Source organism: Serinus canaria, chromosome 2 (assembly GCF_022539315.1).
Source record: "Serinus canaria isolate serCan28SL12 chromosome 2, serCan2020, whole genome shotgun sequence".
Classification (NCBI taxonomy): Eukaryota; Metazoa; Chordata; class Aves; order Passeriformes; family Fringillidae; genus Serinus; species Serinus canaria.
In genome coordinates this window covers 19,557,159-19,796,353 of record NC_066315.1, presented here as the reverse complement: position 1 = coordinate 19,796,353, position 239,195 = coordinate 19,557,159, and the positions used below count along the sequence as shown (strand labels likewise).

Sequence of the window (239,195 nt, the reverse complement as noted above, 5' to 3'; positions counted from 1 at the left end):
AAATGTTATATTCAGTTAAATATTATCCTAAGACACACCAGGTTGAAAGTCATTGCTTTGCAGAAGCAGTGACTTCCTGTAAGCTGCAGATTAAGAAACTGAGGTTCTAAAAACATCTCCCAGAGAGATGTGTGTAAACACAGCTTGATAAAAGGCACTTCCAGGCAGTTTCAGTGATTATTTTCCAAGTGAAGCCTTGGATGGTAGCACAGCCCATGAACAGGCTCCTATACATCTGTGTGCTGTTCTGTTTTGCTCCAGCGAACACTCAGCCATCCAGAGCAGGGGGATGCCAGCGTGGGGATGGCTCTTCTGCTGCACCTGGAGAAGTGTGCATCTCCACCAGCTGCTGTGGAGACAGCACTGATGGCAAACAAGGTGAGTCTTCTGGGTTTAGCAATGTGATACAGTTTGGTAACCAAATGTGACAGAAGAGAGAACTAGAAGGAATGTTTTTATGTTGGAAAATGTTTGGGAATTCTTTTTTCTTGCTTTTTTTTTTTTTTTTAGCCTCTTCAGTTTTTAAAGAAAAGTTTATTCCAGCTTCAGTTTGATATTTTTTTTTATGCTTTTCTTCTTTTTCAACATTTGTGAAGTGCAAGACTCTCATGAGTCTTCATATGGATATTACATCACAAAGCAAGTGTTTCCTCATCCAGATTCAATGAAGATTCAGCAAGTCATACTTTTTTCCTCAATTTGTGGGAAACTTGTTTGATAGAATTCAGATTTAATACAAAATACCCAGACCAGGTATAAGCTCCATTTTTTTGTTTTGTTTTGTTTTTTTTTGTATTTTTTTGTCAAGGGTGGAACTTTCCTTGAGTTCATGAACTGATTAGCAACTGATTATCCAGGCTCAATCTTTGTCACATGCATTGGTGGCGAACACAATTGGTGCTATTTCCTGTAAGGAATTGATCTAAGTGGTGAGAGTGAATTTTAACTGCTATTCTAAGAGTAAAATTGCATCAGAATTCCAGTATTTCTGGAATACTGCACTACAAAATACTGCTGCAAAGAATTTCATGGCAGGTTTTTAAGCCCAGCTGGAGATGAAACATCACACAGTTGCTGGGTTGTGGTGGAATGAGAAGTGTAGTAAAGCTTGTGTGTTGATATAAGAAGAGTTTATTAATTGAAAACAAAAATAAAGTAAAATAAAACAATGGTAAGGGTAACAATGGTAAATAATAATGATAACAAAAAGTAAAAAATGCAATTAATGTACCAGACAATTGCTACCCTCTCACTGACTGGTGTCAAACCTCCCCTTCCTGACCCCAGATCATCTGTGCTTCCAGCTAAATTCCACCTGTTTATTCAGTGGGCATGACCCTTCCCAGCTATGCTCCCCCTTGCCCCAGTTTTGGGGGTTTTATTTTATTTTTTTACAGAATTACAGAATATTCTGAGTTGGAAGGGCCCCACAAGGATGCCTGAGTCCAGCACATGAGTGCATGGCCCACATGCAGCCCATACCCAGAGCCTTGGTGTTGTTAGCACCAGGCTCTGATCAGCTGAGCCAGCCCTGCAAACTCCTCCCTGGTAGAGCATGAGACAAAGGGAAAAACAAGTCCTTGCCATAGGATTTCTATGACTTGGCAAAAACCTGAAACATCAGCGTGTTATCAACACCACTGTCATTCTGAATCCACTGTAAGAAATTAACTCTTCCCCAGCTGAAACCAGGGCAGATGTACAAGGTAGTGCTTGTCCTTGAGATTTTTGTTCTGAGTCCAAGGAAGAGCTTGGATTTATCAAAAGTTTTAATTCTAACTAGAAAGCTTATCTAAGTTCTCCTACTCACTGTGCAACAAAGGAAGCTACCATCTTTGTTGGGATTTTCAAATTTCATTTTAGATACAAAACAGATGGTTTTAGAAGAGCCTGTATTTATCTGTCCACACTGAAACCTTCTAATCAGAGCATGTTAGCAATCACTGAATTCACCTGAAATCTGTGAGAAAGAGCAGCAGCTTAAATCCAGGTTCTTCAAATTACAGTTTTGTGTCCAACCACATAAAGATTTTCTTCCTCTGCTAGGACTCCCTGTTATATCCAAATAGGATGCAGAGGTCTGTTTGGAGCAGGAGTCTAAAATCAGCTCTAGGATATTTGCTTTTTATTTTTCTGCTAATTAAGACAATTATTGAGACTGTATTGGATATCAGTACAATTTTTTAACTTTCCTGTGCAGTACAAAAATGTAATAAATGGCAATGGCTGAAATGCCTGTTGAATTCCCTGACATGTCTAACAAGTCTCAGGTTAGTATATATTTTTAGCACTGGCACAAGAGGTGGGTAAGCTAAAAGCCTGAAATCCTCATTGTGCTTGGTCTTGTTTCCTCTGGAAAGGGCATTTACTCCAGGCAGCATTTTTTATTGTGCCTGGAACAATAAAATATGGAATATGAAACAAGAGGTGCATTCTTCCATTATCTTTTATGGAGGATTTTATCCTTGTCTCTTGAGGGAATATAACTTTAGACAAATGCTTATATGAAAGTAAAGAATTAAGGGTTTCTCCAAAGACTAGTATGAGCCTATGGTCTCTGTAAAAGCCCTAAATATGACATTATTTTGCATTTCATGTGAATGAGCCAGAGGGGTAGAACTAGGCTTTGAAGGACAGGCTGCATGCTGGGACTGCTTGGATAATGCTCTGGATTACTTCAGGAGATAAATCAGCTGTCAGACATGAAGATACAGATCAGGGTGTCAAATTGAACATCTGTCTTGCTGCCACTCTTTCTTGGGATTTGGGATTATTGCAAAATTATTTTTCTGCTTAGGTTTCAGCTTCTGGTCTCATGTTGGTGACAGTTTCCTGCTCTTTTCCCTGGGTGTTGCTCAGATTTAACAAAGCTTCTGCAGTGAAAATATATAAAAATTGGAATTCCAGTCTTTATTGCTCAATAGTCTTCATAATGAAAAATATTTGCCAGGAAATGAACGATAACTAAATATTCTTATATATATTTTTCTCCCAGAATATCCCAGACTTTATACACATGCCCACTTGAAATAGAACTTCTAAGTGTAGTCTGTTCCTATGAGACTTGGAATTTTTTCTTAGAAGTTTAGATTTTTTTTTTTTTGTTCATGGGAAACTCAGCAAAAGTTGTCTAAAAAATCCCAGAGATTTCTTCCTTCTGAACTTTTCCTCTCTATGCAGTGACGTTACCTCTGTAAGTCTGTCTCCCAGCAAATTGACATGGGTTTGCTTTGAAGTCATATTTCCTGTGAAAATTAATGCTACCTTGGAAAATAATGCTGAATTATTATTTCTTTTTAATTTAAAATGCTACAATTCTTGCTATTTCATGCATCTTAATTTGCAATTGTTTTATCAGGTATGAGAAAATTCTTGAAGAAATATTGAGTATGATTTGGTGCATTTCATGCAATGTCCAGCAGATATACTTCAGTACTGTTAGTGCTTTTGATGTACCTCTGACATGACTTTTAGCCACTTAAAGATCTAAGGAATAAAAGGAGCAATAAAAAGTTGGTTGATGACTCAGCCAGTCTGCACATTAACTTGAGTCTGGAATGCTTGTTTGAATTATTTCTGTTTTCCCCTCACCTTGTAATTAATTGTTGCAGTAAACTGATACAAATATGAAAGTCATGAAATTGAACATCGTTGTGTTCTGCAATGCTGCAGTTACAACTTTATTTAAAATGACCAGTGAATTATGATAACACAGACTGGACCAAAATCATTAGCAGGGGCCTGGAGTGGGCACCAATTGGAAAGGGAGTGTGAAGGCATTGTAGCTCCTGTGTCTAACCAAAATCCAATTAAAAGGCAGGATCTTGGCCACCTCCCTCTGCTGTGCAAGACAAAGGGCAGGGGAACTGAAAGTTTCCACACAGGACACAAAATCTGGAGACAGTGCCATGTACTGGCTGCTCTGCTTAGGCTGGAGTTGCAATAGGTTTGTTCTTTACAGCTGCATCTACTTAGACTTCTTTTTAAATTAAATCTTCCCCCCACTACAAGAAGTACTTCAAGGAATGGGGCTGTCCAGCCTGTCAAGCACATCCAAGCACTTCCATTCAGCTTGGATGTGATCCATACTGGGCTGTTGGACACCTGTGAAAAACCAACAGCTGTCCCTCCAGCCCAGCAAGCAGTTATTGATCTGGTCCATACCTACCTCAAACTGCCTGCATGAGCTCATGCACCAAAGGGGGTTTGGTGCCAGAAAGGTGTTCTGCCTCCCTTTTCCACCCTCCACTGCTCTACAGGGGAATCTGGAAGGGGAAAATGCTCCTTCCTCACCCCATTGTGACATGTACTGGAAGAAATAAGAAATAGGAAAGGCAAGTGGGGACACTATGCCATTCTGAGGATTCGTTCTGTCTCTTCTTTGAATAATATGGAATAAAAAAAAAACAACCCAAACTTGTTCTCTGATTACATCCTGGTGTTAAGTCTTAGTTTTTCCCTGCAAGAGCTCTGGAAAAAAAATTCACCTTAGCACTGCAGAGTATTTTAAGAAAAATCTTTTGCATATAAACTATACTAGCTTGGAGATTTTCTTACAAAAAGGTAACTACACACATATTTGTAATGAAAAGAACATATATTATAGTAATAAAATATAAATGGATGAGTTTGGATTTGGTTTGGTGAAGGAAGGTCTTGGTTGTTTGGTGCTTTTTTCCCAATGTTCATTCTCAGTTGTCTCTCTCCACTGCATTGATTCTCTTTGCACATGATTTAAACATTCTGGTGGTTCTCACTTTTTTTCCAGAAACACTGTTCAGGGAGTTTCTGTATGTCAGCTAAACAGCAAGTGATGGTGAAAAAAATATCCTTTTGCTTCTATTTTAAAGCTTCCAATTTTTTCTTTTTGTTTGCTTCAATCCAGGTTCCTCCTGGAACTACTGTGATTTTGAAACCAATCTATGCAAAGTTCTTCCCGAATTCAATTTACAGTCTGGCTGGATAAGAAGAAATGGTCGGTCTGGGATGGGACCACCATACTCTGACCACAATGGGAATGAGAGTGGTAAGACTCCACATGATCTTTGGGGAAACCATGGTTTCTTACATACTATGCAGTTTTCTATTTAATTTACTAAATTTTGTAAATTTCTTGGTTGTTCAATTATATTCTGCCACATGTTTCCTGAGCACTTGTGTCTTTTGAGGTGATTTTGAGGAGTCTTTAGGGTGATTGCAATTACAATAACCCAGAATTCCAGGGGGAAAGGGGAGGAGAAAGACAGTATTCCAGTAAGCAATTCTTGTTATAGAGGAGCAAGTAATCAGTTTCAAAAGATATCTTCACCTACCAGAGTGACCTTTACTGGTTTTGGAGATATTAGGAGATAAATTCAGTCTTGATGATTGCAAAGTTTAGAAATTTTGAGACTTATTTTCGTGTTTTCTTGGACTGACAAATGCCTGGAGTGTGTGTATCTATCATCTGTGGCTAATATTACTACTCCAAATATTTTGAGAGAAGAGGACATTGTATTTGGAGACAGGATAAACTTTGATAGCCTGTTTTGTGAGCCAGCTTCTTTCTAAATCTTCTTACACTTCTACTTTACCTTGAAGAGTGTCTTTCAACTAAATAATTCCTTTTGTCTGTCCTCAGACAAAATATACCCTTTATATTTGTCCTATGGCCAAATTAACCCTGCTTTTCCTTCTGTGATACATACTGTAATACAACAGCTCTTTAGTTCTCTTCTCCATATTTTCAATTATTCTCTTTCCTTTCACCTCCACCAACACCCTCCCATCTCTCCCAGGCACAAGCAGGGCTTTGGAAGCCCTCATGGTGAGCACCTGAAGGCAGGCATGCCTTGGAGCATGTACAGGAGAATCCTGTGGGATTCAGGTGTTGTTGTGATTAGCCCAGGTGCTTTTCACCCCATTCCCAAACTTTGCTGATCTGGGAGTGTGGGAATCTGCACTCTTCTAAAGTAGCATCTCCTTCACATTGCATGAGCCACCAAACAGGCAGAAGTTCCCAACAACGATGAGTATAAATTGGTGGTTTCAAGGGGATGGATGGAAAACCTGCTTAGGGATCAGCAGATAAAAATGAAACCCACATCTAATTGTTTTTTATTGAAGAAAACAGCAACCAAATACCCCAGTCTAGGTTTTATTGCAAGTTCTCATTTCACAGAGGACAATTCTCATGATACTCTTAATTAAAAAAATTTTTATATGTGATGTGCTTTTAGCAACATCAGTTTTTGTATCTCAGAAGCACATCCTGCTGTGTGTACTATGCTTCCAAAGATAAGGCTGCTCTTAAATAAGTGTTGATTGAAACAAATGTTGGCACAAAAATGTGAGCAGCGACCTCTGAAACCTTTTTCAGAAACACAAGCTTTATTTCAAGTAAGCAAGTTGTGAAATGGTTTAAAATAATAAAGCTTTTCTCATTAAAAACCACATTAAAAACACCCAAAAAATACAATGAAATTCAAATATAGCAAACTCTTGACTAGAATAAAAAAAGCAGGTAACAATCTTGCTACAGTTAAGCTTTTAGAATTTGTGCACTTTGGAATTGGTAGTACATACCACATCAGGATGCAACAAATGCCAGAAAGATGCACTAATAATCATTAAAAACTGGTGGGTAAGGATAAATGTAACTTATACAGAAGACAAAAGACTGAGAATCATGAACTGAAGTGTTTGTGAACTGAATAGCCAAGGAGATTTAAATGCATTGTATTAATTTGCTTCTATTTTTCTACCTGAAGAATGTCTAAACTGCACTTTCATTTTCTAAATGTTGATTCTAATTGCCTAGGAAATATTTATCTTCTTATGGCAATGAGTCGAGCTTTCCCACTGCTGGTGACTCAACAGATGTAATCAGTTTTATGTTGGTTCCTGCTTAAAACCCAGAGATGATTCTCTGTTGTGACAACTGAGCAGAGTATGCTTTATGGTAGAGTGTTAAAAGGAAGACTTCCTGCATCAGGATAAGACACACATTAGCAGAAAAGCAAAGATCTCTTGGTAAATTTAACTTCTTTGGAGATTTATGTAATCAATTACTAGAACCCAAAATATTTCCTTAGGTCTGCCTATCATGGATTTTTTTTTTCACTAAAAAAGTAATTTAACAAAACAGTGACAACCACTTTAAAAGAAGCCCCCAAAAAATCCACAACCTGATTTTACTAGATGAAACTATTCTCAATGCAGAGGCATACTGTGAAATGACTGTTCAAAGAATTTCTTAAAATTAGTATTTCTTCCCTATCTGTGTATAACTTAAAATTCCAGTGGCAGGCAAAAAATAATTTTTTTACTCTTAGACACATCCATCTTTAGAGAACTAAAAGAAAAAATTTCAAAATTTCATGGAAGCTGACATTCAGTGGAACAGATTGGATCAGGGGCAGGGCTCTGCAGAGACACCAAGCCATCTGTTGTGGGTAGGAGCAATACCCTTGCAGCTGGCAGCTCTGAAAGTGCTGCCTGAGCAGTCAGGTAAGGTCTAAAACCTGGGGGCAGCTTGGTCATTGCCCTGGTAGCAGGCTGCAAAATGCTCCAGCCCTGAGCTGGGCTGGTGGTGCTTCATCAGGGGCTTTCCAGCTCCACACAAGAATGAGAGGTCAAGGTGGGTAGTTTAATAAATTAAGTAGTTAGATGTTTTGGTCTATCCTCTGGTATTTGGTGAATGTATTAATCTATATTTTTAGGACTTTTTTTCCTCTAGTCCTGCTTGGCCATTTTTCTCCTTCATCTTCCTCCTTTCATTAGCATGTTAATGTCAGAGGAAAGTTACTTGGCATTGTTTGGAGTTTGGGAAGGGGAAGAAAAGAGAAAGGAAGAAAAATAATTAAAAATAGATGGAGACTTTTTCCATTCTTTCTTTTTCATCTTGAATCCTTAGCATCTAACATCTCTGAAATCTTTGTGCTCAGGAAGGGCCAAATTTTGACTTAGAGTATTTGATATCCTGAAATATGGTTGCCTTCCATCTGTCATAGGATCTGAAACAATATTGTCAGGAAGAGACATGATCAGTCAAAGGGCATGGCAACAATCAAAGTTCACTGACTCCTCTTGAGCTGTTACACTTTCAAGTGAAGCAAGGACTTGCTTTGTAAATGAAAAATAATGGCATCTTTAATGGTACCTTTGAAATTACTAAGACAACTTTTTATATTGGGAATATACAGGGATACCACATCTTTCTCTCAAGGCAATTTTCCAAGCAGCCAGAACCGAGACACCGCCAGTTTTCAACCTGTAAATACACCACAGTTTTCTCTCCCATGTTCCACCACCTCCTCAAAGACCTGAACTGTCATGACAAATGTGTTCTGTTGTTTACAGAAGCTGGAAATTTGGGCATGAAATATTTGATGTACTCAATCATTAGAGCTTAAAGTCTCTGGATCAGCTTTCTGAATAAGTCATTTGTCCCAAAATGCTGAGTATTTAAGACATCACCACATGAAATGTTTTGGAATCCTGCTTAAAATTTTAGCTGGAACATGGAGCAATACCATGACAATATTGAACATGGAAAAAAAGCTTGGATCACAATGGCTAGAAGTGCTATTAATCCTTTCTGGGGAAACAATTCCAGTTCCGTTTTTAGTTATTAATTTATACCTGTGCATATTGCTCCCCCTTGTTTTATTTTTTGTTTCCAGGCTTCTAAGTTTTCTATTTTTGTTCCTTTTAACAGCCTATTTCCTCTCATTGTCCTCTGAAATTCAATCCTCTTCTGCAGCTTTAAGGACAAGCCTTTTCCTTCCAACCAATGAAGAACACCTTTGCCAGGTATTTTGATGCACATTCTTTGTATTACACTGTTTGCCATAGTATTTCCCTGGAATAATCAGACCTTCCTCTTTTTCCTAGATTAGATTCCATTATTGGGTCAGTCAAATGAGCAGAACATTAATGGTGGGGCTTCAAAAGCTCTCTGAAGATACTGTTACAAACATTTGGCAAGATCCAGGAGAGCTCAGAAATCAGTGGAATGTAAATACCATTACGATCAATAGCACCGAAAAGTTTGAGGTGAGTAAATGGAGGTTACTCTAAAGGATACTTCTTCAATGCTTTATAAATGGTGGGTCTTTTCAATAGGTCAGCATTAAATATTTTGTAATTGAAAACAAGGCACTATCATGAGGTAAATGAGAAAAAAGCCATTTTGATGATCATAGTTTGCATTAACAAATACAGCTTGTTCTTAACTCTTAATGGTGTTAACACTGACACCAAACTCTGCATAAACTGTGCATGTGTCTTAAATTAAACAGTCTCATTGAGCCATAAATTATCTACCAGCCCACACAGGTGAGATACTTGTGATCTTAAGTTTCAATACAGTATTCTCTTAGTCTCAGTCTAACTGGACTGATAAACTCAAAGTTTCATTTATACAGGCAACTGCATTTTATACTATGAGATACTGTTTTATAGGGGTACCGCAGGTTACAAACACTGTACTTAACTATTAATTGCAGCTTTGAGCCTTTGTCACAGAATACATGCAAATGGCTTAATTTTGCTCAAAGCTACTGAAAAGCAATGCAAATATCATAGGCCATTTAAACGTTTTTGCATGTGCATTTACAAAAAACATTAGCACAGTAAATGTAACTTAGGGCTATAATGTTGTGGGTGATGTACACTCACTGCTATGCATAATACTGGAGAGAAAGTGGGGAACAGAGAAGAAAATGAGAAGCCTTTCCTGCTACAGCAGTTACTGTGAAGTTGCTTAGCATGCAAACCTGAAGGTGAGGCAGCACAACCTCGTTTCCATAAACCAAATAAGTACCATAATTACTTGGCTTCCATTTCGTGCTAAAGCATCCAACAGGATCTTGATTTTTAAAGTAATACTGGCCTGCTTAACTCCTCTGAGAAGGCACATTGCAATATACCTGTACCCAACTCAACACAAGTATTGATCACAAGTATTGACCTCTACCTGATAAGAGTGTATGTATAGCAATCTGAGGTTGTATTGGAAGGACTTCCTTCTAGGTTTATTTTTTCATCATTCATATTGGAAAACTGACTGAGTCTGGAAATGGTTAATATAATATGGCATCTACTTCCTCTGAATTGCTATGTCCAATCCTAACAAGATTATTGCTTGCAAACCTGGTTATCCTTTGGCCTCTATCAAGTGAACTGATGGGCAGAGTCCAGGCTGGTGTCAAACTTACTGCAGTAATCATTACAATTGACTTAAGAAACACAGCTCAGAACCTCACAAAACCTAGAGTGTGAAGCTGAGCAAATTTTTTTCTGTTTGCACATTTTTCTCCAGTGACAACTCGCAAGATATCACTGTCATACAAGTGAATGCAATTCACTTGCCCTTTTGCACTTGTTGTTTTATATGCCAAGCCTACAGAGATACCTGTGGCGTTTTTCAAGATAAAATTTTGATTATTAATGTTTCTATGGGAAAAAAATGATGGGAGACAAATAATTTGAAATAGGGTGCTTTAGTCCTTTTTTTTTTAATTTTAAAAACACATTTGAAGCGAGATTTTAGTTAAAATCTACCTCTGAATCTCCAGTGCTTATTTTCTTCACTTATTTTGATGTTGACTGTATAACACTTATGTCTCTTCTTACTAAGAGTCTGGATTATATTTATGGAATACAGAATTTAGTTTGGCATTTAAAAATCTGCATTTTATGGAGTTCTGAAATGCAGAGATTGCCGGTGGTTTAACTACTGAACAAGCAGAAAGCTCAGTATGTCTGTTTTGGCTGAGTTTTGGAGAACTGAATCATGGGATTCTCTCCAAGCTACTTTTCCTCTGATTAAGAGAACAAATATCTGTCTCCCAGACTTCATTAGGGAAAAGTGTTCTAAGCTTAGTGTTCATTTGTGTCTTTATGCTTGATTCCTGTTTTACCTTGTGCTTTGCAGCTGTGCTGCAATCTGGTCCTGTGGCTGCACTGTGGAGCCAGCCCAGCTCGTGTTTGGTCCCACCTGAAGTCCCTCTGCACCTTCCATGCCACTAGTGGAGCTGCAATGTTCATTTGATCTGGTGCTCACAGATATTGCAGAGATAAATATCATTACAATTATGAGCAAATAGTGCCACAAAGACTTGTTTTTGTTACTGACGTGCGAGCTTAAAGAGCTCTAGACTTTGTGTGAAAAGGAAAACGGAATGGCTCCTTTCTGGAGTAAACTTGGGTGTGAGTCACTTTGGTTATTATGGGAATGAACTTAGGGAAGGTCAGCTGGATATCTGCACCAGATAAAACCTAGATAATCTTTTCTACACACAAGAGCATCTGGAGGCATCTAGCAATACTGTCTTCTGGAAGTGGGAAAGTTGAGAGGCTGCTCATGAGTTTTGAGGAAACCCAGGTTCACACAGACTTTGTGTGCTCTGATGGAATCTGATCTTGAAGCATTCTCTGATTCTTTGCTCCAGTAAAGTGAGCTAGTCCCTCTTTAGCATCATCTAAATCACTTTTTCTCACTATATAATAAAATCTGACTATGAAGCCCCAAATGCAAGCTATAAATAGATATTTATTTTAAATGAAGTATTAATAACTAAATTTTGAGTTCAAAATGAAACATCGCCATGTAAAGGTAAACTATTTGTCAAATCCTTGATATTAAATAATATTTCTGGTGTTTTTAATTATAAAATAGTGCACTATATTGCTTTAGGAACTTACTTGACCTTCTTGTGGTGATGTCATGAAAGTACACATTAACTGCACATATCATTGCAGCAGAATTCAAGAATTCAAAATACTGTTTTCTAAAACAAATCAAATGAGCAAATTTCCAAGATGGTGCATTTCATTCACATAAACATATTTTTGAATGTGGTATGGCTGCCATTCTTGTGCAAGCCAACTTCAGGTTCAGTAAAACAAAAGACAAAAGATTACACCCCTCAAAAAATTCCAATTTATAACATAATGGTCAAATAATTGGATAAGTTGTGTCATCTTGTACAGAGAAAAACTCAGTTCTTGGTAATTTATGGATTTACTGCATTTCTGGGTTGTTGCTGAACTCTCAAGGTAATGCTTGAAAAATTATTGCTAACACCATGAATTCCTTAATCAGAGCTAGAATGTACCTCTAGGTAGATTGTGCCTCCAAGACTCTGGAAAATCCTGGAACTGTTTCATCCCAAGATGAGGCTAGGGAATATTTTAAGGAACTTTATTCATAGGACTGATTTGTGTGGTTGTTTTGATTGGTATGTTTTTGTTGTGTTTTCCCAAGGACTGCGATTGATCAGTCAGTTTCCTTGTGCACCACTGCAGAAAATGTGTAATAGCCTGTGCATTTACAAATGTGGATTGAAATCTGCCCTTAAGATGGAAAAGTAAAATATATGTAACTTAGAGCAGAATAATTGTCAACAAGTACTCCTCAAGATTTGTTTTGCCTAAAAATGTAATGAAAGGCTTCTGAATAATGGTGGGGTTTTTTTGCTCTGAACTTTTCTCCAGGTTTTGAGAAATTCTGAAATCAACCAGAAAATGTGGATATTTGTAGTCTATGGTGGAGTAATGGCTTGATAAAAAACACAATCTTTTGTATTCTGTTCTTTAACTGTCATGATCTTTGCTTAGATTTAAAGGCATTTTATTGTGATTTTCAGATCTTTCCTGTTAAATTTTACTTTAATCTTGAGTTAGATGATTGGACTACCTATCTGTGCTCAGGTAAAAAAGCCACAGGTGTGTCAAAAAAGCCAGGATGATAATCCTCCAAAATTGTTAAATATGTGATTAGAGTTCTCATATTTCCAATAGATACCCCATGGACTTGACTAGCATCTATTGTGTGCTTTTTTGTTTTGTCTCTGACACTGATAAGCTCTGTTGCTTGTTGATTTGCTGTTAATCTCTTTAGGTTATCTTTTCGGGGATGGTGGAGACCCAGAGACAAGGTGAAAGTGTTGCCATTGATGATATCACCTTTAGTGAAGGATGTTCTATAGCACAGGGTAAGAATACAAGTTTTTCAGGAGCCAGGCCATTTTACCTTGTCTTTTCCTTGGATTAGAAGAGAAATGGCAATGGAATTATTTTGCTGTTTTAGCTCCGTAAATGTTTTCATTTTGCTAATTTTCATTTCCCTAAACAATCATCTTTCTTTTCACACTTAAACACCGTTGCAAAGACAATGTTTTAACAAATCTGATACATTATAAATGTAGGGCTCAGTGGATAAAAAAAATCTGCTGTTTTTGGCTGTACAATTGATATGTTCAGCCAGTTCAGGCAAAGCTTTGGAGCTGACTAGGAAGATACCCAAGGCACTTGTGTATTTCTAAATGCAAGAAGGTCCTGATCCTCAGCTGTGCAGTGGGGTTATGCTGTTCTGCTCTGCTTCATCCAAGAGCTGTAATGTCAGGCTGGTCATCTCTGCAGTCAGACCATCCCTATGTGTCAGGATTCATCAGCAAAACATTTCCTATTTCCCTTTTCAACCCAATGTTTTTTCATAGAAAAGGAGTGCTACCCATCCTAGCATAAATTAAATTGCTTGCTGCTCTGTATTACACAAGAGTATTGCCCTCTGGCACCTCTGTCACATCCTCAGGTGAGTGCGGTTCTGATTCAAAGCACCTCCTTTGTTTTTCTTTCTATTATTCTTGGGCACAGAGGGTTTAGACTTTAAACTTAACTTGAAATAATAAAAGCAGTGTTTGACAAACCAAGTTAGGTTACATGGTTGGTTTTGTGTGTACCATACTCCTAAATAATGCTCTCTAGATTTCCCTGTAGGAAAATACTATTGAAAAGAGATGCACATGGGTATCAATCTGTTAGAGTGCTAAGCAATTTCAAGCAGATCACATAAAGAGCAGGATACAAACCCTAATTTAATGATGCCAGCAGGCATATATATTCAGATTTTTATAATTCTAGAAATCTATGTACTTGTTTGACCAGTTGCTGTGGGAGATGTGTTTGTAAGTACACTGAGTTTTTTCAACAAAGTCCTTCTAAAGCAAAAAAAAAAAAAAAAAAACAAAAACAAAACAAAAAACCAAAAAACCAAAAACCACAGCTATGAAACACTGTCTCAAAGAGATGGAAGAGGAAAAAAAAGAAGCTGATGTATGTTTTCACCATATCCTATAAATCCAGGTGTTAAATTTAGCTTACATGGCAGCTGTTGAACTCCATGCTGTGCCTCACAGATTGAGCTGCTGCACTGTCAAGTGCCTCAGGTATATTCTAACAAGATCCAGTTCTTATCCTGTGTTTCCTCATTAGGAGAAGTCAACTTCATTAGGTGACATCTAAATGGCTCACAGCAGCCAAAAAACAGGGTCAAAGAATCTTAATTTTCTCCCTGAAAGAGAAATTTTACTACTGAAAAAAAAAACATTTTCCAATAATTAAAACAAAAGGTCAGACTAATGGTTGGGTGAATTTGAAATAATTTTTTCACTAGTCCTTATGGAATGTCTGGAAAAGTAGGCTCTTAATGAAAAACACTTTAATTTCATGTTATCCCTAGTTAAAACTTGCATTTTTAACGTACTCCTCATGATTTTTAATCCTAGTACTAATGCACAAAAGAGATTACCTGTGCATTTGTATTCATTAGCCTGGGTATGATTTTATGATTGTGAGTAAAATATCTTAAATTGTTGTGCTTTCAGGAGTTTCTTGATGCAAACTGTGATACTTAAAATATAAAAGTAATTTCATTATGTTTTAGGTTCTTCCCTTCTATCTCTCCCCTGTCTCCCAAACTGCCCCACTTCAGTCTGTTGTCCAGTTCTGCTAAAGACTAAACTTCATGCACTGAAAAAATGCAGCTGAAACCCTATTACCAGTATAGCAATTCAAGATACTCTCCAGTTTTTAATTTCCCAAACAGCTGCCACACAGTTTGTTATCACTCAAAACCCCCACAGCTCTTTATCATATATTTGAATATGGACTACAGAAAAAAAAACATTGGCTGTAAAATAGAAAATATGAAATTATTTTCTGAAACACACATAATGCAAAATGTCCTTTAATGATACCTTTAGTAGACCTTTTGTTCAAAGGCTTCATGTTCTTATCCAAGTGGCTGCTCTTCAGAATTCACTCTCAACTTCCAAAAAATTATGTATGTGAAGAACACCACTAAGAGTGTCCTTCTGATCTCTATATAGAGATGAAAGCAAAGAGCTCCAAGGCATGGAAGAGGAATTCTAAAAGGCAGAATGAGGCTTTCGTCCTCCTTAAGTCACTTGTAATGCACAAGTGACAAAGCCTCACTGCAAATATATGTTTTTTTAGGAAGTAATTATTTATGTATTACCTATAATGTATAAATTTTGACAAAAATACAATATGAATAATTCAACTGACAAAATCTTAAACCTAATTCCTTAGTTAATTCTAATCCTGAAAAGACGTAGATTTTAATATTACAGAAGCAGGAATTTGAGATGAACTGCTACAGGGATGGGTGTCAGAAAATCCAAAATACTAATCTTACTGCTGTCTGACGTGCTGTGGCATTAAGAGCTAGAAAAGGGGTATTTTGACAAAACAAAAAAAAACCCCAAAACTGTATAAAACTAAATTAAAGAAAAACAGAATTACTCAAAATTTTTATCAATACTTCAAAAGTGTCAGAAAAAGATCTTGATTCCTTTTGAAAGAATTTGCAAAATTTTTTTGCATGTTGAAATTTGACAAAATCCATCCCTTTCCAGATCTTTGTGGAATTTTGCATTTTCCATGGGAAACAAGGTTTTGACAAGCCCTTTCCACACAATACACATGGTTTGAAAACAGTGCACATTTATTCAGCACTAGAACAAGGAAGAAATGGAAGGTTTTCAGCACTGCCTGGACAGCCCATTTCACTGCAGTGTCAGTAATGTGAATAATACAATGTCTCTCAGATGAAGGAGACAGTAACATCCATGTAAACTAACCTGAAACTGTTTTTCCATACAGTTAGGAATCTCTGTGTTTTCTCTGAGATATCCTGACTGCTATTTAAAGGAGATTACTTTTCCCCTGCAATAACATTAAGAAGTGGAGCTTCCATTGTCATAGTGCAATCCTGCTTAAAATCCTGAGGTAGCTAGATTAGTCAGGCATACTGTTAAAAGCTCTCAAAAATATGTGTTGATGCATTCAGAACATTTCTGTCTCTAAAAAGAAGTGCTCTGTTACTAGCATTTGAGGAGATGCTGCTCAGTTTAACTATTAAAACTGATTTTTCTTTAGCTATCACCTAGAAAAGTAAATAGGTACTTCTAATTATTACATGTCAGTTTTTGTGTTACCTGGCAACTCTCGCTGCAGAATTGAATTCCTGAAGGTTGTGATGACTGGCTAACATAAATAGCACTCCATTGCTTTGACAGAGACATCTGTCTTGAGGGAATGATTTCTTAGACTATTTAAAGGTGGCAGGCTGAAGTACAGGGCAGCAATCAGGGATAACCAGGGCTTTTGAAGCAACCTTTAAAGAAGAAGAAATGTTGCCGAGGAGTTTAATAAGCATAGATTTCTAATGGGGCATAGTCTCATAAAGAATGACTTCTTAAGAAGTGATTGTTTTTCTTTGTCTTTTAGTACCACAGGTTTCCATTTTTGAGCTTGGCATGTGTGAGTGGCACTCAGACCAGGCAGCTGAGCCTGCTCAGGGGGCACGGCTGCAAGCCAGGCACAAGATTGCCTCCTGCTCCTTCCTGAAAGATTCCAGCAACAATACTGAAGGTGAGGAGTTCATTTAACTCAAAATTGCTAGCTGTCATGGAGTATAGTGCTTTTCACGGCAAGATGGTGCCTCAATGCCAAAACAGAACAAAACTATAAAAAAGTACTTGTATGTATTTTGTACAAAAATTAGGTTTTGTTTTGGCTGTTTAATAAGGACACTGTGAGCACTCCTTCTGGTAAGACATAAAATATTGTAAGAATTAATTAATTGTTTTCAAGTATTCATGAGATATATTATATGTTCATATATTAAACGTATTTCAACATAAGAATTCTAATATAAACTAACAGCTGATTTATTCTCCAGTTTATTCTTTTTATGAGATCTGTGCAAGAATTTGGTGAAATTAAATTGAATCAAACCATATTTGTCTATGCCCCCAGTGTGTGTGTTTTTCTGTTTTGTTTTGATTTTGGTACTGGCAGTTTGACTTGTGTAGTACTACTCTACTCCAGCATACAGTCTGGAACTTCATTTTAAGCCTTTTATTAGGGCAAATGTAAATAAACAATTATTCTAGAAAACAATGTCCTACCTTTAAAATCAATAAAGTTAGTCCAGATGCAATTTGAAGAAGAAAAGACCATCACTTATTTTTATAAGTCACTGTGTATTATGTCTCTATGGGTTTATGGGAAAGGTTTTTGAAAGCTTAATGATGTAAATCTCTGAGTGTTCTATTGTGAGATGAAATTGTCTTGCCTGCTAAGTGCTTGCCTTGTGTACTGAGACTGCCTTTAGAGGGGTCAAGTACTGCTAGCTGCAATAGTACAGCTTGTGATGCAGCTTTGAAGAACTGATATTGTGGAGATTACTGCTTGAACTTTGAACCCATAGAAATGGAGCACATCTCATTGATAGAAGCTGAATGAATGTTAGATATTGTTTTTATTAAAAAAAAAATAGCATGCATTTAAATACATTCTAGTAACCATAAGTCAAATTATCATTGACTAGCAAGGAGAAGTGCCTGAGTGTATACACTATGTTAAAATGAATTCTGCAGGTGTGTATAATGGAGACCATAGAGTAAAGCAGATTTTTTTCCCCCTTAAATGTGAGAAGAGTCATATCACCTTCCAATTTCCACTGGGATATCTAACAAAAAAAGAGACTTTTCATTTGATTGTATTTGAAAAAACTCCCTGAAAGACATTGTATCTGTGACATTACTTAAAATGACATCTTAAGGGCTAGTTACAGGAATGGGTTGTCTTTTAAGAGGCAATATTGAGAACAAAAAATTCTGAAATTCTGTAATGGCTTTTACAGGAATGTATTACAAGCGTTGCCTATGGAAAGAGAATATATTTGGAAATATTTCCTGCAGAAGTGCTTGGGCATTATTGAATGGATATGCACAGGCAGCTGAGTAGGCTGAACTTCCCCAACTGCTTAGGAAAATTCCCTGTGCTTCTAAGTCATAAAGAAAAATGAAAATGTGTGAAGAAACAAACATCAGAACAACACACAGAATTAATTCATCACTAACATTGAAAAGTATTGAGAAATCTGAACTGTGACTGCTGACTTCTCAATACATTCAGTATTTCTATTCATGCAGATATGCTGAGACATAAATGAAGAGGCTGAATATAAAAATAAATTCTATAACTAGAGACATGGTATGCAAACTGTAAAAATACCATGCTTAAGGGCTCAAACTTGCAATGCAAACAGAGCTTGACTAAGCTCTGTGTTATGATTTTGATCAAAGCTTTTACTTCTATAAAGAGAAGACAGTTAAGAAATAAAATTATAAAGGAGAGGTCTATAAACAACTATATTTATAAAGAAAAGATTTTTTACAGCCTTTGAATAATCCTCTCTTGCTGGTATCCCTAAATTTAATAAAATACTTTCTGTCCTTGGCAGACCTTTTTTCTTTGTTTCTTTATTGCTTTGTTTCTCTAGTTTTGTATTGTAGGCAATTTATCTATAATTTTTCCTCTTAATTTCTATGGTGTCAAAAGTTCACACAGAGGTTTTATATTCCTTGGTAATACTCTTTAGGAAGTACTTTTTTTTGGTTTTTTTTATTTTTTCATGTATATTTAATATATGCCATCACAGTTTCCATGGTTTATGTTTCTTACATTGGATTAAGCAGCAGCAATGTCAATGCTTGCCCAAAATGCATTCCCCAAAGTAGAGTAAGCAGGCTTTTTTGGGTACAGGCTCATTCTGGATGCTCCATAGGACTTTGGTTTATCTAGAGCACAGCACTTGCTTTCTTGTCAAAAAATCATGTCTACTCCTCTTTGCCCTGCTTTTAAAGATTCAAGTACTTGAAAGGAAAGAGGGAAAAGAATATTAATTATCACTGGGCTCAGAAACTAAAATTGGTTGGTTTTATAATGGTATCAGAGGACTCTGAAGTTACATAAAAAACTGGTAGCATATCTTCTAGTGCTGCATATCTCTTATGCACAAGATAGCAGCCAGAGATGTGTAGATGCTTTGTTCATGTCTGTGAAAGAGAAATCTGGGTTTAATCTACAATACCTTCTTATATAAAGGTTAGTTGCTGGGTCATAAAATTACAAGCTTAAGTCCAAGGAAATTTCAAGAATATATTACAGTGTAAATCATTTCATAACACAAAAAGTAAACAGACAACAAAAGGAAAAGAACACGGTCCTTTATGAAAATGAGCTTTTTTCTTGTGAAATGACACTTTCTTCCTTCACCTTGAGTCTGTGTAATATTTGTATTTGAGATAAGTTTTATTTAGAGAAATAAATACAGAAACTGAAGACTTAAAGCCTTTAATCAGTCCTTGTTTATCATTATTTAATAGTTGCTGCAGAATGAAACAAAATATTCAGTGATTCAGGAGGCAGGGGAAAGAGCTGATTATTTAGTAAAAAATATTTTGCCTTTTTACTTCTGAAAACTAATAGACATTGTTGAGGGGATGGAGAACTCCTTAGATCTCTGTAGGAATGCTTTTATAAGGGCCAGTAGGTCAAGAAGAGCATAAATTGCTTTTCTGCTTCACATGGAAAGACAATATGCTTCCAACATTTTCTTGCAGAAGTTCTGTCTGAGGAGTAAAAGACCTTGATTGCATGGTGGAGATGTGACTGCTTCTTAGAGCAGTAGGGCAGGTGACCTTTATTTCTTTGCTTGTTTTTTAAGCACTGCTGTAAAAAGCATATTTCCTGAAAGCCACAGTGGGAAGAAAGCCCGGTTCCCACATCTATTTGTCATTAGATATTGAATGGTTGTAAATGTAACGAGCCTGAGCTGGGACTTCTTGCAGGTTTAAGCATGCAAATTAAATCTTTGAGATAATATCAGCTGATGTAATTTGTGGTTGCTGGGGCAATCTGTGGGTAAAATGAAGATACATATATTTATCTATTTAATAGGAAACAGATGATATCCAAGTCACATCATTGCATGATGATCAGATTTCTTCTTGCTGGAATGGGCATTTGGTGTAATTACATGACAGCAGTCCTTATTTTTAACAACTGAGGAAAAAAAAAAAATTCTGAAGTGACCTTTATGTCCTTTCCTTTTTTCTTCAGGCCATTTTGAGTGGTTAGAAGCTAATGACCAGGCATTATATGGAAGGGCCCATCTAAACAGCTCCATGTGTCATTGCTCCAGCAAGAATTGCCATTTTCAGTTTCATTACTCCATGGCAGATAGCAGTGCTCTCAAGGCAGTACTGCTTATGAACCAGGTAAGTAGAAAAGTGTCCATTTCCAAAAGTTAAAGGTATTTCAAGTGTTCATTTCCAAAAGTTAAAGGCAGCCCAGGTGTTACCAGACAAAATGCAAGGTGCACCTGCTGCTGTATGCCTGTCCCCTGAGTCAGTTTGTGCAAAAACTTGCTTGGTTACAGATTTTCCAGTAATTCCCCTGATCTGTGCAATTGCAAACCTGGGTGTTCACCATCTCAGCTATGAACTGATTTGATGGGTGAATGTTCTGCAATAAGGCTTCAAGGACAAACCCAATATTACAGAATTAAATCAATTGCAGATTTCAGGGCAGAAATCTATAGTAACAGCTTTTCTAGCCTTCTTCCTGTCATGGAATTAAGAAAATAGGGGCTCTTGTCTATGGAGACATATTAAAAGAGTTGTTGATTAAGGATAGCTGGAAAGTTCTTGATTAAACACCTGCTTTGCTTTGCCCAAGTGCTAGAGCAGCAATTTTTCTATCCTTCTACCTATCAGTAGATAAAAGAGCCCTGCCAGAATGAAACACAAATGTCAGCTGAGCATTGTTAACTATTTCCATCTTCCTTACCTCCCCTACCTTGAGAGACTTTCTGCTATCAGGCTGTTCTCTTTTGCAAGTCTGGTTTGAGAGGTTAGTATTGATGCTTTGCTCTGCTACTTCATGAAAGCAAGCAAGATCAGTAGAGCTGCTCTCATCCAGTTCATGGCTCTCACATCTTGATGCTGGAGGTGAATTCTTATCACCCAACAATATACATATTTAAATATTAGATCCACTTCATTCACAAAGATTCAAAGCTAAAAACCCCAAAGTATAACACAACCAAAAGGTCTTAAAATTAGGGCAGGTAACAGAAACAATTCATTTCTTTCTGATTGAGTCTTTGAATATTCATTAAAACAACTCCAGGCTTTTGCTCATGTTTCATTTATAAAAGCAATAGTTGTATTTTTCTATGACTGTCAGGGAATTGTAACATAATCCATGTTCTGGTCAGAATGCATGGATTGTTGTGCCATAGAACTTGCCAATAAATCCCCAGGTATGACATTCACAGCAACCTTGAGACAGACTGGGAATATTGATCTCAGCAGTTCACCTAAGTAACATCAAGAGACCCAATTCAAAAGTTGTTTTTCCTGAAAACAGAGCAAATTATGTAATCAAAAACCATAAGAAAAATTACAAATAAGTTCCCATAGAACTGGGAACCTAAATTGAATTAATTGATAAGCTGGTCCCTACATGCTCATTAGAAGAACATTTTCTGACATTTATTACATGTTTCCACAGATTCTCTTAGCCTTACTATGTTTTAGTTATTGAATTTCTCCTTCAATCACAAGAGTATTTATTGCACAGAGACTTATTTAGAGATGATGTGAGTTACTCATACTGCAAAATTTGCCAGAAAAATCTTCAGAAACACAAGCTTCTGCTGGTAATTTCAGGAAAAATAAAACAACATACAGACTCATATTTAAGACTTCTTAAACTGAAATGAAGGGAGAGTTGGCTTTTTCATATTTTTCTACTGAATCATTAAGTTTTTTATGAAAGAAAATGAATCTTCAGAACTAGTCAACAGTAAGAACCAGAAGTGAGGGTTGGGTGCTTTTTCTGACCCTGGAAGACAACAGAGCTGCTGTCCTGGAAGCTGTCATTCGAAACAGCCTCTGAGTTGTGTGTACCTTGCAGTTTCCTGCACATCATATCACTGTATTTATTGATCAAAATCTCTTGTCTTTGAATAACTCTTGCTAAATCCCAGCACTGACAGGGCCAACAGCCCTGGAGACTGGATTATATCCAATGTACAGTTTCAGTGCTGTTCTTAGAGGCAAGTGACACAGATGTTGTAAATTCATCCCTGGCCTTCTTCAATCTTTCAAGAGAGAGCAAAGATGAGTGAACGTATTTTCTAATATAGACATTGGGGTATCAATTGTAACAGGGAATTTAAATCAATTGACAGGGAATTTAAATTGCTCTTGGGTATGAAGAAGGATAAGGAAAATGGACTTTTTTGTTCAACAGTAACCTTTTATTTACTTACATTTACTTTGCAGTCCATGATAATCTGTAGCTTTTTCTCTTTTCTTGCTGACTTGCCAAACTCTTCACTAAACAGTACTGCATTTGACTATTTGATTTTTCTTTCTTAATTGTGACTCATATATCTTTGAACTTTGCCTAACTGGTTTGGAAAGTGGTTTCTGCATATTGAGATGATTTGAAATGCAAATGTTGTTCTTCACAGTGCCTGTAATTCCTCCCTATAGTATTTTCTGTATTATTTAAAAATTTATTTTTCATTCAGCTCTCCACACTCTCCAGTCAGTTAGTCAGCACTACAATTATATCAGGTTCTGGAACACATCTATGCAGAACTTTATTATAATTTTATTTTAGTTTAATAGGAAACTTTTGACATCTCTTCTTTGAAATAAGCTCACATTTCTATTTGCACACACATTTTACAGTAATTTCATTACACCAAATCACCACAATTTATTTAAAGCTTGTGTTATATGAGATTTCTGAAAAACCTTAGTAAAGTGAAGTAACTAATTTTTCAAGTCTGTTTATGATGAAAAAAAATATTACACTGCTAAACATAACTTGCTCTTCATCAGAAGCATCTAATATGGCTTCCTCAGTTTCTAATTCTCTATCTGCTTACAAGGTTGCTAGAAATTTGTTCCAGTGTCTTAAGAGTTGTTCAGCATCTTAGCTATAATTGCATACTGTACTAATCCCATAGCTGTCATATATGTTTGTTCTCCCAGTTGTCTGATTTCCTACACATTCTCCTCAGGTTCTCAGAGCTTGCTGTTGATAGTAAAATATTCCTTCCAGTATGCAACCTTTACTTAAAAGTTTTTGATTCCATTCATTTTAGTATTTCTGGTTTATATGTATTTTTAACATTATTTGTCCGTTCTGGTCCATATTTGAATTCCCATTTACCAATATTGACTGTTCAACTGACATAAAATATTCACAGAATCATAGAATGTCCTGAGTTGGAAAGTACACACTAGCATCATTGTAGCCCAGCTCCTGGCTCTGCCCAGGACACCCCAAATGTCACACCACGTGCCCGAGAGCATTGTCTAAATGCTTCTTGAACTGTCAGGCTTGGTGCTGTGACCACTTCCCTGGGGAGCTGTTCCAGTGCCCCACCACACTCAGGGTGAAGAACACTTACCTAATATCCAACCTAAACCTCCCCTGACACAACCTCAGGCCATTCCCCCAGGTCCTGTCACTGGTCACCACAGAGATCAGTGCCTGACCCTCCTCTTCCCCTCATGAGGAAGCTGTAGACTCCAATTATGTTCTCCCTCAGTCTCCTCCAAGGTGAACAACCTAAAACACCTCTGCTGCTCCTCGCACGGCTTCCCCTCAATGCCCTTCACCAACCCCATGGACCTCCTTTGGACACTCTAACAGTTTAATGACTTTTTTATATTGTGGCACCCAGAACTGTCCCCAGCATTCAAGGTGAGGCTGCCCCAGAGCAGAGCAGAGCAGGACAATCCCTCCCCACAGCCCTGCTGGTGATGCTGCACCAGATGCCCCCCAGGAGAGGGTTGGCCCTCCTGGCTGCCAGAACACGGCTGGCTCATCTTCAACTTGTCATTGACCAGGACTCCCAGGTGCCTTTCCATGGCTCTGCTTTCCAGCATCTCATCCCCCAGTTTGAACATTCAATTAACAAAATTAACTGTCTGTTAACTGACAGATAAATTTCAACTTTTGCAGTAAAAATCAAAACCAAATAATATAATTTTGGGTCTATCACTTGCTGTTCATTAATTGTTTGTTACTCCTTTTAAGTAATGGGCTTATTTTTCTTCCTTTTATTGTCTTAATCTTTATATCTTGTATGGTTTTGAAAAATTCAGAAATTAAACAATAAAAGATAATTTCAACTAATTCTTATACATGCAAATATATTTGTATCCTGATGCACTAAAATTTTTCTATGTGTTCAAAAAAACTTGCAAAAGTCATGTGAGTACACTCTTCTGCAGCAGGTAAAGTTGATTAATCATTGTGGGGGAAAAAAATAGGTCTTTGTTGCAAATTACTGTCTGAAAAGAGAAGTAGGGACAGAATAATGGGTGCAGTTGCACAGCAGTGCAGTTGCACAGCAGTGTATCGAAAGAGAAATGGCAAAAAAATAAAGATAAAAATATTTTATAGATGGAGACCTTTATAAAAAGTTGTGATTTCTCTTCCATCCTTCAAATCTGAGTGGCATTATGTCAGAAAAAAACATTGTGGGGAAAAGAAACAATTCTTGCCCATTTTAGCTTTACAAAACATTCTTTATTGATAGTCATATATCACAGTAAGGGGAATAAAGTTGTCTTAAGCAGCCGCTCCCCTGCATCACCAAAATAAATCTTGAAAGTACTGAAAAAGCAACACCTTCCATATTTTGGAAGAAGGCTAGTGACACAAGGAGTGTGCTGGAGAGGTTAACCCATTTGTAGCAAAGAGGTGGAAGAACAGGACAGCAGGGTGAATACTCCAAGTATTGTGAGGAAGAGAAACTATACAGTTGACTTCTTAGAGCTGTATAAAATCACAGGGTAAAATCTGCTTAAAATACTCTTTCATCTGAGGTGACTTGCAGCTTTTAGTGTAAATAAAAGTCTCAGAAGGTCTGGCTCCTGTGCAGAAAAACTCAAGTTTATTGCTACAAGCTATTTACTACTGCTGTAGAAAAATTAGCTTGGGAGAAAAAAAGGTCATGGGGCTGGGTTTCTAAGCTGCTATCTGAATGTGAACAAAATTATAGTATTGAGGTGCATCCAGTCAAACACACAAAAAAATACAGTGCTTCCCAAAAGATACACAAATGTGTTTGAAGGGTTTGCACATGCAGGTGGGGGTGAACATGTTAAATAAAAGCAGAAACTTAACCACAGGCTATGGTTTTACCTTCCATGCAGTATGGTTCCTAGTACATCATCCTTTTCCATGTCTCATATGGGCCTAAGATAAGATTAGGCTGAAAGACTTCCTTTAGAAGCTGAATTATTTAGTAAAATGAAGCAAGTTTTACACAGAATGAGGTATTTTCAATATTGAAAGACTTTTGCTGAATATGTCACGTAAAGAATTGAGCAAGTACATCCTATACTAATGAAGAAACTCACAGCTGACTTTTATTTCTGAAATCAAGTATGCCGTGTGCTTAATCCAATTTGATCTCTTCTGTCATTGAGTGTTTGAAATTAGTGTGTTGCATTGGCCTTGTCCTTATCCAAAATTTCTGTTGGGTTTTTTTTTTTTTTTTTTTGTGATCTTTGAACACATGTTCAATGGGAATTTAATCTTCCAGCTTTGCTACTATATCACAATGGCCTTTGTAAGAAAAGAGCACTAATTGTCTGCACATCACAAATAGTTTCAATGTTCTTCTGCTGGCTCACAGCCTATCAAGCAGTGGATGGCACATTTCTCCTGTCTTTTATATTATAAAACAGGAAAAAAGATAACTGCCCTTGTCTATAGTACTGATAACATTTCACATGTCTATCATAACCCCTTTTATAAATCTCCTGTAAGATAAATTCATTTTATTCTTTCAATTTCTCGTCACACAAGAGACTCTCCATTTCTCTTATCCCGCTTTGTATCTTTTTCTGAACTGCTGCTAATTCTGTAATATCCTTTGTGGAAAAGGTATGACCAATACTTTGCAGCCTCCCAAAAGTAGTCTCAATATTGATATTTTTAATGGTGAGTCTGTTTGTATGTACTGCCTAAACTTTTCCTGTAGGTTTTTTTCTGTCTTTTTGGTTTTGCTCTATTTTACAACTGCTTTTTGAAAAGATTTTGTGTGGGTATACAAAGTTCAAATTTCTGCTTTCTTTCCTTTATGCCTCAGTATGTTCCAAGCAGGATAATGACCAGAAGCAGAGTGAGTGTGAGATACTTTTGCCAGATTACTGAATCAAAAGGGCCTGCAGTGCTTGGATAAAGGGAGCTTTACCATATTTAGAACTCCTCCTTAGGAGGTGGAATTAAAATTGGAAGATTAAGGTAACTGAGATCATGAGTAAAAGTTGTTAGGTGTTACTCTTTGTGCTTGCTTTGCAGATTAAAAAAAAAAAAATAGCAGTACAATTGATTGGGTAATTCTGGCACACCTGAACTTCAGTTCTAAGAAAACTAAATCTAATTAATTACACAACATAATATAAGCAGTTATTTACGAAAATGTAGAGAACACCATGGAAACATATTGTTAAATTCAGCAAGAACATGGCTTAATTTACATATTAATTAATGTTAATTCTACCAACTCAACTCCTGATAATTATATTATTAGTCTGTTTAGTCACAGCAAGCACATGTTGTTTCCCCTCTCTTCAATAGACCTCAGTGCAAAGATGGCAAATGAATATGAGAAGCTGTATTTTTTCACATAGAGCAACTTTGTATATGGTGGTGGTTTGGCTGGGAGATGAAAAGATGGAGGATGAAAAATGGCCTCAATAACTTCTGGAGGAACAAAAATTATCTTTATACCATTGTTTTCTACATTTTACAGGAGGAGCATGTCTTGTGGGAAACCAACATCATGACTAAGAAGGAATGGGTCAAAGTGAACATACAGCTACCAAAAGGGCTAGAAAAGATAAAGGTATGAATGAAAAAGGCATGTGCTCAATATTTGAAGATCCTTTACTTTCTTGTTTGTAAATTATCTAGGAAGCCTAAAAAATTAGTTTAAATTGTGTGTATATTGAATGTCTTGCTATTTTTTCATTGCTTCAATATGAGTAAATCTCTGTCTGTAGCTCAAGAAAACATCTACACAAACATGACATACAGAAGCTGCTGCACTTGAATAATATGCAAGAAAATGAATACTAATCTCATCTGATTCTAATTAGTCCTCTGAGTCCAACTTAGGATATACCAACTCATTTAAATTTTTACATAATTTATATAAGTGAGATGTTGTAAATTATCTTTGTGGAACTTCAGTGGAATTATGTAAACCACTAACTGGGAAGATACCTTCTCCTTGAAATTTCAGACACAGAGATATATGTGCAGCTACTTAATTTTTATATTGATTTACAAGTTTCCATTTTAAGTAACTTTCCATTTACAGGTTTGGGTTTTTTTTGTAGTTCTGTAAATAACCACCATATTTTACTTCAGCAATCAGCTGCAAATATAATCTCTGTGAAAGGACAAAAATTAAGCCCACTGTAGAAATTGATGTTTTGACAGATGTTAGAATGAATGCATTTCAGTAAGCTAGTAGGTTCTGAGGGTGTGTTGTTGCCTGTCTCTCTGTTTCCCACTAGGACAATATTGAATAAACAAGCAGAAGTGTAATTAAGTTATCTGTAGTATCTAAAAATAAATAAACATCTGCTTAGGTTGTATGTATATAAGTAGGAAGCCAAAACTGTGTATTCTTGTACAAAAACTGCAAGGAACCCTTGCACTTAGGGAAGGAAACATATGCTATTTTTAAATTTGTGCTTATCTCATATTTTCAGCACAGCATTCTGGTTTTTGAACTGGTAGTAAGAGCATGGAAAGTATTAGATGACTTTTGTCATTTTGAAGAAATTTTCTCTAGTGGAAGACAATGACCCATATAACTCAGGTTTTAGAAAGAAAGATTCCTCTTGAGATTTCACTCCAACCTAATTCCCAGGCTTTGAGGAGTGTGCTGGACTCTTCTGCTTATGCCTTAAATCAGATCTGTTTCAGCTTCCTTCTGTTTTGTCAGATACTTTTACACAGTGCTTTGTGACCCTTGCACATAACTACTTTCTGAGATTCACACTTTGGTCATGTCCCAGCCTGTGAAAACCCAAAAATCCATTTTTATTAATTCCTCCTACTCCAGCTCATTTTTTTTCTCAGTGCTTTCTTTTATTGCCATCCTAATCTTTTTGATGAATCCAAGCTTTCCTCCTCCTGCTTGCTGCTTTAACTCAGGTAAAAGAAACCTTGAGAGCACAAATGGGATAATTTCATTGCTGTGAGAACCAGCAGAGCTGGGCTGTACCGTGCCCAGGAGCAACAGATGCTCTTCTGGAATTTCATAGCTATAAATCAGCTTGTGCTAAATCTGCTCAGAGCAAGGGAGCTCTGTCAGAGAGAGAAATGCTCCCTGAATCTCTGTGTCCATGTCAATAGCAGTAAAATAAGCAGGGTGAAGGCATAGGCCCAGGATTGGCATGGGATTGTCCAAATAATTAAAACATGGCATGGCTCCTAGAAAGGTTTTGACCTGAGCAAATCAGCCACCTCCAATCCAGGGCCCAGAACAGTTCCAGGATTGCAAGCAGGCAGGGACCAGCCTCACAGCAGAGACTGGGTGCATCCATTTTGATGAAACAGTTATCAGTCATTAAACTCTGCTAAGACAACTGATGTCTGAGGACAGTCCCCAGCCCAATTTACACACCTGTAAGTGGAAATTTTCTCTTGGGGATCTGCAAATGAGGTTTTGAAGACACTTCAGAGAGAAAGATGGAATTTTTAGGATATTACATTTCAGGACACCTTTCTAAAGCACAGGGGTATTACTAATTTTTAGCTAAAGGTTTATGAGACTAGGAGTTTATCTTTAATTTTTTTTTTTTTTTAAATTTTCATTCTTGGAATTCATCAAACTTCAGCTTAAATTTATTCATAATTTCAACCTGAGATAGCCATACAAAATTTCAGATTTGAAATTTATCACAGTTTTGCAATGGAAATTATAAAGCACTTTTTACACCTAGGACTGTTCTGTGTAAATAAAAATCAGTTTCACTCTGTTGTCTGTTAATGCAAATATTTTCTTGACAGCTTGTGTTTAAAGGACAACTCCAGAGCAGGGCAGGTTTCATCTGCCTGAATAGCATCCAGCTCTTGGATGCTGCACCATCAGAGCCAGCAGGTTTGTGCTCCTGGGAAGAACCCCCCTGCAGGGATGGGCAGCCCATGGCCCCTGGATCAGCCTGTGATTCTCACCTGGACTGCCCTGGTGGCAGTGAAGAGGACCCAGCCACCTGCTGTGAGTGAACCCCATTGCTTTAGGGGGACAGCCCGCTGAGGAGTGCTGTGAAACCAAAATATTTTCGTTCAGCAAATCACTAGGAAAAAATATTTTAAATTTCTATGGCTTCTTTTCCCTGGAATATTTAATGACATACAGGTTAGAGAAAATGTTTACAGCATTTTCTTCTTTTCATTGCTTTGTGTTCCTCTGTCTGGCTTCATCATCATGTTTTAGATACAGCTGGAAATTTGTTAACTAATCTGCTGAAATACAACATTTACTGTATTTTTGCTCAAATATATTCCCTATATACCACTTTTATAACCCTAATTTGCAAGGGAATGAAATCTGCCTTGGGATTTGTTCTCTGAAGTTTTCTAATTTAGACTCTTTGTGAATTGCTGTCAGAAAATGCATTAAGTGACATGATATTTGCACTATGGTACAAATCACCACAGAAATGTAGTTCAGAAGCTACATCTTCATTATATTTGCAGCTGAAGGTAAATTTGTTTAGAAGCCACAGTTTCTGCTGTACAATCAAGAGTAAAAAGAAAATAATTAAAATTACTGAAAAATGTCTGTAATAATTCTGAATAATTTTAGATCTCCACGTGAAAACGTCTTTAGGGACCCTATCTCTTCTAAAATTAATACTATAGGGCGTGCATAAGTATGTATGTTTGCCTGTGGTGGTAACACTTAAATATATGTTTATCCTAAAAAATGTACACATATTTAGGATACCAGTAATGATATATATTGCTGCTGGGAGGTGCCAATTAAAATTTTGTGTATTGCTCAAGGTAGCAGGATTAAAAACATTGATAATATTTTATTTTCTAATTCCTTGATGAGACTTCAGGAAATATTTGTAACTGCAAGCCATTTTTTTAACTCACAGTCAGAATCCTTAATTTTTTTTCAATTACTTAAATAACCATGTGGGAACTCTGAAACAAGTGGTATGTGCAAATGCTGAAATAACACTTTAAATAGGAAGGTATATAGTGTTTTATCTCTGGGTAGAATCTAAGCAAACATTAAAGTCTGTAAGGGCTCCTTCTCTGAGAGCTCTTTTTGATTTTTGCAAGGCTTGACCCTATGCTGTGTCTGTGTCTCTGTGCCTGTCCTACCTCCACGGGTAGGAGTGTGGAGAGTCCTTGTAAGTCCTTTGGGAGGAATGGAATGAAAGTGAATTATATTTTCAAAGCTGGACTTTATTTCTCAGAAATTTAGCAATCCCACTTCATAACAATGAAAAAGAATTTGTGGTGAAGAGCAACTGGAAGTAAAAAAAATATTTTTTAGGTTTAAAAGGATCATAAAAAATAATTGCTGCAGTTGTAGGGAGCTTCTAATCATACTACACAGAATGAAAACGAAGATAACTCCAAACATTTACAGGCCTGTGCCTCAGAAACTGGGCATTTCTGCTAGGTAACCAAAAGATTACAAATTACCTAGATCTAGTCAGTTTTTAAAGATCACAGTAGAATTTCTGGGAATATTTCCTCTGTCATGGTGATGCTGATGGGTCAGAAAAAACGAGATTTGGCACAAGAGGGAAAAGTCAGAATGACCCAATGGTGTCAACCCTGTCCTGTGTGGGATCTCCAGAGTTATAGTGCTGGAACTAGGAATGATGAGAGCCACAATCAGTGCAAAATGGTCTTCAAAATCTCTGCCTAGTGCTCCATTGACTGCTGCTGCTTCTGCAATTAACTTTGGTTTTTCTACCGGCACTGATTCTCCACCAACTCTCTTCAAATTAAAGAAAATACCACACTCAGTTGAAACTGAAGAATAGGCATTGTGTTGAGGTATTCACATATTGAAGAGGTATTATTTCATTGGAGCAATGCACAAAAATATATTCATCTCCCAAAAAGAGGGTGAAAAAAGGTTCTTTTCTGAAGTATAAGTACTGAAGTAGTTGCTTTTTTCTCTGACTACTGGCTAAGAAGAAAGAGCACAAAAATGTGCCATTTTTAAAACAGCAATAACTATTGTTTAAGTTGGCCCATTTTAATGGATAATTGTCTTGCATGCTTCCCACATTCCTTTTCAGGAAAGATGGCCCTAATGGAATGTAGCTACTCAGCAGTTTGGTCAGCTTAGAAGATTCATCTTTCAGATACTTTCACCAGCATTGAGAGAAAAGGTGTAAAGAAAAAATTCTTATTTATTTTTGTCCTTTGTTCTTTTACTCCTATTACATCAATTTTCCATAAGATCTTGATACTGTCCTCCATGGTGTTTAGAGTTCACTATATTTATTCATATTGATTTTCAGTAAAATTTCCTGTCTGGTACAGTGATGCATGTTTTAGCCTTTATTTGGTCTTTCAGCATCTATCCTTGGACACATCCTCAGTAGTTTCCTTTGTTGAAGTGTTCTCAGGTACTGAAGGAGCTGACAGATCTCCTGTTGAGCAAAAACAATGGCAGACAGCTGTTACTTAATGTGAAGGACTCCCCTCCTTTAAGATTTTCTTTGTTTCATTATAAGAAGGAATTTAAAAATAATGTTTCTTTTTGGTCATGTTGATTTGACGTGAGTAGTGTTATAATAACATAATTTATTGCAAGAACAAACACGCAAATGTTTTGCAACACTTCCTAATCTTTCTGTTTAATCTCTGCTCATATATATATATATATATATATATATATATATTAAGTCTAGGAAACTTAAAAGTCTCAAAAATTAGGAAATTGTGTAGGAAACATGTATATGAGTAACCATCTTTATTTGAGTTGTTAAAATCTATGAATCTAATGGAGTGACAAGTTATGAAAGTACAGATTTTACTTTTAAATTCTACATTTTCATAATGTCTTTTCTGACACCTCTTATTTGTGATCACTTCTAAATTTTTTATTTCAGTGAATGATAACAAATTATGAAAACCTAGTTAATATATTTGAACAGAAAGTGAGAAACAGGACTTGGATAATTTAAAGGACTATAAAGATCCTTTTCATGCTGATGCCTTTTCTTTATTTCCCACCCAATATAAAGAAAGTTTTCTACTAAATACTGTGCCAAATAACTAATATTTCAAACACTAACCTTATCATTATTTTACATGTTTTATACATAACCTTCACAACACTTACAAACCCATAAATACAAATGAATCAGTTGCTAGCAGTCCTAGCAGCTTGGAAACAAGTCTAGGAAGCACTTGCTATTTTTAAGTAATGTCTCACTTTGATGCAGTAGTGATTCTGGAAATCATCTGCTCAACAGCATCCATGTAAATTCAAAATTATTGTGGGGTGGCATCATCCTACAGGTACTTCTGAAAGAGGATCACTTCCATTTAGCTTAATTAGAAGCTTTCTTAAAACAGCCATCTTTACCACTTCTGCTTTTAACTTAACACCACTGGTATTGCCTTAAATATTCTCAGCTTTTTGTAGGATTTGTGTAATTTATGAATATGGAATATGTAGAATGAAGGAAACCTGTATAATTTTAAAACCATGTAGCTTTTACTGCATTTCATTTACAGTATAGCAATTTACAATTGCAAATCCTGGCAGCCTTCCACAGCAGGTGAGTATAGATGAAAATATTTTTATTATCATTCAACACTGAAGTGGAAAGAGCACTTTTTAGTCTGAAACATTAGTTTTACCAAACATTTGTGCATTTCCTGTGACACTGAATTTGTCAGTCTCTGTTCATTGATCTTGTATGTGCATGGGGAGAACAAGAAGCTACACCCAAGCTATTTTCACAGACTTCACTGCTGACCAGCACTGTGTAGCCCTTTGTGTTTCACCAGAGCAGCTCCAAGCAAACCTGGCCTCTGCAGAGCAAGGGTGGACATGAGATTCTCTTAAGCTCTCTTATCCCTAAGCCAGGGAACTGAGTTGTTTCAGAAGGATGTGAGGCCAACTCACCTATGAAAGTTATGAGTCATCTGTCTAATGAATTATGACATGAGGAAGTTCAGGCTGGATGATCTGTGGCCATCTGGGATATTTCTGTATGAATCCTTTAAAATATTCTAGGTAAATAAAATTAATCACAAACTGGTAGGGAAGGTGCACAGGCACTCAGAAAGGAGGTATATGTGTAACCCTTCACTTTCACAGAATGACATTAAATGTTAGCCAGAAGTGAAAGAATATTAATGGCAAAGAGGTTTTTTGGTTTCTGTTCACAAATGATAGCTATTACCTCAAATTCCAAAACCACTTAGGTGCTGCCATACTGAATGAGGGGAGCAGCCCTCCTCATTCTATACCTTTGTTCAGGGGAACACCAACCTGATGGAGAGACCAGCTGAGTGTCCCCATTTGTGGTCATTTAGTTGAGCTCTCAGAGCAGGACTGAAAACCTTCAAGCACTTGCAGGCTAGCAAAGCCTGAAGCAATATGACCTGGCTGGTAACCCAGCCTAGTTATCAGAAATGCTTTGGTTTTACCCTGGGAGGATCTTGAGGAGATGGGATAGATGAGTAAACTAGTCGAAGAAAAAAACCATTCCCATTTCACCCCCCTAGTACTCTTGAAATATGTGCTTTGTTTCCTGGGTTTTGGGGAGATTTTCTGGTTGTTGTTGTTTTGGTTTTTTTTAATATATTAAAACTGGCTTGTATTAATTGGAAAATCTTTTCAATGTATTTTATGGCTTTATTTACTTACAGTTATTCTTGAAACTCAAAAGGTTTTTGGGAAACAAGTTTTTTTTTTTTCCTGGCTGCATGATTGAATTTTGTAGAAATGGTGTAATAATTTACTCCTTCACTAATAAAGCCATACTGATATATTCACATGAATTTAAAAAAAAAAATCATTTTTCAGTTACTGTAAAAATGAAAGCAAGTTGTTGTTTCCTTTCTATTTTCATTTCTGTTTTGCTGAATTATAAAAGTCTAAAATAGAGAACTGACTCATTTTCCATTCAATGTGTCAAAAACCCATCTGCAGTTTGAATCCATTGGAATCTTCCTAGTGAAATATAAGCTCTGGTGCTGAGAATTTCAGTAGGAAGGGACATAATATATCAGAAAAGAGTTTGACATAAAACTTAACTGCAGCATGACTACTCAAAAACTATAGGCTGTGCAGTCACTTTTTTTCTTACTATGGATAGTGAAAGATTATCTATAATCCCTTGAAGGTTCAGATAAAAATGCTGAATGTTTGATAGGAAAGGCACATTTCTTAAGGTTTATTAATGTTTGAGGAATGAAAAAACACATTGAAAAACTCTCTTACTTGGATTTGGCTTTTAGCCAAAGCACAGAACTTTTCTTTCAAGCTTGATTAAACATTTACAAGCACTCCTTAAGTTTTTAGAATTAAGTAGGGATAAAGTTTAGGTTTGACTGTTAATTTGGACAAGTGCATTTCACTCACAGTTGAAGAGTAGCTGTTCCACAATATATTTACACTTTTAAATTGAAGTATCACTTCCAGATACTGCATAGGAGAAAAACTTGGGTTTGGTAATTGACTCTGGTCAGTGTTTCTGCATAACTGGGTGTTTGTTTAGAGCTTTAAATTTCAAGTCAAAGGTGGAATAAGAAAACCATTTAGCATCTAAAGTGTGGTAAGCATTACCATATTCTATTTCCTCTCCACCACTCAAAAGAAAAAAAGCCCAAACCAACCACAATCATCAACAAAAACCAAACCCAGCCATGAACATTAACCAAAAAACACCCCAAAGTGCACCACCATGAATGTTCTTCCTATCTTTAAAATTGTGTTCAGACTTGAATAAAGTTTGAAAAAATGACTGGAAAAAACCAATTTCATTTGGCATCGTGTATTGCTGTGTCTTTTTTCCCCCCAATTCTTTTCTATTCAGCCTAAAAAGGGATTGTTTATACATTTCTTTCTATATCTATAGGGTTAGAAGTAATTGTACTACAGGCTACCAATGTAAGAAATGCTGATTTCACCACACCTCTCTTCCTGTTGAACAGCAGGAGCAATGATGGGTCCTGATCACAAAAAAAAGCTGTTGTTTATCAGCATAACAAATCTTTTTGAGGTCACAAATACCTCCAGTTAAAAGAAAATGATAATTTAAAAAACTTTTCCATGCTAAATACTGCAAAATAATAGTTGTTAGTACTATCTTGATCTTAATTTTTTATTTAAACCATTATTTTAAGTTGTTTTCTTTGGTGCCTACAGGGTCATTTACGGATGTCTTTTTGGATATTACTGTGCAGACACTGCAGTCAGCTGTTTATGCAGCTGTTTACCTTTTGTGGGGTTTAGGGAGGCCAGGAGACAGAGATATTTAGGCAAAGAATGTTTGTCTTTTTGTATCACATTGGTTCTCTCAAGACTGCTTAGCTAAGGAAAGCAAAATGCCTAGATATAGTATTAATTACCAAAACAGCTTAGTCTTGGATATCAATTTGCATATTCAACCTTGATGTACTAGCAATTGAAGTCTAATTAAAGAGATACCTTGTGAAAAGCATGAAAATTTAATCAGATAAATTAACCAAGCTTCATTTTAAACTATATATGCTGCACTAAGCAGAAAACTATACACCATCAAATTTTAATGTATATGGTGAAGCCAGATAAGAGAGACTGGTATTTGTAGTTCATTTTTTACCTTAAGATTTAGCTGCTCAAATAACCTTTATATTCCTGGGAGACTTTTACTATTTAGCTTTGCTACAATGGTGTTTAAAGAGAGATGCATTTCATTTTGGTTCTGTACAATCTAAAAATTGGAGTAATATGTATGATCATGTCTGAGGCTGATATGATCAGATGAATGTGCTGTGGGAGCAGAAAGTGACAAACACAGTTCTAAAATAATGGCTGCAATTGCAATAAGTGACCCTAGCAGTTAAGTGTAGTGCCTTGGGAAGCTCTTCTGGACCAGGAAAGAAAACTCTGGGCATAAAACTTTCTTATCAAAATAATTATTTGTACTCAATCAATGTAGGAGTGTTTGAAATTTTTATACAATTTAAATTGGTCTAATCCATACCAACTGAGAAAGTCATCTTTCACTTTGCAATAAAAATTTCTAGGCGATCTGAATAATTGATAAATTTAAATCTCATTTTCAAAAATAAATTAAACAAAAGCTTAATCCATCTTTGCTTTCCATATATTTTAAGCCATAAATGCATTTTATTTTTCTCACATGTTCATAGATAAATTACTGATGCAATTCTTCTTTAAAAATATTTAATATTATTTTTATAATATCTCAGCAACCATTGTGCAGGTCTTTACTATGCTTGTTCTCTTACTGGTAGTTTGTTTCATGGTTCTGAGTTTTTTAAGAAAGGAAGGGCCTGCCCATCCTGTTACCTGTATTCTGGAACTAATTATCCCTCTGAATAACCTGAAATACATTTTTGCTTCTTCAACACTCTAAGAACATCTAAGCACAAAACAGCCAGAGTTATGGCATTAAACTGTTGCATCAAGTTCAACTTACTGATCCTCTGTTGTTGTTGTTGTTCTTACCACAGCTAATTACACCTTATGTGATTTTGAGACTGACCTTTGTGGATGGAAGCCACTGAGCAGAGGTGATGCTGACTGGAACATAATGAAAGGACAGGCTCCCAGTGACAGAGAACTCCCTGGCAGAGGTCATACAAATAATATGGGGCATGGTGAGACTTCTTATTATTTTTCTCCTTCTGTCATGAAAATTCCTACTTGTAAAAGGACACAGACTGATAATAAAAATTGGGTTGAAATGGATGCCACACAGTATGTAAATAACACAGGTAATGTGTTACAGAAAGTCAGTCTGTTGGAGATATTATTTTTTAGCTGTGATCTAGTTGCTCCATCTTTGTAACCCTTATTTTTGGCTGGCACAATCAGTGAGGTGTGAGACTTAATGCAGTTTTTTGAGATGCTGACCTTTGAACTGACAGCTGACTTTGTTTGTGCATATCATAACCATTGTTTACCCAATATCCACATAGGAGCCATTCTGGGAAGCATTATTTGGACAAACAGCTTTTTGTAGAGTGCAGTTAAATTAATCCATATTGTCTGGGAAAAATGCAGTGAGTATAATTTCCTTTAAAGAGTTGTCCTTCCTTCAGCATATATTTGCCATACAACTTATCCAGCTGGAAAAACATTTTATTCCAGAGGAGGACTGTTTAAAATACTTTTCCAGAGTGAAAATGTTATTATAGCACACTCCATAAAAATAAGACTACCAAGCATGTTTTTCATTGTCAAATAATATTGACAACGATTCTGTGACTTTAATTTTAATAAAATGTATCTATTGCACTGCTTCCAGTGGAGATAGAATTAAAATCTGTGTTACAGTCTAGAGCCCCTTTAATTTAGATTTTATTAATTATGCATATTATATGCAGCCAGACCTCCACACTTCTCTTCCATGTTCATGTTAAAGAAATGTGACATTTAAGTATTCCTCCTCAGGCATAGGAACTTTAGGTTTAAAATTCACCTGAGCCAACAGCAGTGGGTAAAGTATGTGTGTGCCTGCTATAGAATGATTCTAAATGAGCAGTCATGTTTTATGCACTGGTCCTCATGTGATGAAGTGCACCAAAGCTGCTACTCACTTTTCTCAGCAGCTGTTTGATATTTCATTTTATTTTCTCTGTAGAGTGGGACTGGGTCTGCATTACAGCGCTTGATGTAAACACTGCTGTGTTACAGGTTTGCAACTCTCAAAGCTCCAGAAGGGAGCACTGATCTGCCTGTGTCTTTCTCTGCTCTGGGTGCTGATGAGATCTGAGGGTAGTGTGGTCAGGGAGGGCTGCTGGCAGCCTTAGTGTCACATTACCATCACCCAGTTGGAGCTATGTGCTGCTTCACTTCAGTTGCTTTGACATCTGAATTTTACAAGCTTGTTTGGGTGTTGCTGCAGGTTGAAGCCTCAAGCAGATTTGGAGGTTACTATGCCCTACCTCCAAAACCCAGTAATGTTGCATTCTCTGTATGAATTAGCTGAAAAGGTATTTCTGAGGTGGTTTTGTACCAATCTATCATTGTGCCTGCTACAGCCACGACTTCAGAATTAGGATTCCAGAATCTGAGCAAGTTTTTGCCAACATTAAATCACCGTCCTTCAGGTTGCAACTGTTCCTTTTAGTACCATGGAGTGGTCATCTCTCTTCTCTCCTGGGGAGGGCAGTAGCAAATTTTGATTAATGAAGATCTTAACAAGGCTACAGTAGAGGCTCAGCTGCAAATTAAAGAGGGTCCTTTGAAGTACCCTTGCATTCCAGTGAGGGGAGCTTCCCTCATGCTGTGGAATGCAGCATTCCTGTTTGCACAGGGAGCTGGAATGGTCCCCTCTTTGTGCCAGCCTTGCTGAAGCAATGCCATTATTCACGTGGGGCTGGACCTAACCCTCGGCTTCATTACAGATCCATGGGAAATCAGTGGCTAAGGAGTATGACTGCAGCAGCACAATAGCTGATTTTCCAAGATGTAAGGCAATATGTGTAATATAAATGCCCAAAAAAAAGACTGAGCCTTTAGTGTTGTTTTGCATAGACTTTCATGAAAAAGTCTCAGTATTCAGCAAAGGCAGCACTGACGGCATTCAAAATATGCTGCTTTAGGGCCCCTTGAAAATGTTTTTCCTTCCCTACCTTTGTCTGAAGCACATCTGCTGTAGTTCAAATCCAAATGCAGTGCATTTGCCAGAGTTCAGATTAGATCTTTAATTAAGCTTTCATCCCCACTAGCACAGACAACAATGTCAAGTCTGTGGACCCCATGAGAAAATACAGCTTATTCCATTGGCTCCTGTGGTCTGCAGCATTGTTAGCATGCTTAAAAGTGTCTGGGCTGTGCTGAGTGAATACTGTACCCTAAAGGAAATGATTTCTGGTTTAAATTCTGTTTGAAACAATATTTAAGCCAATTAAAATGTGTCCTTTAGGGATCTTGGCTGAGGTCTCTGTTTCTCGATCTCCAGGGCGCTCTGTGTTGCAGCTCCTCTGCTCTCCCCAGTCAGAGTGGATGGGCAATGTGCAAAGGTGATGGGTAATAGTTGTAGTGTTTTAAGGTTGGAGATCTTAAAGCTTTTGCTTGAAGAAAGCAGATAAAAATACTTCCAGTGGATATCTTCACAGTGATGCTCTCAGAGAAGCAGCACCTGAACTGCCTTTGAGGGGCTCTGTAGTCACCTCCTTGGGTTTATGAGCTCGCAGGCACCATGACAGGGTAGTCTTAGCAATACCTGCCCAAAAAGTCTTATTTCCTTCTCCCTCTCTCCTTGTCTTTGGAATCAGTCATGACAATTTTACAAGATGGAAGAGCCAGGAGCATTTAGCAATTCTGTTTTGTTTTTACCTACACAGACATTGCTTGTCACAGCCTGTTACAACACCCTCCTCATTATCCACAGAGACTGACCTGATGGCAAAGCAGTTTAGATTGTTTTGATCTATGAATGAGGTTTATGTGTCTCATTAAGCATATAGTTACCTCTCTGGGGTAACCATTTGCCATTGGAGCATGACATACTCCTCATACTCTAAAATAAAATTTGTTTGTAGGAGCATTCATTTACTTCAGTGGATCACATCAGAGGAACTCAAAGATGGCCATGTCCCACCTGGGAAGCCCTTTCCTTGTCAAGCTTACCCCTGGGCTCTCCTGCTGCCAGGTAACAGTTTGATATGAACTGATATGAACTGTGGTTTTGTGACCTGTCTCTCAGCTCACACAGGTCAGGAATTCTTCACGCTCTAAGTGTTGTTGCTGAGGGCTCTATTTATATACCAGTGGAAGGAGTTAAGAAAAAGGCAGTTTGTACTGTTCTGCTTCCAAATTTTTATATCTGATTATTACTATTCTTTCTCAAAGCACCCAGCAGGTGGCTCAGATTTCAGGACATGCTCCAGGTTTTTGTGTACTTTGGCAAAGGTATCTGGACAATGATAACAGGGCTCTATCAAATAGCCGCTCTTGTCTGCAGACAGGAAAGTCACATACCCAGGGCTCCATAACAGGACACCTATGGATTGAAGTCACTGTACACATCAGCTGTGTTGGTGAGACCAGAGAGAGCTAGCTACCATACTCCAGACATGCACTGAATTTTAAAGCATGGTTTGAGGAGGTTTTTAAGCTTTAATGTGGATTTTTGTCAGATGTCTTGTGGCACTACAGACGAATGCAAAAGCAACCAGCCAGGATAGTGGTTGAGCTGAAAAACTAGAAAGGTACCAGGAAAAAAAATTAATCAGGAAGGACAAAAATAGAAAAATATTAGATGAAAGATGAAAATGCAGTTTTATGACTAGATGGTTTTATTTTTCAACCAAATTCTGTATTCTTAAAACAAAACGTGAAGAAATACAGTAAATATGAACAGCAACTACTCACTACATTACAACTGTATTTTTATTTGTCCTTTTGTCCACTGAATAAAATTAATAGACACTGCTCAGTTTTATAACTTTTTTCCTTTTTCTTTCTTCCTTCATGAGGCTTTTTTATTTTCTATTCTGTAACTTTTCAATGCTCATGCCATACTGAGGAGAAGCTAAGTTGTGTAGCTATGATGAAGTTTTCTTCTGACACTGTATAATCCCTCCTTATTTAAAAAGTCAGAGAGAAGAAAAAGAAAAGACAGAGAGAGCTTGCCAAAATAATTTTATTTTATTCTGTTAAAAAAAAAGAGGCTTTAAAGGAACAAAATGAAATTTAGACTGGTTGCTTAACTTTTAAGACTCAGTGTAGAACAGAAACTGTTAATTCCACTTAAGAAAGCTTTTTTCAAAAAAAGAAAAAAGAAAAGAAGGAGATGCACTTAGAAGTCCCAACAAGTGGCAGAACTTTTATTCCAGCAGGATGTAGGCTTCTTAGGTTTTATCTCATCGAAGGGACCGGAAAGAAGTGCTAGCTTAGCTAAATCTGTTTTACTTGAAACTGCAGCTCACTTGGACTACACACATGAGTGAGTTACCAGAGCTCAGCTGAACAGCTGCCACTTGCAGCTGAGGAGTAGAAGCCTCTGAAACAATTCAAGAACAGTTCCTGGCAATCCCTTAAGGCAATCTTGCAGTTCTTAATCTTCGCGTGACTTCTTAGTGTTGTAAAAGGCCAGAAATAAAATAGATGCAGGATAAACTCAAGCAGAATGCTGCTGCAGGGAACTCAGAAGTCCTGAACCATCCCAAGGAAGCCCAGTGTGTGCACTATTCCTGGGACATCCAACAGCCTTTGAACTCACAGCACATTTGTTCAGACAGCTCCATTTTTGTTGACTTTGATGCTGAGGAGATATGCACCTTTCAGATTCAGGTTAATTTATCTTAGAAACCCTTAAGGCAAACTGGGCACCACTGATATGTGAATCAATGAATTATTCTAGTAAGATCTGTTGCAGAGTTTGGTCTGCATTCAAAATAAACACAGATGCAGTGGGAATGCACATATTTTTCTCTACTTCAAAGTCAAAAAAGAAACAAGTTGTATCATAAGTATGCATGTATTGAATGAATTTAAAATTCTTAGATCCAACAAAACCTAGAGCAAGTTCCTACCTAACGGTACGTGTCTGTCAGGAGAGTGTTTTTGAGGACTGGAAATTTGGCTTTCTGCCACATTATCCCTTCAGACTTTTATTTCTGGGAAAGAGCAACGAGTAGGGGTTGCTCACTAGGATGTGTTGTGCTCTCTGCCTATTAATGTGAGACGATGCCCTCTGTTGGATATCCCACTGAGAGGACAAAAGGATCTACACAAAGAGATCTATGTTTATTGCTAGCTTTACAAGTTCTTTAGCTCCAGTTGATAAAAAAAAATATTTGAGTTGAAGGGTAACAGATTTATATTGTTCCTTTCTGGTTAATTGAAGCTTAGAAGTAACAACTTTCTGCAGCTTCTTGTAGCTGGGTCTTTTTGTAGATGTAAGCTAAGAAACATCTTCATTTAGCTCAAGGTTTTGCCCTTGTAGAAGCAAATTTCTAGTCCCAGCTCTGTGTTTATGACTCTTTAATAGACACAATAGTCATTGCATAGTAGGATAGTAGGACATGTAGACATAAAGAAGGAAGGTAACATTATTTCTTACTTAATGAAAGCATAAATTTGTTTGAAAAGCTGTTTGAAAGACAAAAGCCATCTAAATTGTTTAGAGTGTAATTCTTCAAGCACTTACTTTGGAAAGTATTTGTACACCTGCTGCTTTCTATTTCTTAAGCTTTTTGCTGGGGGAATGAGTTACATGAAAGTATTTCAATTTATTAATAAAGATCCAGATTATTTTATATAAGACATGATTTTCATGAGTGGTGGTAAAATTAAATGTTGAGAGACTGAGGCTACCAGACCTGAAGCCAGATGATATTAAAATGTAGCAGTGTGTTTTAACAGGAATATTTCTGCATGACTGATCAAGCTCTTGTTTTACTTTCATGAAGAGACAAGTATTATCAATATCAAGGCTTTTGCAGGGAAGTAAGGATACTGCAGTTGAAGAAACTTTAATCTTTGTCTGTGTAGAGAAGCAGGAAGAACTCAGGGGGAAAGGAAAAAATTAGTCTTTGAAAATCTTATTTCTTCCCCTCAGTTCTCAGTTGAATTTTTTCCTGTGTATTATTAAAAAAAGTTAAATGTATCAGTACAAAGAATAAATTAAATTTATTAAATTACTCTGTATTGCAGGAGAGTGAACTGTGATTCTCACCCTTCTCTTATCTTTTCTGCCTCACAAGCAGTCTCACCCACATGAGAAAGAAAATACAGTCTTTGTATTTTCTTCCCATATATTGGTCAATCTGCTTGTTTCAGATGAATAGATTATTTTAAAAATCTTTCTTCAGATTGTATTCATTTATGTTGATTTTGGAAACAAACGACCATAAGGTTTCCTTCATATGAGAATCTCAGTGATTGTTCTTCTGAGATTAACACGCCTATGTCATATATTCAGCATTTGTGAAGAAAAATAATCTTTGAGAAATCTCTAAGTGCTTATTATGATAAAGAAGTTAAGGGAAAAAAAATCTCATATCCTTCAGTCTGCATCAGTTGATACATACAAGTTAAAAGTAAATTGTAAAAATGAGCTTTAGTTTTAAATATAGTTTGTCTTTAGACATGGTACTGCTCCTCAGCATGCTGTGATTTCAAACATCCCCATCTTTCATGCCAAGTCTGTGCTTAGACCCATCATGTCTTCCTTTGCTATGATGTACATATATTACTTGGTACTGAATTTATTGCAGATTGATTATATATTTTTTTAAAGCTTTTCATTACAAAAATCTTTCAACAGGTAAGATTTTGGTACTGGTTATCTCAGGATTCCCAGCTTTCTGTCTTTAAGAGGACTACATTAAATGGAAGTTTGGAAAAATTACATGACATTTCAGGATTGCCTGAGATGAACTGGAAAAAAGTGAATATACCTGTAGAAAGTGTGGCTGAGAAATTACCTTTTCAGGTAACTATATATCACATTTGCATTGCTTTCAAAAAGATATTTTACTTTGGCCTTTAGAGTTAATCTACTTTTAATGACAAAATACAAAAAGAGGCTTTCTGTTCTTTAATGGTCATATGAAAAAGAATTTAATTCAACTTTTTCCACAAGTCCATCTATTAAAGAGCATAGACATTGTTTCAGTATTCTAAGCATTAGAATTACTTTTAGTAACAAATATCAAGGAACCCCAAAGATTATTTAGCTCCAACCCCCATTGGCAAGGACACCTTTATTTTGACCAGGTTGGTCAAAGCTCCATCCAGCCTAGCCTTGAACACTTCCAGGGATGGGCACCCACATCTTTCCTAGGTAACATTCCAGTGCCTCAGCACCCTCAAAGTAACAGATTTCTTCCCAATATCCAATCTGAACCCATTCTTGTAAGTTTGAATCCATTCCACTTGTCCTGTTAGTACATGACCTTGTAAGTTGTCCCTCTCCATCTTTCTTGTAGGCTGCCTTCAGGTACTGAAGGCTGCAATTAGGTCATTCTGGAGCCTTCTCATTTTGAGGCTGGATAAACCCAATTCTCTCAACCTTTCCTCATAGGAGAGGTGTTGCTTCCCTCTGATCAACTCGTTGACCTCTTCTACACTCACTCCAATAGGTGCTGGGGACCCCAGAGCCTGACACAACACTCTGGGCTCTCACAAGGGCAGATCAGAGAGGCAGAATCCCCACACTGGCCCTGCTGCCCACACTGCTTTTGATACAGCCCAGGACACATTTGGCTCTCTGGGCTGGGAGTGCACATGGCTGGGTCATGTCCAGCCTCTCCTCCTCCAGCACCCCCAGGTCCTTCTGGGCGGGGCTGCTCTCAATCCCTTCATCCCCAGGTCCTTCTTGGCAAGGCTGCTCTCAATCCCTTCATCCCCAGGTCCTTCTGGGCAGGGCTGCTCTCAATCCCTTCATCCCCAGGTCCTTCTTGGCAAGGCTGCTCTCAATCCCTTCATCCCCAGGTCCTTCTGGGCAGGGCTGCTCTCAATCCCTTCATCCCCAGCCTGTGTGGATGCTGGGGGTTACCCCAGCCCTTTCACTTGATCTTGTTGAACCTCATGAGATTCCCATGGGCCACCTCTTGAGCTTGTTCAGGTCCCTCTGGATGGCATCCTGTCCTTCAGGTGTGTCAGCTGCACCATTCAGCTTGGTGCACCACTGCAAACTTGTTGAGGGTGCACTCGATGACATTAATGAAGATATTAAATGACACTGGTCCAAATATGGACCCCTGAGGGGCACCACTTCTCACTGATGTTCATCAGGACTCTGAGCTGTTGACCACCACCCTCTGGATGTGACCATGCAATCAATTCTTTATCCACCTAAAAAGTCCTTCCATCAAATCCATCTCTCTCCAATTTGAAGAGCAGGATGTTCTGGGGGCCACAACCCTGTCAAAGATTTTACAGAAGTCCAGATATGGGAGCCACAACCCTTCACTGATGCAGTCACTTCACCATAGAGGGCCACTGGGCCGGTCAGGCAGGACTTGCCCTTAGTGAGGTCATGCTGGCTGCCTCAAGTCACCTCCTTGTCCTACATGTGCCTTAGCATAACTTGTAGGAGGATCTGTTCCATGATCTGCCCAGACACAGAGGTGAGGCTGACAGTGCAGGTACTTCAATTTGCAATCTATGCCTTCATTTATTGTACCCCATTGCTAACTTCATCAGGCATAGTATAGATGAACACAATTAAATGGTGGTGTAAATCATCATATTTGGTAACCATGAGTAGCTAATTTAAGAAGATATATAAATTTTATGTTTTCCAGCAGGAAGACCATTCATTCAATAGTGATGACGTTTACTAGTTTTGATTGAAGAGAGGTCATCTGGCTTGCAAAACATTCCCTAGGTAAAAGTAGTTATGGCTTTGACAGTGGAGGAGCAAATTTCTGACCTGACCAATTCTCAGTTATAGTTTTTCCTGGCTGATGTTCAGAGTTGGTTGTAGGAACTATTTAGTTCCTGTGCAGATATCAGAAATTATTAATGAATTTATAAATAAATGTGTGTGTGTTTGTGTCTTTTTATCATGGCACCTTTAATGAGTTAACTTGTTTTTTCTGTTTTTACAGATTATCTTGCGAGGTACTATTCTAGCAACAAATGCTACTGTTGCTGTTGATGATGTCAGTATAACAGGGGAATGTGTAGTTGTGGATAGATCACTCCTAGGAGTCAGCCAGGAAAGTGAAGGCAAGTTTCATGGTTTTCAATACATTTTCCCCAATGTCTACTATATATAACTTATTTTACTGACAACTTGAAGTCACATTTAAAAAAGTAGAGGATAATCTGAGAAAAAAAGTCCGTATGCTGTAATCAATCATCTCCCTGGAAGTGTTCCAGGCTGTGTTGGATGGGTTTTTGACTCTGCCCATGGCAGACTAGATGATCTTTAAGGTCCTTCCAAATACAAACCATTCTATGGCTCTATAATGAAGGCTTTCATCCTTGTGTTACACATTAGCTGCTAAAAGAAGTTTGCACTAATTCTGCAAAGTGAGCTCTGGTGGGAATTTCCTGGTACCACTTGCTATGAAGTACCTGCTCACATTCATGTTTGGATGCAGAGGCAGAAGCAAGGTATCCTATATTTTCCACTAAAGAGCAAATTCTGCTGCTTTATCTTCAGGGCAAAAGGTTTCTCCCATCATTGCTGCTAAATATCTGACATATAATAATTGCCCAGCAAACTCATCTTTGTACTCACACTGTAGTCTTAAAGAGCCAATGGATGGGAATACAAAACAGCATGACCTGTCAGACTGCTGCTTGTGGTTCTCTTGATGCTAACAGCTGCTTTTTAAAAATGGCATGGGCACATGTGCAGTCAGGGGTGATGTCGATGACTTATAGACATCCGGTATCTGAATTTAATATCCAAAAATTTAAAGGCATTATAGAGAACTTCAGTATTGTGTTTTTAAGGGCTTCTCTGATCCCTATATACAGTGGGGTTGAGGTATTTAGAGAAACATTTATTTGCTTTAATTATTTTCCTTACAATTCCCTCATTTACCCATTAATCACAAAGATATTGTCTTTAAAAGGGAGTTATATTTTTTTATAATCTCTGTCTGAATAGAAATATGAGTATTTTAAAATGTTAAGTTAAACAAAGGGCATGAAAAGCTGTTTATCATTCCTCTCACTTACTCATTTTCCAGAAATCTACCAAAGAAAAACCAACAGACCCTGTCATTTTGCTTCCCCATTCATTGAAATTTGGGTTTTTTTCCAGTGTGTCAATTGAGGTACAGGCTAGTAATGGTGCAGCACCCAATTTTGGCTTCTTTCAGCTTTCATTGTGACCTGAGCACAGAGAGAGCAGAGCTAGAGCAGAAAGGTTTGGTGGAAAACCTGCACCTGGCTCCCAGGGAAAGAGCAGGGAGCTGTACCAGCCTCTGGCCTCTGAGCAGGAGCCTGGCTCTGCAACACCAAGGTGTATTTGATAACTTTTTGCATAAAAGTTTGAATATTGTGGAGAGTAAGATTTAGTTTAAGGCCATCAGATCAGCTGTGTTTCTTCTTAGCTATGATACAATCTAGTACACTGCATAGGTGCTGATCTGTTCCTTGTGCTGAGCACCTTGCCATATTAAAAGGAGATAAAAAGCACTTCTTATAATTTTATGTACTTGTGGGTTTACTGACATCTCTTTTTGTGATTTTTAAGGGGAAAGAGAATCTGCAGATGCCAGTGCTTCATCTTTTTACTGTCCAGAGGGATTTTTTTCATGTGGGAATGGGCAATGTATTTCGCCTGATAAACTTTGTGATTTTAAGCCTGACTGCCCAAATAACCACGATGAAACCAAATGCCGTAAGTGAAAACTTTGAAATCTACGTTGTTAAGCTCCTGTGACTATGTTCCTTTGTCTATTTGCAATGCTTTCATGACCTCATAAATCTTGAAATTTAATTAAAAGTAAAAGCTCTCGAGATATAGTTGCTTCACTTTGATTCTGTTCTGTGATTTTTTCCCCTTTCAGTTTCTGTAGCAACTACTTCTCTCTTAGCATTAAAACCAGGAGAAAAGGTTTTGATTAATTATTTAGTAGAACATGCTCCTTAAAAGATAGTATTTTATTTCATAATTCTAATGCACTGGTCACAGACTTGCATTCAAATTGTATGTTTTGTATGCTTACTTTTGATGTGAAGATGCCACAGCAGTACCACAGCTGTACCAGGAGCCTGGTCACAGATACAATTTAAGCAGAGTCAGCATCTTCTGTTTGGATGAGCTGTGACTCCTGTCAGGGCCACATGCCTGGGCTTTCTCTGCATGGAAACAAACACGTGGGAAAGTAGAGGGAGGTGATGCATCTCTGAATCCCTCTCCACTGTACAGTCAGCAGGGAGTTTGGAACTGTTTCAGGGTCTCTAATATGCAGCTTCAAAAGTCTTTTTGATTCATTCAGTTTCCTGCTTTGCATAAGAAATCACAGTTGTACTTTGCACTTTTGAAAATGAGTCTCTTGCTTTGAACCACCAGCTTTGCTGTAGAACTTGTGATGCATTTTCAAGAATTTCCATGAGCCTTATTTAATGCAAGTTTTCTTTTTAAGAATAGAGCATTCAACACAAATGACAGAAATATTGTAGACAAGTTCCTCAAATTATTTTCTGTGCCCTGTTACTCATCTAAAAATATAATCTTCTTTAGAGGTGCCATTATAATCAAATTTCACTGTTCATATTTTATGGTTTTTATTTGGAGATTTGAAAGTTGTTGCTCAGATAAACAAAGATCTATTTGACTATTAGCAGGTAAATGAAATAATTATAGCTTCTATACAATTTCTCTTCAATTTTAGCATTGAATCTTTTTCAGCTAGAGCACTAATAATGAGGGTTTTAAGTGTTTAGAAAGACTGCTATCCAAAATATACAGAAATTTGACATATGAAACTGCATTTTGTTTTACTGTATAGCAGCTTGCCAAGCTAAAATCAGAAATTATTTTTGAGTGTTCACTAAGCAGAATATCTTTCCTCTTCTGGGCCAGAGTAAGAAAAATTCTGATGTTACTGAGGCACAGCTGAGGTTGGAAGTCATATTTGAAGATTACTTAGTGGTTAAACAACACCCTTCTTGAAGCAAGGCCACCAGAGCCGGATACCCTGAGCTTGACAGAGCTAGGCTGTGAATACCTATGAGAATGGAGACAACCCAGCCAGCCAGGACACCCTGTTCCAGTGTTTGATCTACCTTGCAGTAAAACAAGTGTCTGTTTTTTCTTCTCATTTCACTAGGCACAACTGAGAAGAGTTTTTACTTTTTTACTACTTTCCTGTCCATGTTACTCATATGAAAACATTCCATTTTTAATTTACTTGATGATTTTTCTACTTTACTTATGATTCCATGCCTTATGCAGCATTGGGTTATGATAGTCTGGATTTTTCTCCCATTACCCTTTTTAAATTCAGGTATAGGGTATTTGTTCTCTGACAAAAGAAAAACACTTCCAAATCAATAGTTTAATTAAAATTAAAATGTTCTAAATAGATTTAGCTGCAGGAAACTTTCACTGCACTGGGATAGCAGTGAAGTGGTAACTTTTAATCAAGAAAATAAAGATCTGGTTTTTGTGGCCATTTATATTTCCTTTTAACTATTCAGCCTTTGTTTCCATTTCCACATTGTACCTTTGGTTGAAGACAAATGTCCAGCTAGGTGCTCCTAGACCAGACTTAATTACAAGTAGCCTATATGGCAACTGATTTTTTTTCTTTTTTTCTCTAATTATACGACTGAAGAATCTTTGATTATACCCAAGTCTCATTTGTCATGACAATGCATTAACAATGCCATGCTAAAGGTTAAACTTTGGAACCATTATATTTATGGTGATCTTTGCTCTAAGTATATTGCTAACTTATAAATCATTGTTACTGCTGAGCTGGCTCAATGTGTGCAAGCAGTACAGCTTGTAATGTGGGAAGCAGAATGTAGGTACACAAAGGACACTGCAAGCAGTTTGACAAGTTGACTGTTTCTAAGCAATAAACTTGCCTTTCAGAACATTAATCTGGTAGTCTGCAGCACTAGAATAGCTCTTATAATTCTGTTCTAATAGTATTTCATCATCTTCCTGCTTGTGTAGTATATCATTACTTTCTATATTTTATTTGCATATTCCTGCCCTTGGATGCAATTATTTAATATTTCTCAGTTTTCCTTATTTCTGAACTTGGCTAAACACAGATTTTGGTTCACCTCTTCCAACTACATTGTTGTTTTCATCCATATTAGGATTTTTTCCCATGGTGTTCCATCTAACAGTGATTGCATGCACCTTGACCTTGTTAATGTTTTTCTCTTTGTATGAGAACCAGGCAAGTATATTACACGGCTTAAAATGTCTTTCAAAATATGCTCCATTTAAATATTATAATCTTAAATTCCAGCAAGATGATTTAGTTAGATGCTTGGGCCCACGACACCCACTGAATAAGCAAGGTCTCCATACAATTTTTTAAACTCTCAATATCAACCCTTGAGATATCTCTTGATTTTCACTTCTACTCAAATGAGTACCCATTTTTCTGTCAGGCCTGCAAGAATTCAGTTGAAGATTACCATTTCTGGGACTGCCAAAATATTTTCTCTCTTGAGTGCTGCTACCCCTGACTATTAGATCACAGCTTTTCTTCTACAGATGAAGAATTTACTATGGCCATAAAGCTTTTATACTTTTTATACTTGACTTCCATGCATTAAAGCAGAGGAGAAATGGGACAGCCTCTTTCAAACTGCAGATTTACAGCAGTGACCTAACACACCTACCACATTGTGTGCTTGTGCTCTGGAAGATGAATGTGCACCATGACTTCTGTGGTCTACATCTGATGTATTTGGTGTAGTCTAAATGCAGCTTTTGCACCCTAAGAATTATGTTGATGGAATAAGAATAAGATCAGGTTGAAAAGCAATCTGGTAACATAAATGTATTCTTGGTATTCTGTCTGACCTTTGCTAATTTCTCCCTTATGCTCTGTTTTATGTGTCTGTTCTTTTTTTTTTTTTTTTTTTTTTTTTTTTTTGAAAATGAAAGCAAGGAGCAGCCAGTGGTGAGCACCAGGCTCTAATGAACAGTCAGGAAAGCAGGCCCCATGGCAAGTCCAGGAGTGTTCCAATTAATACCTAAAAATCCATAAAGCTACAAATTTGATCTAACACATTCCAAGCACACTTGTCATTATCTCAAACCCTCGAAGCCACATGTGCCAGAAAAGACTGCCATGGCTGAACCCCCCAAGTCTGCCCCACGTATCTGCTGACTCACTCCCCTGCTGGGATGGGAGAGAGAACCAGATGAGTAAAGGTGAGAAAACTCGTGGGTCGAGATAAAGACAGTTTAATAGGGAAAGCAAAAGCCCTGCACATGAGCAAAACAGAGCAAGGATTTCATTCACCCTGTGGGCAGGCAGGTGTTCAGCCATCCCCAGGGGAGCATTACCATTAAGGTGACTTGGGAAGATCAACACCACCCCTTGGAGCATCTCCCCTGGTCTACTGGTGAGCATCATACCACAGCATGTATCCCTTTGCTCACTTGGGTGAACATCCAGCTGTCCTGGATGTGTCTCCTCACAGCTCTTTGTGCATTCCCACCCTCCTTGCTGGTGGGGCAGTGTGAGGAGCACGAAAGGCCTTGGGTCTATATAAATATTGCTCAACAATAATTAAAATATCCCTCAGTAATCAACACTGTTTCTAGCACAAATACAAAATACAGCCCTTTATCAGCTGTATGTGAAGAAAATTAACTACACCCCAGCCCAAACCAGCACACATAAAAACATGGTATTGTTTTGTGTTTATGTCTACATGAAAGATGAATTTAATAGCTATTATTTCTATGGTGTGCAATTTAGGAAAGCACAAGCATGCTAAGGCTAGCCTTAAATGAAGTAATTCATAAACTGGACATAATCTATACGTTTGTACACAGTTTTATGTACCTTAATTTGAGTTAGAAGGCAAGTAAAGAGAAGGATGCACATACTGGTTTTTAAAAATTACTTTAGTGACATAATTGTTTAAGGATAAACATTATTTGGTTTCTAATGGTTACCTTCATATAAGTAATAAAAATCTCCTCAGTATTCTAAGAAAAATTTCCCATGTTTCATATTACTAATCTTGACAAAGCATAACATTTCTGCTCTAATTATACAGTAACTCTTCCTAAATCTCATTTGTAGAGTTAGATCTTTCATACCAAAATGTCTGTCTCATATGCTTGCTACTCTATTTCAGCCAGGCAAATCAGTAATTCTTGAAGGTGAGACCAGAAACACCAGCCAGCTCAGAGAGATGGGCTTAAGTTCAAAGAGAGAAAAGATTGCCAGGTTGTAAATTGGAGAAGGTACCTAACACTGGAAGTGCCCAGATAATTGCAGAAGAATCAGCTCATGAAAGTTTAATAGGGAAGGGATGGGACTGAAATCCCATCTAGAGAGAAAGGAAAAGACCTTTGACAGTGGGGAAGAAATGGCTGCAAAGGCTGCATTGCTCGAGCTTGCTGGTGTAGGAGAGGAGATACCACAGGGCTGGAAGAAGCCAGGGCAGGGGGAGACCTCGGCTGATTTGGGGAGAGAGCTGGGAGCAGCTGATCAAAGTGTCAGGAGAGAGAAAAATAATGGAAGATTAAATATCTGGTAAGAGGGAATAAAACAAGGAGAGAATGGGAATGAAGAATACAAATGTGGAACAGTGATATTTTGGGAGGGATCAGTATAAAATGTGGCCATTAAGTGACAGAGAGCTGAGACTACATGAGAGAACCTGGATCAGGGAGCTGCTTGGGGAAATGAGGTAAGAGAGTGAGGAGTTCCAGTTTTCCAGTGATACTAGGACTGAGATAAGGGGTCACAGAAGAGCAGTTGTGTAACAGGTAAAACAGGAACTAAGCTGTGGAAAAGGAAAGCATTGAGGAAAGAGCAAGGGCATTTTTCCAACAGACACCACACACACTTTCAGAATTTCTATAGAACGCAGAAGTCATAAGTGTAACTTGTCTACTTCATTTAGCAAATACCTACATAGTATTTTTTGGACAAAACCTATGTCCTGTTTCATAGTTACTCATTTGGTTTCCAGCAAATTATGCACTTTGATAAAAAATATTGAATGAGCTTTGGTGGCAGAGAAAACAGGATGAATAACAAGAAGACCTGAATATTCACCACTGGACCTTATTTTTGCATAGTTCAGTAAAAACTGGAACTTTCCCTTCAGTTTTAAAGATTTTTTTTTTAAATTTTATTTTCCCTCTGTAAAAATTTCAATCTTTGTAAGTCCTACAGTTAAGTTAGGAGACATTTAGTGCACTTAGTTGTTAAAAATGTAGGTGCACAGTGATATCACAAGATTTATTTATAAAAAAACCCTTTTAATCTGCATGTTTTGCCTTCCTTACATGCAAAGCTATTTCTCATTTCACAAGTGATATACACCTCTGTGGTATGTACAAATCATGTCTGCCTAGTACTAAAAAGCCCACATGACTGAAATCACTAAGAAGTCTGTTACAATTTCATGGCTATTGAAATGGATTTCCCAACAGAATTTAGCAAAGGAAAGTGTTCTGGAGTACTTTGTTTTTGTAGCCATCCACAGAGGAGACTACCACATCTATTAGATTTAAACCTTTATGTTTAAGTGTGGATTTTTTGGTTTTGTTTTTTTTTTTCAAAATAGCAGCAATTATTATTTGGAGATCAAAATTGAGGGAAGGGGGAACTTTGCCTTGGATTTTGTAAAGATCAGACTTGTTTGACCTTCAAGTAGTGACTTGTTTTTTGTCTTTTGTTTTTTTGTTTGTTTCAGTTAGCAGTGCTTCTTGCTGATGAACTTTTGCAGTTATTCTTTTAACTGTTCTCTATTTAGTTTGTCACTGTAGAAATTAGGCCACTGCACCAGCAAATCATGGTGTTATTTGATAGAGTGTATGTGATGGATTAGTTAATAGTGGCTGGGATAGAAAACATAAAAATGGGAAGGCAGGTTGTTTGTATTGTAAAGAAAGTTAAAATAGTTTAACAGGATTGTGTCCAGAGTTAAACTGGTTCCTAGAACTGATGATAATTTTATTTTTTTTCCATTTATTGCAAATTTTGTCAATTTGCAATAAATTCCTAAATTTATCTTATAATACAGTTTGAAAATTATTTAAAGCTTATTGGGATATTGGAAGTTTTAGAAAAATTTTTTAAATAAAGGAAAATATTATAAGCCAGTAATGATGATGTTGTCTCTTCACCTGGATTTTTTATTTATGATGCATTCTGTAGAAACTTACAAGAGCTGAAAACAAGGAGAGATTTTGGGGGTTGTAGAGATTTATGAACTTCCGTTCTTGAAGAAATGCTACTATATTAAACACTTGTTTTTAAAATACTGTTCTGAGCAAGACTATTTATTAAATTCATGTCAGGCATCACTCAGCTAACAGACAAACTGCTCATTTGATTTGTGAAGGTCTTAGAATAAAACTCCTCAAGACAGAAAGGGAAAAAGTACTTTGTATAAGAGCCCAACACCAGAAAGAAATCTGGAGTTTTGTGGTAGCAAGTCAGGTCAGAGAAAACTGAATCTGTGGAAGGTGTAAAGGCAGCTTGCTCAAAGCATCAACAAAACCAACCCCTCTGAAATGCAATGCTCACAGGATCTCTGATTCCTTCGTGACTAGGGAGGGAGCTTGTTAGAAACAATGCTGAAAGGGCCAGCAAAGAAAAATGTATTCATACATTTGGATACCACAAGGGGTTAAACAGCATCAAACAAATGGTTGAAGTATTTTCTAAATCAAAAATATAGAAAAGATGACAAATTTTGGTTGGTTATATGTAAAAGCATAATTAGGATGACAAAATAAGTTTAAGAAACACCAGCAATAAATTCACCAGCACAGGAAGAGCAGACAGCCTGGCAGAGTGCATGGGCTCATATGAGATTAGAGAATATACACAGCATGTGAGAACAAAAAAAAAAAAAAAAAGAAATAGGAGAAAAGAAAAACCATAAGTCTTAGGAGAGAAGGCAGATTGGATTGCTGAGTTCACTGTGAGAGAAAGAACAAAAGTACCCAATCAAGAGACTTTTTTCCTGAATAATCTGTCTAAAATAAAAATACCAGTCAAAGAAGTTATGGGACAAGACAATTAGAAAATTGAAGTGTTATCAAGTATCAAGATCCAAGTGCATTTCACCCAGGCTCTACCAGCATTCTGTATTCTTGTATTTTCCCTAGCTGTTAAATAGTTGGTTTGAGATTTAGTTGAAGGTTTCAGGGTTATTTTATCTCACTGTACTCATCCATGCTTAAGCTAAATGGTCTAGTGAATCCTTTCTTCTCTGTTTTGTCTGTGTTACAAGTTACAGATGCAAGAAGTCTGGGCTCAGACTTAACAGTTTTATCTTGTTTATTTGCCTCATTTGGTGTAACCATCTGTGTCCAAGGTCTGTCATATACTTTGTGGCTGTTCTCCTGGGAATATGTGATGGTTTCTTCAATTGAGTAAAAAGCAAATCAAAAATAGCTGTCCATATTCCTTTTTCATTATATTTTCTCTGGGGATTTTCAATAATTCCTCTCATGCTTAGGTCCTTGAATGTTTGCAGATATGTTTTGTCTTCATTTTATTCTATCAAAACTTTCTCTCAAAAAATTCCTTCCTTCTGTTTTTTAGTCACAATTGATTTGCACCATTGTATCAGAGGCATTTCTGACCCACATAAACCATATGTAGAGAAAACATATTTTATTGGATCTCTTAAACATTATTTGTTCTTCTACATTTGTAGAATTTTTTTGAAGCTGTGGATTTTAATTGACAATAATTTACAAAACCTTCTCTTTTTAGAAGCTATACTTATCAATACTACTTATATGCCTCATTATTAATTTTTTGTTATTTCTAAAAAATATGTATAATTAGTGTAACATAGTTTCTAAAGAGGAAAACAAACAAAATCTGACACAACCAATGGAAAAAACCTTGCATGTTTTCCATAAATAAACACTAATGTAATCTTATTCTTCAGGGAACTTCATATGATTCCTATGATTCATATGTGCATTTTCTATGACCATAGAATAATATGATGACCAAAAGCTGTGATAAGAATTATAAAATAATGGCAGAATTCTTACAGTCATGCCTGAATACTTGCTTTATTTATTCTATGTATATGATTAATAAATTATTTCTTAAAGTCTTTAATTCCCTTAATGTTTTTCATTTAAAGTCCTTTATATTTGAAGGAATAAAAAAAATATAATTTTGTTATTTAATGAAGATTTTTTTTTAAAATACCAAAGAGAAAAACCTGATGAAAAGGAATTCTTTACTGTGGGAGTGGTGAGTCACTGGAGCAGGTTGCCCAGAAAAGTTGTGAATAGCCAATCCCTGGAAGTGTTCCAGGCCAGGCTGGATGGGGCTCTGAGCAGCCTGGTCTAGGGGAAGCTGTCCCAGCCTATGACAAGGGGGCTGGAACTAAAAGATCTTTAAGGTCCCTTCCAACCCAGACCATTCCATGATTCTGTCTTAATTTACATTCTTTCATAAATGACACCCTTCCACTCTTTCTTTCCCCCTGTATCTGTAATATATATTTTCTAAAATATCACTGCTCTTTTAATTGAAGAATTGAAGAATGCAGCTGAATATGCTTTTTGGATCTTTTTCACTTCAGTAGTTTTGTTGCATTAATTACCAATATCATAGTTTCTTACTAATGTCTGATATTTAACTTCATTCCAATTATGAACAGAGGGAGGGTTTTGTTATCATTAACATACTTGCTGGCATTTAGGAAAAAAGGGATTTAATTTCTGGCTCCCACAACAAAACAGATCTTGCAGAAGGTTTGTGGCTGCTTTGTGTGCCCAGTGACCTTGCTCCATACCAGGAGGACTGTGAGGTTTGTTTCCAGCACCTCCTTGCCTGCTCTGAGTGCTTTGGCTGAAGAACCCCAAGAGAGAAGGGTCTGTTTCACTGAGAGCAGTGCACATGGTGATGGCTTGGCTGCCCCTCTGTGGCTGCTCTTTTACTCAGCTGTTACTAAGCAAATACCTCATGTCTGGTACAAAGCCACTCTGCCTCTCCACAGCCCTTTCCTAGACTTACTTTTGGAATATTGATGACATATTAGAAACATTTTATTTACTTTTCATACTGCAAAGCTTTTTTGGTAATGTTGTTTATAGAAATGAAATGTCTCTTTCCATATTCCAGCTGCTGTGTGTGACTTTGAAAGAGAGAGCTGTGGCTGGTTTGAAGCTGTAAATGGGGATGGCTTTGACTGGGTAAGAAGCTCCAGTAATGCTCTTCCACCTGCCTTTCAGAAGCAAGCTCCTCCCCGGGATCACACCTATAATAAATCTGAAGGTAAGACAAGCCAGGCCCAGAAAGAGAGAAGTGGAATAGATAAACCTGCTTCTTAACGAGATTTTAAGTGATGGCCATGAATGCTGTAAAAACCTTTATGAATCCTTTATTTCTTGAGCTTGAAAAGTTGTTTTTTGTTTTATTTTTGCAGGTCATTTTATGTTCATTCTGAAGAGCAGCAACAGCATTTCACAAATAGCTCGGCTACAAAGCCCAAAGTTCAGGCAAACAGGATCAAATTGCACACTGTCCTTTTGGTATGAAATACTTCACATTTAGAATTCCTGGATTATCTCACATTGCTTCTCTTGAACCGAAATTGAGGTTATAGTTTGAAATAGATACATCTTTCTCTGAAGTATTTACTTTATTTTATTCTGTCAGCATATAGTCTTCCTCATGAACAATACAGATGTAAGATGAAACACTTGCAGGAAAGAAGTGAAACACGACATGACATTGTTGTCAGGCTCTGAGAAAAATTATAGTAAAGGATTGTGCCTGTATATATATGGACAAATACCACAGTCCTTTTGCCAACAATTCTTTAGTTAATAATTTGAAAATGTGAATGTTTTTCAAGAAAAGGAAAGCATTGAAAAATCTAATAGGTTCTGGAGTCGCCTTGAGTATCCAAAATTAGACGTCATTATTATTAACTAGAAGTTCCAGTGTGAGAATCGATTCTTTGCTTCTTCTAATTTGTCCATATACACAGGAAAAAAAAAAAAACAACAAACCAAACCAACAAAACCCCGCAAAGAAAATCAACAATCAAGCCCAAAACAATATTTTCAGTAATTTTCTTGTCTCAGTCTTTGTGCAAACTTGTCAAAGATAGACAGAAAAAATATTGCTTTGATAACTTTTTTTATAAGGCCAAACTTGTGTCACTGTTTAAATAAAAGTTTGACCTGACCTTAATAACTTAATTAAGTGCAGTTTATCTCAGTGGTGTCAAATACATCTGCCATGGGAAGTGGAACTCTCTTTTTATCCAAGATTCATTACTTGAAGTTGGATATTACAAGTGTTGGTTGTATATGTGCTTCTGCTCCCAGTTTTGTTGTGTAATTGCCAACCTAAGTATTTGTCAGTTTTAAATGCTGAAGACTTAGAAGGCAACATGTTAACAAAAACTAATGTAGATAGAGAGCCTATTTATGCATTCAGTAGGTGTTCTGTTTTTCCTTCTTGAAAACTTTACAATCATGTACTGAATTAAATTTATAAAAAGAAATTATACATCTGAGTGAGCAGTGTTCATTGCTGAATATAAAAGCAAATGTGACTCTTCAGTTCTGGATTTCAATTTAATGAAGTATGCTTCTTCTCTCAAAATCTTCAATTCTTGAGATGTGGCCTAGACTGATATAGCAGCCTATCTTACCATCATTCCGAAAATGGATTGACTTACAGGCCCTGTGGGCTTCCTATATACCACAGAGATATAACAGAAAAGATAGTGATCATGGTAACTGATGTAGTTCATTTCCATCACTTGCCCACTCAACATTCTTATTTTTCTCATTTTAGGTATTACAATTACGGACAGTCAGCTGGGGCAGCAGAGCTGCGGTTGCTTGAGGATGGGCTGACACAGCCTACTGTCCTTTGGAGGACATACTACAGCGAGGGAAAGCAGTGGCTGAAGGCAGTCATTCAGCTTGGACGCCTTCCACATCCGTTCCAATTTTCTCTTGATAAAATCAGTCTGGGTGTTTATGATGGTGTCTCAGCAATTGATGATATTAGCTTTGAGAACTGTGCTCTCCCACCTGCAGCATTGAGTTGTGAAGGTCCAAATCGCTTCTGGTGCAGAGACACGAAGGCGTGTATTGACAGTTTGTTGGTCTGTGATCTTGTGGATGACTGTGGGGATGGATCAGATGAAGACAGCTGTGGTGAGTACTCTCCAGTATTGCTGACTAACACCACACAAAAGTTGACCTCTCAATTCACCCCTGGACTGAAAGAGCACAGAATTGCTACAGCCAGTAATGATTCCACTCAGCATAGTTAGAGATAGAACTGAACGATTATTTTAAACTTAAATGCATATGATGAGTTAAACTGAGGGTAAAGGGAATTCTCTCTCCTTTATCCAAAGCAGCTTTATTTCTTTATCTTCTATGAAACATGAATATTAGTCACAAGTTTATTTTAAAAGGGAGGATGCAAAGTCAAGGTGCTATCTTTGATTTTACTGACACACGTACAGACATACTGATGGACTGAGAGGAGTGTATGTCCTACCTCTTCTTAGGACCTACACCTACCACAAGAAAGTTAAAATATCTATATTAAAGATAAGAGTCATGCTGAACCTCTTTGTCCCATTCAAAGGAAGCACTTGAAAGTACTGAGGAAAGCTATGAGTCGTTCCCATTTTTGACATTCACCTTGAGTGCTGAAGGGTGCTGTTGATGGTTTTTCCCTTGAAGCATGCATTCATCAATTTTAAGAACTCAAGAACATTAATATAAAATAAAATTAACTAGCATTTGCTTTATCACTTCCTGAGGTAACTGAATTATGCAAATCACAATCAGTTTGAGAATGGGGGGCACCTTACATGCTCGAGGTGATATCAGTCTGCAGCAATAATTGCTGAATATCAACTTTAAACTGCTGTAAATTTGAAAGAAAGTGAAGGCTTTCCAGCTTATCTTAGTTTTTCAACTTGTGGAATGCTTAGCTTATTTATAACCCATATTGAGGTTTATGATAAGGTTTGAGTTGCAGTTTTAAGCACCATTAAATGCAACAACTTAATTAAAAAAATGCTATGATTTCATTTACTGCTTATTAAAAGCAGATACAAAGTTGGAATGCAAATTCACCATCTCTGACATACTTTACTGTTTTGTATTAGAAGTAATCAATGCATTTTGCCTTGGTGTCAAATAAAAAAAATGCAGTTGTGTTATAAAGTCTTTGATTTAACCTTGGTATAATTATCGTGTTAATATTATTGAGGATAATAAAGATCTAAAGCCCAATGTGTTTTTAAGACTACATCTGCCAAGCAAAAATACATTAGATCATTTATCACATATACCTACAAGACAGTATGGTGTGGTTTATTTCTTTCAATTAACCTCAATTTTAACTCCTTTGATCTGTTCACTTTCTGTTAAAGAAGTTTACAGTCTTCAATTTTATTAATCCATTAAATTAATAACATGGATAATTTTACTCACAGTTCTGTTTATTCAACAAATTAAGTGCAATTTGACAGATGCATATTGGAAATAAATATTTGCAAGGATAAAAAAAAATATTAAAGCACCATCCCTTTTGATACTGCTTTTTTATTTTTGACAGTCCGTTCTCTTTACATTTCAGACCCTGACCTCCAGTGTGACTTTGAAAATGGGCTGTGCAATTGGGAGCAGGATGTGCAGGATGACTTTGACTGGATCAGAATACAGGGTCCAACCCCCACAGTTAACACAGGCCCATTAAAGGATCACACAACAGGCACAGCCAGGGGACACTACCTGTACCTGGAGTCCTCTGGGCCACGCCAGTTCCAAGATAAAGCTGTTTTGCTTAGTCCTCTCTTCAGCCCTTGTGGCTATGGAACCTGTGCCTTCCGCTTCCATTACCATATGTTTGGAAAAGAAGTTTATAAGCTGTCAGTCTTCCAAAGAACTGTGAGCAATGCTAAGGGATGGCTGGTGTGGTACAAGTTTGGAAATCAAGAAAACAGATGGATCAGACAGACACTCTTCATCAGCAGTTCTAAGCCATTTCAGGTATGATCCTTCTAAGTTTTGTTTATTTCCTGCATCATAAAACACTGAGAGTATATAAATAACTTCACAATCTCAAATTGTCTGATCAATTTTGCTTCAAAATATGTTTGTAGGCTTTTTTTTAAGAAGTATATTAAATATTTTTGTTCTTGTGGTTACATTAACTTTTCCCCCTAAACCAATTAACTTTATTATTTTGAATATGTGTAATTTAAAATGGATACTGTTTTGTTTTTCAAGGATTTGGTGAAAAAAATCTTATCCAAATCTATTACAGTTTGGTTCATTAATTCTGTTCAAAATAATATCCTCTGCTTTGGCTTACTTTTAAGGAGTTACAAATTAATTTTTAATTATATAATGCCAGAAAATATATCAATACAAAATATTTGGCTGCCAGATTAGACTAAGAGTCAAAAATTTCTTGGAGAAATACATGATTAAAGTAAGTTACAGCTATAAATCTCGACTTATATTTTCCTCTTTTAAATATTGTACATATAATTTATCTTTGATTTTTGGTGTGTTTTTTTATTACAGTTGGGATATTCTGCAGGTTTATTAGGGGAGACATTGGTTCGCTTGATTGTCAGCTGCTCCTAAAATTACCATTCTCCTTTCCCCCACACCATATTATAAAATGAAACCTCTTCCACCTTCCTTTAAAACCTGATATAGTACATTTTTTTCTTTAGATTGTTCATTATTATTTCCCAAAACACTATTTTTAAGTAAAGAGAAATTCCATCCTCTTTGGAGGAAAAGGCATTAATAGTACTGTGGATGCAAAGAGACACATGGAAGGAGAGTGTTTGTTTTCTGTCAAGACCTTTTGTAAAAATATAAAGGCAAATAAACAACACTATCAAAGACTCTTCCCCTTCCCCTTCCCCTTCCCCTTCCCCTTCCCCTTCCCCTTCCCCTTCCCCTTCCCCTTCCCCTTCCCCTTCCCCTTCCCCTTCCATGTTCAGTGGTTTATCTGAAGAGCTATAAACCCTTGGGTCCTGTATTTGACCTCCCAAGAGTTAAGAAGGTCTATTCAGTAAGTGAAATGTTTTCCACCTGTTAGTGTTGTAGGGATTTCTGTTGTACTTTCACAGATCTTATACTATTTTGAAATTTCAAAGATCTTATATTATTTTGATCTATTTTGGTTTCTCATAGTCATTTTTGAGGGGTGTGAGGTGTAAGTTTGATTGTTCTGAAGACAGAGATCAAGATCTGATGTTCATTATTGTGTATTGTGTATCTCATAATGGAATTTTCTGTGTCACAACCTACAACAATTCAAAACTCAGAAGTTTTGAAGAGAACAAGTTGTGTCTGTTTCTACTATGTTGCCAAGCGCTGATTTCTTTCTAATCTTTCTTTCTCTTTCCAAACTTTAGGTGTACAGTGTTTAAATACACTGTATTTGAAGTTTTTCTACTGAGGTGTGCACTGGAACAGCCTCTCAGTTGGTTTTAGGCTGTCTCCAGGCTGTGTAACAATATTAAAGCTGTACCTTCTATATTTACTCACTGTGTTCCCAATACCCCATAAACTTAGGGTTTCACTGTTTTCACACCACATGCTTAAAGTCTTGTAGGTCACCTCTATGCTTCAAATGAAGTGTTTAGATTCGCTTAAGAATAGGTTTTTTTTTTCATGAAAGTCTAGAAACTAACTAGTCTAAATAAAGATAGAACTTTTAACTAATTTTCTGGTCAAAATACCATAATCTTCTCTGTCTCTAACCAGAGCATCTTATCAGCTCTTACAGGATTTTCAGAGATTCCTAGTGAATAGAAAATGTTAGACTCTAGGACCAAAGACAGTCCAAGTCTTTGTCAGTCAGACCTCCATTTTGCTTTTTCTCTTCTAAATGTGTGAGATAACCATACTTCTGAGTTGTGTCCTCTTCCTCTTTCCTCCCTATGTAAATAGGTTGTTTGTTGACCCCAATCAGAGACATAGTCACTATAAATAATAAATCCCTCCAATTCCCATTTTCAGTTAATTTGCTAAGCATGAGAAGCCAGCTCTGAGAGTATATAAACATTTGTGCCTATACAGCAACTTCTAGGAAAAAAAGGAATTGTCAGCCAAAAATTCAAAGCAGCAAAAAAAGGCATTTGAGAACCTGTTGAAAGTCAGATTCTCTTTTGAAAGTTTGGAACTCTATAGGTATGAAAATCTAGGCCCTTTAATTGAATGCTCTGGCAGAAACCCGAAGGCAACAGCAGACTCCGTTGGCTCACACTCACTCCCAAAAAAGCCTCAGAATCTTAATTTTGTCAAGAAAGCTTTGTTCTGGCTGCCGTTAAACCATGGTGCCATTTGTTGCTATTCCATCAGATGTTTTACACCAAAGTGTTAAATGTGACATCAGTGAGAACAATGGGAGTAGCTGGAGGAGGAAAGGTAAATGCAGAGCTAAACTATTTAAACAAAAGGAATGCAGTTTTCTGAGATAAAATTAAACACCTCTGTCAAATACTACTACTGACAAGTATTAAAAATTGTCCCAAATACACATGCTTATAAACATTTTGCAGCTTTATTGATCTAGAGTTTCTCTTTCTCTATAAATAATATTATCTTCAAGAAATTTTACAATTTTTTTAAATTGGAAAAATTCAGATTAAAAATGATTTCTGATAAACTGTTCCTTTTAATTCTACAGGATACTTATTTCAACATGAAAAAACCCCACTGTCGAGTGTCCTTGTCTCTTTACTTGTTCTGCATTTATTTTCATCCTGAGAAATTTACTTACATGTCTTTTCTTTAGATAAATGCCCGAATGGTAGTAAAACAAAATTCTGTCTATGGTAACCTACTCATATTGATGATGAATAATGTTTGCTTTTATCTTCTTTGGAATAATCATATCTGAAATAGTTTTTGCTCAGAATAAGGTGCAAAGGTTCTATTTTACCATTTAAAAAAAATGTTACTCTTTAGCTTGCTCTATTTATTCATATGCTGATGATAGAGAAAAGGAAATGATGATATGTGAAAAATGACAAAATTCTATATCTCAATCCTTTTGGGCACTGTTGTCTCCTTTTTGTCATGATAGAAATCTCACACCTATCATGTCTGTCCTTAGAGACCTAGGACAACTTCACAATATTGCAAAACATATTATTAAAAAAAGAATCATTATCTTTACCCCAATACAGTTATTCCCTTTTTACTCATGCAGATTATGCATTTATGTCTGTAAACAAGGATGGTTATAGATCTTTGATACTGCAAAGTGTAAGTAGTACATTAGGGAGTCTATAATCATTTTATGATGATTGCATAAAGGTCAGTTTTACATTTTCTTCATTGGCTCTTATGAAATTTAAAAATGCAAGTACAATGTTTAAGTCCATGGTTAACTATGACAGCTATATTTGGTTTCATTACTAAAAATTCAAGTATTCTGAGTATCATATATAAAACCTTACTTGTCCCTTCAAATTTAAAAGTTTCTCCATTTAAGTGTGAAAAATAAGGACCAAAATCAGAAGAAAATAAATAATGCAAAATAACATTGCAATTAAATAGATTTCAAATGCATTTGACAATTTCCTATTTTACAACTGGTTAAGAAAAGTAAACAAAAAAATCCACTATAATAATTTTAATCTTTTATCAATTAAGTATTAGCTTAGAAAGTAATGGAATATTGATTGAAAATTAGAATGATACATTTTCTATGAATATAGAATAGCACTATGTTCTGTGAACACAAATATAAAACAATAATGTTTCCCCAACTATTATTATTTATCTTTTGTGCTTTTTTTTTTTTTTTTTTTTTTTTTAATATACAGGTACTTGTATTATGTTTTTTGTTATGACTTTGACCTATTAGTTTCTTATCAAATACACATGTAGTGAGCAGACATCTTTTACATCCAGGCTCTTGTCATTCATCTTGTCAGGAGAGATAGGAAGTGCTCAAAGTCGTACATAAGATACTGAGGTAGTGAGGGTACAGTCACCTGGGCTGTTCTGCTTTTTCACCCTCTACTCTTCCTTTTCACCCCTCTGTGAGATGAGATAGCAGCTCTTCTTTGGGGGTGCTGATGATCTGCTCTGTAATAAGTGAAATGGCATCCCAAAAATCACTCTTCAGTTATTCTTGCAATTCTTGCTGTTTCTTGCGATTACTTTTCTGAGGAAAGGGAGGATTAATCAACACTTTCACCCCACCAGCCATTTCTGTAATGAAAAACTCAGAATTCTAAAGGTAAATGGAAATTTTAGTGTAATTTTCATGGTGGTTTGGGGTTCTGTTTCAAACAAAAAGTGTCCACTGTGGCAATTTTTGAGGTTTCAGAATGTAATGTTTTTCTTTCATGCATTTCTGGAGGTGATAATTATATTTCATAAATGAATAGTACAGGGGGACTTATAGTAAACTAAATACCCTTTTTACCAATTTAAGAAAAGATAATGACTCACTAGTCTTCTTTGTTAGCCATAATATCTTTTTAAGAATAATTACAATTTCATTTCCTACATAAAAAGCTTTAGAACTATGGAAATTACAAAATTTAGATCTTGTATCCCATTTTACAGACCCTCAGAGGGAATATTTTAATAGGTTTGTAACATTGATAGTTTTGTAGACTTGAGTGAATTTTTCAGTCTTCTCTAGTCATTAATTGATAAGCATCAGGTTAAAATTCTGGACTTATACTGGTGAATTCCAGAGCATGTGGCTAATCAAACTTACCAAACTTCTTTGCCTGCAACTTCTCTGAAAGAGTGTGCATTTCTCTTTATTGTCCCAAGGAGAAATATTATTTCCTAGTGTGGAAAGCACAGGAAGAAAGAAAACAAATCCAAGTAATTGTGTATTTACCCTTATTTTTGGAACATTAAACTGGGGGGAAAAAATGGAAATATTTGACCCTTTCTAGAGCACTTGGGTAAACTGTATTCCTTTCAGAAAGAGAGTTGCTTGAGATTTAGCAGAGAAACATCTAATCCATAGTGTTAAAAAAGCTTCATAGAGAAAGTTCATTAGTGATTTTTCTGACTAGAGACAAGAGAGGTATTCCATGAAATCATTATGTTACACTATCCATGCAAAGGGAAATGGTATTTTGGGATGGTCTGTTGTACAGCCCATTGCTGGTGGATGTTTTGTAAACAAGAAACTACAAATGAAGTCAATAAGTAACTTGGAAAATTATCAGAAGCAAAATCTGTTAAGGGCTAGAAGCACAATAATGAGGCTACCACCTCCCACCTGCCATGCACTGAGAGTCTGGGTGGAGCCACTGTGTGCCAGGATGTGGCATTGCTGGGGGTGATGGAGACATCACATCCATGGAGACACACAGACTGAGCTGTGCACAGCCAACCTTGCCACTGCACATCTGTGCTCCTGCACTCTGCTGCACAGAGCTTTGGGTGCCTTGGAGGCTCAGTCTTTTTGATATTCTAGCTGTGATTTCGGACTTTCTGCAGTCACTTTCACCCTAATTGAACCAGGTTTGGTATTGTCAAGTGTTGCTAGCCTTCTGCCTTGATTTGATAGCCTTCTGCCTTGATTTGATTGCCTTCTTCAGGGCCTCATTTCAGCGTGTTTTGACATACCAGCAGGAGTTGGTTAATGTTTAGTTGCTCAGATACATATTTTTCATTAAAACCTGGTGTTGAAGCAGCTCTGAACTTATCAAGGACTTTAAGACATTTATTATGTGTCTAATACCTACTTGTGATCATTTTCATGTTATTGCTTTTGATCCATTCCCTGCTAGTAATTTCCACACAAAGATTTAGAGAGCATGGATTTCCACTCAAAAAACAGCTTCAATTTCAATTTTCAATTTATCACTCCTCATCTTCCTTCTCCTACTCTTCTCCTTTGAACTTCCCCTAATAAACTGCTGAGATTAGTATTCAGGAATTCTTCTTTTCCCCCCCTGTCCTTTAAATGTCACCATTTGCTTTTGTTCCACCTTACTCCTCCAATAATACTTCAAATAAATGGATATCTAGACACATTTTCTGCATCTCAGTAGGTTTTTTCTGGCTATTCTTTGTTTCTGATCTGTATGTTGGCTTCTTTCATCCCTGTTACCTCTTTGCATACTGCACAATACTTTGTGGTTTTTACATTTACATTGTGCTGTTGGTTTCTGGTCTGTTTACAGCAATTATTCTCACTTCGTTTTCAGTGTGACATTTTTAGTGTGATATTGAGCCTGTGGTTGCAGGCAGACCTACACAGTTGTGTTTGTAGTTTGCTCTGGAGCAAGTTTTTATTAATTGGCTAATATGGACCTTTAAATATCCAAATGCACTGGAATGGGAAGAGACATCTTGCACCAGATAAAAGGTTGCTTAAATTTTTGTCCAACCTGACCAGCACACCAGTAGGAGTGTAAAAAATTTCTTTCTTCATGTCCAATCTAAATCTCTTCTCTTTCAATTTAAAATCATTGCCCCTTGTCCAGTCAGTATAAGTCTTGGAAAAAAGTCTCTCCCCATCTTTCTTATGAGCCTGCTTTAAGTATTGAAATGCTGCCATAAAGTCTCCACATATCCTTCCTTTCTCTAAATTCAAATCTTTCATACTGTCTTCATAGCAGAGGTGTTCCAGTGCTCTGAGCAGTTTTTGTGGCCCTCCCCTAGGCCTACTCTTACAGGTCCATGTGCTCTTAGGCTGGGGAATCCAGAGCTGGATGCAGTACTGCAGGTGTGGGCTCACCAGGGTGGAGCAGAGTGGCAGAACCACCTCTCTTAGCTGGCTGGCCACACTTTTTGTATGAAGCCCAGAGAAAATGCTACACAATTCTGTGAGTTATTTAAACAAAAAAAGGAAAGAAAAAAAACCAACCAGCCAACCAAAAACAATTACATACCCAAACCCCAAAAAGTTGCTGTCTTACCTATATTTAACACTCATGCCTTTTTAGAATGTGTCCTGGCAGGTGTGATGTACAGAGACAGTTTCAGGGTGGCTGAGCTGTGCCAGAGGTTGCTCTGCCAGGCCAAATGATGTGGATCAGTCCAAGTCTGTCCTGTTCAAGTGACAATGTCTTTTGGTACAGCAGCTCTAATTCTTCCACTTGTAGGTCCTAAGCTCTCCACCATACCCCGTCCTCACAACCAGCCTCAAGGGGCTGTAGAGGGCCAGGAACAAAAGATGACACATCTCATGTTAATCTCATGTTCCTACTTCATGCAGAGCTTGTATAGGCTCTAGTTTGGGCAGCTCCTGCTCAGGTTTCCTAACTAGTCCACAATCTGGGTCAGAAGGAATGTACACGTGGAGTGGACAACATGGGAACCAAGGCACTTGTGGGGAGGGGAGAAAAACAAATTCAAGACTTTGTGGTTGGTGGTGAGCTTTGTGTTGATAGTGAAGACTATTCAATACCTACAGTATGAAGTGAAATACAGAGAATTTTCATGCTGAAAATGTGTGTGGTACAATGCTGTGTGTTTGAAAAATAAGTAGTGGGAGTTTATTAAAAAGTCATTCCTAAACAGTAGTTTTGCCATTTTTGATAAATGGATTTCTGAGCATAGAAAACTGTGGGAACAAGGAAATCACATGAGGAATCAGGAAAATACATTGTATAAACCTTCAGAGAAAATTTTGTGGGCTTAGTTCAGGTCTTAGGAAAGATAGTGGCCTTCTGTTCAGTGCTATCAGAATACTAAAGTGATAGTCCCCTCCAACAATAGAAATAATTTATTCTTTGTGCTATTGTTTTATTGATATGCTGTGGAAAACTTGTCATGATGCCATCAAGTCACAACATGTGGACATAGGGAACAAGGAATAAGAATTTCTAATCTACCTTTAATAATGCCTTTTCCAGTGAAAATTATATTCTTAATTTCATGTCTGTCATTCCCTTGCAATTTTTCTTGAGAGGGGAGAAAAGAAGGGGGATGGGGTGAGTGCGTTTTACCTTTTTTGTCCCTATTTACATGCAGGATGCTCAAAGGAAATCACATAAAGTAAAAATTGCCTTTCTATTCTCTACTGAACTGTCAAGTTCTGCCCATGTTTTAAATATAGAAAACCTGAAGTAATGAAAAGTTCTCACCATCTTTCAGAACCCACAGCCCACTGAGAGGCTGTATTGGGCCATTTGCATTCAAGGGGCATCATGTAAGACAAGAGTTTTGTTTCCCTAAAAATTAAGAGTACTGTTTCACATTTCCTATTGGTAATACTATCTTGCTTATCAGCAACTGCTCAACAGGAAAATAAGAGTTGGATGACTTTTCAAGGAGAAGGAAAATGTTAGTGACTTTTATCTCATGGCTTAACTGGATCTAGAAAATATAACAGGAATATCAATACCTTTGAAAATATAACAGGAAGATCACAGGAAAGCTGTATTTTTTGAAGGTTTAATTAAATTTCCTTCCATAGAGCTATGCCTTATACCAAGCAGAGAGTTTTGTTTATAGAGTATGCTTATAGCAGAATAAGGAAACAATGTAGAAATCTACTCCCACAGAAGTATATGTCAAAACTCTCATGAACTGTAATGAAGACAGGATTTCATGTCAGCCCACATGTTCTGGTGATATCTCCATGTTATTGTTTCCTTACTTTGGGAGGTTAAGGCCATATGCCTGGATGTAGGAGCATCAACTCTTATAACTAAGTCAGGAAAAATCCTTTGGGTGAGGAAAGGTCCACATCATTAGGCAGAAGGTCTGATAGTGATCCCTTTGCTCATTAGCATTTGCTGCTGAACAGATAATTGACTGTTTATTACCACAAGTGTATTCACAAGCATTGAAACAAAGCAGTGAGTGCCTCCTCTCAGGATGCTCCTTATCTCAGCATGGAAGAATTGCCTTAGCAGTAGGCGCTGCATAGATCAGATAAAGTCTATCCATTCAGCCCAGGGCAGACTTCCCTAGACAGAGATGTGAAGATGTCTTTCTGCAACCCTTTATATTTTGATATGCTCTACTGTACAAAAGGGAGGGACAGAAATACTCAGGTCATAACAAGTCATCCTGGTCAATGTGGAACACTTCTTTCAGGACCATAAGTCCCAGGTATTTGATATAGTAACTGCCAGAATACTGGGGTTTTTAGTTTGTTTGTTTTACTTATTTACATATAAAATCTGAGGAAAACTGTGTTTGGGAGAAAAGAAAGCAGACTGTGTTTATCCTTGTAGATAAGTCAAAACTAACCATGAATTTAAGGTGGTTTAAATATAGTTTAATAATTATAATTGCTATATAAATGTTTCTCAAATGGGCAGGCTAAATAGGTTGTTTTATGAAACTAGAATCTTAGAAATTTTTAGGCACTGGCAATATAGTACTCCAGCAATAATTCTTCCAGTGCTAATATTACAGAGTGACAACAGGATTTTTTCTCTTGAATAAAGTTTTGTGACCTTAATACAGGAAAGTAAAGACTCCCAGAATATGTAGTTATTAATCCCACCAATATTACTGAATAGTCTAAAACTGGATAGAAATGTGATTCATCCCTGCACTTTAGAGAAATGCTGTGAAAAACATCATAAATCAGCATGAGGGTTCACAAGCTTATGGTGAAGTGTGATAAAGTGCTTTACTGAACTAGAACTAGTGTTTTTCAGTATCTTGTAAAACCAAGCACTGTAAAACATCAAATATTTGACACAAGATTTTTCATATTTGATGTGTGTAACCTTAAGAATGCTGGTAACAATTCATTTGGCCACCTTCGTGAAAGGACTTTATTTCAACTTTTGAAGTCTTGAGCCATTAATTTCTAAAGCATTTTCAATGGTCATGAAAGAAAGGGGCTGATGAGCTTTGAAGAAGGGCAGTGTGATCTTGAGCTTTTCAGTGGGTATGATTTAAATGATTTGGTGACCCAGTGTTGATAATCTTTCCAGAAGCTGATGGCAGGTCTCCACTTGTGATTGCTTTTGGGGTTAGGAGGGTTCCATGCAGCTCTGGTTGCCTAAGTCATTCCCCACAAGAGAGAGAGAGCTGGGACAGACTGTGACAACCCAGGCATCCCTTTTTGGTTTTTTTCCCAAGACAAACTGTTTTGCAGAAGGTTCAGAGGAACAGGTCATTGCCACATAAACAGAATGCAACTAGTGGACACCTAAATGAGAGGCTGTGGGAATAATCTCAAGTCTACAGTGCCTACTCCTTTGATGGCAGCTGAGGAAGCAGAGAAACAGAGCCAAGGAGGAATAAATCACCACGTTTGGACTCATCAAAGCAGTCAATATCTTATTTGATGTGAATTAATAACTGCTCAAAAATTCAAAATCAAATCTAAATTTCTCTTTTTTTGAATAAAATTTTTTATGAAAGAATTGTATTTTCTTGGAAAGTCTCCCTTTTAATATACGTCTTGAGAAATTATTATAGGAATGGGTTCATGTGTTTTTGAGGACATTATTCTAAAGTGAAGACTTATGACATAACTTGTGGCATAATCATGGGATAAAAATATTTTAACAAAAAGGAAGATTTGAAGCTTTGTTCTCTGTCTTGTCTTTTGTCTGTAATTACAAAAGTTCCATCACCTCATAAGGAATTTATTGCTTTTTGTTGAAAAATTATGATACAATTTTCTTTATTCATCCCTAGCACTAAAACATAGGGGTAGTTTATTTCAGAGATATGCAGTATAGGACTTTGCTTTTAGTAAGTTACAACACATTTTTTTATGGAAAAGTGTTTTGTCAGTTATTTGTGTGTCTGTTCTTTCTTATTTAAACCAAATCAAAATCTTTCTTGCCAGAAATTATCGTAGAAATCTTATTTAAATTACCATGCTCTAACTAGAAATAAAAATCACTAAATAACCCTATTGACACCTCCTGTGACAAACCTGTGTTACTGTTTGTCTAAATTACAGTTGAATACCTTAGAACTAATATCACTATTTTCTAGACATTTGGAAACCTTCAGGATTTTGAATATGCCACAGTTTTTGAAATTATTTCCATTCTATCTTAAACTATGTTTGTATAGAAATTAAGATTTTACTTTGGTAACCTTCAGTGGGAATTGGCTATTGACAGAAATGAGTATCACTGTAAAAACTGAGCATTTGTACAGAACAATATTGTCCATTGTAATTCCTCTATTAGGACTTGTCATGACATCACTCTTCAAAAGCCTATTTTGTTCAAAATCTTAAGGGATCATTCTTTTTATATATATAGAGTGTCATTCCAATGCAGTTTGCTTTCATGGAATCTGGTTTTTTCCCCTCTTTTCTTTATGTCAAGTACCTTTTTGTGCCTTTATAGATTTCATTGAGTCTTGATCTTAGACTTCTGAAAACATGAAATTGGGAACTATTTATTCTCATTGAAATAACAAATGTGATGTGAAATGAGTTTCACAGCAGATGAATTTCCTAGAGGTGGTTTTCTAATACCTTATGAAGTTTGCAGAATTACATCTGCCAAATTTCTTAAAGTGGTCAAAGTTTAACCACAGCTGCAGAGACTATGTATTGAGGCTCTAAACTCAGAAATTGGTCTTGTTTTCAGTTTTAAGTGTATACCTATGCCACTATTACATTTTCTGTGTTGCTAATGTCTTGCTATATTTCAAAGTATCAGACTCCCCAGGTGCTTAGATGAACGTTAAAAAAATAATGTGGGTGGAAAGATTTTAAACAACACAATCATAATGATAAGCAGTATAAGGGTATTTTGAATTTAATTCCTCCTCGAGAACTGTGTTCTGTCACGTCTAATTTTGAATATTTTTAATCCTTTTAAAAACATATTCCTGCTTAAGGTGCAGCTTTCTTAAAGGAAATATGGGTGGAAGATGTTATATAAGGATGTCTTCAGCTTATGTGTCTGTCAGGACTGGGGACATGGGCACAGGCAGATTTGGAGATTGTAGCTCCTAGAACACCCCAAAGTGACATCTACAAGTGCACAATCCAATCCCATGGAAAATTAGTGTAGTTGAGAGGGTATTTGGGTTTATCTTAGTAGTAGCTGTGTAATTAAATTAACTCACTGCCTCTTTTTCTAAATTTGAGCTAATTAATAAGTAATTAATTGCAGGTAGATAATCATTCATACTTTGAAAACAAATTGAAAATTATATTTAAACTGCAGTGTGTTTTCCAGTAAACATGACTGTGGAAAGAGATTTGCCATTTTGGAATAATAAATTTCCTTGTGTGGCTTTTCCAAATAGTAGATTTTTTTTTTTTTTTGTCCTGTTTCCCATTCATAACCATTTTATTGCTATTGGTGCCAGTACTCTAGCATTGTTCCCATTTTAATCTAAAATACCCAAAAGCCTGGGGCAATATTGTAAAGAAAATTTGTGGATATCCTGAGGGAAAAATAAGAATACCATATTGCTGTGAGAGCAATAAAAACCAATGCTGTCATTTATTGTTGTCATTTACATGAAATATATTTTGTGCTAAAATGGCCCATCTGGAGCCTATCCATAGCAGGGGACATTTACCTGTCTTCTTTTAGCCTACTCATTTATTTTGTTTAATGGACATAATATATAAATGAAGTGTAATCATTTTATTTACTCTGGTGACGTCAGCATCAGTAATAAATCTACAATTCACATGCCACTTCAAAACAGCAGAAACAAATTTGTCAGTGTTAACATATTTAGGCTGATATTATTCTTTTACTTTTACAGGATTGAGGCCATTCCTTGCATCATTTAAGCATTTTTCCCTCCTGTTGCAGGATAATAAATTTCAAGTGTAATATTTAAAAGGTCTCTGTATATATCAAATGAAAAATGGTTCTTGTTCAATATAACCTTTCTTTATAAATAAATTACAACAATAATAGTAGAACTAACAGTACTCTGAAGCAGAACAGTCATATTTTTGCCACTATTTATCCTTCATTAATGCTGAGGGATTTTTTACTTAAGTGAGGAAAAAAACTGAAAAAAAACCATTATAAATTTTATATAGCATTTCTGAAACTTTTAGCATGTAAAAAAAGGATTTAAAACAATTGTAAAGAAATAACAGTTTTTGAACTCTGTTGGATAAACAAAAACATTTTTTTTCAAAGTATGATGTTTAAGGCTTTAATATTTTAATAAATAGGGGGTTATTATTTAGTTAAAATAAGAATACTCTTATCAAATCTTTCGCTAATCACCTGCTAGATATTTATCACTCAGCAACAGACAGAGCATTTATTTAGTCTTCCAGAGAGTATTTCACAAACACCAACTTCTCCAATTCCCTGGCAGTAGAAAATAATGAAGCAAATACAGCATTGACAAGTCTAATGAAACAGTAGAATATTTTTCTTTAAAAGGTTCAATAGCTCAATTCTTACCTGCCTAATTGTTTTCATCATAATGAAATTTTTATAAATCTATATTTTTTTTACATGAATGGTGCTATATTTAAGCCTGATTAATGTTATTGCAATAAGTACCAAAGGAGGTAATCATAATATGCCACTTATGATAATGTCTTGCCATCATTTTATATCACAATGATGTTTCAGTGAATTTACACCATTGTGAAGCCAACTATTCTGTTATGGTTCACTATATAACCACCAGAGAAAACTGAAAATAATTAATCGCTTTTGTAAATTGTCATTAAATATACTATATTCTCCAGAATAAATTTAATCTCATTTTAAGTGAGAAACATGGCAAGTTACTCCTCTATCAATTAATAGGAAATATTTAATGAGAAGTGGAAGTCTACTATACACTGAAAAATGCTTTTGTAATTCTTGTTTTCCTAGATTTTGGTGAAAGGTATCGTAGGAGATGGTTTCACCGGGGACATTGGACTTGATGACGTTTCTTTTCTGGGCTGTACTCTTTACAATGGTAAGAGTTGAAATGCACATCTCCAAGCTGTGAGCTGATTCATTGCTATCATTTGTCAATATTGCTACTAGAAAAGCGAAAACCAGGTTAAAATGTGAGTCAGGAAATCCAGACTCGTTTCTCAGCTCCTCAGACTCTTAAATCTGGGCATCAGGACAAAATAGGTTCTGCTGTGCATGTAAGGTCCAAAAGAGATCCTTAATGAGAAGTGTGCAGCTTCCATACACTTTTAGATCTTGACTGCTAGAAGGTAGAAGAAACTTAGCTTGTAAGTTTCAGTGTGTAAAGGAACTGAACTTTCATTCTGCCAATTCAGTTTGATACAGCTTTCCACATCCCCCTAATAATTCTTATTGTATTTACTGTGCCAATTGCTCTCACGGGACAGCACACAAATAGTTCAGGTGACAGACCAACCTGTTGTCAGAAGTCATTGTTACCAAGGGTAGAACAATCTCTACAAAATTGTAAAATAATATATCCCAAACTGCATGTACTTCCAGACACCAGACTCAGGATGGAAGCTCACCACAGAATAGATTTTAAGGGAGCTACTGTTGGCTGCAGCAGGCAGTGCAAGGTTATTTATGGTGTGACAGTTGCTCTAAAATCATGACAGGGCTGTAGAGCAGCAAACAATTTAAAACAGTGTCTGAATATTAGAATCCTAGCACTTACTCAAAAACACCCTAGTGTAGAACCATTTTGTTCTGCTACTCCAAAAATGTTTTATAGATATAATTATTTCTATGAGGAATATCAAATGTGTATGATATTTCTTTTGCAGATAATTATCTAGTGTTTTACCATATTTATACAGGGTAAAGCAGTTATTGTAACATTTTGGATGTGAAGGCTTTTTGTAAATACACAGTTAATGGATTGTGCCTTATATTCAGGGAATAAAATCTTAAAATAACTAATCAGAAAATCTATAAATAATTTCAAATTAGTTATGAAGAAAACTTTTAAACTAAACAAGAAATTGGAAAACAATGAGGGTCAGAGTTTCAAAGTTCATAACTAAGAAAAAAAATCCTCATTGTGTGTGGAAAGATAAATTGAAAATACTGAAGTATAATGGTGGACAAGAATCATGAGGGTTTTTCTGTATAGTTTTAAAATTGAGAGCAATTTTTGAGATAACCTATGGTCCTTATTTTATCTCCTCTATGCCATAAAAAAATTCCAACAGCAAAAGAACCAGTCAAAGAGACTGTGGCAATAGCCTGCAAAATAGACAACAGCCATGGCATACTCCACCATGTTTAACACCAGAAGGATCAGGTTTAAAAAGCACACGAGAATCAAGCACTGCCCAATTGCTCTAGGTCAACTTTAAGTGACCAAATACTGTCAGGGAGAGATGGGCTTGACAGCTCGGTGGTAAAATCTCTCATAAGTAACATGAAAGATGTTGAATCTTTTGAATCTTGACTGTTCTGCTTCAGCACATCATTTGAATACCCTGACCAAAGGCTATTCAGTGAAGCTTGCTCTGGACAAAATGGTATTCAATAAAGTATATAAAATGAATTGTTTCAAAATAGAAGTATCAGATCCTTCTTTCTTTTCAGGTGTTGTGAAGGCCATGGTTATTCAAAATTTCTTCTTCCATTTCAGTGTATCAGGAGCAGAGCCTTAAATGTGGCATTTGTCTTTAAAAATTTCTGACCAATAAGGTCCTTGCTGTTAATCTGAGTTGTAGATAAATTTATCAATTCATGCACATCTTACTTCAAAACATTCCTTCCCCTAAGTCTTTTGTTTGAGTTTTAGGACATTTTGAGAGTATCATTCATTTGACTGGAAAATAATTTATTTAATTTCATAAATTTGCTTTCTACCCTAAAAAATAAAAATGGGTAATTTATTATCAGTATTAGTGCTCCAGCTGTCAGGGATAAAAAAAAATTAAAAATATCCTCGCTATCCCAGACACATTTAATATGAAAAGTCTTCACATGTACTTTTTAATTAACTCAGGTGCATTGTGCACTACAGCTAATAATTTCATAAATTATTAAATTTTTAAAAGGAGTTTTATAATGGAAATTCCTTTTATGGACAAGAACAGCAAAGGTTTTCAAGAAAAGAGAGTAAGCTTGAAGAAAGGTGCATAGTAAAGGACAGGAGGACAAGAAAAAGACAATTGATTTGAAAGAAGTGGTAATGAGTTTGAATGAAATATAAAGGAGGTGGTGGAACAAGGTGATGACCTCAGAATAATTTCTCTAATGAGAAAATTATTTTTTTTAGCGATAAATTTACAAGGTAAGAAGGTTACATAGTAATTTCCACAGTCCCTTGTAGTAATCAACATGTTGAAGAACGCTATTATCATCTAAATAATCTGCTAGCCTTGGTGCACAGGGAAAATCAGTTTCTGTGATTGCTGTGTGAGTGTCAGCATCAGGTTTTTGAAATTACTCACTGGGTTAATCCAAAATTGAGACTGGAAAGAGCTGTAAATCCTGCAAGTGTCAAAGATTGTATGAATGGTGTGACAAAACCAGTGCTTTCCACTGAGGAAAGCTCCAATTCAGCACCTGCTGGACAGCATTTCAGTCACTCAGCTGTCCAGGCAGGATTCCAGTAAAGCCATACCCTGGAAAAGGGGGGTGGTGGCAAAGGGAGAAATCAATATGAAGCTGGAATGCCTTACTCCAGGTGCTCAACATCCTTTTTGCTCCGTTTTCAAAGGTGACTTGCCCACTATTTCTACAACTACTTCAGGAACTTCAGTTCCTGCCACGCTCCCCATGAACAACTGCACAGAGAAGGAGTTTGTCTGTCGAGCCTCTGGCCACTGCATCCAGATGATCCAGAAGTGTGATTTCAGACCTGACTGCTCTGATAAGTCTGATGAATCAGCTTGTGGTGAGTGGATCAAATCATGTTCTTTGCTACCTTTCTAGATTATGGGTCTTAAATACATTCCTTTAGCAGCTCTATCTTACCTATGCAATTTGGTATTAGCACCTAGATGCTATTTTAATGTGATTTTCCCCAGGAACATAGTAACATTTAACTCCTAATATGTCTGATATTATGCCCTTTCTGCCTTCTGATTCAAACTCAACATTTCAATTCAAGTTACTACTGAAATGTAGTAGGGGAAGGAATCCTCAGTTCCCTAATGATTGGTAGCCATACGTGACAATTTTAAGTGAGCATATTTTCTGAAAATGCTGACTAGTCTGGATTGGAAGAGAGAAAGACTTTTGAGTTTCATCTTTGGGGTGTACATCTGGGAGTATCCACATCCAAACAGTATCCACATCTTAACTACTTCAATGAGTATGGATGTTGGTTGGTTGCTTGGTTGGTTGGTTGGTTGCTCTGTTGGTTTGTTGGTTTTTGGTGTTTTTTAATACAAAAATTGATTCAGCATCAGGAATAATTGTGAAATTCAGCCTACTCCACACCAAAGTGAGTTCCAGCCTGTAAAGCTCTGATAGTCTAATGGAACACTGTAAGGGAGACACTGGACAAATCCACACATGACGCCCATAAAGATCTAAACCAATTGCTGATTGCTTCTGAGTTGCAGCAGTTCTCACTGTAGCATTTTAGAAGCTGTTAATTACTTCCTTTTGCGTCAAAGAACAGTACTTGAAAGTACCAAAGCCAGTTAATGAGGGGGACAGACATTTAGAGACAGTGACCTCATCAGCCTTTGCAAGCAAAACTATTGTCACTGAAAATAAAACTCTGAATTCATTACACATTGCGAAGGGAATTCAATCACCTCTCTCAGGGCTGAGGGCTCAGGGAGAATAAGTATCATTCCCTCCCTATGTCTATTTCCTACAGTAGTTTCCTATAGTGTGAAAAAACACCAGCCTTTGAAACCTTGCCCTGAAACATAAATGCAGAGCCCTCTGAATATTTCTCCCCTCAAAACATTATCTTACAAAACATCTTTTTCTTCTAAGCAAGATAAATACTGTGGAGGATACACCTTTAGATATTTGCTCTATCTGAGGTCTCCCATCACTAAGATGGGAATTTATCACTTAAATGACAATGCCGGACTAGGACGTAAAAATGTCCGGACTGAAACAGAAATACGATCACAGGAAGGTGTTAAGGTGTTATCTTTCTCAGAGGCACTTTATGTATAATGTTTACAGAGCATGTTAAAAAGAGGAATAAGCATGTAATGCAACTCATCATTCTCAGGAAACGTCACAAATCTTCATATGGGCAACCCATGAGATCACCCTGGCTGCAGCTTGTTTCCTTAGTGAGGATATGCAACCGATAAATCAAAATTCTCTCTCTCTTTAGTCTACTATTTTTAGCCTTCAAGGAAGGAAGCATCAGGCACATTCTACCAACAAACCATGATTTCTTGATGCAGCATTTACATGACAGATTATTAGAATTACCTGAAAGCTGGTCAGGACTCACATGAAGGTAGATACTGAGGTGCAAACGAATTGGTATGTTCCCAAAAATAAAATCTGTCTTATAGAGAAGAAAATATAAAATTCATGTTTTATCTCAAAAGAAAAAATTTTACATGTTAGTAATGTGTCAGTATTCACAGATATTATAAATTGAATCCTTTTATTTCCATGTTGCTTTTTGGGTTGTAACATGAGTTAATGATTTTACATTTTTACATAAACATGAGTAATCACTGTTGATCTCTAAAGTTATGGAAGTCTGTGACTTTGAAGATAAAGACCTGTGTGGATGGCATCAACCAGCCTTGGAACAGATGCCAGGAAATTATTCCATACTTATTACAAAGACATTCAAGTGGCAACTTGGAAGAGGAGCAAATCTCTACCCTGAGGAAGAGCAACACTGCCCATTAACTGATCATACAACGTGAGTGCAGTTTTTCATGTCTTTGAGTCTCTTCTAGAATGTGTGATCTTAACCACATGTAGATTGTCAAGGGAAAAACCTGCTGCATTTACAATATTGAAGCAGTTTACTGATTTATTAATGACATGTAAGTGACATTCACTGACAATATGTGAAGTAGGTATGCCAGATCAATACTACATTTTAATCAAAATTTTAAAAATCATTAATAAGCAGGTAAAAATTTCTAAACATCCTTCTACAAGTAACTCCAAAAGTTTCAGTGCCTCCCTATCCGGAGACACGTGCACAGGGATATATGGACTGCAAGCCCCTTATGGGGAAGCAAGTTTGGAAGCCATGGCTCCTCCAGCATTCCCCTCCTTCCAGCACCCCAAACTGCCAGCCCAGCTGTTGGCTGCAGGCTGCTTGCCAGCACCCAGGGGGACTGGTGCTCTCTCTGGTCTCTGCAGTGGTGGTGGCACCAGCAAGATGACCTCTGGCATGCCAAAACCAGGTGTTGGCCGCTTCTCTTTGCACTGCATTATTAATTCCTGCTATTACAAATTTTCATCCTACTTTTACACTTCTTTTCAAGCTGATTTCTCTTTTGAAAGCTGACTGTAATTAATTTGGCACCACTTAATTTAGTTCATTGTGGTCGTCCTCTTGATCAGTTTGAGTTGAATACCTTCCCAGTCTTTATTCACACAGAAAACTTATGGCCACTTTTCTACCTTACTAGCCATTGTTAGTTGTTAGCTATTGCTTCCAAATTTGTTATTGCTATTGTTAGCTATTACTCTTATCCCAGCAGTTTTGCCCAAGGGTGGGCTGTACAAGTTAACGTAAAATGTCCTGTGAATTCTGCACTCATTTAACTAATCCAATTCAAAACTACTGTAGTTAGAACTAACTTCAGTTTTTTCTGGTATTTTTTTTACCAGTTCTTTTTATTTTACCATTTCTCTGGTTATTGATATAATTTCACATTAAAATGTAAAATATTTATATTATCTCAGTGAAGATTTGTAAATTAATATTGCATTCTGGGTAGAGTTCTTCAGATAGTTACTAGCTCCTCTGAAGATACTACTTTGATTTATCTCAAGGAGAAAAAATAAGCTTTTCTGCATGAACATTTGGTTTTAAATGTTTGGGTTTTTTTTTTTTTTTTTTTTTTGTTTTTTGATTTTTTTTATCAAGTGAGAAATCTGTCTTAAAAAATGAATTAATCCAATATATTCCAGTTAAAAGGAACAGTAAGAGTTATTGAAAAAAAAATCCCTACAGGTATCTAGCAAATGTATTGAGTACAATCCATTTTAAACATTATACAATGTTAATAAAATGTTATAAAATAAAGCCTTATAAGTGCCATCAAAAATTATAAATGTTATAAAATGTTATTCATTAATAAGAAAAATTCTGTACAGTGTAATTACTCTGAGCAGAAAAATACTTGCCTGGTTTCAGTGACAGGTATGTTTAGTTTCTGTGACAATAGACCATAGAGTTCAAAGATGGTCTATAAATTAAGACCACTTCAACAAAATCTTTGTTGTATTGCTGCTTGTTTAAAATGATACTATTTTGCATTTACTCAGCCTGAATTTCTATTGCTATTAAAGAGTGAGCTCAGTATGTTAGTTTCACTGTGTACTTCATTAAAATTACTGTATTTTTACAAAGATCCCAAAACAGCAATACCAAAATCAAAAAAAAATCATTCAACAACAGCAAAGAATTGCAAGGCTGTCAAGCTGTTTCTAGGTCTCTACATTATATATGAAAAGGAATTTTGTCCCATAAAAAAGAGAAACTGTTTACATTAAATTAGTAACTGTTTAAAATAAATTAGATGTCAAATCATTAATTTACTGTATTTTAATTGTTGTATATTAGCCAATACCAGCCCTATATGTGTACTTTGTAAATCCTCCCACAACCTTTCCAGTATAGGTTTACCTTGGCACAGCAATACATGGAATTGTATTACTGGTTTTCAACATATTTCCAAGGTTTAATGCAACTAACAGTATATTGAAAAGGACTGATGAAAAGAGAAAGTAAATGATCCATAGAGATTGCAGCTTTCAGGCAGCTCTGTAATGTACTGCTCTTGTGATGTTTCACATGAGATGCAGTTTGGTTCTATGGTTTCCCCCTTCCCTTTGTTTATTGGCCTATAGAGAAGTACAGAAAATAGATGCTTCCAAATTACCACAGGAGAGCAGCAGTTTTTTAGAATTAAAACCCTGCTACATTTCATTTTATTTCCTCATCCATTTTCCCCAAATTTCCACAAGCTAGATGAGGCAAGCTGTGTTACTGTAATCCTGTATGTTTGCAAATTAAAATAAAATATGCAGGACTATGTATAGAAATGTTTGGATTCATTCTGATGCAAGAGTAGTTGGCAGTGCAGCTTTCAATGAGTTCTTTCAGCAAAAAATACCTGTGAATATTTGTAGTCAAACCATCTGCTTCCCCAGAATAAGTGGTTGGGCTAGCCACACATAGGCTGGTGAATTGTGAGGTGAAGGTGTGAGTCTTTGAAGCTGTAATTGCATTAATTAAGTGAAAGTAATTACTTTGGAAATAGAGGGAACAGCTTGTATGTGTATATAGAAACCAAAAGAGGAATATAAACCATTATGGGAGTCATTGGAGCCTTGAGCTATAGTCCCTGGCTTGAGCTAGAAAAAGTCTGTCATGTGTTGTGCACTGTGCACTCAAAAACCACTATTCATACTTAAATGTAGAGCTCCTGTGAGATGTTTCTATACTTGGCAAGTGGAATTCTCGATTGCAGTGACGTTTCTAAAAGCTGCAACAATAAAAGTATCAGTTTGTGCAGGCTTTAACAAGTGTATTAAATTGGCAAGAGGAAATGGAAGTCTATAGTTTATTTCCTTTTTAAACAATCTGGTTAGTGATGTGGCAAATTCTCTGACATTATTAATGATATCTGGGTACAACTGTTAATTGAAAACTTTGTAGTCACTTAATTGATATGATAATTCATGCATCAAATCTAATAAATCAAAACAAAAATGGATGCAGAAGTAAAACGAAGCTGACATGACAATTATTGCCGTGTAAATAGTTCCCCTGATAAACATATTTTTAATACATCTGTCTTTCTTTTGTGTCTTTTTTCAGACAATCATTATAAAAATTCAAGAAAATTGGGAGAATTAAAGGTTTTAAGTAATATGCTTAAGCCCAGCTGTTTTTTCAGCAGTCAAAAAATGTTTTAAATTTGAGAGTCTAAGAAATTCAAAAGAGGAGAAAAAATTATAAAGTATTGTGTGCGTGGCTTTTCTTTTTACCTTGGGTTTTTAAATTTGTTTGTTGGTTGTTGGGTTGTTTATCCTTGTGTGTCCAACATAAATATCAACTTTAAAGAACAAGCTAATAGCAGGAAATTATTTGTAGGATGATGTCAAATTCTTTCATTGCAAGAAATCATGATTTAATCAAACTTAATTTTGTTCAAATAAAGAGAATATACCCAAAGTATTTTTTTACCTCTTATGTTAGGATGCCAAAGCATGGGATAAAACTCATAATGAAAATAAATTAACCTGTCATCATGTCTTTGCCTGTTTCCTTTGGAATATTCTAATAATGAATTTTGTATGCTAAATCTTTGTGTTGCAACTTTTGTTGCTGGAAAATATAACAAATTTTCTTTATGCACCTTCTTACATTCTACCAGAACTGTCATATCATCTGATTTTGACACTAAGAAAGAAGACTTAATAGGAATCAACAGCAGATGAAGTTAGCATGATGGAAAGGTTGAAGTATCACAGTTTGCCACCGCCTTGTGTCAAGTATATAAGGCATTAAAATATCAATGTTATATTCTGATGACAGTATAAGAAAAAAATGATAAAACCATAAATATTTTCTCAAAATATGTTTTTCTCGGAATTAAAAGTTAGAATTCAACACCTTTTTAACTAATTTTTTTTCTCAGAAATCTTCTGATGAAAGGTTTTTAGCTAGGACATTGTAGCTAATTTAAAACAAAAAACTGCAAATGCATGAACTTTAGGAAAACTTCTGCCTGCTGGTTGCTCATGCTTTGGGGGAAAGAAGCTAGAGAAGGGAGTGAACTCCCACAGCCCCAGTACCCTGAGAAAGGATGCAGAGGATGGAAAATGCAAACTGAAGCCACTGTCATGACTGATTCAAACCATCAGCTTGAGTTTTGATGGCCCACAATTTCTTGATGTGCCCAGTATTCTAAAATCCTTCCCTTTGGTCAAGAGAGTGCTTCTTTTGAAGGTCATCTAGTGCCCTACTGGGTTTTCTTGACCACTATTTTGGTTTTTTCTCTATACAGAAACCCATCTCTTCTAATAGCAGGTCACTCACCTGGGCAGATCCAAGACAGATGGTGCTGGAAAACTGAAGAATAATATTTTCAGTGCATAATAGATGAAATGGGTGTAGGGCTCTGATTTGTTATCTAGATAGTGTACAGTGTTTATGGACATATATAATCAGGAAAAATGGAAATGCATGTGGGGACTACTGCTTTCTGAATTTTGAAATTTAGTATGGTGATTTAGCTGGTCATTGGGATACTTGTAACTCTAAGGAAACTAAAATATCTCTCTCCAGTTTATGTCTTCCCTTCTTTTTTTTCTTTTTTCTCTTTTTTTTTCTTTTTTTCTTTTTTTTTCTTGTTGTTGCTGAAATTTGGAAGGAAATCAGAACTTTTTAGTGAATGGGAGTTGTTTGTTTTCTAATCAGGTTTAATTTTCGGTCCTAAAGAAAAAGAATGAGTAATGGGTATTTTAAAAGTCCATTTAAGTGTTTAGTCAGGGATTCTCAAACAATTAATAGAAGATACACAGATGAATTAACACTTTAAAAACTGAGAGATGTCCAAAAATTCATTAAATAAGAGCTTGAACTTCCTGTACATGAAAGTACATCTGAATAAGTTTTGATCCCCTTTCAGACATTGCAACAATAGACAATTAGAACTATGAAATGTGTAATTCACAGTGTGAGACATGACTTGATAACACTGCCAGATTTAAGATGGGACTAATTTTTTGATTGGTCTTCAACTTTTCTTAACTCACCTAATCTTTCCCTAATTATTATATTCAGTTCACTGTGTTCTTTGGAATGCCTTGAAGGGGAAAATAGCATGAAGATTCTTCTATAAATTCTTTGCCAACTACTGTTCAAAAGATATTTGAAATATTAAGCTATTAACTAAGACAAGTATGCAGATTGCTTATGTTGAAAATTTTATATCCATTAAAATGTTCTGAATTTCCCTCTGAAATTAATTAGAATTTTTGGACTGGCACAGGAATGTCTTTGTATAGGGAATGCTTGTAGTACAGAGGTAAAATTAATTATTTTCAAAGGGTAAATATCAAGATTTTAATGACACTTACTGTAGCTGCCAACTAAGAGGTTTTCCACAAGTTAGTTTTCTAAATTGGCCTGAGCTCTTGCAGCTACTGGCAGGGGAGCCTGCCTGTATTCTGCTGAATTTCAGCACTTATATAAGATCTATGCTGAAAGCTAGATTTATTCACTATTATATACGTTGAAAAATACAATGTTTTATACTTGTTAGCATCAACTTCTTGAGGTCTCACTTAAAAAAAAAAAAAAAGACAAAAAACAACTCAAGGGAGTCTTTTTGTGGAATAGAAAAGAAATTATTTTAAGGTTGGGTCTGATTAACTCAGATGAAGAAAGTTATCTTCTCCAAAGATCACTTAAAAACAAAGGTTGGGGGTGAAGACAAGAACATCATCTGGCAGAGTAAGAGAAGCTGTTAATTTACATTTATGGAAGCTTTGGAATACCTTGTCACTGTATATTTTTTATTGGGGTAAAATAAAATTGGGCCAGCTAAGAAATCCTTTATTTTCAAAGTCAGAGGTTGACACACTGAACAGATTATGTACATAAATTTGCTCTGCTAAAAAATTTGCATCCACAGAAGGTATGGACCCTCTAGCTAATGTGAACTCTCTGCAAGCAGAATGATTACTTATTACTTTTTCCAAACTCCTCTCCCTGCAGATCATGCATCTCCCTGGAAATTCCATGCAGGCTTCTATACCAGACAGCTTAAGAATTCAAGACAGAGAAATTACTTTTTTCTGTGAGCAAACATGATGCTGGTTAATTTTCACTAGAATATAGCTTTCCTTTTAAACATGGATAGGTCACAAGTACATTAGTCTTTTAGTTCTAAGTATAAAAATGTGCATGATAGCAGTGAAAGTCAACAAGGATGCTCTACACATACTTACCCATCCCCTTCTGATCCCTCCATTTCCCATTACTTGCCCACATAACCTTAATCTTCTTGTAATCACACACCACTACTGTGTTTAATGGCAAGCACTGTGAAGTGTTTCATACAGGGGACTTTCATCTGCTGTACTAGTTTTAAATGTGATATTATAGCAAACACTGAAACGAGGTCAAAAAAGTTGCAAGGACACTTGTCTTAGGCTGCACTATGGGACAGTAGCATCTGGGCAGAGATGTGATCTTTGGCCTGCCAGATCTATGTCTGACAGAACATACCAACAAGAGATGGATGACTGAATTTCATCATAGAACTGATTGCACCCTGCCACTGTTTCAAACTAATCTCAAACTAAGAGGCATGGATGTAATACTGAATACTCTGGGAAGTATGAGATCTGTAAGTGCTGCTGCTCTTCAGAGCTTTTTAGCATTCTGTTTCTTACAAGTCCTTTTGAATTCTGTTGCAAATACGGTGCCAACACCCTTGGGTCATTGAAGGCATGAGTTCCCAGAAACAGAGTAAATTCTGAATTTTTCAATATTTTTGCAAACCTTGAAAGAGCTCGACCCTCTTTTACCTCCAAGCAAGACTCTGGTAGAATACTCAGCACCAAAGCAAAAAAGAAACCTAAACTTGTTACCTTAAAATAACAACTTTTTTCAGCAGGAAGGGGGGAAATAAATGAGTTATCCAATTGCATATTTCTTAAAAGTCTGTAAGAATGGGTTTTCAAAGTTTTCAGCTATTAGTTATAGTAGAGTCAGTTTATTCAGAGAATGTTTTAATACTTAGGCTAAAGGATTAAGCAAATGCATGCAGTAATTATAAAGATGTCTGAGTTGCCAGGATTCAGTGATAAAAGAAAAGCATCAGCAGCAATTCTCTTATCTGTCTCTTCATGAAAAGGAAAAAAAGATTGTGGAGAAGATCCTGATTTCCACAAGTCCTAACTCTTCCTTCCCCCTAGGATTTTGGCCAGATGAACTTTGGTCCCTGCTATGTTTATGAGCAGTTTTCAGTGATTTCACATGTAACATGCAAAATGAAGATCTATCCCATTAAAATGTTGCCTTTTGGGTTATTTGGTTGGTTGGTTTTTGTTGTTTATTTGTTTTTTTGTTTGTTTGTTTTCTGGTGTGACACATGGGGTAGTCTAGCTGAAGCAGTAGTCTAGCTGAAAAAAGTCTCTGATTTGTGAGGATTTTTGAAGGCCTGTTTCTAACCCTGTACCAGCCAATTCTCTACTCTTCTCAATAGGCAGGATTTTCAGTCTGTGAAGAGCCTGATGTCATGAGGTGTTTGAGCATCTTGTATTTCTCTTGGCAGTGCTGGCTGGCTGGGGTCATTGTCTTCTCTCACTTGTAGTGATTCAGCTTTACAGAGTGGTTGCTCAGAACTTGGCCAATCAGAAAAAACAAAAGGAAAGAAAACCAGATAGCAGCACCTATTTAAAAACATAGGATCCATTGTCAGGTTTGGTAAGCAAGTGCTGGGAAAGATCCTTTTGAGAAGTACTGAGTGTGAAGCACTTCTGCTGGAGAGAAATTTATCTTTGGTCAACAGCTGCATTTTATTTTGGAAAGTGAGGATTTTAGGGGCTAAATCTTAAATACCCAAAGCACTGAAACTGCACTTCTGGTATCTCTGTACACTCAGAATCTGATGCTTACTTCAAAGAGTCCTCATCTTTCCTGGTATCACAGGAGACAAAATTTCATCCAATATCTTGGGTTTTTCTGATATTGAGCCAGGATCAAACCCTCTAAATTCCCCCAGGAAAGAGGTTAGCAGGGAAAGCCAGAGTCCCTCTAGCCCACATCTACCTGATGCTGTGCGTTCACTTCTGGTTTGTTTGTTTCTTTTTTTTTTTTTGTTTGGCTGTTTTTTTGGGGTTTTTTGCATTTTTCTTTTTGGTTTTGATTTTTGTTTGGTTGGTTGGTTTTCTTTGAGTTTGTTTTTTTTTTTTTTCCCAATCTCTTATGTAAAAATGCTAGCTACATTTGCAAGGGTTTTTTTGGAATTCTAGCCACATACTAAGATGCATCCAGATACCCAGACTGCAAATGCTATCTAAGGAAACATTGCAATCTTAAAGTAATTAAGATTTGTTTTGTTTTAATAAGTTATAACCTTTTTCTCTGAGCAGGTGCACTGAAGAAGGCTGGTATCTCTTTGCAGATAGCTCAAATGGAGAATTTGGTGACACCGCTGACATTGCTACCCCAGTCATCTCCCTTACAGGGCCCAGATGCAAAATCATATTCTGGAACCACATGAATGGTTCAACAATAGGTTCTCTGGAGGTATGGAGATGCTCTTTATTTTGTTTGTTTTGTTTTTCTGCATGAAATTGCTGTGAGGAAATTTATGCCTTCTCTTTTAGTTTCATTAAAGGCCAGGCTGTTAATAAATGAAAATTAAGAATTGCTAGCACTCTACTGCTCTCAACATGTTATGATATGAAGGAAGCATTAGTTCAAATACTAGAGAAACTATAAATTATAAATTTCTACAACAAGCAAAAATTGTGACTGCTATAGACATGCTATAGTTGGAACTTTCATAAAGAAAAAAATTTGTATCACACAGTACTATTTGACACTGAGAAGCAGTAATGGATATTTGGACCTCAAGGTCTTTGGCTAATGTGGGAGCATGGAAAAAAAAGTATTTGTATCAAAATTCGACATAAAATCTTGTAGAAAGAGTTTACTCCTTGTAAAGCTGAACATATCACTTTCAGAGGTTATTTATATACGTGTAAGCAGCATTGAACTATTTCTGTGGCGTATAAGGAACAAATTTGCTTTCCCATACCCTTTTTTCTTATTCCAGTTTAAATAAAAGCACTTTTGTAAAGGAAATTTAACTCATTAGCAGCTGGTAGATCAAATAAGTCACTGCAGACAGAAATGAATAAAACAACATTGCTCCAAACAATTATTTTTACTGCACAGCTGTGTGCTTATAATGGGATTTCCCAGGAGTGTTATAGAATACCAACAGCATCAGAATTGGATTGAAAAAAATGCTCATATAAGTTACCCATTCACCTGTGCACTCAGTATCATATTGGATGTGGGCAGTGCAGGATTTCAATATACAAATTATAAAAAGAGGTGACAGAATTCAGCTGTTCTGAAAAACATTAATATTTGTGTTGACATTAGAAATGGGATGTGGGATGTGATGAACAACACACCATGCATGTGACTGGCTAGATAGTTAGTGGAAGCACGTTCTATGTTTTCTTGGATTTTTTCCTAAACAATATTTTTAAAGTAGTGATAAATTTCTCCCAACAAGGTAAAGATCTTGCTAGGCTCCTTGGCAAGTGGTCAAATATTAATTAATCAAAATCAGAGGGAAATCAGGGGATAAAGATGGCTTATCCTCAGTTTTAAGGCTTGGGACCAATTAATGTTCTTTAGGACTTTGCATACTCCAGGATGCAGGCTCCTTTATGGTGTGAGAACCCATGTTAGTTGGAATTATGTTCAAAGAATGTTTTGTAGAAATCAACAGCAATTCTATGGAGTCATGCCCAATATTACCAGCACAAAAGGCAAACATGTATAGTATAGATTTTTTTCTTTTTTTTAATTTTAAACATTGGTTACAATTTCCGTCTATTCTTTAACTGATCCTCCCTCACCTCAAACTTATTTCATTTAAGAGTACCAAAGGAAAATCTTGAAACCATTGCACACTGTAATATTTGCCCGGTTTCAACTGCTTGATTAATCATTTAATTATGGGTGTAAGAATAACTCAGAATATAAAATTATTTAGGTGATTTCTCATTATTTATATTAGAAGGCTCTAAGTATTGTAGGAATGAGAATATTTTCTGTGCTTAAAAGACCTTTTATCCATATCTTCCCCCAAGACTACCACATTATTTTCTGCATCCATGCCATTAAATATCATGTAAGTTTGCTGAAGATTTGTGTGATTGGTTACCTTCCTGTGTTTCTATTACTTTCTTTCATATTGATTTGCTGTAACTTTCCTGAGCAACCTCAATTTGACTATTTGTTGGAACCTTTTTTATTTAGTTTCTGTACTTTTACTTGCCATGTGTAATTCTACCAAAGTATTAGATGTGTTTTTTTGTAATGTAATTGAAGAGTATAGAGGTTCAAAGTGCATTAAGGTACAGAGAAGCATTGGGTTTTAATAGCACACAAATTAATGGCCATGTTTTACTCTAAAGTTTTAACCTTTTTTCATGATATGATAGAAAATATGAATTTATGATGCAGGGATTGGATATATAAGAGAGTAGATAATTTACAGTCCTCAAAAACATATACATGTGTGTCTACAGTCACACACATACCTTCATATAACTATAATATTTTCATTTGAAATTAAAAAAACCCTTTCTTATTCAGCACTCTTTATTCTTTAAAATAATGTCTATAATCCCTTTCTCACTAATTTATTTATTTTCATTTAAAAGTCATGTCTTTTATGGCACATCTTCCTGTGTATAAAGTCAGAAGTCCCTTGTTTTTCTATCCAATTTAATAAATTATCTATTCATTTTTTCCCCTAAAATGAAAGGTCTTTAGTGCGAGGATTTGGTGTTTGCTTGGCAGAACTTACCTGTTATGCAATACCATATATACTCATGGGACTGCATAAATTTAAAACAAAAAAAGTTTTTTTCATTATGATGGAAAATGCTTGGGCTGCCCTAAGAAGATTACACAGTGCAGCAGTAAATCCTTGAAGGCAGAAGTAGTTCAGGCAACTGGTGAATGGATGTTTAGCTCTGCTAGTGCTGGATGGAGACACAGCTTGGCACACTTCATCAAACACCCATCTTGTTATTGTCAGCTCAGTTGAGTTTGGATGCCCAAGAGATTGGACCAAAGAATATTTAGGACTCTCTGCTCACCTTGAAGTGTGTCATCATTCCCCAATTTGCTGTTTACAAGGGTATGGGCTTTTAAAAGTATTTCATTGCTCAGAAAGATAAAATTTTGTCTTTATAAAAAAAAAAAGAATTATTTGTAGAAGAATCAAAATGTTTCATAAGAATTAAGACAAGAAAATCCATCCTGGAAGAGCAGTTAATTGTATGCATGAACAAATATATTTTTCATCAAGTCTTGTTAACCTTGTTTCTGTGTTGTACAACTGAATCACAACCCACTAATGAAAAGTTTTTATTCACTGCCAGCCACTCTGCATTAATGGGATTCACTAGTCCAGTTAAGGCTGTGGGCTGGGTATGTTTATAAGGAGGTCAGAAAATCCCTAAGAATTATATTCTTAGTATGGTCATTTATACTGACATATCCATGTGCATTAGGTTGGACATGAGGCAAAGGTTCCTCACCCAGAGGGTGGCTGGGCACTGCAGCAGGATCCCCAGGGCAGTGGGCACAGCACCAAGGCTGGCAGAGTGCCAGGAGCACCTCAGCAGTCCCAGGTGTATGGTTCAGCTTTGGGTTGTCCTGCAAGGAGTTGGGATTTGGATTTGATGGCCCCTTCTAACTCCAGATATTCTATTCTAACTCCAGAAATTCTGTGAATTTTAATGGTGGAATAGAGATTAGATGTACAAGATATTGTACTCTTACACATGATTATAGGACTCCTAAGTGAGTTGGTAATGGAAACATGTTTTTGTGATCTAAAGTTATTTTCTTTTTTAGGTACTCTATAAAAGCAGTACCAAGACTTCTAAACTGTGGAGTCAAACTGGCAGCCAAGGTCCCCAGTGGAACAGAGCTGAAGTGTTCTTAGGAATTCGTTCAAATTTTCAGGTGTGTCTTCCAACGTGATGTGCTTCCTAGAGAACTGGCTCTTACTACTTCTATATTAAGCATTGTTCACCTTCTCATGTTCCTTTTCACACCATGCATGTACCTCTCCTCCCACATAGAAGAAATCATCTTTTTGGATGTCTGATTAGTTATCTGAGCTGGACTCATATTTTTGGAGATTTCTCACTCCTCTTCTATTTCAGACTGATATCCATTTTTAAGACTGAGAATCTCATCTATCCTTTAATCCAGCTCAACTTAAAATATTCTACTCCTTTCTCCTTAGTGTACAGTAAGTAAAAACATCTGGATTTTGGGAAAAGAATCTTGAGCACGACATTTGCTTTGAAATCAGAGGAGATTCCCAAACGCCTTAGAGATACTTGCTTAGTTGCAGACTTATGAAAAAAAAAATCCCCAAGGATAGTCAGTAATATATTTTTTAAAAAGTTACATTTCCTGATACTTCTGTCTTGGAATTTTAATGAAATTTTAAAAGTCTTTTTACATTCATGGGAATTAAATGATGAATGGCAGACTAGTATTTTTCAGACTTTCTTTGCATTAGTAGGAAGAACTCTTGCCATTAGTGCAGGATGAGTGAGGACTAGTATCTCTTTGAGTGGCATGAATAATTTCCTTTTTTTTTTTGTGTGCTTGGTAATGTTAGAAGATGGTCCTTCAATAACTACAGAGACAGATCTGTAACAACTCTAGCACAAGATGTCGTAGAATTATGCTTTGACAGTAAGAACTGACCACTTCATATTAAAAGATTTGTGAAGACCATCAGTCTCTGTTCTTTTCATGTTGTGTGTATAAGCTTTTCTCTCTCTTATCAATGGCTTGCTGTAATAGCTCTGTAATTTTTATTAGATTATTTTCAGGGCAAAACGTGGTGTCAGTTACATGGGAGACGTGACAGTGGATGATATTACCTTTGAAGATTGTTCCCCTCTGCTAATCTCAGACAAACCTTGCACATCAGAGGAATTCATGTGTGCCAACAAGTACTGCATCCCAGAGAATAATCTGTGTGATTTTGTAAATGACTGTGAAGATAACTCAGATGAAAGCCCTAGTATTTGCAGTAAGTATGGTAGTTTTTTTTAAATAATTATCATAAATAACTCTGTCTGCTGTGAAATTTTAATACTCAAATACTCTTGACAACTCATCAGCTAAGAAAGCAAACAAGAAGGTAATAATTTAATGATATTCCTTGGCTTTTAAGGATTTTTAATTATTATTATTTAATTTAAAATCCACGATACAAAATACAAAGACCTGCTAATGGATGTCTTAAAATAACTCAGAGAGCAGCTGTCTTTAAAAGCAGAATAAAATTATCCTGTTTTCCATATGAAAAGAATGTATTAAAGCTGAAAATTTCAAGCGTAATACCTTTGGGAGATGAGGGGCCTACCTGCCTCCTTAGATATTTCAAGGGTTGTCAGGTCTCAGAAAATTATTTTAATCTGAATATTGTACAATTTTGGTTTTACAAGACATATCAAGAAGCAGCACATGTATTATCTGATTCAAAGAATGATATTTCATATCAAATGGCTCCTTCTCAATCACAATATGTGGTATTAACACTTCCTTCTTTTGCTACTACAAATGTGGGAAATGCTCACACAATCAAATCTCCATTGATTGGTAGCATATTAACAGTTACCTCATTTTTCCTGAGAATATTAAGTCAGTTTATCAAATTCTCAGTGAACACAATTCTTTGAAGCAAAGGTATGCTGATATCCTATGAAAGCTAAGGTACATGACAAAGGAACCCTGTTTTACAAATTATTTTCACACTATTAAGCTACTCAATGATTTCCAGTCCAGGAATAGTACATCACTAACCTGTACAGGGACTAGCTCAGATTTTCTGCAACTAAAAATGATGAGTATTTCAAGTTGCAATTACTCTGGTAAAAAATATTCTCAAACTTTGACTTTTGTTTTCTGAATTTTTTAAAATATTAATGGAGGTTTTTTTGTTTGTTTGTTTGTTTGGGGTTTTTTTTGGGGGGGGGTTCTGCATTGTCTGTGTTTCCCATGAATTATCATCAGGCAAATATAAAATGAAGTATTAAGGGCAAAATGGTTCAAATAAACTGGTGGGATTTCATTTTGCAATGACTATAATAAGGATTTTATTCCAATTTCCCATTGGAAGAGATTAATTGAAACAGTTCCATCCACTGAATACTTTCCTCTAACGTGTTTTTTATTATTACTTTAAAGTAAGGAAAAAAATTTGCAAAATATTTTTAAAAATTTTCCTAGCTGCATTTTATTTTTAACCTCTACAGTGAATCATTACGGTGCTTTACAAGCACAGGAATCATTTAATGTGCAAGTGCACAATCATCTGCAGTAACTTGAGCTTCTAAACAGGCTGCCTAAATTATCTTTTTCATCAGTGGAGTAACTTGTTTTCAGGATGAAGTTCATGCAACTTAAAATCACTTAGATCAAAGAAGTTGTCCTGTAGATATGAATATTTCTCTTGTTGACAATAGAGATCCTACAAGGGCATCTAAACTTGGATTAGGTAATACCCAATATGTGCAGCATTAGCAGGGATATCAGTGCTCATGCCCTAAGGTCTTGATTTTTGAAAATATGTCTTTAAAATGAAAGGGTCAGTTATAAGCATGAATTCTATTGACTCAAGGTAGAACTCATAAATAATGGAAGGAATTCCTTTAAGAATGGTCTTGAAATATTGAGTAACTAAATCAGTTGAAAAATATAATTAGGACAAATTTCATGGGCAGTTGCATGCAGCTGGGTTAATCTACAATCTGTGATTTTCATAAAAGTTAATAATACAATTTCACATATCAGGTCTGGGTTGATATTAATTGTTACTTCAAATGGCACTATACAGACAGAGGTAAAAGGGAAGCTAGTTTTACTAAGCAGCTCATACTTTTAAGAAAAAGTTTCTAACTTTTTTACTTTATGATATTCACAGATTAAAATTCAAAGAAAAAATATTTTATCTGATTTGAGCCTGAAAATTTGAGGTAGCTGTCTTTCCTGTAATGGTCCATGTGCAGATTCCATGGATTCCAGATCCTTAGCTGGGTTACCGATGCTTCTGGGTACCTTTTAGTTAAATAAAACTACTTCCAAGTGGCTGAACTTTATCAGACCTCAGAAGAGGCTCAGATTTTGATTACATTTTGGAAGCGATATTTTATAGTTTCTGATATTGTCCTACAAAATAATACATACAGTTTCCAAATTTATCTTCAAGGCACTTTCCTTTTCAGCAATAATAGTAAGAATATTCAGGGCACAGTCAAAAGCTTCTTGAAGTCTCAACTGAAATTCCAGCTTATTTCAGCAATTTTATTCATAGTGAACTTATAGATGTATAGAGAGAAAAATATACAGAAATTAAACTTCTGGAATGATACTATTGACTTAATTTATGTGGACAGTTTAGTCACCATGCTGGCTGTTTTGACATTCAAGATTAAAAATTTATTAATATGCATTTGTTTCATATAAAAATCAACCAAAATTATGACAGCTTTCTTCTTTTCTAGGCCATAGGTGCGACTTAAGGAGATATGTAGACAATCATAGAATCATGTATGTTGGAAAAGACCTTTAGGATCATTAAATCCCACTATTAGCATTACCAATTTCACCACCAAGCCATGTCCCTAAGCCCCACATTTAGGTGGTTTTTAAAGACCCCCCGGGATGGTGACTCAACCACTTCCCTGGGCAGCCTGTTCCAATGCTTAACAACCCTTCCAATGAAAAAAAATTTTCCTAGTATCAAACCTTAATGTCTGCTGGTGCAACTTGAGGTCCTTTCTTCTTCTCCTATCACTCATTGCTAGAGAGAAGACACTCAGCCCCACCTCGCTATAACATCCCTTCCAGAAGTTGTCAGGAGCAATGTGGCCACCCCTGACCCTCCTTTTCTCCAAACACCCCCAGTTCCCTCAGCTGCTCCTCTTCAGACCTGTGTCCCAGGCCCTTACCCTTCTTTGGAGACAATCCACCACCAACATAATTTATCTGTGTTTCTATAATGGCCAAGAAAACACAAGCGAATTGAGGACCTGTGCAAAAGAAAACTCACTTTGGGTGTGATTCGGCTCAAGATTATCTCACCAACATTTATGTTTTCTCTGTATCTGTCTATAGAAGCTGTGTTTTTATGGTGCTCAGTAGTTTAATTTGAATGTGTCTGTTTCCTAGATAGAGGCATTTCTTCCTGTTCTCACCTGCTCTTCACATTCTCCTTCAGAAGGAGGCTGGTTTTCTGCACGTCTTGAATGCTCTATGGGGGCCAGTTAAGATCCTAAGGAGCTAAAATTATTAACTAAATTTGGTTACATTTACACCAAGGTTCCTGTTGACTGTAATAAAAAGCACTGGACTCACCTCATATATTTGCAAGTAGGTTTATCCTAATATTTTAGTCAGGAATATTCAAAATGCTCTTTCAAATTAGATACATGGATATTTTTTATAGTGAAGCTTTTTTTCCCCCATAGGTTGGAGTACTAGGTTGAACTATATGTACTTAATTAACTACTTGAAAATAAATCTCTTTTCATGTGTGGCAAATATATTTCAGGTACATCTATTGGGCATTGCAATTTTGAGTTTGACCTTTGTGGATGGAAGCAAGATGAAAATGATGATTTCAACTGGCGCCTCAGAACCAGCAGCACTGTGAAACTGGGCACTGGACCAGCTACTGATCATACACTGCAAGAGCCATCTGGTCATTATATTTTTATAAAGAGCACATTTTTTCAGCTACCAAGACAGAAAGCTAGGATTTCTAGTCCTGTCTTAAGCAGAAAAAATAAAAACTGCAAGGTATGTGAGGGTGTGGTAGTAGCAGGAATGAAGAATTTGATTTCTAGATTGCACCAAGAGTGTACTCCTAAAATGATTAAAGATGATAACTGAATTAATTCTTGAGAACAAAACCCAAAACATACTTTTGTAGAGAAGTCAGAATCAGATCTTATTTCATTTTAACCATAAGAGAAATCTTGCTGCAGGAGAAGATTTATTCTGGAAGTAAATGAATACTCCGTGAGATTCAGATGAAGCTGCCAATAAATGCAGTGTCTGATTTACAATGTCTTCTGCAACACAGCCAAAGTAACAAACAACTATTTAATGGTTGCTGATTTTATGGAGAAAGTGTGTATAAGTGCAGTAAGAATTGCTTTTCAAAGAATATAACTGCAAAAGGAAGGATGTGTAACAGAAGGCTTTGTTACCAGCTCTTCTCTCAAAAATGGAGAAGTGTAAGCCTTGATCTTCCAAAATATTACAGCACATTTTGGTGACTTCAGCTTGAATATTTCTTTGCAAACCTGGAATAAAAAGTTTTGATACATCTTTTATAGCCTTTGCTAAAAATATAATGTCCCAGAAACTTTAGCTATGCCTTATTTTGAAACTACAGGTTTACCTTTCTACATCTAATAAGTAGGCCTCTCAAGAGGATAATTTTTATGAAGCCATTTTTAAAAAAGCTTTTGAAATTAACTGTTTGTGTGATCACAGAAGTATACTCATCAAATGAAGATGTTCTTAGACTGAAATAGTCCTAAACAGTTTATTGGCTATGCAGGTGACCTCTCTGTGCAAAATGTCCAGTCATGAGCTTCTAGTTTCATTTATCTCATACTATTCCTGAGGAATATTCCTGAGCAGTTTATCTGCAACTTGGAAAGAGTTCTGCTTATGTTTGAGATTTATAACCAGTTCATTTTACTGAAATACTTCTCTATGAAAAGTCTACAAACTCTTTATAGATATGAAAGTCAGGAAGTATAAAACATCAAGGACTTGATTTATGATTCAAAAGAAAACTTTAATAATTATGATATTCAGTAGCAAAATTTACCCTAGCCATTATAAGATTGTCTTCAAAATTGGATCCATGTTAATTTTTGTATTGCCTAAAATACATATACTAAAAATATTCTGCTTATACAAACATGGAGATCGCGACTTTTTGCTTCTAGCATCGTATTTATGAGTGTCTCTTTCTCTGCATTACCTGGTTTTCTGCTCTAAAAATAACTTTTCCACTTTTTGACTTCTATGAAGCAGAAAAGATACATAAAGAAACACAGAATAACTGAGAATGACATGTTGACTTCTGTACTCTAACATATCACACATTAAATGCAATTAAGTGCTTGAAATATAACTATGGGAAACTGTTGCTTTTATCACATAGAAAATTATTTATAAAAATGAACAGGTTTATGCACCTTGTGCAGACCAAACTCTTGACATCCATGATATGGCCTGAAGAAGTCAGTCAGGTTTATGATATTTTACTTTTTGCAGGTTTTGAGCAGTTCTGAAACTTACACACTGATAAGTACCCAAAGGAAGTGCAATTATTGGTATAGGAAATTGTATGAATGGAAAAAAATATGATCTGAAATCTCATCTCATAAGATCAGAGAGTCCCCTGAAGCATTTTACTCCTTCCTATGGTTTATTTGAGAAGAAAATGCTTCATCATATAACAACAGATTTAGTATGGGATCTTAGACCATGTCAAATCATTGGAAAAGGAACATTTACATCAACTGGACAAGTTTTATGCATAGAAAACAAATAAAGAGCAGTAACTATAAAGGGACATAAACGAATAAAAAGAGTTTGTCTATATACAAGACTTTCAGAAACAAAGCTGCACCTTCAAAAAGAATAGAAATCCAAAACTGAATTGGAAAGAACTGAGAGTGCAGTTAAATGTGATGAAGTGTCACAATGATATTTTTATGTATGTATTTGGTCTTTTATATTTAAAAATTTCCTCATTTAGACTAAAAATAAATAAATTAATGTTTTGTAATCCAAGTACCTCTTATATTTTTTAGGCTTTGGGATTAGTTTTGCATATGTCCATGTTAAAGTTTTTCTCCCATTACTGATTGGATTATTTTCTAATTGCACATTCTATAGCCTACATAAACACATTTTTAACCAGAAAATTATTCAGTAAATGGAAGTTGCTTCCTATATTGTAAATGGCACTACTCCATTCCTCTGTTTCCTTAAAAAATATTTTATTTCTTTCACATTTAAATGCAAGAGTCTGTCAAAGGTATGCAAGATCTGCTGCTAAATATTTTAATGCTGATTTTGAAGTTTGGCTTATGGAATAGTTAAAGAATTGCAAATAATAAGTTGTTCTGTTGCCTTTGGATTAAATTATTTTTCAATCAGTAAAATTAATGACTACTCTGAATGCTATTAGTAATGCTCAGTTTAAGAATTAGAGTCAATACAATGGCAGAATTTGACTGAAGTCCCCTATTGCATACTTTATGCTCTTGTTTTTTGCCTACAGATAATTTTCTATTATCATATGTATGGAGCTCACATTGGATCATTGATTATCTACCAGAGAACTACATTGAAACATGAAAAAATTCTCCTTAATCTAACTGGAAACCAGGGAAATTTCTGGCAGCGCAAGGCACTGACCCTGTCTGGAGATGGAGATGAAGATTTTCAAGTTGTCTTTGAAGGGATAGCTGGAGAAGGTCCCAAAGATGGCATAGCACTTGATGACCTCACATTTTCCAGGGAGTGCTTACCATCCCAGGAGTTTTTACCAGCAGAACCCACAAAGCTACCTCCAACAGGTATGTTCCAGCTATGGACAGTCTATGAAAATTTGGAAAGAAGGAATATCAGCATTATTTTCATTTCTTTGTTTCTCTTTCAAAAGAGAAATAGTATACATAACTTGCTAAAACATTCAGAAATTTTAACACTTTTAGGCAGCCCATGAAATTCTAATAAAATCATTTTATGAAATAGTTGTTTAGGTATTGAGTCAACTGTTGTGAATCTGCAAAGCTTCTTGTCCAGCCATGTACACTTAGCCAATATCCTGCTTAATTCAGCAGGATTTATTTATCCACAGTTGTAAAATAGAGTTGTTGTAGAATAAAGAACTGTGTGGGACACTTTGCAATAAGGCCAGAAGGCTTAAATGGTTTTTGGCTAGTAGGAATTGCTACTAATACTGGTTAGGCACCATATCCATCTTCTGCCTGTGTGGTATGGTGCCAACATCAGTGCAATTATTTTCACCATCCTCACTTACTGCACTAGGGAAATAAAGCTCAGAACACATTTACCAGAAATTATACAGTTTGGATGGGGATGGATCCCAATAACCCCAAGGTAAGAGCTACTCCTGAAAGCACTGCTGCTGTAGGTTAGCAGTATTTGCTTGGACACAAATGATGAAGGAGAGACTCTTTTTGACAGAACAGGACTAATCTTTTTCCTACTTCCACATTTATCACAGAGCTACTGAAATGTAACCCCCTGAAGTGAAATTTAGGAGATGTATTTTGTTCCTGGGTCTACTACAAATTCCCTGCATGGCTGCAGAAAGTCATTTTATCTCACGTCTCTGTCTTTCTGATCAATAAAACAAAGTTAATATTTCCCAGTGTCAAGGACTACCACGAGAATGGATCATTAATTTATTTGAGCAACTTTGCTTTGTTACTGCTACTAATGAATAGCCTTCCCCTTTAGGATGTCATTAAGCACTGCTCAGGCATTGGGAAATAACACTGATGAGACTACACCAAACCCAAGAAATTGCACTGAATTTGAGCACAAGATAAACAGGAAAGATATGGGCAAAATTTTCCAGACATCTCTCTGATAAGGTGCCAGTTCTAGTACTATTGGCTTCCTACTTCTGCCAAGCCAGTCATGGAAATTTATTGCAAATGAGATTTGTATTTTGAGATTCAGCTTTATATGAACGTTACCCCAGGAGGAACACTAGCCAAGCTTTCTGATTCTTTATTTTTTGTTGTATTCAGACTCTATCCTCTTAATGGGAGATGCAAGTCCCTGTGGCAATGTTAGAAGCTTTAAAAGCTTTGGCTTTGATGGTAAAGGATGTTCCAAAACCCTTTTATGTTTTATAATAAAATAGGTACTAAAATCTCAGGAAAGAGCCTCCAGAGACTGATTTCTTGGTGTAGCTCATATAAGATGTACTTTGTGAACTTCAGAGGTTCACAACACTTTGAAGCAATGGTTTAAATTCATTCTTACAACAAACCGTATTTTTTACATTGACAAATTTTACTTGTCCAGGATAAGAGTTTACATGACCCACTGAGGGGCTCAACTTACAGCTGCTACTGAGCAGTGGTATCTGTTTGCATCACTGCTTGTAAGTGGGTCTGCTTCTGCCTGTAGAAATGCTCTGAACTGTGGCAAAATGCATGCTGGATGTTGTGAAAAGTGCTCTGTAATGAAACTTTTTAAAATAGAAATAGCTAAAATGGCCATGACGTTCAGCTGCAAAAATCAGTAGCCCTAGACTTATCTGGTTATATGTAAAAACAAAGGAAAGTTTAACCAAAAGTAAAACACTTCTATCCATTGATTATTTTTTTGAAATTTTCTGTGGATGAAGAAGATCATGCAGCAAAGATCTGTTTCCTTCACGTCTCCAGCTAGGGAATATATTTGCTGAGAAAGTAAAAATATTTCTTCTTTAAAAGATAAACTCATAGTTTTTGAGATCTACTCTAAGACAATTCCTTTTCAATTTTTTGTTTTAGATAATATTTGTAATGCTCATATCAAAGGAGATTCTTCTGAGCCTTATTGAGCCATATCACTGTGTGAGACAAGTATACTAAGGAGTCTTTGCTTGTTATTTCTGTGCATAGAGTCACATGGCAATGAATGCAGTGCAAAGATGAAATTGAACAGAATCACTAAATATTCCCATCTGTGACACTGACTCACTGTTCAGAAGAATTTTTCCCTGACTTTATATAAACACCTTGAAATTCTGCACATTAGCAAAAAATATATTCTGAGGTGGCTGTTTCTTTCAGCCAAACATGCAATAATGTTTAAGGCAGAACGTGAACACTGGACCACCAGAAAAAATAATTTTGAAAGCTGGCATTGTAATTTCCTGTAAACTACAGGATACAGTGGATTGGTCTCAATATGCTGCTTAGCAACAACAATGCTGAACTGCAAAGCCACTGAGAGCCACTTAAATTGCTGGGCCTGAGCGACAATAAACATCATTTTAGGCTGGCCTTTATCAAATTTTCATTCTATGAACATCATTTTTTGCTCCTGTGTCACAAAGGTACTGTGTGGAGGAAAATGCAAAGACAATTTTGTTTTAACAATGTTATTTGTGCCTGTTACTGTGTCTGTGCAGTGTGGTAAGATTTTTGAGTTAGGTTCTGCCTTGTGTAAAAGGCTGCCTGTATCCACATCAGTCCAGGAAGAGACCCTGACCACAATGAACCTCGGGAAAGTTGCAGTTGTTTCTGTGTTCGGTTTGTCTGGCAAGGTTTTGGTGGCAGGGAGTTACAGGGGTGACAGAAGTTTCCTTCATGTTGGACAGAACCAGTTCCAGCTGGCTCCAGGATGGGTCAGGGCTGAGCCCACCAGTGATGGTGGCAGCATCCCTGTGATAACAGATTTAAGAAAGGGAAGAGTTGTTGCACAAAAGCATTTGCAGCCAGAGAAGAGTGAGAATATGCAGGAGAAGGAGCTTTGCTGGCACCAAGGTAAGGGAAGAAGGAGCAGGAGATTCCCCTGCAGCCTGTGGTAAATACCATGGTGAATTAGGCTGTCTCATTGCAGCCAAGGAGGTTAATGGTGGAATGGCTATCCATGAATAATATTGTATACTTACAGTTGTTTACAAAAGAGACAGCATGGATTTGACAATAATTCCCATGATCTCTAAACCTGGTTTTCCTATCTTCTTTCTATCTTTTCCCTCCTGCATTGTTGTTACTGACTATAAAAATTGCAGGTCCCTCCATCAGAATTTCTGCTCATGTCTCCTTCCATTCACCTGGGAATACAACAGCTGCCAAGGGCTGCCTGATCAGATTAACAGGCTACAACAAAGAAAAGTTACTCCAGAGACTAGGGAACTGGTATATGCTGACTTCAGGTTCATAGAGGAGACAGTTATTTTCAGCAAATTAAAAGCAATTTACTGAAGTGTGCAACATGGCTTTGAGAACTTTGAGAACGTAGGAATATTAACAGAGAATCACATCAAGGTCCATTTCACTTGATATCCTCTCTACTGCTGTCAGTGAGATGCTGAACACATATGATACTTCCTGTTATTGTTCCTTATATTTCCTTTTTAGGGCACCTTATGAACCAAATGTGGCTTTGGAAATGTAGCAAACCTTAGTGTATCTGCCTTCTGTAAAGAGCCTAGTTTCCCTAGAAGCACATTCAGAAGTATTGCCCTCTTCTCATTTTTTGCAGCAAGTTGAAGAGTTCTGCCACTTACAGAGAGAGCAACTCTGTTTTTACGCTCTTTTTACTGAAAAAGGTGAACAGCCAAACACACCTACTCCATCTTGCTCTCTATGAAATCATCCTTAAACACTGAAGGAGTTTAAACTTATTTCTTACATGGAAATTATTCCTTATGTTTCCTCTTTCTGACTTTAAAAAAAATCCACTGTTCTCTTTTGGGACTGTAAAATCAGGTCTGTGTAGAGCCTTTAGTAAATGGAAGTGGAATGATACTGTAACATAATGGTTCTTTTTCTCTTTTCTCTCTTTCCTGATAAATCTTGATTGTTTTGTCCTTTTTGGACATGGGGGTTTTTGTTCCTGGAACGGTTTCTGTACTGTGCTGTGTCACTCTTTAGGAGTGGTAGTGGTAGGATTCCAGAACCTGTGAAAGATGGAGTGTGTTATTCTGTGTAACTCAATAACAAGACATTTCATTGCCAGTCACTCAAAGTTCAATTAATTTGCTAAATTGTGAGTGCTTATCTCCATTACAGTTATGTAAAATAACTGATGCACCTGTGGGGGTTGGATGTTCCAGGGATTATAAGAATGTTCTGCAATGGCAGCTGATGCCAGAAAGGTTTTTTAGTTCATAATTAGCACTGGGTACAGTCCCATTAGGCACATTCATTTTCACAAAAAACTTGTCCTATTATTCATAATTATTCCTCACTTGTATCACCCTGAATACCTTCATATCACTGGAAAATTGTCTTAACTCACAACTCATGCACTTCCCTTGTCTTTTAAAAGTAAACAATAAAGAATACAGTCTTGCTGTATTTCTCTGTTCTTTCTTTGGGATTTTTTTGTTTTAGTTGATGGAGTTTTTTTTTGTTCCGTACTAATTTTAAATCATTTTAGTACAAATTTCTCCTTCACAAAAAATTTTGACATTTATAGAATTTCGTCAGCAACATAAATAAAATGTGTATATGCAAAGTAATAGAATAACCAGGAAATCAGATTTGCCAAAAATATTTTCATTTGAAATATAGCTCAAAACTCTAGAGTATACTCTAAAGGCCAAAGGATATTGCTTATATCACTCTTTTGCAGTTACAATTAGATCTATAAAAGTTTAGAGACACATAAATAGAAATAACTGGCAGTTTTTGTAACTTATATATAATTACAAGAATAATAAAATTTTATGCTTCAGTGCATACTGTGATCTACTGAAAAGAGAAAAAAAAAATCTTTTTTTGCAGAACTAATCAAATAATAAAGCATTTATAGCTTCATTTAAAACAGCCAGCCTTGACGATTGACTGAGAGAACAGGATGTGAAATGAATAAAGTAGTATTTCTAAAGCATTTTAAAACCAGTTCTGGGAAGAAAAAGAAATAAAAACAAACCTGAAACCAAACAAAAACAAACAATTAGCCCCGAAACAGCAACAAAAGCTTAACAAAACCCAATCAACCAAATTAACAAGGACCCCCAACTAAAAACCCCAAACAAAAACAAGCCTATAAAGAGGACTCAACATTTCTTTCAGAAGATTGAATCTGACTGTGTAGTTGCCTTAATTACATACAGCAGATTGTGAAGTTTCTTTTATTCATTGGCACCTGAACATATTCTCAGATACATCCAGAATGAATTTCCACGCAAGAGACAACTTTCATTTTCATTATACACTAATACAAAAGCTTTATCATTATGGTATTTTAAATCAAGAAATCTACATGTTCAATTTTTTCTCTCTCCTTTCTGGTACATTATACAGTTCCTTCCATATTTTTCAGAAAAATGGTGGAAATACTGTAGAATATTTGGTTTAGGAAGTGAGTATAAAGCTACTACATTTGAATATGAAGTAGTCATGACTACTTCATAGGTTGTAGGTTACTTGAATTCAATTTCTACATAAATTGTCCACCTGTTATTATAAAAATTCTCCTTTTAATTGACTGTGAAGGAGAAGAATATATAGTCCAGATACTGGTGGTGTATTTTCTAATTCTATTGAGCTTTCTCCAATTAAATTCAAAATCTGTGTAACTTTACACAACTTGAACTTTATCACTGAACTTTATCAATTTAACTGGAAATATCTTGCACCACCTTTTTAATTCCACAGTTTCTTCTGGTTATTTTTGTTTATCTGTAGCTTGGACTCTGATCTATCTACTTTTATTTTGAGCTCTAACCTTACCAGATTGTATAATGGTTTGAAAGCAATGTGCCCATTTGCTAAACTAAAAAAGCAAAATCACATATATTTTACTGGTCTAATTTGGAAAATAATGGCAAAAAATTTAGAATGGTTTGTAATTTTAGGGGATTCAATTCTTTTTTCCACTATTCTCTGGAGATTTAGGATATATTTCAGTCCATAACCAACTACAACATTTGAATATACAGTAAAGTACATATAATTTGAAGGCATTTCCCATACTTTATTATCATTTTATGTCAAAGAAACAAAAATTCTCCCCTAGTTATTCTCAGACATAATAGTGAAATTAGGTCCCACACATTCTTTGGATCAGTAGTCAGATGTGAGGAGAGCCTGAACTGGGCCCATAACTGATTACAACTCTAGAAACTGGCAGACAGAATGTGATTAATGTCATCTCAGAACATGATTAATGTCATCTGAGGTCCTTGGAGGTAGGGCATTGTCAGCCCTTGTTTTTCTGTTTCACAAAACTGTTTAACGTCTTCGAAACTTTCTTTAGCTTTTGGGTCTCCATGGAGTTGTTTCCAAGAAAGGTGCTCCAGAGTAAGCATCCAAATAATTATAAGGTCAGGAGAAAAGAATTTCAGTTTGATGAGAGTCTCTGAGCAGCAGGTGAGGGCAGGTATTTATATCTACATTCATAGTATGAGCTGGTAATTCCTTTTGGCAATGAGTAGCTGGGATTTGGGAATAGCTTTTGTAACCAAACTGCTCCAAAAATTGTAAGAGGAATTTCTGGTACTATATTTATAAAGGAGAACCCTCTTAAAGAGCCCTTTTCTTTCATTTTCTCTCTACTGGGAGAATGAAGTAAAATCTGAGTTTTCTCAGGACCACCAGTGCTACTGTCATTATTAGCTGTCATTATGAGACATTTCTCTGTGTGTTACATATTCCAGATTCACAGCTGGCCTTCCTTTGGGTGAAATGAGAGCATGAAATTCTGCTCTCTGCATTCCAAGAACTAGATAAAAAATTACTCTTTCTTGTCTGTAATGACATTTCTTTTTCTCACACACCTAAAAGTAGAGAAATGATGCCACAGTACAGAGGAGTCTTAGAAATATAGGATGTTTCTACTATTAAGTCTTGCAGCAGCAAAAACTATCTGAAAAAAAAATTATATTTCTCAGAAAATAGTCCTATTTTTTCTTCAGTGCAGTACACCTTTGCTGGGCATTTGAATTTTCTAGACATCCTGGAACAAAATTTCTATACGTGCTTAAGACAGAAGACAAGTGTGGTTCTTTATTCTCCTTCTCTAACTGTAGGAAACAAGATCTAACTCAAATGTTTTTTAAGTACATACTTCTCAATAATCACTTTGGACTGCATTTTACATTACTAGTTAGGAATTTACATTTTCAATATGATGTACTGTAGACAAAGGAAAACATTATTTTGAACAAGATATTTGTAAACTTGATATGAAAGTTCAGCTTTTACTTTGTGATTTACGTCATGAAAGATTTCAGGCAACTCACTGCACAGCTTCATTTTCATTCTCTGATTTATTTTGTTCTCAAATTTTTCAACAGAATATGACTTCCAAGTAAAATGTTATTTTAGCTTTCACAAGGTACCTAACTATCCCAAGATGTACCTGGATGCTGTTTAGCATCCAGGTAAGATAAACAAAGTTAATACACAAATAAGAGGTATAAAGACTGTTAACTGTCAAAATTTATTGTGCATTCTTGACTATGGAAGGACCACAATCATTTTTTGCTCAAAATCAGATCAGCCCCTTGGTCCATCACCCATGTTGAAGGCAAGAGGCAATGAATGTGTTAATTACCTCTGCCTTGTCTCTGTCCCTGTTTGTGAGGAGACAGAGAACCATCCTTGTCCTGTAGTGTATCAATTGCTGTTAATATATCTTTAAAATCTCTTTTTATTGCCCCCCCCAGCTCTGCTCAGTTGAGCTTTTGCCGCACTTTTTTCCCCCTGCAATGGAAAGCAGCATCTCTGTATTTTTCCCATGTCACCTGCCTTTGCTGCTGCTGGCCAGACATCTTCTTTTTGCCCTTTTTCCAAGGGAAGATTCCTGTCCAACCAAGATGGCTTTCAGCTTCACCTCCTTGAGTTCTGACATTTGGGAATTGCCTGCTTCTGTGCCTTTATTAGGAGATGATGTTTTAAAAGTGACCAGCACTGATAGACTCCAGCACTTGCAAAAATGGTTTCCCAGGCAACTTTATTAACTAATTCCCTGAGCAGTCTGAGGCCAGCTCTCCTCAGGTCCAGAGTGGAGGCTTTGGCAGTTCTGTCAACAATATCCCCTTTGCTCACGAGATCCACTCTAATAACAAGCAGTAGACCAAGGATTTTTTCAAAGCTTCAGAAGAAGGTTGTGTAAGAAATTACTCAGCTTCAATTGGACTTAGAGATGAAGGTTTGGGCTAGGTAAATATGAGGGGTTTAGGTAGTGCTGTTTGCTGGGTTTCAGGACTGTTGGTACTTTTCTCTGCATTTCCCTTAGCTTCCTTTCCAAGCAGAGGAAAGCTGAATGGCAGAGCTCACACGGTAAGCTCTGTGGAAATCCTGTGAAGTGGCATCAAGCAAGTGGCATTTTGCTTACCTCAAAGTGTGCTGGTAAATGTGAACACCTGCTAAAAGGTGGTGCAGTTAATAAAGTTATTAATGCTTTCAGGAATAAATGACTGTAATGGATTGGATTAACATTTAATGAGAAGAATAAAACAATAATTTTGTCTTAATTGTTCATCCTGGCTGGAAAAAAGATAAGGAACAGAATTCCTTAACAGCACTAGGAGACACTGTGACAATATTTTAGCATAACAGTGCCAAGTGCCATTCTTGTTGCTTTCAGAACCTCACCTCAAAGCACTTTTGCTGACTTTCTAGGTAAAATTTTAGTCTTTTTCTTTCAGTGTCTGAGAACAAACATGTAACTCAGAGGAAGGGAAAAGCTGAACATAATTGAAGCTATGTTTCTGCAAGATACTGTGTGATTAAGGAGTTTGTTGATATCTTTCTCCTCCATCAAGCATAAGGCATTTTTCATTTTCCTGTTGACCTCTTCAGTGGAGGCTTAAATGTGTGCAGAAGGCTGTTCAAGACATCAGTGAAATCTCTTCATCATCACGTACTCTTCAGATGAAGGTGGTAAATACAGTAATCCTGAAATTTATTCCTGAGTAATGACAGATGAGGATTCATAGGGGTCATGACATTCAATTTAATCAGTTTTGGGCAGTTTTCATTTCTCCTACACCTGACCCTTACTTACATATGTCTGAAAAGTTTTAATGTAGCTGTGTTTAAATGTTTTAATTTTTTATAGAAATTCTGAGGAAAATATGTTTCTTTCAGCTCTTTCTTGCTTTAATCCCAACTGTACACAAACGAGAATTCTCCAGAACAATTTCTGTGTTACAAGGAATAGTATACATTCCTGTAGTTACAAAGGAAATAGTAATACAATTTCCTTTGTATTACTACTGATTTAAGGGAAGAGGTTGACATTCATAAATAGTAGAGATCCCCAGATGATAACAGACTTAATTTTTGTTATCTTCCCCTTTGAATATTGAACACTTATATGTCAAATTAAGGATGTGACTGGACCACCTCATAGTGTCCAACATGTTGAAGAAAATTCCATTTTCTGGAAAACATCTGAGGTCTTGTGGGCATATAATAGAAAGACTTTTTACTGCTTATTCTTTGTGGTTTTACATGCCTTGATTGGCCAGAGAAAGCTTTCTCAACATACTTTTGTTCATACTTTCATTTCTGGAACCGGTGTTTCTCAGGTTCTGGGACTTCATGCCCACTATGCTCTCTCACCAAGGTTGAATCTGGCCAGGACAGTGTCCTCTGGTCTCAGAGTCAGGGCTGTGACTCTAAGTTAGAGCTGGTTGGTCAGGCTTTGAGTAGGATTTGCGGGAAGTGCTTTCTACCTGTCACATTTACTGAGCAGCTCTGGCAAGTTGTACAAAGGTGATTTATCACTGCACTGCAGCTTCACCTCCCACTATATGCTTTGGTCAACAGCTTGGGCATGGTGGAGAATATGAAATAAATCACATATTCCAGTGCAGCCAGAGAAGATCTCCCCCACTTCAGATTCAGTTGTAACATCATAAAATGCTTTTAGTTCACTGTTTAACCAACTTTTCATTGATCTCCTTGTAGAAATTCCCTTCTAACATACCTCAGCTATCCAGAGTTTGTGTAATCCATTTCTCATGCTCAAACTGTTCTGATTTATGGGTGTCTCTATGGCTTTACTTCAAGCCATACTTTAGATCCAATCTCCAGACTTTTCTCCCATCAGAAATGCAGCCAGTGAAACCACTGACCAGAGCCTGCTCTCGGCACCAGGAAATGCAGATGCTGTCCCTTCTTCCACCCTCCAAACAATCAGATAGCAGCTGGACCATTGAACCAGAGGTCACAACTAAACCATTTTGGGCTCTAAGGTAGAGATGTTATACACCAGTCCAGGCTCTCATAAAAGCACTGTTACACTGATCTGCTTCAGGCAAGATGTCAGTATATTCTTGTATAGCATTTCACAAGAGCTTCAAGTCGTACTTCTACAGGACATGCAGCAAATTTTTGACATATTTTTAAGATTGTGACATATTTTTAGGATTTTGACATATTTTAGGATCTGCTACCTAAGGAATATTTATTTTTCTGTGTCTTTACTCAGGAATTCAGGCAGTAAATAGATTTAGATTTTAGCCAGAACATGGCAACCCAAAATTTTGTTTAATATAATTTTATTTTGGATTTTTGCAAAGAGCAAACTCAGGAGAGTGAGTTCAGCTTTTTGCTTTAGTTGGTATCTAGTCTTTCTCACTGTAGTAGATGCATATGAAGAATATTATTGTTTCTGGAAAAGCTTTGTTTAAAAACTAGATGTAAATTAATTTTCTCATAGCATTTCTAAGTTCACCCTCAAGAAGATAGGTTATGAATTTCAACATGGCTTTGGAAAGGGAAGACTGTATAAAAGAACTGATGAATCACAGTTCTCATTAAGTGTGTGTCCTCTTACAACAGTTTTCCTTGCCTGTCCTTTTCTTCATGCTGGAGTCATAGATCACCTGATTAGCACTGGAATAACAATTTTAACATGTACTGTATATCTTGTTTCAGTTTGCTGGCAAGGAACAAACCAGTTGATGCTATTGCAATGTATCTTTCATGAATCCAGGCCTAGGTCTCTTCTTATCCAGTATGGGGATTTAACACCTGAAAAGAGAAACTAAAAATTTCCTTTTAAGTTGCCCTACTAGCATGTTTTATAGGATATATAGGTGTAGAATTACTCAAGCAACATGGAAAGTATGCACTATTTCTGTTACTGAAGATATAAGTACGCCAGCACTGTAAGAGTGGGGGGGTTAATTCTTATCTAATCAAAACCTGTTCTTTTCATTTCTTGTGAATGCACATTCACATGCAACTAAGAAATTGAAACTGAATCTTTTGATTATTATCATTGTTTTTAGCATTGCCCTGCTTATAGTATATGCAGTAAAGCAGTATGAAGAGGCACTGAGTAGCCCCTCTTGCCTTCAGGTCAGAATTTCTGGTAACCTGAAAGAAAGGAAAGCACCAGGTTATGACCCATTGAATTTGTCCCAGGTTGGGTATGTCTTAAAGAGTATTGAGTGACTGATAAAAATCAATACTTTTCTAATAACAAAGTACCAACAAACAAAACAGAGAAGATTCTTCAGTGCTCTGTCATGGACTATTGTATTGAACAGCAATTTCCTACCTTGCTGTTTATGTTTTTGGTTCTTTTTGGTTCTGAGGTTGAATATTTCTGCAAAAGAATTCTGATTACTGCAGATCTGACTACTGCAAAAGAATTCTCTTTTGATTGTGTGTGCTAATGGTCAAGATAAGAAAGTTTTTGTGGTTGGAGCTTTCATCTGCTCTTTGCTGTGGCAGTAACTTAGACAGTTAACAGTTTCTTCTAAAAGTCCCTTTTGCAAATGAACTCAAGCTGTTGTTTTTCTAACTTTCAGTTGTTCAGAATGCAAATCAATATGTCAAAATACTTGCAAGGTTTACAAAACCAAATGTTTGCACTCAGTCAGAGAAAATAAAGCTTTTTTTCTTCAAAAAAAAAAAAAAGCTGATATACTCTAAAACTTCTTAAATCGTTTTTTTTCCCCCCAACACCCCAACATCTGAAAGTCTTTAAAAATTCTTTTAATTTCTAAAGCTTTGCTTTCGGAATGAGATGCATTTTTCACATTCCTGCATTGACAAGTCAGTGTTGCTATACATCATCAACAGTGATGAAAACATTTTCTCTGTGTCCTTGGGCTATAGTAGTGAGATACTAGTGGAAAGATGTTCTTGTTAACAAATTATTTTTTTAAGGACACATAGATTTCAGTCTTATGGTAATGTCAACTCAGAGCAAGAAGGATAATGGAGTAATTTTTAAAGGGAAAAACTCAGAGATCTAAATTATCCCAGGAGCCCCTATCCCTGGGATGTCACACTCTCAGTCTGTTGATTAATTACTCTGGCCTCTATACCAGACTATGGTTCTACAGGAACTCTAGCTTTGATTTAAATGACATGCTTCTAGCCATGTGAATATAAATACAATCTTCTGAAAATATTTTGAAGCAGCTCTAGATTTTTTGCACCTATTGATGGGTTATTCCAATAACTGAAAACTATCTCATTCATTTTGTTTGGTTTTGGTTTGGATAACCTTGAGACTGATGCTATTAAATATAATAAGTTTAAGAAGGTTAACAAGTTATTAAATGTAACAACTTCATAATAAATTTAATTAGAACATAATCTGACCACTTCTGGAAAGGATAATAAAATATTTTTATAGATTCATTAATAGCAAAAGGAGTGGCAAGGAAAACCTCCACTCCTTCTTGGATGCAGGGGGGAATATGAGAAAAAAATGAGGATAAGACTGAGTACTTGAGACCCTCTTGGCCTTAGTTTTCAATAATAAGACAGGTTGTCCTCAAGAAAAATTTAGTTTATCTCATGATGTTTGCAGATAAATTTCTTTTTTTCAAAATACATTCAAGAAAAACACCCTTATAAAACAAGGAGATTAGTCCTTCTCCTAAAACCTGTTTAAAAATAGAAATGTTTTACCTGTTGATTTTGCTCAGGGTATATGAACAAGGGGATTTCTGGTGCAGCTCTTTTCCTCTGTTGTATAAATCCTCCTCAATTAAAAGATTATTTATCTGAAAGATGCGTTTAATGATAAGATAAAGGATATTTATCTGAAAGGGGCTCTAACAGCCCCTAAGGCTCTACTGCAGCCTAATGTGTCTGTGCAGTTACCACATAGGACAAAAAGTCTACCTGCAAATAATCTTCAAGAAACACTGATTGGAGGAAAAATTTACTGAACTTTTTTAAGGAGAAATTCCTCTCAATTAAACACCTCTCTCATACCCACAGGAATCTATATAACAGAGTGTTTGAACAATTAAGATTAAGAAAAAGTAGAGAAGAAATAAAGCTCTAAAAGAAAATTCCTTTTCATGTAGGTTCAGGGTTGTTTTCTCAGGAGGGAAGGTTGTTTATTTGTTTGTTTGTTTGGTGAAGTGTTTTTTTCCCTACAGTTTTAAAGCCTTAGAAATGTCATTTAAAGGGAAGCAGTACTATGGAGGTACATCCAGAAGCAAGTCACGTTACAGACTCAGGCAGTGTAATATCATTCATTACACATGCTTGGAAAGATTCATTCATGCCAGGATTCAAGACAGATTTTTTTGTTTTTCCTTCAGGAAACAAAGACTTCCACTTTTCAACTCTGCTTTTTTTTTTTTAACCTGAAATTGAAAACAATGCTACAAAGGGACCTCAAAATTCAATAGTTATTGAAATTATTGATCACTGCACTGCAAGGGAAAATATTTTAGGGCATGAACTGCATCCTGAAATTTAAATTCCTAGTTTGCTGACAAAATAAATGTTTTACTAAATTCTTACTGCAATCACTTAAAAGAGTGGTAGGATTATAATAACTGGCTCCTAAAAATATATATGTCACTTAAATTAGGCAGCAATTTCATAATAAATGTCCGTCACTCATTGGGATATAACACAGATGACTGAAATTCTGAAGGAAATTGATAGAAGTTTCTGATGGACACTGACTGATTCATTGATGCTATTGCACCATTCTTTTGACCAGGACCATTTTCAGAGATTGTATACTAATAAAATTCCCACTGATGTTCTTATAAACTTTGAACTTCAAACAAGTCTTTTTCTTCTGGTCAAAGATCACCATTTTTTCTTGTCTCCAGATTTGGAGATCTTTGCCTGATGTTATTGACTATCAGATTTTTATTCTTATTTGCTTCTTTTTGATCAGGAATTTTTCCTCCTTTCTCTGAGCAATTGGTTAAAAGCCAAATCATACACAGTCTTTTGGAGCAAACCTGTTACCTATTTTTATGTTGCTAAGAATTTAGGAATTAAAAATTAATAATTTCCCTGGGAGTCTTTCTAGATATTTCTATCATATTCCAGTATGTATTTGTACTTGAATTTTTTTTTTAATAAAAATTGAAGAGGAGAGTTTAACACTTGTTTTGTTTAGCTGATATCTAGAAATAAAGTGACTTGTTTTCACTTTAACGACAACAAGTGTTCCTAAAATGTTTTTTCAGTTTGGAGTATTTGTAATTTAGATTCTGGCTGAAACAAATGCCATAGGATGGAGGTTGCCAACATGACAACTGAATTCCCCATCTCTTATCCTCTTTCTAATAATAAATCTATTTTTCAGACCTTCTGATAAAATCCAGCCTTATATGAATGTCATTTAGCTCCTTTAAATTAATACAGTGCTAATGGAAGGTTTTTAGCACCGTGTGATTTTCAGTATCAATTAACTCAGATTCTCCCTGTACTTCTGCAACTTTTAGACATGTGCATATTCTAATTTTGTCTGTTGAGCTCATATATTCATACTCTTATTTTTGAGTAAAATTATTCTTGTTCATTTATTTCTGGCACAGTAGAATGTTCAGAGTAAATGGGAAAGGGTCAATTTCAAAATGCTGTTTTTCACCTCTTGATTACTAAAGTTGCTACATTTTATTCAGAGTCCTGCAGAAACTGATCTGAAATGAAAACATGAAACTTGGAAATAGATCCTCCTGTGTCTGAGTCTTACAATCTTTAGGCTGTACAATAGTAGAATTATTCCTCAATAAAGGCAGGAAGACTGCACAGAAAGGACACCGTCAACCTACTGAACTCATTAAAAAAAATCCATTAAAAGGCAAACCTCTGTAGTTAAAACAGAAAAGTTTTTTCTTCCAAATTAGGGCTCCTAAGTAGGTTCAACTTTGCAGCTAAGATAAAATGATTCAATCCAACACCACATGAAAGGAGAATGCCAGCAATTAAGTCAGACTAGAAAGCTTTGTTAGTGATGGAATGCCTGGCTGGAGCTTGCCCTCTGAGGCTTTACAAGGGAAACAGTCATTTATTTAGGCAATCACTTGACAGAATACAAAAGAAATAAACTGATAATGGATTGGTACTTCAGGGGAACCAAAGGCTTTTAATAAAACTGCTCTGGACCACCCTCCTCCTCCTAAATATTAGGCTCTCTGAAATGTAACCTTCCAGTAACCTTGCTGGGATGCACGGCACTGTGATTCACCAGGACACCCTCATTCTTCTCTTTTCAGGCTCCTGCTCACATGGCCACAGGCAGTGCCAGAATGGCAAGTGTTACAGAGCAGAACAAAGCTGTGATTTTGAAGACAACTGTGGGGATAACACAGACGAGAGTGAATGCGGGACTTCCTGCACTTTTGAGAATGGCAGATGTGGCTGGCAAAATTCCCTGGCTGACAATTTCCACTGGGCCCTCGGGGTCAGCTCTCCTCCAAGTCTCAGACCTCCCAGGGACCACACTCTTGGAAATAGAACTGGTATGGTGTTAGTTCACAAGTAAGGGGAAATTGTCTTCATGAAGTGTCTCATGTCTTCACAGGCAGCAGGGGAGTTCTAAAACCTCTAATCAGGGTGTCATTTTTAATGAACTAGATGTATTACAATATAAACATATTAATTATCATTGTACAATAATTTTAATGCAGGAAAATTGAATCGTAGTTTCTTAAATGAGTCAGGCAAGATAATTTGATATTTGTCTGGAGAGAGGCATTTAGTCTGGCTGCAATTTGCAAAGGTGAGTTAGCTCACCTCTGAGATCCACTGGATCTCACTGAATCCCACTCCTCTGGAGCTAGAGGTCGTTTTCAGGAAGCTTACAGTTTCCTATAGTGACTATTCATACCTTAATTTTATATAATGTTAAATAAGTAAATTTAAAGAAACAAATCTCCTTTGTTAGTGCATGTCCTGGTTTATTTTGGCCAAAGCACTCAGTTATCTGCTCTTGTTCTTGCTGCAAGCTCTGTGCCTTCACACTTTGCTTTTGTAGGTCCTATAGCTCAGACAAAGATGTTCCCAAAGCTGAGCTCAGAACTAACCTAAAACTGAAATATTCACAGCAGAGTTGCACAAAGACATGATAGCAGTCACTGAATGTTTACACAAACTGCTGAAGGACAAAACCCAAAAAACTTCAAAATATGTAGGAAAAAAAGTAATTTTCATTGTCAGTAATATATATTTTTAAAGTATTGTCACAAATACACCACTGCACTTGTTAAATATGTGCTTGACCTCAGAGAAAAAGCAGATTTCTGATCCCATAACACCATGGCAAACATCTATGGTTGTATCTGAGCCAGGGAAGTGTCAAAGTTAGAATGAACCCATTTGTTTCTGCATTATCCAGCGAAGTAATTTTTTTGTGCCAAATTCATATGCAAACATTAGTAGATGTGCAATTACAATTTTTGTGTTATTTATAATACATTTATATTTATGTCAAATACACATTTCTTATTTGTGCAAAGGAAAAAAATAAATTTGAAAGTTCGGGAGAATTTTTTATGCTTCTGATTAAAGATGGAAGACTCAAGGACCATATCAGTTTTGAAAAACACTAACTCTAGGCATCTAATTTTGCAATTTCATAATTTCATCTGACTAAATAATTTATATGTTCATTAATATTCAAACAGACTAAAAATGACCAAAGGTAATATGAACCATTAGGGATACTTTGTGATTTATACATACATAATTTTTTCCCCTGTTTCACAAGTTTTTATATAGTGTGACTTGCTGTTTTGAAGATTGCCTTTCAGGAGACTTTTTCCTGAAATGTATCATGATGTGGCTATTGTGTGATGTGTTGTCAGAATTGCTGTTACTGCAGGGCCATGTAAACAAAGTGCCAGAAAACATGGAAGAGCTCCCAGTCTTCTACACCAGTCCACCCAAATCTTAAGCTGCTAGCCCCAGTTTATTCCTGATATAAGAAGTGCAAAAGGAATGGGAACTGGTCATTTTTTCTTCTCAGCTGAGGTTGACTAGTATGAGACTTATGAGGGAAATGTTCTTCATATGTCTCTGCATTTACTTCACTGAGTTTTGGAATCTAATTTGCAAATATTTTTTCAGTAATACATCATTTAATTTCAGGACATTTCCTATATCTTGAGGCCACTGCAATAAGCCTAATAAATGAAAAAGCCCATGTGAAGAGTTCCATATGGAAAGAATCAAGTGGGAGTTGTGTGATGAGCTTCTGGTACTTCAAGTCAACAAAAGTCATGGGACATATTCAGGTCCTGATTAAGGTAACAAAAACCCCTTTTCTTTTGAATATATTATCCCTGTAAGGGTGTTCATGCTCCTGCAGAGTGCCTCAGCACTGTTCCATTCTGTTGTTTATCTGACAGACTGGAGAGCTCCCACACACCTCCTGGTTCTGTGCTGGGTTTTATTACTCCAGTCTCTTAATGCTTTTGGCATTTCTTTTCCAAGAGAAGCCGTCTGAAAAGCCAAAGGAAATATTTTCAAATCATCTTTTTATCTTCCCTTATTCACATATAGTACCTTTCTCTGATTTTTTCCATGTGAGACTATTTTCATATTTTGCTGACATACTTATTGGTATTTATCAGTATACAGCCCTATTGTTCTGATGGGATGACACAAAAAAAAAAAATTACCAACATGTACAAAGTGATAATAAAATGCAAATATATGACTGCATTAAATATTTTTTATATAAATGGGTACAGAGTATAATCAATTTTATTTAGAAACATTTTTTTCTTCACTAAATGTGAGATGACCAAAAAAGTTATATAAAAAAAATGTCTGGTTGTTAATTAGCAAGTGAAAACAGAGACATTTGTAAAAAATTGGCTGTTCCTTTGCTGTTCATTAAAAAGGACTAACTTCTTGCAAAAACCTTTTTTAAATCATTATATGGTTCAGACTAGAAATTAATTCTTGTGTAGAAATTAATAATCAACATTCTTCAGACACAGTGACCAAATATGTGTTTGTGCTTACTTGTATCTGTGCATCTCTTCTGGTGTTTCAAGTAAAATCATGGTGCAATTTATTTTCCACATGTCTGTTAACTTCCCTTCTTTCGATATCTCTAATAATGCCTTGGTGAACTGCATTAACATTTCTGTTTTATTTCCAATGCATATGCTGGCTGACTTAACTTTAAATGTTAAATTATATGTTTTCCTTGAAAACAAATTGCTAAAAATTATTGCTCTGGATTATTCTGGATAATATACAAATAATTTAAAAACCTGAAGGATAAAATACTTCAATAGATTTTAGTACCTAGAGATAAAACCTAGGATGTGTCTGCCTGAAATATAAAAAATGGGTTCGTTGACAATGGGTTCATTGCCTTTGACAGGCATCAGGAGATTTTTTTCATTAATTAGTCCAAACACCCACAAACAACAACAGACCACTCATCAAGTAACTGTATATTTATTGAGATGTTTTTATACAGCTCTTTTTCCCAGAAAGGTTCAAATTTGTAAAGGAGGCAAAATTATTCCATCGTTGTAGCTGGGATTTTTTGCAGATCAACTTAACATCACATGATATGCTGTTACAAGGACTCATAAGTGCATATTTTTATTGGAGCTTTTATTTAGCAGTGTCTGTAGGAATATAATCTAATTAAACAATACATAGTCATGGGAAGTCATACTGAAGCTTCTCCTGCTGGTTCAAACTGCAATACCTTGGTATTTCCATCCAGATTGAGTATCCTTGGATTTAAAGTGAAGTTAATGTCAGTGAAATCAGAGCTCTAGCTAGTGATTAGCTGAAAATAAAAGATGATAAGATGATCTGGGAAGGTAATTACCATCTCAAGTTTAAAAACTTAGCAAATTGTCTCTGGCTGAAGTCATTCATTCCATCCATTCAAAGTTTACCTGAGAGTGAAGACTGTATAGGCAATGGAAAAGTGATGAACAATAAGATGAGGAAATATTTTTAGAGGCAGAATGAGGGAAAAATTTCTCTTGTTCCAGAATTATTGCAGTAAAAAAAAATAGTAAGAAAAGGTAAAAAGAAATTTTTAGAAAAATCAAAATTCATGGTATACATCAGTGTAATTTCTTAATCTACTTTCAGGAAGTCTAAGAATATTATCTATCATACTACTAAAGTGGTATCTCAGATTATGAGATAAACAACCAGAAATAAAACTAAAAGATCATAAAAGGGAACTATAGCCAAGCATGAACCTCTTTTTGCAGCTGGAGAAAATCAATAAATTTTGCTAATGGAATTTCTCTGAAGTTACTGTTGTTTTGATTTTTTTCTCTTTGTTTTGATTTTTTTTCCTCTTGAAATTGTACTACATATTCTTTGAAGAAAACCCTCTGTATTTGGAATTATAATAATCCAGTCAAAGTGATGGGCTGTTGAACTAACTGCAAGTGTACAGTATTCTTCAAATTGACCCCTTCAACATTTACATGAACAAAAGACATTGACAGTGCAGCTATTCAGTGCAGCTGAAATATCAACTCACCACCCATCTGAATACAGATTCCAAGGTTTTTGATAGCAGTGGAAAAGCAAACAGAATATTCCCCAAAGAGATCTAGATATAACTAATCAAAACTTTTACCAGGGAGATTTTGAGACATTCTAGTCTTGACTGTGGCAGTTATAAGAGAATACCATCCATTGCAGGAGACATTTCAAAGTTCAGGTGCAGCATGTTCACTGTGCCTGTTCTAGTGTTGGTGGTGGGGCATCTCATCAGCATTCAGTTTATTTTATGAGTCAGAAGAAGCTGTGTATTTTTAAACATGTTTATAGAGAGGCAAGCAAGAATTATAAGGTGAAAGGGATGATACATTTCATTATTCTGTTGATCTAAAATAAGCTCTCTACTGCCACTTAACTGTCCCTCCAATTAAAAAAAAAAAAAAAAAAAAAGAAGCAGAAGAAAATCAGCAACAAAGGATAAAACAGGATAAAACCATTTGTTGAAAATAACTTTTGTGGTATAAATGTCAATTGCTTTTGCATACAGACATTTTAATTTAAGAAGATAAAATTTAGGATCTAGTACAGTTAGGGGAATATTCTCTCAAAAACTTGAAACAAGCCTCCAAAAACAAACATGCAGATGAATAAGGAAGGTGAAACCTGTCATTAGTAACTCCCTCTGCTGACAATAACAAGGCCAATACACACAGGATCTCATTAGGAAGTTCCAGCGGACCTTACCCAGGCAGTTAATTAATTCCATCCAGTTAAAAATGAGCAAAGACACAAGGACATTCAGGAAAACAAGAAGTCCTGACTAGGGCATGGCAAGTAAAGGCAGGGCTCATTTATTCAGTGGCAGCAGCAGCCTAACCTGGCCATGGCAGCAGGCAGCTGGAGCCAGCATCCAGCCTCCTGCATCCAGCTGCTCAGGGCTGCTGCAGCACAGACCTTTTACCTGGCTGCTGCTTCTCTGCAAAAGCTGGGAGTCCCCCCCCAGTTCCCCTGGCATTGTTATTGCTTTTAACCAGCCCAGTGAAGGCAGGAGAGGGTTGGTCCTGTAGAAATGTATGACTTAGCAGGTGCCCCAGCACAGGTAGAGATGAGTCACAGTGGATTTTCTAATTCCCTGGTTAGTTTTAATGGAGTTAAATTTTACTATCCCACTCTGTGGATGTGAAAATCTGCAGCAGAGGTTCTGCAGATGCCAGCTGGTAAATTCTGGACATTTGTATTTGTGGGATCAAGAAGCTTAAAATCACATTTTCACAAATCAATATAATTGACCCTACTTCTATGGGAAGTCACTCAAGAGTAAGGCTTAAGGAAACTGCTTATTCTATCTCAGAGCATAAAATAGAATGTGTATTTCTACATCGATTCTTCTCACTGCCAGCATGAAAAACAATCAATCCCTCACATTTATGTAGAAGTTTGAGGCTGCATTGGGTTCAGGTAGCCTGAAAGCAGACTACTTGACCTCCATAAAACTAGAGGAAAAAAAATTAAGTTTTCAAAGATTTGCCTGCTTTACTTAAGATTTTGCTGAAATCGTGCTCCAAAAAATGTAGAGTATCTGTAGATTTAAAGAATATGGACATAAGGTTTATTTTGTAGACAAAATTAAGATATTAGCAAAATTCTTTAAAACTAATAGCAAAAAGTAAATTTTCCTAGTATTTAGTTCCATAAAGCTGCATAGTAGTAATGGCCTTTGTTTATAGTTTTAAACTATTTACTCCCATTACTGACCTGTGAACTGTTATTAAAACTTGTGGTTGAGTCAATGAAATGTCATCTGCCTAATGAGAGAGAATAACAGAATATTAGTCCCAAGAGTTCTGAAGGAAATCAGTGGAGATACTGTGAAATACAGTATTACTTGACAAGAGTACCTTTTATGGCATTTTTACTTCCCAGGGCAAGAAAATTTTTAATTTGTATTTCCTGAATCTCAAACAGCACTTTTTATCTTTTGAGACATTGTTTCAAACTGTGTTGTTTTTAGGCCTGACTTTGACACAATGGCATAAACATATTTCCAAGCAAAATGAGAATGAGAGACTGATCAAATAGTAATAATCAGTTTTCATTGAAAGCATAATTTTTCAAAAAGAGTTTACATAAAAGGTACAAATAATTATGCACAACTGTAGGTAAATGCAGATACCATTCAGTGTGTTTGATTTTCCCAGATTAGGAAAGAAGGAACTTCCCATTATGAAGGTATTTCAATCTTCTTACTCTCAGTTACTGGAATAAAATTAATTGTATTCCTATAATGCAACCAGAGGTAAGCATTCATTCCAAAGAGTTGATGAGAAAGAATAACATATTTCAGCATCCTTAAAAGGAAAAAAATGTTTTAAAATAGTTAAAGAATCACCCTTGTATTTTGGCATCTTTCTTGTGAAGAAGAGAGGTTTATCAGAGGAATTGTAACTTACATTGTTTTTCTAGAAACACATGTAAGTGGAATTGTTCAGATGTGAATTTTTAGGATTTTTTTTTTCCTTCTTTTTTTTTCTTTGAGAACTTGGCTTTTTCCTGACTTAGGAAAGGGGTGATGAGGATGATGAAGGATAGAGTGTGACTAGGGCATGTCTCTGCCATGCAGGGCAGTCTGACAGATTCAGGCAGAGTGATGCACAGAGTCATCACTCACCAATAGCCTGCAACATTCCCCCTGGAGTCACAAGCCGTGTGTCCCAGAGCTAGTGACACCCTCCTAACTTCTACTCCAGCCTGGCACCAAAGAGCACAATGTGGCAGAGATAAAAAATGAGACTTTCAGTCTCCCCCAGACTGCACAGCTCCCTAGTGTTGTTTCACTGAACCCATTCCTAAAGCCAGAGATCACTGGGAATTATTTACTTTATTGATTTGTCATCTTATAATCTCAAAGAGTGCCATCACATTGCTGCTTTTTAGCACATGAGACTTTGAAGTGATTCTGGGCAGACATATTTTTCTAGCACTTTTCAGCAGTGGAAGTTGGGATTTAAATGGATCTCAGGGCAGAGTTCTTTGAAGGATCATAGAGCTGCTGTTTAATGATTTTTTACAGCAGCAACAGACATCAAAATCAGATTTTTTATAATAACTGTGAAACAGGCATAGGACAATATGAACAATAGCCTCTGAGGTATAGCCTTGGGCTTTCAGCATCTTCCACACCTCTTCTTCTAAAGAACTCAGAAATTCAATTAACCTTTTATTTTTGAGACAATAAATAATGCAAGATGTAACCTTGGGCCTGCTGATACCTTTTACAAAGCATAAAATATTGATCAGATGTAAAATTCCAAGACAGTGTCTAATTTTCCTGATCAACAACCCCACTTAGAAAAAACTTTCCAAATTCCTTAGAAATGTTCTAAGAAAAAACCTGAACATTTCTGAGTTCCATTTGACCTCAGCAAAGGTGGAAGATTTTTTTTTTCTTTTTCCTTTCTTATTGCTTTTTACATCCCAAAGCCTCTTTGGTCTTCCACTGAGAAAAGGGTTTTTTTTTTTTTTTCAAATAAATCCTGAACTGAGCAGATGTTATATTTCATCAAGATGTGAAACTTCATCAGGATCAGATGTAGCACTAACACTCATGGTGCAGAACATTAATCTGTTACAGGTTTTATATTCCTTTGATGCAACTTTTATTTCTTAATTCACGGATAAGTTTTAGTGTTGTGAAGATCAAGATAGTCCTTGATCTTTGGCAGGCTTGCAGTACTAAGTTGTAGTGTGCTTCAAATTACTTTGATTAATCAATAAGGGTCCTTAACACAAGAGTCTAATTTTTATCCTTGCAGATTTTTTTTTTCTTTCTGACCTTCAGCTTTGAATTCTCATTAGATTCAGGAAGAAAAAACAAACCAACAAAAAAAAAGAAAACACACAAAAAAAAACCAAACAAACAAACAAACAAAAAAAAACCAAACCAAAACCAAAAACCCACCCCCCAAAAAAAACAAAAAACAAAACCCAAAGCCAAAAAGAAACAAGCAAAAAAACCCCCTCCAACCTAACAAAAAATCTCAAAACCAGCCCAAAACAGTTGTGTTTCTGTATTTGCCATAATTTATTTCACAATCATAGGAGGATCTGATTCTGGTAATTTCCTGTGGGAGTCAGACTAGGAATTTTTAAGTACACATACTTACAACTGCAATAATCTCAAAGTGTATTTGTTTGTAGGTTGATCCCAAAGTCTACTTAGGCAAAGTTTTCTTATCATTGCACACACTAACATGCAAGAGTGATGCAGAGAGCAGGTTTTATTTGCAGCAGGGAGCAATAGTGTCAATGCAGGGGGAGCTTTGAGAGACACAGGTTTCTTCCCCCCATCTTACTATGCAAACAAAACCTTCCACAACTCAGGAACTTCACGGTGCTTGCTGGGGAAAGGGTCATTGCAGCTCAGAGATTAATTTCCTGCCCACTTGTGGAAATCCCATAGTCCATTCACAGCAGTTTCTCCTCTTTGTAGACTCAAATTCTTCCAATAAGTCTTTCTCTTCAGTCACACTCCTCGGGTGTCCAGCTTCCCTGAGCCCTTCCCCATGTCCTCATTCTTTTGTAACTTCTTTCTGCAAGGTTTACCAAGCCCTATCTGTGATTAAAAAATGTCAGGGAGCTCAAATAAGGAATTTTAAACTGATTTGAAAATGAAGAAACTATGTTAACACGATTTTCTGTTTAAATTAATGTAGTTGTGAGAGATGACACAGTAATACTACTAAAATCAGGACTTACAGACTATTGGCATTAAGTCTGGAACATGTGGGTGTAACTGTGTGGTCTGCAGAGTATATTTGATTTTGCCTTCAGCAGAACTGCAAGTAGAAGATGAACACTAAAAATTGCATTTCTTAGCTCCCATATACCAGATTTGTAGAGGGCCTTAATCTATCTGTGATCCTAGTTTTCCTTTGTTTCTAGTTGTTTAGATGATATGGATAGTTGGTGGGGTTTTTGTTTTTGTGTTTGGTTTTTTCGTAAATAAATCTTTATTAAAAGTACAGATAGTATGGAATTAAAAAAAAAAGAGAATTGTTTAGCTGCAATGCTGGGCTATAATGTGAACCAGGAATAAGTGGGTGTCATCACAATATGAGCATTTTCCTAGCAGAATTGGGGTCTTGTTTTCTAAAGAGAGTGAGCATACCACAAAAACCCACAACCTACCAAACAAGCAAAAAACCCTAAGCCTTTGAGACTGTATCTAACAAAACATGATGTGGATGCTTTTCAGATTTTCATACGAAATGAAAACTATGAGCTAAACTTTTTCTTAATTTTCAAACTCAGACAAGAGAGAAAAAAAATCTTATAATGGAAAGTGTTCTTGTTTGTTGGATGGCAGTCATGGAACATAAATACAATTACATATTTTAAACTTGTTTTAATTCTAACACTTAGATTAAGAAAACAATTGAAAGGTGGTGAATAAAAAAGTGCAAGTAACCTCATTTTTATTTCCTTTCAAAATCATCTATTTTCTCTAAACCATTATATGTCACCACACCTTTCTTATTATAATGCTAACATAAGTTTCTATACCATGGGTGGTGGTTTATTATTAATAATTTAAATTATTATTTGGCATCCAATTTTATGAATGTCAGTTTCTTGTTCACTGCAATGCAAGAAGAGACAGAGGTTGTGGAAAGGTCATATGAAACCACAGTGGAAAATAAGGCTAATGCAATTGTATAACTTTATTTTATGTCCTTAACTTCTCAGATTATTGGAAACTGTGTTTTGTTTGAAATCGCAGTGGACCAAGCACTCAATCTATATTTGGCTGAATCAATAAATCAGGGCACATAAATCTTTCAGGTTTTAAATAGTTTGCTTACACTTGTTTTCTGTACATTTATGCCATCTCATTTAAGCATCTGTGCTTAAATGAGTTTATTTTTCTGAGTCTGCCAATCTAACTGCTACAGATTTTATACAGAAGATGCCATTGCTATAGACACTTTTTAAACATCATCTTGAAATATCCCTTTCCAATAAAGTGCTTCTTCTTTTAAGTGACAGGATGATAAAGCTACTCTGCCATTCATGCCTTTAAAATCTTCAGCCTATATTTAGATGTTATTGGGTCTTCCCCTCAGAACCTCACTGCTGCCTTTCACGCTTTCCACTGAATAGCACAGCTCTAGTATATTACTGCTTTCTAGTTTAATTTAGTTTGATCTGCATGGAAGAAAAACTTCTTTAAATCAGAATTTCCAATGTAATCCAGAAGAGGTGCTATTTAAATTTTGGTACATGAGGCATCTAATTCATTTCATTGATCAACGAACATTAGAAGACTCTTGTTATTTAGGACATGGAAATATCATTAGACATGAAGGATTCTGCAGTGCCCAACATTATTCTGAGCATTTTGACAGTGTGATTCAGTTCAGAATCACTGTGTTCAATGGGAGCTCAGAATGAGAATGTTATCAAAAAGTTTATTAGCAGTCAAAAATTATTTAAGTTGATTTTCATCTCTTTAACACTTTATACACTGGCTCTATTCTTCAAGAGTTACTAAAGAGTGAGAGTTCTGCTCTTTTTCTTTTCCCAGTCTATCTGTTTAGGAATATGTGGGCTATGGAAAGGAGTTAGGAACTAATGAAAATCTTCCCCTGACTCAGTAGCTGCAAATTAATTAAACTTAGAATTTTCCTTAGTTAAAAGTGTAGTCTGTTAAAGTCAGTTTCTCTGGAATCTAATCTCTGTAAAAATTGCAGCCCTCTGCTTCCAAGTTGTACCAAGATTTGTTGCACAGAGAAATGAGGTACTTATTCAGGTAAGATCTGAGATTTTTTGGACAAAAATCTCAGATCAGTAAGATCTTTTTAAAGAGAGCACCTGTGCAGTAAGATCTTTTTAAAGAGAGCACCTGTCTAGAAAAGAGCAATGTTAAAGAGTTTGACAAGAGAATTTTCACTGTGTGTAATTAAAAACCTGATAATACTACTAAAATCAGGACTTACAGACTATTGGCATTAAGTCTGGAACATGTGGGTGTAACTGTGTGGTCTGCAGAGTATATTTGATTTTGCCTTCAGCAGAACTGCAAGTAGAAGATGAACACTAAAAATTGCATTTCTTAGCTCCCATATACCAGATTTGTAGAGGGCCTTAATCTATCTGTGATCCTAGTTTTCCTTTGTTTCTAGTTGTTTAGATGATATGGATAGTTGGTGGGGTTTTTGTTTTTGTGTTTGGTTTTTTCGTAAATAAATCTTTATTAAAAGTACAGATAGTATGGAATTAAAAAAAAAAGAGAATTGTTTAGCTGCAATGCTGGGCTATAATGTGAACCAGGAATAAGTGGGTGTCATCACAATATGAGCATTTTCCTAGCAGAATTGGGGTCTTGTTTTCTAAAGAGAGTGAGCATACCACAAAAACCCACAACCTACCAAACAAGCAAAAAACCCTAAGCCTTTGAGACTGTATCTAACAAAACATGATGTGGATGCTTTTCAGATTTTCATACGAAATGAAAACTATGAGCTAAACTTTTTCTTAATTTTCAAACTCAGACAAGAGAGAAAAAAAATCTTATAATGGAAAGTGTTCTTGTTTGTTGGATGGCAGTCATGGAACATAAATACAATTACATATTTTAAACTTGTTTTAATTCTAACACTTAGATTAAGAAAACAATTGAAAGGTGGTGAATAAAAAAGTGCAAGTAACCTCATTTTTATTTCCTTTCAAAATCATCTATTTTCTCTAAACCATTATATGTCACCACACCTTTCTTATTATAATGCTAACATAAGTTTCTATACCATGGGTGGTGGTTTATTATTAATAATTTAAATTATTATTTGGCATCCAATTTTATGAATGTCAGTTTCTTGTTCACTGCAATGCAAGAAGAGACAGATGTTGTGGAAAGGTCATATGAAACCACAGTGGAAAATAAGGCTAATGCAATTGTATAACTTTATTTTATGTCCTTAACTTCTCAGATTATTGGAAACTGTGTTTTGTTTGAAATCGCAGTGGACCAAGCACTCAATCTATATTTGGCTGAATCAATAAATCAGGGCACATAAATCTTTCAGGTTTTAAATAGTTTGCTTACACTTGTTTTCTGTACATTTATGCCATCTCATTTAAGCATCTGTGCTTAAATGAGTTTATTTTTCTGAGTCTGCCAATCTAACTGCTACAGATTTTATACAGAAGATGCCATTGCTATAGACACTTTTTAAACATCATCTTGAAATATCCCTTTCCAATAAAGTGCTTCTTCTTTTAAGTGACAGGATGATAAAGCTACTCTGCCATTCATGCCTTTAAAATCTTCAGGCTATATTTAGATGTTATTGGGTCTTCCCCTCAGAACCTCACTGCTGCCTTTCACGCTTTCCACTGAATAGCACAGCTCTAGTATATTACTGCTTTCTAGTTTAATTTAGTTTGATCTGCATGGAAGAAAAACTTCTTTAAATCAGAATTTCCAATGTAATCCAGAAGAGGTGCTATTTAAATTTTGGTACATGAGGCATCTAATTCATTTCATTGATCAACGAACATTAGAAGACTCTTGTTATTTAGGACATGGAAATATCATTAGACATGAAGGATTCTGCAGTGCCCAACATTATTCTGAGCATTTTGACAGTGTGATTCAGTTCATAATCACTGTGTTCAATGGGAGCTCAGAATGAGTATGTTATCAAAAAGTTTATTAGCAGTCAAAAATTATTTAAGTTGATTTTCATCTCTTTAACACTTTATACACTGGCTCTATTCTTCAAGAGTTACTAAAAGTGAGAGTTCTGCTCTTTTTCTTTTCCCAGTCTATCTGTTTAGGAATATGTGGGCTATGGAAAGGAGTTAGGAACTAATGAAAATCTTCCCCTGACTCAGTAGCTGCACATTAATTAAACTTAGAATTTTCCTTAGTTAAAAGTGTAGTCTGTTAAAGTCAGTTTCTCTGGAATCTAATCTCTGTAAAAATTGCAGCCCTCTGCTTCCAAGTTGTACCAAGATTTGTTGCACAGAGAAATGAGGTACTTATTCAGGTAAGATCTGAGATTTTTTGGACAAAAATCTCAGATCAGTAAGATCTTTTTAAAGAGAGCACCTGTGCAGTAAGATCTTTTTAAAGAGAGCACCTGTCTAGAAAAGAGCAATGTTAAAGAGTTTGACAAGAGAATTTTCACTGTGTGTAATTAAAAACCTGATGGTTTTATAAATAATATCCACAAAAAATGTGGTCATATGAGAAAGAAAGGTACAGATTACTACGTGGCAGGACCAAAGTAGGAATGTCATGGTAAATGATAACAAAACATCCTAAAGTATCCCATTTATTTTTCTGAGTCTGCCAATCTCACTGCTACAGATTTTATACAGAAGCTGCCATTGCTATAGACACTTCTTAAACATCATCTTGAAATATCCCTTTCCAAGCTGAGGTGATGAGTTTGAATTTCTATTGTAGAAGTGGTAAGGAAGGTACATCCTTCCACAAATCCCTTGGAGTTTTCTTTTTCTTGGGTTGTTTTGTCACTTAGTGGCTGTATTTTACTTGATTTGCCTTTTAAAATGTTGCAATATTTCCTCAGTTCACAGTAAAAGGTTTATACTCTTCTGATAATTAGCTCTGTGCTTATTTGCTTCAGGGAATAAATCCATTTAGAAAACACAGACAAAACTTCTGCACTGTCTGCAAGATCTAAGAAAAAAGTGAAGTGGAACCAGAGAATTGAGATTATCACAGCTACTGAAGCTATAAACCAGGAGTGGGTAGTGTAGTAGTTGCTGCACTGGGAAAAAAAAAAAAAAAAAAAAAAAGGAAAAAAGGAAGGCCATCTGAGGGATTTTGATTGAAAACAGAAAAAAAAATTGAAGGGAAAGAAGTGCCACAGAATTTCCTGTTCTACCTTAGTTTTATTTGCATTTGTTCTGAAAGATATTACAAATTCTCTTATATATATTGGCGTGTTGCTGACATGTGTTTCCATGTTTGTTTTTAGATCAATCATTTTGCCTTTTCCTGGAAAATTATGTCTGTTACCACAGGAAAAACATCTTAGGAAGAGATCTCTGTATTTTCTACAGCAGGGAGATCTTTTTCCTAAGAAATATGTTAAGGTCACCAGACTTGATTTTAAAATGCAATTTGTCCCAGTCTGGGTGGGACAAATTCCTATTACTTAAAGCCATAGTTGCCCACAGAGCAACCACCACTGCAATCACTTTAGTCTCTCTTTGTTTTACTCCCCATGTCAAAGGGAATTTTAAGTATGATTTGTCTCATTGTAAAGCAAACATCTCTGAGAGGAAAGGTGGCTGTTACTTTCCCTCCTGCTTCCTGCAGACTTGTAAGTCTATATAACACCTTTCAGTAAGCAGTACTGGGTACTGTCAGGAATGTTGGATAAATATTTGAATTTGGAATATTTCAGTAAATGTTGCCATACACTTACTTAAATTTTTAGTGTCTCTGCTGGCAATGCAAACACCAATATTTCATGAATCTGTCTGCAAATTTAGTCTTGTGCATCCCTACCATGCTATGTATATTTACATCTTTATAACTTCATTTTTCCTTCAACATACTTGGTGGTGGCCATTGGATAGAGAAGTGTTTTATTACAGGACTATCTGCCAGTTATAAGAGCCCTCAATTTTTAGGGAATATATTTCATAACTGCAGATTAAAAATTAAATCAAATATCTGGTTCCTTGACATTCTCTAAGAGATAAATAGTTGTATCCATTAGATGTTATAGAGACAGGACTTAAACATTTCTCTTAAAGATGTATCATTTATCCAGGATCAATATAGTGAAGCTTAAAATACTTAATTGAGTTTTAACTATATAAAGAACTTCCTATTTTTTTCAGCTTCAGTGTTTTGGGTCCCCTGAGGCTGTCCAGTTAATCTAATATCCCAGAGGATCTGTTCTATATTTCTACAAACACAAAAACTACAATCAAATTTGAAATATTCCAAAAGAATACAAATAGGCTGTATAGTAGATGTCACAAAGAAAGAAATGCAGTTCTATCCCAGAGAACATCCCACTGCATCAAAATAGGAATGACACCTGACTGACATTAATCACTCTCTAATACATCTGAAAAAGCATATGATGCACTTTGATGATTAATAGGGAATATTCATGTCAATCCTTGTCCTGCAGATTTGTTGCTTTGAAGAAGTGACAGATTAAATATTTATTAAAAGCTTATAAGTTTTAATGACAGCGTACAAGAATTAAAAACTACTATTATCAGTCTTAAAATTATTGCAAATCTTTTAATGATATTGTCCTGTATGAAAGAACCTTACTTTTCCTAACTACATTTTGTTTATATCAGAGTTATGTACTTATTTTCCCTTTATTTTATCAAATTTTATTTTCTTTTTCTCTCACCAGAATTTCTGTAAATCTATGTTTTCCTACTTCTTCCACTCAGTATTATACAGAGAATCAAAATGTTATTAGATGTGAATTGCTAAACTGAAATATTGGCTAAAACAAAAAAAAAATCTCTGGAAGGTTCCAGCTGAATTGGGTTTACCTTGGGGCTTTTATTTTACAAGGCAGCTGTAGGGATAATTCTTTAATTCTTCATGCACAAATCCTCACATTTAGTAGAGCTGAGAGGACTTTCACACAGGTTGATTCCATAATTCCCACTTTGTGGAACAGATCTTGTAAACACTGTGGCACTGTGAATAGAATGCTTCTGACCTTAGCAAGGATCTGTCAAAGTGTCAGAGCAGAGAAGTTGTCCTGCCAGCACAGCTTGTGTCCTGCCTGCCCACTGTGTCACCCAAATGGTACTTTGATCCATGGCATGTGAAAGGACAGGTCCTCCACCATCCTTTTCCCCCAAAGACATCTGAGGGCAAGATGCTTCATGGATGTCACCACTGGTTCTAGAGTTATTAGGGGTATGCACCTCCTACTCAGACACCTGTATTCCTTCTCTCAGTCCATATCCAAACTGATAAAGAAAAAAAATTAATGGAAAAAAAAAAAAAAAAGAAAAAAAAGAAGAAAAAAAAAAGGGAAGGTGACCTAAAGTTGTAAAAAAAGCAGTGAAATTCAGTGAGTCTCTTTTATCTCCCATCTTTCAGTATGGTATTCAAAGTATTCCCTATGGGAGGAAAAACATGACAGATTTGAGGTTTCCTCTTGTCTTCAAAATCCCTTTCTTATGATCTTGATTCATAAACTGTTCTGTTACATCTATTACTCTGTATGCTCTGCATTTGTGTGGGTAGTGCATAGAAGTAAGGGGTGACTTGTTTTATAATCCATGGAATCTATCATTGCACAGCATTTACACCTGGCCTTGCTTGGCACTAAGGAGGGTTGTAACAGTTGTCCAGAATCTTAGAAATTTTGTAACTGTGATTATTTCTCAAGCTTGAAAGCTTTGCTTTTCCACAAAATTGCAGTTGCCTCAACTCTGAGATGTGAACATTCCAAAGAGATCTGTCAAATATGATTAAAACAAAGGTTTAACAATGTTTGAGACAAAACAGAACTGAATTGCTTGAAATGCTAGTGGTCTTATAAAGTGGCTTTGATGCTTAATGTTACTTAGCCTTAGCAACAGAACTGAAAGAAAAAAAATACAAACCAAGCAATCAAAATTATATCCCTTAAGCTACCTAAAACCCAAAATCAAACAAAGGTGGATTATGACAGGAAATTAAGAAGAAATATATGCATTTGAGGAGAAAGAAGGGCTGGGAGGGCTAGGAAATGAGGAGAGGATGAAGTAGTACAAAGTACCTAATGAATCCTCTTTTACAGTGAGTTGTTTTATTTCTCTCTTCTAATTGGCAAGGATAACATATGAAATGAAGATATATTTTTAAGAGCCTAAGCACATAAAGTATATTTGATGGCAATACTACCATGGGAATGTAAAGGGATGCAAATGTCAGAAAAGTTTCCTTGTTTATCAATGAAAGCTGGCTATAATGATACATACTAGATTTAATAGTTGTGACAGGATAAATCAAAGTTATAGGAAAGTGAAATACACAGACTAATTTAAGGAAAAACAGCAAATTATTCTTGCCTTCCCATTACAGATTTCCAAAATAAGTGAGTTTAAAGTGTAACTTTATCTTTTTTTAACAAGCAATTTAATTGTCATTCCTTGCAATGTGTGCCTGCTTGAAACTAACTGCTGGCTCCAGGTGAATTACCAATCATTTTTAATTAAAGCATCTTTTAAATTATCTTTTCTCAACTCAACACATTGAGCAATTAAAAAAGAAGAGTGTTATTATTTCAGAATTTTACTTCTAGAAATGCTGGCCCCCATGGTAGGGTGAGGTGTTGTTGCCTTTTGATGCTCTGGAGGAATTCACTGAGATTTGAGAATTGCAAACAAAACAGGTGCATTTTTAAAAAAGGAATTTCATCTACAGTACACTTATTTACTTAGCTTTTTTCATTTGAATGCATGGGGGCTTTATTGCTGAAATGTGTAGTACTTTATTATAGTGATAATTTAGGAAATGAAAATTGGAGAAAAGATATTTTAGAGAATGAAAATCATCTTAAAACTTTACACAAAGGAGGAAATTAAAGGGTTGGCTGGATGGGTTTTGTCATTAACTCATTATGAAAACCTACTGAGACTAATACACACAGACTCTAATAAAAGGCTTGAAAGCTGAAATATCACTGTTTCATCTTGCTGTTTTCCTTCTTTCTATAATGCATTCTGAAAATTAATTTTTTGGTGTGATTTTTGTAAGTTGTTGTCCTTAAAAGTGGAGCCAAATTTTCATGCACGCTGATGTACATAGGTAGCATATGTACATGTATATGTTGCCTGGATAAAATAATTTCTCCAAAATTTCATTTGATCAGCTTCATGTTTCCTTTAAAAGTGTTTTTTATTGAAGATAGAGACATACTAAAAGCATGGCTGGTTCCTACCATAATATAAAACTGAAAATTTGGGGATTTTTAATGCATTCTTTTCATTGCTGAGCATCATGAATTCTCATTTAAGTCACTGGAGCTTGAGTAAGCTCATCAGTATCCTATTCCTAAAGTAAAATTCATCCTGTTCTAGACTTGTCTCTAATTCGTCCCTGCTTTTTGGAAACATTACTTTGTCAATTCTTGCAGTTTTCTTGCCTTATTTTTTGATGGTATTTCTTCATTTCTGCTACCTCAATTTGCTGAAAAATTCAGAATTCCATAGTGAGCATCTTGCAGCATCCTTCAGCTTAGTGATGGAAGATAAATTTTGAGTTTAAAATCTCTTCCTACATTGAAATGGTTTCTGTTTTTCTCAGAGCTATTCTAAGAAGGCTCAATAATTTTGGAATTATGTGTTTAATGCAGAGCTTCAACATTCAGATAATTAGCAGCAATTTTCTAAATGTAGCAGTAAAACTAACCACAAGAATTATTTAATAGGAGCGACACATTTTCAAAACATTAGCTAAGGGCAGAGTAATAAATAAGCTACTGGGCCCAGATTTTCCTACATTATTAGCAACAACATGCACAAATGTTTTGTTTGGTTTCTTTGCATACACTTATCAACCTTGCCCATAAAATGCCAAGTATGTGCCTTTCTCTAAAATAGGGTAGCTGGGCTATTTGAGCTAGTGCTGTTTAAGTGAGCTGTCTGTATGGAATTGTTGTCAGACTGGTGATTGCCAGGTGTGCCAGAGGACACCGTGCTCGCTCCTAACTCACATCTTCAGGGCCCTCTTGGCTGCTCTCATTCTTCTTTGTGTCACTGTGAAGGAAAGATAGAAGAGAGAAAGGGAGAAATAAGGAAACAAAGAAAATAGGGAAGAGGATCAGAAGGAAAATGTTAGCTTGAATTTTATGTCTTGGATGAACAATTATCAACTTCAGTGCATTTTTTGACTCATTAAAATAAGTTTGATAATTTGATACTCCTGGCCATTTAGCTCTTGTAGAGTTTTTGTTTGCTTGAAGGAAATACAAGACCAAACTCTGTATAGTTAATTTACTGTTTTCAAGTAGAACAGTGTTTTAGAAATTTTTAAGAGAAAATCAGTGAGATTTTAAAAAATATAGAATCTCTCATTCTGTGAATATGACATCAGATGAAGGAGACACAATAATATTTTCCTTTTTTTTTAAAGAGGTGTTGCTATGCAGCATTTTTTTTTCAGTTTTATTGTATTTTAAAGCACTTTTGTTTCAAGCTACTTATGACAGACTAAAGCTTAGGACATGAGATCTTTAAATTAAGCAAGAATTCTGTGTGCAGAGGGAGCATCAGCCCAAATCTATAAGGAAGGAGCTCAGAACCTTCTCCAAACAGGGCTCACTCTCAAGCAATGAAACTGAAATAAATAAATAAATAATTTTAGAAATGTCAGCAAAGATATTAATTGTTCTGTGGCTTGGGAAAATACAGATTCATGGACAAGGTCTTTAAATTATGGACAAATAAGGAAAAGTATGACTTTTCTTCCTACTAGCGCCTGTTCCTTTGATGTGTGTGTAACACTCAGGACTGCACTCCACTCCTTGCTGAGAAAAGGAAGAAGCAGAAAAGGAACACAGCTCAACATTGAATACTTTATTTTTAAACTACTTGATCAGCCATGAAAAGGCTTTAATAATGTCCCCACACCAAGGAAAACAACACTTCATTAAAACCAGGTTCATTAAATAACTTTACTTTCACACCATCAAAATACATTTCATCCTAAACCAAGGATAAATTCCTGAGAATTAAACTTCCCTCCTGAAATTCTCGTGTAAAACAGAGGGATAACAATGCATCCAAAACTAGAGAAAAGAGCAGTGACAGTTGGAGTCCCATTATGCACATTCTCTACTATTTTTCTGTGCTTTGCATAACATATATCATGTTTAAAAGATTCTGGATCATCAAACCTTGTCACGAAGATACTGTTTTCAAAGCAAACTGAAAGCAGTGATGTTTTTCCTAATTTTTCATAGAAGTATGTAAAAAGTGTTTTGCTTCTCTAAAAAGTCTGAAAGGTGATGTAGAAAGGGGACTCTTTTGCCACAGTAAATCTGGAAAGTATTTTTAAGGTATTAATAACAAACATTCAATTTTTTTTTTTTTTATTGTTATGAATCATTCGAAAATATTCTGTCTCTGATTAAAAAGTCCTCAAGTATATTTGGTTTGAAGAGTCCAGGAATATTTAAGAAATGTTTTCATTGCCTCCATCCATTTGGTAAGCTCTGCTTCATTTCCTGTTGCTCTGCTGAAATAAGTATCTGATGGGAATGAACCAGGAAAATATTTTGAACCCAGCTTGGAATATGAATAAAAGGAGAGGTGCAGATCAAGACCAAAATCTGTGTTTCATTGCTGTTTCATTGCAGATGCAACTAGGAAGGTTGTCTCATAGAAAAATCTTTATAATTGCATGTGGAATGCTTACTGTATTGCTCAGAAAGAAAGTGTATTCACAGGAAGTTTCTTTGCAACATCTTGTAATGGAAAATCACAAACTCCTTGGGCATGCTTTGGAGTCAGTTCCTAATATTGTTCTGACTCTGTTAGAAATGTAGCCTTGAGAATAATGGTAGTCTCTGATGGATAGAAAAAATATTAAAGTCAGCCCCAAAATAAAAGGAATTCTAAGACAAAAATAAATCCTTCCTCTCCTTTATTCTTATTATCCCCAGGTGAATAATGAGGATATTGAGCCAAGTAAGTTGTACCTTCCCCCTTGAAGTGCTCAAAAGAGAGGCTATAAACACTTTAAATTGTTCTTCAAATGAAGACAAGCATGAGGAAGATTCTGAATTGCAATGGAATGAAATCATTAAAATATAATTCCCCTCAGACCATCAGAAAGCAGATAAAAATCCTCTGAATATGAATATGAGTTTTCCAATAGGGCTGGGCATACAGACCTACAGATCTAAACAGGTTTTGGCCTTCTTAGAAAAAATTCTGCCATTTTCTGAGTGTTTATTACTCAGCATAATGTGCCAGTGGAAGTCTAGGACCCACTGCTGCAAATTAATGTTAAAATATGCCCTTTACTGTCAAGTTTTCCTTAATGATGGCTCCTCGCCTCAGCCTGACCTTTCACTATGTTCAACCCACAGAGGGCAGTGATGTGCAATTAATAATAACTTTCAGAGCCTTAAATGAAAACACCATCTGTTTTTAGCAGTCTTAGTGGATATTTTTGGGAAGTGACAATTTTTTTACTTGATCTGGGATAACGCTGAGCTCTTGGAATTTCCCAGACTGAGTTTAGGGAATTAAAAAGTACAGAATTACAAAATAGGTTGTAAAAATTATTTTCTGTTCTGCATAAATTAATTTCTGGAGCTTTTTTGTAGTATTATTTCCTGGTAATAGTCTGCACTAATAAATAGTAAGCCATATACTGGGAAGCAATAAGTCTAAAGTAGAAACATTCATGCAAATCTAGGATGTGTTCTATTGCATCCTGTGGTCCAGTCATCCTGTAAAACCTATAGTATGACCAACAATTTTCTTTAACCATTTCTGTCTGCATAAAGCCTACATGCAGCTAAACTCTTGAGGAGCAGCAGGAAAATGAGATTCATGCCCTGACCAACAGCCAGCAGAGTCAACCCAGAGATCTGAGCCACTTTTTGTCAGCCAGTTGGAGCCCAGAGGTCAGCTGGGCCTTTTGTCACCAACCAGCCCAGGCTGAAGAGAAATGTACACTCAATATGAATAGGTTTCAGCAAAAGAATAACCTCTTAAAAGTAAAAAAAAAAAGGTGACATTGTGACCTTCAGCCTCCTCTACACTGGGCATATTTCTGCTTGCCATATATCTCTTTTACAGGACTCTCCTTTACGTTAATACGTATGTACAAGAGTGAAAGAGATTGAAGGATTTCTGGATGCAATGAAGGATTGCAATGAAGGATGTAATGGAAGGATTTCTGGATGCAATGGTCAAAGCACAGAATAATTTTTCTGTTCACCTCAGGCCATATTTGTGTTTGTTTTAGAAGCAAACACATTCCAAAGATATGAAAGAAATGCCAAAGCACAAGACAGATTAAAAGGTTGGAGAATGCAGAAAACAAAACAATACTTCATGAAATGGAATCTGCAAAGCTGCAAAGCGATGATCCTCTCATGCTAAACATGTAACCAGAGGTGTATGGCTTAGAGCCCTGAACCATGCCAGCTTCACTCCCTGGGCCTCGGGAGAGGAGGAAAGCCAAGTTTACTGCTTGTCTCTTCCTTTCCCACCTCCCTTCAGATGGCTGATGCAGACAATGTCCAGGGCTCATGACTTGAAGGGACTTTGCACTCTGCATTGTAACAGCCTTCATACAGTAATGCAGTGGGTGAGGATGCTTTTCAGTTTGGTATGTAGAGCTGCAGCTGAGCAAGTGAAAAATCAGCCTGCCATGCTTTATGAAGTTCTACCTTCAGAGTAGAAACTCCTTTTGTGGAACCCAGACAAGAGAGATGTCTCTTCTGCATTTTATATGTGTACTCCTATTCAGTAACTTGTGAAGTGAAAGGAGGCTGCCATAAAGTTTCCATGCAGAAAAATTCTTCTTAACAAAAAATATTTCAGTGTCTCACTGTATAAAAAATGCCACGGTGCCTAAAATTGCATAAAGATTTGATACATAATGGCTGTGATACCATATACAAATTGATTGCTACAACATTTTTATGTGGTTATTTCTAAAGAAACATGTGATCCCCATCACTTGTTACTTGTAGCATCCTTTACTCAAAAATAAATGTGATAAACACAATGTTAGTCTGAACAGAATGTCATTTAATTAAATATAATGTGAAATCAACCAAAATCTAGCTAGCAGCCGACATGAGGCTCATACTCTGGATAGCTGTATAACATTTAACACCTCCAGATTTTATATAAATACTTATCTCTGTGTATTTTAAAAATATCAAGCTATGTTCATACAGTCAATCTTAAATACATCTAATTTTGTAATAGATTTGGGGTTTAATGTTCAGATAGAAAAAAGTTTTGAATTTTTCTATCATGCTCAAGTGCATGAATATAAGGCAAGTCCCTTATCATGCAGCATTATTTTAATGTATTTCATTTTAAGTTTCCTAAATTTACCACTGATACTGAGTGACTTTTTAAAAATTAATCAGTGATTTATTATGAAAAATATTAATGAAAATTATTTGTATTTCAAACAGTTGTCAAGCGCAGACAGAAGAGGGTCCATATTCAAAAAATGGGTCAAATGTTTAAAAGTGCATATTTCCTAAGGTTTAAGGTTATATTCTATGTTGGAGAATACAACAGGCCAAATGTACCTCATCATAACCATCCATTTTATTCATGTCATGAATAGGTGAAAGGTGTCTGTGGATTGAACAAACTACCCCAATAATAAGAAATACTCTTGTGGAGGCTGTTCAAAAATATCAGAATCAATGGGATAGATATAGCTGAGCTATTGAAATGAGTTAAGTTATTGATGAACAGGAATAACAGGAATAAGTTTAAAATAAATTTACCGCTCTGTTTTACCACTTTTGAAAGCAGCTTCAGTTACTGTCTCTATCCTTTTTGAGCTCAGTGTTTATATAGAGCCCTCTAAGCTGTGTTTCTATACTGAAATGTACATAAAAGTTTTACAAAAGGTCTTACTCTCATGCTGTAAAACCTATAGTATGATCAACAATTTTCTTTAACCATTTCTGTCTGCATAAAGCCTACATGCAGCTAAACTCTTGAGGAGCAGCAGGAAAATGAGATTCATGCCCTGACCAACAGCCAGCAGAGTCAACCCAGAGATCTGAGCCACTTTTTGTCAGCCAGTTGGAGCCCAGAGGTCAGCTGGGCCTTTTGTCACCAACCAGCCCAGGCTGAAGAGAAATGTACACTCAATATGAATAGGTTTCAGCAAAAGAATAACCTCTTAAAAGTAAAAAAAAAAAGGTGACATTGTGACCTTCAGCCTCCTCTACACTGGGCATATTTCTGCTTGCCATATATCTCTTTTACAGGACTCTCCTTTACGTTAATACATATGTACAAGAGTGAAAGAGATTGAAGGATTTCTGGATGCAATGAAGGATTGCAATGAAGGATGTAATGGAAGGATTTCTGGATGCAATGGTCAAAGCACAGAATAATTTTTCTGTTCACCTCGGGCCATACTTGTGTTTGTTTTAGAAGCAAACACATTCCAAAGATATGAAAGAAATGCCAAAGCACAAGACAGATTAAAAGGTTGGAGAATGCAGAAAACAAAACAATACTTCATGAAATGGAATCTGCAAAGCTGCAAAGCGATGATCCTCTCATGCTAAACATGTAACCAGAGGTGTATAGCTTAGAGCCCTGAACCATGCCAGCTTCACTCCCTGGGCCTCGGGAGAGGAGGAAAGCCAAGTTTACTGCTTGTCTCTTCCTTTCCCACCTCCCTTCAGATGGCTGATGCAGACAATGTCCAGGGCTCATGACTTTGAAGGGACTTTGCACTCTGCATTGTAACAGCCTTCATACAGTAATGCAGTGGGTGAGGATGCTTTTCAGTTTGGTATGTAGAGCTGCAGCTGAGCAAGTGAAAAATCAGCCTGCCATGCTTTATGAAGTTCTACCTTCAGAGTAAAAACTCCTTTTGTGGAACCCAGACAAGAGAGATGTCTCTTCTGCATTTTATATGTGTACTCCTATTCAGTAACTTGTGAAGTGAAAGGAGGCTGCCATAAAGTTTCCATGCAGAAAAATTCTTCTTAACAAAAAATATTTCAGTGTCTCACTGTATAAAAAATGCCACGGTGCCTAAAATTGCATAAAGATTTGATACATAATGGCTGTGATACCATATACAAATTGATTGCTACAACATTTTTATGTGGTTATTTCTAAAGAAACATGTGATCCCCATCACTTGTTACTTGTAGCATCCTTTACTCAAAAATAAATGTGATAAACACAATGTTAGTCTGAACAGAATGTCATTTAATTAAATATAATGTGAAATCAACCAAAATCTAGCTAGCAGCCGACATGAGGCTCATACTCTGGATAGCTGTATAACATTTAACACCTCCAGATTTTATATAAATACTTATCTCTGTGTATTTTAAAAATATCAAGCTATGTTCATACAGTCAATCTTAAATACATCTAATTTTGTAATAGATTTGGGGTTTAATGTTCAGATAGAAAAAAGTTTTGAATTTTTCTATCATGCTCAAGTGCATGAATATAAGGCAAGTCCCTTATCATGCAGCATTATTTTAATGTATTTCATTTTAAGTTTCCTAAATTTACCACTGATACTGAGTGACTTTTTAAAAATTAATCAGTGATTTATTATGAAAAATATTAATGAAAATTATTTGTATTTCAAACAGTTGTCAAGCGCAGACAGAAGAGGGTCCATATTCAAAAAATGGGTCAAATGTTTAAAAGTGCATATTTCCTAAGGTTTAAGGTTATATTCTATGTTGGAGAATACAACAGGCCAAATGTACCTCATCATAACCATCCATTTTATTCATGTCATGAATAGGTGAAAGGTGTCTGTGGATTGAACAAACTACCCCAATAATAAGAAATACTCTTGTGGAGGCTGTTCAAAAATATCAGAATCAATGGGATAGATATAGCTGAGCTATTGAAATGAGTTAAGTTATTGATGAACAGGAATAACAGGAATAAGTTTAAAATAAATTTACCGCTCTGTTTTACCACTTTTGAAATCAGCTTCAGTTACTGTCTCTATCCTTTTTGAGCTCAGTGTTTATATAGAGCCCTCTAAGCTGTGTTTCTATACTGAAATGTACATAAAAGTTTTACAAAAGGTCTTACTCTCATGCTGATTCCAGTCTCCCTTAATTGCACTGATTATAGGCCCAAAAGGAGCTTCTTCACTGGGAGGGTGGTTGGTTCCTGGAACAGGCTCCACAGGGAGGTGATGACAGCAAGAAGCCTGTCTGAGTTCTAGGAGCATCTGGATGATGATCTTGGTCATGGTTTAGTTTTAAGTATTTCTGCAAGAAGCAAGAAGTTGGATTAGAAAATCTTCATGGGTCCCCTTCCACTTGAGATGATCTATGGGGCTATGCCTGTTAAAAGAATGGACTGCTGATGTGATGGCACATAGAGTTAGGAGTGTCACTGGGATACATTCATTAAGAACATCATTAACAATTGTCATCAACTCTGGTATTAGTGGTGCAAAGCACTACTAAGGTCGTGTTATGTTATTTTCACTTTAATGGACTGTGCCATTGGCTCTAAACAAATGATACATAACTAATGAAGCAATGCCTAAACTTGCATCTGTCAGTGCTTGTGTGCTCAGATATCATGACTAAGAAAGGGCTGCTATCACCGCTGATCGAACATCATTAGTTGTGTGCAGAAATAGAGTTATTCAGCTGGATATTCATGACTTTGCATGAAGTCATGAAAATTCATCCCTTTTTTTTTTCTTTCCTATTTAGCATTTTAAAGTAAAGTTGCCATTATTTTCAAAAGTTACTGCTTATTATGATTTTCAAGAACATCCTTGCCAAGAAACACTTCAAGTGTCTCTCTGCCTTGTTAGGTCTAAGGACCTCCTTCTAAAAGTTATCAACAATTCTGTGAGTTCCCTGACTCACAAACTAATGTAATATTTGTGTGCATGCTTGTCTGCACTTATTCAGAATACAATATCTAAAGCACCAAGATTCATTTTCTCATCATAAATATGCATAAGACATTAACATAAATCTGATCTAACAGGTTCACCATGGATAAAGAAATGTAATTAATTTTCTTCCCTGTCTATTTTACTGCTGTCTCTATTTTCCTTAGATTCTGCTTGTTCATGTACAACAGTCTTAGAACCTTTGTTATACATTATATTTAGCTGCCTGATGCATCTCACAGCGTTTTTCTTAACCCCAGCTGGATTACTAATAGCTTTTACCAAGAAAAGAGTAGGAAAAAAAATTCTCATTTACAGTTTAGATGGTTAGTCAGACAGTCACAAAGAAAAACAGATTTAGACATATACAAAACTTATGCAAATATTTCCTTTTGATGTTGTCGTATATATGTATCATCCCTTCACAGCAAGGAAAATTGGTGCATGTGCATTTTAACACTACTGTTATAAAATTAAGCATGTTTGCTGCTGACCTGCCAGATAGGTAGTATGATAAGAGGTCTAAAGAAAAGCTTTAAAATATATTAGTGTACTTGTGAGTCAGAGTGTTCTTACTTGCTTACAAATAAGCTCTACTAAATCTACACTTATCACATATTTCTTAGTTTTTCCTTCCCTTTATCACCATTGTCACAACTTTAGAAAGATAGATGGACACCATTTAAAATGGTAGAGTAGCCTTGCATTCAGTAATATATTCTAAAAACAAAGAACTGTTTTGTATAAGGTTAAATACAGCTCTAACAAAATGGAGGGGTTTGTGGTTCAATCACACAAAAAGTAATTTCTCTACTGAGATTTTACCTGCTACCGATGGTCATTATTTGCTCAGTACTCATCTAATTTCACTACCTTTCTTATTATCCTAGCAAAGAATCTGTTTGCTGATTCTCAACACAACTGCATGGGCATCTTCAAGTCTTCTTTTTGTTTTGTTTGGTTTGGGTTTTTTCCCCAAAACTTGCCTTTGATAATCCATACTTACATGTATCTTACTATATACATTTTATTCAAATTTTAGACTGAATATGGGATTGTGAAAATATGGAGTGAATCGGAAACTCATGGTGACGAGTGGAAGGAAGTCAAGTTACACTTGGGGAAGCTAAGGAATTTTGAAATTATCTTTGAAGGCGTTCGTACTGGAAACCTGGGAGGAGGAGCAGCAATAGATGACATAGAGTTTCACAACTGCAGCACAAGTAAGTTCAAGAGGAAAGTTTCTAGAGGAGTGCTAAATGAGACGTAGGAAGTTCTTGTTTGTTTTTAAATACATCAACATTTTACTGTCGTCATCATAATTTCACTGCTTATAAAATCAGTTATGAATAAATTGTTTCTGCTCTTGTAACTTTAATACTCTTTTCTGCACATACATTCATGCGGTGTTCTCACACTAAATAATGCCAGATAAATCCAAGAAATTACTAAGGTTTTGTTTCCTTTGTTTATTTTGTTTTGAGTAAGACCTTTCCTTCTTTAATCCTTTGGTAAGTTATTGAGTCTGTGATGTTGTAAATAACAATTTTGTATAAATTGTGTCAGATTGTATTATGTGAAACCTTTGGCCTCTGTGTTTTATTATACAGTCTCTTGCCATAAAAATAAGTGGAGACTACAAATGACCCTTTATCAATATTCTTTTTCCTGTTCAGTTGAAGTGTTAAGGTCAGCAAAATAAAACTCTGTTTAATTTGTATCTTTGTCGACTTAAGCTAAAATAAAAACAAAGTTTGCCCTTTATTAAAAACAACAAAAGCAACAACAACAGCTACAACAACTACAATGAAAAAAAAAAACCCAACAAAAATCACCCACCAAAAAACCCCAACAAACCACCAAACAAATAGTAACAAAAGAAACCCCTAAACCCAAGAAGATAAATATGAGTAAGTAGAACATGGCTTCTCTCAGGAAAGTGGTCATTATAACTTGTAGGAAACAGTGTGACACAACATAAGTGATTTTGTTAAATGAAGTGTTGATGCCACATATTCACACTGTATGAGTTTTGTGGTAGTTATTTGAGCAAGCTTTAATCTCCTGCCATAGACTGGATAGCCATCATCGAAAGAAGTATGAACTTCTGAAGAACATCTCTTGTTCCAGTTTCATCTAAAAAATGAAGGGTTTGCATTCAGAAATTACTGTATAATTTTAAGAATGGAAACATGATACAATCTGGAACCTTCTTCAGAACTGCACTTTAATAAAACTCTAAGGCAGATGTATTCTTAAAAGCTCTACAAAGCACATGAGCACTAGTGCCCCCCTTGTCTTTTTTCGAGGTGTTTCATTGTCCTCATTGCTGTGCATGTGACTGTTCTCTAAAAAACAAAGGTAGATAGGTAAGGATGCCCTGGTAGGAGATGGTAAGTCAATATCTATAATCTTGAATAACAAAGTAGATGCTGGTCTCTCCCAATTTGATTGCCGGTTGTGTTCACGTGTATTAATTCATAGCAGTGGGGTCTAGTTAAACACGTTTCTGGAATTCTGTTCTGTTTTGGAGCTACAACGAATTAGACACTTCATTTCACAGTCAGATTCCTGAAGGTATTCAGCAAATAAAAATAGTAGAATTTGTTTTCCTAAAAAAGAAATAATATCTCTGTTAAATTCACTAAGATAGTATCAACATATTTTAGTATGTGCAAAAATATTTCTTCTTGCTCTTAAGTCCTCATATTATATGACAACCTGAAAAATGACATCATATAAGCTTAACTGGAAATATTCCAGAGCTGTCATTGCAAGGAAGGAAATTGTTTCAATAAGGATTTGGAAAGCTGTCAGATGAAGGATCCTCAATCTCTTAAAAGGTTAAGATTGCTGAAATTTACACTGGTTTTAGTCTATGACCCTACATATCTGAATGTTAACAGTGTTTTACAACAAGTCTTGCATTGAAATACCTTTGCAGTGAAACAGTTCAGGAAGTAACTTGGTTTATTACTTTATAGCAACTATTTGTTTTACAGCACTGCTTCAGGAAGAAGCTCTGTTGGGAAAGCCATTGCACCAAGTGCTCCAACTGCTTTCACATACGGCTTCAGCACTGTCATATTCTTGTGTATTTTGCAGAAAATTATGGGTTATGAAGACAGATGATTCAGAGGAGGCTTTTCTCATTGAAGTTTGATATGTGCAGTTGAAGCTTAACTTGCACTACAAATTTTTAAAGATTGATTAAGGAAAGCTGGAGACCCAAGATATTGATCCTTTATAGAGTTGTGACTTGCATGGTCATAGCTTTTGCACTCTAATGGGGTACAGTCTTTATACATTCAGGAATAATTTCATTACAGCATCTCTGGTAGTGTATGCTAGGGTTATCACTAAAGTTTAGGAATGTGTACATACATACAGTATGTATCCTGTGGGAATGTGTTTATGCTTATGCCTTTGCTTCCCAACAGGATCAGGGGCCTCTTGTTTGTTCGCTTTTCAGCTCTATCTGAGTGCATCTGTGAACATGCATGCCTGTAAAATAAGCAAAACAAACAAAACCTTAAAAAAACAACCCAGACCTCACCACACTTCACCCCACCTCTACCACCTGATTTTCTTATCTGTATGAGGACACTTAGTCTCAAACCAGTGTTAAAAGGGGATCATTTGGTGCCCTTCACATCAGCTCTGCACTCTCCATATGATTTTTTGCCTTCTACTCCACAAGTTGATACCTGCTTGCTTAATTTTCTCAAGGCTTTTGGTATGGTAACATTCCTGTTGGCATGATGACATGAAGGACTCTGATCTGACCTTTCTCATTCTTGTTGCTATTGATTCTTTACCTGTGTAGAACAAACAAGCAAAATACATTTTGTCAGTTTCTTAAAAATAACATTTCCCACCTGACCCAAGCTTGGGGCACTCAGGATAGAGAAAGCATGTCAAGCACAGATTGTACTTTTTGCAGCACAGAGTTCACAGTTTTATTGTGTCTGTCGTAAAAAAGCTAAAAGTCAGCAAACACAATCTTGCTGTGGCCAAACTCAAAAAGAAGAGCAGCATACAAAGCAGATGGGGAACAGGGGTTTCTGATCAACAAAATGACTTGATTTACAGCACTTACCCATGTTCTGTGTTTGTAGCTGTAGAATTGCTGGGCTAGACATGTGACCAGGGTCCTATAGGGCAGCTGAAGCTGCATTTGTATTTTCTACTTGGTCTTATTTTGTTAAACTAAAATCTTACATATTATTTAATTATTCTGGGTGTGGTAATTACATAAACAGTGGAATATAACATGCACAGAAAAAAACTAGGAGATTGAAAATAATTAAAACTTGAAAACAGGTTTAAAATAAACAGAATGAAATTTAAATGAGAATGCATTAAATTGAATGGGGGAAAAATTCTAATTCTCAGCAGACAGCATTTAGTGTTGAAAACTAAAATAAAAGCAATTCTGGAGCTTTCAAATATTTTGGGATAGCCTCCTTCTCACATACTGTCCTTTTGGAAGCTGCTGAATGGTATTCCTGGAACATGGTTTACAGTCAGCACGACAAAATAATTGCCTGTTTGCCAAAATGATGTACTCAAGTTGAGACAGTGAAAAGGGCAGAGAGAGGCAGCTCATGTGATATTTTACATGTAAATATTAGACCTGTTTTCTGCTGTATGGTAATATTCAACTGTTATACCATTTTTAATATATCTAAATACTTTTTTTATTTTACATGTATTTTCCTTCAGCTTGCTTCCATACAGTGTGTTATAAGCTGTATACATCATAAGAGTGTCTGCACTGAGGTGGAGTCTTTGCTCTTCACTTACATAGCTGTGATTTATATAGATCGTTTTAAATGAGAATTTTCAACTGATTATAGAGAATCTTTTCACTATTTCCTTTTGAAAATTAATTTTTCAACAGCTTCTTTATCAATAGAATACTATAAATGACTCTATTATGATCTGAGCTTCTGAGGCCCTTTCCTTTAAGGCTCATTTTTGTCAGGTCTCACTAATTTCTGTGGAAGTGAAGGACAAGAAGAAGCTGTGGGTTTATTGGAAATATGAGCTCTAGGACATATTGTCAAAAATAGAATGAAACAAAGATATAAAAGAGTTGGTTTTGAGAGGGTAAGAATGTTCTGGTAACAAAAAGAGCCTGAGTTCCAAATCTGATACATTTTACTTTACAGGTTAAATTAAAAATATGAAAAAGAGTGAAATTGTATCAGAGCTAGAAAAAAGTTAATCTTAAATTAGCTGATGTACTAATATTTTTTTTCTCTTACTTGTACAATAATTCTTTATACAACTTTATTGAGACTATGTGACTTGAATGGACTTTACTGTCATCAATTCTTGTGCTTTTTAATAATTGACTTTGACCATGCATGAGGTTATTTGCAGGCTGCAAAAAAAAAAGTCTCCATTTTTGCCTTAATAAAACAATAAAATAACTATGACGGTCATGCAGGATAATCCCTAATGATAAATTAATTTTTTACACTTATGACATTTAACTTCATGATAATGTGGTCTGCTATCATTAAGGAGCACTTCAAGCATTATTGATCTGCTTTGCCAGCTGATGTCTCACTGTCAAATAATAGTGAATCAAGAGCAAAATTTCTCAGGCATGCTGTTAGCAGAAGTCTGATTTTTGTGCATCTGTAGTGTAAAGAAAAAGGACTTTGTACTCTCAGATACACAAGAGCGAGTGTAAGCACGGACATGCACAGGACTCAGCCACATCATACATACTGATTTGGGCATCCCAGGGCACCACCTGAAAAATTGACAAGGGAAGGGAAATTAAAATAAGAGAATTATACTCTGAAATAAAATTTGAAAGAAATTTCTAGAAAATTTTGCTATTCAGTTGAGTTATATAATTTTTCATAGTCTGGGAATTCAGTGCCATAGAAATCCAGGAATAAGACAGAACCATTACAGCTCCAGTGATCTCTGTCAGTTGTCTGTTTGGAATCAGACTCCATTACCGTTTCTTCTAATGTTACAATTATATTTTGTTTTTAAAAGGAAGAAAAGTAAAGATTCCACAATCTATCAAGAGTAAATTTCTTCACCAAACAGAGCTGAATGGAAATTTTCCTTAAAATACAATAAAGCTTGTTTTCCTAGTAGTAAATTTTTTCTTTCCTTTTCTCCTCATATATTTATATTCCTCCTCATGTATTTGTATTCCTTCTCACCTACTGTTTATGGCAAAGACCATAGGTGAAGGTACTGAAATCCTTTGAACAGCTTTACTTCCATGCTCTCATAAACAAGAAGCTTTGAAAGTCTCGGTAGAAAAATACTTTCTTATTAGAATTCCATCCTAGCTTTGCAGATCAGAGAGACAATAACTAAAACATCCTAGTGTTTGTGGATGTAGGCCAGCTTTTTTTGTTTTTAAAACAAGCTAGTGTTTCCTTGGAATCTTCAGCTATGTATCATGCAAAGCTTTATGTTTAGTGGAGAATTTAGTTCCTTCTTCTTAAATACTTGAGAGAAGTTCAAATTCTGATAATAGAACTATTCAGTACAAATCTGGCCCTGAAGTAAGAGAGGGAAGGGAATTCAGACAGAGAAAGCTGCCAGGCCTAAATTAGTCACTAAGGATATTCACTAATGTTCAGACAGAATGTATGCCCAGTTTTCAAAATTTTCTTCTTTTTCCCCCTTCAAATATTTTAATGATTAATGATGACTTTCTCTTGTTTGTATAAATAGGTCAGTGTCAGGGTATTCTGACATGGGGCACTGGAATCACACAACCTGACTAAAACTTCTCAGTAAATGTGCTGAAATCAATGATAAAGTTTTTGTTAGTCTAGTATTTGGATTTTGCCTTTACAAGGAAATTATGCTCTGATTTCATTGTGAGCTGTCAGTTTAAAATTTTCTGCAAGATACTGAATCTTCTTCATTACAGAGAAAGAAATTTTATCTTTAGACTTCTCATTTTGAGAAGTCTAGAAATTTTGGTATCTTTAACTTAATTTAGCTTAGTGTAACACACATTAACAGGAATGTACTTTCTCACTGGAGGGGAAATTTTACTGAACTCAGATCTCATTACACTCAGCAGAGGGTACAGATATGCACAATTTGGCTCTAGACAAGAAAAAATCTCCCTTTTGGTGATGTGAAGATCAGCCACAGGTGCCTTTCAGAGAATATCCCTTCTGCATGCCCTTGTAGGAAGCACTCAGGGAGGAAGGCAGCGTGCTAAGGACAGATGTGGAGGAACTTCCCTCAACCCAGCTTGCAAGGGCTGCCAGTTACACTGGGGGAAAACATGAACTCCTACAAAAAGTCCTGTCATGCAGAAATGGTTAAACTGCATTGAATATTAAGACTTTCTAGAAAAATTTGAAAAATATGAAATAATTTTTACAAAATTAATTTTTACTGTCTGGATATGGGGTAAGATTTCCATTTGACAATCTTCTTAGAAAAAAAAATTAAAATGGAATAAAGGGAAATATGTCACCAGCTTGAAAACCACAGAATTGTCTTGGTTTTACTGCATTTTTCAGAAGTCATTGACATATCTGTAAACTAGGATTTCTGTTTGTGCTTATGTAAAAAATGCATGAGCTTAACCAAAAGGTTTGTTCACCACATTTTTGCAGCTCTCAGAGATGTATAAGGAATGACACAGATTTTGAATATGAGAAACAAAAAATAAATTTTACCTCATTTTTCACGAAGAGACCTCAGTGGCATTTTAGTTTTCTGTTTATCTTGTGGGAAATTTATGAAGAAGAGTTGCTGACTCCAAAGATAATTTGGTTTGCTAGCACATGGCTGTAAACTAGGACTTTCAGCCTAAAATTTAAATCCCATCATTTTGACATTTACTTTACATATTGCTTACTCTTCATATCCAGTCATAGATTTTTTGACTCCACCTATTTCAAATGGGCCAAAGGAGAAGGAATTTTTGGCTACTAAAATATATTGGGTTGAGGTGAATGGGCTTTCCATATATATATTTTTTTAAATACAATCTTTGTCTGTAAAGGTGGTACTAGAAGAATGACACTGTCCCAGGCTGAGTTCATTTTCATGTATATGTCTCTAGAAAGTAGGCACCCTTCCAGTATAGCCAAACTGCATGTGACCCATCATACCCCTCTGTGCAAGGGGATACTCAAGATGAATTTCACATCTAAGGGCAGTGCTGCAGAGGCAGAGAGAGCACTCAGCTGAGGAAATGTCTCCTTGTTGCAGATAATTGCAGCTTGCACCATGTGCTCTACTCCACTGGTCTGTCACAACAGCCCCTGTGGACCACGTTAGGACAAGTCCATGTTAAAAAAAATAAAATATTCATATCAAATTCTTCTAAGATATCTGTGATAACTGGAGAGTGCTGTGATTGAGTCGTTTTGATTGATTCTGTATCACAGTGGAAACAATAGTTTGACAGTCACTTTCAGTGTAGATATGATTGAAAAGCTCTATAAATAATCTAGTCTTCTGAACTTCCTGAGGAGCAATGTTACTCTTCACTGGACTTAGGATAGAGGACAGACAGGGAGGGGGAAAAGGACCGAGAAGTAGAGATCTCATGTCAGATTGTTTCAGGAGATACTTTTATCTGGTTGACCATGTTCATAGTTACTGGGAAATAGGATTTTCTGCAAAAGCATCTCATGATATTTTGCCTTATTTCCACTTCTCCCTTTCTTTTACCACTTGCAGATTCCAAACAACCAGACCCTCATTGCTCAGTCCTCAGTGCTTCTCCCTCGTGTGCCCTTTGGTATTAAGCAAAGTATGGTAGATCCCTATATAAGAGTACCCTCAGTATGAGATCCTTATCCTGCTGATACACTGTATGCCAAAGCTGGTCTTTCAGTCTTTATCCAATATAAAAGCTTCTGTCCTTGTCTCCTGTGGATTTATATACTCCATGATATCAGCACCAGAAGTTAAAGAGAATTTTCTTATCTTTTGTATTGCTTGAGCCAGAGGCAGTTCTGCATTTCCAGAACTGTGAATATTTTTTTTATTTTTCCAGGTTAACGGGGGCCTTAGGCACAGTACAGCTTGCTTTGAACAGCTTTGGGAAGTCCTTTGGCCAAATTTTGTGTCTACAGGTCAGAGTCTTTCCTAAGAGTCGATATAATTTGTTAGAGCTACTGTTGATGTTTGAGTCAAAACATATCTTTGAATTAAATCTGACTTTTTGAGTGATCTATTTCATGAGGAGACTTCTCTATAGTTTTAAAATTATAAAAGAACCTTATTCGAAAATACATGTAGCTTGCTTGAGCAAAAACTTTTCATCTAGTTTTCCTTATATTCATCTAGTTTTCCAATTCATCTAGTTTCCCAATAAATTTACAAGGTCATCCATGGAGAGAAGCATTATTGATGAGTTTGCTAATACAATTCTAATATTCTATAAAAAGTCATGCATAAAGAGTACTGAGCAATTGAGGCAAGCCAATGAAAAAACTTGATGAAAATTGTGTTTCTTAATTTCTGAATCTCAGAGTAGAGTTGAGTAACGAAACCTTCTGGGACTATGTATTTCAAAAATTCCACTTTGAGCAACGGGTGAAACCTGCAAATTAAATTTCCTTTAATTGAATAATATTTTCAAGAAGATGTTTGATTATTCCTATATCTCAAGTGTTGTGAAAGAGGGGTGAGAAGAGGTTTAAGTACTCCCACGAAACAATACAATTTAAACAACAAAAATAGAAAGAGGCGAAGTTTCAATTTAAATTTTAAAGCATTTCTAATTGGGAAGTACCATAACTTCTAAAAGGACAAATCATGGGAGAAAAGGCTAATTTCAATTGAATATACATTGTATGTTATGTTTCATTTCATGCTGCTGACATGGTGGTGTTGTACTGTTGAGTGACTGCTTGTGTTTCTCTTGGAGAGCAGAAGTGAGGCTCTTGCTTAGCAGCAGCTCAGTGCACTTGAACTTGAGGTACACCCTGCTTTCCAAAACAGGTCAAGGTCTTGCGCCCCTGTGGACCACGTTAGGACAAGTCCATGTTAAAAAAAATAAAATATTCATATCAAATTCTTCTAAGATATCTGTGATAACTGGAGAGTGCTGTGATTGAGTCGTTTTGATTGATTCTGTATCACAGTGGAAGCAATAGTTTGACAGTCACATCAGTGTAGATATGATTGAAAAGCTCTATAAATAATCTAGTCTTCTGAACTTCCTGAGGAGCAATGTTACTCTTCACTGGACTTAGGATAGAGGACAGACAGGGAGGGGAAAAGGACCGAGAAGCAGAGATCTCATGTCAGATTGTTTCAGGAGATACTTTTATCTGGTTGAACGTGTTCATAATTACACAAATAGGAAATAGGATTTTCTGCAAAAGCATGTCATGATATTTTGCCTTATTTCCACTTCTCCCTTTCTTTTAACCACTTGCAGATTCCAAACAACCAGACCCTCATTGCTCAGTCCTCAGTGCTTCTCCCTCGTGTGCCCTTTGGTATTAAGCAAAGTATGGTAGATCCCTATATAAGAGTACCCTCAGTATGAGATCCTTATCCTGCTGATACACTGTATGCCAAAGCTGGTCTTTCAGTCTTTATCCAATATAAAAGCTTCTGTCCTTGTCTCCTGTGGATTTATATACTCCATGATATCAGCACCAGAAGTTAAAGAGAATTTTCTTATCTTTTGTATTGCTTGAGCCAGAGGCAGTTCTGCATTTCCAGAACTGTGAATAATTTTTTTTATTTTTCCAGGTTAACGGGGGCCTTAGGCACAGTACAGCTTGCTTTGAACAGCTTTGGGAAGTCCTTTGGCCAAATTTTGTGTCTACAGGTCAGAGTCTTTCCTAAGAGTCGATATAATTTGTTAGAGCTACTGTTGATGTTTGAGTCAAAACATATCTTTGAATTAAATCTGACTTTTTGAGTGATCTATTCCATGAGGAGACTTCTCTATAGTTTTAAAATTATAAAAGAACCTTATTCGAAAATACATGTAGCTTGCTGGAGCAGAAACTTTTCATCTAGTTTTCCTTACATTCATCTAGTTTTCCAATTCATCTAGTTTCCCAATAAATTTACAAGGTCATCCATGGAGAGAAGCATTATTGATGAGTTTGCTAATACAATTCTAATATTCTATAAAAAGTCATGCATAAAGAGTACTGAGCAATTGAGACAAGCCAATGAAAAAACTTGATGAAAATTGTGTTTCTTAATTTCTGAATCTCAGAGTAGAGTTGAGTAACGAAACCTTCTGGGACTATGTATTTCAAAAATTCCACTTTGAGCAACGGGTGAAACCTGCAAATTAAATTTCCTTTAATTGAATAATATTTTCAACAAGATGTTTGATTATTCCTATATCTCAAGTGTTGTGAAAGAGGGCTGAGAAGAGGTTTAAGTACTCCCACGAAACAATACAATTTAAACAACAAAAATAGAAAGAGGCGAAGTTTCAATTTAAATTTTAAAGCATTTCTATTTACAAGTTTTTCTTCTTTTTTGTACTATCCATTTGAAATGTATGGATTGCATTTTATTGCTGTATTGTCACTCTGTTTAATATTACTTTGAGTATATGTTGAAACTAAACCAAAAGTTAGTTCTCTTTTGCTATTCTGCTTCAATGAGAATGCAGTTCCTCAGTCTGTAAAATTCAGTAAGTACCACTATTTGAGGAGATTAATACCCTGACAACAGCAACTACTCCTCTGGAAATATGGGCCTGCACAAAGGCAAATATCATGGTGTTTTGATCAGACTGTGTTGAACAATATTTGTTTGATTATTGTTTGCTGCCTATAATGTGGGGTTTTTTTCTGGGAGGGAATGGATTGTGGCCTTTTAACCTGCAACATATCTTATATAGTATTCAAATCCCACAGATTTTTGGACTGAGTAACTGCAGTAGAAGAAAGATCAAAACATAATGCAAAACAAAATTAATCGGTCCAAGAAATGTCCAAGAGTGCTGGAAATTAGTAAATTTAGTTGGAGCTTCTGTTCTAATTAAAAAACCAAAACCAAATTGTTCCCATTCCCTACTACCTGTTTTTGTAGCTCTGATCCATTTCTATGTCACTCATGCTATGCCTGCAGACCAATACTCCATACCTGTAAGGATATTTTTCATTACGTGAAATTATGTCTAGAGCTGAATAAACTTTTAATTGCTCAGTTTAGGGGTTAAATCAAAGATTTGGAAGAAGATCGGGCCAAAAAACATTTACAGCTTTTTTATGAAGTCCAGGATACCTTCTGGTCTACAGTGAAATGTTTTCTTTTTATTTTGGACATCGTAGCTCTCTGCAAATTTTTCATAGCATATTCAGAAATGAAGTCATCAAAAACATTTCAACCCCCTGTAATTCCTCTCATTCCCATTTTGTGAAAAATCCGCATTTGTGGATATTTCACTCCTTTACACCTCTGACGTTTCCATACACATCAGCTCATTATTTTGCTTACTGTAGTTCACTTATCCATTTTAATGTAGGAGCTGCTCAAAGATAATTTCAGAGTAAGACTGCAAGCAAAATACAACCAATAACTTTTTCATCATAATCTTTATCTCAATTTGTTCTGCATGTATTCATAATTAGATGGGGTTTTTTCCCTTACAGATTTCTTGAGAAAGAGGAAAGAAACAGAATTTACCATATTTTTCCATGGTTTTTTCTGCTTAGAAATAGTTTTTCTGTATGTTTGGATTTTCACAGAATGTTGTGAGCCAGATTTTTGGGCATTACATGCTATATATAATCAACCATCATCCAGCATATGTTATCACTCTACTTACTGGTCATCAAAGTGCAGATGAGAAATATGATCAAATGAAAAGCTAAATATTTTTCAATGCAGTCCCAGTACAACCAACATGCCCAAAGAAATAAGACTTAATGAAAATTTCTCAGTTTATGTGAAATATCAGCTTAAAAATAAAGCTGTTCATTAGGACACTTTGTTTTGCTTTATACTAAAACTCTCTGGAGTGATGTTAGATTACAGTTCTCCAAATTCACTACTGATAGATACAATGTCAGATTTTGGCAACCTTGTATTTTTGAGGGCAAAAAATTAAAAATGGGTAAGAGAATATTTTTAATGTCTCTCTTTTCCTTTGTTTAAAGTAGTTTCTGAAATATTTTCCCGTCTATTCTTCAGTCTATTTTTTTCTGATAAAATTGATTTTTTTAATATTATATTTGAAGAATATCTTGTAAAAATGAGACTTCTAAGCTACAGCTTCTTGGTGAACTTGTCTTTAGCTTTGGGTTTGCTGACCATAAGTTGCATTTTATGGTCAAGTTGCCTTGTATTTCATGATTTGATTTAATTCTTAGCTGGTGTAAGAGTTTTGGCCAGAATGAGTGTACTATGGAAAGTTGATTTTTTATGCCATAATTCCAAATACAATTAAGAATATTTGGTTACATTGTGCAATGCTAATGCCAATAAGTTGATTTAAAGAGGGATTTTATTTCTCTCTGCTAATGACTGTAGCAGAATAACCATCATTACCATAAATGTAACCTGACACCACTAAAAATTACATATAAAAAACTCTCATTCCAAAAGGATCAAATTCATAGATGTGTAAATTTGTGTTTATGACATTCACACCTGTTGAGATAAAAATTTTCATTATGTCTCTGTTGGCATCACATGGTTTATGGTATGTTTGGAGAAATATAAAGTTGCTTGTTTTTTACAAAAAGAACTACCATAATTAAGTGCTCAATATAAATGGAAGAGTAACAGAACATAACATAGCATAACATAACATAACATAACATAGCATAGCATAGCATTGCTCTGTCTAGGTAATGTGCAATAGGATCAGTCACAAAGCCATGGATTCTCCAAGGTCACTCCCCTATGTGGTGATAATGTAACCCTTTCATATGCAGTGAAAACCACTGTATGCTAATGGATCTGCAATTACCAAATTTCTGTCATTATTTAAGCCATTAATGACTTAAGGAAGCAGTTTAATTTTCCAGAGCATCATTTCCAGTGCAGAGGAGGGAGTGGAGAGAAGGGTTTTAGACTCTTCTCAAAAGTGCCTACTGGCAGAAGGCAATGGGTACAAATTCAAAAGCCAAGATATTTCATGGGAACACAATAAACCACTTCACTGTGAGGATCACCCAGCACAAGCAATTGTCCAATGAGGTTGTTGAGGCTCCATCTATTGATATTATCCAAAACCCAACTGCCCATGGTCCCTCACAACCTGCTGTGCTAGAGGTGGCTGAAGCAGTGGGTTGGACTAGAGAGGTCTTCAGAGGACTCTGCCAACCTCAACTATATGGTGTCTTTCCAGAATTTAGGATGAGTCATACTAATGAATTCTTGCTGGTACCTCCAATCAGGTTTTATCACATCATTTTGGAGTGGTGTGAAAATTGCCTTAACCATCACAAATTCCTCAGCCATTTTTTTTCTCAGGAGTCTGCTCCTCTGCTAATGGCTCTCTGCCACATGCACTGTCTCTAAAAAGCAGCAATAGATTTTCATGCATATAAGACATTCATGACAATTTGTTTGAGGTGACTAATCAGATCAAACTGACAGAGAAAAATTAAAAGACAAAATAACCAGACAGATTTCAATTTGGAAAGATTTTTTTTTTGTTGTGTCAGTGCACGCGGTTTCTGTATTTCAAAGCTGAAAATTTAAGTATTGAGGCTCTGCAACTAACCAACGTTAGCAGTGATTTTTTTTCTTCTTTTTTGTACTATCCATTTGAAATGTATGGATTGCATTTTATTGCTGTATTGTCACTCTGTTTAATATTACTTTGAGTATATGTTGAAACTAAACCAAAAGTTTAGTTCTCTTTTGCTATTCTGCTTCAATGAGAATGCAGTTCCTCAGTCTGTAAAATTCAGTAAGTACCACTATTTGAGGAGATTAATACCCTGACAACAGCAACTACTCCTCTGGAAATATGGGCCTGCACAAAGGCAAATATCATGGTGTTTTGATCAGACTGTGTTGAACAATATGTCACATTTTAGTCACGTTTGAAGGAAAAAATGAAACACATTACAATGAATACAGTCAAAATAAATTCTCCTAAATGCCTTTTTGCAGAACTTGAAGCTATAGACTGAAAGGCAATCTAAGGTTATCAGAGTGTTTTTGAAGTGTTTCATTTAGGGTTATCAGAACTGTTTCAATTACTGTTGGCTGAAATTATGCATACAGTGCACTGAACTAAAAAATAACTTAGGTAAGTTCCTTTTTAGTCTTGCAGTCAAGGGATGGCTGAATCTCAGTACTCTGTACTTGAACTTAATGTTTTATGTGCAGGTTACTAAGTTACTCTCATTTTATCAGAGGATTTTCACTCACCTTCAGAGTTGAACACAACTTTTTGTAAAACATATTTGCATGTTAAATACCGTAAGAGTAAATTCTCAGTGGTTCATGCAATCATAGCAGAAATTTGTCTAAACTCTACAAAAAAAAGGGTAAATGTCTTATAAAGGCTCTAAAAGTTTGTTTATTATGCAAATGTGTATAACTGATTTTTCTAAGTTTAAAATGCTATTTTCAAAGAAATGTAATTATGAGCAGAAAAGCCTGTCTACTTTTCAACAGATCACATAATCCTTTTTTTATAGAATGTCCACAACAAATATACCAGAGAAACAGTTATGTTGATGCTGAATTCAATTTTCTTCCAGCCAAATCATTCTACTTTTGAAGCTTTGGGCAAGGCAAATACAGTAGTCTAATAATATATAATGCAACATTAAAAGAGACCAAATAATATTTATTGGAAGCAGTAAAACCCTGAAGCCATGATGTATAATAGTTAAAAAATTAAAAAGAACATCCTTTGATCTAATTGCAATATTGATTTGAATGTTCTGTTGGTTTCAGTTGGAGAGAATCCCAGGGAATGTCCTGCTCTCACTGATTTTGTGTGTGGGAATAAGAATTGCATAGAGTCCCAGTTCATCTGTGACTATAAACCAGACTGTGAAGACCTATCAGACGAAGCTGACTGCAGTAGGTATCTCTGTGTGTTAATCTAATTCCTGTGTTAAAATTATAGCTTTAAATTCTGCAGCATAGTGAAGGTGAGTTCATAAAGATGATTCACTTAGAAGGTGATCACAAGCAGGTTGCCTTGTCCCCAGGTTGAAAGGTCTGATATTATCCCATCCTCAGAGATATTTGCTGCAAAAATATTCAAGAATGGTTTAGTTGCAAAAGTATAACTAACTATAACCAAAGGTTAAATACTCAAAAAAAAAAACCCTGACACCAAGGCCAAAACCAGCTTTGGGAATAAAAACATACTTGAGGAATTAAATCATTGAGTTACAATAGAAATTAACTCTGAGGAAAAAAAAGTAAGTTTGTTTATTAATGTAAAAAGGTGTTGAAAGGAAATATCAATGTTGAATGGAAATGCTAAGCAAGCAAAACTTATGTACAATAACATTTAGGCATGATTCTGCCATAAAAAGGTGAATGCTTAAAAATAAACTTTCCTGTCAAATGAATTTTGCCTTTGTGATCTGAGTAGTGTGAGTACAGTTTCAGTTTGATCTTGCTTTTACCTCAGAGCTATGAAAATATTTTACTGTCATTTCTCTAGTTGGAAAAAAATTGAGTCTATTTGTCTTTGCCTAAGTCCTAATGAATACTGAGACACAATTTGTCTGAAGGCATTCTTTGCTGAGGCTGATTGAGATGGAAGGACACAGCTCCATTTGAAAATCTGGATCAAGTTAATGGGCTTTCCAATTCAAGCCTGAAACTCAGAAGCAGTAAAGCATTGTGCCTTTGTTCCTGCTCCATATCTTTGTTTATTTACATTTACAGTCTGGACTGGATATTTGGAGTAGGAAGATTAAGTAGTCCATATATGCAGCTCAGTAATCAGTCTAAATGTTAATCTTTGAGCTGGAGGGTCAAATTCTGCCATAATGCAGGTATGCTGAAAAGTAAATTTGCTAGACAGAGTAAATGAATCCACACATCAATTCAATGGTGATCCTTTGTGGAAGTAGAAGTACTTCACTGAAATAAGTCAATATTTTGTGATCCTTTGAGAATCAAGGGCTTTTTTTCTTCCATGTGGTTGCTACATGCTCAAGTGAACAGGACTACCAAAGTAATGACCCTTTATTGGACAATGCACATTATAATGCTTTTACCAGGCTACAGACCTACCTACTCACTAAAAGAGATGCTGAGATGTCTATATCTCACTATAGGAATTCTAGGAATCTAAACCTCACTACAGGAGATTTGACTTGGAATTTCTCCCTTTCAAAAAATTTAACAGCAGCTCTGAATTATAAAAGCTGAAGATAGTGTCACTATTTCTGATCTCTACTTCGTGTTGCAGTGAACTTTGTGAATCATATTCATGGAAATGAATTTACATTGAATGATAACTTAAAATACTAGGTTTTTAGGAGTAGACTCCAAAACAGATTTTAAACAGCAAATGTGTATTTCTTGTATAAAGCTTTAGTACTTTTTCAGGAGAGGCAAAGTAAGTGCATCAAAATACTCTGTAAAATCACCCTTGTAACATTTTCCAGATCTAACAGTTACACTCTAAATTGAATTACTGTCCAAAGGGAACTGTTCAGTAAAGATATTCAGAAAACTATGGAGATGATTTATTCTCTAAATATTTTTAGAGAATATAGTGGCTTCCTTGGGGGAGGGTGTTCTGTGTTTTCTGGAAGGACTCCTCTCTTAGTCAGATAATAGATTGAAAAATTTCAGGCCATAAATTATCTTGAAACACAGTAAAGAACCCAGTCTTTGGTATACTGAAGAAAAGCTTTTCCAAGGGAAGAAAAAAATTATTGCTGATATTCACTTTTAAAAAAATAGATAGAAATATCTTTTTAGTGTTGATGGAAAGGCTGTAGATACTTCAAAGTATTTTCATCAGTCTTTAGTCTTGCTGTCTCTACCAAAGTGCAGTGCAGAGATACAGTAATCTGGCATTCAGAATACTCAGATAAGCCCCAGGTATAATATTTCCCTGTCAGCTCCATTTTAGTCCCAACAAATTATGCCTTATATTTAGAGAAACACACTTTTTCCCTGAGCATATATCTTATAGATGGAAATAAAAAACATTAAGGGGCACATAATGCCTCCTAGATATGGAAACCTGATTTTTTAAATAAAAAGACAACAGGAGTTGCTTAATCAGAAAAGAAAGTATAACAGGCACAGAGAAATCTCTTCATAGCCTAACCTGTCCCATCTCAAGTGGTTATGGCCACATTTGTCTGCAGTTTTCTCCTTTGCACTGAGCTCAAGGTCTGAGCTTATTTCACATTCTACTATAGTTCTATACAAGTGTAATTCCAAAGAAGTAAATGGACCATAATCTACTCAGCAGCAATTCCTGTGTGCAGGATTTACAACACAACCTGGATGAAATGAACTGCATCCACGTAGGCTGGTGGACTTTTTTTAACAAACTGGTGGTAATTACTTACTCTATGTTTCATTCAGTCCAGCCAGGCAATCTTGCAAAATTTTGTTTCTCTTTCAGTATGCTGCTGGAAGTACCGAGGTGAAAAAACCACACATGAAAGCAGTTTCAATTTTCATGAATTGCAGCCAGCTATACAGACAGATTTGATTAATAGCAAACCTCAGTGTTGATGAACCTTCTAGAGGAGTGCTTGAATTATTGAAATAAAAGCAATTTTTCCAATAAATGGAGCAATTTTCTTCTACTGGCTTCTAAATAGGGTATGCTTACCCATAAAAAAAAAACAGCCAGCAGGTGCAGATGGCTCACATGACTTTGTCCACCAAGTAACTACTGTTCATAAATATTTATTAATAATTGCCTTCTGAATGCACTGCTAATATATTAGGGTAAAAAACCTGAAGTCAGGTATTCTACTATGACTAATGTAAATCCTAAATGGATTTGGAGTTTGATCTTGTTAGAGATGCACAAGAAAATGTACTTTCTTTTTATAACTCATGGGTTCCCTTTGTTTGTCCTGTGTGTGAGGTTATTGTTGTAGTTAGGCCTTTGTTAGGCTTAAATGATGTTTGTAATACACTGCCAATGCAGATCTGTGCTTAGGAGAGACACTTCAGTCCTTGCAGAGCAGTAACTTCATTACAGGACAGTGCAAGTTCTCCCCCTAGCATACAGGATTTGGATCCAGTGAAAAGCCTATACTGAATCAAAATTATACATCTTTTAAGATGTTTTTCATATGCATTTAACAAAGGTGACACTTTTTTTTTTTTTCAGAGAACAAAAGTCCACGGGGTTACAGGGTGTGTGCAGACTTTGGTCAAAAGCAGTTTTATGATAATGATATTTTCATAAAGAATGGCCTCAGTTTTTCTTTTAGCCTCATTATGATAATGATATTTTCATAAAGAATGGCCTCAGTTTTTCAAAGTAGAAAACAGGAAAAAAAAAAACCAAAACAGAATAATAGGAGGTAATTACATTTATTATCTTTATCTATATCCTTTATACCCAAACAATGATACATAAATAGTTGTATTTTAATATTGCAGAATATTCAAAAGAACATAGTCTAAATCCTCAAACCCCTTCTGAACAGTCACAGTCAGACATGTATGTAAAATGCATGGCTGATTGTGATCTTTAATAGTTTGCAACATTTTTCTGATGTCTCCTCACAGGTGTCCACAGTCACACTCAGCAATTGTGTAGCTGCCTCTGCTTTATAACTAAGGAAAAGATTTTTTGGAGCCAACAGGAGAGATTGTGGTGCTATTTAATTCATCAGTACCACACCATTTATATCATTTTATTGATTAATTACTTTTCCAAAGTAACCCAAAGCAGCAGAGTTAGAAGTGAGCAGTTTAACTCAGACCTCCTGAATTTTCTCAGAATGTCCTAATCACTAGAACATGTCCCTCATCATAAAGCTGCCGTCAGACATAATGTTCACAAGGCCAACATATGCTTATGAAAATGCCACTATGGAAGGGCAGTCCAGTTTTGCTAGCTAATTGTCTGGAAATCACTCTTTCCATTTACCTTGGGTGTGAACTAAATTTGGTGAAGTCATTGGTTTCTCATGGACATTCATCTGTAATAAAGTTTATACCTGCTCTTAAGGTGAAGAATGAGTTTTTCCTTTCCTCATTAACTATCACATATTATTTATTTCCATGCATGAAATTCAGGGAATCACAGTGTCAGCCATACAGAGTCCTTTTCATTTCCATTTTTAGTGTGCACACTACAACACCTTTATGTAGAGCTGGGATGATAACTGACTTTTTGCTGTATTTTCAGGTTACTACACAAGTATTCCTGGAAGCTGTAACTTTGAAACACAAGATCAAGAGTGGACAGCTGCATGTGGATTAACACAAGACACAACTGATGATTTTGACTGGAATATTAGCAACAGTGCTGTCACAGGGCAAACACATCCTCATGCTGACCACACACCAGGTATTGCCATGTGTACTACATCACTTCTGGGAAAATGAAATATTCACAGAATTTTAAATAAAACCCACAAAAAATGTAGATCAGTGCCAAGACAACAGCACATCCCAGTGTGATCAGCTGATACATTGGAATGGTTCAAAGCTGTGCCAGGAAAGGTTCAGACTGGACATAAGGAAGCATTTCTTTACCAATGGGAAGGCCAAACACTGGATGGAAGGGGCTTCCTAGAGGTGCTCAGTGCCCCCAGCCTTTCAGTGTTTAGGAGGATTTTGGGCAATGCCCTTAGCAACATGTTTTATCTGAACTGATAAGCCAGTTGGACTAGATAATCATTTTAGGTCTCATGCAACTGAAATGATTCTATTCCTTTGTATTCAACTCCAATAACAAATTTCAGCTACATAATGCCAGCTTTTGCCATTAAAAGATGAATCCTCTGATGAAATTTAACTGGCTATAGTAATACTCTTCTCCTTGTCAATATTTCAAATAATCTACTTTTCCTGAAGTGTGCTCACATCCTAATGAATTTTATAAAACCATGCAACCACATGCAGGATGAGGAGCAAAGCATGGGGCTGTGTGTGAAATGCTTGAGGCTCTTACCTTGATTTAATTTACCTCCCTGACATTGGCTTGCCAGAAAAAATGTTATTATAGGAGTTCTTCCCAAGATGTTTCTGACAAACTGCTACCACGATGCCTGTGGATTGTCAGGAGAATGAAATAAATTGATAGGCAATTACAGTAATCTCTGTTATGTAGTGAGCATATTTATATATTGTATTGCATAAATAATAAATAAATATTTAAATAATAAATATTAAATTAATATTCTTTATATTATACAATATATCTGGGTGGGATATTAATTTCCATCACAAATGTACCAATCTCTATTTAAGAAGTAGTTAACTTTCTTTCCAGAAACCTTGATGGTTTGAATCCCTATCTTAATTTCCATCTAATCAGCAAAATATAGTTAATATCCAATCCAGAAGTATCAATGTTTTTACTGTTTTTCTCTTGGGATTGTGAACAGCATCATGTCCAGGTTTTGACTTTTTTTTTTAATTTTATGTTTCCAAAATCAATAGAAACACCTTATCATGAGTGGCTGTAGCCACTTCTGTCCAACTTCTTTTCCTTTCTTCTGTACCTGCTGCCAGAACTGCTCACCTGATCATGAGGGAGCTGCTTATCTACCACAAATCACAGTTTTTGCAGACATTCCTACCACTTTATGTCGCAGGCTGTAAATCTGGAATTTGCATTCCTCTTGGAAAGGGGTTGAACAGACAAGGTAGAGGTAGAAACTACTGCAGCTGTTCCAGGCAAGCTGTTTCTTGCAAATAAGTAGTTTGACTTGCTTCCTTGCTGTTACTTTGATGCAATGAGATAACAAAACAACCACTAGCCCCTGGCTTTTTAAGGAGATTTTGTGTTTTTTTCTATTTCAGTTTCTCTCATTTAATTAGTTCTTTGTTTCTGTGAAATTACCCAGCAATTGTAAGAAAAACACAGTTAATAAATAGTGAAGCAAAAGGAAAACAAATTTAGAGCAAAGTGTTTACAAAATTATCCAGATTTGTAATTTACTTTTAAATTACTGAGGCAAATTATACTCACACTAACTACAGAGGAACTGCTTGTCAGAATTACCAACAGCCTGTAATACTCTGAAATATCTATCAGTCCATCAGGTTTAGGTTGGATGTTAGGAAAAGGTTCTTCACCCTGAGTGTGGTTGGGCACTGGAACAGCTCCCCAAGGAAGTGGCCACAGCACCAGCCTGACAGAGCTCAAGAGTCATTTGGACATTGCTCTCACACATGGTGTGACACTTGGGGTGTCCTCTGCAGGGCCAGGAGTTGGACTTTGATGATCCTTGTGCATCTCTTCCAAGTCAGGTTATTTTATGATTCTTTTCAGCACAAGGGACATCTAGGACAAGTAACATCTTTTTGTACTAAAAGAGGAGAGACTTAGATTAGAAACTAGGAAATTAGAAAGAAATTCTTTACTCAGAAGGCAGTGAGACACTGGAAAAAATTTGTGCAGAAGCTGTGGATGGCCCATCCTTGGAAGTGTGCAAAGCCAGCCTGGATGTGTTCTGAGAAGCCTGATGCAGTGAGTAGCATCCCTGCCCATGGCTTGGGGCTGGAACCAGATGATTTTTTAGGGCCCTTCCAACCCAAATTATTCTGAAATTCTGTGAAATACACAAAACATTAGCAAGGAAGATTGCCATACAAGTATGGTATGGTATACATGTATGTGGCAAAAAGAAAAGAAAATAGTAGCATCTGTGTTTATAAGCTAAAGCAAAGCATAAAATACTATTGAAAAACTCTAAATGTTTATCTTCCTTTTTTTTTTTTTTTTTTTTTTTTTTTAAGGTAAAGGGCAGAGATTTTTGTATGTCAACTCATCCTCCCAGAAGGAAGGAAACAGAGCAAGGATAATTACCACCAAATTCTTCCCACCTAGTCTTGGGGTCTGTAGAGTTCGCTTCTGGTTCTGGATGTTTCCCTCTAGGCAAACAGGAGTCTTAAAGGTAAAAGTCCTTCTACTACATTATGGCATAATAATACTGCCTTTAGTACTATTTGCATTTTTGTGTCTAGGATTAGCAAAATCTCAGAAATTTATATTAACAAAATTTCATCACAACTTACTGCCACTACACAAATCTTCTCCTGACAAGATCAAGTCACAGTTCTGCTTTAGTTTTCATTCCACTTGAAGTCCTTTCACTACATGTGTAAGAATTAACACTGCACATTTGACTAGCATGCTAAAACCTACCCAATACCAGCACAGTTCTCTGCAGAATTCACCCTAACATAAAAGAGAGACAATTTCTAATGTTTAGTGGTTAAATTTATGTCTTGAAAATATTAATGCAACTGTGGGTGAAAGGTATTTTATTAAAAAAATTGGAAATAAAGTATTTAACTGTATGTAACAATTATAGCCCAAGTTTCTATGAAACTGTAGTCTTGCTGTTTCCCAAGCATCCTTAACAAGTACACTTTTAGTTGTTAAGTAATCCAGTAATAGCCCAAGCAGGGATGTGACCCCTTGGCAAACAGCTGAGTTCATGTGACTTGTTGTATAAATATGCTGCACAGTTCCTTTTTAAGTGACCTGAGAAAAACTCCTGCCTGTGGGGTTTGTTAAATTTTTTAGTCAGTACAGAATATCAGCTAGTCTATGTTAAAAGTGAACAAGAATGTTTTTGTAGTCTTGGACATTGAATTAAGTCAGGAAATTTTTACCCCTGTTTTCTCCACTGGAAAGGATAATCATAGCAGTGTTCCATGGGATTGTAGTGCAATTAGGCTGGAAGGGCCTCAGGTGGTCTCTCATCCAACCCCCTGCTCCAAGCAGAGTCAGCTACGAGATGATGCTGGGTGGATCAGGAATTTACCCAGTCTTGAAAATGTCCATAAATGGAGACTGCTCAGCCTCTAGGGGCAACTTGTGCCACTGGTAAACTTTCCACTTTCTTCTCCCTACATCCAGCCCAAGGATAATGTTATCCTTCATTCCACCTTGTTTTTTTTCTTTTCATTTTTAGTAATTTTTTCAGGATGGAATTTACATATCAATTTTATCTCTAGCACCTAGTTAATTACTCTGACTATTGCTGTAAATTTACTTATTGATTAAAAAAAAGCTGTATTTCATGAAGTTCATATAAGCAGTAGTAAAAAGCAAACATAAATTCCTTTTTTGACCTGTTGATAGCTGAAATACTGTGAGATTATCTATGATTAACTATCTGTTTAAATTCAAGTATCCTGGACCTTACAGTATGCAAGATTGATGATGAGATCCTTTGAAGGAGCTTTTGAATGTTTTCAAGCATCACAGAACACTTAGCATTTGTGAATAAGTAAATGTGTGTGGCCTGTGTGAGAGTTAGCAGGCAGACAGCCAGACCCTGCTTTTTAATTGGACTTTTTCTTCTTAAGAAGACAAGTTTAATTTCCTCTAATTGCCTCAATTTCACAAAGAATTGTCTCACTCCCTCATGCAAATAAAGTTCCCTGTTTATGGCTTTGCTACATGTACTCTTTACTTAGAAACGTATTCACAACAGACTGAGGCACTCAGCAAGGAATATCACCTCATCACAGAATCAATTTACCTCTGTGGACATTTTGCTCTATTCTATCAAACTAATAAGCTATTCAGTATCAACTGTTGCTGTTATTAAATCAAGAATATAAATTAACTGTACCCATTCAAGTGAAAAAGGAAAAAGCCTAAAAAGAACAAAAAAGAAAAGCAATAAAGTCAACAGCCCAAAACTTCTGAAACTACAGCTCTGTGAAGATTTTTTTTTCAGTTTGCACTGGAGGTGAAAGAAGTCAAACTGTTACAGTAAGTTTGAATAATGTGCCAGAATATAATAACATCAGTACAAAAGCTGATATAGTTCTTATCCCAAAGACAGCTATCTGGTCAAGTCTGAATTTAAAAAAAACAAAAGGACTGCAGATATAGGACATACTGAAATGTGTGATTAAAATGGCAGACAAGGAATCAGTAAAAGAAAGTGTAAAATGAACATTGCATTGGTATAGGAAATAGATGTGGTAGAACTACACAAAATAGTGGAAAGTTACAGGAACAATCCTATTCTTACTCAGAAAAGAAACTGAGGAAAGGGGAAAAGGAACTTAAAATGCTTCCATTCTGTATTCACAATGCACATTTCAATTGCACATTTCCATTGTCATAAACTCTGTAATTTGTTCATAGGGAAACCAAAAGTCTGGTCTATTATTAATATATTTAGAAAGACACAATGTTTACAGCAACTCTTCCATTAACATAGAATGGATGCTATTTAAAAGAAATCTGAATACTCCTGCTTCAGGACTGCAATCAATCATTAATCAACAGGAGAAGAAAATTGCTTTGTAATGACTAAGAACAAACCCACTAGCTTTCCTTAGAAGGATTTGACAAGTGTCTTTGAAAAGGGAGTTATCCACACTAAATACAAGCCTGGTCTAGTATATCAATCAATATGTTCTGGACAAAAATACCTCTTAATGCTAACAAATGTTGCTGCATTATGCTGCAAATGTAAATTTAAAAAACCTCACATTTCTCTTTGCATTCTTATGACTTCTTTGTTGAATTTAATGGTGAAGTAGAGCAGTTTCAGCAAAAAATGAATGTGGTTTTCACATCTGTTTCTTCCCAGTGGAAATTCTATTGATCATCTGTCAGTTAGACTGAAAACACTCAGTGTTTATTATGCTTCTTTGCCTGTTTACCTCAGGAGTCTGCCATACTCATACAGTGGAGAATTAAAACTGAAATTAATTCCTGATGTGATAGTATAGCTAATATATCAGTTTTCTGCCTTCACATTTGTTCATACTAAAAAAACTGATTTGTAATAAATTTTGGCATAAGACAGGTCACTTTTACTCAAAAAACCTAAATATTTTATTATTTTAAACTAATATTTAGGCAAAATTTTTATTACTTCAAATCGAGGTTTAGGGCAATAAAGAGAAAAGTGGTAAGTAATTTTTTAAGTGCTTCTCTATTGGGACAATGAAATATGATACAATTTTGTAATCGGATTTGTGGACTTAGAAACAATTTCAGTCTGTCTCTGGTGAGACTTCGGTCCAAGGAAGCCATGTGATGATGACTGCTGAGGAACATGAAGAGCTCAAAAGCATGATCTTAAAGAAGGAAAGCAGAAAACCTAGCTTCATTATTTACTGGAGTCAATAGAAATTTTCCTCAGCTGACACAAGTCTCTGGTGCCTAATGAAGTGAAAATACAGGTTCTCTTTCTCAGGATTTTCCTGTTTCCTCAGCTGGCAATTAAAGACTCTAAGTTGTCAGTGGTGGGAAAATGCATCTCTTATTATGCACCCTTCAGACTTGCATTGGTTTCTTATTTATTAGGCAACTCAGGTGGAATTTAGTACCTTCCAGCATTCCAACTGCTAGATTCAGGCAAGATAATATATCATTTTGAAAAGTCAGGATGAAGGTACAGGATAGCCATGAGCTGTAACTGTTGATTAACAAATAGAAAATAGTTTATATTTTATGACCTTAAAAAGTACTTTCCATATTCTCAAAATTAAATAGAAGCTGAAAAATAGTTCAGAAGTTTCTAACACACAGGATATTCTGTGGAGAATTAGAGCTAAGTCACGACTTTAAGGCGGTAAATAGGATTTTCTAAAGAATGTTGTTCTCTGTGGATCAGCTAGATCCTAGTATTAGGCTGCAGAACAATCTTATCAGACTTATAAATACAGAGTTGTTCAGTGGGATTTTGCTACAACTTGTTGTTTGGTTGTTTGGAGGGTTTTGTGGTTTGGGGTTTGGTTTTTTCATTTTTGCTTGGTTGGCTTTTGTTTGGTGGTTGCTTTTCTTCCATTACATACCATTTAGTGGGATCCATCTTACCAGCTTTTTTTCTCTTGCACATCCTAAGTTGTTTTCATTACCAGGCTAGCTTGCATGCTTTAGATAGAATGCTGTGCAGAAAGGTGGTGCTGGAGGTATTAGCACCACAGAGTTGTACCCTTCCAGGGCTCTAGGGAGATCTTGTCCATGAAAATTTGCTTGACCTTTGCTGCATGTGTTTACACAGGCCAGCAAAAGTCTTGTATAAACTTGTTGTACTTCCAGATCCAGAAGATGCTCAAACATTGAGTGACATGGGTAGCCCCAGGAGAGAAGATATTATTTCTTCACTTTCACTGGACACAGCATCAGAGAAAATAAGACCTGTATTCCCTGCTAAAGGAACAGAGTCCTTGGGCTTCCCATTTTTCTGAACTCTCCTTTAATTTCATTTGACTTAGCATGCATTTTCAGTTATGTGTTATTCTTTCAGAAATGTCATCTAACTTTTTTTAGAAGACATTTAAGAACACAGACCCTTTCCTGGCATAGTTGGGGATAGAAAAAGGTTTGGAGAACTCAGGTATTCAGGAGTACTTTGGCAAGTAGTGGGATTGAAGCATTACCCCAGGAAGGTACATAACAAAAGAAACAGAAGTGTTCTCCGCTCAACTGAGATTTCCAATGTACCAGTTTAGAGATTTACACTAAATGATACCAGTTTCCTCAGTTACTTATGTCATTGTTATACACCAGGTTTAAACTTTAGTCTAACTGAGGGCAGAGTCACATAAATGACTGTAACATGGTAATTAATCTATTAGTAATTACATATCAGCATAACCTTACTCTATGGTAAATGTAAGTTAAATCTCAAAGGAAAGAAAGGCAAAGCATGTAAGATGACTTTGCATTCATGTGAACAGGAGCTGATGTCATCAAAATGTCACACTTATGACCCAAACTGACTTGTTGCCATTCCAGACCCACTGGCCAGTGGACACACAGCAGGATTTCTGACTGGTTTATTGTTGGTACTGAGCTTGAGCTGCAGGGTTGATCTGAATGTGCACAGAATGGGTCCTTGCTGCACCTGAGACCAGACTTTGTACGGACACAATGAAATTTCTCTATACATAGACCTGTTCAATCACTGTGCCTTGAAACTTTTAGTAGGAGAAAATTCTCCTACTAACCTGAGAAGAAAAGAACTGGGAAAAAAAATCTGGCAAAGAATGTGACAATCTTTAAGTCTCCTGTAAGAAAGATGCCAGTATTGTCTTCAAATATTTTGGATTTTTCCCACGTTCCCAATAGCTATTTGTGCCATTGTGAGACTCAACAATGAGATATATACTGAAAGGGATATTACCTCACTAGTTACCTTCCAAAAATAAATATCACTGCTTATAGCTACAGCCATGCTAACATTGTTATATGCTCATCGAGTTTGTCATATTTCATGGTTGGTGAAGTAGTGAATGGTTCCAGAGACACACAGAGGTGTTTAACATTGTCCTAACCTCACATGAAGGGTTTCTCTAATCAAGGGTTTCAAGTTATTAAGACCTCAAACCCCAGTAATGTGAAAAACTGTTACACACAGTTTTAAATTTTATTTTATGGGTTGAGCTATTTCTTCTCAGCACCTGTCCTTTTTGCCCTGCAAGAGATGTTCTTTTAGGATGACAGTGACAAGATATTGCTGTTATACAGTCCTGTAACCAAAGATCAGGCTTGACAAAATTTGGTCCTGATTTGAATTACACTTTGTCAGTATTCTTTCTTGCTCCCTTGCTCCAAAATTAAAATAACTTGCAAGAGTTTTCAGGCATCATAGTATTTTAATCAATACACCAAGTTCTACAAATTATGTAGGATTTAGGGTCCCATTTGGGTTTTTAGCTTATTTGTCCCACCAGGTGGACTGGGAGAATCAATCTTTAATTATACAGATAATTAGCATGGGCTCAAGTTCATAACTTTCTTGGGCCTTGGGATTTCTGTTCCATTATTAAACTGGAGCATTCAGTTGGCATCATGAGCCTAAAGGTCACTGGAAAATTAGTTTAAGACAATTATGTTTCTGAAAGGGATGAGAAGAGGATGGATATTGATTATAATATTCAGTCTCTTAAAGAAATAGTTACCATCTTGAATGGTTGGACTATGCTTACTTTCTTTTCTCCAGTTCTTTTTCCCTCTTTTTTTTTTTTTTTTTTTTGACCTGGTCAGATTGTATAAAGATTTTGTAACACCTGAGTGAGAAAAGAAAATACCTCTGTGTTTTCCAGTCTCATGTTCTTGGCTACTAGTTGTTGGTTAATTAGGACTTCATTCATTGCTATACTTATTGCTTTCGGTATTTAAATATTTATGTATTTTTATTCTTACCTTTGCTAAATATGTTTGGAATAACTTTCTCTGACTGTATCAAAGTCCATACTATAAGTTGCTAGTACCAGATGACAGACTTAAATCCCTAGTTGCCAAGTTTTTTATTCATACCTCTAAAATCTTCACTCAGTCTAACTGTAAGGAGGTCATAATTTAGAGATGAAAGGATAGCTCAAGGTCCTTCTCAGTCTTTCAGTCTTTCTTCAGTTTTTAAATTAATTTGGGGTTAAGTCTTTGCTCATTATCTTCTGTATGTCAGGCTGAGACTGTTTGTAGATTTTGCAATTAATGATTGGGTTAGCTGTTGATTTGCTTGCTTGTTTTTCTTTTCACAGTAGCTTTATATTTGAAGCTGAACTAGCATTAGCAAAAATATTCAGTAACATTTGGTCATCACAAATATGAAGTGTATCTGAACCACATCTAGGAGGGTCAGTACTGCCCAAAGAGGGAGGTGCACTGCTGCACTTGGGCTGTGCTACTCTCCCAAGCTTCACTCCTGCTCCTTAATGCAGATTCATTTCTGTCATCAACAGATCTACACAGTCGAAGAACACGGAATGGATATCCTTATGTGGTCTTCTAGTAGAAATGAAGAAAACAAATGGATGTATGGAAGTGTAGTTCTCTCCAGTAACAGCCTTTTCAGAGTTGCCTTTGAAGCTGAAGTGGGGTGGAGTCAACCCACAGAATTTGCTCTTGATGATATTTCTTTCACCCCAGAATGCATTCATGGAGGTATGCTATTACACAATTGTATATCAACTATATATCATGCATGCTCTCTTTTCAGAGGGCAAGGAAAATTGCGGCATTTTGTATTTCACTGTATATCACAGTCACAAAATCTGACATATTTTCTTTTTCTCATGGTTTATAGACAATAGTTTTGTGTTTTAGCTAGAAGCTGAACATACAAATAATTATAGCAATTCAGAATATTACTGGCATTGAGGAGCTGAACCACAGTTGAGATGAATCTACTGCAGTTTCACTATATTGATTTTCTTCTGTATGAAAAAAGTCAGAGAAGACATTAGTTTGGGATCAAAGACTTTTATGAGTATCAAAGTAGTTCACAATTATTTTCAAAGAAAGTTGTTAGGCTTTTTTATCTTTGAGCTCTTCATAAAATACAACTGTGTACCACATTTCCCTCGCTAATATTTTCTCTGAGTATTTACAAACTCACTTCTGCTACACAAGTATTTGATCTATGTAGAAAAATAATTCTAAGGTCTTAAAATGCCCTGGTTTTTTCTGTGAGAAAAGCAGTGGTTTACTCTGAAAACAAAATGTAGGATATGATACCATATTAGAAGAAAAGGAGCAGTATACATGCAAATACAGATTCTGATAGAAATATCAGCAGAACTTAATGACTATGGGGCAAGTAGGAATTATGATTTTTAAATAAATGACAATATGAAGGTTAGAAAAATATTCTTTGATAACCTTTCTTTTTATTAATACATCTTTTGTTGTTCAGATAGGACAGCCATTGTATGACTTAGGCGTCGTGCTTTTCAAGAAACTATTTCTATTATTATTGTCATTGTGATAAGCACCTTCTGGAGGAATTAAATATATGCCGATTAAAGCTTCAAGTGAAATAATATGTTCACACGGGTGACATTTGTTCAGTCTCAAGCTCAATGAGAGTTTTGTTTATTTTCTCTAAATAGGCTCAGGCAAATAATATTTTGGAATGTAATTCAATGAGCTGCAGACTATGTGCATAAACAGCCATTTGTTCTACCCGTATTATGTTAATCACCTTTTTTAGCCATATCTTAAGGACTACTTGGGCAGTTTCATACATAGTATAACATAATAGGGAAATTTTCAAATTATGTATTTTAAGTACCTGTAATTCTGAAATAATCAGAACTATAGAAATAAATTAATTTCAATGGAGCAAAATTTTCTAATGACATTATTTTTCTCCAGAGATTTTCCAGTTGTAGAATACGTCAAAGTATCTAACTTGTATCACACAACCTGCTGCTCTTACAAATGTGATATATCATAAATTTGGCCTGAAGAAAATTTGTTGGAGTTATATTGGTTATTTACAGTTTGTTGAATTAGTCAAAAAACTCGTGCCTTATCTACCTGGATAAACTGCAACTTGATAGATTATCTTCTCTCCAGACAAAAAACTATATCTAGATGCTGTTACTTAAGATTGGCTTCATATCATCCTTGGAAGAGTCCTATTTAATAATCCTCTCTTGCCTGGTAGAGCTTGTGAAGAGGCAAGAGAATTAAATAAAATCCATGTAATACACAAAACCACAGCAATTTAGGAAGAAAAGAACCTACCACTGAATTTTTAATACTGTTCCTGAAAAAAGCTACTTAGGAGGAGGCACTGTTTTTTACTAGCTGTTGTTGATAGAGAACTGCTTAAATATTCAGATGGTAAAATTTGAAGATATCACCTTCCAACAGTATAAAAGCACTGTCCTGTAGGTATTTGAGCAAGAACATTTTTCTGTAACAGAATCAGTGGGAAAGTTTACCTAATCCACTGTCAGTCCTGCTTTGATTGCTGCTCATTATGTTTATTCAAAGACCTAGTTCAAAGAAAAGTATATTACCTGCAGTGCAGGTTTTGTGTAGTGGTCTTCCTTTCAGAAGATAGCTACACTACAGCATCTTTTTTCCTCTCTCTGTATTATTATATTTCAGCTTTAATTACTTTGAGTTTCCAGAGGCAACGTGTTCTAAATGGAAGCAATCACAATTTAGCACGTTGGGAGCTCTAAGTAATAAAGCATTGCCAGCAGCTCTAATACAGTTGTGGGTTTTATGTTTTTAAGTAGTCAGTCCATATTAGCCATGACAGTTCCTAGATATCCAAGAATATTTCTGAACCTTTAAGCAAGGTGTTGTCAAGGTAGTGCTAGGTCAAGCTAGGACTACTGCAGAAGTAGCTTTCAGCTGATGCTAATGCAGGGAGAGATGTCAGTGGCACTGAATCTAGTTCAGAATTAGCTGCTAAATGAGATATATTTGTACCATTTTCAAGGTTCATAACTTTCTGCTGATGAAGTTGTGTGAAGATCTTTTTTAACATCCTAGGGACCAAAGAATTTATTTGTTAATTAGTTGTTACTATCTTCTTCAAATTTGTAAATAACAGCTTGATTTTTAAAAACTGCAAAATTTTATTTCTGTCTTAATTTTTTCAAAATATAAGTTACAAAACATTTCTATTTCTAGTTTCAGATGGAACAAAAATTCAAAAGTATTGAATTGGATTTTATGTTCATTAATGTCTTTCTCATAGTATTTTCTAGTTGAGCTGAAATAGGAGGCATTACAGAAATTCTAAAATTATTGCTACACCTAATTTAAATCCTAGCATTAACCCAAAGATGCCTGATAACCAAATTTATTCTGCTGATAAAAATCAAAATACTATATTTTGGCACTCATTAGTTTACTAGAGAAATGAACCAGATGGACAAATTTGGTTTAATTCAGTTAAATAGCACTTCTACATATTGGAGCAGTATTCTCAAAAACCAAAAAATAGTAAATATATTTTGATATGTCTTCTAGAGATCACCCAAGTGAAATATTTGTGCTTGTGGAGATCTGCTGGAAGAAGGTAAATCTCAGTACAAAGTCAGCACTGAATGATGCTCCAGCTCTTTTATGCAGTACAATTACCTGCTAGGCTCTATCTAGCTACAACTCTTTGGGAATTTCTACCTCTAAATTGTACTGCTTTAACTAATTGCTAAAGTAATTTTAGTTTATTCAAAAAGAATATTGTTGACACTTTTAAATGAATATTTGGAATGAATTTTTGGTAAAAAGATGAGTGCAAATATCATGTGGGGCCTGAGGCTGCAGAGTATTTGAGAAAACAGTATTTGCTTTTTCACCATCAGTCATGCTTATCACCAGTTCAGTATTAATATTGCTTACTGAAATAATTAATTTGAATAAAATTAATCTGGTTGTGCTTCTGTGTCTGTTCTTCTGCTTCACCTTTCTTTATCATTCTCTCTTTTTTAATCACTGTTTTTAGTCTATATTTGCTGCATAGCTTATTTCCTGTAGCTGGTCACAGCATCTGAAGTATTTTCTTTCTTCTGATTTGTGAACCACTTTTTATCAACTTTGATAGATTTATTTTAAAATCCTTTTTACTTCTTAGCTCTTTTTTCATACATTCCTTCTTTATAAAATATTTTTAAAAATCTGTCTCTTTAGCCTATAAACTTAGCACATGAGGAAGAACTGTCATTGTTACAAATTTCCCACCACATCCCCCTGCAGCTTTCCTTTCACCTGAAAGATTTGTCTCCAGTAGAACATATTATTATGTAAGGATACACTGGAGATAAAAGGGCAATTCAAATAGTGCAAAACATTCAGCACAGACAGGACATGCCATCTCTAACCCTGTGTCATCTGAGCATGGTGTAATTGTGAATATAGGAAGTGCTACTTCCCAGATGCAATGGGTCAGGGCTTTTTTTCTGAGGTTGTCATAATTCTCATGACACAGGTTACCAACAAAAGGGTCAAATTTACTTCTTAGGACCTGAAGTACAGTAAAATTTTCAGTGATTGTTGGCAGCTTTCACTTAGGTGAAACATTCACTTTGAAATGTCATAATTCTTCCAAGTCTCCCCACTGCTGTGTAGCAAAGCACAAACTAAACCTTCTGTAAAGGTTGTGTATAGTCCTTATACTGAGCAAGCTTTCACTTGCTGTGAAAAAACAAACAGAAGAAACAAATCAGAATCTGTGAATTATAAGACAGGTTTTAGCTCTACATTAAAGCCAAAGGATATTTTTAAAAATGGATACAAAGGCATCCCAGCACCCTAAAACCTAACCTCCAAAATTGAATTTTCTATTTACTTGAACCATTATAAGACAATCATGAGATGTAGTAACATCCATCCATTTAGATCATCTTTCCTTAGTTTTCTAGAAGAAATGTTATTCCAAAAACTGTGTGACAAAGGAAATTATATTCAATCAAATTTAAGATAGATATACTCAGAATTTCTTGTCAGCCGCAGTAAGTAAGAAAAAATTCATCTAGAAATATAACTTGTCTCAAACAGTTCTGGATGTCAGGGAAAAAGTATAAGAAAAGGAGAGCTATACATACTATTTTACCCCTAATACATTTCCCATTGGCAGCTATTTGTAATTCAGTCTTCCTGAGCCATATGTAGTCTTGGAATAATGATCCTCAAGTTTTTTCTTTTTGAACTTATCTGTTCTCCTTTTAACATCAGGGAAATTTTTAATATTCAGAAATTAAATTGCATGCTGCTGCTGCCTATATGAATCTAGTCTTATATTCATGAATAGAAAAGCTTTAGTGCTTTGTCATTTAGACCTTGAAATTTATGAAATCTTTATTTGAACCTTGGTGATTCACTCTTTTGTGTGGGGCCCAGGATTTTCTCAGGATCTCTCCATAAAGCAGTTTTAAATCTCACAATAGATGCATGCTATAGACCCAATCCTGAAGTTCCTTCAGAGTGAGATAATTTAGATTGATTTCCAAACAACAGCAGAATATATGCAATGTCATACCAAAATTTGTGATAGGTGCAGGTTCAAGCATCAAGATGAGAAGGAAGGTGTCCCAGAGGACCAGAGCTATAGGCCATTCTTTGTTCAAGGTGGAAGGAAATGAACATCATAACTGGCACCTAATTTAAACTCTGTTTATGACTCTTTATAATTTGAACATAGAGAATGAAGGTAGAATATATTACTTTTTCATTGAATAACTTAGTAAAAGTATAGTGACTCTGAAAACATTTTCTGAATAGCTAGATAGCAGAAAGAAAGAAAGTGGTAAAATAAAAGTCTGTGTAGATAATCACTTGATAATGAGTTGAAGTTTCCAAAATCAGTATTAGTCTAAAATACTATAATTTTAGATGATATGTGGTATCTTGAAGGTATCTAATTTTCAGGAAAAAAATGGGAACAGCATTTCTTTGGAAGTGAATCCCCTTGTGATTTTAGATAAGAAGCCATAGTGCAAAAGTATATATGTGTGGAAATACTAACCTCTTGCCTAGTGATAATTTGTTTCTCACAACATATATTCATAGAATGACACAATATCCTGAGTAGGAAGGGACCCACAAGGATTAGTGAGTTCAATTCCTTGTTCTGCACAGAGCCATCCCCAAGAGCCACGCAATGTGCCCGACAGCATTGTCCAAGCGCTCCTTGGGCCCCGTCAGGCTGGTGCTGCCGCCCCTGCCCTGGGGAGCTGTTCCAGTGCTCAAACACATATTGAGACTTTTTACTCCCTATTTCATCCCTGCTCCATGAAACACACTCTTCGAATTCTGATTGTTTATAAACCTCTGCTGCTTTTCCTGCCACAGAGTTCCATATGCTTCAAATCAGTGTCTGTGTGTTTATATGTAAAGATGTAATCTTTAGCCACATTACTGACTACTGTTTTTCTCAGAGCTCTCTTTTCTTTTTCCAATACAGAGATGAGGTATAATTGAATATTTTTGGTTCTCTGTGAACATTTTTCAGATATATCTTTGACTGCAGAATTTCTTATCTTGATGAAGAGTTTTTCTAAACAACATATAGTTCTGGTGTCCAAATATTTGAAAAGTATTTGATAACTACCTTCATAACTACTTCTTATTGCATAATGTTATCTACCTGACAAGTAAAAAGAACATGGAGTGAAAAAAAGTGTTTCTGTAAATTTGAGTAGTAGCTTGGAAATGTCCAAACCGTTATTGTTTTCAGACTCATAAAAATAAAAAATCCTGAATTGATCTAAAATGCAAAATATGATTCAGCCAAAAATTCTTCTGCAGACCCTAAAATGACAGACTAGCGATAAGTTGTCTTGAGTTAGAGCAATTTAAATAGGAGACTCTAAAATGAGTTACATCCCCTTAGTCTTAACCAATCCCTTTCCACCAATAACAAATGAACACTAGTAGATTTAAGTGAAAAAATTCCATTTACCTACAAGGGGAACAGCAAAAGGCAAAAAAAGATGCCTCCAATAAATAGCCACTAGATACAAAGTTGCTAAATCTTGGGAACACCACAGGAGCAAAGAGAGACCCAAAACGCCAGCAATACCCTTCCCATGTATTTTGAAAGACAGAGGGAAAGTGGTGCCAGCTCTCTCCCCAAGATGGTTCTGTCCAGGTGGCCCATGGTCTGGGAGGCAATGGGAGAAATGATGACCCACAAAAAGAACCCTCCTGGGAAGGTGGCAGCTTCCAGAGCTGCACTAGTGGCAGATGAGGATCCTCCAGAGAGTACGGGGTCAGCTCTGCTGCCCACCGCCTCCTCCCGCTGCCCTCTGCACTCTGCTGGAGCTGGGGCTCATGTCCTGGCCCACTGCTGCATCCACTGTCTGTGCTGACACGGGGTGAGCCAGCCCCATGGGACCAGCTCAAACTTCACTGCCTATGGAATTTGCAAGATTCACTCTAAAGATGGTTTCCAATTGCAAAATGCTATTTTTCCAAGTCGCTACGGTGGCAAGCTCAGAAACCCACCCAAAGCAGCCCTTTCAAAAGGGCAACATCCACCTTCACCAGGCAAAGAAGGGAGTCACCTTGGGTGCCCTGGCCTTCTAAAGGGACCAGCATGTCCCAGCTGCCCCAAAATTCTGGTTCTGGATGGGCTGGGGTTTAAAGACACAATAAGAGATCAATATGAAGTACAATGACAGTCTAGGTTACCCATGACAGAAGTGTAACAGGTGAGCTAGTCAAATTAAACAGCTCTGAAGCCAGCCATTTGCACATAATTTTATATGCTCTCCAGCACTTTTAGTAGATCCCATTTCACAACAAGAAAAGCATAAATTACATTTTTATCTAATTAAGAGACAACAACCCAAAAAGTAGAGTGGGTGATTGTTTGGGCTTTGTGCAAAAAAATAGGGGCATAATGCAGAGAGAATCTTGCTGAGGGGCGAGAATGTGTATGTGCCCATGTGTTCATGTGTGTCTCCATGTGAATCTGTGTGTCTGTGTGTGTGCGAGTGTCCATGTGTGTCCATGCATGAAGCAGCACAGAACATGCTGCAGCAGAACAGGACTCATCTGACAAAACCATAGTCTATGATCCTTCTCTTAAACTCCCAGAGCCCAAGTGCTGGAAATACTGGAAGGGTTAGCTGCCTGAACTGCTAATACTACAGTGTTAGATCAAGGGGAAAAACACTGTAGAGGAGACTTAACTTCTGATTTCTTTAAGTTGCAGAGCCAGGGGAATCACTGTTAGCTCCTCTGCTCACGCTTGCAGTGAAGCAGAAATCTCTCTCACATGGAGTTTCTTTCTCAGGGAGAGAGTAAGAAGAAACTCACAGAGTTTCTTTCCTCAAGGGTAGGAGATGAATCATGAGAGAAGTTGTCAGGGGAGGTTGCTCGCAGAAGCAAAGGAAAGGAAGAGGAAAGCAGAATGAGTAGTAATAGAGGACTGGAGATATCAGGGAAATTTGTGAATAGGTTCTTTAGTCAGTTAGCATTTCCCTGAAACCAATCACTATATGCTTTAGATCCGTGTTTCTTGGCAGAGATAGGACATTTATGCATTTTTAAAGACAAAAAATTGTGATCCAAGGCATAGTACCTTAGAGAGCTTCTTCAGCCTGTTCTTGTACCTTCCAGTGCACAGACCTAGCCAGTGTCAAAAGCCAAAACTTTTTGTGGATTTCACAGAAAAGGAACTGGAATTAAATTTAGGATAAAAAAATTGCACTGTATAAACTAGGATAATTATTGGTAATTCCTAAGTGCTATTATGTTGTGTATGTTCAAATTAATAATTATACTATCTGTGTCCAAAACCTTCAGTTACTCTCTGCCTTCTTATAACTTGTCCAGAATACTGAAATCTTTTGAAGCAAGCTCATGCCTTTTGGGAAATTAAAATTCTTCAGATTTATTAATAGTGTATTAAAATAGTTTCATTAATATTGAACCTCCAAACCCCATCTGTTTACACCAGAAAACCTTCAAATCACACAGATGATATTTTTCCTTGCTAACTTCATTCATAAAAATCAACATATTTCCTTGGAGGGATGGAGAGAAATAATATTTGGAATGAAATTATTTGGTGTCATGATACCATCTTAAAGAGCAGAAAATTCTCAGACTCTTCCTTATGTAAAACCTACTAATCTCCTCAATAAGAGTAAGTCTTCAGCTCAGATTTATCTCAGAAATTATATCCGCTTCATTTTGTTGAAGACTAAAGTTTCACAGCTTCTCCAGTCTGTCATTGCTCCTAATAAATAAACAAACCAACAAATCCATGACATTAGTAGGCATAGCTAGCAATCCCCAGAATATTCTTAGCAGAAATATGGCAAATATTGCCATATTCCTGTCACAGGTAGTGTGTTCCAGCCAGAAACAGTATTCTCTGAGTGAAGACTCAATCATAGCTTGACTTTACTGGCAGTAAACCTGTCTGTTTTCCTTTATGTTTGTATGCTAGCAAACTGTGAACATTTAAAATAGATTCTGGTCAGACATATAGAGATCTGAAGTCGTTGGGCCATGTTCTGTTTTTTTAATTCTGGCTTTGTCATGGGGTCTCTGGGGTCCTTTCCACCTTGCCCCATACCTCTGTCTTCTCATGAAGGGTAGAGACTTGAAGGTTCAATTGGCCAGACTAATTTTCCCCCTTTTTTTTTTTTTTTTTTGGCTTTTTACAAGCTTGGAAATAAACAGCAGGAGCTTTATTGTAATGGATAAAAACACATGGAAAGATTGTTAAAGTATCTGTATTGTTTTCGTCCAATTAATTTTTGTAACAAGTTTGTTTCCTTGCAGCCACCTTGAATGGGTTGATTTCAAGCCCTGATCTGATGTTTACTGAACTGAAATTGAGGACATCTATTTCAAATTAATTAATGCACTGGATTGGGCCCGTAATTAATTTATACTCTTGTCTAATGAAATCTTTTGGAGGGAGTTATTTTTGACCTCTTTTAGCTACAGTCAATAGGTCCACCATTTTTATTACATTTATTAGACAAATTACTGATGCAAATATATCAGACAGGTTGTTAGTTTTCAAGGGTCTGATGCAAGGCCCATTAAAATTAATATGAGTTATCCCATATTAGTTAAATGGATGTTAGAGCAGGCTCTGATACACCTGAGGTGGTGCTGCCTAACAGCATATGTGGTCACTTCATTTCATGTTCCCCGGTGTTGACCTTAATGGCGATGTCCACTAGGCTTAACTAAAATTCACTGTTACAGGTGATATATAAATATAAATGGGAATATACTCTGCACCAGAGATCTTTGTATTTGAAGAGGAAAGGCAGAAAAAAGGAGGATACCCTGGAAGTGTTGCTTCATTCAAATTAAGCATGTTTGTGTGCTGCTTGCTGTGGTAATGACTGTGTAATACAAACATTTATTTTATATTAGCATTTGGGTAATAGCAGTTCTATGGTTTTCTGCGACTGAATCTCTGTGATTCATGAGCAAAATATTTGCAGTGCCAACCTGTGAAGCTTGCTTTACAGTCAGGAAACAGGATCATATGCTCCATGGATGCCAAAGACAATAATACAGCAAAACATAAATGTACAGAAAATGTCCATCAAAGAGCAGTAAGTCTTTAATAAATCCCTATCCTATGTCCTTGAAAATGAGCACTTATTGACTTCACACTTTTCACATTGTAAAGGCTCTTTCCTCCAAAATCATCAGCTCATGAGTTCTATTTACTGTAAACATGGTTTGATGGAAGCGCATTGCAATAAAATGTATTTAAAAGCACTGATTTGATCTGACAAAAATGAACTGAAGACATATCCAGCTGTAGTTGCTGCAGTTCACGGAACAGTATGTACCAAATTTTATTTGCCTTAAACACTGGTCTGATTTTTATGTTTTTTTTATATCTACCTCAGCTACTTAACTTCTCATGAAAGTGTGAAGGTTCATGTGAGGTAGCACTTCTGTCCCATTGATTATAACTCATCCAGCACAGCTGTGAGACTAAGTTTCACAAGACATAAGACCAAATTAAAATGTCAGGTTTTAGGGCCTAATTAAAATGTCTTTTTTTGTGATATACAAGTAGATGTTATAAGCACATTATAAAACCCTTCCTTTAATTTTTGTTATTTGCCATATGCAAGGTAAAAATAAGTGCAAAATAAAACACTGAGTGCAAAGTAAAGCAAATAAGGACATGTACTCAGCTTTCTACTTGAAAAGTCATGATTTCTTTAGCTATAATGGAACATCAACAATTTACTGCTGTTTTTCATGTGGGTCTAAATTCAGACTCAGTGCTTTGCAGTGCAGAGGTTAGTTTTGCTGAAATTTTTTTTGTTTAGTTTGCTTTTCATCTGTGTGCAAATACTGAATTCTTGAGGATTTTTAGTCGTGCTTTTCAATGAGCACACAGCCTGGATACAAAAAGCTAAAGCTTTTATACTGTCTTCCTTAGAACTCATCATTTTCAGTAGATTTATCTCCAAATCCTTAAACAGTTTGAAACAGATAATGCTTTTGAAAAAGGTAACCTGTAAAATGTCTCCTGCACTCCTGAATGCTGTCTGAAAATGAGAGTCACACGGCACTCAGGAGATGAGTGCTGCCTTGGGAACATCTTTTCTGCATTTGGAAAAGGTGAGGGAAACATTTCCTTGGCGTGCCAGTGTCAGGCAATTGTTGAATCCAACAATATTAGGTGACAGAAAGGATGCAAGGGCCACAAATGGTCCAGTTTGCATTGAAAGGGCTTCACTTCAGATTCTGCTGTTTAAATGACTTTCATAAAAAGTACAAGAGGAAAACATTAGGTTCACAAATATGCATAAGTTTAAAGTTAGTTTTTATTGCTAAATTGTGTGAGTGTACTACTGTGTGAGTCAGCACATGGAGGGTGTTTCTGAGGAGCCTCTCATTAGTGCCAGCTCATTTTTCACTGGAAACCACATTGTGGTGTTAACACCTTAGTTTAATTCTTCACAGTGGCAAGGAAACAGAATGAATATTCCCACTTTTTAAAAGGAAATATGTCAGTAGCAGATACTGCAATGATCAGCTTAAAATAAATAATTACGTAGACAGTAGCTTTGAATACAAGTAATTAGTTTTGCATTAATGTTGCTGGAGATTTCAGTTGGAATTAGTTAATTATTTTCTACATTTGCAAATTCTTAATTAGCTATTTTTGGTTGTTATCTTTGTACAAATTATTGTTTTTATGAATTTTCAAAAATTTTACCAGGCACATTTAGTTTATAATTACAAAAAACATTTATAAACTACATTATGTAAAGAAAATAGATTGAATTTTGGGGTAGAGTTTTGGCAGACCATGACAATAACAACTTTTTTATAGAATGCCAACCACAACATAATTTTTCTACTGTATCTGAAACCAAACACATGTGAATTAATTAACATATCATGTGAGTTAATAAGCAAGGGATACTCCTATGAGCTTTGAAATACATTCTCATCTCATGCACTGTTCTGATCTAAAAGGATTTTACTTATTTCATGGTATGACTTTGGATTTTTTTTAATGTAGTGCAAATGTAAAACAGACCTCCATAAGACCCCTGGTTACCCCTAGGCCTTACTCCACCTGGACACATCTTTGCTGCCCTTGGTGAATATTGCATACTCTAGTATAATTGCTATGCAAATCAGGAAGAACTTCATCCTAAAAAATTATTTTCTAGCAATCAGAGGGAATAATGACAGAAAATAGTTATAGAAAATAATCATAGAAAATAATCTTATTAATAATAATAATAGATAAATAATCATCCCCATTCAAGAAGAGCATTCAAGCATTTCTCTAAATACTGAATTTGGCCCAGGATTATTTACAGGCATAAGCTCACTATATGATAGGGCTCATAAAGCTAAACTGATCAGAGTTACAAAAGTCTGAAATAGTTTTAAGCTCAAGGCCAGATTATAGCAAGAAACACATTCAAGAATTGTTGAGTTTAAGAGGGGAATTCCAGTTTGTAGAACAAATTTGGGTAGAAGCATGTGAATAAACATATCAAGAACAAGAAATTAAACAGGGTCAGAAATGCTCACAAATGTATTATAAATGCAATCTTTCCTGCAGCATAAACAGGCAACCACAGCAAAGTCAAATATATTGTATCTGTGTGTGGTTAATTTCCATAGCATCAGAACAAATACAGGAAAGCTAACACAGGATTATGCAAGGACAAAAGAATGTGTATAAGCACAACTGACTGCAGCTTAAGTCATTTTCACTGCCTAAATGCCCCCTAGGCACTGTGAGGAAAGGGTCAGAAATAGCAGAAAGAAAAAAAGTAAAATATAATCATACTTTTTTATTTTTTCCCAGAGCAAATGAAAACTAAAAATAATTTTTTTAGTTTTTTACTCCACTGTGCAAGATTTGACAGCACTAGTTCTGTATCAATGGAGAGAGATATATGTTCTACCAATGATATTTCATCAGTATCTTGGCAGGATCATGGCCTGAAATATAGTTTCTATATGACAAACAAAATTCAGCATTTTCATGGGCTACTATTATTATCTGGTAAAGTATAGGACCAACGTAGAAAAAAAAATGCAAAATCTAGAATACTTTTAATCTACAAAATCAATCCACTATGTGATCTGAATGTCTACTATCAACTACCTAAAACCAACTTCCATAAGGCTTTTAAAGTAGAATAGATTTTTTACATTTATAAAACACATGTGAAACCACAATCTTTTCAATCCCATGTAAAAGTTCACATCTTTGAGGTATGCATGGCATAATTCTGAATATAAACAGGATAAAAGATCACCAGGTTATTTTTTTCACTGAGTCAATAATAACTTTTGTTATTTTATGTTTACATTATATCCAGTGGATCAAATATATTTTTCTAGTAGAAAGATTTAATTTAACATTAGAGGCATGAAATAGTATTAGGCATGTTCTATTGTATGAAGCTTTTCAATTATGATATTCTGATAAAAAGTCAACTTGAAAATCAAAAAATTTCTAATCTATACAACATCTGCATTAAACATCTGTATTTCTCCTTTTAGCTGCTTCACAAGCAGCTGGATGGTAAAATAATGCTTATATTCTGTTCATCTGAATGCATTTACAGTTCATTTATTTGCACAAAAAGCTATTATTATTTATGATGGTGGTATCCTTGAAACTGAGCATGTTTTAACAAAGCCCTCATGCTGTAAAACCCCAGCCTGGTATTGCAGAATACACAAACAAACTGATTTGACCAGTGGATCAAAAGTCATAAAATCATGCCAAAATCCAGGAACTCCTTTACAGTGTCATGCCTTAATGCAGCAGTAACATTGGACATCTGAGGGCAGAGAACAACGCTTGCACCACCATTCAAAAGACGAGATGAAACACATCCATGACTTTTTGTGCTTGTCTCCTTTGCCTCAGCCCAAGTCAAAATTCCTCCCTCCTGTCTTTTACAGAGAGTGACAATAATTTGTCTTGCCTTGTCTCTAATGATGATATTATATTTTTTAATCAGCTGCTGCAAACTGACCTAGAAAGATTAAAAGTATGGAGCTAAATTCTGTAGATTTCTCTCTTTTCCCTGCTCATAAAAAGTACAGGAATCCATCACATTTCTTTCCTGGGAGATGCTGGTGCTATAAAGGACACAACATTAGCACAGCCAGCCTCTTAGAAATTAGTTTCCACAAATAGATCTTATGCTTCTGCTGATAAAATTCACTTGCAATGGTTTTCACAGGAAAAAAAATTAAGACTTAGGTGTCTGAGACAATTTACCTACAAACATGATCGCAAAAAAGCTTTCCCCAGTATCTTTTTCCAACAATGCAAGTAAGCATGGAATATTTTATTTATTTATTTATTTATTTATCTCATTCATTCATTCATTTGAGTTTTGTCAGTTGTCTGAATTTGGTAAAGTTCAAAAATAAAAACCACATTTTTCTTTACTTGTATCCTGGAAGCCTATCTAGTATTTTTTAAATTTAATTCTCTATCATATCAAGTTAAGTTAAAGAGTCAGTAATAATGAACAAGATCAGTAAAAGATTTTATTGTTACTTTATAAAAATCCTCCTTAATTTAACCTAAATTTCTAACTTGAGGGCTATTTTAAGGCTTTCCAGACAAGGTTTATTATTATTTTGGTATTAACCCTTCTATGGCAAAAGAAGTAATAGGATCAAAGTAAATGCTGAACTTGTGATTTAGAAGCAAAAAGCTGCAACAATAACAATGGAGTTAATATGAGACAAAACAGGTCAATTACTGTGTTTTGCACTTAGGAGCTGTGTTTTTATGAAAGTTGGGTTCCCTTTTTTAGAGAGTTTAGTAACCAAAATCAGCTGCATTCCCAGTCTATCTCAAAGGCAGTATGAATGACTACAGAAAGAACAGAATCCATGAACATTCCTTTTCCTCTTGTAGGACCAGCTGGTCCCCACCCTCCCACCTGCAGTGGTGAAGAGTTCCCGTGCGCGTACGTGCAGCAGTGTTTGTCCCTCGCTGCGCGGTGCAACGGGGTGGAAGATTGCATGGATGGAAGTGATGAGATGAGCTGCCCTTTGGAGATGCCCACCACATCCCCAGGCTCCTGCAAGGCTACAGAGTTCCTGTGTCCTTCCCAGGGCTGTGTCCCATCCCTCCTGCTGTGTGATGGGGTGCCCGACTGCCTCCTCAGCGAAGATGAAGCTGGCTGCTGTAAGTTACGTCCATGGTGGTGGTTATGGCAATGGTAACTTACCTGCCCAAACCAGTGGTGTTTTAAGGAAAAAAAAGAGCAACACAGTGAAGTTTAGTGTAAAATTCATCATTCCTTTGTGTCCTGGTTTAGGGCAAATTTGGGAGAGAATCCTCAAAGGGGGGTGCCAGGCAAAAAGCAAAAGCAGCACTATGTACTGTCCCGTCTCTGTGTCCTGCCAGGCTGTGGGGGAGCAGCTGATAAGTAACCAAAACAAAACTTTCACTCTTCAGAGCCAGTCTTGAAGGCACAGAACATCATATCCAGCATAAGTAGCACACACAAATGGGATACAAGCATCATTACGTCATCCCAGGACACCTTGTCAAATAAACCCCTACTCGTGTCACATATAATGCATTAATTGCAGAGATGCTTCACATTTCTAAATAATTTTGCTTATGCATTTTAATTTCCTTGCTATAATTTGGTAAATGTTTAAAAAAAACAGCAGTTGTGTTTCTGTAAATATTTACAAGCATTTCCGCATTTTTACCTTAAATCAGTCAGCTGCATTTGCATTGTCTCTGTAACCTCTGATCATGATATGACAGAAAGATTGGCCTCTGCAATTCTGTTATTCAGTAACATTTAAGGCAGTCCTGACCTTTCAAGGATTTTGAAATCAAGTCTGTTCATGAAATAGCAGCAATCTCTGCCCCAAGCAAGGAAAAGGGCTCACAAACAAAACACAAGGTCAACAGGCTTTGAAATGTAACCGCAATGAGATGCCACGGAGAAGCATCTGAAACAAACAGACACAAAAGTGAGTGTCTGCCATTTAAAAATATTTCATTATTAGCAGGTGAACTGAGGCCAAATGCTTAATTCCAGGAATTTCAAAATAATTAGCTACACAAAAAAAAAAGGGAAAAAAGGTTTTTAAAAAGAAACACTTTTCTTCCTAAAACTGTCATTATCTAAAACTTTTTAAACATTTTTTTTATCCTTTTCAAAATGAAAAAAAATTGGTAAAAAATATCAGTTTACAGTGAATTAGAAATTCATGTTCTTTAATATTTTCTATCAAATCTACTAAATATTAATTCAGGCTATTGCACATGCCATTTAATTTAGCAAAGTAGTTTACCCAACTGGCACAGATTTGGCAGAGTATCTATGTAAGTCTTTGGTTTTGAAGTGAACTCTGTGGTTTTGTTGGCAGAAGACATGATTTTGGAGATAATGTTGATGTTAAATTCTACATACCCCAAAGACATGTAGAAATTCTGCATGTTCCTTTCTTCAAATAAACCTCTCATAGTTAGTCTTCATTTGACCTGGTTTTCTTCTCAATCTGTCCTCTGGCAGAGATGTCTATTCATGTTCCATTACATGCACATCCCAACTCCACACCACAGAAGCTGATGTGGAACCTCAAAATTTGAAAGCCAAGTTATTCCCATGATTTTTTGTATTACCCAAACAACTGAGATATTGCTTTGTTTTGTTTATTTTATTGCTTTGACTTCAAAACAAAACCCAGAGATTAAGAAGAAATTAAATCCTGGTCTATTCAAAGAACAAATATTCTCCATAGATATTTCACAACTTTGGGGTTCTCAATCTGAAGGAAACTTAGTCAAGTCTGTACTTCATTGTTACTCTAAAATTTGGTTCATAGTAAATAAACATGTAACCCTTGATAGTATAAATTAGAAATACAGAAGTAGCAATTTGTGTTTCTCCACTGAAGAAGATAATTCAGAGAAGCAAAGCAAAGCAGAGAAGAAGGCAAAGCAAAAAGAAAATGATTTGTGCTAGTTTGGAATTAAATCAGTGGAAAGCTGATTAGTGTCACAGCTGGTGCTGAGATCCAGCTGTGTATGCTATGAGAGCACAGCATTTAATCTTTAGCTTCCTACTTTTAACAGGTGAAAACCCATAGAAGTTTGTCAAATGGGGAAGGTCAGAGACAAAAAGTAAATATCTCAGAAATTTCATTCTTTTATTGAAATTTATGCATGATCTATAAAATTGATTGTTTAACTAGTAACTCCAACCTTTGTGTACTTTAGTAATAGGATTTTTGATTTTAGATAGATATTATTTTCCTTGGTGCAGATCAAATCTACCTGTTTATTTTAGAAAACTTCAGTTTAGGAATTACTGACACTTTCCATTTTGTGTCCCATAGCAATTTTATTCATTTAAGTGCAAAACAAAACACTTCACACTATTTAAGTGTAGAACAAAAATGTTCTGGGTTCTGCATTCAGGACTGCATCAGGGAAAGTTTTCTTTTTTGATAAAGATTGTTGTCAAAATGCATCTTGCAGAGATGAAGAATAAAGCCCTAAAAGAGGCCAGGACAAAAAAAACCCCAACCGAAAAAAAAAAACCATTGGTCCAGTCCCTAATAAAAACTCTATTTCTACCACAGAAATGCTTTTCTTCACAACTTAGGGATTTATGCAGACAGAATTTCCTGTACAGTTCACATAGCAGTTAACTTGGTCAATATTATGCTAATAATGTTTTTATACATACTAATGAATTTTGTTGCATTTAACAAAAAATATTCTGGAACTGTTTTCCAGTTAAAGATGTTCTACTTGACTGTCTCTCTTCTTGCTGACAGTTTTAGAGAAGGGTATATTACCTCACCTATTTAGTCTTTTATTTGCCTGATTACAATACTAAGGGTGTAAAATAAACATATTAACACCAGTGGGATGTAGACATTAGTTTTCCACAGACCAATGTCCTTTTCCACTTTACTGAAGAGATAATAGCAATGAATAAAAAGTAATTTCTCAGTTTTCTGTAGTGCACCAAAATGTATATCTTGTAGTTTTGATAAGTGTTAAGTACCTATGAAATATTAAAAATTTTATTCTCCTTTCAAAGTGGCTGTGATATCATTCTACCTTCTACTGGTTTAATTTGCACCTGGAAAATTAAATATAGATGAAAATTGGATATTTTTATTTTCATATATTTACCAGTTTTAGTGCCTCCATGTGGTCTTTATATTCTTTACTTCAGCATCAATAACTTTGTGTCATTGTCCTTAACTGCAAAATTTTCAACCATTAGGTCCATTGCTATGACTGATACCTCTGTAATTTGTTAAAATAACGTGTAAACAAATAGATTCCATCATTTTGAAACTAGGTTCTGAATGAGAGTTAATTATGTTTGCTGATATCTTTTTAATGGGTTTTCTTTGGGATTCTGCAGTATACACTCTCAACATTGTGAGTTAATATGCACTCCTTCACAAATATTACATGGGAAAATTTGGTTTCTGTACCATCTGTGCTCTGTATTTGTTTACTTATTTAGCATCTCAGTAGTAAAGTTGCATGTCTTTGAAGATGAAAGCTCGGAGAGGTCACACAGATGCAAGTTTGTGTTCTACAGCAAGAATCAAGTTTTCTGCTAGTTTTTGAACAGTGAGAAAAAAAATCCAGCTGATGATAACGACCATGATACTTTTCATTTCAGCCACTAAAGACTGTTCCAATGGCTCTTTGTTATGTGCTTCAACCAATGAATGTATACCAGTCTCCCAGCGTTGTGATGGAGTTGTAGACTGCATTGATTCCAGCCTTGATGAGTCTGGCTGTGCAGGTATTTAGCTTTGCATAAAAATATCATTTGAAACAAAGAAAGTGTAGTTATTTCCTTCTGAATGTTTTGGTAGTCCTCAAACTTGACTGAGGTTCCTCTGCTAAAACTTTGTCAAATTTTATTAGGCATGAATTTTCCTGATGAAAGTATGACACAGATGAAAGTGAGAAAAAGATGAAGAATAATATGCTTAAAATCTTAACATCTTCATAAGGGGTGTTTCTTACCATATAAATGCATTGCTCAAAAAAACCCAAATCCCCCTTTGTAGTATACTTTTAGGACTTCCCTTGATTTAGCCAGTTGAGTTAACCCATACTGTTGAGTAAAAGGCTTTCTTATTTGTGGGTTTGTTGTTTAGTTTTTTTTCCAAGTGTATTACAAATCCAGGTTGTAAAAAAAACTAAATAGCATTTGTTTTAATACAGTGTGTTTGACAAAATATTCAGGTTTGATTTGTAGTAGTTAAATGGTGGAGAAAAAAGTAGAGGACAATAATACACATTCAATGTGACTTAGATTTTTATTAACAAAATCTAACAAATACATGGATGATGGTGATACAAATAACTTAATCTAGATTCAAAATGCCCCCTTCAATTACAAAAAGGTACTGCAGCTCTTCCCCGAGACAGATAAACTCTTGACCAGTTCTGTGCTGACAGTACTCTGTCAGCTTTGATCAAGTTGCATTAGCTGAGAATTTAACCCTCTCTTGTTATCACTTTTATGAGTTATGTGATAAAATTCACAACACATATGCATTGCAATGATATAATTCATTGTAATATATTAAATGTCTATTCACCAACTAAAATTTTTACAAACACTTATTGGTAGGAGGCATCCACAAGTTTCTTTGGGAGTGAAATTTGACCACAAGTACTGTGTTCACTATCTCTCATAGCATCTTGAAATGGTTTGGGTTGGAAGGGACCTTAAAGATCACAAATTTGCAGTGCCCCTGACTTGGCCAGGGACATCTTCACAAGTCCAGGTTGCTCATGTGAGGGAAGGAATCATACTTCAACATTAAAAAATACCACATCTATAATGTTGAGAGAATTCATACTTGGTAAATTTGATTTACAAAAAATATTTTAAATTAGAGGGAATTTATTCTGAAATTAATTCAATATAAAAGAATATAGAACATAAACTAGTAGACATTCATAACAGAAATTTAAAAATCTTCCACTATTTTTTCAGAAAGCAGTCCTTTTAAGTGAGTAATGCAATTTTCAAAATTTAATCCTGAAACTGGAGGTGTCTACACTGAATAGCACTGTTATTTGCTGCAATAAACAATTTCATTTTGCATATATTCAAAACTCTTTAGGTATAATTAGTAGATTACCAGTTCTTTTGGTACTGACAAGATTGAGGGGATTTTTTTTTTAATTTTTTGAATTTTTTCTTTCTAAAGCAATGTAAAACTAAGCTTCAGTAAAACTAAATGTGATGATGTGGAAATCCAAGTAAAAGGACATCAAGGGGTTTTAAAAGAATATCACTAAGTACTTAAACACTTTTGTCTTTTAAAGCCTGAATTCCCTCATTCTTATGAGAATGTGATTTTAAGTGTTAAAGTTCAGAATATCTTTAATTAAAGGGTTGGTCACAAAGGACTGTCTGTTCACCTATAAAACCCTGTATTACTAATAATGTAGACTTAGGTACTAATTAAATATTAGTTCAATTATTTTGGGTCTTATTTTATATATTTCTGTTGTTTGAAAATCAAGTAAGTGGCAAAAATTCTATTTCTGGAGTCAGATGAAAATCTCATCTGAGAAAAATTTGAAGCTTGTTCAAGTGCATCATCAGGATTTCATTAAGCTCAAGACCTCTCCATTGCTTGTAATATTCTTATGACTTCACATTTGTATCACCAAGTCCAGACATAAAAAAAAAGAAGTTTTTGAAGTGCTAAGCTCTCAAAAGGACAAGTGTGAATATTTTGCCATTTTGAAAATCAGATAATGACAAATGTAATTTGTAATAAAATGTAATAAAACAGAGGGGGAAATCACAATTTTAACCTTTATGTTTGCAGCTTGTCCTGAAGAATACTGCAAAAATGGAGGAAAATGCATCCTCAAAGATGACATTCCATTATGCCAGTAAGTTTCATTGGCAATTGACTTGTGCTTGAGTTTGGAGAAAGCTGCTGTTGAAACAGGTGGTTTGCTCCACAGGGATTGAAATTATATTTGGTAGAAGTGTATTTTAAAAAGTCTCTGTATGTCTACACTATTTTTATTTACACTTAGTGAGTTAAACCACATTTTGAGAAGAATGTTATTCATCAGATAGAATTTTCTGTAACTTTTATCTTTCATTTCATGAGACAGCCTGTTGACTTGACACCCTAAGTTTTCTGTCTCATGCTTCACTGCAACATTTCAAAACATATATTTCTGTGCCTTATTTGCAGCAGGGTGTTTTATACCTCAGATGAGATTTTAAAGCAGGCCACATAATCGTCTTTATCTTCCTGTTAGGCGTTTGGGAAAAAAAAAAAAAATTTTCCACTTATGCCCCCAAAAGGAGGGTTAAAAATATGCTTGCATTTTTTTCTGGAAATACTCTCTGATTAAAAAAACAACGTAAGCAATTCAGGCGTAGAAGGAACGAGCCATTAGAAAGAGTCTCAGGATATCTGAAGTAACTCTATTATACACAATATCACTGTTTCCCTTTGGGAAATTAGAGGAGACTTTCTAAGTGCAAAGAAAGTGACGGTATGTGTTATCATGCCTTTGTCCTTCACAGGCTTCAGTGAAGCTTGCCAGAGTTTGCCAAATTATTAAAGAAGTAACTGTTTTATCACAGTAGCTATCTTAGTCAAGATTAGATACTAAGGTTTGTCTCCTGGTTGCCAGGAGATGCACTTTGATAAGCCTGCTTTGTCTTTCAAGACAGATTTATCCTTGATTGCATGAAGAAGTGTCATATATAACATAGAAAATGTTGGGATATTAATATAAGGTATTTCAATTTGGGTCTCAGAAAAACTGTTAATTACCTGCAGATATCCCCAAAAATGTCCACTGTAATAGAACAGAGAATGGTCTCTTGACAGAGAATGGCAAGAATCTTGGAATTTCATCAAGGTGGCTGCTTCAAAATTTTTTTGAACACATAGAGAGAAAGGGGACAAAAACCATAGGGAAAGATTCCAGTATGAAAAGTCAGCATAAAATTAAGGGATTTGCAATAGGAGGTTTGTAATTTGTAGATTAAATAATTGATCAAAAATAAAATTGTTTGTAGGGACAAAGCTCTGGGGGAGTAACTGAGATTTTAAATGTACAAAAGAATTGTGACAATTGAAATTCTGTTCAGACTTGCAAGAGAAAGCAACCAAAAACTAGCAAATCTTTTTTACCCACAGAAATAAAAGACAGTTGGAATAAAAATAGTAAATTAAACTGGTAATTAGGTTAGTTTACCTCAGCATTCAGTGAGAAACATATTTAATCCTGATGTAATGCACACTCAATCAGAGAAAAGGCACAGAAAATAAACAATCCTTAACTGGGAGGTTGACATAACTTCAAAAGCTGCACTTGCTTGTGTTGGGGAAATTGGTCATCTCTACACGAGAATGCCAGAACACCACTGCATGTTGCAATAGGCTTTCTGAAAACTGCCTGGAGGGGAAGGGGCTGGAGAACTACAAATGTCAACAGTCTGATATCAATACCATTCAAGGCTTTATAATATTTTTGAGGAATTACTTATATTTATAGTACCAGGAGAATTAACCATTATTAAAATAAACTTCTGTTTGACTTTTTGAAATTCCACATCAAGACCATAAAAAGACCAAAAATAAAAACCCCAAAATATATGTAAAATAGTTAAAAATGGATAATTATATCAGTTTTCAATACTCAGGGGAAAAACAACAAAAATCCAAAGCCAAAACCAACCAAACAAAAAATCCCAAAATAACTGAACAAAAATAGAAATTTTCATGAAAAATATGGTGGTTTTTTACCTTTTAGTTCTCAGTTCTTACTCCAAATTTCTTGAAAAATAAATGATAAATTTAGCTAGAAATATCTTCCTCCCTTGAGAGCAACTGTTCTTCTAGACTGCAGAATAGGTCAGGAGTAAAAACAGAGTGTGTAAGACTGAAGGAAGCCTGTTCCACAGCAAGGAGACTTGAAAAGAACAGAGCCCAGATACTGCCCTGCCACAGAAGTGACAGAGTCTTCCTAGACACCCAGAGGCAATTGTGTGGGAATCAAAGTGCTCTTAGAAGTCCCTGGGTTTGACCAATACTATTCAGTGACACAGTGGAAAAGGAGAAAATTTGTTAACGTCTTCTTTTCTTACTATTTTATCTGGCAAAATGGATTCTGATCTTCCCCCAGGTGAGATTGTGCTGTAGTTTCTATAAGACAAAACCTGAGTCTGGAGTTTAAAAGTAATTCTTCCCTGAGAATGTTGGTTTAACAAAAAATTAAAGTGGACCGGTCTCAAAGTTTCATTTGTTCCATCATGTTCCTACAAGAACTGAAATTGCTGCTCATTTTAGGTTAGTTTGAGGTAAACTGATAGAAAAGAATAGAGCTTCTGGAAAACATTTTTGCTGGTGATAACAGCTGAGTTTTTCTGTGGTTTTAATGCAGTGGGATTGAAGTAGTTGACTGTATATGCTTCTTCCAGTAGTTTAACCTGCAAGGATGGGAACAGTGAATTTGCAGGAGCTGCTTAGGGAAAAAACAGCCCTAGCATTTGAACTCTTTGAAGAGACTGAAAGGGGATACCAGATTTTATACATTTAGTGATTCTCCAGTTCCTTTGATGCTGTATGTTTTTACATCTGTGAACTTGTGTATCTTAGATATATATGAAGTTAATAGTAAGGGCACCACCCTGTCTTTCAAGAAGATGTAACTAAGAGGGATCAGTAGCAGTGGAAGATGAGCTCTGACATCCCTCTCTGAAGAGATGTCTGTAGGCTTGGTGGAAACAAAAGAAAGCTGATGTATCAAGTTGCTGTACTGAAAACAGCTTCTCTTGGCTGGTGCATAATGACCATCAGAGGCATGCCCAGTGTTTGAGAATGTGTCTGCTTAGTTCTGGTGGATGTTCTCAGTGAGGGTATGTGAGTGCATGCAGGGCACTGGGGCTTGGGTGGTGGTTATCTTCCTACTTGAACCAAACACAGCTTGATGGCTGTCCTGCTCCTGCTTGGTATTTGAATTTTTGAGTTAGTTTTGAAAGTCACTTGCACTTGTTTCTGCTCTTTGGTCAGGAGAGTAATTGGGGTGCATATTGAGCACATCTGTCTTGTACTTTCTGTTTCATGGGTATTTTCTTTGTCTGCCAAACTAGATGGAGCTTTAATCTGAAATTCTATGGCCACTCTCATTTGACAAAATGTGACTCTCATTTGACAAATTGTGACTCCTATTTGTCCTGACTGAGGTCTCTTCTGTAGGCAATGTGCAGCCAAGTGGCTGGTGCTGGCAATCAGCTACTATGATTGCACCAGCAAATCATGATAATTTGAGCAATGATGACTAGAATTTTTGCAATTTCCATCCTCCAATTTCAAAATCATTCCTTTGATTATATGTCTGCTTTCCCCAGCTGCTTGTCCAACGTTTCTTTGTGTTTGTTTTATTTTTTCTTTGAAGTGAGAGCACAGACTCCTGGAAACATAGGAGAGGAATGTAGAGGAGGAAAAGCAAGCTGGGAAAAGAGTGCTTCTAACACACTAAAATAGGAGGATGAGGCTTCAAAGATTGTACAAGTATTGAAAGAGAAAAAAAAAAAAACAAAACACTGAGAACAGAAGAAAAAAGCAAAATACCAAACTGGACTCAACATACATGCCTTTCATTCTCACTCAACTAGAAAAGAGTAATATTAAACATGCACATTCAAAATGTACTAAACTTCACATATAATAAATGTTAAATCATCATCAAATCATCAAATGGTTTGGGTTGGAAGGAACCTGTAAAGTTCATCTAATCCAACCCCCCTGCAATGAGTAGTTTCATCTTCAATTAGATCAGGTTGCTCAGAACTCCATCCAGCCTGACTGTGAATCTACCACATCTCTGGGCAATATATTTCAGCATTTCACAAAGATAGTTATAAAAATTTCTTTCCTGTATCAAGTCTGAATCTCCCCTTCTTCACCTTAAAACCAGTATTCCTGGCCCTGTTTCTGCAGGCCCTACTAAAAATAGAATTGTTTAAGTTGGAAAGGACATAATACAATGCTTGAATTTCCCTTTATTTTGCACAAATATTTTCAACTTCATATACCAATTTCAGAGTAGTTACACTGACTAATACTAAAGAGCATTTGAGAGCACTTTTATTCTTGTCTGAATTGTAAGAAGGTTCTATCCTTTAGCAAAAAGAAAAAGTAATTTCATTCACTTAATTAAACAATATTAACATATTACAGATTAGAAATAAATCTTCATTAAACAGTTTTTAAATTCACTGAATGTGTAACATCTATCTAACTGGGCTGTGGAGATTGAAATTGCAAGGAGTCATTATAAATAGATAGTTAAATATTATTATCTTTGTAGTCGTGTATCTAAATATTGATTTGGCCCAAAATTCAGAAACGGAATTATTTTGGTTTTTCTTTTATGTGATAAAAGTAAAGAAGATTACTTTCTCTTTTGCTTCTTTTAGAAAATGAATTGGTTTTACAGGGTAACCATCCATTCAGAGAAACGGAATTCTTGTCTATTCTTTTTAGAAAAGCTACAGGTTAATCGGTCCTCTATTTTTTTACTTCTTTCCTTCTCATTTTTGCAATGAGCTTTTTATTTTAACCCAAATGAGCTGTTTTACATTGCAAACGAAGTATTTAATAATGAGTAGTACAGTAGCTGTATTACAGTAGTACAGTAATACAGTAGCACAGTATTTTACAAAATTAAAAAGAAAGGGTGCGTTTTTGGTAGCTGGGACATTTTTTCAGAATCTGGTTTTGTTTTCAAAATATCAGCTTCTGGTAAGCATGATAAATTTTTGAGGAGCCCTGCAAGTGGCATGCAGCATCACATAACATCTTGGTAGACTGTTTGATACCTTTTCCAGTTAAGTATTGTATATGGCAAAGGAGGTGAATCCTACATCCTCACTGAACAATATTTTTCAGTGAGGAACATAGGGTTCTTTGTTTTTTCCTAAATATGTTTGACCTTGGATCTACTCTTATTTGTTCTGCTGGATTTTGAGGACTGATGGTGGTAGTTATCTTTAAAAACTAAAAGTACGAGGATTTTTTTTATATCACAATGGATGTCAGGAAAATAGAGTGATAATAGTATTCCAGCCTAAGAAAATAAAATGTTTGGAAGCATCTAGAATGTGATTTGATGGAAATATGAAGTCTAACACTGATGATATAGAAACACCAATTCATGAGTAAAGAGAGTTTATAAAAAGAGAAGAAAGCAGTTTCCATTTCAGCTACATTTTCTCCTGCTTCTCTCAGAAATTCCCACCTCAGAGGGAGGATTGCTGGCATAGCAGCTGCTGATTCACTGCAGATTATTAATGGTTCAAACAAAGCAAATTGGTACTGATTTCACTTCTTCCCTAAGAATTTCCTTTTTGGTTTACTGAACAAGTGGGATGTAAGTAAATTGATAATGCTACTTAGGAAAGTTGAAGTCATGAAAATCAATTGTACATAGAGGAGAAATAAAATAAGGATGTAGCCATGAATAAAAACAAAAGCTGTGATGAGTAGTCAAAAAGATAAGACACTGAAAACAAATGTCATGTTAAGGTTTGGATTTTGGGAAGCAAAAACATATCTACAAACATATTTAGCAGGTACAGAGAAGGGTTTTTTTCATATCTTTCCATTACCCAAGTCTCATTTGAAAAGTGATGCTGGTGCAAATTAAGTAACAAATTCAGGTTATCTGAGTTGGGTAAAATTAAGAATAGGAAGACAAGTGAATACATCTATTCTCCAGAACAAATTAGTCACAATTTGTCATGAAAGAAAATATACAACATATTGATGGGAATGCATTTTAAATGTTTGCTTACAGAAGAATGTTTCCTAAAGTTTTTGTCCAGTCTTGATCCTTTCTTATTTGGAAACTTTTCACGAAATCAAGATGCTTGATACAACAATACTCTTGCCTTTTAGTTTTTCATGTTTCTAACTTCATGGCCTTTTCCAAAGGGAAATCCTGGGGGGATTATGGAGCCGTGTGACAGCAACTCAGCTGCAAAAATCTTAGCATTTGGTCTGTTTTGCAATAGTTGGGATGAAACAGCTTTTGCTTCTCATGCTGATGGCTTGTTCACAGGATGTTCAGTGATCATTTCTCAACACAAAAAAAATGGAAAATCTTTTGAATCCTTCATATATCAGAATTTACAAAATAGTGTTCCTTCATTTAGAAAAATATATGTCAAATTTGTTTAACGAGTTGGGATTTTTTTCATTTAGTTGTAACAAGTGACTTCAAAGTAAATACATTTGTCCAAATAATTTTTATCTAGTGAGAAACTTGCCATTGAGCAATTATCAATGGCAAACACTGGCTATCTTTTGTATTTAGAAGGAGTTTACTTCAAGTGTTGCTCTTCTTCTTTCTTTACAGATAATAGTATGATCCTGAGGTCAGCTCTTTATCACACTGAAGCCAGCTGCTTCATGCATTTGCAACTTCTAGAAATGAGGAAAAAAAAAAAAACCCTGATATTTATCTTAGTTAAACCTAATTGAATACACAGAGCAGTTTGCCACCTTCTGCAGTGGGGCAGGGATATGCAATGAAGTTCTCTAGTGAGTTGTCTGAATCAGTTGATTGCTTAATCCAATGATTTCAGAAGAAATCTGTCTTTTTCTGGTTTTCTTATTGCAGAACTAAAACAAGGTTGTCCCTATATAACTGCTAAAGTTTGACTGCACATAATTGAAAGCCAGATTTTAGAGTCAATTAAAGAAATACAATTGAATAGACACAAAGGATTGTCTCACAACACACTTCTGATCATGTCTTTTAGAAATTTCTAACATTTGATTCAATGTAAATCAGTCTTCCTCATTTAACTCTTCAGTTTTGGTCTTTTTTTTACAGAAAACTGAATTTCAAGATATTTTTAAAACTGGAAACAATCTAAGTAGCTTATAGTCTTTCTCTGTTTTCCTGAGGTGAAATATTACTGTACCAAATGGAAAAATTTTTTCTTGAATGACCCATTGACAGAATGAGAAGAGCACTGCACTCATAATGGAAGTGCTTATTTTAAATATGACCCACAGGTCATTTTGGAAAACAAACTGTGAACTACATATTTTCAAATTCCCTCTTCATGGTATGTTTGCTGAGTGGGAAGATTTTTACCTGCAAAGAAAATCAGCAAGGAATTTCTGGGACAATTTTAAGTTAAAGAACTTGATGACCACTTTGTACAAACTTTACTTGCCAAATTTAGTATTTGAATGGTGCTAACATAGCTTTGGGAATAAAAGTAAATTCATGTTTTATTATAAAAGGTGATTTTCCTACATTATCAATGTCACTGCAACTCTCAGGATCAGAGAGAGAATTAAATTTAGTCTGAACAAAATAATTGATGTTTTAATTTGAAGATACTATTATCTTATTGAGAAGGGTGTAATTTAATAGCTACGGTGAAAATTACTTGGACCTATAATAATGGTTAAATGAAAAAAATTCTCCTCAGAAATCAGCAATGCTAAAGTTGAAAAGATTCAACCTCTCTGACAAATATCCTACATTTCTCTTTTGATTTTATATTCATTTTTTTAAGAGATTCAAAGCAAAATGAGGAAACTGCAAGGTGTAGGAAGCCACAGCTGGATTTTTATTATTACTAAGTGCAATGAACCTTTACCTCAGAATAACTTGTACACAAAACTCTAGACTTTATTACATTTAAAATTCAGGAGATAAGTTTGTCTTCAGTAGGGAAAAGCTACTGAAGGATGTGGGAAGAGTATGTGTAGGAGAGGATGTATTTTGAGTAATGAGAGATTTTTATACGAGAGAATGTTAATTAATGTTGGATATTGGATGTTTGCCAAAGTATGGAGGGTCCCCTGAAGGGCTACTCCTACTAATACCAGATGCTCAAGAGCAGAAAACATGGATAGAAAGCTTTAAATCAAAACATTTTTTGTTCTATGTCGTTCAAAACAGGAAGGAATAGCAGTAAAATAATAAATACTTTTCAAAAGAGAGTAAAAAGGGAACAATTGAGGAAGTATAAACAAGGATTGCAAAGATTATTGTTTTCCAGCCACTCCTCCTTCACATTCATGTGGCTGTCTTTTGTCAACAGAACTTTAAAAACATCTGGTTATACCTATTCATAGGCACATAAATCGCTCTAAATTATTGGATTATATTAAGTCAAACAATAATTTAGAAGTCTTGGTTCAGATAGTCTTTCTTAGACTGAGTTACAATCTTTTTTCAAATTCAGTCTTCCTGGATTTAAGTGAAAGTAAGAAGCAGTACTTGGAATGAAAAGTAGTATTTTCACTTTCACCTGCATGTCTGCATATCAGACTTTGCTGTCCAGAATGAAAATCAGCTCAGTGTTAGAGTCCTCTCTGCAGGAGGCACCTGGAGGCTGCCAGTTGGATACACCTCATCCAATACAGAATGTGTCATAAAAGCTGTGAGGGACAGTTCTGGAGAACATGTATGTCATGAAGCATGTTGGCAAGAATTTTAAAGTGTGACCAAAATGAATACTCTGATACAGAAAGGTCTGGGCTGAGGATGTCAGAAAAGATGGGAATGGTGGAGGTCTGTATTGGAGGATCTGTGCTATTGTGTAAATAGTAAAAATCTTGTATTCTGTACCAGCCACATCCTGACAAAATATTTGGCCTACTCAGTCTGACCCACTAGACACACTGGTGTCACAATGTCATCAAGCAATCTTGCACGTTTGCAATTTTCCCTCTTGTTCAGTCAGTGAGAATTGAAGTCTCTGAGAATTATACCTTTTGTGAGGTTGCTAGGTGGCTAAGGGATTTCCTAAAAGCAGCAAATTCTACTAAATTAAGAACTTTTGAACTTTTCTTGCCAGCATTGACTGATCTGGAAAGCTCCATGTACTTTAATTTTAAACACATACAAACACTGAGGATTTTTCTCAATGCTTGGAAGGAGCTTTTCATGTTTGCTATTGCTCTAATCAGCTACTAGGCTGCATCTCTAAGCAGGAACCAGTAACTATGTGCTGTTCCCACACAGAAACTTGTGTGTCCTTTGGGGAAAAAGTACACATACCTTTAAGCTAAAATAATTTTGTCTGCATCTGGTGCAAAAGTCGTATTTTCAATGTACAGGAATATTTTTCATTAAAAATATGTATTGGATTTTAAGACATAAATGAACTTTGAAATGTCCTCTGGAGCATATCAAAGTGATGTGGCTCATGGAAGAATTACACCATGGATCTCTACACCAGAGTTACTGCAGCAATAAATGTCTGTGGTGGGCTGACCCTGGTTGGGTGCCAGATGCCCACCAAAGCCACTCAGTTGGACAGGGGAGAAAAAATATAATGAGAAGTTTGTGCATTGAGTTAAGGACTGGGAGAGGTCACTGAGCAATTACCATCACAGGCAAACCAGACTTGACTGAGGGAAATTATTTTAATTACCAAGCAAATCTGAGTAGGGCACTGAGAAATAAAAACTAGATTTAAAAAAGCCTACCCCCCGACTCCTCTCTTATTCCCAGGCTCCATGAGAACTAGGTTAACTCTGCAACAGGACAAGAGAACATAGTCTTATGCTGTTCTAGGTGAGCTTTAGGCTGGACATTAGGAAGAAATTCTTCACAGAAGGAGTGATTTGGGATGGCCTGCCCAGGAAGGTGGTGGAGTCAGTGCCCCTTTAGGTGTTTAAGGAAAGACTGGATGTGGCACCTAGTGCCATGGTCTAGTTGAAATGGTGGTGTTGGGTTATAGGTCAAACTTGATGATCTCAAGAGGTCTTTTCCAACCTAATTGATTTTGTGATTGCTCATTTTCTCTTCCTCCTCCCCTCTGTCAGAGCAGGGGGCTGAGGAATGAGGGTTGCAGTAAGTTCATCACAGGGGCAGCCACCATTGCTTATGTGCTCAGCCTTGGCCAGTGCCAGGTCCATCTTGCAGCCAGCTGGCATTGGCTCTGTTGAACATGGGGGAAGTTTCTGGCAGCTTTTGACAGAAGCCACCCCTGTAGCCCCATTCAGCAGATACCAAAACCTTGCCATGCAAACCCACTAAAACATCAGTCATCAAGCTAGGCTTCAGAATTCTGTAAACTGCAGGAGGCTGAGCTTTTTTTTTGTTAGATTTTAAGTGATGGAGGTGAGAAGGTTTGGGTTTAAATGAATTTTGTATTGATTTTGTGCAACCAGATTTTGGTAGCTGGGAGGGGTGCCCTAAGTGGGGCTTCAGTGAAAAGCTGCTGGAAGATTCCCCCATGTCTGACAGGGTCAATTCCAGACAGCTCCAAGACAAATCCACCACTGGCCAAGGCTGAGCCAACCAGAGAAGATGGCAACACCTCTATAATTACATATTTAAGAGGAATTAAAAAGTCTTTACACAGATGCAATTGCATGAATAGAAGAGAGGAGTGAGAATATGTGAGAGCAAAAATTCTACAGACACTCATGTCGGTGGAGAAGGAAGGGCAGGAGGTGGTACTCCAGAGCAGAGCTGAGATTGCCCTGCAGCCCATGCTGAAGACCATGGTGAGGCAGCTGTGCCCCTGCAGCCCAGGGAGATCCATGGGGATGCAGAGATCCACCTGCCACCCATGGAGGAAACCCACACAAGAGTAGGTGAAAGCCTGAAAGAAGATTGTGACCCCATAGGAAGTCTGCACTGGAGCAGGCTCCTGCCAGGGACCTGCAGACACATGGAAAGAGGAGTCTATGCTGGAGCAGCTTTTTTGTCAGGACTTGTGATTCCATGGGGGAGCCACTCAGGAGCAGTCTGCTCTTGAATGACTGCACCCCATAGAAGGGGAACTGTGTTGGAGCAGTTCCTGAAGAGCTGTAGCCCATGGGAACCCTGGCTGGAGAAGATCATAGAGAATTGTCTCCAATGGGAAGGACCCCTCAGTGGAGCAGAGGAAGGGCTTCTCTTTCTGAGCAATGTCAGAAACAACCTGTGCTGAGCTGATAATGTGGCCATTCCCCATCTCCCTGCACCACTAGAAGGTGAGGAGAAAGAGCCTGGCAAGAGGGTGGAGTTTGGGAAAGGTGTTTTAAAGATTTCTTTTATGTCCCACTGCCCTGCTCTGATTTTGGTTGGTAATAAATTCAGCTAATTTCCCCAAGATAAGTCTGTTTTGCCCTGGATGGTGAGTGGTCTCTCCCTGCCCTTATCTCAACTTGTGAACCTTTTTGGTCTCTTTTCTCTTCCTGTCTAGTTGTGGAGGGGAGTGATAGAGTGGCTTTGGTGTGCACCTGTAGTCCAGCCAGGGTCAACTCACCACAAATTGTTTCCCTGGGAATGCGAAAGCTAACTCACTAGGATGCTTGATATTTCATTTGCAGTATGCATATTTTTGTATTAGCAGACCTAGATAACAAATTATCATATGGCTTCCCCACTATGCTGAACAAAACTGTGCCTTTTCTCACCCTCTGGGCAGCCACACGAAGGCAAAAGCCATGATCATTCTCTCTGTGGTCAGAGAGAAAGGCTTGTCATCAAGTCCAAGGTGTCTTCTCCATATTTAACTGTAGTTCTGTGCATACTTAGGGTACCTGGCAGATGTAGAATTCCTTGAATAGAGGAATATATCAGTTGTATATAAACCCATGCTTTGCACCTAGGCTAACCTCAACATGTGCCTTTGTTGGAAGAAAAAACAGTATTGGAGCCAACAATATGTGACAATGGCTTCTTTAATGTAAGTGCTAGGTGAGATTATACAGTAAGGATTGTCTAAATTCTAAAATTAAGTGTGTTTGAGCTCTGGGTCATTAACTTACTATATTAGAAAATTATTTTTATTGCTTCATGAGTTTCTTGCTTCCACTTAGAACTTTCCAATTTCTTACTTCAATCTTTTTGCCATTCATCCTTATTAACTATTAAATTTTCCACTGATGAAATGCCTGCTCAACTGAGTTTGGTGGCAAAAGTTGAGCAAATTGAATTAAATTCCTTAGGGCTGTAAGAAAGAGCTAACAAGTTGAGCACCTACAAAATGGAGCCTGTGTTGTGCAGCCCTTGTATGCTTGAGTTTCCTATGCAAACAGCTGATAGTGCAGCTTTGGATGACTTGGAGCTGAACAAAACATTTTTTAAGCAGTGCTATATAGAGCCGAATACCCCCATGCTTGCTTTTCACAGAGCAGAATCCCAGTCTAAACATAGTTATTTCTTCTCTGGTTGCTTCATTTTCAGATTTTAGCTACTCTTTTGCAATGAACTGATTTTTATTGATTTTCAAGGTGCAAGGTAAAGTGCAAGGTTTGATTTATATTTTAGTCTATCAAAAAAATTTATAAATTTAAAAGTCAGGAGCTATTAAGAGACTTCAACAGATGAAGAAAAAAAGCTTTTATTTGCCTTCCTTTTCTTTATCCTTTATTCTTTATCTTTTGCAAATCAATATTTTATTAATGTGAACTTTTTTGGGAAGTTAGTAAAATGGAAGAAAGGTATCCTCAAACTCGTTAATATTTTAGTGTGTGGAAAATAGAATATGTTTACACAGTCATAAAAATTCACAAATATTTTCTTTCCGCCTCTCTGGCTTTTAGATTTTAAGGTGAGATGATTTGGCAGAATGCATTTTAAGAGGCAACACAGCAGCTACTAGTTGTTATAGTTCTAGTGTTTTAATAGGTGTCATCAAAATTTTCTTCATTTATAAACTTCCCTTATGATATCAGTAAAGTCACTTTCTTTGTTGCTAATAAGATCAGCACAAAACTGTACACACTGAGTGCTGTACTGAAAGGAAGTAGCTGAGAACTTTTTCTTCTGACAGATCATAGGATAGTAGAGGAAAGCTAAAAATGAACATACAGCTGTATAGCCAATACCACAAACTAGATTATACCAGTATAGCCAGTATAGCAAGTATAGCAAGACTTTTTCATTTAGCTTTTAAATACACACAGACACACGCTCACACATGTATAATGCTTCTACAGCTACCTTTCTAAAATGTACTGCCCTTTAAAATTATTTTCAGTCTGCTGATACTAAAGACAGCAAGATTCAACTTTCTGTAAGCCAAGGAGTTGGTGATATACCTATTGCTTTGTTCTGATCTACAAAAATCATACTGCCACGAAACTATGAACACCTCATTTCAAGATGGGAACATGCAACACAATTGTGCATTTAAATATAATATAGAAGTTGGTATATTATCAAAGTACTATTTATTTGCTTTTAAAAATTGTATATTTATTTGTAATTTCATTGTTCATTGAAACCTATCAGAGAGTAAGGTAAAAGTAAGATTTTAGCATGTGTGAGAATGGGACCAAAACAATGGAACTTACCATATTTTATTTCTGTCTGTTCAGCATTTTATATGGCAGAGCCGTTGTGTATTTGCAAAAGATGGTGTAACACTATCAGCCTTCTCTGTGCAGTCTTATACCTACAAGTAGGTCAATGTCACTTGAATTTTAGTCTTGTAAAAAAGCCTTCCAGAAACCCTTTAATCATTCAGAACTCTGTGCAATTTTACACTCTGAACTTCTAATGGTACAAGTTACACATGTACCTTGCACATTCTCTCCAGTTTTTTCATTTTAAGATGCATTCTTACCTGACATATCTCATTAAATTTTTTGCCCAAATTCCCATCATCATGCATCTCAGTTGGTGCAGCATTGACCCTCCTGGCCTGGATGACTGCAAAGCTTTTAGGCCAATGGTCTTCAAAAGCAGCTTCAGAGAAGATCCTTTTTTTGTCACTGCTCCCTTTTCCTAACTGCATCAAAACTGTTAAATATTGACCCTGCTTTCCTTGCCTTCATAATTTATTCCAAATCCATCTGTAATTTCTTATTTAGAAAGTACAGTTGGAATATGTTTGGATACTGCTTGCTCAAACAGAGAGTATAACCTATCCCCTACCCAGTGCAGAACAATAGCAATATATTGTTTTAACAGATCTGCACTCTTCAGAGAGTACAACTAAACAAAAATGTTTGTACTAACTGAACAGAAGGTAGGTTTCTCTTTCAAATAACTTCATTCCTAATGTTCATGAAACAAGAACTGAGCTCAGGAAGGAATTAGGCATATGCTTTCCTCATAAATCCAGAGAATCAAAGCATAGGACAAAAATCCTACCTTTGACATTTGAGCTTCTTTTACATTTTTTTCCTTCATTCTCTAGCATGTTTTTAATTACTTACTTTGTTTCAGTAGGATAAAGTCCTCACAAATGATATTGTCATGCAAAAGATGGAACAAATTATTTGGCAAATGTTCAAGATTATCTTTATTTGGACATATCTTACATCTATGAAGAATGCACAAGTAGTCACAAAAAATGCACAGCAGTGAACTGTACAATTCACTTATTAAGGCAGGCTAGACTGCAAGAGTCAAAGTTATGTTATATTTCAGAAGTACGCATGTGCTGTGATATTAATCAAAATTGAGCTTTTCCCATGTTTGGCTGGCTCAAGGAAGTACTTTATAGTTCACAAGGTCTTTGGGAAAAAAGAAAACAAACAAACAAAACTGCAAACAAAACTGCAAACAAAACTGCAAACAAACAAACAAACCCCCCCACTTCAACCAAAACCTTGGTTAATACCATGGGATAATCTCATTCATTTATAGATTCCTCTTTTTCCTTGGAAATGGGAGAAGAACAATTTGCATTCAATTTGAATTTTATTAACTATATTTCTTAAAAAGACAGGCAGATTTTGCCCTAGTTCTATAAATTCAAATTTGCTTAGACTTTGCTAAATATTATGTGATGGAATTAAAGTTTAGTTGGAAGGTTGATAACTGGTTGATCACTAGTTTAGTTACAAGGCTGATCACTTTTTCTCCTTTCATCTTTCCCTCTCAAGGACATATTAATGAAAATGAGAGTAGAATCACAGAATCAAAGAAATGTTAAGACTGGAAAAGACCTCCAAGGTCATTGAATACAACCATTAAACCAGTGCCACCATGATTCTGCACAATCATACCCCTAAATACCCTATTTTTTAAACATTTTTGAACATTTCTAGAAATAGTGACTTCACCACTTTCCTAAGCAAACTATTCCAATATCTGACCACTCTTTCAGTGAAAAATGTTTTCCTAATATGCAATGTAAGCCTCCCCTAGTGCAACTTGAGGCCATTTCCTCTTGTCCTATCAGTTTTTACCTGGGAGAAGAGCCAACCCTCACTTGGCTACAATCTCCCTTCAGGCAGTTGGAGAGAGTGACAAGGACTCCCTCTAGTCTGAGTCTCCTTTTTTCCAGGCTAAACACGCCCAGCTCCCTCTGCCTCTCCTCATCAGACCTGTGCTCTTTCAACAGCTTCATTGCCCTTTTCTGGATGTGATCCAATACTCCACTGCCTTTATTAGTGTTACTGTGGTATTACTCTTGCTCATAGTGTTATTCTTGCTTAAATTGTCAAGGTAAAGAATCCTTTTTTAACTAGAATAAAAGCATTTTAAAGCTTGCTGGTGAATAGCAGAAATTTTATAAAATAGTCCAAAAAATGCTATCTGGTCAGAGCTATCTATTCATAGCTATTTTTGACAGAAAATATCACATCTGACCAAGCTGAAACCTTTGGAATATTTAGAAAAGAAGAATATTTGTATTGGTTCTTTGACTGTTTCTTTCCATACAAGCCTGGGCTTTCATTGTAAAGATACATCAGGGACATGTATGCGTTGCATGATGGAGGGGAGAGGTCCTGAGGAGATTAATTCATTTTTCAAAATATGAATAAACAAATTTTCTACTTGTGAATTTATTGTGTCCTCAATACAAAGTATTTCCATCCAATATGCCATAACAGTATCCTCTCTGATGTTACCAAAACCCAAAAGGTGCCAGAAGACTCTTATCTGTGGCTCATATCATGGTGTAGTGTAGTGAGCTGACCCTGGCTGGATGCCAGATGCCCACCAAAGCCACTCTGTCACTCTTCTTCTCAGCTGGACAGGGAAGAGAAAATGCAATGGAAGGCTCATGGGTTGAGATGAGGACAGGGAGACACCACTCACCAGCTGCCATCACAGGCAAAACAGACCTTGACTCTGGGAAAATCACTGATGGGCCCAGCTTTGCCAGCAGCAGGTCCATCTTGGAGCCAGCTGGCATTTTCTCTCAGACACAGGGGAAGCTTCTGGCAGCTTCTCACAGTAGCCACCCCTGTAGCCTCCCCCCATGTCCAAAACATTGCTGCACAAAACCAAAACATGTACCATTTTAGTGAAACAGGAAGCACAGAGAAACTGTAAACCACTTTCTTTTTTTTTTTAGTTTAAAAAATTATTGAAGCTAAGTATTCAAAGCAGTGCCAAGTGTGTGCATTCCTTCTGACCAATTTCACTCTTCAACAAAGAACACACATGGAAATATTTTTTGCTGTTGTTATTTTTAGGACAGTTCAAGCAGCAATTTCAGACACAGATTTATGAAGCCTGGCAGTCCTGAGAATAATTGTGCAAGCCTGGAATTGAGGATTTCTGAGCTTAGGATGTGCAGCTTCCGTAACATAAAGTCTTCCAAAACATACAAGCAATTTTAAAACCCATATCCCACCTACTTTCAAGAGGCTTTTTGATGAAATGTCATTTAAATATTAATAAAGTTCACCCTTTTCATCTATGACTTCATCAGCAACAAGCTTATAATAGTGCTAGCTCTCCTCCAGAACTGTTGCTTGTTTCAAGCTCTTCATAAGAGGGACTCTTTGGATTTTTGTTTGCCCTGATGAAATCAGACCCAGATATAATAACAAACTCAGGAACTGCAGTAGTAAATTTTAAGTACCTAAATGGATGTTAAGTTTCTATATACTTAGAGATTTCTGATTCTCTAAGAAACAGAACACTTGGATTTTCAAGTTTGACAGAACACTTGGATTTTCCTGCGTACTTAGATTAAAAAAATTGGAAACCAAAATAATTATCAAGTACACTTTTTTGCTATTTATTTTTTAATGTTACTGAAGCTCCTGGAAATGTAGTGTCGGAATAAGGCAATGATAAATGTACATAATAGTTTGAGGAATAGATTCTTTATTTGTGAAATACTCTAGTTTGTGAGTAGACTCTAGTAAAAAAATATTCAGTCAATATTATTTCCAGTCACGTATTAAAGCAAAACTGGAATGATCTATTCTGCCTGGAATCAGTGCTCAACTTTCAACAAGGCTTTTACTTTTTTGATCATAATGTCTCATATTATATGCAGAAAAAAAAATCAGATATCCTTAGCAGCAATCAATATCTTTCTGTCTTTAATTTCTGCTCACTTTTATATAAATGCTGGTTTTTTAGTTCACAGTCATCTCTAAGGAATCAGAAATGTGTTCATTTCTGATTCGTTAGAGATGACTGTGAACTAAATTCCTTGTAGGAAAATATCAATGATATTAATAGAAATGCCAGATTAGATTTTACATATCTGTTATCAATGAATGTATCAAAATTCATCTGTACTTTCCAAAGAAAGCAAGGGTAAGTTAGGAATAATTCAGATAGATTAGCTCTCTAAACTCCAATCTTTCCAAATAATTACTCTGAGCTTTCAGCCAGTTCAGGCAAACCACAATTATATGCAGATCATAAGGAATGGAAGGATTATTTGCCTTTCCATCCACATACACTTTGAAACCCTATGTTTATAAAATGTCATGAGAAAAACACTGCATTTACTGACCTTCCTTATGATTAGCTAAGCTGGAGTTTAGGGGCCAGAGAACGACTTTCTTCCACTGCATGGTTACCACAAAATAAGTACATTTGCTGTAACTTTAAAAGTGTGGGTCCAGTAATGCATTCCTGACCACCACAGATATGGCACACAGGACATTTCTCCAATTCTTGGCTCTGGATTCCCAGTGAAGTCACCACCCACAAAGTATTGTCTGTGCAAGTCAGACTTTGGCAGCAGGCTCAAGTGCAAAGGCTCAGACCCAAACCATAAGAGATATGTCAGCAAACAGTTTAACTTCCTTTTTGCTGTGTGGGTGACCAGAGCAACAGAAAGGCTGCTTTTATTGAATCCTCATGGAAAGTAAGCTCTCCAAGTCTCTTTCTTGAGGAAGAAATAAAAGAAGAGTTGGAACGGAACTGCTGAGGGACAAGCTCAGGAAAAAATAATTAACCTCAAAAATAAATAAAATCACATAAAGGTTTATTCACAAGACCGCCAAGTGCATGAACACCAAGAGTGGATCTCAAGTTAACCCTTAACCTTCAAGAAAAGACTGATAGTCTGAGGTACTAGCAAAATTCCAGTGGTGAAATTAAAAAAAAAAAATCAACAATATTCAGTTCTCAGTTTATAAAACTGAGAGGATCCTTCAGTTTACACTGATGTTCATACAGGTTCTACAATACGTATATGCCTCCAACAAATCCTGTTTCCACTCTTGCCAATACATTGGCCCCACAGGCTTTTTATTTTTCTATTCATTCTTAAACATTAAAAGAAGTTCATATTATTAAGTAACATGACAACAATAAAAGAACCAATTCTTCAGCTGATGTAAATATTCTTCTCTCCATCTATAAATGTAAAGGGAAAAAGCCAGTCAGCCTTACACCAATGTTGACTTCATAAATTAGGCAGCTTTCTGCTCATGTCTTACCAAAAGCAAATACTTTGAAATAGAACTTTTTTCAGTTGGTTTGCATGAGGCTTGAAGAGTTTTTAATAATACCCTGAATCTAATTTTTCCTTTTACTTTTGAATTTGTTTCCAGACAGTCCTTCACAGAGTTAGACATTTATTGACCTGTATAAACAACACTTGACCTTGAATTTTTGAGCTCTGTTCAAAATTCATGACAACCCCCAGTCCTTCAAGTACATGTTCTGTGTTTGAATGGCAGTAGCCATTTTTGAATGTTCAAAGAATCATTGCTATAATCTTTATGAAAATATTTCACACATTTAAAATACTTGGATTTTTCTTGTGACCCTTAACATAGCTGATTCAGTTTTATTCCTTGTTACAACCTCGTTTTGCTGTAGTTTTAATGTTTTGATATTTAGGTTATGTGAAACCAGTGATATGGGTGTTCTTTTTCATGTGTATTTAGAACAACTCATTGTTTTGGCTTTTGTTTGGTAAGTTGGCCTTTTTCTCCTCACTTTTTTTCCTTAAGATCATAGATCTTCAGTGGTAATATCCTACAAAGTAGTTATGTGGTATTTATCTTCTGTCCTAAATATAAAATATTAGGGAAAATACTTTTTTGTTGGAATTCCAATTGAAATCAAGTTAAGAAGCTCAGAAAATATTGTAATTGGTAAACTTATGGACGAACAACACTTTTCCATCTTCAGAAACGGCTCCAGTGTTTGGGATTATATACCTATCTAACCGTTGGCCTTCAAAGTAATCTTGGAACATAAAATAGGATTATAAACTTTTCTTTTGCTCCTGGATATTTCAGAAAAAGAACATGAATTGAATTCCTTATAATGGAAGTCTGCCATCACTAACTGCTTAAAGCAGAAAATCTATATATCTATAAAATGTTTGAAATATATTTATACATACATATATATATACACACACACACATACATATATATATATATCTGTAAATCAAACTTTGAGAATAGCTGTACAACATCCCAAAAGGTACTTTATGTACTGCCACTTAGAAACCTTACTTATTATAAGCAGCTGAAAACCAAATAATTATATTTTATTTTTTTAATTTTTTTTTTGTTTATTTTTATGCATTTAAGATTAGAGTTCAGTTTTTGGCTTTCTATTCCTCCAAAGCATTTCAGAGTTTATTAAAAAGCCAGGGGAGATGGGTGGCAGGGGCATGTGTATGCTTGAGACCTGAGCCAACATTTGTTCTCTGAACCATTTCAAATAGCTTTTACTCACAAATGGAAATTATTCACTGTCCTTCAAGTCAATTAATTTAAATTTTCATGAGGTCAGCCTGAGCAAAGAGCTGAGTTTTCTGTACTTATTTGGCTTAGCTGAGCACTGGAGAAGGACATGCAAGGATCAGGCAGTGTAGCAGGGAAATCTCTCTGGTGGTGATATGTAGGTGTGTGTCTAAACTGGTGGAACTCCGAGTGATTTTAAAACTTATCTAAGACCTTCTGCCAAAGTAATAGGGAAAGGAATCCCAATGAGGCACAAGAAGTATGATCCTGATTATGTGAATGATTATGATTATATTTATTGCTACTACAGTCTCTAAATCCTGCCAATGCAGTATGGAACACCAGCAAGTCTGGAGGGTTATACTCTAAGCAGGCTCAGGTACCAACAGACAGGTTTGGCTCTGGATGTGAAGCAAGCACAGCCAAAAGGCAACAAAGCACCTGTGTAGTTTCTTTAGAATTTTATCTCTGTATTTGAGTGGATCTTAGTGCTTTTACTCACCTGTTCAAAAGTGAATCCCTGCCACCACGGGGATCTACCTGGAGGATGCCTAGGACCTCCTGAGCCCAGCTGGCCCAGTCTCCAGCAGCCTTTTACACACTTGCAGGCTGATGTGCAGCAAGGTCAGCCACAAGCATCACAGCCTTCCCAGGCTGGAGTCATTCATTTTGGGAGCATCAGACAGATCCTTCTGCAATACCCACCTGCTCTTCTTATCTTAGGGCAAATCACATTGTGCATCTGAGATATGAAGGGGGAAGGGGGCAAAGACCTGACTGCAGACCTGACTATCTCTCATTGCTTCCTTTGAAATAACCAAAAGATGTGTTTAGCTCATAATGGAAATAAAGCAATAGTATGTGTGAGTGGGAGCACATTAAAAAGTAGGCATTATTAAATTCAGTGTTGGCAAAATATGATTTTATTAAAATTGCTTAGAATCACAATATCTTATCTAATATTTAAAAATATTAAATTCTTAAATTGAGTTATAATTTAAAAAATAAAGAAATTGCAGGTTTTTAACTCTTGTGCTGTATATTTAAAAAAATATTTTAAAAATTCAGTCCAAACATTGGCTCACCACCAAAGTCCATCATGCAGGATGTTTTCCTCTGCTTTCCACCTTTTTAGACAGGCATAGGCAGACTGGGACTCCTGCTGCTTAATAGCAGCTGCATGTCTCCTCTTGTACTTGTGCATGGGAAAACACCTGCAGACACAGCTGCTAGCATAGCCAATCATTTTTACTGGATGTTTTACCTGTGAAAAAATCCTTCCAGCAAAAAAAAAATAAACCGTAGCAAAAGAACTTACAAAGATCAATGCCTAATCTCACTCAAAATATAGTAAACTATTGTATGCAAATAAGTTCAGTCTCCTTTTACACATTAGAGGGTTGATTACCTCAGGTCATATTTGAGAACACAAATGTAACAATATTATATATTATTAATTTATTTACTCCAAAAGAAAAAAGGAACTGATGTGCATAAATATGATAGCTTTCTTATTCTCATTCTTTGAAGGTATTTGTGAAAATAAGTTATCTTGTCATGGTTTTCAGCTATTTGATACTGAACAAAAAAGGTAGGGCATTGTACCAGCTTTGTAACAGACTGTTTCAAGAGTAGTAAAAAAAAAAAAAAATCTGCTAAGAACTCTGCAAAAAAAAATAGACACTTTTTATTCCAAATAGATGAAAAATTGCAATGTCCTTAGATGATGAGAAGTGGGTAATGAAATCTCTTTTTCGGCTATATAAAAGCTGACTTCAGCTTATATAAACACCTCAGTCCTGTGGCTTTACAAAATGTAAATCTGCCCCTTATTGATACAGAATGTTTGTTATGGCTCCCTGCCACCTTGTCCCAACTGCTAACATAAAATCATCAGTAGAAAAACAGAACATAGCAAGGATTCTTTGATCTCACAGGTTTTTGGATACTGCCTCTGTCTGTTAGGGCTGTTGACCAGCAATGCAGGCTAACTAGGCTTTTGTTCTGCCTGGCAGTCCATGCTGAAGGAGCATAAAGGCTGCTCTGAATTGTTTTATGTACAATGATTCATTGCACAGCAGTGCTAACATCAGGGGAATAATTCTCATTTCTTCATCTGTACTGTTACAGCATATTCCATGGCTGTAACCAAGAAGAGGCTTTGTTGAATGGATGCTGGAAGGCTGTCAGAAATTTTTCTGTCATTGGCTGTAGCTCACCATATGCTATTACAAATGTGAGGCATGAATCACAGGGAAGATTTTACTTCATTAAAGTTCTAGGTTGAAATTAACAATTTACAGTTGAAATTAACTATTCTATTAAATTAATTAAAATTAGCCACTTTTAGACCTATTTATTTTCCTCAATAAATGCTTCAAGAATGCACTTGGAGTTCAAATTTCTCTTCATAGCAACAAATAGAGTAGAATTAAGTGCTGAAGTTTGAAGTTTCAAATACTAAGAACAGAAGTGATGATTTAGCTATTTGTAATAACAGTGCACTTGTAATAACAATTCCTGTTGGCTTTTATTTTTTTAAATTGGGTGTTGTGAATTACCTTAGCAGTATTCTATGATTATAATCATGTTGCAATGGTAAACACTGAATGCCAGAATTAAAGCTTTAAATTTGGGAGGGAGGTGCATGGCAACTTTGTGATCTATCAATTAAATAAGTGCTTGAAGAGGCATACCTGAGGGTCTGCCTGGGAAATCACATGGGAATCCTCAGTTCCAGCTTCTCCTAAATTCTCAAGTCTTGACTCTGTAACCATAACAACACTAAGAGAATGTGGAGCTGGAAGGAAGATTGTGATGAAATTATTTTTATTGCATCTAAAGTGTCTTAGGTTCCCATTAATTGTTTAAAGGTCATTCCTCTGAAGATTTCATAAATTTAACTTGATAACAAGAAACCAGAGAGAGAATTCCCCAAGCATCTGTGAAATTCATCTCTAATACTGGCAAATTATGCAGAGACAACATCCCTGCATTATTTTCTGTGAGCCACACTGGCATGTGTAGAACTCATTGCAGAAGTTTTTGAGTTGTGTGCAATTCAGAGAGTAAACCACTGTCTCTCTGTTACATGGATGACAAGCAAAAGAGAAGTTTGGTGTCTTTTTTCTTTTTTTTTTTTTTTTTTTTATATATAAGCATGCATTTAAAATAGAAGCCAAATTTTTCAAAGAATGTGTTCTTGTTGATGTAATCTTGGCCTGTGCTTGTGCACCTCCTTTGTACAGCAGTGAGAAGCAGAATTAGATGTTATTGTACGGTGTTGTCTCCCGTGCAAGCAGATACATTTATGACTGTCTCAGAATGACAAAATGATTTATAATCTCCAATATATACAACAATCCACCTGCCAGGAGCAATGCCTGCTGTTGGCAGGCTCTGGTAAAAGCCAACCATTTCAGCTGATAAAATGACTGAACCAATGCTGAAAAGGGGCAGCAGAAAAAGAAAGAATTAAATTTTTTTTTTTGTATTATTTGTGCCAAGTGTGTAGTTTAATATTGTCAAAACACTTCCATGGCATAAACTTTTAAAATACCTATTTAATTTCACCTGGACATTTTAGATTCATTCAGATGAAAATCATTCAGAGGTTGAACTGCAGTGAAAAGCAGATAAATGAGCTGACTGAAATAAATATCTATTATTTCATACTTTGCTATAGTGCAGATAATAATGTAGTGAGTAGGTAGTACTGTTAGTATTATTGATTAAAAACAATAAATCAAACATTAAAAAAAAGCAAATAGAAAAAAACAAACATCCCCAAAAATCCTCAAAAGAAGCAAACAACAAAAAATTAAACCCCCAAACAAAAATAATAGCTTAACAAAACAAACAAACAAGCAAACAGAAAGTTTTAAAAAACCCAAAACACCCTAAAAATCCCAACCCATAATCTAGCAAAAACAAGGCAATAAAAGGACGGTCTATGTGATAAACTACAGCCACTCTAAATATATTCAGATCTTTTATCTGGTTTCCTACTTTTAGAGAACCCTATCTATTCTATCACAGCATTGTAATTTAAGCAAAAAGCTTTTTTCTGTGAAATGAACAGGTCTCTTCTATAATTTATTGCATTATTTCCTAATCTTGCTTAAATATGAAATCAGTGCTGGTTTTGAAAGAAAAATGATTTTGCTACCAGCTGTCAATACAGCTGCACAGCCAGACTTTCTGTCAGGTCAGTCCTTAATTTCTATTGAGCCCTCTAAAAGTGGCAGCTAAGGTCTGTATTTGAGACACAGACATGTAAAATGTGCTTCCTAGAGGTTTTGTTGCTCTTCCTCTTTATCTTCTTGCCCTCTTTCTCTCTATATTCTTCCCTTACTTGGAGTGTTCTTCAATGGCAAATCAAAGATCAGCTCCAAATGCATGTTCCACAAAGAGCAAAAGGGAAAGAGGGAAGGAAGAGAAGAGAAACGTCAGAGGGTCAAAGAAAGAAAGGCATGTAAGATTGGACAAAAAGAAAAAAAGGAAGAAGAAAGAACTGAAAACAAGATGGAAAGGCAGGCTGGCATGAAGGACTGCTCTTTTCTGTCAGCTGGTTTAAGCTAAGGTGTATCTCTTTGTGTGAACTTCCTCACTTTTAAGTGCTGCTGTATTGATACAGACTTCTTGGGTAGTTTCTCTTCATATGGCAAAGGGTAATGTGAAATTCTTCAATCTCCAAGGTTCCTTAGAGCAAGAGAAGGGGCGGATTAGTCCCTTTTCTCATTAGTGATTTGCTCTACATGCTAAGCACATAGCTTGCAGTACTTGCACCAAACTTCCCTCAGCAGACAAGGTGCCAGCCTGGTGCTCACAGTGTGCCATACTTTGATTCTAGTTCACAAAATCGCTAAGCCTGGTTTATCCAGGCTTAAAATGATAAGAATATTTCATGGACAAAGTCATGTATTCTGAGTGGTCACTTTTTACAAAGCACAGCTCTAGAAGCAGCGAGCTGAAACTCAGGACCCATCTGTAGTTTGGACTCTTACCTGCAGTCATCAGAGATCAGTGTTCCTACTACAAAGCACAGCTCTAGAAGCAGCGAGCTGAAACTCAGGACCCAGCTGTAGTTTGGACTCTTACCTGCAGTCATAAGAGATCAGTGTTCCTACTACATTGTTTCGAGCTGTTTCTTTCTCTGCTGTGTGGATGTCTCATATCAGCATCAGTCAGAATCAAACAACATGCTTGCTGGTGGTTTGACCTTTAAGTAAAGTAGGTTGAAATATTGGTTTTGTCCCAGAAAAAAATTAATTTAAAAAAGCACTGGTTTTTTTTCTTCTTTAAGAAATCTTTAAACTTTTAATTTGTTTATTATCTAGCTAAGTGAATAGTCATTTACCTGCTGAATTTAGCACTAAATTATTTCTTCAGTGTCAGGAATATCTTCACAGTTTGTCCCATGGGAGATTTTTACTCAGTGATATAGTAATGAAAAATCTGTTATCAGAAAACTATTATTTAGGTGGGAAAAGCTAGCATAAAAAGGAGTGTAATTGTTTAAATGGTGGATTTCAGGTCTGGCTATCTGCTGTGATAATGCACTTCTGGTTCTTTGCTGTAGCTGAATAAGTCTGTGCCATAAAACACAGTGCATGTCACATACCAGCCTTCAATGAATTCTGCTGGGGCCTATTTCATCTAACACTAAAGGCACAAAAGCAAATGACACAGCAAATAATTTCCATATAAGTCTGCATTTCCTTATGATAGGATTAAACACCCTGAAAAAAACTCTGTCATGCAAGATTATCAGGCACTGGTCTGAAACACAAAGAATTTATGGAAACAATAAAATAAGTTGTTTTTCAGATCAAATTCTCATTGTAATTCTCATTCTCAGTGTAATTCTCATCAAAATAAATTCAAAATTTTACTTTGTTTTGAAGTGTTTAGGTTAGGAGCCAGAAAGAAATCAGGAAGATCAGGCAAGTTTCAGGTACTGATAGAATTTGTTTAAAATTTAAATTGAAATTCTCCCTGAAATTTAAGCCTTTTCATGTATCAGCTAATTTCAGTGAAGAAATATTTGCTCTGAATTTTTCCAGCCTCTCGGTTAAAAATGACAGGCATTAAAAGAAGAATTTTTCCTTCCCTATGTAATAAAGGGTTTGCCTGCACTTAACAGGAAGTCATCCACAAGCTGTCCAGGATAAAAATCTCATCTTCATGCTCTTATTCTAAAACCAGAAGTTCCTTATTTTCTGTTTCAGCATTTCACAGCAAACATTAATGTTTTGTTCCTTTTGCCTAGCTGTGAATAAGCTGAACATACTGATTTAGTCAGAGTTATTCATTGTTACAAACGCCGGTAAAGGACACAGTGAGGACTGGTCTCCTTATTTCACCTAGTCTAGGTTTGTCCAAACTGTCTCTAGGTCCCTCCCTTTTCAGGTGCTTAATGCTAAAGAAATTAAATCCCCCTCTAAACCTTTAAACTGGTTACCATAGTTTCATTGTGTATCTCTATGAAAAACAATTAGATACGCCGACCTCCTCCTTCCTTGTAACAATTTTGCTACTCAACTCAGGCTTTAATTAGAACCTCTCATTGTGGCTATAAGAGCAATGAGTAATCAGTCTGTCATGCTAGGAACCTGGGAGTAGCTCCCAGCACACACTGAAGATACATATATAAAGGATAATGATGCCAATATATGAATTTTGTCCAAATTGCCATCAGTTATCACATTGTGCTCTGCAATCTCTCAAGAGTTTCATTCTCTGATCAAAGGAGCTCTCTCTACTACATATCATTAAGTTCTTGGCTTTTAAGACTTGCTGTAGGGCAAGGACTCCCTCAGGTCAGCTAACAACTGTGTGACAAATAGGTCCCTTATTATTAGTTTAAGATGCATTTCCTTTCAGTTTGATTGAATGTTCTAGAAGATAGATAGCAACACATGATTTTTCTTCCATTTACCATATATCATTTTGTTTACCTTCAGCATATCTGCTCCTACTCATCTTCTGTGTAAATTAAATCTGATCTTTTCAGACTCTGCCATATGACTTTGATCACTGTAATCTCAAAAGTCTTCTCTCTTACTCATTATGCATACTGCAGGCTTTTATGATACAAAGTGAGCCATTACTTTCCTTGAAAATCTATGAGGATGCATAGCTCTTTTCAGAGAGTACTTATAGTTCTTTTAGAATCTGTTTATACCTTGTCTTCATGTTGATTCATTTGTATTTGCCACTTATGAATTTTAAGTTTTCAGAATAAAAGCCATGTCTACATCCTCAAACTCCAGGCCTTTGTTACCATACAGAGTCACACCATAAAATTCCATTCAGAAGTTTATTCAGATTTCTTTTATCGCCATTTGTGGGGAGCTCTTGTTCCTCTCTTGCTCCTTGCTGTGCTAGTGGGAATTTACAGCATCTGAGGATCTTTGGTGTGTGTGTGTGCAAAAGGATAACTACTTTGCTGAAGCAGAGTTTGCTTCTTCCTTCATAATGGAATGAAGAGTTGCTGTTTCCATCAAGAGCCTAGTGAAGCTTTGTTTGCACAGTATTGGTTGCAAAGACCAGTGAGCAGAGAAACTTCTACACTGATGTAGCAAAGATTTGTAAATTGTGTTTTCCACAAGAAGCTAGAGTTGTGGTTTTGGTGGGTTTTTTCCCCTGTATCATCCAACACCACTCCTGGAGCAGCCTGCTCTGCTATACAGCAGCTGTCCAGCCTGTAGGCATACATGGCACAGCTCCCAGACAATGTCAGCACTCGTGTGAGTTTTTAATACATTACATGTTCCCCATGTAATATATTATAAACAGCAAATGCATCAGAAACATGACAATGGCAAATCTGAGCTCACACAGAAGGTTCTGTCTCACTGCATTGGAGCAGATTCATAAGAACATTCTCTAAAGGATATTGCAAAGTGTACAGTCATGTTCAGAGGAATATGTAGCTACAGTCATCCACACATTACTGCTCTTATCTACAAACTATTAATAACATTATAACTTTTGGTCATTCTGAACATGCACAAGGCATAACAGATTAGATTTTCTGTATAAATATTTTTTCAGATAAAAAAAGGAAAAGGAGGTGTGTTTTGATATCCTTAAATGAAGCAGTGTATTAGCCAGACATGTTCTTGTAAATTAAAAATGCCCTGACTGAACAACGGAAACAACAGACACCTTGTCTGGTTTTTATTTTTCATTCTGAGTGAGATGAGCCACAACTGCAGGCACAGGATGCAGAAACACAGGCAATGCTAAGTCCTTTCCTCTGCATTACCAATATGTATTTGGGGATTAATGAGTTGGAAATCCTGGAAGCAAATCTGAAGGGTTAACATTCTGCCTTCCAGGGTGACTTTTCTATAAGAACTTGCTAATAGCAGAAGACATTTTGTCAGGCAGGATAGATTAGGATGTGCACTGGGATGGAAGTATTCAAGTGCTATTTCATCTGTCTTTCTCTGTTGCTCCTCCTGTTTCAACTAGGAGGAGTTTCCTGTCTAAAAGGATTGCAATGGCTATATCTGTATTTCAGATAAGCTTAAGACTTGTATAAAATGTGGCCCTGCTAATTAGTCAAGATGTCTTTAGTCCAAGGAAATTAATTGTACATAAATAATGTGGAATTTCAGCTTCATGGCTCAAGAGATAAATCCAGTCTTTTCAGAATTGTCTGTCTTAAAAATAAAATAGCAGAAGAGGATTATTAAGGAAGCTCTTCAAAATTCCCATTACCCTGCTAATGAAGATTTAACACACAGCCTAGAAGACATGGTTGATCTGTAATCCTTAAGGTCCTTACTCCACAACAGCATTGGCACATCCCTGGCTGCTCTCATCAGAGAGGAGAGTAATTGTGACTTTGAAGGAGCAACTTATCAGCCTCCCAGAAGTACAGTCCATGCTCAGCAGTGGATGGGTAGTTAAGAGTGTTCTCCTTCATTATCTGGACTTAAGGGAGTCATCTCTTGGGTGTATGCAAAGGCTGCTCTGACCTGGCACTGTTAACCAAAGTTCAGTTCAGGACTGACTGTCTCAAGGGTTGGACAGTACCAAGGTGAAGTTTGACTTGATTTCCTAAAAAGTTGCCTGGTATTATTGCTGTTATTCACTGATACAATTTTGCAGTAACAGTCAAATGAATTCTGAGGGGTGAGACTATCATTTTGTGATTGTAAAAGCAAAGGATTGTGTATTCTGAGCCCCCAGAACAAGCACCTAGGGAAACCTCATCCATCTCCTCAAAATCACTGTAAACTAATACCATGATTGTCCTCACCACCTTTTTTTCCCAATATTTTTATTTTATTCCTCAATGAAAAGAGGGACTCTTCCAGTTTATCAGCTGTCTAGTACTTCATGCATTGGACAGAGTGTGAAGCCTACAGGAAATGTCACTAGATGAGAAGATCTTTTCAACACCCACACAACAACACAGCTGCAAAGGACTGCAGAGGCAGAAGGCCATGGAGAGTCAGAGAAGGGGGTACATGTTTTTAATTTCTTAAGGATGATAGGTTCTGTGTTTTGTCGTGAAAGGTTTGCATAGCTTCTAACCAGCTAGTTTGAGTGGTTGGTTATTGCCTGCAATAGTTTCTGGATTTTGTTAAATATAAAATAATATATAGTGGTATAGCATTTTCTAACCTGTAAAAAAGATTTTCATTCTGCCTTCCTTAGCAAAACCTCCAGCTGTCCTAAAGATCTTGCCTAAGATATTTGTTTGTTCTGAAAGTTCACTTCAGCTTTCCAATACAGAGAAATAACTGGAGTAGCTTGATAAAAGCTATTTATATTTTATTCCCTTTCATGGTCTAGAACTGTTATATTCTCTTCTTCTCTAAGTTATGGGCAGATATTGGTGCCAGAAATCTCATTCTATCCTTTCCTCTCAAGTTATAGAGTTCTGCATCACAACTATCACTGTAGTCAGATAGAGTTTCTAGAGATGATAGATATAAAAGGAACAAAATCTTGCAAGACATTTATGAAATGAGATAGTTTTGAATATTTTAGACAAGTTTCCCTCTTTTCTGAGAACAGAGAAGCTTGGCTTCATTGAAAGCCAGAGGCAATGTTTGTATCAGCTGAGAGCTTTTAATGAGCAATTTTCCCAAGTTTTTCTTGGAGACTGACTAAAAGTTGCAGGCTTCTAAACTAGCTGTAACCCTTACTTTCTCTTTTTTTTTTTTTTTTTTTTTTTGAGAAGATGGAATTTTGTTAGTAATAAAAAACAAATCTGATAAAGAGTTGAATGAATCTTCAAATTACAACCGAGATTTTTCTGACAGTTTTACCTCAGTGGCAGAGATGATGGCTAAGATTCCCTATCACAGTTAAAAAATAACAAATGAATTAATGTGTGAAGATATATGTGGGAGCACTTAACCAACTTATTTACTCTTTCATTTTCTTGTTGTTTAGCACTTCTTTTCCATCCTGGTCTTCAAGGATTAGCTACGCTGTTTTTACTGTCTTCATCTTTTTTGTCTTCACTCCTCCCTCTCCCTATAAAATAGTCCCCCATGCTTCATGCTTTACAACATTTTTCCCATCAATTTGTTTTTTGAATTTGTCCTTAGAAATTACCAAGTTCCAGAGATATTATCTTTGCTCTGCCTTTATCCATTTTTACCCTTTTCTTTTTTCCCCAGCCAATGTCAGTGATACTTACAGTAACAACCTAGATGGACACAGTGGAAAATCATTTCACTGGCTAAAATGATGCCTTGATAGTCTGACATCAGATTCCTAAGTGTATGTGTCATACAGCATTCAGAGATTTGAAGAGGGATGAATGGGGAGGGATTTAGCAGCTGATCACAAAACCTGTGTGTATAGGAAGATAAACTAAAAGATGCTTAACTTTTTACCCACAATTCAAACATAGCACAAATATGTGGAAATACTCCATCAATAAATGGAAACACAGCATAAAGATATATTTAGATATTTCTGTGTAGTAGAACTTTTCTACAGTCCTACCAGTACACACACCTGCTTTATGAGCTACCTTTTTGCAGCTCTGAGGTGAATTATGTCCTGGTGACTCCAAACCAGCAAATGGCACTTCTCCTTGCCACTCTGAGTAGTGCATGGGCACAGCTGCAAATCTGTTTTCCTATTCTTTCTTTTACAGCCAAGTAAGTTCTGCAGTGACAAGAAAGAGGCCAATTTTGGTTGAAAGCATATCTAGTTCAACAGACTATCTGGCAAACAGGGAGAAAGGGAATTATACAATTGAGAGGAATCAGAAAAATTTTTTGATGGGTGATTACCAGCATATTGCAATGTTTCTACATGGATCCACAGAGCTTGGTGTCAGCCCAGCTGCAATTTGACATTTTCATAAGATCATCAGTCTGCATAAAAGAGCAGCTTATGAATAACATGATTTTTTGTAGTATGCTGAAGAAGAAGGAGGATTGAACAGACCAGGTATTTCCAGTCACTGAATACAATGGGTCTCCAGCTCAGCCAGAGCTGTCAGCTGAAATAATACCATTTTTTCTTTAGTGTTATCATGTCAGAATATGCCACTGGTTTTTATTTCTAAATCTAGGATTCATTAGTATATCAATTAGTACCCTTGAATAAAGTAACCCTTTAACCACAGAAAACCCATCTGTGGTATAAATGGGCTAAATGAAATCCCCCTCTGCCCACTGTATTTGAGTAGAGCTGGTACTTCCCTTCTGGCACAGTCTCTGCCCAGAATTTTTTAACCACACACTGAATTGCAATAAATTATGCATCAGCCACTTTTGGTCTTTGGTGAAGTCACCCTCCTGTCATGTCTGAAATTGGGATATTGATCTGGTTTCTGACATGCTCTGATCCTTTAAGGATTCTAATGATCATTGCAGTTCCAGATTTTTGCTGCTGCTGTCACCCCACCCTTCCTCTTCCTACATCCAGAACTCCTAAGTCATTTTCTGGGAAAATGAACTATTCCTGTCCCTCTGAAATGCTTTCCTGTCCCTCTGAAATGCCTAGATACCTCAGTGGGCAGCTGCTAGGGTAAGGCATTTGGGCAATACCTTGTGCTAAACTATGGCAAATAGCATGAAGTCCTCTCTCACATGTTCAAATTAAAGAACCTTAATATAAAGATTTAATTTGGTATATGTGAGGTTTCATACTATACGTTTAAGGAGAGGAAACTACAATTTCAAAATTAGACCTTGCAAAGTGGTGACTATGGAAAAAATCATGGTGTAAGACTTAGAAAGCATCTCAATATGCATTCCAGCCCACATTAATAGTTTGTGAGACTTTAAAGAAAGAAATCATAGATGACAAGAATTTTCCATGCATTTGACACTAATGGGACTGAAACTGAACTACTACCATCACTTCTTTCTGATACATCCTTCTAAAAAAATTTTAAAATTTATGAAGCTCATAAATCACCAGCCATGGATATAATTGGAAAGCTGGTAGAAGTCATTCCATCAATACACTCAGGATGGAGTTCAAACACCATGTGGGGTGCCTGAAATTAGGATGTCAGTATGTGGCCATCCCCCTGACAACCCTTTATGCTGCAGCCATTCTGAGATTCCCCAAAGTGCATGTGTCTCAGCAAAGGCAGCTGACCCTCACCTAGGTGTCCAGGGTCCCTTCATTCTCATGGAGACAGAAGGCCACAATAAAAGCAAGTAGACAAAAGCTTAATTGAGGCAAATTAAAAGGACAAATTATATAGACCTTTTGTTGAATTTGATTAACAATTAAGCAGCAAGTGTAAATCAAAACAGCAAAGCTTGTGTCAGATATTTTACATTTTGGTCATTTCAAATCAAAACTGAATTTTACCAAACAGAAACTTAGGAATAATTTTGCATGGCTGCATTCAAGTGCAGCTTTGGTTTTGACAAGGTATTTGTTGGAGAGGTACCATTTTTACCAAAAAATAGAAAAACAAGAGAGACAAATTAGGTGATGGGATAAAAAGATTTTTCTCATATTCTAATTGTGTGACTTTTTCTATATTAGGGTCCCAGTCCCTCAACTCAGAAATGTATTTAACCCTCACATGAAGGATACAAGGAAATTAGTCAAATTCTTTTGTTGTGAGAGAACAATATTGTGGCATTATGGAAAAGGAAGCCAATTCTAATCTTTGAACTTATTTTTATTTTTTTCTCTCTTAGTTTGCTTTGTGCATTTCTCACTTAGATTCCATTATATAAACTTTGATGCTGCTCTTTGTGATTCCTGGATAGGCTTTGGTCACTGGCAAAGTGCTCAGAACTTTGGCATTTCCTCCATGTTCATCACTGTTTATGATCCTTTCTCCTCCCTTCTTCAAAAGTTCTTGTTTTATTCGCAGATGTGGAAAAGGATGGAAAGGAAACCGTTGCCACATAAGTGCTAAGCCTCTTCAGCCTCCAACTTCAAGTCTCCTAAAAAATGGTAGGTCTGTAAAAAGAAAGTAATGTCTTTTAATTCATCCTTTGAGTCTTTCATTTTACTTATTTCTGTCTTTGATTGCTCTGATTTTACAGATATTTGGATTGGATTGGGTATTGGTTTCTTACTGATTAAAATTACAGCTGCTGCCCTGTATTTTCTTTCAAAGAAGAAAGTGCCAGAAATGTAAGTAAAACTTTTTTTTTGCACATAGCAGACAGAAATGTGGCACAGAGTAATGGCCAACTGCCCAGGCTCATTGGTTTCAGCTTTTGAATCTCCCCACAGTCTTTCTTCATATGAAACACTAAGCAGAAAACGTGACTTTGCAACAAAAGGGGACCTTAGTGGGCCCCTGTCTGGAAACAATGAGCAATGGCTTGATTGCCTAGAATATTTTGATTGTGGAATTGTATGAGTATTCTTAAGTTATAAAATTTAGAGGTTTTTAGGATATGCCTTCAACTGACAATTCAGTATTTCACAGATATATTTACAAGCCTTCCTGACATCCCTCTGATAATCTCTGCTGTTTCTCTCCTTTGATAATCTCTGCTTTTTCTCTCCTCCCTGTTTATTTTTACTCTAATCCCTGTATGGCTTCTCTGCCTATTTCTCAACTTATTCTGCTAGATCTTTCTCTGCCAGCAAGTACCTAGCACTGTCCCTTCCTCCCTTTCAGCAATTCCTGTTGCACATTTCCTTGTTCATTTTTGTGCTGTTAGATTTTCCTCACCCTTCATTTTCTTCTCCAGAATTCATCTTCAAAGCTGTCTCTTTTCCTTTAAACTTGTTCTCTGCTATAGACTTTCCTCTCTTTGGGGATGTTGTTATCTCCCAAAGTATCTACTAAACTGTGCAGCTCCTGTCCTGACGTTATTGCTCCTGACATGTCTCCTATCTCTGCATGCTCCCCTGACAGGTAGAGCTGTCTGTGGACACAGAACAAAATGTTAAAGCAGAAACCTTTATTGGTTGTGCTTCTGTTAATTGAGTGCATAGCTTCACCTGCTTTCCTTGCATCTCCTTCCTCATCTTGAAAGCAGGAATAACATTTCCTTATCTATTTCACGGGGCTTTAAGATTTAATTCATCCACATTAATGCAACCTGCTAAGGCACACATATGGAAAACCACTTCAGAAGTGCGAGATTACTTGTATTGTAAGAACTGCTGCATCTTTCTTTTTGTGATTTCAATATTTATCTTTGAAAAAAAGAGTTTAATTTCTCAAAGCATGTTTGATACTGTTTCAATTTAAAAAGTAGTGGTTTCTTCCACTACTTCTTCTGTGCTCTCATTAAACACCCCCCTCTATGTTTTTCTTTCATAAATGTCTACACAAAGGTTACTGCATTGCCATTCACATCCCTTTTATCCCTAAATCTATATTTAAGGAATTTTTTTTCTTTTCTTGTAATTACTTATGCTACAAAAAAAAAAAAAAAAAAAGTAGTCTTTTTTGTACCCTGTTGCCATATGATGCTAAAAAATATGGTGCTATTAGGTATAAAACAGGGATGAATGAGAATCTTCTTAGTATGGCTCTAAGAATATACCACAGCCCTGATAAGCAGAGAACCAGAGCTGTGAAAGAGAGGATTAGACAAGCTAACAAAACAAAGCTCATTTTGGTCTTGATTGTTTCCATTAAAGCTTCCAGGAAGGTAAGTTATGATGATGGAAATTTTTGTGACTACAAATTTTGTGTGTTAGAAACTGAGATTGTCAAATCATTTTGCCCACACTACAAATATTTTTTTTATTTTCCTTGTTTTCAATCACAGTCGACTTAACATGTAAGTAAAAATGCTTTTATAGGCATCTTGCTAAGAAATAATTATTAACTAATAAATGATAATTTGTTTGATATTGGGGAAACAATGAAGTCTGAAATTTTGAATTTGAGAAGATAAGTTCATCCAGGTTCTTCCTCTTCAACTACCTAGTGCCTTCCATGATATGGTACACAAAAATCACAGCTGGAAACGTAGAAGTAAATTAAGGCAAGTTATTCCTGAACTGCTTAATCAGTAGTCAGAAATGACTAGTCAAAATGCAGCCAATGTTCACGTACTGAAGTTTGGATCTTTAGGTAAGACTTTATATCAAGAAGTGACTTGTGCTTGCATAAGTCTGTAAAATGTACAATGTGACAGCACCACACAGAGGCATGAGATTCTACTTCTGGTTTTTTTTAAGGGATTTGATGAATGAGAGGATTTTACTGGCACACAAATGATACTTTCCTACAGCTCATTTTTACTTGTGTCTGTTTCTAGCCCTCCTGAGCCATGTTGTTTTCTTAAAGTCTTTAGGCACTAGAGTCACTCTAGGGAAGCTTTCACATGCTTGAGGCCATATTTACCACCTTTTGATAAATTCTTTTGCTTGCTATTTTTATGTAATTTCTGTTAGTGTCCCCTTGCTTTACTGTATAGACCCACCCATGCAGGCACTGGCAGACAGTTCTCCAAAGGCACATTCAGAGCTGTAGGTATTATCTCACCTGACATCTTAAAATGTTGTGTAGGTCCATGTAAGTCTCAGGGAAAATAGTACAGGGATGTGCACAAGAGTTAGAGAGGCTTAAGAGTCCAATGGAACTCAGTTTTTTTTCATCAGAAAACCAGGTAGGAGGCAGTAGGGATAGACTGAGGACCCCACAGGTGATTGCCAGCTAGAAATTTGTCACTAAGACCAGTGAGAACCTAAGTCATATTTGTCCCTCTTCTTCTTCTTTGGAAACATTAATAGTGCCTTAACCCTCCCCTTCAACCCAGAATGGATGCCCTGCTTCCCTTTTCTATTTCCTTCTCCTTCTCCTTTGCAGAATTTAATTTCTGATCTGCAGGCTTTAAACACTCCTGTTAGTGAGTGGGAGTTTCTGGAAGTCATCATGTAAGTTTACTTCCTAATGGACAAAAGCAGCTTTACATGGCTTGGCAACAGCATACCTCATTACCATGACAGCATTCAGATATGTCAGATACTTCCCAGTCCCCAGCTGGGGATATGTGAAACTTTTGTATAAAAACCCCTAATCAGGGAAGCTTGTGAGTTTCTCTCATTCCTGTTTCCACTACAGAGATGATGTTCCCTAATCCAGAAGGGAAGGCTGCCAGTTGCTCCACTCTATCAGTGACATCTGTCCTTGCTGACCAAATAGAAGCAAAGCTTCATTTTAGCTTCCCTTTTTTTGCAGCTGCCTTCTAATGCTTCATTGTAATTTGAAATGTGAGAGTATGAAAAGTGACTTTCTGTCCAGCCAAGCTATGCCCTTTTACTGGCTCCAAATCAGTCAACATCCCTGGACCATTTCAGTTTGTTTCTTTCCTGTTCCTGAACTGTGCCATCCATTGCAAGGCCAATGTGCCACAGCTATTATCAGTTCTGTCAATCTTAATGAACACAGGATATTAAATTTTCCAAAGCATTTAACAATGTATCTTGTATCACACAAGCAAAAGAGTGAAAAACTGAGGTGTTATGAGAAAGCATTTTAAAATGGTAGAAAATCATGGAAAGAAAGGGCCCACAGAGGCCACTTTTCATCCTGCCACATCACAGACTCAATTGTATCACTCCTGAGTTCACATTTAAAGACCTCTAACAACGTGAATTTGATGGCATCCTCAGGCTATATCGGTACCTTGGGTAGAAAGAAGTTTGCTGTTAGAAAGTTATTTTCCAACTGCTGATATGTCTGTTTATCATTTAACTTCATTCCTACTCACCATGGGCAATAACAGATCATTCCCTTCCTCCTTGTGGAAAGCTTTTTGAGTTCTTGAAGGCAGTTGTCATGCCTCCTTACAGGCTGCTTTCTTCAGGGTAAACAAGCTCAGTGCTTTAGTCTTTCTCCATAGCTAAGGTTTACTTACAATTATGCAATTATCCCAGTTTCTGTTGCCAGACTTTCTGCAATTAGACCATACCCTTCTGGAGATCTGGTGTGAAGGAACGGGTGGTGTATCCTGAGGGAAGCTCTCCAAACAGATCTGAGGGGCTGCCAGAGGTCATTGCTGGCTGTGCCTCTTCCTATATCCCAAAGAGATAAACAGAATGACAGCACAATGACATTTAGTGAATGGTTTTCAGCTTGTGAACTGGAACAGAGACAGATACAGTTCATGTATAATGGGAGAAAAATGTGCGGTTTTATGGGAAAAAGTAAACCAAAATTTGGAAGCATTGGCCATGAATGTTGGTTGGGAATTGTTGCACTAGTCTAATGCTGCTCTCCAAATCCATTCATTCTCCTGTAGAGTATTTTTGTTCTGAAGGAGAGTGTTATAGTCAGAAGTTTTCAGTTTTTCTGAAATGTTACATCTGATGATCACCACACACAGGAAGGACTGCACAGAAACAGGAGGAAACACACCAAGGCACAGCCTGTCTCTGTAGTCTGCAGCCTTCAAGATCACAAAGATGAAAGTTGCAAAGCAGTGATTTAATAACAAAAAAAATTACTTCCCCAAGTGACTCAAAAGGTACAAAGGACAGACTTAGGAAACCCATACAGCACATTAACAGTTGAATCAAACATCCAAGTGGCCTGAACATTATTTTAGATGTAGCTTTTGGAAAGTCTTCTCTCCTTGCATCGTGCCTCCTATTTCTTTTATGGGATGTGCAAAATATAGCTTACTTCAGCAAACTTAAATTTAGTTGAAAAGGTTTTAAATATGCTTTGGAAATTAAGATCTTGAGTTTTAGTTTCTGTTAAGAACTGCAGCTTTAGCTCACCTATAAAAATTATTTTAAGGGATTGTTTTAATTAGTAGCTTAAAGGTAATTACATCTTTGGTCAACTAGGACTTTGTCATTATTGTTACAGATCAGATGATAAGCATTCCTCCAGTACTGTATTTCCTAAGAATCTGTGTTCTGTATGAAAGATTTGGTTTTGCTTTTAAAGGTATATTGAAAAGTACAAAATCATGAGCTCTTGCATCCAAAAAAATGAAATCTAGATACTTTAATTTTCCATTAACAAGAATGATGTTACTCAGCAGTCTGTTTATACACTGGTGGGTATTTTATGGAGCATAAAACTTCTTCCTGTCTTTGTGAAATTGTAGTGGAGAAACCTCTGACAAGGCAGTAGTTTTTGCTACTTAAGAATGCAGATGAGCTTAGCAAAGCTATGCCTAATGTTACCTCAACCTAAGATGATTAATTCTCTCCATTCCTACTGCGGTATTTCTGGTTATGCTAGAAAACCCAGCTCTCTCTAAACTACCTTACAGGCATATTTGAGTATTTTTTACTTTTTTTTTTAACTTTTTTTAAAACTTTTTTTACTGCAGTTACTACCTCATCCAGCTGATAGATTACAGCACTTGTATACACATGTGATTAAATTTTCTCTTACAAATTCTTTAAGATCTTTTAAGTAATTTGAAACTATTTTAGAAATTTTAAGGCTATCTATTGATATCCTTTAGAAAGTATTGCTTCCTTCATTCACAAACAGGGCTAACCATATATTTAAGTTTGTATAAACATATTTATATTTATGCATCTATGTGTTTATATATGGTGTATCTATGTGTAGCATAAGTTACATAAGGTAGTATATTCAAGGTGACTTTTGAATTTGGACAAAAATGTTCATAAGAACAGGAGTGAAATTGAGAAAGTTAATTTTCCACCTAAGTTTCTGGTGCATAAATTCAAATAGTGACCATATTTTGGGCCATAAAATTCCTATTATCCCTAAGATTCAGTGACCAATACATATGCTTTTCATGATTCAGATATAGAGTGGGAGGACACCTGAAATCTGCTGGACTCAATTTTATTGTTTGAGACACAGACAGGACTGATTTCAGCACTAAGCACAGTAACCAAAAACGTGTTGTTGAAGAACTTGGCCAGCACTCTGTTAGGTGCCCACAGTTTGGCACAGTATCCTTCTGGTTAGTTCTCCTCCTTGCAGAGGAAGCTGGAGATCTGTGTTCAGCACCCTCCTGCCCTCAGGACAGACCTAAGTACTCAGCAGTTCTTGCCCAAATAAGCTGTGTGTGTCTTGCACAAGCTGCTCGAGTTTAAAGGAGTGATGAAGGAGAGTCAGACCAATCCCCATCCTTCCCATTTGCTATTGGCACAGTAAGGGTAGTTCACACTGAGAACTGTGTGACCTGTGTTGTCCTTTGGAAGTGTCTCAACTGACTCTAAGGAGAACTGATTTGCTTAATTCCATTTCCTGCTTTTAGGCCATACAGTTGGTTTGTGATCTCTCAATGAGGCACCCAAATTAAGGCATGCAAGTCTGGCCCTTTGGGCACTAGTTTAGAAGCAGAGCCAAACTCCTTAAAAACTTCTCATCTGAGTTTGCTTCAGGCCTTAGATTTTGTGAGCCATGCTTTCATATTAGAGTAAAAAATAAATTTTGTACACATTTTCTAGACTTCATTCAGGAGGACTGAGATGCAAATATACACTTAGTAGGCATATAAATAATCTTTCACTGCTTCACTAAGCAAACTAAATGAATCAGAATATCATTATTTATTACAGTTAAGATTAGATCAAATGAAAAAATTAACTGGTTCAAATATTCAGCTCTCCCCATTGTTGTGTCAGGTAATCAAAATAAATTATGAGACTGGCATTAGAAGCAATTATTTTCTGACAGTCTTCTTGTGAAAAATTTTAGGGAGACATGTCTGGTTTAGTCTAAAATCCAAACTTAGTTTCTTGCACTGATTTAATCCATAAGGTAGACTATTTCTGTGCCTTCCTCCCAAGCAGTCATTCTGGTTTTAGCTATTTGCAACAGAAATCATTCAGTGTGTCTCCTCTGTGGTTCTCACTGAGGAACAGCTTCCCTTCCCACCCTCTCTGTGGGCTGTGCTCCTGTGACTGCCGTGGTCCTCTCCATCCTGCCTATCCCAATAACACAGAGCCTGTCTATCAGATTCCAGGGAGACATGGCTTCAACCACCTGCAGGAGCAGCTTTGGAACAGAAACACTTTTTAACACAACTAAATTGTTTCTTCATCATCAAGACTGATGGGAAGCTTTAGGGAAAGTTTTTGTCTTAGAATACTGTATATGCAGATTTCTATGCACACAAGGCATAAAAACTGTGGATAAAACCCAAAAAAACCTGAATGCATCACTTCAGAAGCAAAGACTAGCTTCTGCTTCATTCTTCAGTAATTTTAACTAATACATCTGTTGCTTTTTATGTAGTGTTGGAACAGCTTTGATGATTCTGGGCATCTCACTGCAGCAAAGACATTGAGGTGCTGGAGACAGTCCAGAGTAACAGAGTTGGTGAAGGGTCTAGAAATTAAGTCCTATGAGGAGCAACTGAGGGAGCAGGAAGTATTATGCCTGAAAAGAGAAAAGAAGGGTCAGGGTAGACCTTACTGCTCTCTACAGCTACCTGAGGTAGGAGATTGTGGCCAGGTGGGGGTGAGTCCCTTCGAGGAACAAGTGCCAGGACAAGAGGATGTGGCCTCAAGCTGTGCTAGGGGACTTCAGGCTGGACATCAGGGAGAATTTCTTCACCAAAAGGGTTGTTAAAGATTGGAACAGAGTGCCAGTGGAGGTGGATTTACCAAACCTGGAGATGGAAGGGGCTGGACCAGCTGACAAGGTGGTGATCAGTCAAACGTTGGTCTCCATGATCTTAGAGTTCTCTTCCAACATAAATGAGTCCATGGTTCTGTGATTTCAAGCAATGTGGAATATTAAAAACTAGTATCTATTAGGGGAAAAAAATTAGATCTAGGCAGCATGTTCCATGCTCATTCTGCTTTTGCAGAATAAACGTGATTAACTCCACAGGTCATAAGTGCTTCCAGAAAGAAATGGGGCATATGAAGACCTCTATCAAGAAAGCATATCTTTAAACCTCCAGATGAGGTAATGGACATGAGATCCATAAATGGCAAAATTTGTCCTAATAATCTATTATAATATAGACATTGTGGTAATGAACGAAAAATTTACATTTCAATACCTCAAGTGATTATTTATTCCTGCCTTTGTAGAAAAAGATATGGATAGAAAAAGCTTGTATAGCTTTAAAACTGATGCTGATGATTTTGACTCAAAATGCAAGTTCTTCCCCAATTAATTGGAAAAGTGGAGTACTTATAACAATGAAATAACTAAGGTGCTCTTAAACTTGGAGCCTAAGACCATGTTAATCACTGAATTGTCAGTGTGATAGCAAAACACAAGAAGAACATGATCTCTTTCCATGCAAAGGAATTATGGGAATGCAACTTTTAAGGTAATATTACATTTTATTTAATTTATAGAACTATACCTGCATTTAATAAATACTAAATAGTTCTATGCACATCCAGAAACATATATATATTTTTTGATGTAACAGATGAAAAATTATTATGTTTTCCTAGACATTATTTGTCCAGAATATTGGTTTAATTTCATTAATTTCAGTAGAGCTCAGTTATAAATATATTTAGCCACCTATTCTTTTGGACTCAAATCTTTTGAATTTTAATCTGTTTGGTTCTTTGATGGCCTGTGTGATATGGTGATTTTTATTCCTTTTTTTTTTCATTTGATTTCCCAAGGAAAGAGCAGAAAAATGCTATTTCTTCATTTGCCAATCCATTGTACAAAGACCTTAGACCATCTGGGAAAGTAGAGGTAAGCTGTCTGTATGTTCAGAAAAATGTGAGGTAGTCCTCAAATAGTTTTCCATTAAAAGAATGTAATCCCTGAGAGAATGCTATTTATTAAAATAAGTGAGAATTAAAAATTGACTCAATACTCAGATCAGTTTCAGTGCATTTTGAAAACATAGTAATAGTTGAAATCAGCTCAGTTTTGACAACATCTCAGTGTTTATAATGATCATGACTATGGGCTGATGATTTGGAGGAAAAAAAGTGTTTTGGATTAAATATTTACCCACACTTAGATAAGAATGAACTCAATGGGACTCATCTCCTTTTTTATCTGGAATACAAACAAACAAACAAACAAAACCAGAAAAAACATCCAAAAAAAAACAAGCACACAACAAAAGAAATACATCAGCAACAATAAAAACACAAAATGCATATTTCAGCAATCAAGTTGCCTTTGCACACTCACTTAACTTTAATAAAAGAGTTTTAGTCCTCCTCAGTACCTTAAACATACATCACTATTCCCATCATTGTAAAATTCACCTTGACACTAAACAAGCAATTGGCCACACACTTCCCTGGTACCCTTAGATGATCAGAATTAAGAAACTGATAGAGTAACAAAGACATTTTTGAGTAAAATATTTAAATGTGAACATATTGCAGCAAAATAACTAAAGGCAAGATTTAATTATCAAATTAGAATAACTAAAAATCATGTCTGAAATTTAACAAGAAATAAATTATTGAATTAAAATGAAGGTATCTCTGATATTTTGTTTATAATTTAAAAAAAAAAGGCAAAAAACCTTGGAATAAAAAGAAATAAAAAAGGACAATTTTTTTTAAAATATCCTTCCTGCCCTCATTTTGATACTACCCTTGTTAGCATTGAAAGAGCTAGGCTTGATTTGAAATAGAAAATAAAGCTTGTCCTTTGCACAGTCAATAATATGAGATTCCACTGCAGCTTTGAATAGGATTAACTCTGACATGCCATTTACTTTCTGTAAAAAGGTCCTTACACCTGATTTTAGAGACATTAGATCAAATGAATTCACTTATAGGTTGAAGTTTGTGAGAGCTCCAAGTTGGAAATATTCCCATCACAATCATGTCCAATTCATCAGGACATTTTTATTTTAGTTAAAATAGATTCCTGACAGGCTTCATTTAATAGCAAGTTGAAAAACAGAAGCACAGAGTCAGGAGAGACATTTTCATGGAAGACAGCCCCAGGCATTGTGATTGAAGTCCAGCCATGTACCAGAACTTCCTCTATTTTCTCTAAGACTGGGAAAATACATGTTTACACTAATTTTTCTTTTTAAAAGAAAACAGGCATTATGAGTATTCTCCAAGTCTGATGAGACTTAAATATGAATGTTGTATCATCAATCAAAAGAGCTGACAAAGCTCTTGTCTCCAGCAGAATACTCACAAGTTATGCCCTTGTGGGAGTCTCTGAGCTTCTTAAAGAACAGTTCTCCTGAACCTTCCTGAACACTAAAATCATGTGGGCTTAGCATAGCTCTACTCTTGCTCATGATACTGCCTCATAATTTCAGATCCATAGTGTTACCCAGGCACCACATGGCAGAATATATTCTTTTCAGCTCACTAAAAATATTCTGAAGCAGTTTTTTTCTTTTTATAGTCTCCTAGGTATGCTATCTCATCTGCTGTTCAAATCAGTGTTTCTCCATGGCATGAGGTATGTAATTATATATTTCTACGATGTGTGTTGGACTAGTAAAGGAAATTCATTTGCAAAGGAAAGGGAAAAATGTCTCTTAAAGTTAATGGTATATATATGTATATATATATATATATATATATATAGTTAGCACCTCTGGAAATTTGAAAAAGATTACTGGGGCTGAACTGGTTGGCAAGGAACTCATAATAACAATTCTAGTAGTGTTGCTCTTCATAGCTACTTGGTACACCAAACACTAAATCAGTAAGTTTCAGTCTGGGCAGATGCTGAATAAGAATTACTGAAATCAGAATTACTGAAATCCTTTGCTGAAGGAAAGGTTCATATTATCTATTTTCTCATAATTTTTCAACAAAAGTAATTATAACAATTTTCTTGTATAAAAGGAAATTACGATGCCATGTACCAAAATTAGTGACCCACTGCAATTACACTATTGTACAGAGATTGCCTAAAATAATACTAAATGTATGTTGGAGCAAGGGCTCTGGAGACAAGGGAAAAAAGGTGGAAGCAGATGCAGAAGTAGTTTAAATTACTTGATCAGGGACATGTGGTAGGTAATTGTTTTGGTGGATCTATGCTAACTTTATTCAGCTGAAAGTCTGGTCTAAAAATGTTTCAAGATTTTATAGTTTTCTTTAATATGCTACTCTTATAATGAATCTATAGCCATTTGTATATGCATTTTAAAAAGTAATTTAATCACCTGGATTTTAAATTTCATTCTATCTTCTTCCTTTTAGTATCTGTTTAATGAAAATGTGAATGCTACTTCATTTCCGAATCCTCTCTATGGTGTAGCAGCAGAAGACATGGAGAAATTATGCAGCTCATTGAAAACTTAAACACAACACAGGATCAACAGTGATCATAACTCTCTGCCTAAAGATTTGTTATAAAATGTGGAAGTGTGTCATGATACTACAGTACTTGCAATATGAATTAATAACTCATTACAGAATAACTTTTATTAAAACAATTACGTTCAGAAAATAAATTCATGTTGAAACTGGAATCTATACATAAATAAACCATAATTATATATAGTCTTCTGTCATTTCTCTTGGTGCAGAAAGCAATTGATAATTATGAGTTCATTTTACACTCTTACAGTTCAAATTCTAATATGTTAATAAAATGTTTAATCTAATCCAGATTCTTTATATTTGGGAATCATAGTTTTATGTCCATTATATGAGAAATGATAACTTAAATATTTCTCTAATTTTGCATTAGAAAGGGATTTTAACCCACTCTTAGTGTTCCAACATCCAGAAGCAAAAGAAAAGACTTCATAAAATTGGAAATATATCAAACTAAACCAAGAGTGGTCATGAATCACAGATCTGAATACTTGCTCAGCATGTGATTCATCTATGTGACACACCAGTACATGCACTTATTTTTAAAAAATATTTTAATATTAACCGTGATAGTTATATCTGACCAAATTTCCCTCTGGTCAGCTCTACAGTTCTGTAGTTCTGACCACAGAGCTCCTGATAAATTTAGCTTAGTGGTTGACAGAGGGTGGAAACTGGCATGTTCAGGAAACCATATTTCTGCTGAATAGGTTGGCCTCCCACACAGCTAAAACTTATGTCAGCCCATGCCTCCATGAGAAAGATATGGGGGAAGAATTCTGGAGTGCCTTGTGATTTCGACTGCCATCCTCTGTGGTACCAGGCATAGCTCGTAACAGTGTTTACACTTTAAATAACCTGACAAAATGTCATCTTCCATAATACCCACTTGCATTACATGATCATCATTTTTAGCTTGAAGGCTTAAGTGTTCCTGCTGTGCCTGTGTTTTCTCCCTTACTGTATTTCTACAGCCTGCCTAATTTTAAACCCATTGGCAAGTCTGAAAGTTACTAAACTCCTACAAATTGAATAAAAACAGACATCTGCACTGTAGATGGTATCTCTGTTAATACCTTTATTCAGAGAAAGCAGAATTGCTTGACTTTTGGGACTCCAGACAGAAAAGCATATTGATGCCTGCCTTCATTCCATCACACACAGAGCTTCTTGGTTTGGGTTTGTTGTTTTGTCTTTCTTTCACTTTTTCTTTGTAGAATAAAGATAACCTATATCTTTCTATATATCTATATATCTTTCTATATATCTCTGTATCTTTCTATCTTTCCACCTGGGGACACAGGTTTTTGTCTGACTGGCATATTGTTTCATGGGTAGCAGGAATTGCAAGGCATGATGTTTGCCCATCATTCTTCCCATACCTTTCCAGCAATATGCTCACAAGTGCCTCTCTTCTGCATTCATACACTCACTTGCCTTAATGCCATCTAGGTGAAAGTTACCAAATGTTACTCATTAATGTTTTAAATAAGAAAATGCACTCACACATGCTGTTTTCTTTCTGAAACAAGTTTAGTGCGACTGAAACATAGAATTTTTTTATTAAACTTCTACCTGTTAGGTTGAGACACAGAGAACACATTTGATCCTGGAAAGTGCCAAGTGTCTCCAGCTCCTCAACTCTGATATTTTGGTAAATCTGTGTGAGATGATTGATCTCTGTGTTACAAACAGGCATTGAACATCCTTACATGGTCAAGCCCATGTACTCAAATTCTCTATTTATTCTGCAATAGACTAGCTCTACTTGCAGAATTCCCACTAAACACTGAAATGCTGGTTATACTATAGTTCTTAAACCTCCATTCATTGTGTCATGCTATGTGTATTTGTAAAAAATTTCAGTAATGAAAAGAATAAAATTAACAATGGACGAATTTTATCACATTCTCCTTTATGAAAAGAAAACCATTTATTTTACTGTTTATGGTATTCATCTTTTAATGTCCCAA

The 239,195-nt window shown here is 36.0% G+C and overlaps 1 protein-coding gene across 1 annotated transcript; it reads left to right on the top strand.

The window, feature by feature from the left end:
- Positions 1–200: 200 nt before the first annotated feature.
- On the top strand, positions 201–237,204 carry MALRD1 (MAM and LDL receptor class A domain containing 1). The gene is made up of 40 exons (XM_030234818.2): positions 201–378; positions 4,886–5,026; positions 8,699–8,793; positions 8,875–9,036; positions 12,887–12,980; positions 16,579–16,722; positions 20,263–20,420; positions 26,999–27,091; positions 29,272–29,479; positions 36,943–37,089; positions 39,982–40,091; positions 43,713–43,880; positions 46,003–46,123; positions 57,184–57,336; positions 57,488–57,593; positions 58,873–59,240; positions 60,685–61,097; positions 74,813–74,900; positions 77,604–77,780; positions 79,565–79,742; positions 88,178–88,334; positions 91,701–91,811; positions 92,688–92,901; positions 96,427–96,674; positions 99,187–99,484; positions 115,066–115,311; positions 116,939–117,096; positions 142,966–143,146; positions 157,794–157,922; positions 162,202–162,363; positions 164,763–164,920; positions 171,696–171,897; positions 186,620–186,892; positions 190,383–190,508; positions 192,565–192,631; positions 225,932–226,014; positions 226,107–226,197; positions 234,577–234,652; positions 236,294–236,350; positions 237,103–237,204. Exons 1-40 carry the CDS (start codon positions 201–203, stop codon positions 237,202–237,204), a joined length of 6,441 nt encoding a protein of 2,146 aa, XP_030090678.2.
- Positions 237,205–239,195: the final 1,991 nt, after the last annotated feature.

Bases quoted from the DNA above. Each gene is read 5' to 3' on its own strand.
- MALRD1 (XM_030234818.2), top strand. From the start codon at position 201: ATGGTAGCACAGCCCATGAACAGGCTCCTATACATCTGTGTGCTGTTC. The intron at 8,794-8,874 runs GTATTTTGATGC...TCTTTTTCCTAG, and splicing joins ATGAAGAACACCTTTGCCAG to ATTAGATTCCATTATTGGGT. The intron at 143,147-157,793 runs GTAAGTTCAAGA...TGTTGGTTTCAG, and splicing joins GTTTCACAACTGCAGCACAA to TTGGAGAGAATCCCAGGGAA.